Genomic DNA, 288,358 nt, shown 5'->3' on the forward strand with positions numbered 1-288,358 from the left:
TCAGTTTTTTTTTTTTTTTTTTTTTTGCCTGTCCCTACTAATAAGGTATGCAAAGTGGAACTGTTCCAGACTTTCCCTTTCTATCAGTGCAGAACCCTGGACCCTAAGATTTCTGTTTGTCTCTAAGGGATTTAGCAATTGCATGTGAGAATGTAAGGTTATAGGCAGGATTTTGTGACTGTTCCCAGGGAAGAACCTATCTGCACAATTGTAGAAACTGGAATGGGAAGCCAGAACTTTTCCTGGGAAATTTGCCTGTGATAATGCTATGGCATTCTTAGGAAACGAATATGGTATTTTTGTCTTCCATATACCTATCCTTTAGAGAACATATTTGAGCTTATTGAGGTTTCAGGAGGGGAGAGGAGTATTATTTGCTTTTTGCTTTTGAATAATTCATCATGAAGCAAATTTCTACACATTTGATCTACATAGTAGACATTAGCTTAATTTGCCTGTCCAATATTATCTGTTCTCCTTCTGATGGCAGGTGATCAGAAGGATCACCTATAATCTTCCTGATTATAGGTGAAACCTTAGAACTATCAGTCAACAGGCTCTATTTTCTTCTCCAATATCTAGCTAGCTAGCTAGCCATCCATCCATCTTGTTGTTTCACTCTAGCTCTAGCTCTTCCCCTCATCTTCCCTCTGCCTCTTGCTCTGCTCTCTTTGCTCATCTTCCTCTCTTCTCTGATTTCTGATTCTTGATAATGGAGCCACAGTGATGGAGTACAGTTAGAGCTGATCCATCCCTGCAGTGCTGCAAGGTATTTTTCTTCTCAAGGTATTTTTCTTCAGTCTTTTGCTCAATTTCACGAACTCCTTCTTAATCAGCCAATACATTCTCTTCTTCTGCTTAAACTGAGCAGGATCCATTTCTATGTAATACAGTTAAGGAAATGATAAATCACAATACTGAACTTTGAATTTTGTCCAAATATTTACCTTATTTAAACTTATCATTATTAGTAAATTCTGATGGAATTCCAGCTTCAATCTTTCCCTTCTACAACTGATTTAAATGATTAGCTCAAAGCTTGCCTATATGCACTACCTATGATTGATTTATTAATTTTTGTGTGTGCCAATATCGGGGCTTAATCTCCAGGCTTGGGTACTGTCTTTTAGCTTCTGCACTCAAGGCTAGCAATCTACCTCGTGGGCCCTAACTCCCCCTCATACTTTTTGCTGTTTAGTTGGAGATAAGAGTTTCCTGGGTTTTCCTCCTGGCTAGCTTTGAACCAGATAGAATTACAGGCATGAGCCATCAGCTCAAAGAATGGATCTATTATTCTTATAAATCTATGTGCTTTGGTCCAAGGAAAAGCAGCCAACAGAAAACTTAAAAGAAATTAATGCAAAGTTTCCTACTAAGCTTCTAAAACTCTTTTTATTCTCATTCCCATTAAAGGAAGTAAAAATAATTTATGAACTGGAATACGAAAGAAAAATTATCCCATACCATTTAGTGACAAATGTGATATGTGCCTGATACTAAAACAGAAAACTTTCACTCATAGCAAAATCACTTGCTTTTTAAAAATGATTATCTTGGTACATTTTTCTAAATAATACTGGTAACTATCAATCTTTTAAGTTATTCATCAAAGTTTTCTAGAAATGAAGCACACAAATTTTCAAAATCAACAAGAATCTATTATAGATTGCTCTGAGCTAATAATTTAATTAACCAGAGTGGTTTTTTTCTCTTGGCTATTAATATCATATTTCACAGAACTAAAAGCTATTTTTTGTATACCTGGAGAACAAACCCAGGGCCTGGCACATTAGACAAGTACTATGCTACCGAGCTATACCTTCAGCCCTATAAAAACTAGATTTAATGGTCTATAGGGTTTTAAGATTTCTCTGCTGTAAACTCATCAGTAGGATAGCTGATTTAACATTTAAAATACTGCTGAAGATACTTAAGTAAAAGATCAGCTTTAACTTCTTTGTCCTTCTTTAGGAATTGAAGATCCTAAATTTATTTAACAAGCAATGAAAGGCTGGATAATTTCTGTTCTTTTTTGTCAGTCCCTATATTTATTGTTAAAATGCCTTTCCTTCTACACTGGAAACTTCCCACTGAAAAGTCAACTGCCACACTGGCCTACTCACAAGTAGATCACATTTTATACTAAGCTGAAAGCAACTTAAAAATGCAAATATGTGATTTAGGTCTTCCCATTTTGAAATATTTAAAAGAAGGCATTTATTATATTTGCATGAATGAAAACAGAAGTATTTTCTACTAGAAGCCACTTATGAATGTTTCCTTTGTTTTGATTAAATGTGTGAGTTTAGCCAGCAGCCAGTGGCTCATGCCTGCAACCCTAGCTACTCAGGAGGCTGAGATCTAAGAATCACAGTTCAAAGCCAGCTGGGGCAGAAAAATCCGTGAGACTCTTACCTCCAATAAACTATGCAGAAAAAGGCTGAAGTAGCTCTGTGGCTCAAGGAGTAGAGTGCTAACCTTGAGCACAAAGAGGCTCAGGGATAGTGTGAGATTACTTGTGACATCCAATTACAACCATCTATGCACAGTTAAAATTAAATGAGAAGAAAATCTTCAGCCCATTAATGTATCAATTCAAACTGCTAAGACCACATTTTATCTTAGAAAATGAGTACATTTAAGAAGTTTATTTTGTTAACAGTCCCACTGGGGAGAATAGAATTTTCTTTTTTAATACATGAAGAACTAACAAATTAATCTTTGTGGAATACTTTGTTAACTGTTGCCAACCTGGTATGCCAATACAGGTCAGAGAGGCCCATGGTATTACCTGATACAAACATTAGATAATAGCTGACATAATGATTGCTCCTACTGAACATTTTTCAGAAATGTTGATCTTATGACCCAGTATCAATGCAAGAAGATGTATCAATTCATTCCTTTAATGAATATTCATGGGTAACAAGGCAAAATTCTAATATTTATCCAGTCCACTGTTGTATACAAAAAGAAAAGAGCAAATGGGTCATGATTTCATTTATCTTGAAAATCCAGATCACTAGGAACATATATTTATCATTGTACAGGAACAATTCTATGGTCAGTAACCATGACCCAGATAAAATGACATTTAGGAGGGATGGGGGACAAACAGTAATGCAAGTGTTATGTTGAGTCCTCACTGGTTATCTGGCTACTAAACAAACTTCCTTCTTCCAACAACAATCCCCTCCCTAAAAATATTTTCCAAACGTCTGGCTGCTGGGGATATGGACTCTACTTGATCAGAGCAAGATATGAAAAGTTATCTGTTGAAAAAGGACATCTGCTACCTCCAAAAGCACCTCTAACCCTGTAATTCAATCTTTTAACTCTCTGCCATCCTAGTTTGCTAATAGCTCTTATGATGTGCCAATAGACAGTAAAATCCCCAAGGTATGGAAGCACATCCATGAATTACTGCATGCTTTCTTTAATATTATAACAAATTTCAAAGGAAAAGCGTATTTTTCAAAAGCCTCTATTTTGAAGATGGATATTGAAGCTCCATGAAGATAAAATTGATCTAAAATCATAAAACAAATCAGGAGGGCCATATTACCTGCAAAATTCCTGATCAGCCTAAACCCCTTTTTTATAAAGAGCATTCTTGTAAAGGCTTGTATGCTGGTGTACCACTTAGTCTTTCCACGTAGATTAGGTGTTTTGTTGACTTGTTTTATTCTCTGATCTGAACTCTATTTTTCAAATCAAAGTTCTCAAAGTCAGCCAGGCAATGGTGACTCATGCTTATAATAGCTAGCTGAGTAGCTGAGTAGGAGCCTGAGAGCTGATGATCATGGTTCAAAGCCAGCCCAGGCAGGAAAGTCCATGAGACTCTTATCTCCAATTGACCACTAAAAAACCAGAATTGGCTCTGTGGCTCAAGTGGCAGGGTGTCTCCTTGCGCTGAAGAGCTGAGGGATAGCACGCAGGCCCAGAGTTCAAGCCCCATGACCAAAAAAATAAAGTCTCAAAGTCAGTCTTCACAATTGAGGATTATGCAATCCAGGCTTCTTAAGATTGTTGAGTCCCACGCCAAGGCCAAGCAACATGCATATACCTACACAATACAAGCTGCTGTAACTGTGCTTTCAATGATAAACATCACATCTCTACCTTCTTTAGAAGCACAGAAAAAAAAAAAAAAAACCACCTCTACATCACAAACTTAGCAGGGACTCTATCTGCCATCTTAAGTCCAGGACTCAGCATCCCAATATCATATGATGAATGACACCCTGTAATAAAGGCTGACAGCCTTGGCAGATGTTCCAGGCCATTTGCTTCTTGCAATGAATAAGCACCTATAAAGACAAGTAAAATCTTCCACAAGCAAGGCTGCATGCATTCATGCATTGCTATTGGCCAGTCTTAATTATAACCAAAAGTAGTATTTAAAATGAAAAACTCTCTTTGCCTTTGTCCAGCACACATGTCAAAATCTTGCTTGCTTTGTTGTTGTTCTCATTCTTGTCTTGTTTTTTTGTTGTTCAACAAGAGGTTACCCTTGCAGAGTTCCCATCCCTTATACTACCGTCCTACTGAGACAATTGACAGGATAGACAGAGCAGCAAGTTTGTTGTTTATGTCTGCAAAAAGAGCTGCCATTCTATCTCCTTGCTCCCAAGTATTTTCCTATATACTAGGAAAGTTAAAAGCATTGGTATTAACTAGCACCTAAAACAGAATAAAAAAGAAAAAAAAGGAAAGTTCGGTTCTACAATTATCACAATAGTCTCCTCAAACAGAGAAATGACATGCTCAGTGTTTACAATTGTGTGTCCAAACATCAGTCCAATACGGACTGACTTGAAATTCGGTTTCTATCTACCCACAAATACCAGCCATAACCACACCATGGCTTTACACGTGTAAAAAGGTACACATCCATTCAGTAAGTATCTGCAGAAAGAAACCACCTTGCCTTGCTCAGATGTCACACACAATCAATAACCATTTCCGAAAGAAAGGAAAAGATAGATAAGGGCTGATCTCTCTCACCTCAAATCACTCTACTGTTCACACACACACACACACACACACACACACACACACACACACAGCATGCAACTGTTTCTCCTTCATAATTTCTTCTGTGTTTTTTGTTTTGTTTGGCTTAGGGATTTTTTTTGTTATTTTTGCATTTCGACAACCGTTTGGAAGTCTTGTCAAGCATCAGGGCATATTTTCTACAAATGCTCAACAGTCAATGAAAATGAGTACCCATCATGTTTCTCTTTCCACAAACAGGCTTTGAGACATACATAAAATATCTTAACTGAGAAAAGAGTTCTGCAAACTGATTCAGTACACAAGGAATCTGAACACTGGAAATGCAAAAGTCCCCAGTGTCTAGACCAGAACCTACTATTGTTGAGCTTAGAAATGCTTACTGAATTTCTAAATACAATTATTATTGACTTAAATCATATTTCTTGAGCTTTCCTGTAATACAATGATAATTTTCCTCTATCAACAGCAGGGTTGCTCACAATGAAGTTCTATTTTCCTCAGCGCTTTCAACTATTCCCTTGGGAATGACAGGCAGTTTTTCTAACACTAACATTATCCAATTGAAGAAAATAATTCCATAAAGCCATGGGGGTGTGGAAGGGGGGGGGGGGAATTGCCTTCATAGGAAACAACGTATCTCCCTATTTATTATCTTTTTCCAAGAGGGACACAAACTTGTGCTCTGTCAGGAAGCAGAAAAGTGCAGTTGGTGTTCATACACACAGGAGGAAGGGAGGGGTGGCTGTGTGCCCCAGGGAAGGAGCAGGAGTGCAAATCTGTGCTCAGCAGAATCCCTCTGGAACATTAATGGGCAAAAGTGCAGGGTATGGTCATTAGAGTAAGAAAGGAAGTAAGCAGCCCTAATGATGATGCCTTCAAAATGAAAGGAACCAACATACAATAAACCAAAGTGAAATGTAGGTAAAAACCTGAGTATATCCCTTACATTGTCTAAGCCTTAGTGTGCCAATGACAAAGCTCTACCCTAGACAATGCCAAGTTCTTGCATTCAGGCAATATTAGAACAGTTCCTAGATCTTATTACATTCATGGATATTAGCCATTGTTTCTCCTTGCTAGGCAATGTATTGTGCTAGGGGCAAGAAAGGCTTGCTTCTAAGCTCATTTCATGCTGTTGATTTAATACGGAAACTAAATACAGGAAAATTATACAGGATCCTTCCTCACCTGTCTGGGTAGATATTTAAATATTAAGGTTTCCATTCTAGAGTATTTCCTGCCACTTCACTTAACGTTTTTCTCTGATTCTGCTCAAACTGTATCTAAATGAAGAACATGCCCATTAATGTTCAATTAATTTTTGGAATTAGCATGTCATCTTTTCAAATGCAGTGATGAACAGATTCAATGAAAAATACTTCAGCAGAGTAGTATTAACTTTACATAAAAAGTTTGCTCAGTTTATAAATATATATGCATATAATCTTCCCTTTAAAAATTCCCAACATACTGAGAGGAATTATCCTTAATTTCCTTAAAACAAGTGCTGACGAACACAGGGCCATTTTGCAAAGAAAGTCTCTGAAATTACAGTTTAATATCAACATGGACTTTTAATAGGAATGTTAAAAATATCCTTCCTCAAAGAGCTATTTCCAAGTCTAAACCTGTTGAAATCCATGGCTTCTTCGTATCAGTGATATTGATATTTGGGCTGGATATTTGTAGGGTCAGTCCAGGTTGAAAAGCATTAGAACCCCTAGCCATTATAGTGCCTCTTACCCTAGTCCATAAGATAACAGTAACATTCTTCTCCCAAAGCTATGACAACCAATAGAATCTCTAGATATCCCTACAGTTCCATGGGATTGGAGGGGAAATAACTCCAGCTGTTGACCACTGTTTTAACCATCTGTTCTAATCCTTGGAAGTAAGAGATTGGGAAGGGATTTCTCTCTTCCACTTTGGCTGGTATTTCTCTTAATCTGCCTTATAGAGCTGTACTCTGTGTGTGTGTGTGAGTGTGAGTGTGTGTGTGTGTGTTTCCTTAAAGCCTTTTCCTGAGGGCTGCAAAGATTCCTTTATCCTCTATCTTTAGAGCTGACCTAAGTTTAGGGAAGGGGAACAAGCCTCAGGGAAAATTATCAAGTTGGAGTTCTACTTAGGAAGCAGGAACTAGCCCAAGGGAACAATCCTTTGTATTTCAAATACAGTAGGTTAGGAGTGCAGGCTTTTCCTCATTTCACATTAAATGGAGCCTTGGCTCAGTGAAACCTTCACTTCCACACACTCAAGTTCACAACATCTGGCACTCCCTCATCTTTGCTTTTATCTACTCCCTAGTCAAAGTGCCCAGCTCTCGGTCCTACTTGATCTGGGACCAAAGCAATACAAGCAAACACACAAGGTTACATTTTATTTGAACAGCATTTTGGATAAAAGGGAATGCATGGTTAAAATGATCATTTATTTTACTTTCACAAGAAAAAAATAACAATGAAAATTCATAGTAACAGAAGCAAATAGTGGCAGCAAAAGTGGGGGGGAGGGGGAGGGTTCTTTTGGTGCCAGTCCTAAGCTTTGTTGCTAAAGATTAGTGCTCTCTCACTTAAGCCACAACCCCACATCCAGCTTTCTGGGTGCTTAATTGGAGATAAGAATCCCACAGGCTTTCCTGCCAGGGATGGCTTTGAATCATGAGCCTCAGATCTCAGCCTCTTGAGCAGCTGGGATTATGGTCATGAGCTACCAGCTTCCTGCCAGCAAAAGTCTTTATTCAATGTTTCACCTTACAGATGTGCAGAACGGATATTTTTTTCATAAGGTAGCTTTCCAGTGATCCAGACACAGGGCCAGCGCTGTCTCATGAACAGGAAGCCATGCCCTGGCCATTCAAAGCTTGCTGTCTTCTTTGTAATGTCCCTCCGTGGGTCAGTCACCAGTGCGCAAGGCAATTCCTGACCTCGGCGCTCTTGCCCAGAGTCCTCACTCCCCCTCATCTGAATCTGCCCTGGCTATTCGCTGCCCAAAACATTTCTGATGACTGCATACACACGACCTCGGAGACCAGCTCTCTCCAGCAGCTGAATCCACACAGGATACACGTTTCCGGCACCACCTACACTACACGTTCCTCCCCTGCACCGGGCAAATCCCCGTGTAAACTGTGCTCAGACGACAACGTATAGCAAGCTGGTTGGAGTCTGAGAAACTACAGGGGTGGAGGACAAGCCTCCTTCCATTTCAGCTTGCTGACAAGCTTTCGGGTTTGTGGAATGGGTGAAATCGTCGCTGGTTCAAGTGGCATTTCTTGCAGGAAGAAAAAAAATGTCTGGACTCTCTTACTCTACTACCCTGCTCTCTTCCCTCTGTAAGCTGCATGTTTATGTCTGGCAGGGTCGGCAGCGGCTGGCCCGCATACGTGCTGCTTCGCGCCAGGTGTCCCCACCCCTCTGTCGGTGCAGTGGGAGCTACCTGCTTGCCCAGCCCTCGGACGATGTCCCAAGTCACCTGCAGGGGCAGCAGAGTGAAGCACGGACCCCAGCAGGGGAAGCTTCTGGGAAAGACCGGTGGGTTTCCGGGAGCCCCTTTGCCCGGGGGGACTTCAAGGATTCCCTCTCAGACGCAGCGGAGGGCGCAGCCCAGCCCAGCCGCACTCTCGGGTGTGGGGTGGGGGCGTGCCGAATCAGAGACGACCCGGCGTGGGGTTTGGAATCAAAGGCGACCCGGGAAACCGTTGGGGCAAAGGGAGGCAGGATAGGCACACACCGGGAAGCACGTTTTCCTTACCTCCCCCCCCCCCTCCTCGACCGCCCCCTCCCCCGGTACCGCCCGAGAGGTCTGAGGTCTCCTTGTCATGGAGACAGACTGCCGCAACACACGCCGGGTGGGCAGCACGCGCAAACCCGCGCGCACACACAGGCACGCACACACGCGCACACACACACACGCGCGCGCGCACACACACACACACACACTCCCCGCCCCGAGTTGCACGCTGCGGACTTTTCTGCCTGACTTCCCCATTTCCAAAACCCCTCAACCTCCGGAGCTAGACCACGGATCCCCTGGCTTCGAACCCGCAGCGCTGCACCTCTCCACCACCACACATTCCGATCCCCACCGCACGAAAGTTGCTGGGATCCACTCCAGCCCCGGCAGCTCCCCTCGGTGCCCAAATCTACCAGCTCCCCTCCAACCTGCCAGCGGGGCGGCCGAAACAGGTAGGAGAGGAAGGAGGGGCCAGTGGACCCCGGGGAACGGCCACAACATCGCTATTCAAGCGACCCTTTCCAGTGCCTCTGGGCGCCGCCCCCCCAGCTTCCAGCTATCCTGATCCTCGGCTGGATCCCCGCACGCCGCTCTCCTCCACCCCGACACCCCAAATCCGCAGCCGAGGTCCCAACCCGCCTTTCCAGGCCACTTTCTGCATCCGGCCGCTTCTCAACCTGTGGCCTCGCGCGTTCCCGTCAGAGGATGGATTCGAGTCTGTTCTTTCTTTACCTGATCCGGATTGATGCCTCAATTTACCCGAGTTCACCCGCCCCTCCGGAGCCCGCACGCGGCCCCTTCCGCCTGCGGCCCCACTTGCCATCTACCTATCCTCTCCCGCCACCCCGGATCCAGAACACACTCAATCTGCCCGAAGCCAGCCGGCCCCCCGCCCCGCACCCCGGGGAGACGCCTCCACTTTCCCAAGGCAGCTGGACCCAAGCCGGGCTCTCCCGCCCGAGCCCAGCCGGCTCCTGGCCTCCCCGGCCCCCTCCGGCACCAGCGATCCTCCCTTCTTCCCAAGCTGGCCCCCCACTTTCCCATCTCCCCCCCCCCCTCCACACAGACACACACACACACGCGCGCGCACACACACCCTCCGCCGCCAGTCCTGTCCTCCCGCTCCGCACGTCGCCCTCGCAGGACCATCCCGGTAACCAAACAGCTTCCAAAAGTGGCCCAGGGGTGGGGAGAGGCGCTCGGCTCGGAGGACCGAAGCCGGCCGGCTCTCCCGGTCGGCGGGCGCGCTTCCCGCTCGCCAGCCCGGACTCCCGCCCGCGCCCCCCGGCCGCCCCTGTCCGTCTTCCTTCCCACCACTCACTCAGTCACCTCGCAAACTTACTTGCGGGTCGCCGGGAGGGGGCTGCGGTGAGGTGAGCGGCGGCGGCGGGCCCCGCGGCGGCGAGTGCGCCCCTCTCGGCGGGGCCGGGCGGCGCGGCGCTGGCACTGCGCTCCTGCGGCCGCGCGCGCGTGGAATGGGTTCAGCCTGACGCAGCCCCGGCTCTGCCCCCGCCGCCGCCGCCGCCGCCGCCGCCGCTGGGGGCCGCCGAGCGCTGGCAGACATGCTCAGTTTCCGGATCGGCCCGCGTGGAAGCTACCAAAGAGTCCACAGCGGCGGGGGAGGCGGAAAGGAGCCGCGGAGGGGCGGCCGCGAGCTGGAGGCTACCACGCCGACGGCCTGGGAAAAGCGAGGGGGCCGTGGAGGAGGGGGAGGGGGAGACGCACTGCTAAAAATAGCTCCTGCGGAAGGAAGCCATCCCGCGCCCCGCGCACCCCTCCGCGGGGCCCGAACCCGCCGCCCGGGCCTCGGGCTCCGGCGCTCACCGCCGCCCCGGGGGCTGCAGCCGGCGCCTCCCCAGCACCAGTCCAGTTCGCCAGAACCAAATCGCCCCCCCCTCCCCGCCCCGATGCTGTTAGCTTCTAGGATGTGGAGCCCCCGCCGCCCTAAATTCAGGTTCTCCAAAAAAAGGAGGAAAGTTGTCTAAAATGATCAAGCTTGCTAGGAGACAGACTTAGAGAAGGCAGGGGGAAAAGTTTCGTGGAAGCTTGGTTTTCTTGAAAGGAAAAAAATAAATAAAAATAAACGGGAGGCTTGTACAGTTCAGCATGCTCGGTGCGTCCGCGACTTCTCCTTCCGCAGGATTTTACATAATTCGTTGACATCCATCCTGACCTTGGAGATACTGCTTGTTCCTTTTCCCTGGACGGGAACTGACCTTGCCCGGATTCTGCACCCCCAAACCAACTATAAGGATTATGACTAGGCTGCAGCGCAGCTAGTCGATCCCGGGTCCTCCACGGGAACCTGCGCTTTTTGATAACCTTGAGGAAGGAGGGTCGGTTTTGACTCAGGCTTCCTGAGCATCTGGACCACAGCTCATGTACTTCTCAGAACCATCTAACCAGCAAATTAACGGTTTTTTACTCTTAATCTCAACTACCTTGATCTTTACTACTATAAATCCTGCTAATCACAGACATTTAATTCCTTCCTTTAAAGTGATAGATGCAAATGTCTTCTGGGCCAAATTCCAGTCATGGTGTTTTGTTTTGTTTTCATTCCCTCCCAAACACCGCATGAGAGAATCATTATATATTTGACAAAGGCAGGAGACGCTACTCTCTCAAACCTGTGGAACCTGGCGTAGCATACCTGCGGTAGCTGGGCTGGCAGAGATTATATTTTGCTTGTCTTGTTGTAAGTACTGGTTGCAGTGTTGTTTATTCAGAAATAAGGCCCTGAAAATCTTCTGAGCGCAAACATTGACTAGGAATGTGTTCCATAAATATCTCATAGTCCTGACTGGTTAAAGATACATTCCAATGCCTTCTTGAGTATAAGTGAAGTTTTGCTAATACGAAACTCATCGAGCCTTCACAGAGCTGCACCACTGTGTGTTGATGAGTAATGCATTTTTTCCCCTCCTAACTTGGTTCTTTGCATCCCCACTTATAATTTGGGACCCATGCCCAGCCCCAAAAGAGATAATCAGATACTGCTAGGTGCTCTACAGCTTGAGCCATGCTTCCAACTATCCCAGTAATTAATCTTAGGGTGGTACTAATATCCTATGAACATTTGGAGGCCAATGCATTTCTTGTACATCATGTATACTCATGCACACTTTTAAAGACCTTTTGATTTCTTGCAGAAATGTGTGATTCTCAGTGCAAATGACAGAAAACTCAACAGCAACCGACTTAATGTCTAGAAGACCATACTTCTGTTTCTCACTTGCTCTCAGCATTGCATTCTGTGTTAGCCTTAGATTATTATCATTGTGCAGTTTCCACCTTATACAGATGACAAAGCTTGCAATCTTGGTGTCTTTGTTAAAAAAAAAAAAAAAAAACGAAAATCAAACTTCGTACTTCGGTGAGCAGATCAGTCTTTAAGGAAGTACTCTGGTTGGCTGCCAGGCTCATACAAACAACATTATATGCTATTTCCCCTGGGAAAGAAATATTCTCCAAAGGAAAGAATCCCATCAGTGGAAGGGTTAGAAGATGCTTGCAAGCTAGAAATAATAAGATGTCCTGTTTCCCAACAGACAAAGAAGGACAGTGAACCTGCTGGAATATCTGTTAGTTTGAGTCATTCAGGCAATGAGCAAAAGAAAAAAAAATGCTTTGAAGAGACTTTTGTCCTATCTCCTTTTAGGCACAGATGCTTTGATTTGACTGCCTAAAGGTAACCATTAGTTCTTTTTTTTAAAGTTTTTTTTTGAGGCCTTTTCATCTTTATTTCAGGACCCAGGTTACTTCCAAGGTGGCACCATTCATTAAAGCCATCTAATGAGCTATCCAGACAGCTGAGGGCTCACTCTCGTCCACAAGCTGTCTCTACAGGAATAGGATATTTTCCATATTATTAAAGCCTATTCCTTCTGTTTTGGTTCAACATACTTGAAGCTATCTGATCATGAAAAGTAGACTTTTCTCCCCTCTCTGGCTTCCAAACCACAACAGATGGAGAAACCACTACTGTTCCTATAGCTACTGTGCTATTACTTCTAGATCTCTGCTAGAATAACTTAAATAGGCTTTTTCACTTATTCTTGAGTTCCATATAACTCTTATTAATACCTTTAACATTTGTTTCCAAATAAACTAATACAATGCATAGCTCATTTAAGCTACATTTTGTAGTTACATTAAAAGATCATAATGCATCCATACAAATTCACACTATCTATTAAGAGGTTAAGACGGGAGAACTGAGAATTATGGGTTGGCCTGGAATAAATACCTAGACTCTGTTTGAAAACCAATAAGCATTGAACCAAAACCATTAAGTCCTCCTTGTCACTCTGTACATTGTAGTCTAGAAATGCAACCTCCACCTCTTATTATTCCTTCTGTGTCTCCTGGTTCTTTTCCTTTATTTCCTCTGCAATTGTCTGTCTCTTTTCCACTCTTCCTTTGTTTTAACTATCCACATTATTCCTTTTGCTCTTCTGCTGAACTGCAAATTATTGGAGGATTGGGACAATGGCAAGACTTGATTTGTGCACATTTTGATCTTTGGTACTCAACTGATGCTTGCTCTATAGATCTAAGACATGAGAATGCCTTGGGAAAGCATTAAGTCACTTGCTTTCAGAGAAGAGGAAGGGGACGCGGGATAGGGACTGGCTCGTGTGTGATAGATGTAGCCTGTTTCACCCGTGTGTGAAATGGTAAACGTGGGCAGATCTTCTTCCCTCCTTTACTTTTTGCTATCAAAATTAGCTAATTCAGAATTCCTTAAGTAGAGCCTGTGCCACAGTATGTCTTATCCTTCCAGATAGTGAAAATATTCTGCTGAATATTTTCTGCTGAAAATATTTCCACTGAAAATATTCTACTTATTACATAAGTACAGGTAGCTGTAGGTACTTGCACACTGGGTTGTCTTAATATTGTACTTTTTAAACTATTTTTGCAGTCCATTTTTTAACATAATAATAAGACTCATTTCAGCTATGTTTTGGGTGATAGTCCCATCCTAAACACATTGTTTCAATGCTTGGAAACTTAGCAAAATGACATGACCATGCATGGAAAGTACAAAGACCCCTGAAAAGAGCCGCCATTTTTCTGTAATTATAATTTTTTCTTTTTTTAATATATATTTTTATCGTAAAAGTATTGTACAGTACAGAGGGGTTACAGTTACATGAGTAGGGTAATAAGTACATTTCCTATTGAGCATTGTTACCTCCTCTTTTGTTTTTCCCCTACCATCCCTTCCCTCCCCACCTCCCCAATTCCTCCCACGCCCACCACCCCGACATTGTAAAGTTTGTTTTAAACATAGTGTCCTGTACATCTCATCATCACAATGGGTCAATCTGCATCCCCATTTAAGCATTCCGCTATACTCTTTCCCCTCCTCAATTGCAAAAAATGTATATACAAGATGCAGAACACCAGAATCAGGGATTATATACTGTGGGGGAAGAACGTACAAAAGAAACAAAAGAAGTTTTTCTGTAACTGTAATATTTTTGTACTTTTTTATTGTAAAAATGGTGTACAGAGGGGTTACAGTTACAGGAGCAAGATAATGAGTACATTTCCTATCAAGCATTGTTACCTCCTCCTTTGTTTTTCCCCTACCATCCCTTCCCTCCCCCGCTCCACTACTACTACCCCCCCCAGCCTTAGTTGTAAAGTTCATTTTCAGCATAGTATCCTGTACATCTCATAGTTACAATGGGTCAACCTGTCCCTATTTAAGCATTTTGTTTTTTCCCTTCCCCTCCCCAAATTAGAGACGTATATATAGAAGATGCAGGGCACTGACATCAATACAGTGAAAACTGCGGTTATACCGTGGGGGAGGAACATACAAAGAAACAAAAAAAAAATCACAAAGTACATTATAAATATGTTAGAAACAATAGCAAGAAAGAAAAAAATATGTTTCCCTATCTTGGGGTTCATGTCACTTAGCATCATCTTATGTGGTCATATGTACATGTTTTTTTTTACCTTTTCTGCTTGTCTTAGACATGTACTGGTTATTGCAAATAAGGGAAACCATGGGACCTATGTTTCTTTGGGCCTGACTTACTTCACTTAATATAATTTTTTCCAAGTCTTTCCATTTCCTAACAAATGGGGCAACGTCATTCTTTTTGATGGAGGCATAGAATTCCATTTGGGGTGTGTGTGTGTGTGTGTGTGTGTGTGTGTGTGTGTGTGACATTTTCTTGATCCATTCATCTATTGAGGGGCATCTGGGTTGGTTCCATATCTTAGCTATGGTAAATAATACTGCGATAAACATAGTTGTGCTGGTAGCCTTAGTATGGCCTTGTTTGTGATCCTTTGTGTAAATGCCCCAAAGGGCTGGGTAATAGGGGAGCTCTATGAGGAGTCTTTTGAGGAACCTCCATACTGCTTTCCAAAGTAGTTGAACAAGTTTACACTCCCACCAACAATGCAGTAGGGAAGAACAGCTATTTTGAGTCTTTCACTACTTCCATGATTTTTTGTCTTCCTTTTCCTGTTTCTCCCTATTTTATCCTGTTTTACTAAAATACATCATTGCTCAACTTTTAAAAAAAAAAAAAGAGTCAGAATTAAGTTGAACCAGTGAAACTGTTCATAATGAATTCCTCGGGAGAAAAGGAAATATCAACACAGCTTTATTAAAGATGTACTAAAAATTTATCTTCTTGCTGCTTCTTCATTGGGAAAAATTAAAATATGAATAGGAGTGATTCGAAGTCACTTATGCCAAAATTCTTTTCATTTTTGACTACAGATAAATGTCATAATATATCAACTCATGATTATGACATGTACTAAGGTTATAAATGTTCATCCCTACCCCCCTACACTGTAAGGCTGAACTGCTCCAGGTAATAGTCATGAGAAATTAAGGATGCTCACAGTATTTGTGAATCAGAGATGCTTTTTGACTAGAAGACTGAGCTCTGATGGCACTTTCCTCAGGGAAGAAGAATATACATAGTTATGTACTTCAAATATCAGGCTGTTCTTTTCAAGCCTCTAAATCCAAGACAAACATGACTTAGGTACTGAGCAAATAGCAAGATATTTATAAAGATACAACTCTTTCCTTCTTCTTTGAATCTAGTGCTACAGTGATATTCTGAAGTATTGTCCAGAAAGAAATTCATCCCCATTAATTTATTTCTGCAATACTTTTAGATATAGTGGATTCAAATCAAGTCTACACAAATTAACATTAATGATAATAATAAATACACATTATTTATGACTTCCTTTATGTGTTTCACTATTTGGTTGATATTTCCTTTTGCTAGTTTTTATGAAATTCTCACAGTAATCCAATGAGCCACTGTTAGTCATAGTTTTGGTTTTATGTATAGACATCTAGCTGACATTGAATTAGAGGAAAAGAGTGCTTTGGTTATCTGACAAAATTAAATGCAACTTCCAGAAGGCTTTTTTCTTTTTTGTCTGTTTTGTTTGTTTTTGAGCACCAGGAAAGGGAAATACTGAGGTGATTCTATCCATTTCTCATCAGCACTTTGTTCATTTTCCTATTGTGCCTTGTAAACAGGCTTCCTTCACAGCCTGCATTGCCCTCTAATGATGCCTCCCTCAATGAAGAACTGAATTTACTCCATTTGTTTCAGTCCAAATGATCCCAAAGTAGTGGCTTACTCTCATGAAATAGAGTATGGAAAAAGCAAAATAGCGGCAATGTCGGCAGATTACCTGAACTGGCTGATGTTAGCCTGTATCTGTTCTAACTTCACATATTTTATGTAAATGCAAAACTATTTTATTTTTAAACTATCTTTTTAAAACTAAATGGAAATCCTAGAGGAAAAATATGACCCAATAAGATAGGTATAGCTGTCTTTCCAGGATTCATCGCCTCTGAGCAAGAGATTGAGCCATTTAGCAACAAAATTGGCCTCTGAAGTCCCCACTTAATATTCTAGCCATTCTCAGGCAACAAGGGACATGCAACAAGGGAAAGTGCAAGAAGATACCTGGGAAGCCAACAGGACTCTAGTTGGTGAAAAACCCAGACGGAAAAGCCAACGGCCAAGGAATGAGAACTGCAGTTGAACAATTTGGAGATTAAACTGTCTACATTTTAATCTTTGTGAAAGGCGATTATGCTTCTATTTTGTTTTGTAAGTTGTCAAGAATGTTTTGGATTTGGTGGAATATGGCAATTTGTTTATGAAGATTGTGAATAGCGAAACCCAGGATTCTAATCCAAACTATCAACAACTCAACCTGTTTTCCAGACTCCAAAGACAAAGCAAATGTTTTGACTGTCATTCTATTCAAACTTCCTTTAATACTGACTACACTAACTTACTAAATTCAGCACTAATCATGTCAGCCCATACTACGGAAATAAAATCAGAATTAAAATCAAAACAAATTTTCTTGGATGACAGTGGTTCACGCTTGTAAACCTAGCTACTCAGCAGGCTGGGATCTGAGGATAGCAGTTCAAAGGAAGCCCAGACAAGAAAGTTTGAGAGATAATTATCTCCAGTTAACCAGCAAGCAAAGAAAAGTAGTGGAGTAGTAGCTCAAATGGTAGAGGACAAAAGACTCAGAGACTCAAGCCCTGATTTCAAGTCCTAGGACTAGCACACGTGCGTGCATGCACGCGCGTGTACACACACACACACACACACACACACACACCTACATGTACACACACACAAAGACCAGAGACTTTACTGTCCTGATGAAGTTATCTATGCACATAGAAATGCTAAAGTAGGTAGTTTTCTGTACTTAGAATAATCAAGAACCAAGGTATAGACTATTTTAGATGTGAGTTCAATATTATATACAATATAAATTGTAGCAGTCAGTTTTAGAGATGTCACTCTGATATGACTTTAAATAGATAAAATGATGCAAGATATATTTTTAAAGAGCCTTTTTAAATCTTTTTAAATTATCTTTTTGTTATCTTCAAGTAGTTGTACAAAAGCATTGCAATTCAACACATCAGTTTATGAGTTCAATGCTTCTTGAGCAATATCACCCTTTCATTATTCTCCCCACTCCTCCCAAGCCAACCCCTCCCTCCAATTTTCTTAGTTTCATAGGATATGCATTACATATTATGCCTGTACAACCTTTCTTAGCCATTTACCTCACTGGTTTAAATAAGCATGGATATTTATGTTTCATTCCTCTAAAAGCCAATAAAAACATCAGGAAAAATAAAAGAATGAGGCAGAGACTGTCAGTTCCATTTTTTAATTCAGGCATTTTTATGGTGCCCCTGTTATTAGGCAAGAATCTTTGTGATATTGGATTTTTTTTAAAGATAGACTTTGTTCCTGCCTTTATAGATCTGGTGGTTCAGCATGTAAAACATTTTATAGTGTTATTGCAAATGAAGTAAGAATTTAAGAAGTGAAGTAGTTTGGAGAGCACTTAACCAGGATTTATTCTAGATGGACAAAAATAGTCTATGGGAACGGTGTATACACTGATAACAGAGAAACAAATCCAGTCTTTTATGCAGCACTTGCTTTATTCCAGGCACTACACTGGTATTTTATTCAAATAAACACTGTTCTAGATGAATAGTGTATACCCATCAGCTGAGCATGTATTCAGATTTCTTCCCAGATACTTTATGTGAGCCAGAAATTAACAGATTAAAAAGTCACCTGTCCTAAAGGCCCTTGTACCTAGAACCCTAGGTCTAATCATTCCGATAACGAGAAGCAACTATTTGAGTTATGAAATTGGAATTGAGTATGTGTTGAGAAAACACAATGAACTTGATTGATCCTTGTTAGTAGAGCAGTTGTGAATGTACTAGTTCTATGTCTTCCAAATCCTCAGATCACGCCTTAGACTGTGTTCTGACACTATCCTAACCCCAGCTAGAGTGATGATATGATTCTCTACTAGCAGTTGGCACAAAGCTTATGTGAAACCTAATAGCAGAAGTCATCATTCTTTTGGTAGGCCATTGGTTTAAAAATGTTTTGAAAATTATTCTTGGAGGCCTCTTTATTTGCTCTAATAGTGTTTTGTGAACATTAATTCTACAAATAATTTTTTCTCCATATTGAGTGCTTTTTCTCCCCATCTTCAGCTTAACTATTGTTTATTTGGTGACAGAGGCGTTATTGGGCCATTAAGAAAGAGAATCTCACTGGGCGCCAGTGGCTCACTCCTGTAATCCTAGCTACTCAAGAGGCTGAGATCTGAGGATCACAGTTCAAAGCCAGCCTGGGCAAGGAAAGTCCGTGAGACTCTTGTCTCCAATAAACCATTAGAAAACCGGAAGTGGTGCTGTGGCTCAAGCGGTAGAGCACTCGCCTTGAGCTGAAGAGCTGAGGGATAGTGCCCAAGCCCAGAGTTCAAGCCCCACGACTGACAAAAAAGAAAGAAAAAAGAAAGAGAATCTCAGATCTGTTAGCTGACCTGAATGGGCTAAAAGAGACTGAGATGTTAGAAGTCACAGTACCATTAGTGAGTTAGTTTGCAACCTGGTTAATTGAAATCATCTTACCTGTGGGTAAATGAAAGTAACAGACGAAGTAACAGATGAAAGTAGGGTATCAGTAATGAAAAATGGCTTTTACCATCATGACAATAGTGTGTTCTAGCAGTCGATGATGATGGCTTCTTAGGGTATCATCAGGGACAAGTTCATATGGTTATTGTAATGAGTGATAGAACTGAATTGTACCAAGAAGAGATGATCTACAGAGATACTTGAAAGAGAGTAAAGGACTATACTGTTGTTCATATTAAAAAAAATCTGTGTACCACAGAAAAGCTGTGCTTACTCTATACACAAAGATAGCTTCGGAGTGCCTTGGTATGCCCAGAGATGAGTCTTGAATTATAAAAGGATACTTAATTCTTTCTCTTGTCTCATCTCTGAAAGGACCTGTGGTTAGTTACCAGGATGTCGGTATCTTTTAGAGAAGACAGTACTTAGAAATCTCTGTGGATTGGTGCACTCTCATTCTGACCCAGAATGCCACTGGGATGACTGGCAGGTCAAACAGAAACTGTGAACTGAGTCATTGTCATAAGGGGTTCAGGTCAATGTTTACCAAAACTAAATCAAACACGTACTGGCGCTTAATTCTACACTCCTTCAATGAAATTAGACTAGATATACGCAGCAACCAGTGTAAGCTTCCTTGCATTATCATGAGTACTGTGTCAAGACAGAAAAATTCCAAAAGCAAATAGTAGGCCTAGACCAATCCTCAATCCCTCCAACTCTCTAGATCTTAACCTTCCTAACAATATAGCATACAAAAGCAACATCACATCTCTAAAGGAATCTCACATACAAAAAAGTGTCACCAAACACTCAAAATAGATTAGGCCATGACTTCACTCACATCCCTCATTCAGCTCACTTGTCTGATTTATGCACAAGTTTTATAGACCCTTCTCAAACACAGAGGATTTTTGAAAGCTTAATTAGGTGATGATTCCAATTATAACTGATTTTTTAAAAGATGATCTCATTACTGGAACATCTCAGTACAAGTCCTGGCAGTACAGGTCCAATATAGAGCTCTTTATTTACAAGATGTGTTTTTTCATTGGATCATAAACATGAAGTCCCAAAGGCCTTTGATTTCATCTCTAATTCATTTTCTTTTCTTGGATCAAGATCAAGTCTCATGCATGTACTATTGAACAATATCTAATCAATAGGCTGTTTGATTATGTCACAATCCTTAGGTTTTATTTATTTATTTATTTATTTTTATTTATTTTTTTGGGTCCGGTCATGGGGCCTGAACTCTGGGCCTGGGCGCTGTCCCTCAGCTCTTCAGCTCAAGGCTAGCACTCTACCACTTGAGCCACAGTGCCACTTCTGGCTTTTTTTCTTTTTGCTTATGTGGTTCTGGGGAATTGAACCCAGGGCCTCAGGCATGCAAGGCAAGCGCTCTACCACTGAGCCACCTTCCCAACCACAATCCCTAGGTTTTATTCTAGATGATTACACTGATTGTTACATCATGAGCAGGACTGGAGATGGGAAAATAGTATATAAGTTCATAACAAGACAGGTATGCCAGGGAAATAGATAAAAATGAAAATCTATTCCTTTCCCAGGTTTACTTGATATTATTCTTCTTAACTGTATTGTACACCCTATAATAGAAGAGATGTTTATTTGACTTGCTCTTTACCATATTTCCAACACAAATTTGGTGGCTCTAACTTTTCAGTGTATAGATGTGTTCTTCACTATATACCTTCGATTAAAGAATGATGGAAGTTTTCTGACTATCTTCTATAGGCAGATGTGAAGTTTTTATCAAGAAGTATTATAATTCAGAGGTTTGGAATTCTTCTAAAATAAGGCTTTATGTGAAATCCTTTGAAAGAAGAAATATGGGTTGGAATAGGTAATCAGCATTATACGTTTCTTCAGTTCTCACTGATTTGTGTTCAGAGAAACTTCTATTTATGAAAAAAGACAGAATAATTACTTGGTTTGAGATATGAAAGGAAGATACTGGTCACATAGGACAATTATGATGATCTCTAGTGTATTTGTTTTTTGCTTTTACTGTTTAGTATTGAGCAAACAGTTCATGCAGTATCACAATGATGCATACTTAATAAGACAGGAGGCCAACTAAACAAAAGCAAAGAATAAACAAAAATGAAATATGACTCAAACATCATTTCATGTCAGATTTTTCTAAAAGGAGTTATTAATGAGAAAATATTTATAATAATTATTAACTCATTCAAGTAGTAGTTGAAGAATATTTTTCGCTAAAAATGAAATGGTATTTTTCTACCAAGCTTCTCAGGAAAGACATCATAATGAAAAGATTGTATTTTTCAAATAACTACATTATTGCCACAGAGAGACTTCTACACAGGAAAACAGGGATGGTCATCTACAGGTCACATTTCAGGGAACAGGAATTTACATCACAAACCCATTTCCCATCATCTGTCTCAATTCATTTTAGACATCATTTCCCTGACATCCCATCCTCCTCACTGAGTTGGGCTGGCTAGTCTTCCGAAGTACTCTCACTTTGTCATGTTGTGGCATCCCTACTGAGTACCTTTTTCTTATCTGCTGTCCAAATTGAGATGAGGAGCTCCATCTTATTACAGTGTTTTTTTTTTCTTTTTTGCTATTGTTTCTAACATATTTATAAGATGATTTTTTTTTGTTGCTTTGTATGTCCCTCCCCCACAGTATAACCCCTGCTTTCACTGTATTTGATGTTGGTATAATTTGGGGAGCGGAAGGGAAATAAAACAAATTGTTTAAATAGGGATACAGGTTGACCCATTGCAACAATGAGATGTACAAGACACTATGTCAAAAAACGAATTTTACAATTTAGGCCGGTAGAGGGGCAGGGGAGCCGGGTGTGGAGGGGGGGGGAGGAGAGGTATGTAGTTATGGAGGTGGGAGGGAAGGGATGACAGGGAAAAACAAAGGAGGAGGCAACAATGCTTGATAAGAAATGTACTCATTACCTTGCTCACGTGATTGTAACTCCGCTGTACAGCATTTTCACAATAAAAAACTTACTAAAAAAAAAATCTAATAACAGATGCTGGAGGGGATGTGGCCAAAAAGGAACCCTACTATATTGTTAGTGGGAGTGTAAACTTGTTCAGCGACTCTGGAAGGTAGTATGGAGGTTCCTCAAAGACTCCACATAGAGTTCCCCTATGATCCGGCAATTCCACTTCTGGGCATTTACCCAAGTGATCACAAACAAACAAGGCTATACTAAAGCTACTAGCATAACTATGTTTGTTTATTCACCATAGCTAAGATATGGAACCAACCCAGATACCCCTCAGTAGATGAGTGGATCAAGAAAATGGGATATATATATATATATATATATATATATATATATTTGAAAATTTGAAAATATAAATTTGAAAATTCAAATATATATATATATATATATATATATATTTGAATTCTATGCTTTCATCAGGAAGAACAACACTGCCCCATTTGTTAGGAAATGGAAAGACTTGGAAAAAATCATATTAAGTGAAGTTACCCAGTCCCAAAGAAATATTTGCAATAATTAGTATACATATAGGATAATCTTATCTGATGAGCTGAAAAGTTCAAAAACCAAGTACAAATGACCATATAAAATCATGATAAGTGAAATGAACCCCAAGATATGGACACAAGAGGTCTGTCTTTATTGTTATTGTTTTAAATATACCATGTGATTTTATTTTTTGTTGTTGTTGTTGTTTCTGTTGTATGTTGTTTCCCTTATGGTATATCCCCTGTTGTCATTGTACTCGATTTTGATACCCTGCATCTTGTATATACATATGTCTAATCTGGGGAGGGGAAGGGGAATAACAAAACACTGAAACAAGGACACTAGATGACCCATTGCAACAGGACAGTATATTGGAAACGAACTTTACAAGTTTGGGTGGCAAGGTGGGGGAGGGGAGAGGGATAGGAATGTAGGAGGGAGGGAGGGAAGAGAGTGGTACAACAAGAAGGAAGGGAAGGAGTAACAATGATGGACAAGTAATGTACCCATCGCCTTACTCATGTAACTGTAACCTCTCTGTACAACATCTTAAAAATAAAAAATAAAGAAATTTGATAAATTTTAGACATAGAAAAAAAAAGATAAAAGAAAACCTCACAATCCTGCACCATACTTAAGCATATAGTGAACATCAGAAAATATAGATGGAAAGAACAAGAAATAAAAAAGGCAATGCTTGGCACCACCTTTCCTAACAGATCATTATTCTGGATTTGAGGAAGAAGTACTGTTTGTTCCTGATGATACTCTTTGGTTTTATTTTTTACAAAAGAGACTTTTTAGTCATTTAGATTGATAATGGGAGAAATGAAAATCTAATAAACCAGATGGTTCCTCCTTAGGGACAGTATATTTACTTTCTACCTTTTGTATTTTTAAAAATAAGACTCTATTATAAAAACAGAGACTGAAAATCCTTGAAATGTGAAACAACAATGAGAATTTTCATTCTGTGAATGTGTCTGGGCAAGAAATGTTCCTTGTGAGTTAACTTAATCCAAACAAAGCCTCATAGAGAATGTCATCTTAAGTCATCCTGAGATTTTTTTCCCTTACAAGAGTACCTCCAAGACCCTGAATGTTGTACAAACAACACAATGTGTGGAAGCTCTCCTTTCATTGACTATACATTGGCTACTGCTCTATGAGATGTACAGAAGCCTTGGGTTCATGAAGGCCAGCAGATCTCTCACTTTCTTGCCTCTAGCTATAGGAAGCTGAGCAGTTTTCCTAAGGTCCTGCCATTCACAGAATTTATGGATCTCTTGAGCTTCTTAGACTACATCTGGTCATCAGCTCTCTGCTATTACTTTCACTCCTTCAAAGCAATGACTTATTTTCCCTCTCTTTGGGGGATGTCTTCTCAATTAGCAAAACTAAAGAAGGAAAAACACAAAAAAACAACCTATTTTCAGGCTTCTTTCCCCCCAAATCTCCATTTTGTTCTTTGTGATGTGTGCAGCCAAGGTATTTTTGCAGTCAGTCCAGAGATTTCAGCTAAGGTACTAGGTTTTCACAAGGAAGTTACAACTCAGCTAGGAAGACTGGCCATCCATATGGATAAATAACAAGCCAGACAGCCAATGTGTAAATGTGAAGTATGAATTGGTGGTACCAGTTTTATTGTTATCTCTTGTCAATGCCATTAACTGGCATCTATATCTTTTTACTTCTTTGTTTTCTCTCTCTTTTTCTCTCTGTATCACTCTCTACCACTCTCTCTTCCTCTCTCTCTGCCTCTCTCTCCCTGTCACTCTCTCTTTGAAATGCCCTACATTAGTGCCTTAGCTTTTTCTCCCAAACGGAAGCAACCAGATTTCTTCCTACACACTTTACTCAGTTGATATGTCAGAAGAGTTTTTGTATTTCTCACAAAGCAAATTAGAAATTTGAAATGTCAGGTAGACAGATGTGTTAAAATTCTCACCAGGTACCTGAAGAAAGTTTTTGATTTCTGCTAAAATAAGAGATGATGAAACATCCATACGTACAGGAACACAGCAGAACTCACTTGTATTGTTCTGAAGCGTATAAACCTCACAAATCAAGAAAATGTTTGTCCTTTTAAGGGTTTCTTATGAAACAGTGAAGGATATCAAAACACAATTGTCTGGCTCTCTCTTCTGATCTCAGTTGCCAATTTGTGAAACTTGGAATAAAAATTTTTTTCTATAAATTTACATGCTTTGATGAAAACATAAATCTAAGATTTACCTTCAGGAGCTAATCTTGTCTACTTTTCCCAACATCTATTCAATCCATAAGAGGGAGAAAATATGTGGAAGAATTATTATATAACTAATAATAATTCTCCTGGGCTAAAAGATTGAAACACAGAAGCCATTTAAGTCTTCACTTACCACCAAGTGTTCTCTCCCGTTCACTTTTCTTGTACATCTTCATTATCACTTTGCTGCTGGCTTTGGTTCTTAAAACTTCCTAATTTCAGGATCTCAAAAAACATATAACTAGTATGTTGAAAATGCCTATTTTGTGATGCTTCTTTGTTCTGAGTTGAAAGTTTGAAATTAGATTATTTTTCTTGGATTGTTTGGGTTCCAATCCTTCTTCCCCTTTTTAAGCAAGTAACATTGTAGAAATGACAACTATCTTGAGTTTCTGTTCCCCCATCATTAAAATGATGGAAAGAGTTCATAAAACTGTTGGGAGAGACACTACAGATAGAGAAAGTTACAGAACCTGAAACAAAGAAAAACTAGTTTATGAGCTATGTGTAGGGGATTCCGATGGGTCTAGATTTAATCTCTCTTTGGTTATATATAGCATTTCCACTAGTCAGAATTTGAAATGTTTGGGGAGAATCCAAAACAGTAGTTCCATGAAATATTCTTGGTAGACATTTGATTTGTTAGGTATTTTTTTTTTTTTTTTTTTTGGGTCTGGTCGTGGGGCCTGAACTCTGGGCCTGGGCGCTGTCCCTCAGCTCTTCAGCTCAAGGCTAGCGCTCTACCACTTGAGCCACAGCGCCACTTCCAGCTTTTTTCTTTTTGCTTATGTGGTGCTGAGGAATCGAACCCAGGGCCTCAGGCATGCAAGGCAAGCACTCTACCACTGAGCCACCTTCCCAGGCCCCCTGTTAGGTATTTTTTTTAATCACATTTATGAGTTTTTAAAATTTTATCTTATTGTGGTAAGAACACATACAATGGTATCTATTCTCTTGATCTATTTTGAACTGGATAATATTGTTAAATATGTTTTTACAATTTCTTGAATTTGTCTTCTACTCATAATCTCACTTTAAAGTCTTTTGGTGTTTTCCAAATAAATTACAAACTACTACCTGCCCTTTGCTCCCTCTTATGTTTTCTTCTCTTAACTTAGCCATATGCCATTATTAGCTTTGGTGTTCATGCCTTTAGAAATAACCATGACATGATGTCTGGCAGAATTTAAGGATCAGGGGATGTAATGAAGATCTATGTTTTTAGTCAGAGCTATGAGAAACATTATTCACAAGACAATAATATTAAAAGTCAATAATTTAAGTGCTGGATATGGTAGGAGATGACACAGGTCCCAGCTACTCAGATTTATTTTTCTTTTCCCTTTGCAAGAAAATAAGTCTCTGAAACTTTATTAGTTTTATAATAAAATATAAACTTCATTTAAAATGTAAATAACAAAGGAGGCTTAGAGAATTATGTAAGAGAATTTTTAGTTAAGTACATTTATTTTACTAATTTCAGATAATCTTTCATAAAAGAAATACTTCTGGGCTTTTAAATCTTCCTACAGGAAAGAGAAATAATGTTTTAAAAAACACATTAAAAGGGCCATGTTAGTTGAATTAAAAGGAATTCAGATTTTGAAGGGAAGAGAAATTATTATTTCCAGCTTTAAAATTCCATAAAGGTCTCATGTAGAAGATAGTTGTCTGTTTCTCCTTTCATTGCTCATTGGCATTTCATGGTGGGGAAAAAAAATCAGTGGAAGCTGAGAAAAATTAATAAATGCCAAAGGATACGTGTAGGAAAATATATTTAAAGGAACAAAATACTCCCAATGTTTAATCATGGAAATGTGAGTTTATTAAGCTATGGTAAGAGCCAGAGAAACACAGCTGGACACTAAAGAAGGTCATATATTGGACTGTATAACTTATGTACCTAGAAGAATGTTAACTTTAGATACAGAATCTAAGTGTTCAGATAATACATCAGGTTTATTAGACCCTCTGAGTCTCAGCCTCATAGATACATTTCTTTATATATGCACAGAAGTTCCTTATCGTAATGACCATCTTGGCCTCTGCTTGTTCTGGGGTACCACTCTCCCAATTTCTCTTCTTTTTCTCTCTCCCTCCTCAATCTCTAACTAACTAGCTATACACACACACACACACACAGTATATATGTATATGTATATATATATGCATCAGTGGATAGATAGACATAGATATTTCTTTCTCTATCTATCTATCTATCTATCTATCTATCTATCTATCTATCTATCTATCTATCTATCTATCTATCTATCTATCTATCTATCTATCTATCTATCTATCTATCTATCTATCTATCTATCTATCTATTCTATCTGTCTATGATCTATACCCAAATAATCAACTGTGGTCAAAAGAGGGCCTGAAGCTGACCTGTTTTGCAAACCTTATCCATTTTTTGGTCAATCATTAGCTAAAGACTACAGCCAGGTAGTAAGATTCTTGGATTGACAACATTTGCACTGCATACAAATCCTTAGGCCTGAGAATGAAGGCATCCCCAAGGTAAACTGAGGATAGTTTGAGAAATACTCTGAGACTAGGGAGATTGTTTACCAGGAAATCACTGGTTTGCCAGGTATCACTGGCACAAAGTCTACTACAATCTGGGACAGCAAAATTCCCAGATATTACATTACCAGTGGATAATCACAGGTCCTAGGGAAGATACGGCTGACCCAGAACCTGCCTATCTGCCTGATGGCCCTCACCATCTTGCTGTCACCATACTTGCTTTAATGTTCTGGTTCAAAATGCTCTTTGAAAATGATAAAACAAGCCTCAATCAGCTCTCTTTAGCATGGCTGAGGAATGCCAGATCTTTCAAAAAACATCAAGGAACACAAGAAGAAAATAAATGCAAAGACAATAATGATATTATAAAGTAAAGATTTCTTCAAAAAAATAGTCTAAGGGAAACCATGTTGCCACCATCCTTCCTGATTACCTGGTGATTCCTATGCTTTCTTCAATGCCCTTGGCTCTCAAATTCTGTCCATGATCTTCAAAGGAAGCTGTAATTTCTTCAATTTCAAAGGAGCTGATTGATGTGAATGTCTTCATTGTCAAACATGGCTGCTCACTCAGCAAGAGAAGACGCAAAGCAAGCTTTTCTAGGACCTTCTGGAAAGAAGCTTCATTGTCCTTAAGAATAAAAAAATACTGTTTCCTTTTATAGTCTGTTGTCTAGACATTAAATCTTGAATTTGTTACTGTTACTTTGCTAGGTTAAATCTTGAATTTGTTACTGTTACTTTGCTAGGTATCACTGGTACCACAACAAAAGTAATCATTGAAGAGAAAGCTTCTTTCTCCTTAGACATTTTGCTCTTAATGGAACAACATAGGCAACAACAAACCTATGTATATCTTACTGGCTTTTTTTTTTGGGGGGGGGTCCGGTCGTGGGGTCTGAACTCTAGGCCTGGGCGCTGTCCCTCAGCTCTTCAGCTCAAGGCTAGTGCTCTACCATTTGAGCCATAGCACCACTTCTGGCTTTTTTTGTTGTTGTTTTTGTTGGTTGTGGGGCTTGAACTCTGGGCTTGGGCGCTGTCCCTGCGCTCTTCAGCTCAAGGCGAGCACTCTACAGCTTGAGCCACAGCACCACTTCCGATTACTTTTTTTTTTTTTCTGGCTTTTTTCTTATGTAGTGCTGAGGAATCGAACCCAGGGGCTCAGGCATGCAAGGCAAGGGCTCTACTGAGCCACCTTCCCAGCTTTTGGTACAAAGGAATAGGGTTTCTTTTCAAACCTATAAAGGATTGTCTAACTGGACTGATACCTTCAAAAGGAATCAATGCTGAAAAGTGTGTATATACTCTCACAGTGCTTAATTAGTCAATGGTTGGTACTTAGTGTCATCTATTCTGATGGTTTTGTGATCAATTAGTTGGGAGCTATTCATTCACAAAGATTTTCAAATGCCACTGAATATTAAACACTTACATAGACAATGTGGTTTCTACTTGTTTGTCTCCTTTCAAGTTGATTAATTGTTCAGCCACACAAATTTAAATAAAGTAATTGTTGACCTATTTATAGATAGTTTCATGTCAGACATTCTTTGGAGCCATCCTTTTAAAGGCGTAATGTTTCCCTTGGCTTGTTCTTCAATTAAGAGTCATTGTCAGCAGCAAAATGTCACTTCCTGCACTTGTTTGTATGTACAGGAGCCTTTCTGACATCACAGGAGCATAGAGGGAAATGGAATGTGAAAGATCGGGTCAAAATTCATTTTGTTTTAAGACGATGAAACACTAGGATAGATTGGCATTCTTGTTTGTTCATTCCACTCAGATGATGCTGACTGTGATATGTTTTTACACTAGTGTAAAGATTTGTCAAAAGCTTGATGAGAGCAAATAGGATTGTTGCAAGATTGACACCTGAAAAGAGAATGCTCCTTTACCTTATAGTTTACTCTGCATTCCTAAAAATACATGTATGAAACTCATTGTGTCTATGCCAAGATGTGAACAGAGTATGGTTCTAACATGCAATATTTCCCTAACTGGTTGACCACCAATTACTTTGGCAATGGACATTTTACAGAAATGTTGTTCCTTAGAATACACGTGGGAGAGGGTGTGGGAAAGGCCAATATATTTCAAGGAAGTGAGAAGAGTAAGAATTATGGACAGTGATGTGTTTTATTTCTTCTGGTTGAAACATTTGCTTTTACAGTAAATAGATAACTTCTGTGCTACCAATTTCGTTTATTCCATCCTCTCACTGATTGCTGCCAGCTCAGAGTTCCATATAATGAATTTCATTATCAAAATGTCACATTCTAATAGCTTAGGGGAATTTTAGAAAACCCACATATTTTTAAAAGTTCAAAGTTACCAAGAATTTTGAAGAAATTAAAGAAAAATGTGTAAGTTTAAAAAACCTATAACTACTAGAAAAACATACTTCATTTGCAAGACACATTAAATCATAAAGACAATATCTATGGTAGCAGCATGGTCTTGAAAAGTATGTTAGGAAGAATATTGCAATGATAACAGATTTAAATATCTGTTCCCAAAAACAATGAATATAGAGAGGGAAGTGACACTTAAAACATTTAATGATTTTGAAACAAGGAGGATAAAGATTCTACACTTTCACACAGAAAGCAAGAAAGACCATTTAACAAATTTTGGAGTTAAATTTCTCTTTTTAGCTAAAAGAATTTCCTTGCAAACGATCCTAGAGTCTTAATGTATGCCTACAATGAAGTTGTGCAAAATCTAAAACTAAACTAAATAGACAGTTTGACTTATTCCAAAATACTAGATGGAGATCAAGTTTGAATCATTTCTACCTCACAATGAATTGTTTGCCCTTGTGCAAGCCATTTGTCTTTTTTCCAGAATGCGTTGAATCCAGCCAGGCCAAAAGGTATTACATAGAATATTCTAGTTCTGTAGATAGCACAAGGGTCATCCTCTGCCCTGAATTTCCTGCCTTTCCCAGAATTTTCTTTTTTTGTCTTTCCCCTTCATTTTCTGAGAATTGCTTTAGACATCTTCTTTAAGGTATCTAATTCTTTTCTTCCACAACAGCTTGCTACCTTACGTATACCAAGCTAAACTGTTGACAAATCACAAATGTAATACACCTCTCCATTGTGGGTTTTTTTTTTTTTTTTTGTCTTTTTGGTTCCTTCCTTCCTTCCTTCCTTCCTTCCTTCCTTCCTTCCTTCCTTCCTTCCTTCCTTGCTTCTTCTTTCTTTCTTTCTTTCTTTCTTTCTTTCTTTCTTTCTTTCTTTCTTTCTTTCTTTCTTTCTTTCTTTCTTTCTTTCTTTCTTTCTTTCTTTCTTTCTTTCTTTCTTTCTTTCTTTCTTCCTTGCCATTAAACTTGTTAGATATCTGTAATACCCCAGAGCATATCTTTGTCTGACTGAGCTTTGTGCCTACCATGTTGCAACTCTGATCAGCCCAAATAAATTTCTGATTCGAAATCAACTTGTGAGTCAGTTCCTCTTAATTATCAACACTGCCAGATAAGTCATACTTGGTAGAAATTGTGTACATCTATGTGTATGAATGACAATTCTATTAGGACACTTTTTGGTGAATTCAAAAATAGTGATTGATGTGGGTCAATTAGTTTAATATAGTTAACTTCTTCTTAGGGGCTGAACACACTTTACAGAATAGACATTTCCAATCTTATAATCTCACTATTATACTAAGGGATGAAAAAAATGAAGGTATGGGAACATTTTTTAATATTCACCTAAAAACTAAGATTTAAAGATCTTTCAGTATAATAAGGAGAGGAATAAGACCACAAAAAACACCTTATCAAAAAATGTTCAGCATCAAGTGTCATTATGGAATGGGAAGTTAAAACAATCAGTTGATTCTTCTCTTTTTTTGTTTTTTGTACGTTTATTGTGAAAATGCTGTACAGAGGGGTTACATTTACGTGAGCAAGCTAATGAGTACATTTCCTACTGAGCATTGTTGCCTCCTCCTTTGTTTTCCCCCTACCATCCCTTCCCTCTCACCTCCACCACTACCCCGCCTCCCCTTCCCCCCAGCCAAAGTTGTAAAGTTCATTTTCAACCTAGTGTTTTCTACATCTCATTGTTACAATGGGTCAACCTGTATCCTTATTTAAACATTTTGTTTTTTCCTTTCCCTTCCCCAAATTAGAGAAGTGTATATTCAAGATGCAGGGCACTGACATCAAATACAGTGAAAACAGGGGTTATACTGTGGGGGAGGAACATACAAAGCAACAAAAAAAATCACATGGTACATTATAAATACATTAGAATCAATAACAAGAAATAAAAAAGATATTTGTGTCCCTAACTTGGGGTTCATTTCGCTTAACATCATCTTATATGGTCATATGTACATAGCTTTTGACCTTCTCTGCTTGTCTTATAGGAGATACTTCTAATAAACTTACTCACATGTCTAAAATCCAGATCACTGACATCAACAGCTATTCAGGAATTGAAGCAACAAGAACTCTCATTTACTGTTTATGTGAATAAAATCCATAAAGATGATCATGACCAAATGGAAGACAATCTGGCAGTTTCTTACAAAACGAATACATTTACCATGAAACCTACCAGTTATTCTTTATAATTGCTCAAAGCTCATGTCCACTCAAAAGCCTCCAACTGAAAGTGTGTACCAACAATATTTATTCTTACAAAACTTGTAAGCAACAAATCGCTCTTCAGTACGTGAGTAGATAAGCTGTTATATACTGCTAGTGTGAAAATGTTGTTCAGTGATAAAAGGAAATCTACTAAGCAACGAATAACATGTGGAAGCTTTAATGGGTATTGTTAAGTAAAAGAAGCCCATTTGTAATGTCTAAATACCATAAGATTCCAACCATAAGACATTCTGGAAAAGACAAAATTGACAGGCAGTAAAAGAATCAGTGTTTCCCAGGACTTAATAAAGGAGGGGTGGAGAAAGATGCATACCATAGGTGATTTTTAGTGTAGTGAAACTGTGATATATGGTGGATACATCTCATTTGCCAAAATGAGTAGAACTTGACTGCAAGTGTGAACACTAATGTGTACTATGTATTTTGGTTTTTTGAGGTTTTTTTTGGTAGGACTGCCGTTTGAACTCAGGGCTCCTAATTGTTAGGCAAGGCACTCTACACATGGGCCACACCCTCAACCTATATTTTGAATGGTGATATTGAATCAAGATGAAAGATATGAGTCAAATGAGCTGTGTATAAGTGGAAATAGGGACTTTATAAGAAATCTCTTACTTTTCAATCAACATTTTTTCTGTGAATTTATGACTTCTTGAAAATATTCCCTCTAGGTTCAGTTTCTTTAATTGCATAATAATAATGGCAATCCCATAAGGTTTTTAGGTTTGAGATAAGTTTTATATGAGATAAATATCTACTAAAACTCTGGCACATCATTTGGGTGTTCAATAAATAGTAGGCTCCTTTGGACAATTCTCTGGCTGACCCACTATGCAAATTTCATGTACTTTTCTCTAATTATTTCCCATTCCCTGTAAAAGTAGCAGGGTCAAACTATCTCCCCATATTTGCATTTTGACCTTTCTATTCAATAAAATAATTCAGAATTAATTTACTTAGAAGTATTTGCTATGAACTCCATTGACGATAGTGTGAAACTTTAAGAATGATAAAATATTAATGCTCCAGGAGAAGAATTCAATCTATTTGGAAGTAAATATTTATAGTCGTGTATTTACTCAATTTCAAAATTGAGGACTATAGTTAGTGCTGTGGAATTTTTTTTAAACTAGAGATATTAGTGTAGCAATATTTGGAGAAGGCCCTTTGGAATCACTTAACCAACTACACCTGGAGAACTGTGGTAAATGGCCTCATAGATTATTTGCTAACTTTCAACCTTTTGTTTTGAAGCATTCCATGTTTGTTATTATGAGTATCATCTTCAATTTCTTTTGGGATGAAAATCAAAGGATTCCTTCTTAGAAATATGATAGCTTGTAATTCTATAAGAGAAATAACAACTAACTATAAAAGGAGGAATGTTTTTGAAAAAAAATATTTATCGATCCTAAAAAAGACAAGAGCCTATTATAATTAGATTGACATTTTCTTTCCATTAGGATGGTTTTATTTTTCAATGGAATAATTTATGATTGTAGTTTACAAAATAACATCATTTTGAAAAACAACATAATTGGTACAATGCAAATTGTTTCTGGATATAAAAGTCATCTGAAGACAGTGGAGGATAAGAATGGATTCTGTAGGGGAGGGAGGGAGAAACACCAGATTTAGATCAGGATCAGGGAGGGAGCTGGGAAAGGCCTCAGAAGTAACTGATAAACTAGACAGCAGATTCTGGCAAATGGCGGGGAGGACATCAGAATCCTCAGTATGAGATTATAGTGTGCAGAAAACGCAATGTCAAAAAGATCCTGGAACACTGGTTGAAGACATTCTAAAAGGACCGAGATCTGGGTGCAGATAATCCTAGCTACTCAGGAAGCTGAGATCTGAGGATCACAGTTCAAAGTCAGCCCCGTAAAAATGTCTGAGATTCTTATCTTCAATAAACTACTCAAAAAAAGCCAGAAATGGCTCTGTGGCTTAAGTGTAGGACACTAGCCTTGTGCAGAAGAAGCTCAGGGACAGTGCCCAGGCATTGATTTGAAGCTCCAAGACCAGAAAACAAAGACACTTAGTTTAAATATCAATAAATAAAACTGACAAGAATTGTAGGGCTCATGAGACAGATTTCAAATATATGCCAGCTGAAAGAAAAAGCTAAAATTAAAATGCAAGAGAAATTAAAATATATTCATCTATAATGTTGTAATGGCATATAATAATACAAGCTCTGATTCTTAGTAGATGCTAATAAATGAGAACTCATGAGAATGGATCTAATATTAACCTTTCAATACTAAGGAACGAATTCAGTGCTGAACGAATAAATTCTTCAGTGATTCTGGTATCTTGAAGTTTCAGGGCCATAGAGATGTAAGGATTCCTTGGTGAGTCAAGAGATGCAATTCTTTAAATACATTATTTAAAATACTTTGGAGACTAATTTCTTAGAATTCAAAATATGAATGCTATTATCATTCTCAACATGTATTTACTAAACACATACTGTGATAGGCAGTGAAGCTTCAAATGGATATAACAATTGGCCTTGAAGGAGCTTAGATTCTGAGCAATTATGCTAATATAGCACATGAAAAGAGAAAGGCAGATGCCCACAGTGTGGGAACGCAAACAGAGAGTTACCAAGAAGAATGCAAATCATCTGAAAATCCTTTCTAGTGAGAAGTATACATAAGCATAGAACCAAAGAAATAGTGGCCCTTCAGAATCCATTCTGAATGCCCAAAACACATGTCAAATTCTTTGTAAGATATTTAATATTGGTACTAACTGCATTATTCAGTGAAGAGTCTCTCTACACTTCACTGAGAAAATCCAAATTACAGAAATTCACATTAACAACAGACATTCCATACTCTCGTTTGAAACAGGCTTTCCCCAAAAACCTACCTGAGTATCTATTTTTAACATGAATATGATTTTTAAGGGGAACAACCATGGGGATATCTATACTAAATCTTGGTGCTATGTTTATAGCCAGAAAATCATTTCACAGATTTTTTTTTTTTTTTTTGTCGGTCATGGGGCTTGAACTCTGGGCCTGGGCGCTGTCCTTCAGCTCTTCAGCTCAAGGTGAGCTACAGCACCACTTCCGATTTTCTGGTGGTTTATTGGAGATAGGAGTATCACAGTCTTTCCTGCCCGGGCTGGCTTTGAACCGTGATCCTCAGATCTCAGCCTCCTGAGTAGCTAGGATTACAGACGTGAGCCAAGAGCGCCCGGCTTCATTTCACAGATTTGATTTGGCTTCAATTCAACACAACTATTGTTAAATGTAGCTTAATCTCCTAAACAGGAAACACAAAAAAATCATCTCAAAATTTTAAGTTTTAACTTACATTTTTTAGTTTGATACAATACAACTTCACTTTCTTAAAACAGCTTTTCAAGTTTCATGGGAAACCTGGTCTGGGGACCAAAGAAACATCTTTCATTCATTCCATGCATGATTTGCTTTGGTAAGTCTAAGGAGAAAGTACAAGATAGAGTTCATAGAAAATTTGAGTGTTTTAAGAAACAGACAAAGAGCTTATGAGAGAACTTATTTTCACTTTGTTTTGAAGAACTGACTTTATTGTTTAAAACTAGTTTAGGTTTACCGAAAGGCTGAGCAAAAATACCAAAAAGATTCTACATAGCCTCTAGCTATATAACCTATCATCCTGTTTTTTCCGCCATTATTGATATCTGGGTGCAGTACTTTTGTTGTAAGTAATGATCCCTTGTAATGAATAATTACATTAACTACATTAATTACATTAATGTACATTAACTGAATTAATTACATGGACTAAAGATTTATTCTTTTTTGTTGCACATTTGTTGAGTTCTAATGACAAATTGAAACAGGTATCTACCATCACAGTGTAAGAACAATCTCACTGTTGTTAACATTTTCTGTATTCCATCTACCTCATGACCACTTCCCTATTTCCAAGGTCCTGTCGACCACTGACCCTGTTATTTTCTCAGAATAACACACAGCTAGAATACTACAACGTGCATCCTTTTCAGATTTGCTTCTTTCGCTTATCAATACCCACTTAAGGTTTCTTATCACAGAAGAGTACTCTACTGCATAGCTGTACCACATTTTGTATCTTAGTTGCCACCAAGTTTTGGAACTATTTTAAATATTCATGCACAGATATTTGACTGAATGTAAATATTCAATTCACTTGGTAAAAACAAAGGAGAAAAATTTCAGGATCATAAAGCAGTGTATGATTAGCTTTATCAGAAGCTGATAGTCTTCCCAAGTGGATCCACCATTTTGTTCCTCATCATCAATGACTGATCTGTGGTTCCTATTATGCCAGCTCCTGGCAGGCACTTGGTGGTGCTGATGTTTATGATTTTAACAATTTGAATGACGTGTAGTAATAATAGCTCATGGTTATTTAAATTTACAATTCCTTGATGATGGATAATGTTGATAATCTTTCATATTTGCCATCTTTGCTGAAGTGTATGTTTAGATTTGCTGATTTTGTTTCCATATTGTTGAGTCTTATTAGAACTTTTTAAAAAATATTTTGAAGTTACTAATGATGTTAATTGATATATACTCTTACCCTTTAATTATCTATCTCTGTATATAATTTTTATATAGTCAGCTGGTCTCTTGTTTTTCTAATAACAAACATAATGACACAGTGAATATCTACGGTGTACATTGTCTTAAGTAAAATCACTAGCTCGCATTATGAAAACATTTTTATGATTCTTCATACATCTTTTCCAAGTTAATTTAGCAAAATGTTGTTCCAGAGGACTACACAAGAGTAATTGGGTTGTCAGTCTACACTCACAGTGTTCTCAGCTGCCTTTCCAGTATAATGACTTAGCATTTCAAACTGTGCAAAATAAATTTGGTTTATGGTATTTACCATCAAAGTGAGGTCATATCTTCAATATCTTCACAGCAATCATAAGTCATCTGGCTCAGTGTCTAGTACACTAAAGTGTTCAATAAATAGTTGTTGACTGCATGTCTAAATGCATTTGTATGTTGGGCCATCTGTGCTGTTTTTGGTATTTTCTCAATATATTAATTGCTCGGAATATTTTTTTTTCAGTTGTTCATCACAAGGAGTTGGTAAGTTATCACTTAAGACACCGGTCAAGCAAGAGCCAAGGGAGATTGCTAGCAGTCACTCCTAAGGCTCTCCAGTGTCAGGAGAAAAAGAAAAAGACCTCTGAGAAACCGTTCTTCCCAAAAAGCGAAGCATTAAGGAAGGCCAGCCATAAATTCTAAATTGAAAGACAGGAGTGTGGTTGGATTGGTCACTTGTGGGATTGTCTTTTCACTCTACTCATGGTTCTCTTGTTATTTATATGGTTAGTACCGCAGGAAATACTGTGTAGTTTTTTACTTTCATTTGTTGATCCAGCTAGTTGGCTTTTTTGTTTTTTTAAAGGAGGGAACAATAGACATGTGAATCCTTTTCAAGGGAATTGAGGAGACAAAATTTATACATGCTGACAATTTCAGAATATGCTACAAGACAGAAAGACTAAAAAAATAAATCCTACAAGTTTGCTTCAGTTATTTCAAGTTATATAAATTATATCCCAGGGAAAAATCTGGGTTACATCCTGTTATTATACCCTTGCGTAATAACAATTTACCAATTCCATATGTCAGAAAAAGGGAAGCAAACTCCCATAACAAATGACCCACACCTCACTCGATCCTCTCAGAGAGTGGCCAAGAGACCATGGCATTTTTTTTCAACTCTATTTTCTTTCCTGTTGATTTTGAACAGATGGGAGCTATGCTATTTAAAGAATAGTAGATCCTGGTATTTGGCCATTATCCAAAGCAAAATGAAAGAAAGAGCAGGATTCATCTGGCTCAGTAACAGAAGATAACTAAATATAGTCACTGAGCCCAATTACAGCAGGGCTGAAAGTTGCTAGGCAAGAGGGCAGTTTTACATCTCCCATTCACAAGTTTTAAGTGGCTGTTAACTTGTCTAATATATTTATATTTGGGGATTTGTTTATCATCTACCTCAATAGTGTCCTTTCTTCCTTCCTTCCTTCCTTCCTTCCTTCCTTCCTTCCTTCCTTCCTTCCTTCCTTCCTTCCTTCCTTCCTTACTTCCTTCCTTCCTTCCTTCCTTCCCTCCCTCCCTCCCTCCCTCCCTCCCTCCCTCCCTCCCTCCATTCTTTTCTTTTCTTTCTTTCTTTCTTTCTTTCTTTCTTTCTTTCTTTCTTTCTTTCTTTCTTTCTTTTCTTTCATTCTCTCTTTCTTTCTTTCTTTCTTTTCTTTCGTTCTCTCTTTCTTTTCTCCTTCCCTTCCTTTCCCTTCCCTTCTTCCCTTCCCTTCCTTTCCTTTCCTTTCCTTTCTTTCCTTTTTTTCCATTCTTTTTGTTTTCCAGTGCTGAAAAGTGAGCATAGGACCTTCCACATGCTAGATGAGTTCTCTACCACTGAACTACTGACAGAGGACTTAGAGGACTAGTGGAATATGCGATAGCAATGTCTTAGGGCAAAGCCAGATACTTCAACATATCCTAGAGTGACCATGATATTAGACTTCTAACCACAGTAGTAAGATGACTTATTGAGGATTGGTGGGTGTACAAGTATACCATTGATATGTGGGTAAGGAAATTTATTTAGTGGAAACAAAAAAATAACCAGGACTCCTGATACTCACAAGTGTCTACTGCAGATCTCACTTCTTAATATATATTTGCGATGCTTTTGATTAAACTACCTCTTAAAATGCATTACAAATACCTCATGAGATAATATGGGAAAAACTCACACATTTGACATTGAACAACAAAATAAAACCTGTTATAAAAAAAGTATGGGGTATACTATATGATTTATAAAGTCTAAAATGAGATAACATTAATCAACACTTCTCGAAGTCAGCTTGAGATACTCGAAATTGGTAGAAGTCATAGGGAATTCTTTAGGGATGCTAAGCACATTTTATTTCTTGACCTAGGTAGTGGTTACATAAATGTGTACCACCATTCATAATAATTCCTCAAAATATGGAACATAGTTTGTGAACTTTTCTATAATCCAAAAGGAAAATTATTAATCTATAAAAAAAGGAACAATCTTGCTTAGCAATGTCTTATTTACTGGGTAGTTATCAGTTTTTCTTTATATAAAGAACTTATGAATTTTATATGACCGTTTACACTGAAACATTGCTTGGCAGTTGCATAAACCTATTAAATCAGGTGTTATTCTAACCAATTAACAACCTCTGTGTCTTGAATATGGGCAACATCTAACCTACAATTAAATAAGGACATGACTAAAAAATACATTTCAATCTACACTACAACATTGTTCATTGATTTCTATAACCTCCCTGTCTCTCAGTTTTGCTAATCTTATAGGTTCCAGCCATTGGCAACATTGAATTTGACCTAGTTCTTTATGATGTGGAATTTTTTAAGGGTTAGATACCTTCAGAGAAATCCCAGTGAATTTTAACTCGCATACAGTTTAGATCCACTAAGAATTTTTTAAAACAGTCCAGTTTCTGTCTATATATATTCAGGATCTAATTTGTTAATTTTAATTATATTAGACTCATTATTTATTTAATTTGAGCTTTTTTAAAAATAAAATTTATTTGGACATTACTACCATACTGGCTACTGATACTTACCAGATATTATCCTGTTAAATTCAATATTTTTAATTGAGCTAGACTTTATCTGCACATATTAATTGTGTGATATGGCAGTGCTTCACTATGATTTTTAACTTAGACATTTTCAGATGAGATTCAATGCACCTCACAAATATATGTTTATTTAAAGTATGTCTAAATTAATCGGGTTTTCTATCTACTAATTATCATTAATGTTTGTGTTTTTAAGAGAATTACTTTATCTAATAAATGTGATAGCATTGTCTTCCAGTTCCAATGAAGCTCAGCTTCAACCTACAGATAGTGTTCAGGTGTGTAATTAGATATGATTAATATAGTCAGGTTCTAATATACAAACTGAGTTTCTGGATTCCTTGCCTGATAATCCCCATAACTACACTTTAATAAATGATGCCTTAAAGAACCACAATCACAATTGTTACCTCTATAAGAAATAGGATTATGGGGCAGAGTGTGGGGGAGGAACAGTAGGGGGACAGGGAGGGGGCTGGGGAGATGGGAAGGGATGGGAACGGGAAACAAAGGAACAATGCTTGATAAGAAATGTATACTCATTACCTTGCTCATGTAGTTGTAACCCTCTGTACGGTATTTTCACAATAAAAAAATACAAAAAAAAAAAAAAGAGAGAGAGAAGAACCAAAAAAAGAAAAAGAAAGAAAAAAAGAAATAGGACTGGAAGCTTACTGAAAAATTAAATTATTTTCAAGCAAAACTTCTGATCTGAAATTCTATTTTTCTTAGGATCTCAAATATTTCATCTTTTTTTTTTATTGTGAGAATACCATACAGAGGGGTTACAATTACATGGGTAATGTAAGGTCCATTCCTGGACAGAGAACAGACCCTGCCTAGTACCTGTGTTACCTAGGCAACTGGGACACCTGGAAGAGGTCACATCGGCTGAGGTCACATCTTAATCTGATGTGGCCACACCTTTCTCCCACCTGATCCCACTTCCCTTTACCTGGACACACCCTTCCCCGCCCCCTACCCTATATAAAGCCTAACCCAGGGCCAGACGGCCTCTCTCTTTTGCCAGCCACGTGGAGTGCCAACCTTGCCTGGTCCCAGCAGGTCTACTGAATAAACCTACCCCTTACCTGAATACCACGTGCGTGGTGCAGTTCTTACTAGGCTACCTCTTTTAAAAACCTAACAGGTAAGATAACGAGTACATTTCTTATCAAGCATTGTTGCCTCCTCTTTGTTTCCTCTTCCCATCCCTTCCCATCCTCCCCCACCTTCCCCCCACCGGATCCTCCCTCCCCTCCACCAAAGTTGTAAAATTCTTTTGGTACGTCTCATTGTTGCAATGGGTCCACCTGTATCCCTAGTTAAACGATTTGTTTTTTTCCTTCCCCTCCACAAATTATACCAACATCAAATACAGTAAAAGCAGGGGTTATAGTAACTCATGACGTAGCTTCCATATGATCAACAGAAATTTGACTTTTTACTTAATAGTTTGAGCAAATCATAAACTCATGAGCCCTTGATCTGACTTACTCAACAGGACATTTTATATATTTAATTACAATTTTTCCAACATTTCTGCTAACTTTCCATGAGCAATATTTATTATATAAATAAATATATATTTAGATATAAACATATATATGCATATATATTCCTTTTAGTCTCTCAATTGGGCTTCAAAAAAAATCAAGACTTTTGTTATAGCATCTCTTTGGGGGTTATGATAAACCTACAGGTAAAGCATGATGGTGGCCAGACTTATACATCAAATGTATTTCTTCCACTTTATTTTTCTTCTTTCTTGGTATTACTTACTAGTATAAAATCACTAGGGAGATGGCAGGTCCCAAAAGACAAACTCAAACTTATTAAGGTTCAAGAGTGGAGAGATTTTGATAAAGAATTTAAATAACCCACTTTATAGACTCATTATATCTATTGTTTGGAGTTAAGAGCAAGACAATTTTTTAAAATATTGATATAAAGAAACTATAGCAACAACTTGTTGTAAAATAGATATTTTGTGAGCTTGTGCCATTGAGCAAGATTCTACAACACTAGAAATTGCTGATGTTGTCTTCCACATTGAGCATAGAAAGTAACCTATAAACTGAATTAGAAAAATAAACTCACTTTTAATGCGGATGGCATAATGTCTCAGCAATGGACATAGAGTTACTGTTCTCCATATGAGAATATATTTAACCTCCTTCATAATAAAAGAAATGCAAGTTACAGCCAATATGTATTCTATGTTTAAGGCTAATACATGAAATAAGAGAAATATTAATTATAACACAAGATGAACAATATCAAAACATAGTGGTGGGGAAAGTTAACATTGTTATAACTTCTTTAAAGGATAATTTGGCAATAGTTAAACAAATCAAAGATGAATTGTTACTATGACTTTACATTTCCTTTCTGGGAATTTATTTTACAGATTATTTGGATTATTTAAAGTGTATTCCTTGCAGAATGTTCACTGAAGCATGTAATAGTAACAGCAATCAATTCAAAGTAACAAGTTCCAGTCAATATGAGAAAACTTAGATATAGCAATACATATTCACACAATGAAACAATGGTCAATGATTGAAAAGTCATAGAAAAGCTTTGTGTGTATTGAATTGTAGTGATTGTCAACTATATATGTCAAGTATGTATGCTGAATAGTGAAGGTAGTGTAATACTATTTAAATGAAAAAGTGGTGAGAATGACGAGTATTTGCTTATTGAAGTACACCACATAGCTGGTGGGATGTGTAGAAGCTGATAATGCCAGCAGCCATGAGTGGCTGGGCTCAGGGATAGAAGGAGAATGTCCATTCTATATCCTTTTACTTGTTTTTCATTTTGCAACTGGTGAATTAAATATTAGAAATATAATTATCAAAAAGACATTAGAAAAATAAAGAAAATCCATTTTTCTAATCAGTGATCTAATTCAATTAAGATTTAAAATTAGAAACAATCTTAATATTGGATTCAGCTCCTGTCCTCGGAGTGATTTTACAGAACTTACTCATCTGCATATGAATCAAACCGCTAATTCACAAGGCAAGTCAGATGGATGGATTACCTACTTGCTCTCACTTTCAAATTCCTTTGGTAACTTCCATCATTCCTGGACCAGTTCATGTTTATAATTGTGATAGGCTAGGGGAGCACTGAAAACTTTGGCTTCGTGCTCTATTAGCGATTTGCTTAGTCTGTATTAATTACATTGTAAAGCCAGAGTGCCGTCTTTCCCCAGTGTCATTCTAACTTCCTATTACAGAGAAGTATAGCCAGTGCCATTCTCTATCTTTATTCCTTTGTATCCAGTTACATGGTGTGTGTGTGTGTGTGTGTGGTGTGTGTGTGTGTGTGTGTGGTGTGTGTGTGTGTGTGTGTGTGGTGTGTGTGTGTGTGTGTGTGTGTGTGTGTGTTATCATTCTATGAGTTGAGTCCTTGCTCCTCCAATTTCTTTGTTGATCTAAAATAAAATCCCTCTCAATACTGTAGAATTGGTGCTTCCTCTGAACTTCTATCATGCTTTTGACATGATTACATTTTTATATGTTCTGCAAGAGATCTAGACTCTAGATCTAGACGCTAGGACTAACATCTTTACCGAAAACCTCAGTACTGTACATGAGGAGAGAGAGAGAAAAAAAAATCAATGGTCCATTTATCCTTCCCTTTGAACTAATCAGGCCAAACAGAATCAATTGAAAATTGTTTCCAGCATGGACACTTAAAATAGAAAGTTAATACTAATAGAGTTGATTGTTAAACAGTTTTTTTCTCTTTGCTACTTATATGCACAGTCATGTCTAGACAAATATCCAATGCAATTTTAGTTCAGGCTCCAGATGTACATATCCAATGCAATTTTAGTTCAGGCTCAAGATGTACATTTCTAATATATACCAAGCTTCATTGGAGTGAGGGAAGGACATTGTGGACTCTGTTTCTCCAGTTATTCTCAATTCCCCAGAAGACCTACCTGCTTGAGGAGAGACAATGCATACCTCACAGGACTATCTGTGGATATTTGGAATCTCTGTACGTTTGTCTTGTATTTGATAGTACTACATTTGCCTTTTCCAGACTGTTGTTACTGCATCATCTATACCATCAAAGTTCTAACTTGGGCCTCTGAAATATTTCTTAGGAAGCTTAAACAGTACCTTGTTCTTCCTCTGCCTTGGAAAACACTGCTTAATGAAGATATTTGCTCTTTGCTTTTGAAAGTACTAGGACTGGAGAAGGAAGAAAAAATGTTCTTTGTTCTGCTAAGTTTGCTAGAGAAATTCCAAGCAAATTTTAGCCTGAGTATAAAAACATACTGATTTATTGAGAATACTGACGTAAGGAAAATCAGTACCAATAGTTGTGGTTGTCTTTTACTTTTCCCTACTTCTTCTATTTCTATTTTGTTCAAGAAAAACACTTATCATCTTTCACAGATTTTCCCCAACTCAGCTCTTTACTTAATATGAATAATTAAAACCATGCAACTAAAAACATCAGAAAGCATTCAGTTGAGCTAATTTATTTTAATTAAAATTTGATTCACGGGATTCAAGCTAGCCTCACTTGGCAAAAATATGCAGCCAACATCAGAAGCTGCTTTGAGAGCTAGAGAAAGTCAGTCAGTATTTCCAAGTTCCACCCAAGGTTTAAGATCAGTAAAGTGACCTTAGGGAAATAAATAGTAATTATGATATATAGCTACTAATATGTATTTCAGTGTTTGGTCTGGTGGGACTATAATCTCCTCTGGGCTTCTAGGTTTAGAGATGTTGGCTATTCTAGACAAACCATTCATAAATATCTAAAGATGCACGTGTAAACTGGCTGGTGGCTCATGCCTATAATGCTAGCTAACGTAAGAGACTGATATCAGGGCCTATAATGCTAGCCAACTTAAGAGAATGATATCAGGAGGATCACAGGTTGAGGCAAAAAGTTCACAAGGTTGCATCTCAATCAATAGTTAATCATGGTAGTATTGGAATACCATCTCAGTTACATAGGAAACGGAAAGTGAGAAGTTCAAGGTCCCAGGAAGCCCCAGACAAAGACAAAACCAAAACCAAAAACATTGTGAGACCCTTTCTCTATACATGGAAACTAGGCAGAGTGTTGGCATACTTGTCATCTCAGCTATATGGGAAATAAAAACAAGAGGATCAAAGTCAAGACTGGTCTTGGCAAAAGTAAGACCTTATCTCAAAATTAACCACAGCAAAAAGGTGGAAGCCTGGCTCAAGTGGTAGAGCACCAGCTAGCAAGTGTGAGGCCTTTAGTTTAAGCACCATTACTGCTAAATTAATTAATTAATTAATTTATCGATAATTAATTAAATTAATTAAAATTAAATGCATATTACAATGTTTAAGTCTTGAGTTCCAATTAAGGTGCTCAGAACCAACAATGGAATATCTGCTTCAAATAAAAATGAAAACTCATTTTATAATTATAATGAGATATTTAAAAAACCTCTGCAGTAATTATATATTGATGCATTTTAACTTTGTGGGCACTGGTTAGTATTTATTTGATGAATCTCTCTTTCTCTTTCTCTATGTGTGTATCTATCTATCTATCTATATTTAAATGTTACATTTTCCATTGGCACAACAAATATGTGGATATTGTATTGCATAATATCTGCTAATATTATATATTAAAAGATTTTTTTTTCAACTTAAACATTCAACGTTTCTGTGTGTGTGTGTGTGATTTATACCTAATTCAAAGTTGTTTGAGTTTTTTCAATACATTTTTTATTGTAAAAATACAGTACAGAGAGGTTACAGTTACATGAGCGAAGTAATGAGCACATTTCCTATCGAGCATTGTCACCTCCTTTGTTTTTCTCCTGCCATCCCATCCCTCCAGCCTCACAGCTACACTCTCCCCTGCCAAATTGTAAAGTTCATTTTTCAACATAGTGTCATGTACATCTCACTGTTACAATGGGTCAACCTGTATCCCTATTTAAGCATTTTGTTTTTTCCCTTTCCCTCCCCAAATTAGAGAAGTGTATATGCAAACTTCAGGGCACCAATATCAAATACAGTGAAAACAGGGCTAATTCAAACATTTTTATGAGTTCCTAAAGTAGTGGAAACTCTCTGCATAGTGCTGTGCTTACTCTTTCTTACTGATGGGCCTCAGTCTTAGAACTGAGTAGATCTTTTTTTTTTGGGGGGGGGTTGATTTTTTTGTTTTTGGTTGGCCATGGGGCCTGAACTCTGAGCCTGTGCACTATTCCTCAGCTCTTCAGCTCAAGGGCAGTGCTGTACCACTTGAGCCACAGCACCATTTCTGGCTTTTTCTGCTTATGTGGTGCTGAGGAATCGAACCCAGGGCCTCATGCATGCAAGGCAAGCACTCTACCACTGAGCCACCTTCCCAGCCCCCTGAGTGGAAGTTTCATTTTATTACTATTAGTACTACTACCACTTATTATTAACTGCTGTTGCTGCTGCTGCTGCTACTACCATTATTACTATTTTACAGTGCTAAGAATTGAACTCAGGTCTGATCCATGCCTCCAGTTTTAGTTTGTGTTTGAAGTAAGGGCATGTACTCAACTTGGCCCTGCCTGGCCTCAAACTCTCTCTGTCTCTGTCTCTTTATTTCTCTTGTCTCTGTCTCTCTCTCCGTTATCTCTGTCTTCCTTCCTGCCCCCCTAAATACACATGTACCACATCACAACACATCAATGAATCATATTTTTTAAATAACTCTCAGATCCCCATCACTTCTCTTTATCTCAAGATAAAAATGAAATAAACAATATCTAGTCACTTAAAAATCTTCATGAATGTATAGCAGAGGGAATCGGAAAGAGGAATTACCATACCCCTGCAGACTGTTAGCCAACTGATTTGTGGTTCTCTAACAGGAGCTAGTTAACAAAAGCACGTCTGCTTCACCTGGCCTAGGCCAGATGCTCAGGAAGCAGGTGAGGCAGGCCAGCTTCAGCAGTGCTGCTTGTGGTGAGCACAGCTGGGCCCTCCCTCTCAAAGACAATGCATTTTCCATTTTTCAGCATAGCTTGTTCTAATGAGGAGTTACAGTTTCATACAGACTTGACTTATATCCTTAGAAATCTTTCCTATAGTGGGAAGCCACTGGCTCACACCTGTAATCCTAGCTACTCAGGAGGCTAATATCTGAGGATCACAGTTCAAAGCCAGCCAGGGCAAGAAAGTCCAAGGCACTCTTATCTCCAATTAACCACCAGAAAACTGGAAATGGAACTGTGGCTCAAGTGGGTGAGTACTGGCCTTGAGTTGAAGAGCTGAGGGACAGCACGTAGGCCCAGAATTCAAACCCTATGACCGACAAAAACAAGAAAAAGAAAAGAAAAGAATTTTTTCTTATTATATGGTTATCACAGTAATAAGGATATCATGATAGAAACTCTTGTGGCCAATGGGGACAGAGGAAGGATAGAAATTCAGCAATCCTCTCGGCCACACACTCATTTCTGCTTCCATACTACCATACCAGTTGACATTTGTAATATCTGGTCACTGGCCCTTGAGTCCATTTTGTCAGTGATCTGCTTATCACTTAATGCTTATATTCTGAGTTCTTGAGTCCACTTGCTCTTCTGTTCAATTCCAACAGGCTTGACCCTGGCCATAACTAAGGGAAAGACATACACAGAATCATGAACCACTTCAACCATTCTTTGTAGTAGAGCTATGGTAAGAAATACAAACATAAATCCATTAAGCCTACCAAGTCATAAGTGTAGTGATGGCATTTTGCTGTTTTTCTTCAATTATTAGGTTAAAGTATTGAGTTGGGATTATATTGAAATATGTCTTCTTAGCCCCTAGCTCAGTGTTGGAAACTCAGTCAGGACTCAGTCAATATGTTGAATGGTAGATTTGTTTCCTTTCTTTTCTCGTTTTGGTCATTGTACCAGAATGATTTCCTGTCCAGAGACTGGGCTGTCTTAGTTCTGATGTTTTAGTACACTGACCTTTGACAATTACTCCCTGGCTGTAGTTTTGCAGTCGCCTCTTAGGTTCAGAATCTCACTGGAAAACTCACTGTTTAGCACCATTGGACTTGTAAAGAATGTGTTTTGTATTTGGGTTAAAGGTTCAACAATTTCATTCTTGGGTTAATTTAACACTTTAAGTGCATTCGGTTCGTTCATAATTTCCAGAATATCCTGGGCAGTCTCCAATATTTGCTCAAGTACATCCAAACTACACACTTCAGAAAGCAATTTGGGAGTGAGAAAATTTGTAATATTTCCTTTCTAAAAGTATTGGCAAATAGTAATTTATTTTAGTCTCTCTGCTGGCCATTCTGTTCCATTAATATGTTCTGTATATTAGAGAAAAAAATCAGATAGTGGTTGTTTTCTGCATTTAAAGATACACCAGAATACAGATTTTTATCTTCAGTTTATACTAGCTACATTTTAGTGTGCAAATGTATTTTGTAACTTTGACTATGTTTTTATTTTTGAAGAAAGGAAAAATAAATCTTCCCAAGGAATTCATTGTGACTTAGCTAGCTAAAAATATCTTGAGATTTTGAATCCCAAGATTCTAATTAGTTGTTTTGAAAAAACCCCCTAGATTTCTCATAAATTTAATGAATTTTTATGAAATTTAATTGAAAATTTCCAAATTTTCTCTCATGTATCAAAAATGCTTATTTATAGGGGAGATGTATTAATATAGTAATGAATTCAACAAGATATTATGTTTGATGATCTATATGTATATGTGTGCATATATATATATGTGCACATGTGTATATATACTTATATATACAATATGCAAGTAAAATTGCAGAGTTTAAATCAAACTTGCTTGGTAATTAATGTTCCTTATTGCTTTGAACCTAGAAGACATGAACTAAGTAAGAGATTGGGTCAACTTTAATGAAAGTGTGTACTGACACAAAAACTGAACAGTTCACACGAGGAACTAATGTAATCTTGGGCCTCATTATACAATAGCAGGGTGTGGTGACATATGCCTATATTCCTAGCTACATGGTAGGTGTGGATAGGAGGATCACAGTCAGAGGTAGTCTCTGTAGGAGGACAGGGCATTGGGCAAGACAAAAAGACCTAGCTAAAAAAATATAACAAAAACGAAATTGGCTGAGGGCACAACTTATGTGATAGAATTTATGCCTAGCAGAGACACTTTTTCTGAATTCAGTCACCATTACCGCCAAAACAAAACAATCATAGAATCAAACCACATTTTATCATCTCTATCATCTATCTATCTGTCTATCTATTATCTATCTATCTATCTCTATCTATCTATCTATCTATCTATCTATCTATCTATCTATCTATCTATCTATCTATCTATCTATCTATCTATCTATCTATCTATCTATCTATCTATCTATCTATCTATCTATCTATCTATCTATCTATCTACCTAGCTAGCTAACTTAAAAAGGAATAGTCAGGCCCTGGTGGCTCAGGCCTATAATCCTAGCTACTCAGAAGGCTGAAATCTGAAGATTAAGATTTGAAGCCAGCCTAGTCAGGAAAGACCCTGAAACTCTTATCTCCAATTAACCACCAAATACCCAGAAGTGGAACTGTGGCTCAAGTGGCATAGTGTTTGCCTCAAGCAAAAAAAGCTCATGGACAGTGCCTAAGCTCTGAGTTCAAGCCCCAGTACTGGCAAAAAATAAATTAAAAAAAAGGGAGATCTCTATATTGTTCCATAGTATGTTATAATATGCTCTACTAAATGACTAGTCTGAAAGCAAGACAAAATAGCCAGAGAAAGATCATTTAAATATTTATATGAAATTATATATATATCTACAAAAAATGGTTCAGTAAGTAGAATTTAGGAGGCTTCCATTTTCATTTCAGTATAAAAGATTGTTCCAAAATAGTGGTTAGTTAGTAAGCTCTGTGTTAAAAAAAAAAAAAAAAAAAGATATTAAATAAAATGTAGAATGTGAGAAATCCCATCAGGTTAGAAGTTAAAATAAATTCCCAATTTTCCCCTCTAATAAAATATGGCTCTATTACTGTTGTTTTTACATTCGTTATCCTTATTTTTCTTGTTTCCACAGTTAGAGAAATGAGTGTTGTAATCACTTTCAAAGTCATTGAAAGAATTCTCCTCCTCCCCACAACACATGATTCTATACCTTCAATATTGAGTTAGGAGTGAAATACTAGCTTAGTGAGTTAACAAAATATCATAAAATGTGTTTTTAAGTATACCATCTACTGAAGGAAGAATGATAGGCTTCATTCTGGACTAAGGTGAGTATCAAATAGTCCTAAAACAAAAATGTATTCCTTACTCAGGTCAGTAAAACCAGGGCTTACTTAATTTCCATCTTTAGAACCCCAGCAAATGTCTTAGATCTTTGTATTATTGTTATGTTATTACAAACGAGATAGCTTAGAAATTAAGAAAAAACTTTTCTCATAGTTCTTGAGGCTGAACAGTCTAAACAAGTTTAACTTCAAGGTGTTGGTAGAGCTAGTATTTGGTAATGAACCCCTTCTGACTGTGTTCTCTCAAGGCAGAAAACATAAGGGGAATCTTCTCAAGCCTTTTTTATAAGGACACTGTTAAAAATCTACTACTGTGAAAAATACCTGAAAAAATATGAACTTAAAAGGAAAAATGATATACTTTGGCTCACTCTTCCAGAGGTTTCAAGCTATGGTTACTTGGCCCCATCATGTTACATCATGGTTGAAGAACATCATGACTGAAATGAAGATAGAAGACTGTTCACATCATGATGACCAAGAAGCAGACAGGAAAAGGAAGAAGGGCCCAGGTCCCAATATTCCCTTTAAGGACACACCCACAGTGACCTCATCTACTCCCAGTAAGCTTTATCTTCTAAAGTTTGTACGCCTCCTAGTACCATATGCTGCTGAGGTAAGCCTTTAGCACATGGCCCTTGGTGAATAATTAATATACAAATGATAGCAGATTCCTGAGAAATCTGCTTTCAGAGCCTAATCATTTCCCAAAGTGTTCACCTACTAATTCCACCAATATGCAGGCTAGGAGTTTCAACATATGAATTTGGGAAGCACAGAGATGTTTAAACCATAGAATATGCCCATTCATTCACACAGTCATCAGCAAAATACTTACTGAGTACATACTAGGTTTAAATGTCCTTGTTAAAGATCTGAATGTCTTTGTTAAAGGATCTCAGTACCAATCAAGGGAATCTTTGACTGAAATCCTTTTTATTTTTTATACTACTGGGGCTTGAACTCAGGGATATCTAACACATTCCAGCCCTTTTTGCATTAGTTATTTTTGCAGTATTTTAATTAAAAAAATTAAATTGTTATTTTAAAGGTGATATACAGAGGGGTGGCAGTTACATAAATCAGATAAACAGTACATTACTTTTTAACAGTATCCTCTTTTCTTCACTCTGTCCCAGTTTTTCTCTCCCATGCCCACCCATGACTTGTATAGTTCTTTTTTAACCTAGTGTCTAGTAAGTACCATTGCTGCATTTGTTCACCCTTTGTTCCTCCCCTTGCTCTCCCAAACACATATCAGTGATCCAACAGAACAAAAAATATCAACAGCAAAAAAAGAAAAACAAATCTTGTTTTCATTAGTTACTCTAAAAGAGTCACATTTGATAATTGAAGACAGTACATCACTAGCATTGATCCTTACATAAATTTCACTTTTTCTTTGTAATTTGACACACTGAATGAAATGCTTGTTGCCAGGTACACATTTTAACACAAAGAAGTCTGCAGGAATGTGTTCCCAGTATGTAGATCTTTCCCTTCAAGAAATTCTTCCCCATAGCAACTTGTGGATTGCCTTTCACATAGTAGGCCCTCAATAGCATTGATGAGAGGCACATACAGCAAGTTAGCAGGGAAGAGTGGTTCAGCTTCAGAACCAGGGTAAGATACAGATGGCTTGGCAGATGGCATGTAAGGCCAGGCAATGTCTTCCTAGGGAGTCTAAAATTATTTGCAGAAAACCATTGCATCACCACTGTGACCAGCTTGAGCACTCCTGTGACTCTGAGCAGACACATTAGCTAGCAACAGAAAGATTAATAAGGGAGAGTTCAACATCCTGACCCCTGTGACAAACAGACGTCTACAGAAGAAGGAATGGCCTGGGGATACCATCACAGGTCAGTGAAAGACATAACTTAAGTTGAACCACACCAGGGCCAAGCACACAAAAAATGATGCAGCATTTATTTTCCTCTTTAGATCTTTTGGGATACAATATTGAAAACACTAAAGCAATCAACAAGTAAGAAAGAGTAATTATAAATGCTCTAAAGTCATAGGAACATACCAGCAAGCAAATTCAAGGTCTACTGAGAACTCCTTCATTGAGGTCACATTGTTTTATCATTCAAAGATATGCAGCAACTTTGACAAAGTAGGTATTTAGTATTTCCTGATTGACGTGTCTCCATGCAGAGGGAATGCATTTGCAATTTTAAACCCCCAAATCTTTATTTCATCTGCAAAGAAAACCTCACATGGCATATTTCTTTGTACTGAGCTTTTGCCCAAATGGTCTCTTCCTTTCTATCAACCCAAATCTTTAATGTGAGACCTCCCCAGTGCTAATCTCTGTTGAAATCTGCCTCTCAGGGAGTCCCATCTGTGAGCTGGCAGCAATAGTTAGTGGTTCGTGAGCCTACAGCAGCAATGGAACCTGAAGCTGGATCACACAGCTCCATGACAGACAATGTGGCCTCCTTCACAGGTGGTAGGCAGGCATAGACCCAAAATAGCAAAACAATAGGCATGAAATAATAGTATGGTTAAGATTTTCACCAGCGGAAAATAAGAACAGCACATAGCAAAAGTGTACAAAAATGAGCTGGGCACCACTGGCTCACGCCTGTAATCTTAGCTACTCAGGAGGTTGAAATTTGAGTATTGTAGTTCAAAGCCAGCCAGGCAGGAAAGTCTGTGAGACTCTTATCTACAATTAACCACCACAAAATGGGAAGTGGCACTGTGAAGAGCTCAGGGACAATGCTCAGGCCCAGAGTTAAAGACCCATGACCCCCCCCCCAAAAAAAAAGGTGTACGAAAATGTACTAGCTCATATAATATACTGTTGTTTGAGAAATACAAGCCACTAACAGGTTGATCTATAACATAGTCTCAACCAGGATCATGCTTGGCCTGATAAGAAAGATAAGGAAGACCATAATTCCAAACTGCAGCAAGGCTAGCTAACATATACCCTGAGAAGTTCAAGTTCGGAATATACTATTATTTTTCACAATAGTGGGGCTTGAACTCAGGGATATCTACCACTTGGAGTATATTCCAGCCCTTTTTGCATATTCTTATTTTTGTAGTGTTTTAATATTTAAATTTTTAATTGTTATTATGAAGGTGATGTACTGAAGAGAAATTGGGCAGTTGTATATGGTTCTGGATTTGTCGTATTAATCAGGTTGGGTAAGACATAGATTGGATGAAGAAGTGTTTATTTGCAATATTCACTTAGATACTGATTTTAACATCTTAACAAGAATTGAAGAGATCAATAAAACTAAACTAATGGATGGACGATTTTCATAAAAGGAAGAGATTGGCTGAGTAAAAAAAAAGGTAAGTATAAAATATCTTTGTACAACCAGAAGAAAGCAGAAATGTAGTTTCATAATCAGTCAAATAAGACCAGTAATCTTGCCACAAGACACCAGTGTTCTAGCTTGTATCTTCAGTGTCACTAACACTGAATAATTGTTTTGGAATTATCTCCAGTCCTGTGTTTGTACATCCTGTACTGCTATTGCTGCTGCTGTTGCTCTTACAACAAACAATTCTCCCAGTGCCCTGATTCTTTATAACATTAGCTTCAGACTCCAAATCCTTGGCAAATGCATTTGATTAACGGAGGCTAGATCATACCTCTCAAAAAAACAAGCTATTTGGCTTTTGGTCTTCTTTGCTTTTAGTAGAATACTCTCTTTCCTAAAAGAGACTAGGCCCAGAAAACTTTCCAGCTATAAAAAGATTGACAGATTATTCGAGGAATAAAGACTAATATCCACTAAATAGATTTCTCTGTTTTTATCATGTTTCTATGAAATTATAGTATATGCTCCTCTTCTTCAGGAATCCATTTGTTTTGTAGGATTTGGGATAATTTACTCCTTAATCTTCAACATGATATCCCAAGAGCTGAAATTTTAACATGTTCCAAAGAATAACAAAGCAGAGAATCAAATAAAGCCAAGTGCTGGTAGCTCACACCTGTAATCCTAGCTACTCAGGAGTTTGCGATCTGAGGAGGTTCAAAGCCACACTGGGCAGGAAAGTCTGTGAAACTCTTATCTCCAATAAACCACCAGAAAGCCTGAAGTGGCACTGTGACTCAAGTGGTAGAGCACTAGCCTTCCTTGAGCTGAAGAGCTGAGGGACAGTGCCCAGGCCTAGAGTTCAAGCCCTACGAGCGACAATAAAAACATAAAAGAAAAGCAAATGAATTTCAATTTTTTTAAATAGAGAAATTTGTACAAGGTAAACTCTAAGTGAAAATAAAACACGCTTGTTGGTGTCAGAGAACTATTTAAGTTTCATTGCCTATAGTCCCCAATAGTTCCACAGAGTTGGAAACTGATACTCTCTATTGTATAATGAAAATAAATTATGGAAAGACTTGTATCAGAGCCATCAGCAAATTAATAAAACTGAAAAAATACTTTGAAGATATTAGAATCTGAACTCAAGGTCTTTCATAAAAGAGTGAGTCATAGTGAACGAAAAAAAAAATTACATTTTCTGACAACTTCAAGCGAAGTATTTAAATACTGCTTGGGCTATGGCCTTCCTTTCACTCATAGATCATATTAAATGTGAAGTCACAAAAACGTGAATACCCAGACAGCAAGAGCAGGTTCTCTTATTGTACATGGATCATACCATTATTGGCTCAAAGAAAGTTGCCACAGATCTGTCTAAAGACTCCATCTGAGTTCACCATCCTATTTATGGCATAGCTGTTAGCAAAGGCTGGATGGAATAAGGGATAATTCCCATGTAGAAATATGAAGTGAATATCTGGGTATTGGACAAATTCAAAAAAACATTATGATGTCATTCAGAATAGTGTAGTATGCTCTATGTGATAGGCCTAAAATGCAGGTTCCAGCATCAATTAGAAATTATACAGGTTAATGCACATACCACCATTTCTGCTCATGGAAACTAGAGTCCTTAGGATCATTCTTCTAAGGCCTAGACTAGAAGCCTTCACACTGGGGTATCTTCAAGTTTCTCTCTCCTTCTGTTCCTCCTTTCTCCCTCATCTTCCCTCTTTCCCTCCATCCCTTCCTTCCTTTTGAGTATAGGGAAAATCAACCACTAACAGAAAAGTATAGGACTATAATGAACCTATAGAATTAGTTTCCTTAATTTAGTAATGACTAATTTGTGGTCAATTTCACCCTTCTCCTTTCACTTTGAAGTTAACATCTCACCACACAGTTAGCTCTGCAAGTATTCCAATAAATGCCTCTGGAATATAAAACTTTTAAAAGGTAATCACAATGCCAAGTAAAACAAGTAAAAGCAATGCTTTTAAGTTCACCCTTCATTTTGATCTTTATCCTCCTCCCCTCTTGTAACTTATTTGCCGAAGAAATCAGGTCATTTGTCCTGCTGAGTTTCCCAGTGCTGGGAGCTGTGAATTTTGTAGAACAACAAAATAATACTATATGAGGTGAGAGTGTTCACAGCCTTCTGGTCCTGGATCCTTAGAGAAATCAAACTGCCAAACCACTTTTTTAGAATTTTGTGCCACTGAATCTGGACAACAAGAAAGACACAGGATGAAGATTAACCTAACATTGACAAGATATACTTGCCTCTGTATGGTGAAGAGAGATGGAAGTTGAAAAACAGAAGAAAGAAAACTAAAGAAGGACTTCAAGACGCTTAGACTGTATCTGTGAGCAGCTGCAGACTGGGCGAGAGTTTTGGAGAGCAGCCAGCATTTCTGTGGATAACATTGAAATAGAAAGAGGCTTCTTTAATTTCTGGCTGTAACTTGAAAACATACTAATTTTGCCCTATTTGACATTTTGAGATACCAAAGAAATACTGGAAAAAATTAAGTATTATTTAATTTGTGATTAAAAATAATCAGACAACAGAATCTGGACCTCATGGAGTCCTAATGATTTTTCTTAAGTTAGTTTGTTTAGGGTCCTTCATGCTGAGGGATGCCCCAGAACTGTGTCCTTTTTAATTAGCTCTGCATCCAGAAAATTCTATGTACATGTCTGGATGTTGAAGCTTGATATTTAATCTCTCCTTCTAACTCCACCCAACCTAGAAGGGCCCCATATCACTTGGCATGCTTTTGGTTGCAAATCATATAATTTAACACACGGTTATAAAAATAAGGCAAATTCATAACCTTATATAACAAGAAATTCTGAGGTAAGACAAGTTGCTTACATAACTTCAGTCAGTTTTGTCTTCAACAGCTAAGTTCTGCTCTCTCCAGGAACCCATCATGGTCTTCAGATGGTGCAATTGTGTCAACTATGCCATTCACTAGACAATACCCCAGAGATCAGTACAGTATCAGGACAGTATCAGAACAGAGATCAGGAACAGTATCTTTCTTTTTTTCTTTTTATTTGCAGGTCGTGGAGCCTGAACTGGGGGCCTGGGCGCTGTCCCTCAGCTCTTCAGCAAGGCGAGTGCCCTACCACTTGAGCCACAGCAGTACTTCTGGCTTTTTCTGCTTATGTGGTGCTGAGGAATCGAACCCAGGGCCTCATGCATGCAAGGCAAGCGCTCTACCACTGAGCCACCTTCCGGTATATCTTTCTTGTTTCCCTTTAAAAGCAAATACCATTTTTCCAAAAAGTATGGTTCATTTACCACTCTCCTGCCTGTCTCATTCTTGAGAGTTAGATGCCAAGATTCCTTAGAATTTCCATGATCTCACTGGCTGGAACTAATCAAGACCCACTGGCAGAAGGCTGGGGACCCTGACATCTTCTGGAGAAGAGAGCCATGTGAAGAGAGGACATCTGCATCTGAGCATACATTTTCCATCGAAGAGGGAAACATGGAGTCTTAGCTTGCTTGGACATCCAATAGTCTCTGCTGGCATTAAAACAACAACAACAACAACAACAACAACAAAATGTATACAGAAAGGTAGGTGTAAAGAGGAGAAAACTTTTAGAAAATTATTCACTAATTTGAATCTTCGAGAATTTCAACTAGCCAATCAGATGATAACATAGATTTAACATTTTTTTCCTTTTTATCAGCTGCAAGTAATATCTTATAGTTTTTAAACTGAATAAAAAATTTTCCAAAGGTCACAAAAAAAAGAAAATTATTGGTATCATCCTTCTTCCCAAACTACTGCTTCTAGACACCTTTCAGATTCTCTCTACATATCTGGACAGTTGCATTTATGAAGTTAAGACACATTTTTCATGGAAATGAAGGGTTTGAAAGACTTAGGAAATGGCTAGCTGCCTTCCTCTTCCTCCTCCGCCTTCCTCCTCCTCCTTCTCCACCTCTTCCAACTTCCCCTTTCCTCTTTCTTCTTCATCCTCTCCATTCTCTCCTCTCCTCTTTGCTTCCCCCTCCAGTACTTTGAGATATAAGACCAGGGAAGCTATGATTTAGGCTGGAAGTTGTGAAGTTTCTGCTTGGTCAATTACTTTCATTCTGAGACTCAAAAGGGCCAGTGATGAACCCAGAGTAGAGAAAGCAAATTCAGATGGACAGTGGGTGAAAGAAGTCCTTTGTGTTACACAGTCATGTTCAGCATATGGGTATTTAAGAGTAGAGAGCCTGATAGGAAATGGAACCGGTTCGTTTGAATGGATATTTATTTTGTTTTATCTCTTGGAAACTTAGCATCATGACTCATGGCAGGAGAGTTTAGAAAACTAGTAAGGAAAGAGGATGAATTGACCTTCAGAGCTCAAGTGACATGAGGACTTGTTCAAAAAGGTAGGCAAAGGAAAAGAAAGTTAGCAAATGGGCTTTAACATAAATGCCACGGGATTCTAGAGACAAAATGTATTTTTGATTCATTCAACAAAGTTCTCATCTCACCAGTTCACTCCTTCTTCTGTAGCACTGCTTAGTTTGGTTTGCCTAGACAGAATATGAATAATTTCTCCTATAAACTAGGGAGACATATGAATACCCCTTATTTTTTTCTTCATATAATATTCATGATCTCTTTGATCTTGAATGAATCATATGAATTGAGGCCTAGTTTTATTTTCTATCTCTAATGAAGTATTTAGGCATATATCTTTTCTATTTTCTTTTTGGGGGGGGGAGGGAGGGTCCGGTCGTGGGGCCTGAACTCTGCACCTGGGTGCTGTCCCTCAACTCTTCAGCTCAAGGCTAGCGCTCTACCACTTGAGCCACAGTGCCACTTCTGGCTTTTTTCTTTTTGCTTATGTGGTGCTAAGGAATCAAATCCAAGGCCTCATGCATGCAAGGTAAGCGCTCTACCACTGAGCCACCTTCCCAGCCCATATCTTTTCTATTTTCTTATGCTTCAGGCTTTCTTACCATGTTCATCCACTCCCTTTCATTTAGATACAGTTTACATATTACATATCACATGTCTCCTACTGATGTTTTCAGTCAAGTTTTGCTTCTATCATCAAATCTTAAAACCATCTGCTAGGTGAACCTGTTTATCCACATATCTCACAAAATTCTCACGTTCACCTTTTATCTTTCCTTTGCCCTATGCTCAACCCTTCTCACATAATCAAAATATAATCCCCTTTTTGACTCATTTCTAGCTAGGTTCTTTGAATGTGCATCTGCAAAAATCAGGGATTATTCTCTTTGATTGTTTAGTAAATGTCTACAGTCTTGACTTACTTGAGTGGTTTATTTTTTTGCTTCTGTCTCTTTTTTATTTTAAGATTTATTTTATTTTTTATTTTAATTTTCTTGTCAATGTGTTATACAGAGGGGTTACAGTTAAGTAAGGTAGGGAGTTCAATTAGCATGGATTAAGAAAAAAAACTATACCTTACCAGCAATGGCTTTAATGATAAATGTGGTCATGCCAGATATATAAAGTAAATGTAACTGGTAAAATGACATGATGAAACAATGCTGTTTTTATCAAGACAACAGGCCTAGGTAGTAGGCTCTGTGAAATCCTTTGTGAAAGGTTTAAAATGACATAAATTAGAGACACAGATGGAGAGTGCAGTGGCTCATTTGTATTAACCTGGAAAATATCTAAACATGAGGAGAAAGAAACCTTGAATTGAATAATTAGCTTTCAGGGAATCCATCTACTTTCTCATCTGGACAAATATTTCATGATATGCTATAAAGGTCAGCATTCTGTTATTTCTGAGCATAAAAATTTCCTACACTGTAATATCTTTATAAAGGTGATTTATGGAAGAATGCCTAAATTAGGATTTCTGAAAAATGTTCCCACAATATGGATTAGTGCTAAATATATGATAAACCAAAATAAAATTAGTTACTTGGGCTAAAAGTTATGAATGTTTATTATGAGTTCCTCAAAGGCCCTCCTTTGATGATTATAAATGAACCACTAAGGGATGGATCAATCCATGAGCTCCATCTATAAAGGGGAAAATTTTTTTTATAAGTTCCACAAAATGACAATAGAGCTATGAGAATTCAAATAATTCTTTCAGCAGGAGCAAAGGTGTTTCCATGAAAAAGAAATCACTTGATCTGCGTGTCAATGCTGAGTTCCGCTGGCAGAATAAGACATCCAACAATACACAGAAGTGATCACTGAAACTGTGGGAATGAAAGCCAATGAGTCTGACTCTGCTCAGGGAAAGTAGCTGCAGGAGGGGCAAGGAAGCCAGCAAAGAATCAATCATTGACTAAGGTAGATCAAAAATGATTGTCTCAAGTAGTCTAAAAAACACACAAATGATGAAAATGATTTTTGCATAAACCACCTTTGCTATAAGAAAAAGGTGAATTTTAAAATGAGATCTTACAATTGGGAACACAGACAATCATGGCAATTAATAATGTACCTCCAACAAATGCAGTTGGAGTTACTGTTATCAAACCATTACTTGGTTCTTACTACCTTCAAAAATACAGAAAGAATAAACTTATTAAAACATTTGTTTTGAAAACTGTTTACTTAAATAATAAAAGATCTAGAATTAAAAAGGTCAAAAATATCCAAAGTTTGTTGGAGTTCTCAGCTTGCCTGGAATTCAGAAGAATCAATATATGGGGCTAGAAAACTCAAGGAGAAATTTGACAAGTTTGTACTAGAAACAGGAAGAGAAATAAGGCTGAAAAGATTTAGGCCTTTCATCAGGGTTAGTGCATTACTTAGTCATGTCTTGCAGCCTAACAGCTCAGAATATAATCACTTAAAGCAAGAATCATTTGATTATTTCTCATGATTCTGTGAGTTATCTGGGCTCAGGTGGGTGATTGCTAGAGATCAGTCAAATGTTTCTCAAGTGATTATGTGTTAAAGGATTGGACTTCAGCCTATGATGTTAATGGAAGTGGGTAGATCCTTTCTTTATGATCTGGGATCTGGCGGGAGGTCTTCTAGTCCTTACTGACACATCTTTCTTCATCTCTCTTCCTCTCTTTTTGCTTTATGACCATCCTGGGATGATCAGATTGCCCTACCATGTGGACTCTTTCATTGTCATAAAGGTGTAGAACTGTTACCTTAGCATTATCTCTATGTTCTTTTCATTATACTCTATTGGTAAGAAGTTCCAGAGACAGCTAAATTGACAGAGGAAATAGCACACTCAATAAGATGAATAATAATAAAAATAGTAGCCATCTTTAATCTACCATAGATAGGAATAGACACAAATTTTAGGAAACAAGAAATCTAGCAAGATCAAGTGGATCAATTTAGGTAAAGAGAGAAAGCCAAGGCAGAAAGCCATTTGTTGTGAATTTCTTATAGTTTAGAGATACTGAGCATTAGTAATACTGTGAAATATAGAGACATACATAGAAAATTCCCTTAGGTAAACATCATGTGATCATGATATAAAATTTGGTTAAGAAAGCTAAGTAGATCCTACCTAAAAGGATCATTCTATCAAGAGCAAAATGATTAAAAATGAATAAAATGAATAAAAATGAATAAAAAGCAGTCTCTCCATGACCAGAGGGAGAAAATCCCCCAAGCAAGTTTTAAACAAACCTTCCCAGGAAAGGCTTTTTACTAGTTTGCCCTACTGTTGTCAAAGTGACTTTTATTGAGAAGTGAGAAGTATTTGATGTGTCTCGTGTATATTTCATTTCTTATTGTGTTTTAATATTTTCTGCATAAAAGCAAAGTATTGCTATGGAAAATTAAAAAAAAGAACACTATTCAAGTGAAATTACACCATGAATAGCATGCTCCACGTGGGAGCTGAATTAATGGATCATTAATTATGTCACCTTTTACCTTTTATGCTTCATCATTAAAAGTATTTCTAGTACCAGAATTCAGAGAGGATGTGGAATATTTTTTAATGGAGAATTCTAAAATACTTCCTCATTAACATTTTTACTCTTTGAAAATAGCTTCCATGGGATAGATCCAAATTGAGACTTGGAACAAGAGAATCCAGAGACCTTCAAATGCTTTGGTATATATTCATATAATAAATTATCATGTTATCACATGTATTTCTCTCCAGATTTGATAAGTAGACATTCATGATTCACTCATTCATTCATTCATTCATTTAAACAAGTCTTTATATATATCTACCATATGCTGGCTACTTATCTAGCCCTAGGTGTAGATAATACTGACATTAAACTGAAGTTTCTGTGATTCAGGCCATTATATCATATTAATTATAATTAAGTATAATTAAAATTTCAACAAGATGGGCCCAGCCTTATTTAAAAAAAAAAAAAAAGATTGTATGCACTATGTCGGAAATGAATGTTACAACTTCCGGGAGAGGGAGGGCAGGAGTTGGGGGTGGGAAGGGATAGTGGGAGAACAAAAATGGGTGGTTAACAATGTTCAACAAGAAGTGTACTCGTTACCTCACTCCTAACTGTCGCCAGTCTGTACCGTATCTCTACAAAATTTAAAAAAAAATAAACAAAAAAAGGTTGTGTAAGAATGTCAAGGGAGAGGAAGGGGAACAACAAAATGGTGAGACAAAGAACAAAGGGTGAACCAATGCAACAGTGATACTCACAAGAAGATATGTTGGAAATGAACTTTACCACTTTGGGTGGGGGCATTGCAGGGCAGGAAAGGTGGAGAAAAATGAGGGAAGAGTAACAATATTCGACAAGAAATGTACTCCGTACCTTACACATGTACCTGTAACCCTTCTGTACATCACCTTGACAATAAAATTAAATTAAAAAGAGAAAAAGAAGATAATGTCAAGGAATTAATTCATGCTTTGGGTTCCTTTTGTATCCTATAACAAGTTTTGAGGATTCTCAGAGGTTAGGCTTGTGGATAAAGTATTCCATGTTGAATGCCTAGGAAACATTTCTTAAAAACTTGTCATCATTGGTGCTTTTGGAAGTCTATCTATACTGTTTCCTGGCCTAGCTATAGTAGTTAGCTCTCTCAGTTATGCAAGTGCATTGCTACTTCTCTGTATTCTAATGCCTGCATTCAGTGCCTCTGAGACCACCTCTATTTTGTTTCTTTTTCAAGTGATTGAGCCCTTTGTTGGTTAGTTGAGTTATGGTGGTAGCTTTGATTGCTTTGGGAAAATGAGTCCTGATTATCTAGCTCTGTTTCAGACCTCCTGACATATCATTTGTAAATCCTACTATTTCACATTCCCCTAGAGGACTTCACATACACCATTTTAGGCACTAAACTGACTGCTGTGTCAAACTTGTGCCTCCTCTCAAGATTCATATAACTATTCAGTTATTCACTGTCTATTGCGGTCTGTGGGGTATGCTAGCTTCTAATTAGATGACAATACAGTCAACGTGTGTCATCCTCCTCATCTGTCTCCTGATGCAAGCATCACTGATTTTCCAGTCTTAAAACAGATTAAGGGAGAACTAATATATCTTCCTTTGGTGGTAAAGAGGAATGGTTTTCCCAGAGGATCCATTTCTCTCAAGATTCCTTATGTGTGTGATATTTGCCATTTCTTTTTCTTTTTAAATTTTAGAACCTATTGTTAGGTAATTGTGTGAAGAGTTTAATTTATATATGAAATTATGATAGTGCATCTTAATCAATGCTATCTCTTCCATCATTCTGTCTCATCTTTCCCAGCCCCTCAGATTCCCTCATCTCCTTTCCTCAGCTTTGTAATTTTAGTTATTCTCAGTTTTTCTTTCAGCACCAAAAACTTTTCCAAGATTATATATTATAGATTGGTATCTATAATCTCTCTCTCTATTATATATATACATATACATATATATATATGTATATATATATATATATATATATGTATATATATATATATATATATATGCCTCTGTGACTTTTGTAATTACATTGATTTGAAGCACTGTGGCTTGAAGCCACTGTAGCTGTGGCTTCTTGTAGGCTACAAGATAAAAAAAAATATTTATCGTGTATAAAGTAAGATTATTTCTACTATATGCATAAAATGTATCCATTTTATTGGCTGACAAAATGTAGCTCAGTGATTAAATTATTTGCCTAGCATATCTCTAGGTGGAAGCCTTTGCCTTGGATTTGATCCTCAGCAACACGCAGATACACAGATATACCCACTTGTATACACATGCATATTTTCACACATGTTCAAATAATTTAAAAAAATGAATCTTTGAGGAGTCTAGTGTTGTAGGCCCAACACAGAATTTACAATGCAGTCACTTAATGTGACTAAAAGATGGAATATTCTTTGAAAACCTGCTTCTCATCGGGTAAAATATCACTTGAAATTACAATCAATTACTATTTGGTACCTAATTATATGTCTTAGATACAGGTAATACATTAAAAATTTAAGGAAGAATAAAGTTTATGGATATATTTATAAGTGCAATTGAAAGAGTACCTTTTTCTTATTCTGATTCAGGAGCATTTCCTTTCATATTCATGTTCTAGTAACTTCTGATGTAGCAAAATGAAAATAAAACTTGCTTTGAGCTAGTTGGCAAAATATACATGGAAAGGTCTACTATCCAGATGATTTTTCTTTGAACATTATGTTAAAGAAAATCTTTAGTGCCATCTAACTTAACCTTTTCATTTTTCTTAGGTTTACCACAAAAGAGACAAGAACTTAAACATCCAAGTTGTTCAGGATGACCCAGTTTCTTAAAGAGTATGCTGAAAATAGAGAGCACATCTCTTTAATTCAGTAATCTTTAGTTCCTGCCACATTGACTGGTGTAAAGTTAGGATGTAATACATCTATGTTGGATGGAAAGTAATGGATAGAAAGTTATTACAATTTTCCTTATACTTTTGCAAAGTTAAACAGTCCCTGAAATCTCCTCAACCTAAAGTATGTGATTTGTCTTTGTTATTTCATTTTTTATCTTTAAGTAGATGTACAAAGGAGCTGCCATTTAACAAAACAGTTTATGAATACAATATCTTGATCATTGTCATCCCTTTCAACATTCTCACCTACCCTTCTCCTACCCACTCTTCATTTATTCTTCTTAATTTTGTAGGATATGCATTGGACTCTTGATTGCATTCTCTACCCCCTGTCATCTTTATTTGTCTAACCTTTTCCCTGTGACCCCACCTGACCCCTTTCAAGTACCTGCTTCATATTGTTTTATTTTGCTCAAATATGATTTGGGCTTTCTAAGGAATTATATTATTTGAGTTCCCCCATGAATCTATTACAAGTGTAGACAAATGTCTGTACTATTTCTTATACTACTATTTCTAAAGAAAGTATAGCTGTAACAGATTCTATTCAGATTCTACTTGAATCTATCATAATATTCAAAGCAGATGATATAATAGTCACTTTCTGCAGGAAAAGGAGGGAATCATTCTATCTATATCTGAAAATCAACAGCAGGTAGCATATGGCTAATTGGCAAGAAGGGAGTCCTACAGAAAGCAAGTTTGAATTTGCCAAGAATGTTCAGATGTAGATGGTGTTAGGAAGTCTATAAACACAAGAGTTAGACTGCTATTTGTCTCTTTGGTCTGGGAGTCAGGGTCAAAACTCTGAATCTTAAAGAAACTGGAAGTCCCTGTAATTGTCAGAGAGGAAAGGAAACTGAACTTTTAGCTTATCAAGTCAGATAAGCATTAAATGACCCAAAAAGGGTTTGACTAGTATAAACAAATAATGATGTTATTGTTCCTGAACAAACTGAATGTAAGTAACTAAAATTATAAGTAGGTTAGAGTTTTCACATAAACTTTGGGCTCCCTTAGAACATTATTCTTTTTTGGTAGCACTTTCAACAGAACAAATTCACAGGAAGAAGCCAAAGTGTTACCCCTGGCATAATATAATATTCAGTAAGTAGAAGCAAATAAAAATGTGGCAGATTAATGACCAGCACTGCTCTTTGAAGACTTATTTTTTTTTCCAATTTATAGTCCAAGTTCATATTCAGACCTTAAAAATAAACCCCAAATTTGTTCATTTCTTTTGAGCATAGGATCTAATATACATTGTAAAGCTAGAATTTTATCACAAAATGCTATGAAAGTCAAAATTAGAATGTCTCAAAGGAATTTTTACAGATTAATGGTTATGTAATGATTATGAGGAGCTAAATTAATTTGAAACTGTTATTTTGTGCTACAGACAATAATAGGAATCAGATCGTAGAGCTTTACTAATCCTAGAAGGATAATAACCACAGGCACATAAATCAGGGCCTCAAGTGAAGAGCATAAACCCAAAGAGCTCAGCAACTTTTCCCTTTTATTAGTTGGAAATCTGGGCCTTTAGAGTAAATCGTTCAGACAGGCATCACAACTTTGCAATTGCTTGGTGTAGAGTAAAGGCAACAAGCTACAAATAAATTCGTTGATTATTGATGAATTAGAAGGTAATGGGGGGGGGGAGTTACTAATCTGATAAGTTGCCCGTGAACATAGTGGGGAATTGAGATCATTTAAAATCTTAGTGTTGTTGTTGTTTCATAATTGTCTGGGTATTTTGATCTGCTAATTTCAGTGACATCTCATCCAGCTGTTGGCTTGGATTCACAGATGTAGGAACAGTTTTCAGGGAGAACTGGAAAGGTAGGTAGATCGCTCTGCTTCTCACTCCTGAACTGCCTGACTTTTCAGACATCCCATTTCTCCATCTGTGGTCTTTGCTACAAAGGGAATTCTGAAACTATTTTGCTATATGTTGTGAATAAGGAAACCTTAGGTCAATATTCTGATGGATGAGAATCATATTGGCCTTGGATATGGGCCTATTCTAAGACCTTTTCAATTCTCAAGACTGTTCATTGGAGTCCTTGAGACTATGCCCTGACTTAAGCTGCAGTTGTAAGATTCTGAAACATGTCTATTTAGTAGAAAGAGAGTTGAGCTCAAAGGTACAAGAAGAGACCCAGTAATGTGAATGATGATCTAAGATATGAAGGAATAAAGTAGTTACCCAGTTGATAGAGTTGAATATAAGGTTTCACTGAGCAGATTCACCAACCTATGTGGGTCACTCATGAGTATTCTTGAGTCTTGACCAGGATTTTCTTTAAACTTTGTTGTGTGTGTGTGTGTGGAAGAATATAGAACTGAGATGTGAAATGGTCAGGCTGTCTCAGTGGTAAAGAGAGGAAAGTAGTTGGTGATCACCAAACATGCACTGGTACGCTTAATAAAAAAATTCAATTCCTTTTGAATTGAAAAGTGATTAGAAGATGATTAAAAAATGTTTTGCACCAGGGCTTCATAAGTCAGCCGAGCACCAGCCATGATTGAACACGAGGTCATCAATGTGCCATCTTTTTAAAGGGTTTCTCAAGTAAGTCATAGCTTTTGTCAATAATGTAAGGTTAATTTATTAGAGATGGCTTCAACTTTGATTTCTAGTCAGGACTGTTTAGGTTTGTGTGGTTCTCTTTGGTGGAACTTTAAAAAAATCTGATGAGAAGGATTTTAGTTTAGAAAGACTCTAAAAATTGGAATGTCTTCTGAAATTTTATTATGTTTGATCCTAGCTCACTAAATTTCTCCTTATCAAAATTTGAAAACAGAATACATCACTATTATTTTTTCACATATAAAGAGTTTGGGAAACTATTTTGTTTTGGAACCCAATTTTGGAACCTGCTGTGGAACCCAATAAAAAATGTTTAAACAGGACTTTTAAAAATCCTTTAAAGCTGGGCTTCTGTGGCTGTAATCCTAGCTACTCAGGAGGCTGACATCTGAGGATCACCGTTCAAAGCCAGCCCGGGCAGGAAACATTATGAGACTCTTATCTCCAATAAACTACTCAGAAAACCAGAAGTGGTGCTGTGGCTCAAGTGGTAGGGCACTCACCTTGAGCTGAAGAGCTGAAGGACAGAGCCCATGCCCAAAGTTCAAGCCCCATGACTGACAAAAAAAAATCCTTTAAAAATATATACAAGGGACTGGGAAGGTGGCTCAGTGGTAGAGTGCTTGCCTTGCATGCATGAGCCCCTGGGTTAGATTCCTCAGCACCACATAAGCAGAAAAAATAAGCCAGAAGTGGCACTGTGGCTCAAGTGGTAGAGTGCTAGACTTGAAGAGCTGATGGACAGTGCCCAGGCCAGAGTTCAGGCCCACGACAGGACCCCCCTCCCCAATATATATATGTATATACACAAGATGTAGGGCTCCAGAATCAAATACAGTGAAAACAGGGGTTATGCCATGGGGGAAGAACATACAAAAGAAACAAAAAAAAAATCACATAATATATTATAAATACATTAAAAACAACAGCAACAAAGATAAAACCTCTTGTGTCCCTATATTGGGGTTCATTTCACTTAGTATCATCTTATATGGTCATAAAAATAATCCCTGCTTTGCTATTCTAAAAAATAAAGAGGAGATATTTCTTGTAAAACAAGTTTAAAAGGTGGGTGAAAAGTTTTTTTGTTGGTATTAACTTTGTATCCCCTGTCCAGTGCCTGACCCTGATTCCTTTGTATTGGTGCATGAAATATAGAAATATTTTGACAAAATATGGGAAGCATGGTAACAAAAATAAGAACTAGACCTAGATCTAAGAGTAAAAAAATGAGACTGGGCTCCAGTTTCAATAGGTTTGTTGAAGATAAACATGACCCAAAAGTTAGTAGAATTGAGTACATGTAGCTAACATCACTAGGTGCTAACTCATTATTGGAGAGTATTTGTGAGTTTTTAATATTAGTTCTATTGAAAGAAAATGATATCAACTGACCTTGGTGGGGGGGTGACATGACGTTGGGATACATAGTTATTGATGAGAAGTATTTTGACTTTAGCACAAGACAAACTGGTATCAAGCAAACTAATATTCCTGCTAAAAGTTCTATAGTGTGAAGAGGAGGCAAATATCTGTGTTGAGAACTTGTCTTAAAATGTAGGGCAAACCAGATAGTGCTTGCTATGAAATGAGGCTAATGAACGGAGCAATTTAATCATTTTTCTTACAGAAAAAAAAAGAAGAAAGAAAGACAAGGTAGAGAAGGAGAAGAAGGAGAAGGAAGAGAAGGAGAAAGGGAAGGAAGAGAAAGAAGGAGGAGGAGGAAGAAGGATGAAAGAAGAAGGAAGGAAGGAAGGAAGGAAGGAAGGAAGGAAGGAAGGAAGGAAAGAAGGAAGGAAGGAAGGAAGGAAGGAAGGAAGGAAGGAAGGAAGGAAGGAAGGAAGGAAGGAAGGATAAATTCAGAGAATTCACAGACTCTAGGGAAGAGGTTCCTTTTCTATAAGGTAAAGAATTGGAGATTGAGCTATAGAAATGTAATTAAGAATAGAGCACAGTACCCCCAAAGAAGAAAACTCAAAGAACAAAGTCCTTCAGTAATGGAATCAGAACAAAACATATTAGCAGAGCAGAGCAGAGCAGAACAGAACCATCTCTAAAGAGCCCTACTGTCTACATTGGATGCCTGTGGTGAACTGCCAGTCTTCAACTGCCCCTGCTGTCAGAGTCTTCACTACAGTGCCATGGCTTTGGCTTGGGGCTATTACTATTATTATTTCTATTATTATTATTTTCACTATGGTGAAAATATATATAAAGAAGGAGCTGAAAATTGGCCCAGAAAGAAAAAGGGTAAGATTCCAAACTGGAACAGAGAATAAATAGGAAGTCCCTTAATTCAGTTAATTCAGATTCTAATCATTCAGCAAACCTTCATTGTCCCAACATTTAGTAATAAAACAAATCCAATTTTGTTTATGTTGTTGAGCTTCTGCTACCCCAAATCATGTTGGAATTGTTGACACATGGATGTAGAAGTGCTCAATTCTATCAGGACAAATAATTGGCTAGCAGGGGATGTTGATTGTGAGAATTTTTCTTCTGATAGAATGGCAAACAATAAGTGATTGAATATCAATGAGAAACTGACATAATTGTAGCATGCAATTTCACTACAGTGGAGAATATATACTCTTTCATACTGTATTACAATAGATGCTTTAATGTGTCAGTGCAGATAATTAGGAATGCCTCCTCTGATGTTAAATATTAAAATTTTATGTTAGGGCCTCCTTTTCCTTTTATGATATGATTGATAGTCAAACTCAAATGATGAGAAGTTGGAAAACAAAACTTCTCTTCCCTGAAATAAGTTTTATTTTAAGCAAGCATTTACAGTTTTACAGCATGACCAACAATTTATGTAATCTCCTGTGAGTCACCAAGAAAGCTGGCATAGTTGACCTAAATGTTTCTGATGGGTAACAAAGGAGAGTAGATAAAGTAAGGGAACCCACATTAACATTTGCTACATAAAAAAACACTCCCTTGGGTCTTGTTTGCAATAACTCATCTTCATTTGATCACATACATTACTATGAATAAGGACTAGAATCTAGTCCCATTTTTGTGCTCATTTTCTGTTTTGGGAGAATATTTATTATGAGAATAAAGCAACAATGTGACGACAATGCGAAAAACAGAAATAGAAAGCAAGGAAATAACCTGTTGGAGGAGCAATAATGTTTTATTTATTTCTTGGTTATTGTTGTGTCTGTGTATGTGGTTTGTGACTCAGGCAATGTCAGTGTTTTCAAGAATGACCTCTAGGTCTTTAACAGAGCCAATTTCAGAACCTTCGGGATTTTCAGTAAGAAAACCTTGGCTACAAAAGAGATATTATTTTTAATTCATGATGGATTGCCAAAAACATTGGAGAAAATGTGTTTCTTAAAAATAATTTAACAGAATTTTGAAATGCTGGCATTAAGAAGTAAATATTTCGTCCTTAATAAAATTTTCTACTTTCATGTCAAGAGTATAGTCTCCAATTGTTAAGGCTGCTTTTCAGTATAATTTCAATGATATAGAATAGCTTTTTTTTTTCAGTCATGGGGCTTGAACTCTGGGCTTGGGCACTTTTCCTCAGCTCTTCAGCTCAAGGCTAGTGCTCTACAACTTGAGCCATAGCATCACTACTGACAATTTTTTTCTGCTTCTGTGATGCTGAGGAGTCCAAACCAGGGCCTCATGCATGCAAGACAAACACTCCACCACTGAGCCACTTTCCCAGCCCCTGTTGGCTTTATTTTTATACAAGAATTAACAAATAATCACACTATGGACACATTCTTCCTTGAATAAAATAAGCATTGAGGCTATTCTTTGTTCGAAAGAAACATCTTGGTTTTTAAATAACTGTAAAATATTCTGATGATTAATTTTGTCCTTTTACTTGATGAACATTTATATGAACACTATTTTTTATTTTATAATTTTTACTGAAATAAAATTTTGATTCATATATCCATAAACAAAGCTACAAAATAAATATTTTGTTGGGTAGATTTCTAGATATGAAGTCTTCTTCCCCAGTGTTTAAATACTTTCAAAGATGGAGAATTTAGGATTGGCTTAGGAAGTGTGTTGTTATTTTATTGTAAAGGTGATATACAAAGGGGTCAGAGTTACATAAGTAATTGCATGTTCTCATCAAACATTGTTATCCCCTCCCTCATTTTCTCCCATTTTCCCCTCCCCTCACAAATTGTAAAGCTCATTTCCAACAAAGCATCTTGTGAGTATTACTGTTGCATTGGTTCATATTTTGTCTTTTGTCTCACCATTTTGTTATTCCCTGACCTTTCCCCAAATCAGATAAATGTATATACAAGACATGGGGTATCAAAATAAAAAACAGTGACAACAGGATAAACCAAAGGAAAAAAATGAAAGAAAAAAAAACCTTCACATAGCATATTAAAAAAGCTTCATGGTTTCATGTCTTGGAGTTTATTTCAATTAGCATAATTTTATATGGCCATATGTACATAGCTATTGAGCTGTTATGATCACCTGCTAGGACTATCCTAGACATATACTAACTACTACAAATGAGGGAAATCACGGAGCCTATGTTTCTTTGGGTCTGACTTACTTCACTTAATACAATTTTTTTCCAAGTCTTTCCATCTCTTTATGAATGGGATGATGTCATTCTTTCTGATCGAAACATAGAATTCCATTGTGTATATATACCACCTTTTCTTGATCCATTAATCTACTGGGGGGGGCATCTGGGTTGGTTCCATATCTTTGCTATGGTAAATAATGGTTCAATGAACATAATTGTGCAGGTAGCTTTAGTGTGGCCTTGTTTGTGATTGTTTGGGTAAGTGCCCAGAAGTGGGATTGCTGGCTCATGGGGGAGCTTTATCTTTATTTAGTGTTTTGAGGAGCCTCCATACTGCTTTCCAGAGTGGTTGAACCAGTTTACATTCCCACTCTGTTCCTTTGATTCCTTAGTTCTTTAAAGCAGAAGATCTAAACTCAAGGAGTGAGGAAGGCTTTATTTTTGGGATTGAATGAGGAAATGAGAATTTGTGATCTTGGTCTTTAAAAAATTTTCTCAAGTCAATGCATAATTTCTTATCATGGTCTGCCTAGGCTGTTTATCCACTAATGTTCAGAAACTCCAACTGACCACTGCACATGTGATAGTGTTTCTTCTCCCTTTTTGTTTACCTTACAGGGAAATATTAGTGTAATGTAGTGCTGGATGCAACTGTTACAGAATACTGTCTGTGTTTTACTTAACAAAAGAAATAATAAGATGGTTTGGAAAACAAGATCCTGAGAAATATGTTAGAGGAATTTGGCACCTGAGAGTTGCTGACAAGGGTTCTGATCAAGCTGTGGAAAAGCTGATTGCCTGAGAGAACAGGTGGCAGTTATTGGGATTACATAAGGAACTTGAAGAAGTAAGTTATTTTAGGTTTTCTCTTGAAACAGTAGGATGAATCCATTTCTACTGAAATATTATTTTAAGTGCATAATATCAATGATCAAGAACTCAAAATAGAGAGTCAAGCTTTTTTTCCTTCTCAATTTACTTTATTGTTGTTTTAGAGTTGATATACAGTGGGATTACCTTCACATACATCAGTAATAAGTATATTTCCTTTCACCTCACATCATCTGTTCCCTCCTTCTCTCCCATTCCCTCCCTCCCATCCCCACCCAGGGTTGCATAGTTCACTTTCATCCATGTCCAGTGTGCTCCACTCCTGCACGTTTCCACCTTTTTCCCTCTGATTTGTTACCCTCCTCTTCCCCTCCCATCGATGTGTACATCAATACACCACATATAAGGAAAAGGTTACAGAGTCATAAAACAAAGAAAACCCAAATTAAAAAAAAGGCCTAAGTAAGTTTTATTCAAGCCCAAGAATCTTAGAAATGTTCTCAAGAGAAGCTAGGAGCAATGGCCTTTACTACAGGACAGTCTGAGATTAGGAGATTAGGCCAGCTCTGGCAAAGAGTGAGATTCTTTCTCAAAAACAAGCAGAACAATAAGTAGTGGAGGTGTGGCTTAAGAAACAGTGTATACAATGGTTATGACCTATGATTACCAAGATCTGTGACATAAGAATCAATGAGAAAAATACTCAATTAGCATGCGATGCAAACTGTGATTACATTTTGAATGTAAAAAGATAAAAGAAAATATTCAAGTTCTGTCTTTATGGCTGTGTACTTTGGGGCATCTCACTCTGAACCTCATTTCCCTCAATCTTAAAATGGAAATGGCCATATTACTTGTTACATTAACTTCTGGTGGGGATTATGAGGGTCAAGTGACACTGTTATTGTCATGGTTTGAATGTAAATGTCTCTCCCACGGCCCCATGCTGTAGGCGTGGTAGCCAGCCTGTGGTGATACTGACAGGTGTCAGGATCTTTACCAGTGGGATTTAGTGAGAGAAAGTTAGGTGATTCTAGTTGCGCACACTTATTTTTCAGGGAATGATCTAGATATAATTTATGTCTCTGCTTTCTGTCAGCCATGTTGACAGGCTAATCACTGCAACACAATTGGGGCTTTCACGGTGTTGCAGCTCTACCTGGGAGGCAGTTTCTTAACGCATATGCTTGCTAATTAAACAAATCAGAGTAAATCTGCAAGGATTGCTTATTTCTTTTCCCTGAGGAAAATAAAATTAAACATAAACTAGCAACGATATAACTAGGAGATCACAAAACATTTAGAAATTAAATAACTCAAGTTTCTTAGAAGCTGCAACATAGGAAGATCATAGTTTGAAGTTAGCCTGGGTAAAATGTTTGCTGTAAGCCACACATAGTAGTATGTGTCTGTAATGATAGCTACATGAGTGGCCATGATAAGAAAATCATAGCTTAAGTCTCATCAGTAGCAAAAAGCATCAGATCCTACCTGAATAACAATGAAAAAACAAGAAAAAAATCTGAGGGCATGTCTAAATGGTAGAGTGCCTACCAAGTAAGATGACTACAGCTGTGCTTTAAAATCCAGTTAAAAGAAATCACAAACAATTTAAATATTCTTTGAAATGAGTGATAATGAAAATATAGAAGATCAACATTTGTGCATCCAAAGCTGTGCTTAGAGGAACACTCATGGATTTGGATGCTTAGGATAGGAACACAGAAAGATGAAGGAACAGTAACTTAAGTAAGAGTCTATATTAAAAAACTAGAAAGAAGAATACATCTCAATAACTATAAGAAAGTGAAGATAAAAACAGATAATTGGTGAAACAGATATCCAACAACTGATTTTCAGAAGAACAACGAAATGGGTTAATTCTTAATCAGCTAAACTGATGAAGAAGATGTATCTGGACACAGGAATGCAAACTTGGCTTAATTTTTAAGGAAATCTATCAATTTAATTCACCTTATTAGCAGAATAGAGAAACATGGTAAGATCACCTCAGTATAAAACACTTGACAAAAATCTAACATCCTTTCATGATAGAAATTCTGAGGCATTAAGAGCAGAAACTTTTTCAAATGGACAGAAGAACAGAACAGTGGCCCCTGCAACTTCTACAATTAACCTAACACCAGTAAAACAGGACAGTTTCTCTCTAACATTCAGAGTAAGGAAAGGGTACCCATTTGATCACTTTTGCTCAAAGATATATTGTAGTGAGATAATCAGTGATCTTATATGAAATCTAGCCACAGAGAGAACATATAATGTATCCAAATGTATCCAATTTATTCTTTTTTATAATACTTGTTGGCTTTTGTTGTATACATTTGCTAAAGTCATAAGATTATGTGGTTTTGCTGGTCATGTTTGAGTTGATTTAATGAAAACTTCAGAAAGGAGGAGCCATGGCACACAAACTATATCTTATCCATGAGACAACTAGATGAAGTGTGTGGAAAAATAAACTTAGATTATCCGGCCATAGCAGGAAAAGCAACTGTCTGTAAGTGATGAGTGGTTAAATATAATTGTTTTCATTTATAGATGGGAAAAGTTTTGAGAAGAATTAAATCAGTTTTGTTTGCATTTTGCTCAGCTGGCTATAACTATTTCAATAAAGAAGAAAAATGTTACAACTCTTCACGTACAAAAGGTGTAATATTTTTACATTGTTATCGCACATTTCTACCAAATGGTGTTTTTCTACATGCCCACCTGAAATCTGGCCCAAATTAACAATTATCACCTACCTGCAATCCTGCTTTAGGAGTTGTATGGCTTCATTAAACAGGAAAGGGGTTAACATATGTTGTCAGAAACTAGATGTTAGATCCAACTGTTTGGTTGTTTTGGGACACCAGATCTAAGGTTTAATTACAAAAATATGAGAATTTTTATAAGTAGAAAATGTTTTTAGAGGTCACAATTTTGTGTAGTAGGTACATGTACATTCAAAAAAGAGTATCTATGGGTAAAAATGTGTTGTGAGAGCAATGTTTCATTCTGTGTCTGTTTCCTCATTTGAGATGAAAGAAGACATATATTTCCTATTTATAGATTGATAAGTACAGTATTCCCTCAAGTCATTTTGCTATTGAAGTAGCCCAAATTGGAAGCAGGAATTGGAGAGCCATCTATGGAAATGTTAAAAGCTACTTTGGTATTTGATTGCAAACCTGGGGTTTTCATTTGTGTTCACTAAAAATGTCCTAAGCAAATGCCTCAAATTTTCTGTTAGATTTCTTTTTTCTCCAGAAAAAAAGTATATAAAACAAAGGAGTACTTTTCCAGAAAATATCTCCTTCCTGTCTGTTCTGATGTCTATCCAGCAAGTTATTCCTGTTGCTTCAGCCTCTACTTTTTGCTGTGTTTCACTCATGAAGGAGCTCTGATGATAAATGTGATGTGATTTTCCTCCTATTTCACTCCTGTCAGTTTCAGTGGGCTCAAGAGTGACAAAGAGGAAAAGGAGAAGGATAGGGGAAAATGTACTTTCTGAAATAGAGTTTACTTTTCACCTTCCTTGGAAAGCAATTTCAAAAAATAAGTCAATATTTTCAGTCTAGGGATATAATTTAGAGAATATTTACTTCTAAAGTTGGGCATTGATTGAATTAAAAAAGTCTTATTATATCATAAAAAGTTATTGGAATTGGAGATAAATGAGTGATCTTTGTTGTTTTCAACTAATTGATTGGTTGAGTTTAGAGTAGGAAGGCTATAAAGCAATGTCTCCTGGGTTGAAAAGAACATAATAAATGAGTCAGAACTGGAAAATGATGTGGGGGATGAGAAGAAAATAAAGTAACTTTGGCCAAAAGTGAATTAATTATTTTAGACTTGACTTTTTACCTAATAAGTTTTAAGTTATCAGATATCTAATTAGAAACACACTAAAGACAACAGGGATTGTTTGGATAGATCATGAAAAGCAGGTATTTATAGGATTTAGGAAACACAGAATCTCAGCATTTTATTACTTGAAAGGATCTTCAACATCTGGTACAATCTTTTCAAATTCCAGATTATGGAATTGTGCTTCATGTTATAAATAACAAAGTCACAAATTCACAAAGTCCAAAGTCACAAAGCAATTTAGTGTAAGAATTAGATTCTCACAGATATTTTGGCCATCAACTACTCTACTATTCTTACCCGGCAAATAAATTATTATCAGGAAAATGATGATTAACCTTCTGGTTATTGATAACTCTAGCATGAAAAATAACTATCTTTCTTATTTGAAGACAGAATATCAATACATTTGAGTCTTCCCAAATTGTCGTTCTTGTATTTTCAAACAATATAGGGCTTTTTGTTGTTGTTGTTGCTGGGCCATATCCTGCCTTAAAAAAATTAGTTTTGCAGGATTAGTTGTAGCAATAGGCAAAGGTAAGAAGGACTAGAATGGCCACAGAAAGAATCAGTCCTAGTATTTGCTTTTGTGGAATAAAGCGCTAAGTAATCAACATCAATAAAAGCAAAACAAATTTGAAACTAGAGAGAAAACTGATAATGCCAATGTGATAGTCTTAGAAAACATTTGTAAGTACTATAGCTAAGATATGGAACCAACCCAGATGCCCCTCAGTAGATGATGGATCAAGAAAATGTGGAATATATACACAATGGAATTCTATGCCTCCATCAGAAAGAATGACATTGCCCCATTTGTTAGGAAATGGAAAGACTTGGAAAAAATTCTATTAAGTGAAGTAAGCCAGGCCCAAAGAAACATAGGTCCCATGGTTTCCCTTATTTGCAATAACTAGTATATGTATGAGTCAAGCAGAAAAGGTCAGATAAGTTGATGTTAGGGAAATGAACCCTAAGATATGTATCCAAATGTTTTTTTTTTCTTTCATGCGATTGTTTCTAACACATTTATAAGATTATTTCTTTGCTGCTTTGTCCCTCCCCCATGGTACAACCCCTGCTTTCACTGTATTTGATGTCGGTATAATTTGTGGAAGGGAAGGGAAAAAACAAATTGTTTAAATAGGGATACAGGTGGACCCATTGCAACAATGAGATGTACAGTTGTTATGTTGAAAACGAACTTTACAACTTTGTTGTGGGGGGGAGAGGAGAAGAGGATTGGGTGGAGGTGCGGGGGGGGGGGGGAGGATGGGAAGGGATGGGAAGGGAAAACAAAGGAGGAGGCTACAATGCTTGATAAGAAATGTACTCATTATCTTGCCCATGTAACTGTAACTCCTCTGTACAGTATTTTCACGATAAAAAAAAAGAAAAAGAAAAAGAAAGAAAACATTTGTAAGAATTTAACAAGTTATAGGTTCTAAATCATTTTCTGTAAAATGGGAAAATTTAGTAGACAAGAGAGGAACATATTTTTGTAAAGGGTTACTCTAAGAAATAAATTGAATTGCTGGTAATAATTTCCAAGAACTTCTAAAGACTGGAATTACTTTTGAATTACTGTCAACTGTATGTTTTTACTTTCTGTTGTTACTCCTAATAGTCTTAGCTTTTTTGATATATTGAGTTCAAAATTGTTCGTTCCATCATGATGCTCAACCTAACTTCATAGGTACTGGAATGGTAAGCTTCAGCTTCTAAATCGTATCTAGCCAAGTGTATACTCATTAATCTTTGTTGAGCATATAAATAAATTGTGTTGAGATTTATGTTTCAGGCAGGGGTAGGGATTCTGTTTGAGTGCAACTGAGAGGTACTGACAGCTTTTTAGAACAAAATAACTAGACAAAACACAGGACTGGGTTTCTTTAAAATCAGTAACTATAGAAACAAGGTGGAGAATTATTTAGGTAGAAGTATAATAAGACTATTTATGAGGTTAGAACAATGGACAATGGGAGAGTTTACACAGGCTTAAGAGTCTATCAGAATGAAAACTGTGGATGCATACACATCATTCATGAAGGGTTGTGAGGCCGGCATCAAGTGGTAAGGCATCTTTTGGATGTTTGTTTTATCCTTTCATCTGCTATAGCACTGGAGAGAGTTTCTTGCATTTATCATGAGTTAGAGGAATGGAAATAACGCTTACAATATGAATCTTAGAAATTAAAATGATGACTAATCATGGATTTACGGACAGATATACAGATTGAAAGAGGAGAGAGACTTTTGATATGAGACAATGTGCAGGGTGCTGGTGGCTCAAGCCTGTAATCCTAGCTACTCCAGGGCCTGAGATCTCAGGATCACAGTCTGAAGCTAGTCTGGGCAAGATGAATTTGAAAGATTCTTATTTCCAATTGACCAGCAAAAAAGTCATAAGTATGTCTCAAGTGATAGAATGCTAGTCTTGAGTGAAAAAGCCAACCAAATGTTCAGGACTCTGAAAAAATGTATTCTATCTGAAATATTTTGAATTTTATTTTTTAATTTGTGATAACTTTATTTTTTAATTTATGATAAATTGGTATATGATATATCAAGGTGATCTTGTTTGAAGCTTAAAAAAAAATTAGGGCTTGAGGTTTAGTGTAGGTTTTTTTCCAGAATTATTTGCACAAAGCAGATCAAGAGAGTTATGAGAATAGTACTTTTGTTGACCTAGCTCATAGACTATAGTGAACAACTTAGAGTGTCCAGATATAATATTTAAGGAACACCCTTAAATTGAAGGCAGACAAGAACATGGTAGAGAATCAGAGAAGAAAAGTTCTAGGGCATTCTAAATGAGGAATACAAGAATATGGTCAATAGAGCTCTACAGAGGTCAATGTGAAATACAGATGAGATTGGCTTCAGAAAAAGCAAAGACATCAGGGAAATTGGAAATATTGTGGTCACATGGGATGAGTCCTACAAAAAGTCTGTTTAAAGTAGTGAGTTTCCATGAAGGACTTTCTTTAGAGGAAAGGAAGTATTCAGTCTGGGAGTCAAGTTAGACAATGAGTGAGAAAGTGGTGGAATTTGCTGATGCTCTTTTGCAAAGTTTTGTAATAATAGGAAGAATATAGCTAGCATGAGAGGAAACAGAAATGAAGTGGTATAGTGGAAACTCTGCATTTTGATAGGGTAGAGTTTGAATATTAAAAAAATGGAATAAGCCAGGGCTGAAAGTGTTCTTAGGAATGTGACCTTTTGTGACCTTGCATAAATCCTTGTCCAGAATAATAGTTGAAGTGTGTGAGTGTGTGTGTGTGTGTGTGTGTGTGTGTGTGTGTGTGTGTGTGTGCAGGAGGAAGTTAGGAAATTCATATAACATAGTTGTGCTTATTCCTGGAAAGTAAGAATTATGATAACCTGTCAAGAAATGGATTTGGGGACTGGGTTTATTATTTCATGGCAAATAGAAATAAATTGATATTACTTTCTTTTGTATGTTTCTACAACAATTTAGAGGCTGTTGACATATCTCTGAAATCATTTGAAGCTCTTTGGAGAGTACACATTATGGAAAGACAAAATATTATTCTTTATTTTACTCCCAAGATGAATTTATAGTAGTCCTTTGATTACCTTAAAAGCCCAGAAGCTCTTCCACCTCTCAATGTGTTATGAACTGGCCATTGCATTCAGATTGTTCTCTCCAAGTGCTAATTAGCCTTTCATCAGTTTATTTTCTGCCTGTGACATTTTGCAGAGCTTTCTGTGGCAGTTCTGGGGAAGTGAGTATTCAGGCAGAAGCAGGAGCAGCCCCAGGCCAGGCTGCCAGCAAACTGTTTCCTCCCAAAATGTCAATGTATCTAAGCAATCAAGCCTTATCATACATCACTTTAAAAGGCCAATTCTCTGTGGATCAGGTCAAAGTCAGATAATATTATTCCAGACAAACAGCCTAGATTAAGATTGTTTTTATATCCCTTGGAGTATTATGGTTCTTAGCAAACCATATTTATTTATTTTTATGATTAATACCTCCGGCTAAGGAAATCTTTTGAAAAGTAAAGCTGTGTTATTATCCTTTATATCTATTCCCTTTTATTTCATGTAAAAAGTGGAATCCAGAGACATCCTAGCATGTGTATTATAGCTGAGACTACTACCACTGTCAAAATCTGAATGAGATCTAATTCTATATACATATATTGAATCTTATGTGGTTCACTTAGCAACATTTTCTTTACTTACAAGTGACCAATAACAACAAACCGCAGCAATAAAACAATAGTCAAGATCGGGTACAAGTATCCCTCTGTCTCAGTCAGAAGTCTAGAGGTCATTACCTCTTGTTGAATATGACAGTTCTAATCTTGAAATCCCCAAGGACTTAGGATCTGCCCAACTCAGTGGGATCCTATCCCATAATCCAATACAGCAGAGCTTAGATTCTAGACTTAATGATATATGGAAGGGCAAAGAAGAAGAGCAGTCAAAAGACCTATTTGGGAGAGCTCTCCAAATCTGCTGCACAAAATTTCTGCCAGAATTTGATGCTGTAACTAGACGTTTGTTGCATGAGCTCATTCACTTAGCTGTAAAGTAGTGTGGATGAAACACTGTCCGTTTATTCTAAGTGCTCAGCTGATAATCTAAAAATTACTTAGGGGCTGGGAAGGTGGCTCAGTGGTAGAGTGCTTACCTTGCATGCCTGAGGCCCTGGGTTCGATTCATCAGCATCACATAAGCAAAAAGAAAAAACGTCGGAAGTGGCGCTGTGGCTCAAGTGGTAGAGTGCTAGCCTTGAGCTGAAGAGCTGAGGGACAGCGCCCAGGCCAGAGTTCAGGCCCCACGACCGGACCCCCGCCCCCCCCCCAAAATAAATAAAATTACTTAGTTCAAGGAGGAATCTCAGCCACTGTGGAATCCACTTGTCTTTACTTGACTGGTATTTCTAGGCCTGAGTAGTAGAACAGTCAGCCTACTGGATTATAGAAGAATGAGGATATTTCTTAGACTAGGGAACAAAATTAACACAGTGCTTCAAAGCAGAATTAATGGTTCTTCACCTTTACTCTCTCAATACAAGTAGCCCAACTGACTGGTGAGCCAAGTGCTGTGGAAAACTAACCAGGGACAGGCAATTTTGTGAGTGTAATTGGTAAGTATACACACACACACACACACACACACACACACACACACATATAGTGTTCTAGCATCCTTTATACTTGAAATTCAGTTTACAGTTTACAATATTTCATTCAGATTAAATAGAAATTAAGCCAATATTTAATACTTGGATCTGTTCAACTTAGGAAATGCATATATATATATATATAAAGATTCTGTACAGAGGGGTTACATGAGTAAAGTAATGAGTGCATTTCCGATTGAGCATTGTTAGCTCTCCTTTAGGAAACTCTTGATAGGGAAAAGGGTTATGGTATCTAATGTGTTTTGCCAGCATGTTACTTAATATCCTTTGGTAATTAGTCCTTTCCATCTTACTGAATATTGAGTCAGTCTCTGTCTACTAGATTTGTACAAGACATGACAATTAAAGGACACAGGAGAAGCCTTGAAATCCTATTATTTAGCACTTTATTTCCTCATTAGACTTCCCAGTCTTTCTCCAGGGTTTTGCTATTGACAAGTTGGAAAAAAAAAAGAGGTATTGAGTTTCATCTCTTTATAAGGGCCAGGCCAGGGAGGGAGAGTAGAAATCTATAGTACTTGTTTTAGCATTGATTATATTTTTGACTCTGCAGGGCAGCCTGCTTCACCATGCCAACATGAACCTCTCATCTTCTCTACTGCTGAATTATAAAACAATGATTGATAGCATAGCATATTCTTTCCTCTACTTTACTCTTTCTCTCCCCTCCTGAGCCCTTTCAACCTCTCCCTACCTCTTCTATCTGCTTCTTATCCTTCCCTTCCCAGTGCATTTCTTTCGTTCTTTTCCTTTCCTTCCTTTCTTTCCTTTTTCCTTATAGTCTCATCTTTAAAGAAGAAGAATATATTTATCTTGTGGTGAGTCAGATGTTTTAGCATGAAGATAAGTCTCAATTAAATTCTTTAAGTTCCAGATTTGTTAAAAGACTTGATTTGCTTAGGCAATGAACAAAAGCACAAAATCAGATACTAAAAGAAACAGAAAGGAAAGAGAGACAGTGATGCTAAAGGGAGGACAAAATAGCTCTTGCCAGAAGTAAGAATGGCCAATAGACACATGAAGAAATGCCCAACCTCTCTAGCCATAAAAGAAATGCAAATCAAAACAACACTGAGATTCCACTTCACCCCAGTTAGAATGGCTATGGACAGAAGGGAACCCTACTGCATTGTTGATGAGAGTGTAAACTTGTTCAACCACTTTGGGAAGTAGTATGGGGGTTCCTCAAAAGACTCCACATAGAGCTCCCCTATGACCCAGCAATCCCACTTTTGGGTATTTACCTGAATGATTACAAACAAGACCATATTAAAGCTACCAGCACAACTATGTTTATTGCAGGCTTATTTACCATAGCTAAGATAGGGAACCAACCCAGATGCCCCTCAGTAGATGAATGGATTAAGAAAATGTGGTGTATATACACAATGGAATTCTATGCCTCCATCAGAAAGAATGACATTGCCCCATTTGTTAGGAAATGGAAAGACTTGGAAAAAATTATATTAAGTGAAGTAAGCCAGGCCCAAAGAAACATAGGTCCCATGGTTTCCCTTATTTACAATAACTAGTATATGTTTGAGACAAGCAGAAATGATCAGATAAGTTGATGTTAAGCAAAATAAACCTCAAGACAGGGACACAAGTGGTTTTTTCTTCCTTGCTATTGTTTCTAACATACTTACAAGGTACCATGTGATTTTTTGTTGCTTTGTATGTCCCTCCCCCACAGTATAACCCCTGTTTTCACTGCATTTGATGTTGGTATAATTTAGGGAGGGGAAGGGAAAAAACAAATTGTTTAAATAGGGATACAGGTTGACCCATTGCAACAATGAGATGTACAAGATGCTATGTGGAAAAACGAACTTTACAATTTAGGAGGGGGGAAGGTAGTTGTGGAGGTGGGAGGGAAGGGACGGTAGGGGAAAAACAAAGGAGGAGGCAACAATGCTGGATAAGAAATGTACTCATTACCTTGCTCATGTAACTGTAAACCTTTTGTACAATATTTTCACAATAAAAAGCTTAAATAAAAAAAGAATAGCTCTTGCTATTCATAGAGAATTCTAGATCTATATGAAAGGTCAGGAAGCAGTTTTCTAACTCTTTTATAAAATACTTTTCAGTGAAAACATTTGAGCTTGCATCTTTACTATATGGATATTTGCATGTTTATCAATGATACATTCTATATCAAAATATTTAAGATTGCATACTTAAAATAAATATGCGTGTATTTCCCCTGAAACTATACCATTTCAGTGGCATCTACTCTCATTTGTCTGACTCTACTTCATGCACACTGTATGTAAATATACTTAGTGTGAGCATCGATTTTGAAGTATCTTGAACTTTCCAAGTGCCAATCCCTAAATAGTGATTCTCAGTCATACAGCTAAAGGATGACATTTTGTACTCTCATGGAATATAATGGTTGTTAACTTTTTCATAGATTTTGACAGGTCACCAGATACATTTAGTAGAGGTGATTGACTTGTTGGGAGGGATTTATTATAAGGAAACAAGTACTCAGCAATGTTTGTGTCCTATGATAGAAAAGGGTAAGCTAAGATTCATAAAGACTCAAGTTGCAAACAACTCATCTGAAAGATGTAAATTTTAGTAGACTTATGAGAAGTTTCTAAGTGAAATGTCATTGCACTGTTAGTCCATGCTATATAATGGAACTAACCAGCGTACCCAGCCTTTAAAGAAATATCAGTGGAATTTATTTTTTCAATTACATTCAAACATATTTATTGTCAACTTCATGTTTTACAAACATCATCATATACCACGAAGTAATATGTGAGTATGTTCTTCAGACATCTGTGAGATCACCATAGAAGAATTTGATATAAAAATAAAATATAAGACAATAGGATATACTTATAAATAAAGTTCAAGAGAAACAGATAAGAAGTGATAAACTCCATGAAAAAAAGATTTAAAACAAGATTTTAGAAAGGGAACATTGATATAAAGAAGGGGAAAATCATGGTTTTGAAACATTCAAGTAGTAAAAATAACATGGAGAGGGGAAGACAAAACGGTGATGTAACATGATTTCAGTTCTAATTTCAGGAACTCGTTTTATCGATCAGTTAGAATATTTCCATTTTGTTATGTTTAAAATGAGCCATTTTGGTTTTTTGTCATAAATAATTTAACAAGTACATGTGTATACCTACTCTATTAACAATGAATAGGTACTTTTAGTACTTCTCTTAAGGCTTTTCAATCTATCAAGAAAGAAACTATGAACAAATAGAGTTAAAGCAATTCTTGTGAAGCTTAAGCCAAATAATCAACAAAGTTAAAATATTGTCATGAAGGAAAAATGGATACAAAGTTAGGTCAGACTACTCAAAATCAGTGGTGATTAGGGTGATGAGAGTAATGATGAAGATGGTGATTACAAATGAAATAACAGGAAGCAATGTTTTTGAGTAGTTATATATTCCAATCCTACTGGCATTTACTCAAATGCTTTCAAATCTCACAGAAAGTATATGGCTTTCTCTTTATCCTCCTCCCCTCATCTCTCTTTTAGGGAAAAAGACACTAATTCTTGAGCAGGTTAACAACACACCCATCTCATAAGTTATTCAGTGCTAACATTGATCTATGAATCCAAATGAGTCCATATCATACAGAGATTATCATTGCCCTATGTAAATTGTTTGTAACCATTATTTGAGGGCTGATGAAATGAAGAAGATAGCATGACAAATGTGTGACCTGGACAGAGATTTGCAATTAGCAGAGATCAATCCATAAGAACTATGCTTGAGGAAGTGGACATTAGCTCCTCCATAAACTGAATAAGTATGGCAAGTGGTCACAAGCATGAGGTGAAGGTACAGGTGTGCAAAAGAAGCAAGAGGCCCACCTACTGGAAACAAAGTTTAATGCAAGAATTCACTCCTAGGAACAAGGCACAATACGCCCACATACTGGAACAAGATATAAGTTTAAAGAAATATCAACTCAGAGTTGTGGTAAATAAGTCTAGACACTTTTGTGTCTAGACTTTGGGCTAGATGGAACCCAGGGCTTGCAGTAGATTGTGTTCAGTGTGTGACAGACAATATGATATATTACTTGACAATACTTGCCTCAAAGTGAACTAAATTGTTTTTGAGTGGCTTACCAGATGTGAGCAATTATTTAATGTGTCTTTGCCTCCATCTATGGAATGGATGAAATTATACTTTTTTGAGACACTTCAGACTTTGTAGAACACATACAAAGCACCTGAAACATGGCACAAAGTTAGTGTCTTGGTAAAAATCCATTCAGCCTCATGTTGCAAACCAAAGTAACAATCTTGCTATGGTAGAAGTTCGTCTTCTCTTGTGTAAACATAACACACGTATGGTGGCTCCAAGATAATCAAGGATCCCAGTTTTAGCACACCTTCAACATTTGGTTCAATATACATAATCTAGCTATCATTGTATTCCCCCAAACTTAGTCACATGATTAAACAAGTCAAAAGTGAAGCTGATAGAAGCCATCCAATTATGGTGTTTTATTACTATAAAAGAAAGACAAAGCAGACACTGAAGGACAGGTAAAATCGTTGGAATGTTTTGTATTCAATAACTGGTATTGCAGAACAAATTCAGTAGCTATGGAACTTAATATGGGAGTTAGGGATGCATTTTACTGAGGGAAGTAGATGACTTTGTTGAAAAGTCTAGAGGGAACTGATACTTTGAATAGCCACTACTAGGGATGTACAAGTCTAGTAATTAAGACTTTTATTGACATTTACAAGACAGCTAGCTAATCATTAAGCCTGTTTCTTCCTATTGAGTTTGATTGGAGTGTACGTTCTGTTTTCCCTCACAGTGAGGGATGGACATCATGGAGAATTAAGCTTCTGCATACGAATACAGGGATCATATTCGTCATAGAGCTCATAGAGCTGGCACATGAAAAACTTCCCATATGTGCTTATAGTTATTTTCCCTTCTGAAGTAACTTGGAAGTCCCCCGGCCCCCGGTTTTTGTAAAAGAGGCCAAGGGCATGAGCCATCCCTCCATTGCTGTTTAGGAAATGGGAACATTCAGGGGAAAAAAAGGTACTATATTTTTTTAACTGATAAAAGATACAGATATAACATGTCTTCACTGACAGTCTTGGGATGGCACCTGATCCATGACATTTTTCAAAATGTCCCAAACCCGGCTTATAAATCTAGCATTATTCTCTGTGTTGAGTAGTGAAGAACTGGTACTCTTTTACTCAAGTAAGGCTGCACATTGGAACTGCAAGGGAATGCATTCCAATTCAGATATTTTGGCTTACTGAATGTGAGGTACTGTTGGAGCTTTAGAAGTTATAAAGAAAAACTTCCTGTAATGTGAGTAGTATTGGCATTATAGACAGACTATGATGTCTAAAAGAGGAGCATAGTGTAGTTGGAAGATGTTTGTCATAAAAGATTCTTTGACGTATGTGGAAAATGACTGGTAAAAATAGTCCAGAACATATTGCCATTGTCACCTTTGGATACATCTGTGATGAACAAGAATAGTTATCCTCTATCAAGGCAGTGGTGCCACCTGCTCACTGGATGTGCCCCCGTTCCTGACTGGAAAGGCAGTTAATATTCTCAAGCTCCTTCACTTAAAATAGCAGAAGAAAATTTCCCATCATCCTGTGAAAAGCATAGTCATATGTTGCTTATCTAATTCTAACAGCTTCCCCAGGGCTATTTAGTTTAATAGGGAAACTGCACTCAGATTGCTCCTAGATAAATGTAAGCATGTCCTTTTCTAAGGGGAAAGTATGCTGGGCAAACAAGGAAGCTCTAGCTCATCTTTGATAGGCCCGAGGGGAGTCAGTGAGTCATTAAGATGAGAAAGAGAAAATTCTGATGAGTCTTTGTGTTAGGCTTAGCAAGTATCTGATTTGGAAACATCTTTTGGAGCACAAATCAGGGCAAAGAGTAATATTTAGAGAATGAGCATAGTTCTGACTACTTAACTACAGAACATTCATTAAGGATTCTTCCTCTCACAAATATTCATTGATTCTGTGAACATTTAATGATATCCTTATTTCATTTGTTACAAGGCCTGGTATTTATGGTGCTGGCTATTTTTATATTTATCATTAATTTTTTTGTTAATTTAAAAGTGATGTACAGAAATGTTACAGTTACATAAGTCAGGTAATAAGTACATTTATTTTTGGACACTACCACCCCTTCCTTTGCACTCTCTGTCTTTCTAGAAATGGCTATTTAAATTACTTATTTCTTCCCCGTGTATATGGATATTTTTGTATCAACAAATTTACTGTCAAAATTATTGGCATACATTTTTTCATAATAGTCCCCTTTATCCTCTTTAAAATTGTGGTATAATGTGTATAATAAAATTGGCCATTTATTTCACTTTTAGGTGCACAATTCAGGGGTAATAAGTACATTTGAAACGTTGTGGAACCACCCAACTATTTTTTTTCCAGAACTTTTTCATCATCCCAAATAGAAATTCTGTCCCCATGGAGCAGTAAGTCCTCATCCACCCACAGCTTCTGGTAACCTCTATTCTAGTTTCTGTCTGTATGAACATGCCTACTCTGGACACTAAATATGAATAGAATGTGTGTGTGTGTGTGTGCATGCACGTGTGTGCACCTGTTCTGTGGCTTAAACTCAGGGCCTTGAGTACTTGCTTGGCTTTTTCACTGGTGCTCTACCACTTAAGCCACAGTTTCCACACCCAACTCTTTGCTGGTCAATTGGAGATAGCTTCAAACCTTGATCCTCAGATCTCGTACTCCTGAGTAGCTAAGATTACAGGAATGAACCTCCAGCACCCTGCTATGAGTGGAATTATACAATATTTGTCTGGTATTTAGCGTACTCCACATAACAGGTTTATCCTGAGTTGGTTTCTGACTCGATAAAGCAGACATGGTTTATGCTCTCTTGTACCACAGTGAATAGGGTAAAGGAAAAATCAAAATTTGAAAATAGTTGATAGAGGTATGCTGAGAATATGATGAGCAAAGCACAACTCTCTTCCTGTTCTCCTTTTCCTATCTATAATCCACATCCTGGCTGTTTCTAACTAGGAATACAAATGACTTCTACTGATGCAAGTAGATTTGTACAAATGAGGCTACAAGATTTGTTGATACCCAATTTGGGCATATCTTTCTTACAGGCTTGAAGCCTAGCTCAAGAAAAACATGATAGCTGCAGTAAAAGATAGGAGAAAAGGATAGCCGTTTGAGCAGAAGGTTGAAATTCTAGAATGACTTGTTAAGTCTGTCTGAGTCATGAGGTAAGCATGAACTGAAGGGATATCCTGAGTTTCCTCAAGACAGAAGGCAACAAGAACACTCATGGACAGAACATATTCCTATAGGGCCTCCAGCAACACATGGGCTCATGTGGCACCAGAACATAGTGCTGGCCACATGGCCTTTCACAACGTGCAGACACATTGCAACTTAGAGAACTTGAAGGTTGTCAGAATCCTAATAAGCAGGTAGAGAAAACCAGTGCCCACACATAGGGGTGACAATCTAGAAAAATGGGGATTAATTAGAAGACATGAAAGCTTCCCAATAAATAAAACAGAAAGTTCTATTTTATTTATTAGAATAAACAGAGCTCCTGGAGAGCACAAACATGTATTCAACAGAAAGATGGGGTTACATTTTAAATTTGAAGCATGACTTTCATAATGGCATAATTCATTGTATAGATCAAAAAGAGTAATTTCTATGAAAACCTGAATTATTAGTCTGAAGACCAAGTTGAAGAGATTTCCAAAGCACAAATGGAAGTATAAATTGATCATACAAAATAGAAAATGTAAGGAACCTAGCAGATAAAGCAAACAGAATTAAAAATGGAAAAATGAGCCCAAAAGTGGAGAACACAATAGGTGTAAGAAAGGTAATTTTCTAATTTTCTTCCTGAGCTGAACAAGATCTACATTACCAATTGAAAAGGCTTAATAAATTCCATACAGAACAGACCAGTTCGATCTGAGATTACTCAGGCAGATCTTGGCAAATCTCCAAAGCTTGTAAGCATCGTGTAGTCAACAGAGCAACAGAAAATAAAATTAACATTGGGCATCTGAAAGGCAACTGAATTAAAAGACAGAGAATCAGCATCTACAGATTACTAGGAGAACAGAGCTGCTTCATAAAAATCCAAACTCAGTGAATCTATTATCAATTTATTAGGGCAAAATATTTGATGGACCTGCAATTGAAAGGTAGGACTTAATTTTTAAAAAATTAGTTTAAGTTATAATGGTATTTGTTTATAATTTATGTGATCCCATTAAGTGTATAATTCCAAGTAAGTTAAATTACTTGTAAAGCGGAGTAAATTTGATAAAATAACTGCACGCATATATGTGTGTGCATATTTGTGTATATATAACAGACATATGAGTTAGAAGAATAATGTGCATCTCTTTCCTTATCATATGACTAAAAATAGTGTTTATTGCCATATCAAGGCAATATTGACATACGATAGATGAATTATGGGACAAAATATAGCATTCAAAAATAGACCTATTGTATATACACCTTTATCATTTTTCCAAAAGTAATTTCAATTCATTGGGAAAAAATGAATTATGTATTAAGCTGTTATCAAGTAACAAAGCCAGGAATTTTTACACAGAGCATCTAGGACAGTAATATAGGTGTGTGCATGTATGTGTGTATATTTATATATATACAGTATACATAAACATAGGCACACACACATATATATGACGATTAACAAATATATTTAAGTTGTATGTGTATAATTGTTACAATTTAAATATCTCCAAATAGGAATATATAATAAAATAGTAACTGAGCATAAATACTGGAAAATATTTACATAGTTGGCTAACTCTGCATCTTTGAAAATACTTTGATTAGTTTCACTTTTTTTGTAAGTTCCACAAGTAATTGGTTGACCTTCACTTTTAAGCAGTTTAAACACTTTCCTTGTTTATGCTTCTGCAATTTAGTAATTTAAAATAATCTTATCTAGGAAGACAAATTGAAGTTCAACCTCTTTGAACTACTTCATATCCCAAAATAACAGAGTCAGAAAATAATGAGATTTTGTTGAAATATGTAGTTGCTGGTTATACTACAATGACTCGGTAAAAAGATAGTTGATTCAATTAATTCATCATTTAGATATTCAGCAAATGCCAGCATGGAAAAGTTAGACAGGAAGGAGGTATTGTGAAGGCAAACTTTCCACCTGTCTTCTGTCAACTTATAATTTCACATTCTAAAACTAATTATTATAATATTTGAAATTAAATTTGCATTGTGTGACTTGCTGAAATATCTTGAGAAACATGAACATGATGTGATTTTTTTTTTTAAATGCCATTTTACTCAAATTTAAAATGACTCACATTCATTCTGGATAGCTGAACTCCTTACAACCTAAAATATCTTAGGGACATATATAGTTTAGCTTCTGCTGATGTGGTTGTTACTTACGGAAACTCAAACATGACAACAACATTAACAACTTATTTGTGGCAACACTTTTGACATCTCCAGAGATGATTAGCTTGGTTTGTGAATTATTATCAAGCCTCTGGTAATTTGATTGAAACTCATCTCAGAGATAAATATGTAGTTAGTACAGGGGTTCAGCTGGATTTGGGGAGTAGAGTAGAGGTGGGAGAGGCATTCCCTCGGTGAGAAATACTAAGACCATCTTTGTAGACTGCTTTCCAAGGTTTATGACACTATTTCATTTTGTGTTCTTTAATCATATAAATGCTTCTCAACACCCCCTTTTAATTGGTGGTGTGATACTTCCTTACTTGTAGATAAATTATAGTGACTGTGGATGTTATCCAAGGACTATGAAAGACTCTATGATTTATTATGTGTTTTCATCTTTCCATCGAGTTTTATATTTTACAGTCTTCAGAATTTCAACAGATGGTGACTCTTTCTGGAGGTTAGATGAGCAATTAAACGCTGTCTGGTTCTTTGTGTCAGTACATATGCTATTCACATTTCATGCTAAATGTGAACCAACCACACCACTTCTTTTGCCTTCCTTTCCTCTTTGGGAATTTAGGAATAGAAATATTCCTTCTTCTTGACTGCTGTGAGGAATGAGTCACAGGAAAGATGTGACATCCAGTTGAGTTAATATCTACCAAAAACTAAGCAAAACTCTAGCTCCTCAAGCATGTTTCCAAAGGTAGCTTTACCAGAAATTGTTCTCAATAGGGGTTCATGGCACATTGCCAAATAATGTTTTGAATGAATATTACAAATTAACTTTACTAAATTACCCAGAAGTCTTTTTTGTATGTGTCTCATATAGACATCATCTTCTATGATGTTAATAGCCCTTATGTATTTTCAAATTTGCTGAAGGTGAGATAGGATTTATGGATATCATCTCTTCTGGTCTCACTACTAGGGGTTCTGTTAAAAAAAATCAAATGCAGTAAAGTGAGGTATACAGTAGAGTGCTTGATTAATATGTGTGAGGCTCTGGATTCAAGCCCTAGTAGCATCACCAAAAAAAAAAATGTGGTATTAAACCTGTTCTGATTAAACTCAAGCTCTGTGTGTGTGTGTGTGTGTGTGTGTGTGTGAGAGAGAGAGAGAGAGAGAGAGAGAGAGAGAGAGAAAGAGACAGAGACAGAGACAGAGACAGAGAGAAACAAAGAGAGACAGAGAGAGAGAGGGAGATACTGGGATGTGAACTCAGGGCTTCATTCTTGCTTATTTGACATTCTGACACTTGAACAGTGCCTTCCGTCCTGCCTTTCTTTTGCTGGTTATTTTGGAGACAGAGTCAAACAAACTCCTCTGTCTGGGTTGGCCTCAAACTGTGACTCTTCAGATCTCTGCATCCTGACAGATGGAGCTACTGGTACCTGACTCAATAAATGTATTGCACATCATATGCACTATGAAAAAAAAGTTCTATACTTAGTTTAAAGATTAATTTGGGGTTCAAAAAATAAATGATGAAATCTTATCTTAGAAGAAATTTGTAATAAATTTAGGACACTCAGGAATGAATTGTCAATGCCTAGAGGGCATTCAGTGAATATTTATTAAACAATTGTTAAATGTTATGAGAGGAGGAAAAGATTGATATTGGAACATACATGATTGATTTTGAGTGGTAGCTTAAGAAATACCCAGCTCAATGTTATAGTTCAGTTAGAGTTAAAGTCAATAGTTTGGATTCAGCTTGCATAAAGTAGATGTGGCTCTTGAAATGAATAATTTTTGTTATTGGTACCGGCACCTTCTGGGTTACAAGAGTAAAGGAGCATCTGGCGTGTGTTGAGGGGTTATGAACAGCTTGGTGTGGTCACGGGTTGTGTTGTAGAAGCCACAGAAAATGGTGGCATGCGGAGATAGGAAAAAGTTTAAGAACAGAATATGTATGCTGAATGTGTTAATGAGCTTACCCAGGTAATGGAAAATGCTAATATTTGAAAAGATAGGTATTGTTGTGCTGATATAAATTTCTTTTTTAAAAAGTCTGATTTGTAACATTGATTCCAAGTTTTACACCATAAATCCTGCCCCTTGTAACTGATTTCAAGGACAACCTGTTATCTCTGAACAAGGACATGGGAGGTGATGGGTCACATATCTTCCCATTCTGCCAGAGAATATGAGACTCACTCCAGGATATCCCTGGCAGGGGTTGGCAAGCTTGGACATTTATTTTAGCATTTTTTTGGCATCTGGTTAATAGAGACTAGGAGTTGGAGACTAGATGAGAAATTAAACTCTAATTCATGTGAAAGATAAAGAAAGGGTGTAGAAAGTTGAGATAGATTATGGAGAAAATAGGTTTTGAGTCTGGAAACCAAATATATCTCCCAGGATATTTGTGAATTCACTGGAAATGGGAGTGCTTTTTTGTATAAGATTTTGCATCTGATTTTCCATAGGTCTGTGACTCCACCCTTAACATTTAAGAAGTTCCATATGTAGGTAGAATAGAGGACTGAATTTGACAAAGAGTTGTATATAATGTGCAAGGAGTTCCAATGGAAGAAGAAAGGAGTAGAGTTGTAACTGATTTGGGGATTTGTGACTTGCTCTATTATATACCATATCTTCTGGAGGTTGGGAGTGAAAAGTAGGAATATAATCAGAGGACTAAATACTTAGAAGAACAACTTGAGACCCAGAGGAGAACAATAGATGAGACAAAAGAAAGTTTGTTAATCTTATTTTTAGCTATATGAAAACAGATACAAACTCAAGATATAATTTGTCATTAAAGAAAACCATTTTGATTATCTCTTGGGGCTAATTTTTTTCTTCAAGCAGGAAGAAAACTCATTTTTTTAACAGGGAGCAGCCCTTTTTAAAGCCAAAAAGGAGCCGGTGGCATGGCAGGGGAGGAAGAGGAACCAATCACTGTCAAGGTCACACCCTATCATGCACCTAAGCTTCCACTGGCCGGTTATGCACTGAACGTAAAGTAAATTGGGCTCTGCCCACTCTATTCTCTCTCAGCGCCATCTTTGCTGCCCACGTGCTCTGCAGATTCTCCCTTTTTTTGTTTTAATGGCAGACCCACCTCCCAGTTAGTTATCCTTTTCCCTCCTCTGTAAAGGTTATTTTAACAGGATTACATTGGTAAGAATAGCATTGGCCACGCAGGACCCTTTTGATGTGGAAAAAGAGAAGTAGGATAAGAGAAGCAGAAAAAGAATGAAAATTAATGGAGGAAGAAAAGGACAAAGATGAACAGAGTTTAACCTTATTCTGTTTTCATTCTTTTTATTACCAAGTAATATGGGGTAGCAAGTATTAGCATTCAGTGTCAGTGCAATATAGTGGAAATAACAAAAACTACACAAATAGAAACTTTTCATTTCTATCTTATTAACTTTATGATCTTTGATAAGTAACACATTATCTCAAATTCTCATTTATCTTATTTCTAAAATGAAAATATTAAAATATACCTTTAGGCAACATGGTTGAATTGGAGATAAGGTCTAAAATAAAGAAACCCTAAATAGTGTATGAAAAAGGAGGGAACTAAAGCATGTTTGCTACTATAATCAGTGAGACTCCAAAATGTCTTCTCATGCGTTATTTGGATTTAAATGAGAACTGACTACAGGTTGATGGTTAATTCGCAGTTGAGGAGGAAGTACCCTGGGGTTTAGAACTGGAGTCATCATGTTCATTGATTTGCCTTCGGCCTCCCTTTGTCTTACTAAAAGATGCCTATTTAGATCAAATCTTTGTGAATTGACCAAATATTTTATTTTTTCTCCTAAATGATGAAATACAGCTAGGTTAGTCTCTAGGGATTTTTGAGAGGGACAAATTTTTAAAAGACTGAAATTAGGACATTCAAATGATTCAAGGTTTCCTAGATCTCTTTTAGTAGACCACAAAACTTGTTGGACTGAGACAATACAAATTTGTTGCCCCCACACTGGGTATTGTATATATGTTTATCTGAGTCAGGGAAGGGAGAGGAACAACAAAATGGTGAGTCAAAGAACAAAGGGCAAACCGATACAACAGGGATATTCACAAGACAGTATGTTGGAAATGAACTGTACAACTTGGAGGGGGGTTATGGGGGAGGAAGAGTGGAAGAAAAATGAGAGAGGGGGTAGGAAGTTTGACAAGAAATGCACTCACTGTCTTATATATGTAACTGTAACCCATCTGTACGTCACCTTAACAATAAAATTAAATTTAAAAAAACAACAAATTTGTCATTCTGGAGATCAGAATCTGAAATCAAGGTGTTTGCTTAGTAAAGAGAAACTGCTCCTGTGTTTTGCAAATTTCGATGGCTACTGTGTATGTGTTGCATTCATATTATTTCATTTTTTTGCCTCTGTTTTTGCTTCAATTGGGTGTGTGTGTGTGTGTGTGCGTGCGTGCGTGCGCACCGCGCACATATGTAAAACATTTTCCCTCTCTCCTATACAGGACTCAGGATAACACAGAAAAATATCTTCACCTTAAGATCCTTCACTATATCTTCTCTTTTTGATACATAAAGCAATTACAAGTTCTAGGAGTTAAGAAGCAAATATATATGTATACATGTATATGGTACACTGGATATATATATGTATGTATGTATTAGTATACATACATATGTGTGTATATATGATACACTGTTTTTCCCCCAGACTATCATAGTGTTCACCATAAATTTAATAGACAAGCTATGTGCAGAATAAATTATTTTTACTTTCCAAAATTTTATTTTGTATTTTGAAACAGGGTCTTGATATGGAGCCCACTCCCTTCTGCCTCCCCCTTTACGTTCTGAGATTATTGGTGCCACCATGTCAAATACTAACGCTTTTCGGAAAAACGCACAGTATGAAACAAATTGGGTAAAGGTAGAGAGAGTTGCAAGAAACAAGATTATTTCAGAGAAAGGAGATTCTTACTTTACTTTTATCAAGCCATAAATTTCTATGCATCATTTCTTTTGAAGTTCATAGCCAGGGATACTCTTTTATGTTCCTTAATTTCCACGTTGATTGAGTGAAAGAATCTAGTGGTACCATGAAAAGCTAGGAGAACAGACATTGGGAGCTGACACAGCTGGCCATCAGGCAGAGCTGAAACAGCACTATAATTTAGTTAGTTATATTGAAAGCCTCCATGTGCCTTTCACTCATTACCTCCCTCTTAAAGATATTTCAAGAAGTCTGGAAATTATTAGCACCAGTAGGTATCATATGCACAGAAGACCCTCAATAAGCAACTGATTCCTATGAGAGTTTTAGTCCTTTGTTTCAAAGTGAAACACAAATGGCTTATGTCTAACAGCTAGGTTTTGATTAAGAACTTTGTTGTCAAACTAGAAGTAATCATTTTAAGAAATACTTGAAAGACCTGTTTTAAGAAACTCAAAAGGGGTAAGAAGAAGTAAAGAAAGGATAAATGAAGTAAAAATCAGATGCCTTCAAAGGTGAGATGCAATAGATAAAACTAGGGCAATGCAGATTGAGGACACATTAATAGCAAAAAATTCAATGTTAAGATGGAAGGAACATTAAATGGAGATTTAGAAGTAATTTTAGAATTTTAAGAGGTTATTTTATAGCTTTGTGTAACTTTAAGGCATGTATGACAAAGCTATGAGGACTCCAAGGCAATTATTTTCTACAAAAATAAGTACTGCGAAATGCTTCCACAAAGATGCAGAGAATCTAAATAAATTAATAACTATTTTAAGAGCTTCCAAAGCAATTGGGAATTTACCACTTTAAAAAGGTATAAGCCTGGCTTCATGGCTTCACGGGTAAGCTTTACTTAATTTTGAGAGTGAATTTGCTCTTTATTTCACTTGGACAACCAAGTAAAATTTAACAAAACATAAACAATAAAAATATGTTTTATGTACTAACTCATATAAAATGAATAATATAAAAAGAAAGCCTAGATCTCATAAATATATAAAAACTAGTATCAACATACTAAATTAACATTAGTTTGAGACTAAGTTGGTATGATGGAATAGTCTCTTCTAAGAATGTAAGTTTGAGACCACATTAAGAAATATATCATTATTTTAATTTTCATTCAATTAAAAATCTTTCACAGTTTTCCTTTTGGCTTCTTCCTGTTATAGGGTGTTTATTCCAAATATTTGATGACTTCTTTTCATTTCATTCTGATCACAAAAAAAAAAAACCCAATACGAATGCATGTCTTTAATACTTTTAATTGTTTTTATAAATGCATTTACATACTTTTACTCACCCATTAGAAAAGATAATATTGTACTATTTGGAAAGAAATGAAAAGACATGAAAATTATGTTAAGTGAAATAAGTCAAGTGTACAGAACAAAGAATGCATGTTTCCTTTTTTATGTGGAAGCCAGAGTTAGCTTATAAGCTTATCATTTAAATGCTCTGTGGTATCCAGGGGTCTACAAACATATTAACTGAAATATATCAAATTCAAGGGAGATCTTAAGTAATGTAATTCCTTAGAAAGTCAAAATCAAAGTTCAGCAAAACAAAACACCAGGAAATAGGTTAGAAAGGGGTGGAAGGGGATCAAGAGAAGAAGGTTAGATGAATGAAGAGGAGAAGGAGGAAAATTAAGAAAAGTGAGAGAAGGAGTGGGTAAGAAAGGGATGGCAGAGAATGTTGAAAGGGGTGATATTGACCAACATGCAATGTATTCATAAACTGCTTTGTTAAATGGCAACTCTTTTGTACAACTACTTGTTGGGTAGAATATTATAAGGTCAGTTAGGTGAATGTGCTCCAGTCAGGGCTATTCCGTGCAACTCTATATGATTTGTTTCTCAGCTCATGAATTTCTGCCAGTGTTTACAAAATTCATAACATTGACATCTGCTCTTAGTCACTATGTGCAGTGACATATAGCTCCCTCTGGTGACTATAGTAAAACATTTATTTCTAAAATATCTTCTGAATGTTTAGAAGGATTCATTTAGTAAACATTAAGTATTCTAGGTATTACAAATTCTCTTTAATATTTTCCAGAATGATAACTTTAATATTGTTGCAAATAACAAAGTCTTTTGATATCTATGTATCCATTTTTATCTGTATATCTCCAATAAATTTGAATTTTTTAACACCATAGGGGTTTCATTATATTATTTTCTCCATCATTTTGTCCGCTTAGATGTGTGATCTAAATTTTCTGCATATAAACTAAAAGATGAGTCCTTTATATAATCAATGAGTCAACTGTAGCCTCTACTGTCTGTCCCCAAACCAACTAATTATTCTACCTGTACTAATTGAATACTTTTTATGCACTCTTATGTGTTGAATAGTGCCTCCAAAATTTTTTATGTTGAGATCCTACTCCAATTCTTCAGAGTGACCATCAGGTTGGGGTGCAATGCAATGTGAATGATTCTGTATTTGCAAATTTAGCTTGTGATTAAAGACTGACTCACATTCAGATAGAATACCTATATATTTATTTGCTTATGTAACACTATGTAACCAGTTACATAAGCCAAACTTTTCTTATAAGAGTATTTGGATGCACTTTCTTAGCTTAATTGATTTCTTCTCTTATTTGTTGTATACATGTATATGATCAGAAATTTGCCCCTTAAGTGTATTTTATATACCTTAATGCATGCTCAATTGTAAGAAGAGTTTTAATGGCTAATGCTGAGAAGTTTGAAAATGCTTATGACCTCATAGAAATACTTAAAGAAATGCAAGCATTTTATATTTCTAAAGTTTTTTTCTTCAGAGTTAGGTTTGCACTTGGAAAGGAAGCCTTGCATTGCTTGATGGAACTGGCTGGGTCTTTATTCTTTATTCTTTATAGCTAGTTCTCTCATCAGATTAGAAGACAGTCAAAATGGACCAAATGTATCTGAAAATAGAAGCTCTCATTTGAAGGAGCAAATCCCTAGGAAGACTGTTGGTGGAGCTTAGTTTTGCTTCTGTAACCATTCTGGCTATAACGATTTTTTCCTTTCTTTTTGCCTTAACTCTTTTTGTGGTTCCCATTCTTTCTACATACTTTGTCTTAATTCTACATGCAAATAAGTCTTCACTAAACACTGGCTTCTAACATTTCCAATTTTGTTTACTGCATTTTAAACAGATGGGATTTCTTTCCGTTATTTTTAGATAGAGAATAGATGAAACCAGGGGAATTAAAACAATCCTTATGTTGGACAGGCATTTTAGTTGTTTTGAGTCTCTTGGGTGCTTTGGAGAGTTATGAATTGCTTTTTCTAGCTGTCTTTCCTGCTTCCCACTCATAGATCAATATTCATTGCTAGTTCTCTTATGGTCCCCCTCACAGATCGATAAGCAATGCTCTCAGGCATACTAACCTCTTGGCATAATCAGCGTTCTCATTCAAACATGCCATCTGTGCTCCACCAGGGACATCTTTGTCTCACCAAACTGGCACAGTGATAGTTCACTTAAATTCCTGGTTCTCATAACCATCAAGCAGTCTGAAGACTGTGAACACAGCCTTTTCTACTTGGAAAATTTCTGCTGTTAAATAAAGCAAGTCAAAGTTCTTATTTATTTCCCATGCTGGGAAGAGGAGGCCTCAAGGCACTTCGCTTAGATGTTGGATGGTTTTCCAGTGTTTCCATGTCCCCCAAACAGCTTCTTTCTTTGCCATAACACTTTTTCACCTCAGTTTGCCAACATGGCACAGAAGGAAATGGAGTAGAAATCTCGATGGGAGCTGTCAGAGCCGTTCTTTAGACTAACCGACAGGTTGCTGTTCAACAGCCGTGAGACATTCATTCTCTTTCCAGAGATTAAGCATGATCTGCTCCCAGGCAGTGTGAAGGACAGCATTCAGCTTCCTGGGAAAACACGATAGCTCATCAGAATTTGATTTCCTCCTTTAATATCAAATAAAAAATGAGGAGGGAACAGCAGAGAAGAGGCCAGCACCTCACTTGCCCTAGGAGTTAGGATAGGAAGGATGCTTCTGATTAAAAAAGTCTCAATTGTTCCTGAGGTTGTAAAATATAGATCCTGGTGGAATTATTCTGGTGCATTGGCTTCCCTTGTTTTTATGTTTAACAAGGAAGAATGTACTGAAATGCTACAGGGTAAAAGCTTGGCCTGTCAAGAGTTTTCAAATCTCCTACCATGTCAAAGGCATTTTTAAAAAAGTTTTTATCAATTAAAAGAACATGAAGTTAACCTCTTTGGATAGGCCCAGATCCCTAGAGAAAGTAGGAATGGTTCACAAATTAGATGAAATTCTATTTTGGTTTTTCTCAGTGACACAAGCAATGTTTCTTTTGTTCTCTTTGTATAGAATATAGGCTACACATCTTCTTGTAGAGAAACTAGCATTTCCTTTGATAGTCAAATATTTATCAATACTGTAGAATGCTCAGTTTTGAAAATTCTATATGGGACTATGAAAGCTCATCTATTCCTCTAAATGTTTCCAACTTTCAAAAGTGTGGAAAATATGTGAGGAGTTTGGCATATTGCTGCACTTTTAGGCAGTTGTTTAGTTAGAAAACATTCCTCCATCCATTCTAAACATGGAATGAGTACCTATGAAATGTTAGATGATATGTTATGCATTGGTTCTGAAGAAAAAAGTGTGAATAGAAATCTGTAACATTCCATAAAATATTGTTCTATATGATTATATGCACATAGCTATATGGAGCCTGTACATCTTAGGGACAGGAGAGAAAACTTGGGAGAGAGCAAGGGAAGGGTAGACATGGATCAAAAAGAATTGTATTCATTACCTGATTTATGTAACTGGAACCTCCCTGTATATCACCTCAATGATATCAATAAAAATAAAATAAAAGGAAATAGGTAAAATTATTTTAGTGTCCATGTTTGCTATTTTATATATAAGATATTTTCCAGGCTGGGCACCAAAGGCTCATGCTTGTAATCCTAGATACTCAGGGAGGCTGAGATCTGAGGATCCTGGATCAAAGACAATGAATTACTCAAAAAATGCTGGAAGTGGCACTATGGCTCAAATGGTAGAGCACTAGCCTGGAGTAGAAAAAGCTCAGGGACAATTGTCAGGCCCTGAGTTCAAGCCCCAGGACCAGTACACACACACATACATACACACAGGTATTTTTCCAAAAAGCTGTGCATAAATCAAATTTAATAAATAGGATTGTTTAAAATACAAGAATAAAATTCACATATATAATAAATCCCATCTGCTTGCATGTTTACATTATATATGAATATTCTACAGATGTGTACCATATACTTTGAAGAAGTGAAAATATCTATTATATTCCCTTAATGCCCCTTTCCCTCTCTCCTACTTTTCCAAACAATACTCGATAGGCTCCTGATGGATTCTTTGTATATAGTAGTCGGATCCCCTTTGCCTCCCTGAATCCTCTCGTTGCATCCCCACCTCAAATCCCCCTCATTCTTATTTCTCTTTATTTTTGTTTTTATCATTTTAGACCCAAATACTGTATTTTTTTCACTCAACATAATGATCTCTGGTTCCATCCAATTACGTACAGAACACCTAATTTCATTCTTTATGGATGGAATCACTCCAGTGTGTATTTATACCACACTCATTGTTAGCCACCGAGGTGGATTCCATAGTCTGGCTATACACATTCTTTTAATAAGAAAACACTATTGCTTACAACTCATAGATTGAGACTTTATCACTGAACAAATTTTAGTATGAAATTATCATGTATCCTAGGTCATCTTGGTAGGGGATAGAATTAAATGCTGTGGTAAACTGTACCATGCCTTACTTCACTAGATTAATGTTTTTCAATCTATATCAATTGATCAAATTCTATTTCTCTTAAACCAGCTATGGTTTCTAAGAACTTTTAGTTTATCCTCAAAGAAGCAAAATTTATTTCCAAATAGAAGTTGTTTTAGGGGATTTGAAAGAAGAAACAAAGAAACCATACCATGGAGTTTTGTAAACAGTGTCAAAATGTAGTCACAAAGCATAAACATAAACTCTCTCCTGTGCTGATAGAGGCCAGCATGATGCTAATTCATTTCCTGTGACTCAGCCAGGCCTCCCACTCTCTGTTGCAAAACCAGGACCATTTTGAAATCGTCACAATATTCACTCTTTATGCTTCATGACATCAAAGGGAGATATATTTAGTCATTGAAATGTAAACATTTACTCATGGAACCAGCTGTGGTATTCTCTTACATCAAAATAAAATACAGCTAAATTTTACTGAACACTCATTGTGGCTAGGCCATTTTCTAACCAGCTTTTATCAGCTAACATGTTTAATCCCGTTAATAACCTAGGAAGTAAAAATCATTATTCCTAGTTTTCAAATGAGTAAAGTAAATTACAGAATACTGAACCGTTTGTTCAATCCCACAGAGAGATTGAGAGGCTAAGGTGGGTAACCTAGTATGTGATCTCTTTGCCCTACTCTGCCCCAGCAATAATCCCATGGTGTTTACCAGATTTTCAGTGCCTCAGCCATCTAGACTAGATGCACTGCTACAGACACATCCCATTCTTTCAGTTCTCAGACCTCCTCCTAGGAACAAATGTCCCTTCTGCTAGCTACACTTCTGTCCAATCTCTTTATGAGAAATATATGCCTATCAGCTCTTAGTCCAAGTATCATGTAGATCTCTGGAACAGTTCTTGTAACTGGAAGAATATTTTAGAGAACGTTCAGAAAAAAATGCTACTTTTCTTACCATAGTGTCCATCTGCTCAGTTTTCATTGGTGTTTGTGCGGAAGGATACTGGAAGGAAATGCATAGTAAATCTTGGCAGAATTAGACATCCTGCTGTGATTGGCTTCTTAGCACCTGGATGATGATGGGGTTCAGGGTACTCTGGGCTATAATATGTATCATGGTTTTAGAAAAATTCAGGTTCTCATTGAATATCATGTTATTTAAATATTAACAGTAGGCTCATCTCTATGTGCTCTGCCTAAAGATTCTTATTTAATTGCAAATATCTCATATTAGTGATCTGAATAATAATCTAAGATTCTCAAATTCTCTAGTTCCTCTTCTTTCCTTCCTTCATGACAAATGGAATATGCATTCTTTTTTAGTAACTCATTAGTATTCTTAAACTATTTTTAGCATCATTGTTTTATTCATTTATTTTCTTTTTAAGTCAAGTGCTCATTATGTTGTCGAGGTTGGTCTAGATCTTCTGGGTACAAGCCATTTTGCTGCCTCAACCACCAAAGTAGCTGGAACTTCAGGAGTATAGCACCACATCCAGTCTCATCACATTCTTCTCTTAGGAGTTGTAGGAGAAACTATAAATCTATTCTTTCTACTTTTCTAGAGTAGAATATGTTGGAAATCAATGATTTCATCTTGGAACCAATAAGTAAAAGTACCAAGCTCCCAATTTACTTCCAATTCTGTGTTCCCTGTGTCTTACCTTAATTTCTTTTGAAATAATAATTTCCTTTTACGGTCTGAGTTGAAGATATTCTGTATTATCCTTCTGTTGATGAATATCAATTATGATCAGTCAGCTTTGGTAGACTAAGAATAGAAATTAGGATTTCAGAGAATGGGTAAATCAGATGTCTTAGAATGGGGTCCCAGCTTGGGTTAGCTTGTTTGTAGGTTCCCTATACTTTAACCTACTGTTTACTTCACAAACTACCAGAAAACTAGTCTGGAGGTCATAACAGATTGGCTACTTACTTTTGCAGATAGCTTTATTCAGACATAGCCATGCTCATTTATGAAATGTCTATGGATGATTTTATACTCCCATGCCAGACTGAGAAGTTGTGAGAGAGACTACTTGTCCTACAAAACCTTGGGTATTTACTAGCTAAGCCTTTCTAGAAAACCTTTATTGTTTATTTGACCTTGTGTTATCTAGTTCTATTAAGATCAGAGATCACTTTTAGCCATCCTGCTGTTAACTGATTTATAACTCTTCCCACAAAAAGGTCTACTACTGTCATGAAGCATTTCCTTATAGCTTTGGTTGTTGTTTTCGCTATAAAGAATGCTTTTTCCTGGACTTTTGCTTGGTTGGTACTTTTTTACTATGTCATTTTCTAGTTGCCATCTCCTTGGAGAGAGTTATTTCTTAATATCTTGTCTAAGGTTGTACGCCTAATTATACTATCTCATTGCACATAGTTTTAATTTCTTCTGTAACACTGATTACAGTCAGTAACTAAATAACTATTTATGTGTTTTTGAACTTCTTTTCTTCCTTCCCCACCACAGCTCTTGGAATGATATCTATCAGGCTCACTTTTCTTTCCAAGCAAACAACACAGTGGTTAATCAAATTAGTGGTTAATTAAATCAGCAATATTAAAGATAACTGATAAATATTTGTAAGCAGGTGAATGTGATTATTCTCATTGGCTCCCCAGATGGGTCCCTACCACAAAATCTCTACCATAAAATTTCCTCACAACCACTGTCTTCTGAGTGCCTGCAACTAATAAGATTTCTACTATTTACTGAAAATGTCTTGGTTTTAGGACATCAAAGTAACATTTTTTTTTCTTCTAGACATTTCTGGGTGAGTAGCAGATACTATGCTCTTCCTAGTCAAACTAAGAACTCTGTTATTCTCTTCATTTATCATTATAATTTCCTACCTGGGTGTTAGTACTGTTGTCAATGCCACTGTGCTTATAACAGTTTTCATAAAACATGCTTTTCATTTTCTATTGATGATTCCTAGTTCCAATAAAGGTTAGTAAATGAACCGATGATTGTCAGGCAAAGGTAATAAATCCAGAAGATAGATAAGTACTGCATTCACAATCAACTTTCTTCCTGAGCTAGGGTGGTCTCTAAGCCCTTTTCCCTGAGAATGCATTCTTAACTAGGAGACTCCTTAAACAGCTCTGAGTTTAGTATTATTAAGTCTCTCTCTTGCATAAGTCATTCCTTTCCTTTAGCAAATATTTATTAAGTCCCTGCTTCATTAGACTATTATCTAAAGGCTCAAAATATGTTGAGAAACCTGGTAAATGTGGAATTTACAGTCAATTGGGTTGAAATATTAGCTTAGCATTTCTAAACATGTTTGAGCCTTGATATTCTTGCTTGTAACTTGGACTGTCATGAGATACATTGAAAGTTTATTATAAGCAGAAAATTAAATATGTAAAGCATATCTATAACATCTTACATAAAGCATATATTTTGTAAATTGAAGGCATCTATCAATTATTCACTGTATAGTTTGTAAATAAGAAGTAAATACTAATAATAAAAAGATTGCTCTTTTTGATTTTTCTCACTCAGCTTAAGTCTGAATATATGTAAATATACATACAAAGTTTCTAATAATTGTATGGTTTTGCTTTCAGATAAATCTTGTTTCAATCTTTAGGAAATTAGGAGAATTGTATTGTTATTACTTAATGACAAAGGAAATCAAATTTTTAATTAAATAGGTTCTCAAAAATTATACTATAGCTGTAACTTGGCTTAAAACATATTCTTTTTAGCATAGTTTGTTGATATGCAGACATTGCAAGTACCATTGATTAAGGAAAGCAACTATGACAGTAGCAACTAAGACCTTCAAGAGAGATTAAAAATACAATGAAGAAGGTGGTCCTTCTCTTGTACCCATCCACACTCCTAATCAGGGAATTTGTTGTGCAGTATCTTAGCACTAAAATAATCTTCAATACCTATCACAATAAACTCCTTTCGAAAGAATAAGAAATTATATCACTGTATATCTTTGAGAGTAGGAATTAAATCACCTTTGCTGAGCAAAGGTTGTGATTTCAATGCAAGTGTATCAATATGATGTTATGTATGGGGTTTTTGAGAGGTATTTAGTGCTGCTCCTTCTTAAAGAAACTTAAGCCCTTGCAATAAATGCTTACTTATGAAAGCCATCATCAGACACCAGACTCTGGTGCCTTGATCTTGAACTTCCTAGCCTCCAGAACTGGTAGAACAAAATTCTGTTATTTTTAAATCACTAAGCTTGTGGCATTTTGGTTTAACAGCACAGACTAAGATATAGACATAACCTTTTGAGAATTAAAACAATTGACCCAGCTATTATAAATACATGTGATTACTGTCATATTCATAGGCTTAAGCTATACCTGTAAAACCTTATATATACATATATATACCTTTGTATATACACAAAGGTATATACACCTTATGTACCTTTGTAAAGCAATCTCATTTTTGTGAATACCATCAAAGAATTCTTACAAAACTATTCTGTCTTTATAATCATCATCCTTCAAAAGTAAATATGAGACTTATTTATCATTTGAGTACTAGCTTTGTGAAATTAAAAAAACTCATTTAGCAAATAGAATTTTATAAAAAGGCCTTTCTCCACAACAAATTAAAAGTTATTTTATTATGAATGGGTATTTTAAATTTAATGTGATTACTTATTTATAGTGAAATGGAAATAACTGAAATTTCAATTTCATTGGCTAAAAAATTAGGAAACACACTATGAACACATACTTACATGGTACTCATTACTGAGATTCACTGCTGAATTTGTAAAGAGGCTTCATAATAATAGGTTTAAGTTAAATATTTTTAATTTTAGTTTAGTGTAAAGATGCTGCACAAAGGGGTTACAGTTACATGAGCAAGGTAATGAGTACAATTTTTTATATTTTTTTATTGTAAAGATACTGTGCAGAGGGGTTACAGTTACATGAGTAATGAGTACATTTCCTATTGAGCATTGTTACCTCTTCCTTCGTTTTCCCCCACCACCCTTCCCTCCCCACTACCCCAACTCCTCCCTCACCTCCCCCCCAGTTGTAAAGTTCGTTTTCAACATAATGTCTTGTACATCTCATTGTTACAATGGGTCAACCTGTATCCTTGCTTCAGCAAATGAGTACCTTTCTTGTTGAGCATTGTTACCCTCTCCTTTGTGGTTCTCCCACTATCCCTTCCCTCCCCCACCTCCCTCACTCCTTTCCTCCCCAAAATTGTAAAGTTCATTTCCAATATAGTGTATAATTGTTGCAATGGGTCATCCTGTGTCCTTGTTTCAGCATTTTGTTATTCCCCTTCCCCTCCCCAAATTAGACAAATGTATATACAAGATGCAGGGTAAAAGATGCAGGGTATCACAATCAAGTACAGTAACAACAGGTGATATACCACAGGGAGAAGAACATACAAAAGAAACAAAATATCACATAGTAAATTAAAAACAACAACAACAAAAGAAAGACCTCTTATGCCCATATCTTGGAGTTCTTTTTGCTTAGCATCATCTTATATGGTCATATGTGCATAGGATTGAAGTGTTTCTGCTCATCTGATAAAATTATCCTAGACACATACTAATTATTGCAAATGAGGGAAACCATGGCACCTATTTTTCTTTGGGTTTGGCTTAAGACTACACATAGAGCCCCCCTATGATCCAGCAATCCCACTTCCGGGCATTTACCCAAACCATCACAAACAAGGCCATACTAAAGCTACCAGTACAACTACATTTATCACAGCATTAGTCACCATAGCTAAGATATGGAACCAACCCAGATGTCCCTCAGTAGATGAATGGATCAAGAAAACTTAGTGTGTATATATATATATACATATATACATATATATATACACACACATACACACACACACACACACACACACACACATACACACACACACACACAATGGAATTCTATGCCTCCATCAGAAAGAATGACACTGCCCCATTTGTTAGGAAATGGAAAGACTTGGAAAAATCATATTCATTTAAAATATTTTAAATTGACTTATCATTTTGGTAAGTCCAGACATCCTTTCTCTTGATAAAAACATCTCTGATGCATCTTTGTGCAGTTATCCAGTACACTGATCAAACAAGCAAAGTGAGAAACAAATTCAACTGGATATATTTGAAACAAATGTTACATTCTTAACTTATATGCATGTTTTGGGGTAGTACTGGATTATGAACTCAGAGCCTTGTACTAACTAGCAAGATCAGCCTTAACATTCTACCATTTGAGCTATGCCATCAACCTTATTTGCTTTAGCTATTTTTTCACACTGGATCTCATTTTTGCCCAGGGCTGACCTTGAACTATGATTTTAGATGGGTACCATCTTATTTGTTGTCCCACTAACTTTCGCCCTGACTAGCCTCTAACTACCACTTCGTGATCTCCACCTCTCAAGCAGCTGAAATTATAGTCCTAAACCACTATGCTAAACTGATCTTGTTTCTATAAAAAGAACTTGACTATAAATATCCAAATTTATTTTTCAGTTCCAAGAGATGGTATATACTTTTGTAGTTCTGCAATCTCACCTAGAGAGCACTGTAAACTCCATATTTTCTTTTAATAATGCCTATAATGAACCAAATTTCTTTTTAAAGATTGAACTTCCATGAAGAAGGAGAATACGTTTTCACTGTATTTGATTCCAGTGCTCTGCATCTTGTATATACATTTTTCTAATTTGGGGAGGGGAAGGGAAATAAAATGCTGAAATAAGGATAGAGTTTGACTCATTGTAACAATGAGATGTACAACACACTATGTTGACAATGAACTTTACAACTTGGGGTGAGGAGGAGTTGGGGAAGTGGGGAGGGAAGGGATAGAAGGGGAAAAACAAAGGAGGAGGTAACAATGTTCAATAGGAAATGTACTCGTTACTCATGTAACCCCTCTGTACAGTGTTTTTACAATAAATATATATACAAAAAAGAATGGTTTCCTAATTGTACTTCATCACTAGCCAGCATGGACTTGAGTTGTAAGAAAATTGATGAACAGGAATCTGTTCACTTATGATTTGACTGCTTTTGAAATACAGAAGAGCAGAGCCTTTGCTGTCTAGGGCTTGCAGTGTTTGAGGTTCTGGATAGCTCTGTTCCCCGAGGCTATGGGTTGGCAAAACTTATACATTCTCAGCAGTTGTTCCTCCGTGGTTGGACTAACCACAGTGACAGCTGCTGTTTTGTCCTTTGCAGTTATATTCCAGCAGCGCCTCACTTCATTGCAGTGTTCACATTTCTGTCCCAAAGTGTTCTGCTAAAGGGCTGTGAGACACTAAATATCTACAAGTATTAAGGAAACAGTCTGTACTTATCTGTTGACTTTTATATACATCCATATTAGGGCACTTGAAGATAAATATTACCAATCTTATTTGTAGGTAGAAGGAATGAGACATAGAACATTAAATTATTTATTGTGGATCATGCACAGTCATCAAGTTATATGACTCAAACATTGAAACCTTGGTGTTTCTGACTTGTAGCTTTCCCCTTAGATTATAATACTTGCCTTTAATACAAAGGATATTCTTTTTTTCATATATATCCAAGTAAGGCCTGGTAGAGATTAATGCCACCATTAGAGACCTACATGATGCAGGAATAATTGCCTCTGTGGTGAGCTTGTCAGATTGATTCCTGAGAAAACAGTGGATCCTCAGGAATGACTATAGTACAGACCATTGCAAGCTCAAATAAGTGTTAGCCCTGTCCACACCCACTGTGCTGAATGTAATCTATCCTTGGAGCAGGCTTATAAAGCCTCTTATTCACAAGGTAGGGAGACCGTGATTTGTTGAATTCATTCTTTTTTATTTTAGTCAGATAAAAGGATCAGATGAGAGGACCTTCAGGGTCAGGTGGCAGTAGGTCAAGCCTGTATTTCTAGCTAATCAGAAGGCTAAGATCTGAGGATAAAACGGAGCTCAAAGGTAGGAAGGGCAGAAATATCAGTGAGACTCTTATGGCCAATTAACTACCGGAAAAAAAAATCTGGAAGTGTGTCTCGAGTGATAGAGTGCTAACCTTGATAACTAGAACTCAGGAACAGTGCTCAGGCCGTGAGTGCAAGCCCCAGAACCAGGAAAAGAAAAAGACCTTCAAGGACTGGCAAAACACTTTCATTGATAATGCTTTTTCTGCTAGTCGATGCTAGCTCTCTGTCTCAATAGTGTATTGCTCCATTATGTCAGTGACAGCATCCTGATTGGATAAGAGGTGACCAGCATTCTGGAAGTCTTAGTAAGACATAGGATCTCCTAGAGGAGGAAGATAACACTATGAAGACTCAGGGACCTGCCAGATCAGAAAGCAGAAGTAGTCCCAGATTCAGAGAAATATCCTATGATATCAGGAGAATTGACCAAAATTCCTTTTACTCAGACGAACTGTATTCAAACAGCAAACCGATTTTAACAAAACAAACCGTACTCAAACAACAAACTGATTATGTTGATTTAAAACCTCTTCGTACAACTACTTAAGGATAATAATAATATAGAAAGAAAATGGAATGTATAAATATATAATAAAACAGAGTAGTACAAAACTCAGAATTACATTTTTAAGTATTGGTCTGGTTAGTGGTATATGGGTTAAGGAGGAAGAATGTATTAACTTCTGCCAGTGAGGTCTTATGTTACTGGAGGAAAAGATTCAGGAGAAAAATGACTTCCCTCATTTGAGAACTTGTGAAATCTCTATGAAGTATGGGGTTATTTGCATATTCAATTGGATTGGTTAAAAAGTTTTTGTTTGGATTCTGGTTAGAATGCCAAGCTGATTCCTTGTTGCTGAATTGAAGCTGAGAATCTGCCCTTGCTTTTTAGTAGGGTCATAAGGTGAGGAACAGGAGCTACATGACTATTTGGACCATAAGATGTGAAAACTAAGAATGAGAAACTCTGATAATATAGCTTCCTATGAGGCATTAAAGAACCACTGAGCACTCAAGGCAAGAACACCCAGGAAAAGTTGCTAGTAGTAGTTCATTTATGTCTGAACCATGCTTCTATTAATTTGTTCCTCTTAAAACATTTCAACATCCTGGGAGTATCACCTTGAGTTTGGTATTAAATAATTCATGAGGGCTGGGAAGTTGGCTCAGTGGTAGAGCGCTTGCCTTGCATGCATGAGGCCATAGGTTCAATTCCTCAGCACCACATAAACAGGAAAAAGCCGGAAGTGGCGCTGTGGCTCAAGTGGTAGAGCACTAGCCCTGAGCTGAGGGACAGCGCCCAGGCCCAGAGTTCAGGCCCCACGACCAGATCCAAAAGAAAAAAAAAAAATTCATGAACTAGTTTATATAGAAAAGAAAATTCAAAGTAACTGTTCTAACTGGAAACATTATCTGGGAAATGAGCATATTTAAATAATTAATACAAGTATTAATTATTACAAGTCTAATACTATTCTTGATATATTGGTATTGTGAAAGAGGAGACTAACCCCATGACAAAGTTGTGTAAAACAAGCATCCTTGATTAAAACTCAATGTAATTTGATTTTTTGGCTTTCTTATTTTTTAATTTTATTGTAAAGATGCTGTGCAGAGGGGTTACAGTTACACGAGTCAGGCAATGAGTGCATTTCTTGTCGATCATTATCACCCCCTCCCTTGTTGTCCCATTATCCTTTTCCTCCCCCACCTCCCACACACCTCCCCACCCTCCCATCCCCTCACCCGACTGAAGTTGTAAGTTTGTTCCAATATACTGTCCTGTGGGTTTCATTGTTGCAATGGGTCACCTGCATCCTTGTTTCACCATTTTGTTATTCCCTTCCTCTCCCTTTAGCAAATGTATATACAAGATGTATATACAAGATACAGAGTACCAAAATCAAATACAATGACGACAGACCTCTTGTGTCTATATCTTGGGGTTCATTTCACTTAGCATCATCATCTTATATGGTCATATGTACGTAGCTTTTGAGCTTTTCAGCTCATCTAATAAGATTTATCCTGTATGTATACTAATTATTGCAAATAAGGGAAACTATGGACCTAAATTTCATTGGGACTGGCTTAATTAATTCACTTAATATGAGTTATGGAACCAACCCAGATGCCCCTCAGTAAATGAGTGGATCAAGAAAATGTGATATATATCTATCTATATATATATATGTGTGTGTGTGTGTATATAGATATATGAGTGGATCTAGAAAATGTGGTATGAAATTCTATGCCTCCATCAGAAAGAATGACATTGCTCCATTTGTTAGGAAATGGAAAGACTTGGCCTCCTTTTATAAGATACATGTATTGGAAATGATTCATGAATTAGAAGTCTCCCTTATGCCACCCAGAGTTGAACTGTTACTTGTGAAATATGCAAATATTTTGTTTTGTTTTTAATTTTATTTTATTCTAAAGATGTTGTACAGAGGGGTTATAGTTACATGAGTAAGGTAATGAGTACATTTCTTGTTGAGCATTGTTATCCTCTCCTTTATTTTTCTCCTATTTTTAAAGTATAAATTGTTAACTGCTTTGGAATCAACTAAAGTATTAGGGGGAAGAATGCTAACAAAGTACCTAAGTCCATTTAAAATGTTAGCAATCTTGCCAACCTTCCTTTCAGAACTGAATTTTTTTAAAAAAAATAAATCATTTCAAGTGACTACAATCTCACATCCTTCAAATTATTTCTTCCAGACATCTTGGGGAGGAACTATTGCCCTTGGAGTCCAGATAGACCTCACATGGAAAACTGATTGTCAAGAAAAGAGGAACCAGCCCTGGAGCTTCATCTTCTGTGTTCCCTATATCCTGGCCTTTATAAGCAGCCCCTCTTAGGACATAAATATAATCCCCTGGAAAATCAGAATTAAAACATTTACTTATCGTGCATTTACTGGTTTCATTAAAGGAAAATAAGTAGCAAAAATGGAATTCACACAATGGCATTTAGATACTCCTGAAAGTATTATCAGAAGGGAGTATAAAAGAGTAGATAGATATTAGAGCCCATAGCACTGTCCAGGAGGGTAGAAGCCTTTGGAGCTCACTGACTGGTAAAGTTGACAGAAAGAGATCATGAGACAAGGTCTCAAATTTTGGACATGGAAGAGACATCTGTCATTGTAGAAGAGACAGAATTCTTTCTGTCTTGAATGTTAGAGACCTTGTTTTTTATCACAGGCCATAAACACTTCATAACTAGCCAGGGATAAGTGGCTCATGTTTGTAATCTAGCTACTCGGGAAGCTGAGATCTGAGGATCATGGTTAAAAGCCATCCTGGGCAGAAAACTTTGTGAGTCTCTTATCCCCAATAAACTACTCAGAAAAAAAGCTGTTAGTGGCACTGTGGCTCAAGTGGTAGAGCACTAGTATTAAGCCTAAAGATGCTCAGAGACAGCACGCAGGCCCTGAGTTCAAGTTCCATGACCAGCAAAAAATAAAAAATAAAAGACTTCATAACTACTCAGGTGAAAAAGTAGTTCCAAGGTAGATCCAGCCTTGCTTGCTGCTGAGTTTCCACATCCCTGGAAACCTTCTGGGGAAAAAGAACACAATATTAGGTATAAATCTCTAGAAGGAGACAAAGGAAACCTGAGGCTGAAACTCTCTTAGCTTCATGATAAATCCTCCTCTGGAGATATTAGAATTTCAATTCTCGTATGACAGCTGAGACACACAGATAAGAATGTCTTCCAGCTACAACACTGGCATGGCTAATCCTTGAACTTGATCCCAAGATGCTGAAATCTTTGCTCTTTATCACATCCTGGAACCTCTCTATGTAACTTTAGGTTGGTCTTTCAGAGCTACCTTTTTTTTTTTTTTTTTTTTTTTAATTTTATTTTATCGTAAAGCTACTATACAGAGGGTTACAGTTACATGAGTGAGGTAATGAGTACACTTCCTCTTGAACATTGTTACCCCCTCCATTGTTTTCCCCCTACCATCCCCTCCCTGCCTCCCTTCCCCGAGGTTCTTTTTTTTTTGATTGTGATTAAATGATTACATAATTTCAAAGTCACAAGTTCATTTTAACTTCCCTGGAGCAAATTGTCTACCACAGTCTGTAATATATAACAGTGTTCACATGTTATATACCATGTTTGTGATCAGCAGCATGGGGATATTTAGTAGTGGTTCAACCAGATGAGAGGGAGTTCTTTCAGAGCTACCTTTTAAAATAAGAGGCAAAACAAAATTAGTGTAAACTTCTCCTCAGTTTAATAAAAGTGCATCCATTTATCCAAGCTAAACACAAACAAAAATAGACTTAGCCTGCATCTCTTAGTCTTATCCTTTATGACCTAATTACATGAATACCTGGTGACTACAGCTGTAGCCCTGCTAAGATGTCAGTTTTCCAGGCTCAATTCTTCACCCTTCAAAAACTAGTATTTGATGCTTAGGCAAGTTATGTGTCCTTTCTTCATTTGTAAAATGGTGCAAAAAATAGCACTAACACAAACATGATGGCGATTAAGTTACTGTGCATATTACAATAAGAATTAAGCATTATTGGCTTGGTAGGTTTGCACATGCCTGTAATCTCAATACTCAGGTGGCTGAATCAGCAGGATTGTAAGTTCAAGGCTAGCCTGCACAACACAATAAGAACATATCTCAGAAAATCAACAAACAAAAAGGATTTAGCCCTTATTATTTCCTAATCATTTACCATATAAAGAAGAACTCTTATTCATACCTCTGAACATCATCTCTACAGAATTTTTCCTAGAAATTCACTGGTGGCAAGTCTCACATATCTAAATTTCTAGAACTTTCCATATTTTTTGCCCTGCTCAACTTTTTTTTTTTTTTTAATTTTTTTTTTTAAATTTTATTTTATTTTATTTAGAACATACTGTACAGAGGGGTTACAATTACATGGGCAGGAAAATGCATACATTTCTTACCAAGCATTGCAGCCTCCTCCTTTGTTTACCCTTCATCTCCCTTCCCAGCCTCCCCCCTCCCCCCCACCCAATCATACCCCCCCTCTCCCCCCCCACCGACATTGTAAAGCTGGTTTTGACATGACATTTTGTACTTCTCATTGTTGCAACAGGTCCACCTGAATCCTTAAACGACTTGTTTGTCCCCGTCTCCTCCACATGTTATACTGACATCAAATATAGTGAAAGCGGGGGTTACACTGTGGGGGAGGGACATACAAAGCAACAAAGAAATAATATTATAAATGCGTTAGAAACACATGCATGAAAGAAACAAAAACATTAAAATACATATTTAAGGGTTCGTTTTCCTAACATCACATTCTCTGACTTTTTCCGCTTGACTCATACCTATACTAGATATTGCAAATAAGGGAAACCATGGGACCTATGTTTCTTTGGGCCTGGCTTACTTCACTTAATATAATTTTTTCCAAGCCTTTCCATTTCCTAACAAATGGGGCAATGTCATTCTTTCTGATGGAGGCATAGAATTCCATTGTGTATATATACCACATTTTCTTGATCCATTCATCTACTGAGGGGCATCTGGGTTGGTTCCATATCTTAGCTATGGTAAATAATGCTGCAATAAACATAGTTGTGCTGGTATCTTTAGTGTGGCCTTGTTTGTGATCATTTGGGTAAATGCCCAAAAGTGGGATTGCTGGGTCATTGGGGAGCTCTATGTGGAGTCTTTTGAGGAACCTCCATACTGCTTTCCAAAGTGGTTGAACAAGTTTACATTCCCACCAACAATGAAGTAAGGTTCCTTTCTGTCCACATCCCCTCCAGCATCTGTTGTTGTTAGAGTTCCTGATTTTTGCTGTTCTAACTGGAGTGAGGTGATATCTCAATGTTGTTTTGATTTGCATTTCTTTTATGGCTAGGGATGTTGAACATTTCTTCATGTGTCTATTGGCCATCCTTCTTTCTTCTTCAGAGAAGCTTCTCTTTAAGTCTTTCGCCCACTTACTTATTGGGCAGTTGTTTCTTTGAGGATTTGTTGTTGGGTGGTTTAATTTTTTGAGTTCCAAGTATATTTTAGATATGAGACCCTTGTCCGTTGTATGGCTAGTAAAGATCTTCTCCCAATCCGTGAGCTTTCTATTGATCTTGCTAGCTATGTCATTTGCCCTGCAGAAGCTCTGCAACCTTATGCAATCCCATTTGTCCAACCTTTCTTTGATTTGTTGTGTTTCCGGGTCTCTATTCAGAAAATTTCGGCCTGAGCCAAGGAGACCCATGCCCTGGTCAACTTTTTATATTCTACTACCTTTTTTTGCTCTGTTATATGCTACTTCATTTTACCAGGTTAAGTATGTAATTTCCAATCATCTTCCTCATCTTTCAATATACTTCTATGGCTGATTTACAGTCTGACATTGTAAAAATTATTCTTAGTTTCACTATTTCCTATTTCTCCAACTATAATGTTATTAATTAAATCGAACCCACCTCCAATCCATATGTTGATATCTTAACACCTAGTTCCTTGGAATGTAACTATATTTAAAAGAGAGCACTTAAAGCAGTAATCAAGTTTGAAATGAGGCAACTAAGAATTCCTGTCCAACAGAGTTTATTCTTGTAATGGAGGTGAATATATAAAGTCCATTACAAAACAAGGCAAGATGATTTGAAGACATAACTAAGGAAAGACATTGAGATTGATAATTTTCTTACAGCCATCCCAAGGAGTTATTTAGCTGCCATCCCAATTTCAGAATTCTAGTCTCTGGACTTGGTACATCTCTGTCAGGTAAGCCACTCTGTTTATGATTGACATCCTTGGTAAGCCAGTAGAGATGATTTCCTAGAGGAAAAAAATGAATGTCTTTTTTCCTCTGTTTCTACTATTTTCCACAGAGCATTCCTTTCTCTCTCTTCCTTTGTCATTTCTCTTTGCTAAAAACAGGATAATTTTATTCATCTTTTTTTTTTTTTTTTTTTTTGTCAGTTGTGGGGCCTGAACTCAGGGCCTGAGCGCTGTCCCTCAGCTCTTCAGTTTGAGCCACAATGCCACTTCCGGCTTTTTCTGCATATGTGGTGCTGAGGAATCAAACCAAGGGCCTCATGCATGTAATGCAAGCACTCTACCACTGAGCCACCTTCCCAGCCCTTATTCATCTTTTGTTCTAGAATATCACAATATCTCTAGAAGTTCTTCTTCCTTTCTTCTCTCAAGAGTGTTATCTTTCTTAAATAAGGGGATTTTGAAACAGTTTCCTTTTCTCCTAGGATTCTAGCCCCAACCTAAGCACATTGGTACAGCAAACTACTGACTTGACAGGTAAAATAGTGAGACAGATGTTATTTCTCAAAGCCTTTGTTTTTTCATTCATAAATTGGAATTACTGTTATTGTTACTGTGGTGAAGAAAAACTAAACAAAAATATGTAAATTAATGAACTAGCACTGTCTTCTCAAGACATATCAACTATTACTGTCATAATCATTGTGATCTCTAGGGGAGTTTGATAGCATCCTGCTTTTGTTTTTGCCAGCAAAAACCCAGAGTGGGTTTCTGAAAATAATGAAATGTTAACTAAATTTTAACAATGTTGGAAAGTTTGTCTTCCAATCAGATTGTAGAATCCAGTCTTACACTGATTCCAAATAATCATGTTCCATTCATTTTGGCATTTCAAAAATATGTATCTTAAATGGTTAAAGATTTTCAAGAAGTATTAATTTATGCTATAATAGAAACTGCATTTTTTTTCTTTCCTAAACAACTTTCAATAAGCAATTTCAAGTGATATGTTCAAAATAGGCACACCATCAGGGAACTGTTGACACAGATGGAATATTCGCAGAGCTCAAAGCAATTAGGAGCTCTTGGCAAAAAGAAAAAAAAAAGAAAGAAACTTTGAAGAAATAGAATCCAATTCTTTCCCCTGGATAATTTAATTTTGTACCTTTAAGAAACTCTCTTGTTAATATGCAATATTTTCTGCTGTACTAAAATTTTGGAGAAATGCCCCCAAAATGAAGTCCTGTGTTCTTCATACACGCATTTAAAACGCTGACTGAGTCAGTATCTCATTTGATAATGCTTATGTTAATGCAATAGAGATTATGTATATATATATATATATACATATATATATATATATTAACTATGTCTTTAAGAATGACACAAACTACGAGAACTGATAAATGTTTCACATGGAAAAAATAATAGACCAAATTATGAAGTAGCTTGTTAGTTCTGAAAAGACTTTTAGAATTTCTTTTTTTTAATTCTTTTTTTTATTTAGTTCTTTTTTTTAATTGTGAAAATACTGTACAGAGGGGTTACAATTACATGATAATGAGTACATTTTTTTTTTTTGTTGGTGGTGGTGGGCTTGAACTCTGGGCCTGAGCGCATGAGTACATTTCTTATCAAGCATTGTAGCCTCCTCCTTTGTTTCCCCTTCCTATCCCTTCCCATCCTCCCCCCCCCCCCCGCCTTCCCCCAATCCTCCCCGCTCCCCCCCCCCCCACCAAAGTTGTAAAGTTCTTTTTGGACATAATGACTTGTACATCTCATTGTTGCAATGGGTCCACCTGTATCCCTATTTAAACATTTGTTTTGACTAGTATTGACTAGAGAATTTCTTGACTAGAGAACTATTGACTAGTATTTTAGATGAGTGACTAACTAGTGGGAAGACTGTTGGCTAAATATTAATCTAGCTCTGTATCAGTGGAGAATAACATTTTAATCAAATGAGAAACTAAGAAACAAGAGGATGGCTTATTAATAAAAATCATGATATATGGGGATTCAAAATATCAAATCTCATTTATGATCAAAATTATCAGCTAAAATTTCTACTAAATGCTGTTTCTCAGAAAATGTAAACTTAGACGTGTGTCGGTGGCTCACACCTGTAATCCTTCCTACTCAGGAGGCTGAGATCTGAGGATCATGGTTCAAAACCAGCCCAGGCAGGAAAGTCCATGAAAGTCTTATCTCCAATAAACCACAAGAAAACTGAAAGTGGCACTGTGGCTCAAGTTGTAGAGTACTAGCCTTGAGCAAATTTCTGAGGAACAGCACCCAGGCCAAGAGTTCAAGGTCCACAACCAACAACAATAACAACAAAAAGTAAACTCAAATTCAGAAAAGATGAGAAACACCACCATTTAATCTTTCACTATCAGTCACTCATTCAGCACTGTCTTAAAGGAAACCATTATATGACAAGACCTAGTTTAGTTATGATGCATCCAAATTTTGAAAGATAGAAAACACTTTCAGGAAGTTGGAAACTTAATAAGGGAAACAAAAATAAATAAGTCAAAAATTATAAATGAACCTGTACCTCAAAAAAAAATAAAGAGAAAGAAGCATTAGAAAATAAAAGGGTGGCAAAATTTGAGTAGAATGATAGCTAGGCAAAGGAGCCTGTCATAGGAAGAGGGGTTGGAAGGTTCTAGTCAATCTAAGTACACATGCAGAGGAGAGCACAAATGTAAAGGGCCTCAGGTACTTAAGAATTTGAGAAAGAGGGGAAAGATTTAAAAATCTAAAGGAAACCATGGCTTAAAATGATTTTGGATGCATCAGACAAGAGTCAGATTTTAGTACTATATATACACATGCATGCCTGAAATATCATAGTGAATCTTCTTAAACAATGAACATGCACTCTAAGAAAAATAAATAACATGAAGGTAAAAACACATCCTCTAGGTATGAGTACTAGTGGGACAAGGAAAGGCAAATGGAAAGCATAAAGGAGAACAAATACATGTGCTTATGTGAAATAGAACAGTGAAGTTTACTGAGTTTGGGTTGGGAAAGGGAAGGGGAATTGATGAAGAGGATGGGTCTGATCAAGTACCTTGTGTGCATATATAGACTTATATAAGAATCTCTTGTATGACTCAGATGCTAATTTAAAAAATAATAGGGTAGCTAGGCACCAATAACTCATGCCCATAATCCTAGCTACTCAGGAGGCTGAGATCTGAGTATCATGGTTCAAAGCCAGCCCAGGCAGGAAAGTCCATGAGATACTTATTGCTAATAAACTACCAAAAAATCTAGAAGTGGAGCTGTGGCTCAAATGGTAGAGCACTCACCTGGAGCAAAAGAGCTCATGGACGTTTTTGTCTCATTCATCATAAATTGAGACTCTTCCCTTTCTTTATAAGCAAGGCTCATCAAGTATATACAATTTCCCTAAACTCAGCTGGATTTAAGGAGCAGAGATGAAAAGTGACTAACTTCCTGACTCTAACATATGTTCCTCTTCCTGGCTATTTGTAAATCTGTGCTTAGGAAAGGAAGGTATTTTTCCCCCTCAGGAAAATGTGACATATTTTGGTGCAAATCTTAGAACAATATATATTTAAAGGTAGATTCAGATGTAAAGAAATGGAAAACATATACAAAATATATTGTTATGTGGAAACAGGCACATTGAAGTTCAAAATATACCCATTTATAAAATAATAAACCTCAAACCAAACACCATCCCACTGTAGGAACAAGTAAAGTGGGAGCTTAAGGATTTACACAAAGCTGATAACTGAGTTTGCCTGTGGGAAGGCTGTGAAATTAAAAGGTGGAAAGGAAAAATTTGCCTTGTTCTCTCTATGGTTTACATTTCTGAGAAATGAAACCTTGTGTTGTTCATAGAATTAAACAAAGCATGACTATAAACACATAAAGTCATTGTATTTCAATTTAAAGTGTGCTAAGGAAAGCTGTAGAGTTCCACATAGACTTTTGTTTTACCCATGCAGAGGCAAACTTCCTCTAGAGGGTCACTGGATAAAGAGATTAACTATCAGATCACAGAGATGATGACATAAAGCATCTCACCGATGCTGTCTGAGATGTTCCTGCAGATTTACTCAGGCTAAAGAGTATTTGTCATAACAAAAGCCTGGTGTGGCAGAAACCAACTGTGAATTGAGTCACTGTGAAACTTGTTCTGAGGTTGGGATTCTTGCCTTTTGACCTTTTGCTAATATGTTCAGAGTGGCAATAGCAATCAAAGGGCCTTTGTTTCTTCCTTTTCCAACATTTGCCAAGCATTCCTTTTGACTGTTCAGCGGTCAGATGTTTTTATGCACCTCTTGAGATGTCTAATGTGCTGTTTCCATGGCGACTCTTTCTCAAGAGTTCTTTGGCAACTGTACTATTTGAATGACGCAGAGAATTTTCAGATCTTCAAGAGAACTGGCTATCTTTGCCATGAGGTTCTGACTGCCAGTGAACTGTATATATTTTATGTTCTAAGTTTTTTTATATTAATATTACTGCTTACTTCTAAAACATTTCCATTGAACCAGAAAATTTCTTCATGCTTTTAGCAATGGATTGCTGCTATATTAATCATGCTCTGGCATTACTGACTATGTCCAATTGATAGATGGCAGACTAGAACTCCTGGCTATTGACTCTTCCTTGAATGAGCTTCTCTCTATATTCTGGCACTCATGTTTAAGTGGGTCTCTCTTCAGGGTCTTTATTGACCTTGATACATCAATGATTTCACCATGAAAAAGAAAAAAAAAGTGCACCTTGAAATAAAAACCAAACCAAAACCCCCAAATCTTGAAAATAAGACCACAGACATGTAATTCAATTTCCCAACAGAGATGTCCCCAGCTTCCTCTGACTGAAAGTCTTCCTCAGTGTTAGTTTTTACATTTCCCTTTTAACTTTTCTGCCCCATAACATTTTCTTACAATTTCCTCTTTGTCTCTTGCAATTTTGTTCTGTCCCACAACTTCCATTCTCAACTCAGGCAAATTTACTGAACGGTTATACTTACATCAATGTTGCATATTCAAGAATGTGCCCTATGTCTGTCACCCTTGTGTGCTTACATCAGTTCAGTGTGCCTGGTAGCACACTCTCGGAGCTCCGAGAGAATTTCCACATATAAAGGAAATGGTTGAAAACCATCTGAGTGACCGGCCAATTCTTCAAACAGAAACTTGACTTCAGATTGCTCCCTATCATGTAATTCTCATGCAATGCTCTCAGTATGAATGCTTATCAACCTGAATTTCATTTCCTTGATTCTGTTAAAATAAGTAAAACTACATTTGCTTCAAGGAAACTTAAATTCTATAGTAATTGTGAGATAGGAGACACTTGAAGATATACAGAAAAGCTTTCTTATCAGTATTTTTGGTAGAATTGGTTTAAAGAACACAGAAAGGCTGAGTACTCCTAGGGTTAGCCTTCCACTGGGTGGGATTGCAAGAGTGATTGGATGGTAGCTCTAATTGGTGTCAGAAACCCATAAACTCGTGATTGAGTTTGGGAACCCACAAATTCACTGTTTTTCCATCTCAAAGCAGTAAGATTACTGCGCTTACAACTCCACAATAGACTGGACACTGAAATTGCTCAAAGGCATTGGACTTAATCTGCCCCTTGCTTAAAGGAATTGAGGTGATTTAGGTTGCTTGGGCTCCTAGAGCAGTGAATTGTCTCATCTCATTTTGGAGAATACTGTGAGCAGAAATGGTTTGGTTGAGAGACAGTATGAAGTAGAATTGACATTTTTGTGATGGAGATTTAGGAATCTCTGGAAATAGAGGATGACTATTATTAGAAAGCCAAAAGGGAGCATATAGAGAAGAAGCATCTCATTAAGAGGAGAGGGCATTGTTTTGTTGCAGCTACATCTTCTAGACCTTGTGGTCCAATGAATCTTATCACCAGAACTAAGCTAACTGGCAATATGTATGACATGAAAGATGTGAATTATATCATCTACTATTAATGGTGTTGTTGATACACATAATATCATTTTATTCTCATGTTTTCAATTTACTTTTGTCACCTCACTTTGCAAAGGAGCAACTTTCCCAAGATCATAGAGATACTAAGCAGGACTGGTATGTAGATCTGTCGGATTTCACAGCAAGGGATGCAGAGCAATATATAACACGACTTCCCCTGTGGCTGGATGTCTAACAGCTACCCTCCTTGTTCATGCAGAATGAATCTGTGCCATTGATTACTAGCAAGAAGCTGCTGGTGCAGCTGCTGGTGAGGGTGTAGATAGGCTGATAGACATCATCCCTGAATTTTGCAGAGATCACAGATTGAAGAATACACGGCTAAGACTTACCATCTTGGAATTCAAAACGCTCTTTGTAATCTTGGGCAGCAAAACTCAGGAAATCAAGAAATAGTCTGGGGTTTTCTACTTTTCCATCTACTAATAATATCTAAACACTATATGCATAATTGGGTTAAAACTGTCTAGTAAAGAAGAAAAAGATTGTAAATTGATTAACATACCAGCAAGAATAACCTCTAAACTAGTATTACCAGTAAGGAAAATTTTTTTTTAAAAAAAAAATCAGAAAATGCTTATTCAGACATATATTCTTATTTGTGATAGATTTATTATTCATATTTTATATACTTATATATGCAAGTCTATAAACAAATATCTTTTTGTAGTGGCAACTTGGCATGTCATAATTATTTATTTAAAAATATGTGGCAGAAAGGAGGATATTCTTTGGAGAGGAACACAAAGATGCAATGCCGATGTGCATCTGATCCTAATAAATACTATTTATCAAAATGAACCCCAGGAAATAGAAATGACAATATTTTTCTTCATTGCTGCTTTTGTTTTCTTTTCTTTTTATATTTTTTATTCAATTATCTGTCTTTAAGAAGCTAAGAGGGTGCACAGAGATATGGAGACAAAGGGTAAAGAAATGCAGCAGTGATATTCACTAGACACTAGGTTAAAAATGAACTATATAACTTGTGGGTGAAAATGGGAGGAGAACACTGGTAGAGAGCGAGGGAAGGAGTGACATTGTCCAAAAAGAAATGTACTCTTTACCTGGCTTATGTAACTGTAACTCCTCTGTATGTCTCCTTTGAAATAATGAGTTAAATATTTTTTTTAAATACATGGTAAAAACTCCAATAATGGCAAATAAAACACATGTATTTAATTTGTTTAACTCATACTTAACCCAGGCTTACTTGTGCACAGAGCTTATTTTCTCCTTTTGCATTCTGTAGATAGCCTGTAAAACATCACAAGTCCTAAAGGACTATAGGCTGAATACAGACTTCCACAGCTGTGCAGACCACTCTAGTTATATGACTTCTGAGTCAACTCAGTTTGTTTTGACAGCTTATCATTTTTTAAAGTAAGATTTTATAATTACCATGTCTTTGTAGTTGTCTCTCAACCATCTTTAGTTATTTGATCCATGCTTACATTCACACACACTTTTCTAACACAACTGGAATGACTAATAGCAACCGCCAAAAGAGAGAGCATAAATCTAAGATGTCAGAAAATCAGCATGCTGGGCTTGATACAAAGTGGATCTCGTTTTGTGAAAGCTATCTGTGCATTACAACATTGAGGAGGTGAGAACAATGTTCCTTCCTCCTTACATCCTCTGTGATTCTATAGTGCTATCTTTATCAATGCTCCAAGACAAAGAGTTGAAGTATCTAGTAGTCATATCATTTAGTAATGGTGTTCCCTGGAGGCGAGGGGGGGTGGTGTTAGAGATTGTAGCAGAAAAATTAAGGGATAGCAAAAGGACAACCATCACAGATGCCCTCACTAATAAATCCACGGAAACACTTGTAATATTCTGAAGAGATGAAGGGATTGCAAAGAGAAGGATTGCAAAGCCAGTGTTTTTAGCCATTTTCTAGCGAAATGCGATAAAAGTGAATTTAGTGGCAGATACTCCCTCTGCCATTAGAACAGTAACTGCTTTAAAAAGTAAATTTTAACATGTTGGTGGCTCAGACAATAAATTCTTTTTAATTTTTTTCATGTAACAGTTTGGTGCTGGTGGCTTTTATTCAGATGGTGTTCAAGAAACCAAGCTGTTTCCATCTTTGTATAATTATCTTGAAGTAGTTGTACAAAGGAGTTGTTGTTTAACAAAGAAGTTCATGAACACAATATAATCTTGATCAAATCACCTCTGTCAGCCTGACAGTCATCTCTTCTCTTCCTAGGATATACAGCTCCCCTCTACTCTTCTGAGCCATCTACCACTTTTCCGCTGACCTCCCTCTAGCCCTTTCAAGTACCTGCTTCCTGGTGTTTTATTTTGACTCTTCCTTTCAAAGGAATTACACTATTGAGTTCTCCACCTTTTAATCTGAAATTCTTTGCACCTAGTTTCAGAAAGAACAATAGTACCTTCTAGTCAACTGCCTTTATTCAGAAACAGAGAGACCTTTCTTTCTTCCTTTTTTTTTTTTTGGCAAACTGAGTTTTGTTTCAAGATTTTGCTGGATGCAAAAAGTGCTAGACAAGAGAATTCACGGTTAGACATCCATTTCCAGTATCTACACTATGAAAGAAGGAATCGATACTTTACTGAGGAGTGAGATATTTCTGCATGTATAATAACAGTATGTGTTCATTTCCTGTAGCTAGTCCAACTAATAACTAGAATCTAGAAGTTCCAAATGGAATCTCTGGGCTAACATCAAGATTTAGGTAAGACTCAGGGAGCTTAATTTTTTTTTTTCTGGGAACTTTAGAGGAGAAGCCATTTTCTTGCCCTTTCTGGGATCTGGCGGCTGCCAGCACTCCAGGGTGTGTGATAGGCCATAGCTCCTTTCACTAGCATTTCTTGACCTGTTCCTCTTCTGCTTTCTTCTAACACCTCACCTGACCCTGTGATTAGGTAGGGCTCACTGAGATAATCCAAGCTAATCCTTCTACCTACAGCTCAACACATTAGCAATCTCAGTATCCCTGTTTGGCAGCCCTGATGTCTGTTACTTTTCCTTATAATCAACTTATATTCAGTGTCTGATGATCAGGTCATGGCATTTTGGAGTCCAAACAGTTATTAGGATAATAATAATTATTTTTTGTCATTTAAACGCAGAGTCTTGCATTTGCTAAGTGGATGCTTTTTCAATTAAGCCACTCTGCTGGTACTGTTTTGATTTGATTATTTTCAAGATAAAGTTTTTATGCCCAAACCAGGCAGGGTTATACAACTTCTATTTGTGCTCACCACCATACCACACCAAGCCATTGTGCTGGCTGTACAAGTCACTGCATGAAGTGGGGATTTAAAACCATTTGTACCCCTAAGCTTAACTAGACTTAGCACAGGCTGAGCTTAGACACAGTGCTAAGTCTGTAGTTAAAATTAGACTTGAGCCACCAGTGTCTAGCAAGATAATGCATTTAATCTTCACAATAACCCATTAAAAGAGATGTGTTCTTTATCATTGTACTGATGAGAGAAGTGAAGAGAAAAATGTTCAACAACCTCATGTTTAAGCTCCAAATCTGTGAAGGGAAAATGGAATTCACATCCAAAACATTTGGACTGTAAAACGTCAGCTTTTCCAGATAAGGTATCTCTTTTCCATCAGAATGTTAATATCTTAATTTTCTGAAGGTTTCCTTGCCTTTTACCTTTGTGGCAAGAGTGAGCCTCCACAAATGTCTACCTTTCTAAACCTTTTACATGTGTACATGATTGCAAATAAATCAAGATGAATGCTATTTTAAGTTAAAACCAGATGGCATTCACACATCACTATAGAAATATAACATGTTGTTTGTTTTCATATTGTCTATGGCTTCCAAGTATATATTTCTCACCTATTCTTGCAATTACAAATGAAAAGATCCCATTGCCACCAGAAATAAGTAACTGAAGTTTCTGCTGCTAATCCTCTGGCTTCCCCCAAAGAGCCTCAGGATAGTTAGTAGACAAGAAAAAGTTGCATCTTAGTGTAGAGCACAGTTGCCTTCTGGCGCACAGAGACTTCTGGGCCCAGGGAAAACCAGTGACTAGAATTGGAGAAATTCAGATGCTTTACTTTTATTTCCTTTTTGGCAATATGTACAATAAGAATCAGAAAATTTAGAGCCAAAATAAAAGCTGAAACACAATAAGTCTGTCTTTCTATTTCAAATAAAGCTGGGGCCACAGAGACTTATAACAAATCCCAGGTTGCACAGTTATTACTAATGTTGCTCTAGATTCAGGTCCAAAGTCCTGGTATCCACCTTAGACTCTTTCCTTCATTCCTACCAGACAAATCTATGGGCCAACTATTTTCTAGTACAGTTGTGAATGAAACACTTTACTTTTAACTTTTTTTTTTTTTTGGTCAGTGATGGAGCTTGAGCTCTGGGCCTGGGCGCTGTCCCTCATCTCTTTAGCTCAAAGCAAGCACTTCACCACTTGAGCCACAGCACTCTGGTGGTTAATTGGAAAGAAGAGTCACAGACTTTTCTGCCAGGCTGGCTTTGAACTGCAATCTTCAGGTCTTAGCCTCCTGAGTAGCTAGGATTACAGGTGTGAGCTACTGGTGCCCAGCTTATTTTTACATTTTTAAATGGGTAAAATCATTGAATGCATTTGGTCTGGAGCACAACCAAGCAGTTAGAATATAGTTTTCTTCCTGAAAAAGATCATGGTCTTTTCTGAAAGCAGCATTCCTGAGTTTGCTATGCCAATATATATTCATATATATATTCATTATTCTTAACTAATTGTATAAAGAGATTTTAATTCAAGCTGTCAGTTTGTGAGTACAACACACCTTGAACAATGTCACCCCTTCCATTATTTTCCCTTATCTCTCCCAAACTCACGTATTCCCCCAAATACTGTGTAACTTGAAGGTAAAGATGAGAGAGGGGGAAATGGAGGAGAATTATAGAAGGGGAAACATGATCAAGATACATTGTACTCATAACCTGCCTTATCGAAGTGAAAGCTCTGTGTGCAACTACTTAATTTAAAAAATATCTAATAAAATAGTTACTAAATAGGCACAACTTTGATCCCAGATGCTATGTTGAAAGCACTATTATATAAAGATCTCTTAAAATACAAATGAGGATTTATATGTACATCACAGTGCAAAACATCCAAGAAAAAGAAAATCCTGCTTCCTTGCCCCACCGCCAAGTGGGAGAAGAGGGGCTGACACGCACATGCTAAAAGCTGAAGTGAGTGAGGATCCTTCAGAACTGAAAATTAAAACTGAAGTGCTTTACCACTTGACTCCCAATCGATTATTCCAAGTGTTTGTGCTGTAGAAAATGTAATTTCTCCTAGGGACTCTGAAGAGTAGTGCTTAATTATTCATCATGAAATTTAATTTCAGTGCTTGTAATCATGTAAATGTTTAAGACAGAATTTGTCACTGAAATACATTAAGATGAAATAGAAAATTATTTAACAGCTACTCATCTCACCTCAAGCTCAGTTTAAAATTGCTGATTCCTCCAAAGCAATCACTTAAGGACCATATAGGCAAACTTCCTACATGTTTTCTGTTAATTTAGTTAATGTAGGCCATTTTAAATCATGAATTAGAAAGGACATTACAGATTAAAGGAGATAGAAACAAACTTTCTTTTTAATCCCAAAGGTCAAGCTCAACAGAAACATAATTAACTTCCTTTGAGCTTCCTTTGGAAGCTTAGAAAAATATTAGCCTAACAATTAACTCTAAGGTACTAGGTAGAGAGAGACATTACCTATTTTTCTTAAGTGTAAGAATAGTTCAAATTAGTTTTAATCTTTGTTGATAAGAGACAGAAGATGCTTTAGAACTTGAAAATATCAAAGATGATTAAGAAATGCTTTCATCCGAAAACTCCATGTTGAGTTTAGATAATATGAAGTATAGAGAGGAGCATCCTGTACAGACATAATATAGGAAAAGATACTTATGGACAGAGGAAATAAACAGAAGTCTAGATACATAGTGTTTATGGGGAGGGAACATAGTGAAACAAACAAGAGGTATTTTCTATCATCACTAAAACCTAAGTAAGTGCAGGACTTTTTAGGAGTAATGAACAACAGATTTTCTTATTTTTAAAAGCTGACAACTGGGGTCAGAGAAATGGAGAGGTGAAGGGTGGGTACATACAGTTATTATATTTAATGTACATAAGTGCAAATGAAAGAAGGTAACTTGAGGGTATGGGGTTCTGGAGGAGAAAGATGGAGAATAATGGAAGGAATGACATTGATCAAGATGCATTGTACTCATAAAATCCATTGAACAACTACTAAAGATAATAATAATAATAATGCATATAATTGTCTATTGACAAATTGCACAAGTTTTAAAAACCACCAGCCTGAAGAAATATGATGATAATCCATTATTTGAAGTGTCCTGAATGAATGGCATGGTTTTCATTATTTTTAAAAGTGTAATTATGTTGTTCTACTCAATATTCTCTAATCCATTTTTTCTGCACAGTAGTAAAGCTAAGCTTAAAGAACAATTCAATTTACATTTCATTTTAAATCAAACTCAACTTTTTTTCCCCTGGGGCTTGAACTCAGGGCCTGGGCACTGACCCTGAGCTTTTCCAATCAAGGCTAGTACTCTACCACTTCGAGCCTCAGTTTCACTTCTGGTATTTCGATGGTTAATTGGAGATCAGAGACTCACAGCCTTTCCTGCCCAGGCTGGCTTTGCACCGCAATCTCAGATTTCAGTCTCCTGAGTAGCTAGGATTATCTGGGTAAGCCCCTGGAAACCAGTTAGATTCACCATTTCTTTTTAACCTGGGTGTTTGTACCCTGCATGACTTTGAACGCTGCCATCCTCCTTGCAGCTTGTTGCATGTTGTTCTGTTCTTACTTTCTTTTTTTCCCCTCAAGACTACCATATTTTTACCCCCTTCTTCAAACACACTTTGTTCCAAAAACTTGAAATGTTTCCTTACCCAGGTCATTCCAAATGGCAGACATGGAGTGGCTTAATATCTTTTTAATGGCTTCTCTATCTTCCCTCAATTTTCTTTATCACTGTATCTGTTGCTGTAACAATGAGTTCCACATTGTTTGATAATTTGTGTAGTGTTGGTTATCACAATTGGATTGTAAGCTCCATTTTTAGACTTTGGCATTCAATTTACTTATGTATATCCTGCACTTGATAAATGAGATATGCAATGAAGATTTAAGAATCAAATGCACTCGACCATTCTCCTCATCTTCATACTACTGAATCAGAGGCATTTGATAACAGTACAGAAACATAAATAAGCATCAAAGTCCTCTGGAAGCAATGAAACAATTCCTATGTTAAAACAATTGACAGTTGTCTTTTGATCAATTGCAATTTTTTTGGAAGTGAATGGCCTTTAAGATATTTATGAATAACTGGCTAACTTTAATATTTTTAGTAAATAATTCTAAAACTAATAACCATTTTTCAAGGTGGCATAATGGAATGCACTAAAATTAAATAACTTCTTCAAAGATTTTAGGCCTTCTATTTATAAAGTCTGTATTTTGTTATAAAAATTAAGTGAAATATGTATTTTAAGATACAACCTCTAAGCTAAGTGCTGGTGGCTCACACTTGTAGTCCTAGCTACTCAGGTGGCTGAGATCTGAGGATCGTGGTTCAAAGCCAGCCCGGGCAGGAAAGATCATGAGACTCTTATCTCCAATAAACCACCAGGAAACTAGAAGTGGTGCTGTGGCTCAAGTGGTAGAGTGCTTGCCTTGAGCCAAAGAGCTCAGGGACAGTGTCCAGGCCCAGAGTTCAAGCCCTCGACTGAAAAAAAACAGCACCACAACAAAAAATCAATACAACCTCTACAAGCAAAAGGTTTAGAATTTTTTTGTATCAGCACACACATATTTATATGTAGTTTAGAAAATCAGATAACTATTCAAGATAATTAAATCATGCTGTAAAATAGAACAGCAGTTACCTTTGTTAATACCAAGACTTTTCAAAGGAATGAGATTAGATATGTAGCTTGTCAGATATGTTGATAGTACATAGATAGTATGTATGTCCCTCCCTCTTGTTATAATCCCTGTTTTTACTGTATTTGTTGTCCGTATAATTTGTGGAGGGGAAGGGAAAAAACAAATTGTTTAAATAGGGATTTACATCTTCATACATCTCATAGCAACAACTAGATGTACAAGATGTTATGTAGAAAATGAACTTTACAACTTTGGTGGGGGATGGTAAGGGGAAACAAAGGAGGAGGCAAAATTGCTTAATAAGAAATGCACTCATTACCTTGTCCATGTAATTGTAACCCCTCTGTACGGTATTTTCACACACACAAAAAAAAAGATATGGATTTTTTTTAAAGGAAAGATCTTTGAGACAGGGTTAATTTTAGGCCCTATCAGAAATTCCAATAAAGAAAAACATATTCTGTGGCAACTCTTTTGCAAATCACCCCAGATTAGAAAATATCTTTCAGAGAATGACATTGCCCATTGTTAGGAAATGGAAAGACTTGGAAAAAATTATATTAAGTAAAGTAAACCAGGCCCAAAGAAACATAGGTCCCATGGTTTCCCTTATTTGCAATAACTTGTATATGTCTGAGTCAAGCAGAAAAGATCAGATAAGTTGATGTTAGGGAAATGAACCCTAAGATATGTATCCAAATGTTTTTTCTTTCATGCGATTGTTTCTAACACATTTATAAGATCATTTCTTTGTTGCTTTGTATGTCCCTCCCCCCTGCTTTCACTGTATTTGATGTTGGTATAATTTGTGGAGGGGAAGGGAAAAAACAAATTGTTTAAATAGGGATACAGGTGGACCCAACAATGAGATGTACAAGTCGTTATGTTGAAAACGAATTTCACAACTTTGGTGCCGGGGTGAGAGAGGGGGAGGTTTGGGTAAGGGGGTGCAGGGAGGATGGGGAGGCATGGGAAGGGGAAACAAAGGAGGAGGCTACAATGCTTGATAAGAAATGTACTCATTATCTTGCCCATGTAATTGTAACCCCTCTGTACAGTATTTTCACAATAAAAAATTTTTTACAAAAAGAAAATATCTTTCAGGAAGTAGTTTGGTAGTTTGAATGGGATTGGGTTGGTACTGAAGCTTCATAATAGACTATATTACATTAATGTAAGTTTGTGTTCTACACCTTGTTATTGTAGACTGCCAGAAAGAAAAATGATACAATAAAGATGGATTTCTACAAGCAGCACCTATCAGAATATATTGAAGGACAAAACTTGTTACCTGTAACAAGAAAAAATAGACAATTGAAGCAATGAATAAGCCATGACAACACTAATGAAGAAAAAGAACCAAAACATGTAGAAGGTTACCAGCACGTGCTTTTACTTGTTGAAGAGGTTTTATCATGTTGGAATAAATGATTTAGAAAATTTAAGAGACTTTTGTAAGTTGATGTTGTAGTTGTTCTTGACCATAAAAACAAACCTCAGTAAGAAAAAAATATTTTAATTCAGTTTTATTACCAATGTACATGGATAATTTTAACAGTCGTTCTTCATGTATTTTTCAAGGAGAATTTTATTGACTAGAATAAACATGTTATGAATTGACACTGAAAAATCAAAAGAAATGAGAATTTTGGCTGAAAACTTTCTTGACCCACAGTGCTTTGAACTGTTTCTTACAATAAGGGCTTTTTTTTTTGTCAGTTATGGGGCTTGAACTCTGGGCCTGGGTGTTGTTCCTGAGCTCTTCAGCTCACGGCTAGCACTCTACCACTTGAGCCACAGTGCCACTTCTGGCTTTTTCTGTTTATGTGGTTCTGAGGAATAGAATCCAGGGCTTCATATATGTGAGGCAAGCACTCTACCACTGAGCCAACCCCTGCATAAAGGGTTTGAACACATATTCAACTTGTGTATAACGAAAACTTTTTTGATTTGCATTGTTTTTAGAAGCATTTTCTATCTCTTTATACCTAACTCCAAAAATCTTTAGTATCAATTAAAGGCACAAAGGCCTTTTTTTTTTGTTGTTGTTAATGGAGAAAAGGTAGAACAGATCAGAGAGGTCTCTTGAAAAATTATAGCAGACTCTGAAATTTTCTACCTCCTAATCTTGACTGATTTTGCAAATTTTTATTATATTTCTTTTTTTGGAGGAGATGCATTTTTTAATATTATTATTAAATAATTGTGCAAAAAGATTACATTTCATAAGTTATGGTACAATGTATCTTGGTCAATGTCACCCTTCCCTTGTTCTCCCTCGTTTCCCCTCCCACCCACACCCTCAAGTTAGTTCAAATTTTACACAGTGTACTTTGAATATAAGAACTGATTTTGCTTACCCTTCCCCCTTCCCTTTGTGTGCCTGCACCCTCATAGCCCCCCCTGTAATATGTTTCCACTTTCTAGTGTTCATTTTGTTAAACAGTTCATTAGTTATTCTGAGGAGTTACACCATTGGGACTAATGTGCTAAATATACCATCCTTTAAACACTGTGTTTGTGTGTATAGGTATAAAACCCTCATAGGATTGCATTACTAGTTTTTAGCAATAATTGCACCTCATTGTCTACCATACTGCCACTGTGCGAAGCTTATTTCTAGTTTTAGTAGGTACAATTATTTGCAGGAAATCATCTTCAAGGAAATAAAATGCTCTTGAGGCTTAGAAAACAATGCTTCATCAAATCTCAAACATAAATGAGAAGAACTGGAAAGAAGAACAAGAAGGAAGAGGAGAAAGTGGAGGAGGAGAAGGTCTTTCCCAGAAGAGGCACTGGTTATGTTCAGCAAAGACTATTGCATATCTGTACATTATAGTGTCTGATCTGCTTCCTATAATTAATCACAGTACCAATAAAGAGCAGACTGTTATAATCGCTGCTAAAGTAATATATTGTCTGGTTTATTTTTTAAATATATATTTTTATTGTAAAGATACAGTACAAAGGGGTTACAGTTACATGAGTAAGGTAATGAGCACATTTCCCATCTGTCATTGTTACCCCCTCCTTTGTTTTTTTTTTCCCTACTATCCCTTCCTTCCCTTCCTCCCCAATTTCTCCCTCCCCTCCCCCCAAGCTGTAAAGTTTGTTTTCAACATAGTGTCTGTACATCTCATTGTTACAATGGGTCAGCCTGTGTCTTTATTTAAGCAGTTTGTTATTTCCCTTCCCCTCCCCAAATTAGAAAAATGTATATACAAGATGCAGGGCACCAGAATCAAATACAGTGACAACAGCGATTATTCCATGGGTGAAGAACATACAAGAGAAACAAACAAACAAAAATCACAGTACATTATAAGCACATTAAAAACAACAGCAACAAAGATAAAACCTCTTGTGTCCCTATCTTGGGGTTCATTTCACTTAGCATCATCTTTTTTTTTTTTTTTCTTATTGTGAAAATACCATACAGAGGGGTTACAATTACATGGGCAAGATAATGAGTACATTTCTTTTCTTTTCTTTTTTTGGGGTCTGGTCATGGGGCCTGAACTCTGGGCCTGGCACTGTCTCTCAGCTCTTCAGCTCAAGGCTAGCGCTCTACCACTTGAGCCACAGTGCCACTTCCGGCTTTTTTCTTTTTGCTTATGTGATGCTGAGGAATCGAACCCAGGGCCTCATGCATGAAAGGCAAGCGCTCTACCACTGAGCCACCTTCCCAGCGCGAGTACATTTCTTATCAAGCATTGTTGCCTCCTCCTTTGTTTCCCCTTTCCGTCCCTTCCCATAACCCCCCACCCGATCCTCCTCGCCCCTCTGACCAAAGTTGTAAAGTTCGTTTTTCGACATAAGGACTTGTGCATCTCATTGTTGCAATGGGTCCACCTGTATCCCTATTTAAACGATTTGTTTTTTCCCTTCCCCTCCACAAATTATACCAACATCAAATACAGTGAAAGCAGAGGTTATACCATGGGGGGAGGGACATACAAAGCAACAAAGAAATCATCTTATAAATATGTTAGAAACAACCGCATGAAAGAAAAAAAAATTTGAATCCTTATCTTGGGGTTCATTTCCCTAACATCAACTTATCTGACCCTTTTCTGCTTGTCTCAGGCATATACTAGTAATTGCAAATAAGAGAAACCATGGGACCTATGTTTCTTTGGCCCTGGCTTACTTCATTTAATATAATTTTTTCCAAGTCTTTCCATTTCCTAACAAATGGGGCATTGTCATTCTTTCTGATGGAGGCGTAGAATTCCATTGTGTATATATACCACATTTTCTTGATCCATTCTATTATCTGATTATAAAATCAAATTTTCTCCCTATTCTAAAGATGACTTTATGCACCTGAAAAATATTTGGAAAATATAGAAAAAAAAAAACATAAAAAACAAGAAACAGCCTGTGAAGCCACTTCATCTGACTGTAGAGGTGGTCTGTATACAAACTGATATCACATTGCACACGTGATTTTGCAACTTTGCAACTTGTTTTTCCACTTGGTATTATATAATAAACATTATATAATAAGCATTTATATAATAAACATTTGCCATATTTAATGCAGAATTTATTTTACTAATCACTCATTGTTAGAACTTTTGTGATATTCCTTTATGTTGTTAGAATCAATGTCTTTGTGCAAATATTATGTATTTATTTCTTTAAGATAAATTTGGAGAGTTGAGATTGCCCAATCTAAAGGCATTTACATTTTATTAATGCTTAATATTTTTGCAAACTTTAAAAAAATCTATGAAATATTTTTTTTTTCACTTCAAGTACATCATTGGTTTGTGACTATATCACATGGCACTGGATTTTTTCCATCTGATTTGTGAACTTGTCCTTGGAGATGATCTTCAGTGGAAGTATTCCTCTTTGGATGACCAGCACCTGTCCTGGGATGTGAATGCACCTATCACTGTTTCCTGGCTAGGAAGCCAGTGGAATTATGATGTAATTATGATATAAAGATAAAGCAAAATCATCCAGGAACGGGTGTCCTACTTGAAAGTTTGCCAGGCACTGAAGAATCTTTCTATGAATAAACCAATCCAGTCAATCTGATCATAGTGGTATAGACCTAAAATCCCAGTATCCAGTGGCTGAGCAGGAGGATCAGGAATTTGAGGAAAGATTACATGTCATAGAGCAAAGCAAAAAGCAACAATAAAATAGCAATAAAAACATGGTTTCAAGATTTCCATTGGTTTATATCCTCTGACTGTTATAGAGTAATAATTAAATTTACTAAAGGCTTATAGCACTGTGGTTCCTTCCGGCTCTCTTACTTAATACCCTCTCAGATATGCAAATGATTTGGTGAAATCTGTATGCCATATATGCTACCTGAACATAAATATATATTGAAAAAATTTCCTCTTTCTTCTTGGTTAATACAGCACTAGTGTTATTCAATAAACTGGAAAAACTATTTCCTGTGAAAATCTTTCCTTGTTAGTTATTCAGAGAATGGAAATCTACCTTATTCCACATGGATATGAATATCTGGATGGTAAACCAGGGCAGTATGGAGTTAGAAATGAACTGAATAGGGCAGAACCAATGAGGTCTTTTGTATCCTTTATCTTTTGGTGTAGTTTTTTTAGCATTTAGCATTTCATGTACTCAGAATGACAGAGAGTTAGCTACCAAAGATCCTCTGCTTAAAGTACAAGCTTCATTAGATGAATCATGGTAGATAGAAAATGGCATTTGCATTAGAATTTGTACTCATTAAGCTCTGCTTTTCTTCAAAATCAAGAATGTAGGCACAGAGAACTTAGTCCTAGCATTATAAAAGAGCTTCTGCACAAACTTGGTCAGTTAGTAAAAATTATTCTTACAAACTTCTGAGAAAACTCAGATACCAGATCTTAAAGGGCAGAAGGTGAAAAATGACAGACATACGCCCTCTTATCAGAGGTCATCTATTGATGCAAATACTAGGAATCTGTGTTTGCTCTCAGTGAACGTATCAAAAAAAACTAAATTGATTTTACTTTTAATGTTATTAGGGCTGTAAGTTATCAACTTTTTAAAGGCAAAGCTATCTTGATGTTTTCAATAAATATTCTTACAATATTCATACAAAAACAGAAATACAGCCTCAGTTATTTGAATGTACAGTCTACTGTAATGTATTGTAATATACAATAATTATTGGCCCAAACATTATGTGCTTTTATTCATTCAACTAATATATATTCATAGAAAACCTGTTATGTGCAAAGCATTATACTGGACTTATTTTGTAATGATCAAAAACATCAGGCATAAATATTCATGAGATGCTCCACTGGCTTTGTTACCTTGGGCCCTTTTTCTTTTCTTTTTTTGGGGGGGGGTTATCATAAGATTTATTCTTTTTTTTTAAGTGATTTTTTTTTAATTGTGAGAATACCGTACAGAGTGGTTACAATTACATGGACAAGATAACGAGTACATTTCTTATCAAGCATTGTTGCCTCCTCCTTGTTTCCCCTTCCCATCCCTTCCCATACTCCTCCCCTCCCCCGATCCGATCTTCCCCCACCCCCCACCAAAGTTGTTAAGTTCGTTTTTCGACATAACGACTTGTACATCTCATTGTTGCAATGGGTCCACCTGTATTCCTAGATAAACGATTTGTTTTTTTCCCTTCCCCTCCACAAATTATACCAACATCAAAAACAGTGAAAGTATGGGTTATACTGTGGGGGAGGGACATACAAAGCAACATAGAAATCATCTTATAAATATGATAGAAACACCTGCATGAAAGGGGTTCATTCCCCTAACATCAACTTATCTGACCTTTTCTGCTTGACTCAGACATATGCTAGTTATTGCAAATAAGGGAAACCATGGGACCTATGTTTCTTTGGGCTTGGGCCCTTTTTCTTGCAGCATAGATTGTCTTCTTCTTAAAAGTTTGCTTTGAGAAAAGATCCTAGGAAATTACAGGAATGACAGAGAAGAGCGAAACAGAGGGAGAGACAGGCAGTTTAAGGACATGTCGTCAAGCTGGTTACCACTGTGGGTTCTTTGAAAAACAGCGCAAGAATCATCTTAGAATGGTTTATCTTGGGGCTGGGAAGATGGCTCAGTAGTAGAGTGCTTGCCTTGCATGCCTGAGGCCCTGGGTTCGATTCCTCAGCACCACATAAGCAAAAAGAAAAAAAGCCGGAAGTGGCGCTGTGGCTCAAGTGGTAGAGCGCTAGCCTTGAGCTGAAGAGCTGAGGGACAGTGCCCAGGCCCAGAGTTCAGGCCCCACGACCCGACCCCCCCCCCAAAAAAAAAGAGAATGGTTTATCTTATGCACAGGTGTGGGGAAGCTTCCATCACCCACGGGTTTAAGACAGGTGAGGCCTCCTTACACCTCCAGGTATACAACATGCAACTTGATTGAGTGAATTCAGCTACTCACATTGAGAGGGGAAAATGATAGTACAGAAAGCAAAGTGATGTTCAGCCCCAGGTGATCTCAGAGGTCCCCTGGATATAGCTTTGGGCATAGTGATAGTGGGCAGGAGAGTATCCATAGCCCTCCTTACATTGGTTGGATACATTCATGAGAGACATTCAAAATATGTACCTGGCTGTAATTTCTACCAAAGAACTCCATTCATGGGTGCATCCATTTCTATCAACTTCTTTAATGAAGTATTGCAAACTTAAAGGTACTTCCAAGGAAATAATCCCTTCCAAGTCTCTAGGAAAACACCTGTATTTATCTCCTTCTGTAAGTCTCAGGTCAGATGGTCCTTGGCTCATGACAGCTTAGCTCCAGGCTCTGCATCTATCCATGCTTATATAGCTGCCTTCCATCTATGTCCATCTTCAAATGGCCTTCCCTTCTCCATGTGCCTTGCTGTCTACAGTATACTACAACTACAACTGCCCCAACATACTGAAACAGTACTCATCGTATTCTAGTATGACCTTATTTTTAACAAATAGCATTTAAAAACACCTATTTACAAGATGACATTCTAAAACCCTAGAGGTTAAGGACTTCAACAGATGTCAGAGAACTTATGGTCATAAGCGTTAGATGAAAAATAGTCTGGAAGTCCCACAGCTCTTAATGGTTCTAATGCTATAACAGGAGCTTATCATCTCTCCTCTGCACCACCGATTCTAGTTTTCCATCTTACTCACCAGGCCAGTGGATCTTAGTTGCTTTTCAGTGGGGTGAGCAGGGCTTAAATTACCAAGTGAGTTAGAGCTCTTAGAGACTCTACAGTTGTTAGTGTTATTGCCCATTTGCAGTTAGAACTGTGAGAACAATACAGATACCACAGTGACTCTTTTGAGGTCCAGATATACCTTTTCTCTATCTATCATCCGTATATAGCAGCAACCTTGGCTCTTTATGGGAGCCAGGGTCAATGTCACCCACCAGGATGGTAATATTGTTCCTCACTGCTTTACTAGAATACAAAAACCAAAGTATTAGCTATAAGTCTAATGAAACTTTTACTGTTTGACTCTGATGGAAACCTTAACTATCTCCTGCCTCCTTACCTCCTCCCCTAATCTGGCATTACAAGAAATAATATATATGTATTTCCCCACTGGAAGTTATGGAGATAGATCCTTTAGTTTTCAGATCAGTGAATGTTAATTACTGGAACTATCTATTCAGGTTAGCACTTTATATTAGCCTTCGGTTCAATGTATGTGCCACTGGAAGACAGAGCCAAACCCCGCAAAGTACCTCAGCTGGTAAGTGAGCCTTTACTAGGGTTTCTGAACATTTATACAGTACAAAAAAGAACTGCCTTCACAGTAGGAAGAAAATCTGGTTGGAGGTGAAAGTATATATGAAATCACTCACTTGATATGTTTTGGTAGCTGCTATGCAAGCCTTTTTCCTAGCAGAAGACAGTGAGTTCAAATCCTCATAGGGAATGCATATAATTTCCCTTAAGGAGCAAAACACTGTGCCCTTCAAGAATGGAGTAGAAGGGGCTCTGAGTATTTGACCTCTTTCCAGCAGGCAGGCTTATTTTCTAGGATAGGTATTAGGAAGCAAGTCCAACCGGGTGCTGGTACTTCATGCCTGTAATCCTAGCTGATCAGGGGCCTAAGATCTGAGGATTGTGGTTCAAAGCCAGCCTGGGCAGGAAAAGCCATGAAATTCTTATCTCCAATTAACCACCTGAAAACCAGTAGTGGTGCTGTGGCTCAAGTGGTAAAGCACTAGCCTGGAGCTGAAGAGCTGAGAGGTAGTGCTCAAGCCCAGAGTTCAAGCCCCATGACCAACAAAAAAAAAAAGAAAGAAAGGAAGAAAGAAAGAAAGGAAGAAAGGAAGAAAGAAAGGAAGGAAGGAAGGAAAGAAAGAAAGAAAGAAAGAAAGAAAGAAAGAAAGAAAGAAAGAAAGAAAGAAAGAAAGAAAGAAAGAAAGAAAGAAAGAAAAAAGAAAAGAAAGCAAGTCCGTGGTTTGGGGCGCTACACAGCCTGTCATTGTGCTTATATATCCTTTGTGCAAGAACTTAATGGTTGAGGAAGGAGATTGCTGATAACCACAGGACAAATCATTCTCTATCTGGCTGTTGGATATTTCCTATGCAGAGAATCCTCCGTGTATGTATTAAAAAGGGATAGTACAATATTTCAATGATTATCTTCAAGTCTTACCTTCTCATAAAAAATTTAGGCTTTTTTTTCCCCATACAGACAAGGTTACTGCTCACTCCATATATCTTTATCTAGTTATTTCTCTCCACTATGATATATATCAAAGTTGGCTTGCATCTCTGCTTACCTTGTGGAGGTTCCTTAATTAGTCTTTAGGAAAGCCCCAAGGAAGTAAAAAAATGTTGGGATTCCGCATTTTATATAATTATTATCTTTAAGTAGTTGTTCAGTTTAACATGTTAGTGTATGAGTGAAATTCATCTTGATCAATTCCACCTTTTCCACCATTCTCATTCAATCTCTTTCTAACCACATCGATCCCTCAAGTTACCTGGTTCTATTTTCCCTTCTATAATTGCAGTAGCATTAAAGCTCTGTCTCATCAAACGGACCAAATTTAGGATTTTCTCTGCTGTAGTCCAAGTAAGAAAGACCCCAAGGAGCCATAAGCTCTAGTAAACTCCATTATCATTCAGAATGTCTTATTCCTTTTCTTCAACCACTTCTTTGCAATGAGTAATTGGCAAAGATTAGAATAACTATAGTGTTAAGTACTGCAGTCCTGACTTATGAGTTGATGAGAAATCAAAGCTTCTGAAAAATACTGGGCAGATAGAAACAAAAATTGTGAATTCAGCTTCAAACACTCAGAGTTAGAAGTGTTGAAGATATTCAGCTCATACTAACAATCTGCGTGCTTAACATTGTTCCAGGTTGGCATTTTTTCAGCATTATACATGGGGCACAATATATATTCAATATTTCAATATATTCTATATTTCAATCCACTAGATTGAAATTCTTATTCATATTCATGCAAATGAAGAGAGAGAGCTAGTACTTTCTCAGCAGAGGGTATTAATGTCTGAGACTCTTTGAAGAAAGACAAATAACTCCCAACATCTTGTCTTTTCTTTGTTTCTCTTTCTTCTAATTTTTCCTTCCTCTTCCTACTAACATATTTTGCCTCAATTTAAGTTTTCATTGTAGACAGAAACTACACACTGCTCATGGATGACACTTCATAAATAATTCTCTGGGGGTAAAAATCCCCACAAGACCCTCCTCCCATTATTTGGGGAGTTTTGATTTTGAAGTCACTTCCTATGTAAAATTTTTGAATCTTGTTAATGTGTTTTTTTTCCACCTGCAAAAGTTTCGAATATGAAACTTAGTTCAGGCCAAACTCCTTTCTAAAAATCTGCATTTCATCTTATCTGTTGTCAGCAAAAAATAAAAGTAGTTGAAGCCAAATACAAGCTTTGTCATAGTCCCACATGGACAGTTTTTAATTAAGTATAATTAGAACCAGCTTCTGTCTCATTTTATTTTCCCATCCCATATGTTCTACGTCTCTTGTTCCAACCAGAAAAAGATGTAATTTTAATAAAAATGGACTTTTGTTGCTTTCTTACACTGCTATAATTTCATCGCTTTTAAATCCACCCTTATTAGGTTCAGGCACTGATGATTATTGAGTTCTCCATAGCAAAGCTTAAGGTGAGATAAAGAAAGGAATTGACAGTTCCTAACCTTGCCTGCCCTTGTGAAGGAGAGCATGGATGATTCTGGTAAGATCTGCGCTAGAATGACTCTGGACTGCAGCAAAGAAATCAATGCCTTCTGCTATGAATTCAGAGTTAAGGGTGAATTTTGCTGGTGTTTGTATGAAGTCCCCTGAGATTTCCCAAGTTCTCATTGGCTCATTCCATTCTACAAAAATCCTTTTCCATAGTAGCCCCAAACTCAGTCAGCTAGCCTCTAAAAGTGGGGGAAAGCAAACAAATTAATTTTCCTTTGTATGTAGTTGTTTCCTTTGGGTTTTTCTGGCCCCTACACTTTAGATCAATCTAAGGCAGAATGTCGCTTTGAATGAGTAACTGGTATACTTCCATGATGGCCTTTGGCCCTGGGGTAATTTGTCTCTAACTTTTGCTGCAGACGTTTCTGGGATTGTTACTTCTCTTACGTACAGCTTTCTCTCTTTACCCTCAATAAGCTGCCCAAATACTGCAATATTCTATGAACTCGATGACTTTAGTTATGTAAAAATGTCTAGCTTCAAGAAATCTTATCGAAGTCCTGGTATTTGTGTCTCCATGCCTGTAGCCCTACCTACTCAGGGGGTTGGAATGTGAGGATTGAGGTTCAAAGCATGCAAGGAAAGCCCCTGAGATTCTGATCTCCAATTAGTCACCAAAAAGCCACAAGTGGAGCTCTGACTCAAGCCATACAGTAAGCAAAAGAAAAAAATGCTTAGGGACAGTGTTTAGGTCCTGAGTTCAAGTCCCTGGATGGGCAAACACACACACACACACACACACACACACACACACACACACACACACACACACACACACACACACACACACCCTGAACAAAAAAAAAAAAAAAAAGGAAAGAAAAAAAATCACATCATAATGTGGAGAATGCTAGCTATATATAGACCATCTGTAATATAAACCTAATATATTCTTCTTTAAAACATAGCTTCTTTTTTTTATATGTGGCTCATAAGCTTTGTTGCACATTAAATTCACCTAGTAAGTGATATAAAACTTTTGATGCCCCGAATCAATACATTTTCTGAGGATGGAACCTGATTTGACAGTATTATTATTATTATTGTTTTAATGATACTTAGAAGTAAGGAACACATTTGGAGTTCTCTAAAACAGCCCTGGTTTCATCTATTATTTTATAGTAAATCCACTTATTTAATATTAAGCTAGATGTGTACAATATTTGCATCTAAACGTGATTCTATTTTTGTAGCTTAACACTGTTTCACAGAAAGGGATTCATAAAATAAGAGCAAAAGTAGCCCTGATTTAATTTGCCAAAGTAACATCTACTCAACCAGAATAGTACCTATGAAAATCTCATAGTCACTTAAGCCTGATTTTTTGTTTTTGCTACATGACAGTCAAACAGAGTGTAAATTTATTTGTCTTTGTTAATTACTATTTTATTTCTATGGTTTATAAATCTGGTGAATTTAACCTGCATTGCTGTGGTCACCTGAGTCATGATTTGGAACCCTTTTGAGTATTCCTTTGGAAGACTATAACCTGTATGGCAAGGAATGTGGGTGAGAACAGATTTGATTAAAAGATCCAATCATTGTTCCCCCTTAGTCTATAATCAACTGAATAAAATATGAGTAAAAACCAGGAAGTCTGGATCATGAGAAACAAATGGAAGAACTGAAGCCTTGAAACAATGAGTTTCCTTTATGCCTAACTACTTTGCTGGGTTATTTAGTATACATTACTTAACTAGTATAACCACAGTGGAAGAATCTGTGACTGTTGTTCTGGTTACTGAAGAAAGATATGTGTTGTTGTCCAATTGTTCTTTTTTTGTTTCTTTTTTTAAAATTTTTTATTAATAAGTTTTTTAAATTGTGAAAATACTGTGCAGAGTGGTTACAATTACATGAGCAAGGTAATGTGTACATTTCTTATCAAGCATTGTTGCCTCCTCCTTTGTTCCTTCCCTCCCATCTCCACAACTACACCCCTCCCCCCTAAATTGTAAAGTTCATTTTTCCACATAGTGACTTGTACATCTCATTGTTGCAATGGGTCTACCTGTATCCCTATTTAAATGATTTGTTTTTCCCTTCCTCTCCCCAAATTATACCAACATCAAATACAGTGAAAACAGCAGGGGTTATACTGTGGGGGAGGAGACTCCACATAAAGCTCCCCTATGAACCAGCAATCCCACTTTTGGGCATTAACCCAAAAGATCACGAACAAGACCATACTAAAGCTACCAGCACAACTATGTTTATTGCAGCATTATTTACCATAGCTAAGATATGGAACCAACCCAGATGCTCCTCAGTAGATAAAAAAAATGTGGTATTTATACACAATGCAATTCTATGCCTCCATTAGAAAGAATGACATTGCCCTATTTGTTAGGAAATGGAAAGACTTGGAAAAAATTCTATTAAGTGAAGTAAGCCAGGCCCAAAGAAACATAGGTCCCATGGTTTCCCTTATTTGCAATAACTAGTATGTGTCTGAGACAAGCAGAAAAAGTCAGATAAGTTGATGTTAGGTGAAATGAACCCCAAGATAACGATTCAAATGGGTTTTCTTTCTTGCGATTGTTTCTAACATATTTATAAGATGATTTCTTTGTTGCTTTGTATGTCCCTCCAATTGTTCTTGACCCAAGCTACAAATTAATTTGATTGGCTCATAAACCTCTTGATTTCATACAGTAATATTGTATCGGTATTGTTGGTGAATTTGTTTGGGGATAAAATCTCATCAGCATTCACTAGATTTTTATAGGATCATCTGACCCAAAGGGATTAGACGTATCTTTTTTGTTTATCCAAAATTTATCAAACGGATTAGATAGCAGATCACTTGGAAATCTAAGCACTCAAGGACTCCACAGTTATCTTTCATTTATTTTCATAATTAAGAATATTTTCATTCATGTAGGGACACACTACACTACAAGGCAAAAGTTAAACCAATGAAGGTTGACTCTTTCTCTGGCTTAATTTTGATCAGGAAATGCTGCAGGTGGGTAGCATTGTATCCACAGATAGCAGAGCGACTAATCAATTTCTAGAACCTCAAGGTCTTTATGATCTTCTCTTAGAGGAAGACACAGAGACAGGTGCACATAATAGAAAAAGGAAAAACAATCCACAAGCCCTGTAAAGAAGATCAAAAAGAAGACCATGGGCGAATAAAAGATGAAAACCCACAAACGCCCCTAAGCATCCATTTCCGATCATCTAACTTGCTGTTTTGAATCCTTTCTTTCTGTTGGTTACAGCTGTGTGACTTGGACAGCTGAGCAATTGTGTAGTGTTGTTAATTTTAATTTCACCTGTGAATCATGGTGATTGCAAGATTGATAACCCAAGCATGCTAATTAAGCTTTCTTTGTATGACTTTTAAGAGTGGAGAAAGAGCCTTGGCGATAGCCATGTTTTCTCATCCTTAGATTAGTCTGGCAATGATGAGATCTTGTTGAATTTATCTTCTAGTATAATTTTACATAATGTTCTTGTCCATAGAAAACCTTTCAGAAGCATCCACTGGAGGCAAAGCTTTATTGCTCTTTCTCAGAGACAAGAGGCTGTGTTCACAGTCAAGACTGACTACAACGTATATGCAAAGGCTCATTTGTTTAAAGAATGATCATTTCTTCATTGCTGTCAGGGTTTCTCGGGGAAGGACAACATCACTGTCAAAGTCTCCTAGGTCATGTGCAATCTTTCTGAGTGTGTAGAAGAAGAGTAAATATATTAATGACAATGAAAGGCTAGAAGACCGTTTCATTTCTTTTCATTTATGTGAAGTTAATTTTTTTATTAAGAGGTTTCTCTATAAAGGTAAACTATGTAGATCATAAATTATGCTGATATTTAGAAATTGTTTGTTTTTGTTTTTCTTTTGGTGCTGCTGAGGAACCACAGGTCTTCTGCATGTTAAACAAGTGCTTTATCACTAAGCCAAACCTTATGTACACTAAACATGTGCTATCATATATATTACATTTACTTGTACTATGTTTGCGTATTGTATTAATTCATCTCTTCTTACTTTTATGTTGTCTTCGTTGTTTCTTTATTTTGGGGGGGGATGCTTGGACTCAATGAATCCATCTGCTAGATAGGTGTTCTACAACATAGAACTCACCTCATCCCTTTTTGCTCTATTTCTCTTTTGAATAAGATTTCCTATTTATGAACATATGCTGTATACTCATGATAAGCTGCTATTATTTTTTCTTCAGAGTGCAGATATTCAAGTCAATGTTCATGGAGCCACAAGAGACTACAGTCTATTTTTCTTAATAATTTTTATTGGAAATCGTCATATCCATTTGTCTACATAATGTCAGTGGCTCTTTCTAGACTGTGATAGGAGACTGGGCTTGATTGCAGGAGAGACCATGTGGCCTACATTGTCCAAAATATAAACTATCTTCTTCACAAACAAGTTTGCTTGGAAGTGGAACAGTGACTCAAAGTAGTAGAGCACTAGCCTCAAGCAGAAAAGCTTATAGACAGTGCCAAGGCCCTGAGATTAAGCCCTATGACTAACAAAGAAAGTTTACTGATCTATTTAAATGGATAGTTAATTTTAGATTGCTTAGAAGGTAAGTTGGAGACTTACATGTTTATTTTTTATTTTAATTATATAAAGAAATCTTGTTTTTTTTGTTTGTATATAACCTTCTAAATTCCCATATGAAACACATTAGAGAATTCTTTTAAATGTGTGTGTTGCTGATCTGCTGATAATGTATTCTTTGTTGTTTGTTTATATATATACACATATATTTGTGCATATACATATGTACATACATGTATATACATTTATATTCAGTCCTGTAATCCTATCTACTTAGGAGGCTGATATATGAGGATCTCAGTTCAAAGCCAGCCTAAACAGGAAAATCTGTGAAACTCTTATCTCCAACTAACTGCCAAAAAGTAGGCAGTGAAATCTACCTGTAAATGCATGGACCTCAGATCTGTTGCCAGTTTGCTAACCAAGCAATTAATGAGGATGTTCCAGGCCAAGATTAGACTGAAAATGTAGTTTCTTTTTTAAAATTTTTAATTTTATTGTAAAGATGCTGTACAGAGGGGTTACAGTTACAAGAGTCAGGCAGTGAGTGCATTTCTTGTTGAGCATCCTTACCCCTTCCCTTGTTGTTCTCCCACATTCCCCTCCCTCCCCCCAGAAGTCGTACAGTTCATTTCCAATATACTGGTTTGTGGGTATCCGTGTTGCAATGGATCATACTGTGAACTTGTTTCAGCATTTTGTTATTCCCCTTCCCCTCCCCAGATTAGACAAATGTATAAACAAGATGCAGGGTACCAAAATCAAGTACAGTGACAACAAGGGATATGCCATAGGGGGAAAAATGTACAATGGAAACAAAAATATCATATAGTACATTTAAAATAACAGCAAAGAAAGACCTCTTGTGTCCTTGTCTTGGGGTTCATTTCACTTAGCACCATCTTATATGGTCATATGTACATAGCTTTTGAGCTTTCTGCTCATCTGATAAAATTATCTTATATGTATACAAAGTATTGCAAATAAGGGAAACCATGGGACCTATATTTCTTTGGGTCTGGCTTACTTCACTTAATATGATTTTTTCCAAGTCTTTCCATTTCCTAACAAATAGGGCAGTATCATTCTTTTTGATGGAAGCATAGAATTCCATTGTGTACATATACCACATTTTCTTGATCCATTCATCTACTGAGGGGCATCTGGGTTGGTTCCATTTCTTAGCTATGGTAAATAATGCTGCATTAAACATAGTTGTGCTGGTAGCTTTAGTGTGGTGTTGTTTGTGATCATTTGGGTAAATGCCCAGGAGTGCGATTGTTGGGTCCTAGGGGAGCTCTAGGTGTAGTGAAAATGTAGTTTCTGAAGCCCTGGCTTCAACTCTTGGGTCTCCCACCCCCTGAAAAAAAATAAGGGACCATTTTTCCATTCTTAGCTTAAAAAATGGAACTGATATCTTATAGCCTGTCTGCCTTACATGGTGGTTGAAACAATTAGAATATTTTAAATATAATTTTATATAAATGAAAGGTTATTATAAAATAAATAAAGGCCAGTACCAGTAGCTCATGTCTGTAATCCTTGTTACCCAGGAGGCTGAGATCTGAAGATTGAGGTTTGAAGGCAGCTTGGACAGGAAAGACATTAAATTTTTTTTTTTCTCCAGTTAACCACCAAAAGGCTGCAAGTGGAGCTGTGGCTCAAGTGGTAGAGCTCTTGCCTTGAGCAAAATGCTTAGGAACAGCATCCAGTCCCTGAGTTCAAGCATCAGCATATGCATCTGTGTGCACACAAACACACACACAAATTATTTTTACTGTTAGAGAATTGATTGACAGTTTTGTTTACTTTGCTTTCAGCACTTTAAAGATACCACACTATTACCTCCGGGTTACATAATACATGGCAGGTCTGTTGAATTCATATCTTTGTCCTTCATGTAATGTTATTTTTTTTTGCTAGCTGTGTTGAAGAATTCTATATTTGCTTTTCAACATTTTCTAAATTATCTGTCTGTCTATCTATCTATCTATCTATCTATCTATCTATCTATCTATCTATCTATCTATCTATCTATCTATCTATCTATCTATCCAGTTTGTGTATGTAGTGTGAGCACTGTCTTTATTATATATGAAGTTCCTTGAGGCTTTTGAATCTGCAATTTGAAGTCCTGGAAAATTCTGAAGTCTGGAAAATTCTCTATGTATCTGTAGATATTTCTTCTGCATGTCACTTTCTCTCTTTGCCTTGGAATTCCATTTATGTGCAATTAAATTATCTCTTAGTCCATTTATAGTAACCCCTCACCTACAGTCACTTTTTTGTTTCCTTTCAGCTGCATCAAATACACTCATCTACGATGGTCATGCTTTCTGTTTGTGAAATATTTATTAAGCTTTGTTACATTTTCTACTTATATGCTATAACTTCAATCTATTTATGAATGTTGTATACTTGTTCCATTAGAGCCTTTCATAGATCACTCACAGTTATTTCAGATCTTCTCTGACTGTTCCCAAACCTGTGTCTGGCTCTTTATTGCTTGGTCTTATAATGGTTGTGCATTATCCTCTACTTTTTGTTTATCTCACATATGCTTTATTAATGGTTGAATATTAGGTTGGTAAGTGGATGGGTTAGTCTGCTAAAAACAGAACTTTCTCTCTCTCTCTGTCTCTCTGTCTCTCTGTCTGTCTGTCTCTCTCTCTCTTTCCTCTTTCTCTTCCAAACCAATGGCTTGAGGAGGTTAAGTAGTTGATTCAGGACTTGAGGTGGGTTTCAGGTTGTGGTGGCTTAACTCTTTTAGTGCACATAGCTTGCAACTCTTCTAGTATTGTCTCAAGATGGTCTTCAGGTAGTGATATGTATCTTTCACCTTTAGCTTTTCGTCTTCCTTTTTGTCTGTACTTTGGAGGGCTTACCTTTGTATCTTCCATTTCTTCCAGTAAGGGCCTCCTGCTGCTGCTGCTGCTGTTTGTTTTCAGCAGTTTGCTTGCATGGCATAAGACAGGGAGCATTTCTTTTTATCAATCCCTTCCTTACTCTGAGGCAAGCTCAGCACCCATACACACGCACACACACACGCACACACACGCACACACACACGCTCGCGCGCGCGCGCGCACACACACACACACACGCACACAAAATCTTGGGGTGAAGTTTTCTCAATGATCTTGTCCTTCCCCAAAGAATAAAAGAATTCTGAGCCCATGCTAATATTTTTCCTCTCCTAAGACAAGATTATGTTTCTCTTTCATTCCTCAGGCTTACACTAGAAAAAGACTTTTTTTCTTTTTCTTATTTTAAATTAGATCTAATGTTCTTTCCACAAGTTTGTAATGAGTACCCAGGGGGCATTTTAGGGACTCAGTGTAAACTTTGGTAGTGTCTGGGGTTCCCAGAAGTCCTACTCCCTCATATTTTAGCAGCTTTATTTTTGCCATTTAGCTTTTAGCAAAATTTAAAATCTCTAGCTGAACTCTTTGGATTTACTTCCCCTGCTTCATGGAGCTTTTTCCTTCTGTGATTAGATGCAGATAGGCCTGAGTTCATGTCCCATGTCTTCTCAGAGGCTTGGATCTGTTTGGACTACAGACAACTTGGTTATTCTAACTCCAGCTCTCTAATGGGGTCAAGAAAATTAATGATGCCTGCAAATTCTTCAGGTTTTTCTCCTTGATTGCGAGGAAACAGTATTCTGTACAGTTTCTACATCCCAGGTAGAATCAGAAATCTGATTCTTGGAAAATATATCTTGTTGATTTGGAGATGCATATTTCTCTTCAGCTTTGATTTTTTTCTTTACTGTTGCTGGCTTTCCTCACTAAATTCTGTTAGATAGCACTTTGATATGTAATTTTTCTCATTATAAACATTATATCTCTTTGAATTTTTGTTCAATATGCTTGGATATTTCTTTTCTTTTGAATGTTAGTTTGGTGGTATGCTTAAAATATCTAAGAATATTTTCTTGTATCCTTTCCTTTTTCTTTAATATCCTGCTCTTACTTTATGATTCATAATCTTTCTAATCCCTATGAAAATGTGCATTTTGTTTGTCATGGTCCGATATTTTTCCTTGATCAAGAAAAGGAATAGTTTTCGGTTTTAGAAGCACTGATGCTTGAACTCAAGTCTCAGCCCCACCTTTAGCTGTTTTTGCTTTTTAAAAACACATTTTAGATGCAGCCTTGAGCTTTTGCTACGCAGTTTTAGACCACAATCCTACTATCTGTGCCTCCTGAGTAGCTGGACTTGTGTATGTGTACCACAACACTTGGCTTATTTGTTAAAAGAGTCTTACAAACTTTTTTACTCTTGTTGACCCTAAACTTCTATTTTACTAAGTAGTTGGGATTACAGTCATACACCACCATGCCTGATACCTCCCTCCCTCCCCCCACCCAAAAATAGATTCTGTTTCTTTTATATATCTCTGTCTTTTGTTATAGAGAGTTTCTTGAATTCTTTAATGAGGTTGGGCAATTTATTTATCTTTCAAAAAGGGTAAGAGGATGCTGATGGGCATGTTCAAATACTGACAATGTTTTTCCTACTAGCTTTATGTAAGGGTTGCTAGGCATGATACAGCTATTACATTATAGACTACATAAATACCCAAAGGCAGTAATTTCGATCCCCTTCCCTTTCAAAACAGCAACAGTAAGCAATTGATTGGAAAAGAATATTCTACCAATATTTCTCTGATCAGAAGTAAGAGAGAGTGTATGTCCATTGTGGCTTGCATTATTTGAGAAATTATTGAAAATATTAAAAAGAGCAAGAGATTATTATATTCTCTTTTAGTGTTCTTCTGGGCTTTCTGTTTTATTGGCTGTGCTATTTTATTGTTCCATGAGGGCAGAGGCTAATCTTTATATTTTCATTCTTCAAACACAATAATTATATCTGTCCAGTACAGTAGATGACACTGGCATGGTAGTTTATGTCCTGGATGAACATTACCACCTCTGTATCTCACAAAGCACATGTATCACTTCACATTTTTGTGACATTACAGCTCTATGACTATTGATTCTCTCATGTGTTAAGTAAAATTCCTTTGACCTGTATAAAGTTTCTTGTTTATATGAGAGTCGTGTTCTTACTGATTTGAATATTATATTTTACCAGCTGGTAAAGGCTTCTCTAGCATACACCCTCTGGAACAAGTACATGGCTTGATAAAATAAGATACGCTGATTTACAGTGAAAGTGTGCTCTCCAGAAGAATTCTTCATGGAATGAAGAAAGAGGATAGTGCCTTTTGTAAAGTTTAAAGGGTTTATGTCTGTTTGTTCTTTTTAAGATTCACAAGGAAACTAAAAGAAGTCGTAATCAGATTTGAGGAGTTTGCGCTTTGGAAGCAAGATGAGAAATGAGATTAACCAGGTTCTCAGTACTGCATAGAGAAGAACACTTCAGTCTCCCCAAGAATAAGTGGAGTTTGCAATAATAAGTTTGCAAGAATAAGTGGAGCTTGATTAAAAAAAATAGCAAGGCTGGGCTGGGAAGGTGGCTCAGTGGTAGAATGCTTACCTTGCATGCATGAGGCCCTGGGTTCGATTCCTCAGCACCACATAAGCAGAAAAAAGCCAGAAGTGTGACTCAAGTGGTAGGGGACTAGCTTTGAGCTGAAGAGCTGAAGGATGGCGTCCAGGTCCAGAGTTCAGTCCCCACAACTGACACCTCTCACCACCCCCCCCCCCCCAAAAAATAGCAAGGTGTACTTTTTTCTTCAATTCAAGCTGATGGTTATTCTTTTAGTCCTGGATAAAACTTTGTTTTTTCTCAGCATAGGAAGTTGGTTTCTTTTTAAGAGGTTAGCATTTAATTTCTCTTTTAATCCTATTTGTCTTCCAGATCATCTGTCCAACAGTTCATTTCTAAATCTAGACCAGGGCTCAGTACCTTAGGTTTGACTGATAGGTTCAGTCACAACCACAGTGTGGACTTTTGGCACTATAGCAAAAATGCAAGCAAGCAGTTTTATATAAGTAACCATGCATCAGTGTATTCTAATAAAATTTTGTTTACCAAACATACAGTGCACCAAATTTGACCCATGTGCTGACATTTGTCAACTATGAGTTAAATTATCCCTGCATTTCTATCCAGGTAATCAGCTCAATTTTCTACCATAGTCCCCGTAACAACTTTTCTTACTGAACAACTTCTTTTACTGATTCATTTTTCAACATTCCTTTTTGGCTTTTGGTTTCCAGATATTTGTTGAAATCTGTCATTTACAAATTTCTTCTCACTGAGTTGTCTTTTTAGTGGGGCCTTTGCAGGTGTAGGAGGTAAGTGCTAGCCTTCAATTTGTCATTTTGAACTGAAGACAATGTAAATATGTTTTAATAAAGGTGACTCAAAACAAAGTTTGCCTAGAAAGACTATTTCATCATGTATGAACATACTTTAAGAATCAGAATTTGCATATTGCCAGACTATGAAATAATTGAAGCAGTTTCTCATGTAAAAGAGCCACCACACACACACACACACACACACACACACACACACACACACACACACACTGCCATTCTGCTGGGAGCAATCTTGAGACAGAGCAATAGAATAAATAAATCAAGCCATGATATTAAGAGACCTGATTTTGATAAATGAACTAGCTCACTATAGGTATGGGAAAGAACTAACTATTTGCTTGATTCCCAGTGATCACCCCTCCTCCTGTATAGGTTCTGCTATGAAGATCCAGACACAAGATGCCAAACGGAGATCCCTGTAATCAATGCACACTGGATTTCTGAAGTACAGAGCTTTCTAAAACATCTAGATTGAGGAGTAGAGCTGGTATCTGAGGACAAAAAGGGAATCTACTATTCCTTTCATCTACGGGACACACCAAGTTTTCAAAGCAGACTCCAGATATAATTTTTTCAGCCAGATACACTGGCTGAGCATACAGGCATGAGATACACAGAGACCCATGACCAACAGGGTAAGGTGAAAGGAGAGTGTATCAGGTGACCACATAGAATCAGAAATGGAGAGGCAGCCTGAGTTCATGCTAATAGTTGAGGAAACAGTGTACCAGAGAGGGAGAAAGTCTGAACACAGCAACGTTACCTACTGTTAAAATGACCTCATAGATAGGAAGTCATCACTAGTCAACTAGCATGTTTACTTTACTCTGAGAGTAAATAGGAAATGGAAATCAAAACAAAGATTTTCTTCAGTGGTATCTGTATTCTGGAATACTGGGTGGGAATATTAAGGAAAAGGCTCCCATACTCTCCAAAAAATCATTAAAAATTCAATTTATGCTATCATGCAAATAAAACTAACCTTCTATTAAATATGCTGCTTAATCTGTATAACAAATATAAGTATAGCAAAATCTGTTTGTTTACATTGAAGGATTAGAAGACTTCAGAAAAGAAGGGAAACTTGAGGATGAAGAAGTAAGTAAATAATACCTGAGGGGAATGTATAGATCATGACCCAGTCCACAGGGTGAATATCACAATGGTAGGGTATCTTCAAAGCCCATTCATTTAGAGCTAGCAAATGGCAGCCTAAAACTTCACAGGAAGAAGTTTGAAGATAGATCCTTCACTAACACATCCCAGATAGTAATTAAGTTTGGTTTCCAGCAGCAAAGCAGAGGCTGTATCCTGTGCTACACAATGCTTACGCATCCCAGTGTGACTCACAAAAGGTAAAAGTCATATGAATCATCTTGGATCTTTGTCCTTATTTTGAAAAGTAGGAAAAGGCAGCAAACTCTCTTGGGAAGTACAATTGAAAATGAAGCATTCAATATTCTATAATAAAAGCAGCATTTAAAAAGATTTCATATTGCTAAAGTAGCTGAGATCTAATCAAGACTTTATCACAAGTCAATCGACCATTGGAGTACACTTTTTTCCCCTCAGTGATTCAATTCTCATCATGCAGTAGCTGCATTATGTGTATATATTACATACATTCACCAAGAGTCCTATTTTAGAGTTTTAAAAAAATAGAGGGTAAAATAACCAAGGGTAAAATAAAGGATAAAATAATGTTGCTCTTTAACCAAACTATAATTAATGATGTAGATTAAGAACCAAGTGTGCTGTTCTTTTTGGCAAACCACTCATTGTATTCATCCTCTCAAAAGTGTGACATTTCCTCTTTGTCCATGGCAGGTTAACATTAAGCATTACTCAACTGCATAGTGGTTTCCTCATCTTGGTGCTCAACTTGGATGATCTCAAGAGACAATAATAGCTCATTCATTTCATGTTAGGGGACAGTACTGGAATTTGAAGTTAGGGCCTCACCATTGCTATGCTGGTACTCTGCTATTTGAGTCACATCTTCAACCATTATTCACTGGTTATTTTTACAGAATTTTTGTTGTTGTTGTTGGTTGTGGATCTTAAACTCTGGGCCTTGGTGCTGTCCCTGAGCTCTTCAGCTCAAGGTTAGCACTCTACCACTTGAGCCACAGTGCCAGTTCTTCACTGGTTATTTTTGAGATAGAGACTTTTGTCCTGCTTGGGCCTGCTTCTCAGGTATGATTTGCTCATGTTAGACTTTGCATTATTCCTGGAATCACAGGTATGTTGCTGAATGCAGCTGCCCTCCACAGAGATGGAGTCTTGTGGACTTTTCACCCCAGGTAGGCCTCAATCAGGCATCCTTCCAATCTTAGCCTTCCATGCTTCTTGAGATGATAGGTATGAGCACCTAGCTATGGGCTGAGAAGGGGTCTCATGAACTGATCTTCCCGATCTGGCTTTGAACTGGCTTTGAGCCACTGGCACCCAGCTCAGTGCATTCAATTCTTAAAGGAGAGTATGTGCTGACATAACTTTTAAATTAGCAGCAAAATCATGACCCACACATATCCAATATTCTATATAACTCATGATTTAATGGGGGATTCAATAAAAGTGCTGAAAACTAGGTTGAAAGGAGATTTAGAAAATTATGCTGGTTAAATTCATGCTATTTCATGCACTCTTTCTTTTTTACTGTATCCTGACAGAACAAAACTAAATTCAGATTTCAGCTTAATAAAAATACTAAGCAAAATATGTAAATGTGAAATAGATTATACACATTTGATGCTGTTTTAAACAAAGTTGGCCAGCTCAAGTGTATGTAAATACTAGTAACTTTTATTGAAGCAGAAGTGGTTTGCTTTTCAATACCTTTTCTTTATTACTGCATACATTTACACATAAGATCTGCTCCCAGTGATTCTTCCATGGTAAATACTTTTATACATACCTTTTAAAATGTCTATTGCTGCCACCTTAGCTCCTCTCCAGCTAATATAAATCACCAAACATCTGAGTTAGTGTACCAATGGGCCTGTCATCTTTGAATTTTTCAATCTGATGTATATAGTAGTGCTAAATTAACAATATCATTTTCATTTTACTATCCTATCCAAAATCATTTACTGCTTCTCAGATGTTTTAGCTTTACCTTTAAGAGCAATCTATTGGAAAAGCAAAGTTAAGATGGATGAGATGCCTTAAATCTTTTGCACAACCAGCCAGTGGGTATTTAAATAAAAAGAGCAACTAAACTTGATTTATGTTGAGCAAAATGCAGCGATGCTAACATGTGTGTAAAATATGAGTTCTTTTCCCTCAAATAACACATCACAGACTATGTATTTCTTCTTCTCCTCCTTTTTTTTTTTTTTTAAAGGATAGCAGTAACTTTGAAAACATGTTTAAAGATCATAGTTGCTGGTGAATGAAGGGCTATGAACCACTGGTTATGAACAAGAGGGAAAGGATCATTTCTGAGTAGCTAGTGTTATGAAATGAAGGTGTCAGTGAAAATGCATTGGCCTCACAGAAGGGGGAACTTAACTGTCTCTTAGATTAAAGGGAAAGAAGAAAGAATGCAGGGCCCGAAATGCTTATCAGTGAGGATGGATAAAGGAGCTCTTTGTGCTTTGCCCCAGATAATCTGTTTGAGGATCCTCACAGGACAAACTCAGAACATGTTTTACTCCATTTCAGAAACATTGAAACGGTTGCTTTTGTTCATTCATTAATTCAGCCCACAACTATGGGTTGAACATATCCACGTGTCATTAAGACATGTCTGAATCCTTAGCTTCAGGGAACAGTGTTGTGAGGGTGGGCTAGAGTATTGGAAGGTTTGCAGGTTTGTGGCAAAGATGTACAGACTGTTTGAATTATTTATATGGATAAACATGGGCTGCTCTGAGAGTATTTTTCATACTGGAAAAGAGAAAAGACAGGTGATGATGAACTCTTAGCTATCCAAAACAAGTATTTTCATATTAAATAGAATGGAAAAACAAGACTGATAAATATTTTTATGAGATCATATATATCTGGTATATAATGTGTCCTAATGTTGAGTGTATTTTTTTCTGTTGACCAAATTAAATATGTCAATAACAGTTTAGGACAGTATCCACTCAGATCTGGCTTGCCACTTTTTTGTGTGTGTAAATAAAGAATTTTTTTTTTGGAATACTATGCCTTGAATAAAGGACTTTGCTTGCTAGGTAAACACTCTACCAACTGAACCACATCTTCAAACCTGCTAAATATAATTGTATTAGATTATACTCATTTACATATTTCCAGGAGCTGACTTGTTATTACAATGGCAAAATTCAGCAGTAACACATTATCAAAGATAATATAACACCAACTACTGAAATATTTACTGTGAGTTTTTTAAAAATTTTGCTCACCTCTAGTTTAGATTATTTTATATTTCTAAGGAAAATATTGTGTTGGTAAATGCAAAAGAAATAGAATAATCAAAACTAGTCTGTAAAAGATGACAGGATATGTACTTGTTGCAGCTAATATCAGCTTAAATTACCTAATCTCATTCCATAATTTACCATTGTGAAGACATTTTCTGTCTGTAAACAAGGCACAAGAACAAAGGATGAAGGAAGAGTTTCATTTTAGGCTTGTGAATTACTGTAGTGTTTCTGTCTTTGCTCTCCTGAAGAAATAGTATATTTTCTAGGTTGTGAGCTTAGCTCAAGTGGTAGAGTGGCTGTTCAGCAAACTCAAGGCCATCAAGTCAAATATTTAAATATATATTCAATGTACGCTGTAATATGTATACATATATGCATATACTCAAATATTAATGCTTCAACAAGATTTTTTGGGTACAATAATTTCAGATTAGGGAAATTTAGCTAAGTCTGAATGTATTCTGACTTAAAAAAATTCTATTTTATCATAACTAATTTAAAAAGTGGAAAAAGCCAGGCACTCCTGGCTCATGCTGGTCATCCTAGCTACTTAGGAGGCTGAGATCTGAGGATGGTGGTTCAAAGCCAGTCCGGCAGGAAAGGCTGTGAGACTCTTATCTCCACTTAACCACCAGAAAACCAGAAGTAGTGCTGTGATGCAAGTGGTAAAGCACTCATCTTGAGCTGAAGAGCTGAGGGACAGCACCCAGGCCCAGAGTTCAAGCCCCACAACTGACTTTCACTGGCTTTTCTGCCTGGGCTGGCTTCAAACTATGATCCTCAGATCTCAGCCTCTTAAATAGCTAGGACTGAAGGTGTGAACCATCAGTGTCTGGCTTTTTCCACTTTTTTTTTTTTTTTTGGTCGGTCATGGGGCTTGGGCCTGGGCGCTGTCCCTCAGCTCTTCAGCTCAATGCAAGCGCTCTACCACTTGAGCCACAGCTCTACTTCTGATTTTCTGGTAGTTAATTGGAGATAAGTGTTTCACAGACTTTCTTCCCCGGGTTTGGCTTTGAACTACGATCCTCAGATCTCAGCCTCCTGAGTAGCTAGGATTAAAGGTGTGAGCCATGGGCGCCTGGCTGCTAGCGAAACTCTTAACTCCAGTTAACCACCCAAAATCCAGGGCTGGAGTGGTAGCTCAAGGAGTAGAGCGGTAGCCTCAGCAGAGAAGCTCAGGGACAGCGCTCAGGGCCCTGAGTCCAAGCTCCAGGACTGGCACCCCACCCCGCCCCCCCCCAAAAAAAGTTTAGACAATGGTTTTGAATTGCAGACTCTTACCTATTCTCAAATTTGCTAAAATGAAGCTCTCCCAAATTATGCACTTTAGGATGTTTGGACTGTCAAATTTGAAGTGATAAGTAAGTAAAAAGAAGTCCAATATATGCACTTTATTGATCTTCCTTACTCTTAGTTCCTGTTCAATCAACATATTTATGCAGTGATGTCAATCTAGTCATTTAACATGTGTATTTCCCTGAGAGTATATTCATGTATTCCCAAGGATTACAGAAGACATTTTCTCAAGGTAAACTTCATGTTCTGCATACATTAGAATAAGGCTATAACCAGAGATAGACACAGTCAAATAATAAGTATAGAGTTTTATTTATTTTGCTATAGCATTGATGTTTCTTTGAAAAAATGAATTGGATTTTTAGACCTTTATCTATTTTTAGATAATATATATTGTTGCTAATGAGTACCTTTTATGGGATGGAATTCATCTTATGTCCTAAACCTCTCTGTATCCTCTGTTTTTGGTTTGAACCCAACTCAGAACCCTTCTTCCCTAGAAGTGACTAAATCGAGTTTGCTTACTCTGTACTAGAAGTTTAATTATTAAAGTTCCAGTATACTTTCTTGTCATTGAAATATATGGATTTTTAGGGCACCAAACGCTTAAATGTCCATCATTTTATGTCATGAGAAAATTTACTACAAAATGCAGATTTTCCTTATCCAATTCTTTTTTTTGTTTTTGGAGTAATATTTGCATTTTAACTCAGAAGGTTGGGTCTCACAGGTTTTTTTTTTTGTAGTAATATTTGCATTTGAACTCAGGAGGTTGGGTCTCACAGGTTTTTATTGGAGTAATATTTGCATTTGAACTCAGGAGGTTGGGTCTCACAGATTTTTTTTGTTTGTTTTTTGTCAGCCCTCGGGCCTGAATTCTGGGCCTGAATGCTGTCCCTGAACTCTTCAACTCAAGGCTAGTGCTCTACCACTTGAGCCACAGAACCACTTCTGGTTTTCTGAGTGGTTTATTGGAGATAAGAGTCTCATGGACTTTCCTGCTCAGACTGGCTTTGAACGGCAGATCCTCAGATCTCAGCCTCCTGAACAGCTAGGATTACAGGCGTGAGCCACCAGTGCCCAGCTCTTCAGCTCTTCTTAATGCTGTTGCCCACCATACATTGGGGTTTGTTCAGGCAATTGCCATTTTATACAATTCGCTTATTTAAGATTTACTAACAAAGTTGAGTTACATGATTGGGGTTCAGTATGAAACATTATAGTGATTTTTAAAACTGGCCATTAACATTGATCAAGATGCCTTGTATTCATAAACTGCTTTGTTGAAAGGCAATTTCTTTGTATAACTACTTAGAGATAATAAAAGAAATTGGTCATTAGATGTAACCTCATGTTTTTATGTGATAATTTCTCTTATTCCTCATTATATCTTTTTCAATTCTTCAAGTTTTACTTTCAAGAATTATTCTTCATTGAGTTAATTTTTATTCTTCTCATCCCATGTGGATTTTATGTTCTGCTTTGCAATAATGACATAAAGATATTGAATATTTAAAGAGTTTCTAATAAAATAATCTTATTAGATCCTACTGTGATTAAAATATATTTTAATACTTTAGAATGTATGTCCTCTCATGGAACCAAAGTGGCACATTTTAGGGGATACCATGATCTTCCTACACAATAAGATTTGCTTTAGGGAATCTTTAAAAACCCATTTGAATAATGATGGTGAGGTAATTAAAATACTACTTGATTCCAAGTCTTCTCTTTTTTTTTCCCTCTGAGATCTTGATGAATATATCAATAGAGTCTGTTCAGTAGACTGAAATACTGTCCCATTTACAAAATAGATAATGATGATGGCCCTTTTGGCTGGATCTCTCCATTTTTAGTTATGTTATGTTATTTTATTTTTTTCTAGCATTGCATTCTTCTATGTTTCATTTATTTGGCATGCCATCAAAATTTCCAACATTTTTGGTTGGAAGTAGCTCTTTTGGCATGCTTTTTCATTTTTCCTTATACAAAAAGGTTCATCTTTCCAAAACATTTTATGTTGCTTTTTTTGTGGGCGTGTTTGCTGGTGTTAGGGCTTGAACTCAGGGCTGGGCACTGACCTTTGGTGCTCAAAGCTCGTGCTCAACCATTTGAAACACAGTTCCACTTCTGGCTTTTTTTAATTTTTAAAATTTTATTGTAAAGCTGCTGTACAGAGGGGTTACAGTTATATAAGATAATGAGTACATTTCTTGTTGAACATTGTTCCTTCCTCCTTTGTTTTTCTTCTACTCTCCCTGGCTTTTTGGAGACTATTTGGAGATAAGAGTTTCATGGATGTTCCTATCCAGTCTAGCTTCAAACTATTATCCTCAGATCTCAGCCTCCTGAGAAGCTAGGATTATAGTGGTAAGCCACCAGTACTAGTATGCAATGTTTTCTTTCTTTAATTTAAATTTTATTGTAAAGTTGATGTACAGAAGGGTTACAGTTACGTAAGTTAATGAATGTGTTTCTTTTTGAACAATGTTACCTCCTCTCTTGTTTTTCCCCCTCCCGCCATCTTCTCCAGACCCAAAGAAATACTGGCTGTATGGCTTCCCTTGTTTGCAATAACTAGAATATGTCTATAAATCTACAAATTAATCCAATAGTCAGTGAAAGAAAAATAATTACACTTGGACATGATTAATTAAACAGCACTCTAAGTGTTCATTTACAATTTTTATTTTATTTTTTTGCCGGTTGTGGGGCCTGAACTCTGGGCCTAGGCGCTGACCCTCAGCTCTTCAGCTCAAGGCTAGCACTCTACCACTTGAGCCACAGCGCCATTTCTGGCTTTTTTCTGTTTATGTGGTGCTGAGGAATTCAACCCAGGGCCTCATGCATGCGAGGCAAGCATTCTATCACTGAGCCACCTTCCCAGCCCCCATTTACAATATTTTGAATGAATACATTTTCTAGCAAAATCACTTTATCCAAGTCACTCTCTGAGCTAATTGTTTTTCTTTACTGTTGATACATTTTAAAGGAAGTAATCATTTAAAAGTAAATTTCCCCCATTTAAAATATTTTCCATGCAATGAAAGATGTTGAAGTGCATTGTGAGTACTATACTATACTATACTAGAGTAAGCCATTTAAAAAGCCCAGCAAAGTTTTGAAAGGTAATAAAGTTTCCTTAATTCTCTTACCATCTGGAATGTAAATGATGCCCTAAAATTGGAAGGATAATAGCATCTAAATATAGAGTTCAAAGTTATTCTGCAACACCTGCATATGTTTAAGTTAGATGTAAGGTTAATTCACAATAATATCCATATGTTTGTTAGACCAACTAGCCTAGCACATTACAAGTGCTAAATTCATTACAATAATTGATGATTAGCCTTTTGATTTGCACACAAATTGTTGGGCAAATGGACATTCTTAGCTGAAGTTTTAGGCTACCTGAATTATTCTCAAAATGCTTCCGTTATGGAGCATTTTGAGCCACTTCTAGTTTTGGAATAACATTATAACATTGTAAAATACAACAAATCAATACAGGAAAAACTTAACTAAAGAATTACTGAAATTGATATGATTAAATTCTTTACTTCGCTCAGATGCTGCAAGGTACTTTTTTCTTGCGTTACTAACTTGGTAATATGTCCATTAGAAAACTTACTTGTACATTAAGAAAGCCGGGAGAAGCCTTTTCACCCTAGGATGAATTCATTAATGTATCTTATAGGTGTAGGCAAAGCTAATTTTCCCTTCAAATAGCATTGATTATATAGATTTTCTTCAGTACTTTGGTTTAGCCACAAAACAATCTCTTTCATATAAAAATGTTTCCTTTTTATTAGTTAGGAGTATAAAGATTAGATAGCATATTAGTATTCAAATTTTGTAGCAGGCAAGCACATGTGCTGCACATGATCACAGGGTTAATATTTCAAGCCAACAGAGAAGGACATTACAATTATCCTGGCTTTAGTTTTTGCGAGTGAGACAAATTTTGTAGTGTTTAAAATTGCAGTTACTGCCAAGGTTTTGATAGTTCGATCATAAGGTTGAGTGAGCAATTAACCAGTAGACGTTACCTGATTTATTACAGATAAGGAATCAACATTTGTAGCAATCAGTGCTGCCTTAGCCAGGTATCCAACTTCATGAAGAGACTGATGAATTTATTTGGAACCCAATTCAGAACATTCTATGATACATACTTTTTCTAGGGAAGCTAGAAAGTTCAAAAATTACTTCTCTTTGCATCTTGTATTGTCGTGTGTGTGTGTGTGTGTGTGTGTGTGTGTGTGTGTGTGTGTGTGTGCATACACCAGTCCTGGGGTTTTAACAAGGACTCCGAGCTGTTCCTGAGCTTTTTTCTCAAGGACAGCATTCTACTATTTGAGCATCATTTCTGGCTTATTTGGTGTTTAACTGGAAATAACAATCTCACGTACTTTCCTGCTTACAGTTGGTTTCAAACCATTATCCTCAAATCTCAGCCTCCTGCATAGCCACCAGTGCCTGGTGAGTATTATTATTTCTTTAATGGCTATTTAGTTGTAGCCATCAACTAAAGCATGTGATTTATCTTTTCTTCTCTAGGTGGCCTTTAATTTCTGTTTGTTCATATTAGACATTTTTATGAATTGAATATTTGGAATTTTTAACACTTGAGAGGCAGAGGCAGGAAGAACGTGAGTTCAAGGCCAGCCTGGACAACACAGTAAGTCTGTCTGAAAAGAAACAAAAAGAACAAAGAAATTAAATCCATTGTAATTATACGAAAGCAAAATAAGTGGAAAACCAAACACATACAGAAATATTCAAAACTGACTTTTGAGTTAGTGAAAATCGAACTAACTTGGATATTTTTATGAATTTGAAATAATAGCAAAATGTCGAATAATTGATTTATTTCAAATGAATTAATTGTTTATTTTTACATCATGCACAAAAAAGGTGAAGAGATGTGTATCCTCCAAGCCAATTAGCAATTTAAATAACATTGTTGGCTAGAGAAATGAGCAAATATAAGGAAAGAATACAACATAGTTCTTTATGATTGACATATTTTTCAATTGCAATTGAAATTTAATTTTGAAATACAATTGATACAAAAAATAAATTCTCCATATTATAGTAATAAATGTAGATGAGAATAATTTTTGTTGCAGTGGTACAGAGATATTACATATTCATTTCCCATGAAAAATAGGACTTATGCAGTAAGAGTTTAGGGAAATCGACATTATTACTGTTGACATAAATTAGTTAGGGTTGGGAAGAGACAAGAACTGAAAGTTTTGGGAACATAATATCCTAGAATGTTTTTTGCCCTACTTGATTGTGTTTCAGTCAGTGTCAAGATGGTTGAGTCTATGTCCTAGTGCAACAAACCATTGTTAAACACCAAAACACAGTTCTAAGTACTACATGAGTTTCCCATCTTTGCACTTGGATTTTCTCTTTTGGCCCCCTCTCCTTAACGGTATAACTTCAACTTATTTAATAATAATGTGTAACGACAGAATTCTATATACACATAAACATAAAGTGTAATGAGCAAGCATTGGGAGAGAGTAGGCAATTTTTTTTCCAAAATATATCATAAGAGCAAAAAAGGGAGATGACAGAAATAGAAGTAGGGAACAAATAATTATTCCACTTTAACCAGATAACATATTTCATTGAATATACAAACTATTAGTCTTAAGATGGACAATAGTTTACAGTTCCAAGACAGGAAAAACATTCTTCCAATATGCTATGACATATTATTTATTAGAAAATGCATCCTGATGTGACAAAAGTTTATTTTAGAATAGGATAGTGTCTCTGTCTTTCTTCTACTTTCAGAGTTATATCTCCTTTCTTAAACCCCCATTTTCAAGACTAACAGTTTAGATTAACATTAAGATTTTCCCTCCAAATAGCTCAAATTCTAAGAATGTTAATGCCCTTTTTCCATTAGTCTTCCCACCCCCTCTGGAGCCCTCCACCCATGAGAAAAACAACTTGTTCTACAAATAAACAAGCCATGGATTTCACATAAATGTTTTTCTTATTCAGTATCTGGAACCTCATGAACTCCTGGTCAACTGCAGAAACTGCAGAATTGGAAACACCTTTCCCTGTTTTTGATTGTCTAACCTTTGTGATGCAAATCTGCATTATTAGACTGACTCTCCCTCCTGTTTGGGACGTATTTGTTATTCAGTCTGCAAACCAAATTCATCTACTTGTTCAAATTAATAGAACTCTTAGGCAGTAGAATATTTTTTTTTTAATTCTTGGGATTTTTGTCATCTTTCAAATGACTTACAGGTTTTCAAGGTTAACAGACAGATGTCTGCCCAAGGGTAACCATTTCTTGTTTATGGTTTAGTGCCATCTGGTGGCAGGTTTATCTATTGGCTTAAATGTTTGTGGAAAGGCCTTTGGATCTTGTGGCTGACTGAAATTCTCAAATTCCAGAGAGCTAACAGGTTGTTTTACGTTTATTGTTGTTTTTCCATTGTTAATGTAAAGGTGATGTACAGAGGGGTTCCAGTTACATATGTTAGGTAGTGCGTACCTTTCATTTGGAACTGTGTTGCCCTGTCCCTCACTTTTTGATACTCTATTCCTACTTAGGATATGGAGGACAGATGACAGTTGTGATGAAAGAACTGAACTTGCACCTCATTTCCTGCTGCTCTTTTCCTGCCCATTCTTCTCATCTCCACTGCAGAAGAGAAGAGGAGAACACAAGATGAGGGAACAGAATTCAGGAGTAACACCATGGTCAACTATTTGGTTATATCCAGATCATAAGAATCACTGCTTTCCTTTGCATACTTTAAACTATTGAGTAAAATCAAGAAGGAAATAATCACAATCCCCCAAACATCTAAAAATGTCTGTAATCCATTTCATCTAAGAACACTTGCACAAAATGTCTGGTTTTGCACATTAACTTTTATATCTTCTGTAAGTGATATGTAAGAACTGAATTTTCACTTTTTTAAAGTCACTTAAAAAGTTTTAATAATCATGGAAAGAAACAATACATTTATATATGCTATTAATTTAAAAATTATGGTCATAACCAAACTTGGTGAATAAATTTAAGACTATTATGTACCAAGAATCAGAGTTAATCCAGGAAGAAAATTTCATGAGACTCCATCTCCAATTAACCAGCAAAAAACCCAAAAACACAGAATTGAGGGTATAGGAACAAGTGGTAGAACACCAGCTCAGAAAGTGCAAGCCTTGAGATTCAATCTCAGTACTGCCAAAAAAAAAAAAAAAAGTGTGTGTGTGTGGAGTGCAGTTTCTGTTTTTCTCCAAACAAGTTGGTAGCATTTTTGAAGTGCTATTTAGAATATGAATCTTCTCATAATTTTTAAAAGAATTATGATTTCTCTGATGTTTTCTTGAGAAATAGTAAGAAAGGGACTAATCTTGTGAATATTTTCTTCTGTGCTTTATTAACCACAGGGAAAAGAATATGAAAATAGTATGATAACATTTCCTGTACCACTATTGTTTTAAACTAGAAAGATTTGAGAGAAATTGGGTAGTCTATACTCTGACAGATCCATAGCTATTCTTTTTTTTTTTTTTTTTGGTCGGTGGTGGGGCTTGATCTCTGGGCCTGGGCGCTGTCTCTCAGCTCTTCAGCTCAAGACTAGCACTCTACCACTTGAGCCACAGTACCACTTCCTGTTTTCTGAGTGGTTTATTGGAGATAAGAGTCTCACGGTCTTTCCTGCCTGGGCTGGCTTTGAACCTCGATCCTCAGATCTCAGCCTCCTGAGTAGCTAGGATAGCAGGCGTGAGCCACCAGCACTTGGCTATAAATAATAATTTAAAAATTCAAAACTTAATTTCCCATAAATCCCCTAAATAACAATTGTTTTCTTTTATAAACTGTAGCGTTAAATCACTTACCTAGCCTGCACAAGCACCTGGGTTAAATCCTCAATATTGCAAGAAAGCGAAACAAAACTTTAATGCCCCAAACAATAATAGCAATAAAATCCAAAAAACTAAGATCTGGGTCCATTCTTCTATTTTCTTCTTTATTCAATCAATAAGCCATTTCTCTAACACAAGATGGACATCAAACCCCCTACATGTGGACACATTAGGAAGAGAAGAGACACAGTTGAAACATCCTAATGGTACCCACTCACATTCCCTCTGGATCCCTTCCAACCTTACCATCTGAACAGTAGAAAAGCAAGCAGTCATATCATGGCTCCAGTTAAATTCCAACAAGATAATCCACATGGACACCTGAGAGGTAAAGCCACTAACCTGGGTTCATGTTTAGGAATTGAAAAGAAAAGATTCAAGTAAAGGGAAAATAAGGACTCTCCGTGGTAGATATGGAGCATAAAGGAAACAGGCACCACAGAGAATGCTGTGTGTGTTCTTGAAAGTGAAACTCAGTGGTGAAAATGTTCTTAAAATGTTCCAAGACCTTGGAAACAGAAAATAAAAAGATATATTAATCACAATAATAACATTATTAAGCCATAGTACTAAACAAGACATCTTAAATTGACTACTGTAGCAAGAAAAATGCTTGATAAATTTAGTTGTTTACATACTGAGAACTATATATATACATATATATATATATGTATACTTATACTTTCCAACTGTTTTAAGAGTACATTTAAAAAATATCTATAAAAGGAAGGTAATTTTGAAGCCCACACATGAAAGTAAACACAATTAAGCACATGTAAATAGAAAGAAAGTAAAGTGCACAAAACTAAGAGATGTTCTTGATGACAACTTTGTAGTGTTGAGGTTAAATTCACAATAGAGATAAAGACCTCATGAATCGATATGATTCTAAAAATAATAGAATTCTAAAATGTATGGGACAACAATCCCAGAAATACAAAGTGAATTAAGAAATAGGGCAATGTGAGACTAATTCTGTTATTTTCTGTCTTTTGACAGACCAAGTAGACTAAATAGAAGCAAAGATGTTAGAAACACATTGCATACTTTTTATGTACATATAACTAGTATATTTCTTTTCAGTCATCTTTTATGAACTGATGTCACAAGTCAACATGTTAATCTCAATAAATGACCCATCCTAAAAGCATATTAACTATTATGCTACATAAATCATATAGGAGAAATAGATTAAAACAAGAGAAAAAATAAAAATAAGTATTCATTTTTTAAAAATTCAGAGTCCTCCTTCTGGTATAGTGGCATAAGCTTTCCCAGACCAACCTAGCCACTGAAATAACAAGTATCAATTCTGGAAAAATATCAAAAGAAAAAACAATAAAAACAAGAAGCTACTGTCTATTAATTATGAAGTGTAAATGAATGTAATCAAAGGAGTCTAGACTTGGAGAATGACAGGCATAGAAGTGGTTCTTCTCACATATTCATGATTTTACCTTGAAATTGGACCTTGGTACAGAAGACTAACACTTGGACAGAAAGACCAGAAGTCTGATGGAAGAATTAATGAAAAAAATAACATGGCCAACCTCCAGGTCAATGGGAAATTCTGGAAAGGAGAAAGCAAGAAGGGCTTCATTAATTTTCTATGTGTGTGTGTTTCAGGAGAGAGGGATGAATTAAAATACTGTGCTTTTCTCCATTAAATTGTAAAGGTTTAGAAATGAGAGTAGCCAGAAGTAGGCTTGCAGCTAATTTGACTTGGTAAATAAGTAAATATGAGAAGAATGCAACACAACAGAGTGTAAGACAATCCCTAGGTTTGAACAAATGAATAGGCATACAGGTGTTTGAGTTGATCTTGTGAGGTGTTAGGTTTGTCACACCTATGGTTTATCACACCTAGAAGAATACAGATTGTAAGCCAGTAAATAGAAGGGTTACTCAAATAGATGGAAAAGCAAATCAGCATCATTTCTAAAAATTGAAACATGGTTAGAGAATCTTTATTGATACATCCCAAGGATTCACTCGTTTGTTCACTCAAGTGTGCGAACTCTTGTGTTCTACATTCTGTATTAGCCACTAAATATACCATGGTAAACTCTCAGTCAAATGTGTTTTATGCCTCCCAAACAGTCTTTGGGAATGTTTAGTTAATACACAAGTTTCTATAATGCAGAATAGGTCTGTTCTAGTATTCCTTAATTATTGCTACATAATCAATTAATACATCTTTGGTGGCTTCAAACAATGATGCACCTTTATTTCTTTTCTTTTCTTTTTTTTTTTGTCGGTCATGGAGCTTGAACTATGGGCCTGGGTGCTGTTCCTCAGTTCTTCAGCTGAAGGTGAACACGCTCTACCACTTGAGCCACAGCACCACTTCTGGTTTTCTGGTGATTAATTAGAGATAGCCTCACGGACTTTCCTGCCCAGAGTGGCTAGAACTGGAATCTTCTGATCTCAGCCTCCTGAGTAGCTAGGATTACAAGTATGAACCACAAGCTCCTGACTCACACCTTTATTTCATCACAGTTTCTATGGGTCAGGAATGTTGACATGTCATACCTACCTACTGTCCTTTACTTAAGGTCATACAAGGTTAGAATCAAGGGGTTAAGTAGATTGGAATCTCATGCTGACGGTTGACTGGGAAACAACCTACTTCCAAGTCAACTCTGGCTGTTGGAAAATCTTAGTTCCCTGCAGTTGTAGGGCTCAGGGCTTGGCTTCTTAGTTGCTCTCAGCTAAAGTCCTCTCCAGCTTTTAGAGGCTGCCTGCAATTCCATGCCAGTTGGCTTCTCCATCATGCCGACAAAATTCACCCATCTGAGAGTGTGTAGAGTCTACTAGCAAGGTAGAGTCTTTTATAATGTGCCATAACCATGAAGCAGCAAGCTTGCAGCATTGCCATATTCTATTTTCTAGAAGCAAGTCTGGGTCCTATTCATACTTGATAAAATAAAATCCAAGACTGTCAATACCAGAACAAAGGTCATGGAAGGTGCCTGGTAATTGTGGATCCACAATTTCTCTAGATGACATTACTTATACACTAACATGCTAGCAAATGCTAGCCCAGGAAAAAGTAAGCCATAATATATTCTGCTCATTTTCAATTGCCTCTCTCCACCTCTGCCATTCTGCTGTCTATACAGAAATCCTATTTGGATGACTTTATTAAAGGTCAAATCATACTAAGTCAAATATCACTGTAAAATTTTGTTTTTCTTACTGCTCAGAGGAACCATTTCTTCTTGCCAAAATAATTGAGTTTATTCTGTCTTTCTAATGTTATTATAACCTTCAGAATAAAGAAATCCAGTTTCACTGTGCATGTGTGAGTCTCATAATAGAAGAGGCCTCATTTTTCTTTGATATTTTTCCCACAGCTTCTCTCTAGAGGTCAGGCAGACATTGGGGGCATTTGCAGAACAGGACTCATGATGATCTCTATTTTTCCAGAAGAAATGGTCCTTGTCAAACTAGGCTGTTAGGTCCTAGGCACAAAGCCCATGAGTGTTATGTTAGGTCTGGCCACTGGCCCTCATTATGCTAAATAAACAGACTTAGAAAGAGAAAGAAAATGTAGTACATGGTAGATATGGGAAGATAACAGGTTAGTACATCTTCAGATGACTTCCAAGAGTGAACACATTGGCTTCAGAGTAAATAGAGAAGATTAAGGGCAAGTTGTGCATAATTGAACAGCCCCATATCACAGGTATGCCTGGCTGACCAATCCTTCAGTCTTTGGAGGAGGCCCAGGGGTCGTTATCACTTTACTAACATCTACAAGGCTGTTTGTTTTAAGCTAAGAAGAAAGGGATGAGGGTTAGTAGAAAACCAGGCAGCCAGAGAATGGGGCCTATACAACTTGGAGATGGCAGGATAAACCGATAAACTAAAACCTGCCAGATAGTGAAATGGGAACAGAGAGCTAAAAAAGAGACTAAAGAAGTAATCAGGACAAAATAATGAGGAAATAAAGATTAAATCTTTGATGGAATCTTAGAAGAAGCAGAAAGGAGACTCACCAATCAGAAATCCAGCTCCAAAGAGACTCAAATTCTCCCTATTTAACCCAATGCCAATCTCTGTTATCCGAAAGACGGATCAAGATGGCTGAAATGTCTGGAGCATCATCTTCTGATGCCAAGTCTATGTCATATGCTATCTTTCTCTGCTGTATTTCTTTTTTAGAAAAACAGAACAACACAACTTGCCTATCACTTCTCCTATGTTCACATCTTGTCTGAATTCCTCGCTTCCTAGATGAAAAGACTGAAGTCAACTCAACAGTTCTTAATTTCTTGTAACAAAAGCACTGTTTGTTTGAGAGACAGTTTGCCTTCTACACAAGATACATCACCAGTGAGTCTTCTCTTTCATGGAGCCCAAGGTGATTATAAAGTGACTGGACAGTGAATAACTCAGATAAAAGAGTACAGATAATAAGTTAGGGGACTTTTAGTTAATTCTCAGGGCTCAGCGAAAGCATCTTTTAACTTGCACTAGCTCTTCTTCCTGCTTTCCTACAAACCAATCATATTAAGGGACATCATTAAGTCTCAACAATGCCCATCTAAGAAGATTAAGCACTATAATAAGACTTACTAATATCCCTGCTAAGCTGGCCTACTGCTTTTGATAACTTCAATATTTTAAATGGCAATATGTTTTCAGAGGAAACTTCTGTATTATGCCACAGTAGAGATGATCTAAAGAGCAGGAAAATGAAATGTAGCATCTGTAAGAAATAGCTCCTGACCCAGAATGGAAGGTATATTTGGGATAACAGATTCTATAGTAGAACTAGTATTAAAATAGAGTTCAAAGTTGGGGATGTCACAGGAGGACTCTGATCTAAAGAAGTTAAAATTTGGTACTTTCCCATTTATGTTCCCTGCAGTCTTAACATTTAGAAAATTTCCTTCAAGTTGCTTCAAGGGACAGTTTGGACACTTGATCTGGACTACTTCATCCTCATAGCCCAGGAGCTCAGCAAGTGTGAGATTTAGAATGTGTTAAGATGGCCGGTAAGCAAAAATTGCAATGGACCAAAACAGGCAAGGAAGGCTTCATTCTGGCTATTGCCATAGGAGAGAAACTGAACTCACAGACAAAAGGAAGCTAGCCCTGAGCTCATGGAAAAGTACTGGAGGCCATTCACTCTCTTCCCACACCTATTAGCAAGGAGATTTATCAATAGGATGTGTTGAGCACATTGAGTTATTCCTGACTTTGCAAATGCTTTTCACTGTGATTAGGCCATCTGTGTTTGCTAATTGGCATCTATGGAAATGAGGCTCCTACCCTCCCATAGAGACAGGGAAACAGGACCCATATGTTCTTTCATGTTTACATTTCAAAGAGAAGCTTCCTGGGTCTTTGAGAAAGACATTCCTGAGTTATAGAACTGGTAAGAGTTTTTTTCTCAAAAGATTTATACTTCAATAGGACAGAGAAAGAATTGATGATTACCAAATTTTCTAAAGTAAAGTCTTTAAGAACAAGCAGGTCAGGACTCTGAGTCAGGAAGAAAGTTGTCTGAAGTTGAGCCAAGCTAATGCTACACCTGTCTATGTCCGTGATGTATTGGCTAGGGGCCTGCAGGAAATAAGGATTTTGATCTATATCAGAGAATCAACTCCTCACCTGCTTCCACAGGAACAGTCATAAAGTGAAGCCAAACAGCCTAATTTTCAGGAGATTTTATCTTTTAAAATGCCATGCAGAACACAGATAAATGGGGCTGTTGATGAGGCTTTGCTCCTTTTCTTGAATCCAAATTCAAGCGTCCCACCTTCCACCTTTGTTACTTTTATTACTTCAGAAAAAAACTGATGAGAATTGAATGGCAAAAAGCTGGCTGAATGATCTCCAGTTGCAGCAGAAGATTCATAGGACAGAAGAGAGGCAGAGAGGTGAGAACAAGCCAAATGCCTGTGTTCATGAAGGATGACAAACACACGTTATTCTGGCCAGTTACACTGCTGACTCTCCTTCCTCTTTCCATAGGGAAGATATAAAAGGAGTATAATGAAAAAAATCTTGAGTACTTGCTATACATGGCATGTGATTTATATCATAATTTTCTACAGCTAAAAACAAAAATTGGAAAACTTGAAGCCAAAACATTTCTAAGAAACTTACAAGTCTAAATAGAGCATGATTTATAATGGGTCTATAGAACTAATCGTTTTCTGAAGATTATGTTCAATTGTTAACTATAGTCGATGTGTTATACTACTAGATCTCTTGAACGTATTTCTCCAATTTAACTGAAACTGTGTCATTGACTATCTTGTCTTTTCCCCAGCAAACAACATTATGTTCTCTGATTCTATTAGGTCAACTTCTTTAGATTCCACATACAAATGATCATTAGACTCTTGTGTTTTCATGCTTAACTTATTTCCCTTAATGTAATATCCTCTGGATCTATCCATTTCTTTGTAAATAATAAGGGTTCCTTCATTTTATTAGTGTAACAATGTTCCACTATGTATAACTAATATATGTTCTTTATCTGTTCATCCTTTGATGGATATAAATGATAAGGGTTCCTTTTTATTAGTGTAATAATGTTCCGCTATGTATATCTATTATATGTTCTTTATCTGTTCATCCTTTGATGGACACTTAGATTGACTCCATATGTTGGGTATTGTGAATAGCACTGCAAGAAATATGGCAATATACATATCTCTTTAATAAATTGCTTTCCTTTCCTTCTTAAATTTCTAGTGGTGACTTTGTTGAATTGCTTGCATGGTACTTCTACCAATGCTCAAGTATTGGGGAAATTTCAGGGAGAGAAAGAAAGGTTAGATAGGCTGATGTTTTATGTTCTTATCTAATTCAGAGGCAAAACCATGTAAAGAATTAAGAAGTTTTATTTATTTTCATTTTTTTTTTTTGGGCTAAGGCGAGCGCTCTACAGCTTGAGCCACAGCACCACTTCCAGTTTTCTGGTGGTTTATTGGAGATAAGAGTCTCACAGACTTTCCTGCCTGGGCTGGCTTTGAACCGTGATCCTCAGATCTCAGCCTCCTGAGTAGCTAGGATTACAGGTGTGAGCCACCGGTGCCTGGCTATTAAGAAGTTTTAATATGAAGTGAAAATACATACTAGAAGGGTGGGTGCAAGCAATCTTAGAATGGGTCTTGCCAATTAGGGATTGAGCAACGTACCTCAAGGTAAAACTTCATGAAGAGGGATATTATTTGGGAGCTAGTATAGAAAAAAGGGAGACACCAACTGATTTTAAGTTTCTTATTTTTCAGTGATCATTACAAAATCCTACTGCAGGGCATATGACTATTTCCTGTTTTTCTCTTTTTCTCCTCTCTCTTTTCTCCTTCTCCTCTCCCTCCTTCTCCTTCTTCCCCCACTCCTTTTTCTTCTTCCTTTATTGTTCTTCTTTTAGATGCCTCTGGAGATTGAACTCAAGCTCAAAATCTCATGTTTGCATGTACTCTATTGCTTGAGCCATGCCTCCATCCCCTTTTTGCCTTTGTAACTTTTGAGATAAGAGTTCTGCTATATTCTCAAGCAGGCAGACCTGAACTGTGATCCTCTTATTTGTGCTTTCCTGCATGGATAGAAGACACACTCCAAATAACCTAGCCAGTAATTGAGGTAGAGTCATTTGAACTTCTCTTTACCCAGGAGCTGGCCTTGAACTGTGATTCCCTAATCACCACCTTCCAAGTAGCTGGAATCAGAGGCTTGGGCTGCCAAACCATATTAAGAGGCTGCTTCTCTTCTTTCTTTCTTCCTTCCTCCTCCCGTCCCCTCTCCTCTACCTTTCCTTCCTTCCTTCCTTCCTTCCTTCCTTCCTTCCTTCCTTCCTTCCTTCCTTCCTTCCTTCCTTCCTTCCTCTTTTTTCTTTTTTTACAATACGGGTTTTGAACTCACAACATCACACTTGCTAGTCAGATGCTCTACTGAACCATCCGAGTCATGGCCTTAGCCCAAATTTCACATGATTTTTTTTTTCACTTGCTAGAAAGGTGTTTTCTCACTTGATCCATCCTCCAGCCCTCATCTTTTCTCTAAGTGGTAATTCTGCTATCAGGAAAAAAAGGCAGAGAAAGGATGACTTTCTCTAGTTTTGGCCAAAACTAAGTAAATTCATTTTTCCATTTTATAGATTTTATTATTTTTTTTAAATTTTATTTTATTTTATTTTGAACATACTGTACAGAGGAGTTACAATTACATGGGCAGGATAATGCATACATTTCTTACCAAGCATTGCAACCTCCTCCTTTGGTTTACCCTTCACATCCCTTCCCAGCCTCTCCCCTCCCCCCCATCCCAATCCTTCTCCTTCCCCCCCCATTTTATAGATTTTACATTGTTTTCTCTTACTGTCAGAGAGCAACTATACCCATAAACCAGACCTTATAACCTAGGGTTCAGTTAATAAGGGTCTGAGGCAAATCTGATGTTTATCTTCACCTCTTCCCCAAGTATTTCTCTCCTGGTCATCTTGCCTAGGGTTAAGGGATATAGATGTGTGGAATCTTGTTTGTAAATTTGACATTTAAGTAATGGTAAATTACATTTCTGGGTGTTTTTCACAAGGTTGTTTCCCAAGGCAATGGGTCTGTGGGTCAGTGAACTGAAAGACAAGACTCAACTTGAATGTAGGGGGCAACCTGCCACAGGCTGGAGAAAGTGTACTCATACATACAAGCAAAATTACTGGAGTGGGTATATGTTTCTTTATGGCTGCTGCCTTCACCTTGGAGATATTATATTATGCCATAACTCTCTGGGGGCGGGGGGGCTCATCTCATTCCGATGTTCACAGTTTCTTGGACTGTGGGGCTACTTGTTTTCAAGTTCTTCATTCTGCAGACAGCCATTGCGGGACTCTGTAGCCCATAGTATAAGCCAACGTACTAAATATCCTCTTATAAATACATGTATTCTATTGATTTTTTTCTAGTAGCCCTAATATATAATATAAAACTATGCTCCCTATCCACTCCAGTGAATCTTCTTTGATTTCTAAGGACCACCCAAGTGCTGTCATCCTTCACAGGTTTCTTAATAGCTTTATTCAATCTCTTGAATTGGTACTTCAAGTCTGGATAGTTGATCAGCTTGGTGTGTCTGCTGGAGATGAGCATGGAAACTCTTATTCTACCTTGTTGATGTTGACTGGATGTGTGTGTTGTTCAAACTTGGTTGATGAGTAGGTTTGGAAAAATCTTATTCAACAAATGAAAAGTTATAGAGAAGGAAAGACTCCCTGAGCTTTCTATTGTATTGTGGCTATTTAATTTCTATGTTATTCATAGAATGATTGTTAATAAAAAATTGTGGTCTGTGAGGTAAAATTGAAGTACATGATTGTGTAGAAGAATAAGTAAACACTTAGGGTGCCTCCTAAAATCAACAATTCAACAAGAGAACTAGATAATACCTGGGTTGCTACTACCTATATTGTGCCGCCTTCTTGCATTTCATGGGAATAGTTTTCAAACCTAAAGGCAAAAGTACTCACCTAATGATAGAACTGCATGATCCTGTCCTTTGGTCAGAACCAAGTGCTCAGGGTAGACATCTGAAGACAATGAGACTATAATATTCACTTGTGGAACCTGGCAACTCAGGTTGAATAGGCTTACACATCAGAACCACTTTCCATAGAGTCATGTCACTGTGAGAGACTTAAAGAGAAGCATTTATACCTGTCCTGCAACCTACTCTCGAAGAAATATAGTCATCATGATTACCACGACCTACTTTTTACTGTTTTTGAACACTAATGTTGAGCGCCTGTGTTAAGTGATTCCTGAGCACTAGGTCATTTAATCCCTTTGACATTCTCAGGTAGAGGAATGCCTTTTGTTATTGTCCACATAAGGAAATGAACACCATTTTACAGATGTTAATTAAGTGGTCCCATATTCTACTGCTAATGATGGTTTATGTGTTCTTCTGTAGGAAACGCTTACTAAGTGACAAATGTGTTGGAAATACTTTTGGAAACAGTGAATTTTCTGTCTATATTACTCAGTTCTAAGAGTTATCAAGGAGATATTTTAAAAAAACATCAGTTTAACTCATTTTAACTTGTAATTTCTTAATACTTTGTCTGGAATGAAAAAGTTAACATGAAAGAAGAGGGCACATGAATGGACACAGAGAGGGTGAGGAATTTCAATCATTATAATCTATGTAAAATATGTAATAATTGAGCTATGTAACTTGCTCTTAGGGATGGGAAAGGCAAAATGAAGGATAGAAGAGAAGACATTGATTAAGATATACTTATAACCTGACTTATAAAGTCGAAACCTCTTTGTACAACTGCTTAGTAATAAAAATAGCAGCTACTACCACAATAAAAATTAATAAAAATTTTTATTTTGTATGCACCTATTTATTTAACATAGACGCTATTAGTATAAAAGTGAATGGTAGAAAAATCTACACTCACACACACACACACACACACACACACACACAAGCCTTTCAGTGAGGAACAATGTACTTTGAAAATAACTAAATTACTGTAGCCCATCTCAAGCAGACAAATAGCAAAATAACAGAGTATTATGGTGTAAGATGTGATAGTCCATATGGCTAACTATAGCTTGTGCCACTTACAGAAGTTATTTAAAAATACTTGCAATTAGCTTCCAAGTTAATGTATCTTTTAAAATCATGTAAGTTAAAATTAAAGCTGAGAGCTGTCTTCTTAGCATAGTAAATCATGCAAAGATTAAAGGATTTCAACAAGCTGTAGATTTGGACCATTGATATTTGTTAGCTGTTGGAACCAAATTGCTTGTGATGGAAGCTAGTGAGTAAAAATGATCTCTAGTTACCAGGGTAATTTTCACAGCTACTTATGTTATCATGCCAGCTTCAACATTAGTCCCTAATGCTTGGGACATTTAGACAAGGAAATTACAAACTTTCTAATATGACTATTAGAAAGAAACAGCAGAAGAAAATGAAGAGTCTCTAAGCATTTGTTCATTTAGGACTAGCCAACAATTAAACTAAAAGAAGGCATGGGGGGGTGGGGCGGTAGAGTTCATATGCACGTCTTTTCCTGAAAGGTTTATACTAAGTTATGACTGGCATATCATATATCTGGTATAAAAAAAAATTCAATCTATAATGAGAAGCTAAGTATAATTCAGATAACCTCATTTTTATGGTGTTTTGTTTTTCTTTCTTGGTACTGGGGCTTGAACTAGGACCTAGGCACTGTCCCTGAGCTTTCATGCTCAAAGCTAGCACTCTACTCACTAAGCCACAGATCCACTTCTGGATTTTTGCTAGTTAATTGGAGATAACTGTCTCACAGACCTTCCCTGCGTAGGATGGCTTTGAACCATGATTCTAAGATCTCAGCTTCTAAGTAGTTAGGATTACAGGTGTGAGATATTAGTGCCTAGCTCATTTTTATAATTTAAATTCCTTTTTATAAGCCTTGTAAGATTATATACTTTACATATATTTTACATTTCAAACTTATTTTATAAGCCTAATAAAATGTGTCCTTTCACTGGTCCAAGCACAATATTGGAAGTAAGTCCCTCCTAGAGGCCAAATCACTGCACAGAGCTTGTTATCTCTACTTGGTACATACAAAGAGATTAATGACATGCTAATGGAAGCAACACAAAAGGCTTTACCTCAAGGATACAACTATGTATCCTTGTATGTATCCTTGTAGCCTATGTATTCATACTTGCCCATAGACAGTGCGAATCACACCAGGAATTGCTGTTTTCCTGGTAGGCTGGGGCAAAAAGATTGCAAGTTCAAGCCCAGTCTGGACTATACAGCACAGTGAGACACGGTCTTGAAAGCCAAAATGTGATACAAATATTACATAATTCACAATGATCATTTTTCTTTGCTCAATGTTATCGATATGTGTCATACAAAAGTATTTTTATAAAGAAATAAAAATTAACAAGCAGAAAAAAATGCCAAGGTAATAGAGGAAGGAAAAGTTGTAGGAAGGAAAAATATAAAGCTAAAATACAATGAAGAATATTGTTTTAAAGTCCTATGTTAATAAAGTGAAGTGAGAAAAAAATTGTTGCTTAAAGAACAAATGATTGATAAATAATATGCCCTCAATAAACTCTGTTGGTTTGTTGCTCCTAGAGTTAAATCTTAAGTGTCAATCAGCACAATATTTTATATTCTCTGACACAAGCTTAATTATCTTATGCTAAAATTAAGCAAAGTAATGGAGACAAAAGAGTCTAGGGGGGAGGCTGGGAAGGGAGGTGAAGGGTAAACAAAGGAGGAGGCTGCAATGCTTGGTAAGAAATGTATGCATTATCCTGCCCATGTAATTGTAACCCCTCTGTACAGTATGTTCTCAAATAAAATAAAATAAAATTAAAAAAAAAAAAAAAAAAAGAGTCTTAAATCAGATAAACAGTCTCGTATTACATTAACCAAGGAAGTTCAAAACAGTGACAAGTGCTTCATTTGGAAGACAAAGCAAGTAAGTAAAACAGAGTAAGTGAAATGGAAAATAGAACTTCAGAGGTTGAGGATAAAACAGAGGAGCTAGAACAAAAGGTATGGAAAAAACACTCAGAACCTACCAAAGAGAAGTCCAGAAATGGAAAACTTAGCGAAGAAATCCAATCTATGCATAATTGGTATCGATGAGGGGGAAGAATTTAATAGTAAAGGCATTGAAAACCTATTCAGTAAAATAATAGCTGAGAACTTCCTCACTCTTAAGAAAAAAAATCTCACCCACTTAACAGAAGCATATAGAATCCTCAGTAGACCAGATCCAAGAAGAAACACTTCTAGGCACATCATAGTAAAAATATTAGATGTGAGCATCAAGGAACTGATTTCAAGTGCTGCAAAATTAAAGAAGGATCTATATTACATTGGAAAGAAAATCAAAATTACTGCAGACCTCTCCACACAAACTCTCAATGCAAGGAGATCCTAGAATGATATAATCCAAACACTGAAGATCAACAACTGCCAACCCAGACTAATCTACTCAACAAAACTATCACTTACACTAGATGATGAAACTAAAACTTTCTATGACAAGCAAAAGTTAAAGGAACTCATGATCACTAAACCAGCATTACAAAGAATACTAAAGGGACAACCACAATATGAAGAAAACAATCAAATCAAAGAAACACATCAGACAAAAATCACTACAAGATCAATTTAGTAAACACAGGAAGAGGAAAAAAACCAAATACAGGAAAGCAAAAAAATGTAAGGAGACACAACACATCTTTCTATAACCACCCTAAATGGACCCAGTTCTCCAATCAAAAGAATAAGAGTGAGATGGGAAGCTGACTCAGTGGTAGAGTGCTTGTCTCATATGCATGAGGCCCTAGGTTCAATTCCTCAGCACCACATAAGCAGAAAAAAATCTGGAAGTGGTGCTGTGGCTCAAGTGGTAGGGTGCTAGCTTTGAGCTGAAGAGCTAAGGGACAGCGCCCAGGCCCAGAGGTCAGCCCCCAAGACTGATTAAAAAAGAAGAAGAAGAAAAAGAGTAACATTGCATCAAAAAACAAAATCCATCCAATGTTTGCATTCTGTTTTGGGCTATTTTTGAATTTCCAGCTCTATAGTCAGAAGGAGGGGATCAGCGTGAAATAGTAGCCGTCCACTGTCAACTGGAATGTTGGGGAAATTATGAGGGAATTCTGGTAATTACAATGACTAGAGCTTGTAACCTGAATTTAGGTCTAAAGTGCAGGAATCTAATTCATGCATGTGAAATATTTCTGTGCAATGAAGACTAACTCATTCTAAATTTCTATGGTATCTTCATGAATAGACACTCAAGAGAAAACAATTACTACTGACTGAGGCAAAGTCTGTGTGATGGTTTTAATCTATGATGGTAATAGTGCTCTGACAGTGAGTTCCATGTCATTTTCTTCACCTCTGCCAACCCAGGACCAAAACTTCTCCAAAATATGAACATAGGGAAGGCTCAGTAGAACTTCTATAATAGATTCGTATAAAAACTACTAGCATTAGTAAGTAAAATAGAAATTTTTAAGTTGATACAGAGAGAAGCAGGCTTCGTGTTCAAGCTAACTGAATTATTATTATGACTCCAAGTATTACCATTTTTAAGTCAAGTCACTAAGGAACAAAAATATTGTGCTCATGTTTTCAAAGGTAGAAACCTGAGTGTATCAATTCCTTGTAGATGGATAGAAAGTTGAGGTTCAAATCACACGAATCAATCTCATGGACTTGAATATACCAGTAATTCTCCTAACTTTGAGGGAGCTCCCAGTCAATACATAAAAAGCAGGGCTGCTGTGTATTGATGTACAGGTGTGCAGAGCATAGTAAACAAGGATTCCTTTTGCAAGGACTATCACATAAATACTATACTTAGACCCCCATCAGCCCACCCACAAGTAGCAACTCTAAAACATTGCTTGGAGGGAAAATAAAGCTAATGCTTTTAAGAAAAAATTACCACCAAGTCATGGGATTTAAATTATCACTCATCACCATCAGTTAATGAGTAGCAATCATCATTTCTTTGACTAGATTGTGGAATTTGAGAATCCTCAGTAAGAACAGCAAATATATGTGGAGTACTTACTAGGAAATAGTATAAGAACATCATGTTTTAGGGTTCATGCTCTCTTTAAAACAACCTGAGGGAATAAAAATATTGGTATGGCATTTTGTTATTTAACCTTGATATTTTGGTCTTTATAAAATTGGAAAACTTGAAGATCTGAACTTAATTAATGATACCATATTATCTCCAGACATAGGTGATTGGCTTAGGACTAAGTTCCTGATGCATGCTTGAACTTTCTACAGAATGAAGGATTGCATGAACCTAATGCTTTTCAATAGGCCGAATCTATGATATATAAGATTCTTAAAACCAGAGAGAAAATAGACAGGGGTTGAGTGGAGCCTAAATACTTGGGAAGGAAATCTGTCCCAGTAGTGAGATTAGAACAAGTAAAGCCAATGAGCAACTGCAGAGATGAGAGTTCATTCAGTTATGTAGTAAGTGATACCTAGTGATGACAATGGCCAGAACTCCTAGTGGGCATCTGAGTCCACTTACCTAACATTTACCTCTTATGAAGGTCATTATAATAACGGACTTATTTGAATGACTATCTACTTAAAGATCTATGGAAGATATGGGGTATAGTTTTACTTATCTCAGCTTTGTCAATCATAAATATTAACTAAGATCTTTTCAACCACACCTCAGAACACAGTTTGAAAAATATAATGTTGTCCATCTTTCAATTAAAGTAGCATTAAAGAAACAGAATTAACACAAATATCTCACTCTGACTAGCACAAGAACTCTTTGCAACATTATATGTAGCTCAAAACATATGCTAAAATTTATGGGATTAAAAATGTATCAATAGTTCTTGAATAAGGGGAATGTACTTACTTTTTACATTTCTGATGAAGAAATTTCCAATTAATATGTTTTACAAAAGCACAGCAAATATAAAAATCCATTTCATTCACATTTTATGAAAATGATCATGAATGTTCATTGGGTCTGGTTGATTACATTTGATTGAATGATCTGGAAAGAAATTTTCTTCCTATGGCCATTAACTTCATCATGATCAGTGTAAGACTCACTTAAAATTTTGAGCTCTTCTAAGAAGTCTTTGAAACATGATTATAAAACAACTTTGTCTAGCTCTAAGTGGAAAGAATAACTTCTACTTTGAAGTAATGAGGATCATTTCTGGCTTTCCTTTAAAAAGCATTTCATTTCAATTTGCTTTCTTCTCCTACTCTTCTTTCCCCTTCCCATCTATTTCCTCCCTTTCTCTCCCTTCAACTCTACTTCCCTCCCCTTATCTCCTCTCGACTTCTTTCCCCTCCAGTCCTTTCCCATTCCTTTCCCTTTCACTCTTACATTTGACCTTCCCTTCCTTTCTCCCCCTTCTTCCTTCCTCCCCTCCCCTTTTCCTTCCTTCCTTCCTTCTTTCCTTTCTTCCTTCCTTCCTTCCTTCCTTCCTTCCTCCTTTTCTTCCTTTTTCCCTTCCATCCTTTTTTCGTTCCTTATTTCCTTCTCTTAATAAAGTTTCTACCCCTTTATTAAGTCCCAAATAAAGATAGGCATTCTGTATAGGAAATAGTACTTACTTAACAATCCTACATGTGTTCATTAGTTAATGTATATTTAAAACTTGTTATGTATACGATTTGAACTGGATGTTCTGGATCTCTATTGTCCAATATTTTAATGACTAAAATGAAGCTATTTAAAATAAATATAATTAAAATATAACCTTCAGCTGTTCTAACATTTCAAATGCACAATATGGTTTAGAGGTCACAGTATCCAGTTGCACAGATGTGCACCACTTCCAGGGTAATAAACAGTCCTATTGGGTAGCACTGCTCAAGAGGATAATAGATGGGAAATTTTCTTTCATTCCCATAAAGATCGGCTAGGAAAATCAAGGTATCTTACATGAATCAGTGAAGATATGTAAACAGTTACATGATGAAGTAGGTTGGAGTGGACTCTGAAGTGCTATAGAGAATATATCACAATACATTACAGAAAGAAACACTACAGCCAGTTTAAAATGGAAAATGAACAGGTAAATGGCTCTAAGACTGACTCTTACATGGATAGGGAGGAAGGTGGTCTTGGTTAAGAATCTTATCACATGCCTATAAGTTGAAAACTCAATGGCATGTGGATTATCATGAGGAAAATTCCTCTTTGGCCCACAAGGCCTTAGGTGGAAAAGTTGGAAAGAATTATTGAAGAGAGCTGAATGTAATACTGCTTTATATCCTAAAACACAAATTCCATTGTGAAAAATGCCACTTTACAGATTAAGAGAGAGCTGGAAAATTGTTTCCTTATGTCTGTGGACAGTGAAACCTGTTTTAGAAATGATTAATGTTTGAGATCAACATGTGCCGTTGGAAGTATGTATATGATGTATGGGCTATAATTACTTCAACAAATATCTGTTGGTGGAAAAATCTGATGTAGTATTTTTAGTTCAACATTGGCTAAAGTTTGAGGAAGATATTAAAATAGAGCCCATAGCTCCCCTTCAATTTTCTATAAGACTTGAAAAAACAATCATTCTGCTGGTGACTTCAAGGCACTATTTTAGGTGAAATTATTTGTATACGGAGAAGCATAACACTGAGACAGATGAGGGTGAATAACATCCAAGTATATTAAACCCAAGCACAAAGTGGGCTTGGGATTTGTATTTCCTTAATGTTTCGGGGGTATCAACTAGAACAAATGGGGATTACACAATATTCTCTTACCTAATTAGAGTTACTTTACTAAATGAATAGCAGTCAACCAAAATGACAACCCATTTTACTCATAAATTTAAGACAAATACACAAGAGTGCCTCATGTCCTGAAGTTAATTGGTTTAGAATTATTTCTTGAGACAATTTTAGCACCTGGAGATTTTGATTTTTTTGACCTTGGGATAGTGTTAGCTGAGTTATTGCTAGACTGACAAATTGGTTTTAGCAGGATTGCTAATGGAGTGTATAACTTGGAGAATTAAAAAATATAATAAAAAATTAAATGCCTAGTGCTGGTGACTCATGCCTATAATCTTAACTACTCAAGAGGCTGAGATCTGAAGACCATGGTGTGAAGCCAGCTCAGGCAGTAAAGTCCCTGAGACTCTTTTCTCCAATAAACTATTAAGAAAAGTGGAACTATGGCGCAAGTGGTAGAACTCTAGCCTGAAGTGAAAAGAAACTCAGGGACAGCACCCCAGGTCCTGCATTGAAGTCCCAGGACCAGCATAATATATAAGTAAATAAACAAATAAGTAATGAATAAATAAGTACTAGTATTCCAGAGAAATTGTCTCAACATCACATTTATATCAATTGATGCTTATGAGTGGATATATACATTCAATACTGCAGGTGTTTTCTGAGTTTTGGCTGGAAGCTTTTATTTTGTTTCCCTCTCCATTCAAGAGAAAAACTGCTTTTTCTGGGTATCTAGTTTCACTGTGAACCATATTATTTTATGACATCATGAGCTCATAGTCAATGTTCATTGACATTTTCTTTAGAACCACTTTTCTTTAACTATGTTGCAGCTGTAAATTTCACTTTAAAATAATTTGATTAAAGAAGATAGACAATTCAGAGGGTAACTAATTTGTACAGAGAACGCAAGTATCTCTGAACCACTTAGAAGTTGATATTTAGTATGGTCTCTATTATATTTGCATTGTTGTTTATTATTTAAAAATTATTTGACTTGCCTTATAGTTCTTGATCTTCACAAGGGTACACTTGGGAAGACAAAATATTGGAGAGTATGAACCTTGGAATGGTATGAAGTTCAGTTTGATTCTTAACATTGAAAATTAATATGTGTTACTTTCTGCTACTTATTTATAACTAGCACTCTGGAACACAGCCAATGTTAAACAATTTGGGGAGTTAAAAAGAACAAATGCGATAATAGAGGTTAGAAGACATCCTACATAGGAGAAACTACATACATAAAATCTGTTTTACGGTTAACTCAAGAGTACAGTACTATTTATTGTACTTTTCTCAAAAATTCTTGTTCTCATGTTGATTGTGTAATGAACCCCAAGTACTTTCTGTATCAATTATTGTGTTTGGGAAGTTTGATCAAAATTCTAATAGTCCTTAGAAAAAATAAGTTACCCAAATATAATTAAATAAGTTGGAAAGAGCTAAACCAAAATTCATCAACTCTTTCCCCAACCATGATCTGTGATGGTCAATCTTAATTGCCAAGTTGATTGGATGTAAAAGTACCTAGGAGAGTAACAAAGCACACTTACATGTCTGCTGCAAAGGCATTTCCAGACAGGATTAACTAAGCTGCTAAAACCTGCCCTGAAAGCAGGTGACAGGATTCAGATGGAAAAGGGAGACAGGAAGTAAGCCCATGAGTTCAGGCATGAACTCTCTGTCTTCATCTCTGTCTCTCTCTTCCCTTCTCCCTTCCTGGTTATCATAATATGACCTGTTCTGTTGTATCAAATCCTCTTCATCCTGATAGGCCAAAACTTTGGAAAACATGGTAAGAAATAGAATAATTCTTTATTTTAAGGTTTTTTGTTGTTTTTTGTATTTTGTCATAGCGAAAAAATACTGACATCTACTCTTTCTCAACTGCTCTGTTTCACATGTGCATTCTAAGATCATGGCTACTTCTAGTGTTGACTAAAGAAGTATGCTTTCCAACTTACGAAATTCTGCCTACATTTTAGCCATACTCAAAACTTTAGAAGAGACAAACACACCTTTTCAGATGTATGGAATGAAAACGTTGCTTCAATGTAGTAAGAAATAGGCCTTTCTTCCTCACTGTCTTTTTTTTGTTTTTTGTTTGTTGGAAATATAGTCACCAGATAGTGCAAAGTGCTGTGGCCATTTCCACCTTTCATTCAGTCATTCATGGAGTCAGGAGGTTAGTTCTTCCCTGAAGTGATCTAAGATTTTATATTTCCATGTGCATGTTTGGAGCTCATGTCCTTGTTACTGAAAAATAGCCTCTTCTCCACTTTGCTTTCTCTCTCTGGAATATCACCTCACTGATCCATTGCAGAATTTCCCATCAGTACAAATCAAGTCATTTCCCCAAACTGACACACCACTTCAGACAAATGTTCATTGGTGCTTAAAAGTCTTCACTTTGACTCTAGAGTTTCTCAGCATTCCTTCTCTGCTTTCTCTCCATGGTTCTCTTCCTTTATGATCTGGCTAATCTCAATAGTTTCTTCTCCAGTGCATCTCTTGCCAATCTTCATCTTTAAGGGATGATGATTTTTCTTTCTCTCATTCCTGCACATGAAAATATTTTGTCTTTTTAAACTAGATTTAAAAAATAAAACCATAACCTCTTTCCATGAAGTCTTTCATGATAGCCCAGACTGTGAAAGTTGTCTTCTCTATGTCAACTCTAGATCTTCCCCCAACCCATATGCTACAACGTTTGCTTAATAGAATTTTAATATAGCTGGAGAAATTATAAATCATCTGTTCTAGTTATTTGTTCTATCTAAATCCCTAACAATTTATATGTCCACTGAAATTTAACTTAGTCTCTTACACCTAAGGGGAACTCCACAAATAGTATATTTGTTTGTTTGTTTTGTAGTGGAAATAGAAAATATTTTTCTAGTTCAAAGCAAATTCAAAGTGGACTTGTTACCTAATCTTCAGGTTACAATTGCTTATGTTTGCCATTCCTTATGTTAGCCTGGCATGCTCATCCGTAGAAAGCTAACCTTTGCTGGAATGTTATCACCATACAACAGGGATCTATAATAAATATCAAGATGGTTTTGCATAATTGTCTATTAACTAATGTTGCAGCATAACTACTGCTGAATGGGAAGCATAAGTCCAAATAAATTGTTTCTTACACAGGAAGATCGTAAGATTAATGTGCATTGTGAGAATCACAATTAGTCAAAGTATGTGAGTTTTAATTAAATTACTGATTGTATGGAGTATATGAATTTTAATTAATGTACTGATTGATTACTGTCTGTAAAATGGGATTAATTTCAGTGTTCTGTAAAACAGAAAGATAAGGCAGAATTACTGTTGTTTTCCAGTATGACTAATGGACTTCTATAGAATCTTCTCAAGAGAAAAAGATACATTTAATTGGTAGAATCAGCGATTTCAGCCACAGGCATTAAAAAGAGAGAAATACATTGTTTTATATTCATTCTCAGAGAAAAGTTTCTTGTAAATATCTTTTCATTTGGAAATTTCATTTGTGAGATTAATTTTAAATCACATATTAATACAAGTTTTAGTGTGACTCTAATTCTCAAGCAGTTAAAATAAAATTGGCTTTTGTGTAACTAAAACTGGCCTAAAAAGTGGTTTGTTTTTGGAATACAGTTATTGCCAGTTTTAGCAGTTTAGCTTCACATAAAATTATAGAGTGTATGTTAGCAGTTTCTTAAAGGAATCCATTAAGATCTGTTGGGTTGTAATATGCAGTTTGTGTACTAGTAAAACAAAAAAGTCTACTTAAATACTTTTGGGCAGTTAATGTATAAACAAGTAAGCTAAATATATTTCCTAATTTAATTATCAACATCAAAAAATAAGAAACTAGAAGTCACAGGTAAAAATGGTAACAATGTATTTAACCTTAATCTTATAAAGTTACTCATAACTTGATCTGTACTATAAAAGCTGAAATTTCATGGTGATAATATTCTTGCACATTTGATCCTAACATTTGTTGACATTTACTTTTCTATGTAATATATTCCCATTTGTCCAGGTAGCAGATTTTGTCCAACACAAGGATATGAACATGGTTCTAAATAGAGATGTGAAAATAATAGCCTGTGGTTAACAGTAAATGAGGTATTGCATGCATTCTTCCTCCAGTGGAGAGCAGATGAGTCTGTGGACTTACATGGGAGATTAGATGACAGCATGAATGAGCTGAATTTTGTGCTGCATTCCAAATGCAACAAATCACTGTTTCTAACAGCTAGAAACAAAGATACACATAAGTGTGGCTTGTGTCATGATGTATATACGATGTATCACAAATCTTTGTATCCTCATATGCAATAGTTAAACCATATTTAACATAAAGAATATTTAAATTTGTGATCTGAATATATGAATATGTAACTTTACACACACTAAAAGAAATATAGGAAGTTTCCTAATCTTTTCATTTTATCCATATCTCATCTTCCTTCCACAAACGGTGGATAAGTACCAACAATCCTACAGATACCTTTTCACACAATATGCTCCTCGGTAATGTTCTTTAGTATTTATTTCTGTATCAAAAACCAAGTCTCCGCTACTTTCCTGAATGTATTTCTTTTATTACAGGCCTGCTAATATGTTTTGAAAGGTAAGGCTACCATTGTTTTTGAGGAACCCATAATCTCTGTGGCATCAGAATTATTCATTGACAGGAGAGAAAAGACAGTCTTTATAATGTAGTTCTGGTAGCAAATCTAATCCCTCCCTCAGAGTCAGGGCTATCTTTCATTTTGATCATATAGGAATGAATAAGATGCCTGCTCAAGTCTCCCTCAAAATCTCTGCAGATGTTTTAAGTGCATTTCTGATGCACTTAAGTACACAAACAATGGAGTGCACGATCAATTTAGAAATATTTGTAATCATATGATTGAATATAAAACAGCCTGCCTTGTAACACATTTTTGTCTGTGATATAAGCCTATTAAGTTGACGTTTAAAAATAATCAGTTATGAGATTAATTTTTTTTTTTTTGTCTCTTGTGGGGCCTGAACTCTGGGTCTGGGCGCTGTCCCTTAGCTCTTCAGCTCAAGGCTAGTGCTCTATCACTTGAGCCACAGCGCCACTTCTGGCTTTTTCTGCTTATGTGGTGCTGAGGAATCAAACCCAGGGCCTCACGCATGCAAGGCAAGTGCTCTACCACTGAGCCACCTTCCCTGCCCTATGAGATTAATTTTTATAGGAGAACCAGTGCATTTTAAAGCTTGAATTAGACTTTTCTCATACAGAAATCTTTCTTATCCAGATATACCTCCCATTCTATACTTATGACTCCATTTCTTTGAACTTAAATATTCTCCATAATTACAATGTCTACTTATTGTTTATTCAAGACAAGGATAAGTGTGGGCAGAGAAGCCATCACTGAGAAGATATAATTTGGGATAAGATTTCAATTATGACTATGAGAGTTATGTGGAGATTTTTGAAAAGATGAACATCGGAAAGTAGAGCTTAAAGTCCTGAGGCCAATGAAATGTTAATATGTGAACTGAAATACTAATCAGAATACTGGAGCAGAGTGAATAAGGAGAAACACAGAACCTGGTGAAGTTGTGTAGGTAAGTAAGGAACAAATAAACTAGAGTCCACATGGGCCATTGTCCTCACTCTAATGGCATATAATGATCAGGCTCTCAGAAGTTCAGTTTCCTAAAATAATATACTCTATCTTGTGCTCAGAAACCCAATTTACAATTGGCACTAATACTGGAGCACAATTCCTCATTTCATTACAGTTAGATCAGGTACTCAATTTTGTTTTTCTCTCTTCAATCCATTTCTCATGTCTGTCTAAGAACAGAAATGAACTGATATGTCAAAAATCTTCTTGTTTGCAAAAATGTCTCCTCTAAATTACACATTGCTTATGTTTATCATTTTGGGTCACTTTTTGATTGCAAGAAACTCATGAGGAATAATACGAATCAGCAAATATTTTTGCCTAGTACTTTTTAAAAAAATAGTTGGTTGAGTTATTGGGTTGTGCCATCTACACCAGATATACTTTTGCAAAAGTTGCTACAAAGTAAGGGTCTACTTTAATATTTTTATTTAGAGAAGAGAACAGATTCCTTTAACCACAATATATGGCAGGATGTCATCTTGATTAGTTTCCCCTTAGCTACATTCAGGCTGTTTAATTTTAGTAAAAAATGGCCAGAATATTTCTTCAGTAGAGAATTTGACAGGGCTTGAAATGCTGCCATGGAAAAGTAGTAATATTTTAAGGGGATTCTATCAGCCCCTGACAGCAGATTCATATTTCAGTATACTTCTCAGGCAGGTTTCTGGGGCACTGGGTGGACATGAAGTGAGGTTTAAGGCAATGGATGCAAAAACAAAAATAAAACATTGGGCTAGAAATGTTTAATTGAAGAAATTCTCTCCACAGTGAAAAGGGGAATCAGATATTCTACCAGCCTCAGTTTTCTGACTTCAAAAATGTACTTAATAACAGAAGTTCAAATTTTAGTGAGCCATAAGATACATGATTTATTTATACAAAGTAAATTTGGAAATCACCACTATATAATATTATAGAAAACTGAATTTACACAGAAATGACCCTGAACAAATTAGAAATATTAACCAAACTTGTTCCTATAGAAAATCAATTTGACAAAAGTATTTCACCAAAAACCAAAGGCTAGGGGATGGTTCAAGGAAATTTTTTTGAACTTTCAATAATTAATGAAGTGTAATGCTACTGAGATTACTTTAAATAAGAGAAAACCTTATAAAATAATCTTGCAAAGTCAATATAACCATGAGTTTCAATAGGTGTTCATTAATGTCAGACCACAATGTAAATCTTAGAACAGTATCACTTATGCCTATCAATGAAATAACTTTAATTTATAGTAGGAGGAAACAAAGTAGAAAAGAGCATTAGAAATATAACACATCTTGAAATAGAAATTTATTCTAAACATTCAAGGATGGTTTAATGTTAGTAGCTATTAAATTCATCACATAAGAATGCTTAAATAAAACAAACATGGAATCCGAAATCCTGATGTGCAGAGATTCTCACCCCTACCTGTGCAAAGAGGAATCGAATATTCTATCAGCCTCAAATTGAAGATGATAGTGATATAATTTTCCAATCCATTCATCTTCATACATGTTCTGAAATCACAGGTCAGGACAGAGCATTTAACTAAGTGCAGTTAACTAAGAGGAACTTATTCTTGCTTTTACCAAAACTTGGTAGGTAGTGACTCTAAACATCTCTCTTCCCTGGACAGGCAACAGCTTTAGGGTTATTCAGGGTAAAGGCACAAGGAAGAATTGAATATTCTCAAGGTATTTGTATTCCCAGCTACTTCAGACAGGCTCCCCACCCAGTTCCCTGGCTCTCCTTGGCGTCCTGCTGATAGCCTCCTGTTACTCTGGGGAATTATTGCTTGGGGGTTAGTTTCTGTGCTCAGCACAAGATGACTTCTGGCAGAAAGCAGTTATATTTCTGAGAAATAAGAAAAAAATACCAGTCGAGAGGCAAAACAGAGGTCAGTCTGGACAATGTCACAGCCTTTACAAATAAATTTTCCAATTTTAAAGCAGCCACAGTCACAAACTTCCCGAGCTGAGCCTCTGGTGAGAGCACAGCCCCAGCCAGCAAGCACCTGGATTGTGGCTTCCCAGAGGCTCTAGCTACATCCTCCTCGAGCTCCTGGAGTCTCACAATACATGTTTGTATGTTTAACAGTATTATTTTAGGCAGCTTTCAAAAATAAAGGCAGAGACACTAGGTCTGCACTTTGGCCCCTAGGAGGGCCAGATCACAGAAGATGAAGATGCAGACAACAGTGGGTACTCCTGGATGATCACAAAAGGGAGAAATCGCTAAGTGTATGTAGACGGAAAGGATAAATCCCAGGACAACTGGATGAGGTATGTGAACTGTGCCTGGTATGCTGAGGAGCAGAAACTGGTCTGAACCTGCCGTGTCATCAAGACACCCTATGAGCTGCTGGTCTGGAATGGGGATGAGTATGGACAGGAACTGGGCAGCAAGTGGGGCAGCAAGTGGAAGAAAGAGCTCACAGCAGAAACAGAACACAAACCAAAGATCCATCCTTGCACCTTGTGCTCTTTGGCCTTCTCCAGCCAGAAATTCCTCAGTCAACACATGGAGCACAGTCACCACTCACAGACCTTCCCAAGAACATCTTTCAGAAAAAAACCTTCCAACCATGGGATCCCTGTTCAGGGGTCCAGCTTCAGGAACAACAACATTAATACTACCAGAATGACAAAGTTGCAGATCAAGAGACCAAAGGACTCACCAAACCCACACATAAAAAGATAAGACATGGAGTTATTTCAAGGGTCTTTCCCAGCCCACTCAAAGGACAGATGGGGAGATCTGGAGAGACTGAGAAAATGATGGAGGACAAGCTTGGAACAGTCCAGAAAGTGAATCCAAATGCTACAAGCAAATTATTAGTGAAAGCTGGAACCTCAAGAATTACACAAGTAAAGAATAACAAATATGGGCAAGATTTCAGTGACAAGTCAAGCCTCACCCAACACCAGAGGACTCATACAGGGGAGAAACCCTGTGTCTGCAGTGAGTGTGGAGGGGCTTTACATGGAACTCACTCCTCACCCAGCACCAGAGGACACACACAGAACAAGCCCTATCTCAACAACCATGGAAATGACAAATGTAGCCACCGCACATCTCCACACCCTAGTTCTGATGAGGCTCCAGAGGACATCTATTGGCCCTTTATAGTCAGTCCCCAAAAGTGTAATGTGATCAGAAATAATGGATTAAATAAATCCTCCACTTGAATGTTAAGGCATGAAATTAAATAAAAAAAAAACAAAACAGAAATTTCATAAGTGTTCAAGGGATACTCACTCACTGTTACCAAACTTCTCCTCCCTATGTTCTTCTTCATATCCTAATAAATGTTCTGTTCTTACAAAAAAAATTAATGCAAAGAGCTCCATGAACCAGCCAAACAAACAAACAAAACACACAAACAAACAAACTATGAGCACTCTCCACCCATTTTTCTCAGTGGCACACATGTAAATACCTTTTGAGGGCCTGTAACATTTATCCTTAAAGGGACTTGAATGAGTCTGAAACAAGTCAAGTGTGGACCAGGCAAGAATATCCAAAGCAATAGTGAGATAAAGCAAGACCATTTTTCCACACATCCCCCACCCCATTTTATCATAATCATCATCATGATCAGCAACAGCAGCAGCAGCAGCACAATTACAGGGCTGCAAATCAAACCCAGATCTACAGGCATGCTAGGCAAGCATTGTACCACTGAGCTACACACCAACCTTTGTTTCCCACTCACGTAGATAGGTTCACAACTTTCACAGGCTTCTTCCTATCCCTACACTGCATGCATTCCCCTATACACATACTCCCTTATACACACACTTCGCTTCCTGTAGCCAAGTGTCACTCCAGGAGATTTTTTTCCCTTGTTCCCTTTCCTCTCTATTCTAGTTCTTTTAGAATTGATAGAGGTGAAGGAACCAGAAGTACCAACTGGCCATTTGAGGCTAAAGAAGATCCTCTCACAACACTGACCTTTGCCTTTGACCGATAAATACTTCCATTTTATCTTTATCCTTGAGGGATTATTGTAATGAAAAAGCTGTGTTGAAGGTTACTTTTTTCTCAGTGTGTTGAAGCTACTAAAGTACTGTCTCCAGATTTCTGTAGAGAAATTAGCCATTAGAAGTTCTCATTCTTTTGTAGGAAAAGTGCTCTCTTATGACTTACATTTCTGCCACTCTCTGGGGTTTCTAAGAACTTTTCTTTGTTTTTCATGTCCTACAGTTGTAGGGTAATGACCATGGTCCTTTTAGCTTCTCTTAAATCTGAGCAACACTTGATCCTAGAAAAATTCCTAGCCACTCTGTCTTCAAATATTGTTTCTTCAAAATAATTATTTTTAGTTCCTTTTGGAACTATAATTAAATACTCATTTGTTCTAATTTTATCTTCTCATTTTATCTTTGCATATTTTCCATCTGTGTGCCAAACTGTCCTGCATGCTAAGTACTTTCCTTGAGGGTTATATTTTAGCCCAGCAACTCTGGTCACATTTCTGATTAAATCTTTGAGGCAATTCATCCATTGAGTCTTTGATAGCCCTCATTACTTTTTCCACTTTACAGATCTTGCTATCACTAAAGCTTCCAGTCTCTTATTTATGTAGCATATTCTCAATACCTTTGATTTTTTTTAACACTAAATCACTACTTTTATTGTCTGTTTAGTTTAAATAACCACAGTTTTAGTGAAATAGATTTTTTAAATTGTGGGCTCAAGTTCCTTAAGATACTATTATTTTATTTTTACTCTGTGTTTATGCTTAGTTTTACAATGCCTTCATCCAGAAAGTACATGCATTTGCTTTTAGAGGTAATTTGGGCTCTACTTTAAACTACTACCATTTGAGGACTTTCATTATATATTTCTTTTCTATATACAGGCTAAAGCTAACAAACAAATAGCTTCACTATCTTGTTTTGTGGATTTCTGCTGGGTTCCAATGGAAACTTCTTGGCTTTAAACAGACATTACTCTCAGCTTCCAAGATGTAAGATTTGTTTTGTTATTTCCCTTTTGTAAGGTCAAATTAAGTCCTAGCAAGTGCTGACATGTGAGCTTTAGTTTCAGCCACCCATTTTCTCTCAGGATTTATGCTCTTCCCAGTTTCTCAACTTCTGGAATTGCTCTCAATTTCCTGCTTAATCTATGTCATAGTTCAAAACAATGATTTTTTTTTTTTTTTGCAGGAACTTTAAACTTCCTCCTCCTCCTCCTCCTTCTCCTCCTCCTCCTCCTCCTCCTCCTCCTTTTCCTCCCCCCCCCCCCCTCGTCATGGGGCTTGAACTCTGGGCATGGGTGCTGTCCCTGAGCTCTTCAGCTCAAGGCAAGCGCTCTATCACTTGAGCCACAGCACCGCTTCTGGTTTTCTGGTGGTTAATTGGAGATAAGAGTCTCAGGGACATTCCTGCCCAGGCTGGCTTTGAACAACAATCCTCAAATCTCAGCCTTCTGAGTAGCTAGGATTACAAGCACCTGGCTAACTTTAAACTTCTTATACTAGAAATGTTGTACAGATGTTTTATACTCAACTATGATTATAGCTCAGTATATAATTAAATCTATGCCTGGTTAATGCTCTCTTATTTTCATAAATTATTATTATTTTGGTCGGTCATAAGGCTTGAACTCTGGGCCTGGGCGCTGTCCCTGTGCTCTTCAGCTCAAGGTGAGTGCTCTACCACTTGAGCCTCAGCACCACTTCTAGGTTTTTTTTTTTTCTAGTGGTTAATTGGAGATAAGAGTCTCATGGAATAAACATAGTTGTGCTGGTAGCTTTAGTGTGGTCTTGTTTGTAAACATTTGGGTAAATGCCCAAAAGTAGGATTGCTGGGTCATAGGGGAGCTCTATGTGAAGTCTTTTGAAGAAACTCCATACTGATTTCCAAAGTGGTTGAACAAGTTTACACTCCCACCAACAATGAAGTAAGGTTCCATTCTGTCCACATCCCCTCCAGCATCTGTTGTTGTTAGAGTTCTTGATTTTTTTTTTTAAATTTAATTTAATTTTATTTGTGAACATACTGTACAGAGGAGTTACAGTTACATGGGCAGGATAATGCGTACATTTCTTACCAAGCATTGCAGCCTCCTCCTTTGTTTACCCTTCACATCCCTTCCCAGCCTTCCCCCTCCCCCCCTAATCCCAATCCTTCTCCCCCCTCGCCCCCCCCCACCAACGTTGTAAAGCTCGTTTTGGACATGACAACTTGTACTTCTCATTGTTGCAACAGGTCCACCTGTATCCTTAAACAACTGGTTTTTCCCCATCTCCTCCACAAGTTATACTGACATCAAATATAGTGAAAGCAGGGGTTATACTGTGGGGGAGGGACATACAAAGCAACAAAGAGATAATCTTATAAATGTGTTAGAAACACATACATGAAAGAAAAAAACATTAAAATACACATCTAAGGGTTCATTTTCCTGACATCACATTATCTGACCTTTTCCGCTTGACTCATACATATACTAGATATTACAAATAAGGGAAACCATGGGACCTACGTTTCTTTGGGCCTGGCTTACTTCACTTAATATAATTTTTTCCAAGTTTTTCATTTCCTGACAAATGGGGCAATGTCATTCTTTCTGATGGAGGCATAGAATTCCATTGTGTATATATACCACATTTTCTTGATCCATTCATCTACTGAGGGGCATCTGGGTTGGTTCCATATCTTAGCTATGGTAAATAATGCTGCAATAAACATAGTTGTGCTGGTAGCTTTAGTGTGTTCTTGTTTGTAAACATTTGGGTAAATGCCCAAAAGTGGGATTGCTGGGTCATAGGGGAGTCTTTTGAGGAATCTCCATATTACTTTCCAAAGTGGTTGAACAAGTTTACACTCCCACCAACAATGCAGTAAGGTTCCCTTCTGTCCACATCCCCTCCAGCATCTGTTGTTGTTAGAGTTCTTGATTTTAGCCATTTTAACTGGGGTGAGGTGGTATCTCAATGTTGTTTTGATTTGCATTTCTTTTATGGCTAGGGATGTTGAACATTTCTTCATGTGTCTATTGGCCATCCTTCTTTCTTCTTCAGAGAAGTTTCTCTTTAAGTCTTTCGCCCACTTATTTATTGGGCAGTTGTTTCTTTGAGGATTTGTTGTTGGGTGGTTTAATTTTTTGAGTTCCAAGTATATTTTAGATATGAGACCCTTGTCCGTTGTATGGCTAGTAAAGATCTTCTCCCAATCCGTGGGCTTTCTATTGATCTTGCTAGCTATGTCATTTGCCCTGCAGAAGCTCTGCAACCTTATGCAATCCCATTTGTCCAACCTTTCTTTGATTTGTTGTGTTTCCGGGTCTCTATTCAGAAAATTTCGGCCTGAGCCAAGGAGACCCAGGATTTCTCCTATTCCATCCTGTAATGTTTTCAGAGTGTCTGCTTTGAGTTCAAGGTCTTTGATCCATTTGGAGTTGATTCTGGTGCAGGGTGATATATAAGGATCTAGCTTTAGTTTTCTACATGTAGTTAACCAGTTTTGCCAGCACCATTTACTGAAGAGGCTGTCTGTCTTCCATTCTATTGTTTTAGCTCCCTTATCGAAGATTAGATGGCTATAGGTCTGTAGGTTCATTTCTGGGTTTTCAATTCTATTCCATTGGTCCTGAGGTCTGTTCTTATGCCAATACCAAGCTATTTTGATTACTATGGCTTTATAGTAGAGTTTGAAGTTTGGTATTGATATTCCTCCAGCAGTGTTCTTTCCATTCAGGAGCGTTTTTGCTATTCGGGGTCTTTTATTGTTCCATATGAATTTTTGGATTGCCTCTTCTATTTCCTTGAAGAATGAGGTTGGAATTTGGATAGGTATTGCGTTGAATTTGTAGATAGCCTTGGGAAGTATTGCCATTTTCACGATGTTAATCTTTCCAATCCAGGAGCATGGGAGGTTTTTGCCATTTTTTAAGTTCTGTGTTGATTTCCTTTTTCAAGATTTTAAAGTTTTCATCATAGAGGTCCTTCACTTCTTTAGTTAATTCCTAGGTATTTTATTTTTTGTGGGGCTATTACAAATGGAGTTGCTTTTCTAATTTCAGCCACACTTTTCTCATTGTTGGCATACAGAAAAGCCATTGATTTTTGGGGGTTAATTTTATAACCTGCTACTTTGCCAAAGTTTTGAATCAGCTTGAGTAATTTGGGAGTGGAGTCTATGGGATTCTTTAAATACAAGATCATGTCATCTGCAAAGAGGGAGAGTTTTATTTCTTCTTTCCCTATTTGGATCCCTTTTATGTCTGCATCTTGTCTTATTGCTGTAGATAGGCATTCTAATACTAGATTGAAGAGAAGTGGAGAGAGTGGACATCCTTGTCTTGTTCCTGAGTTAAGAGGAAATGGCTTTAGTTTTTCACCATTGAGTATAATGCTGGCTGTAGGTTTGTCGTATACAGCCTTTATTGTATTGAGGAATGTTAGAGTTCTTGATTTTTGCTGTTCTAACTGGGGTGAGGTGGTATCTCAATGTTGCTTTGATTTGCATTTCTTTTATGGCTAGGGAGGTTGAGCATTGCTTCATGTGTCTATTGGCCCTCCTTCTTTCTTCTTCAGAGAAGTTTCTCTTTAAGTCTTTCGCCCACTTATTTATTGGGCAGTTGTTTCTTTGAGGATTTGTTGTTGGGGGGTTTAATTTTTTGAGTTCCAAGTATATTTTAGATATGAGACCCTTGTCCATTGTATGGCTAGTGGGCAGAAAATGTCAGATAATGTGATGTTAGGAAAATGAACCCTTAGATATGTGTTTAAATGTTTTTTTCTTTCATGCATTTGTTTCTAACGCATTTTTAAGATTATCTCTCTGTTGCTCTGTATGTCCCTCCCCCACAGTATAACCCCTGCTTTCACTATATTTGATGTCGGTATAATTTGTGGAGGAGATGGGGAAAAACAAGTCGTTTAAGGATACAGGTGGACCCGTTGCAACAATAAGTACAAATTGTCATGTCGAAAACGAACTTTACAACTTTGGTGGGGGGAAGGGGGGAGGCTGGGAACGGATGTGAAGGATAAACAAATGAGGAGGCTGCAATGCTTGATAAGAAATGTACTCATTATCTTGACCATGTGATTGTACCCCCTCTGTATAGTATGTTCACAAAAAAATAAAATAAATTAATTAATTAAAATTCAAAAAAAAAAGAGTCTCATGGACTTTCCTACCCAGGCTGGCTTTAAACCATGATCCTCAGATCTCAGTCTCTTGAGTAGCTAGGATTACAGGCATGAGCCACTGGGATCTGGTTTCTTCATAAATTATTTATTGAGAAACTATTATGTTAAAATACCTTAATAGACCCAGGATATATAAAAAGCTGATTAAAAACTCTCATGAAACAGATTCTGTAGTGTGTGAGATAAGTGGATAAAAATGACCATACAGATTAGAAATGAGGTGTGAAAAATACAGGAAGTGGTTGGAGGGCTGAAGGAGGCCTTGATTAGAGCTGGAGAATTAGCTAGTCAAGGCTTCCCAGAGAAAGTAGCATCTGACATTATTTCCAACAATACATAATTCTTGTAAAACTTTCCCCTCATCTTTCAGATTTTCTTTGCAACTTTGAAAAAAAATGCTACTTTTCACTTCTGTAGACATGATATTTCCTGTGTGTGAATTTTATTTTTTAAGAATGGTAAGAAAATAAGAAACAGATGAGGTGTTACTCTCTTGTTTTGACCACATTGATTTCATCAGTCTTATTTTTCAATCCTCCTTACCCCAGGTCCACTGACATGGTCATACTGCCCTCTGGCTGAATAATGTAGCAATGATTTCCCAGTATGTCTGTAAAATAGACAGATTGTCCACCATGTAACTGAAGTATGTGAGGAAAGAAGAAAGTATAATTATATTTAGCTCTTTGAAACAGGACACACATCAGAGAACATTTGCTTTCATTTTAATTAAATTTTATTTTTTTAATTTTATAGAGTTTAAATAAACAAACAGACAAAATAGGATGCTAGATTAAAAAGGGAGATTTGTTTTTTGGTGGGGGGTGGGGAGGGTCCGGTCGTGGGGCCTGAACTCTGGGTCTGGGTGCTGTCCCTCAGCTTTTCAGCTCAAGGCTAGCGCTCTACCACTTGAGCCACAGTGCCACTTCTGGCTTTTTTTCTTTTTCTTTTTTTTTTTTATTGTGAAAATACTGTACAGAGGAGTTATAATTACATGGGCAAGCTAATGAGTACATTTCTTATCAAGCATTGTAGCCTCCTCCTTTGGAACACAGTTCAAACAACAAAGGCATTTAAAAACGAAAGAAAATGAACAAGGAAGATGGTTGAGTAATGTCTAGTTTATTTCTCAACCCTGAAAATAGGTTCTGGAACTCCGTTCTTTTATAAGATTGAATTAAGTGTAGAAAAAAAATGAGGAAAACGACTGTCAAGCCGTGTTTGGATTCATGTTTTCCTGTGTCTCCTAGGTAAATCTTTTCTTGGAATCCATTTAATCTTGGATATCATAATTACGCATTTTCCTCTACAGCATTATAGATACTTGAAATAGAATATTTTGCTCTAGCTAATGGATTAGCATTCTCACATCTTGTATTAAAAAGCTATTATCATTTACTTCTGATAATAACCTCTTAGGAAAAAAATGCATATTTATGTAATTTTTCACTGGGTAAATATTTATGCCTCCATTTCTTTGTGTATTCTTTATAAGCCATAGATTTACAATATGCTACATTTCCATTTTCTCATTTGCTGCATTAATTATGAAAAAGAAGGTAAGGGAAGATGGGATTTGTTAAGTAATTTGTGCTCTTTCAGCTTGCTCTGAGTTGTTGTTGTGAAGCATGCAAAATACTGTAGAGGCCTGTATCAATTGTAGCTGCTCTGATATCTTCCTTTCCCACATGGAGAAGGTTTAGGAAAAAAAGAAAGATCAAATCTCTCAATGCTTTCTGACCAGCAATCCACACACAGGAAAAAAAAAAAACCAGTAAATATTGGTATAAATTTGATTAATACATAAATATGTTTGAATATAAATATGTAGATAGTCCAGAAGGTAGGAAACTTGAGGGAGTGCACATCACTGAAGTATGAGAATATTTACTTCAAGAATAATAGCTAGAAGTTTTATGTGCGTGGGTTAAAGGCTGCTTATGAGAGAACAATGGAAAGTGTACTCTTCACAACAATAACATTCCCAAGGATTCTATTCACCAAACAAGGCTCTCTAAGACAGTAAAGTGATTGTAGGAGTTGGCAAAGCTTATTCCACACTTCAGCTACTTTTTGTTTTGCCTTTGGAGGGTCTCTATTCAGGCAGCTCTGTCCTGCTCTTCTCTTTATTTTTGTTATACAGTAACTCGTTTGGTGGGTAAATGCATTCATCCTCTGCAAGAACAAGATAAATGGCATTTCTTAAACCATTTTAAAATTACAAAAACATTAAATGAAAGGTAGAAAACTCAAGTATAATCACATATTTAATATAATATGCAACAAAATATTTAGGGACACAACTTATACTTCATTGGATTTATTTGTAGCATAAGGTGTTATTTTAAAAATCTGGTAACATAATTGTTCATAATTTTTTAGGAACACTAAAGAAATATCTAAGCTGACTGCTGGTTGATTAGGCTTGTAATCCTAGCTACTCAGGAAGCTGAAACTTGAAGTTCATGATATGAAGCCAGTCCAGACAGAAAAATCCATGAGACTATCTTCTAATTAGGAACAAAAGCTGCTGAACTGGGTGGATGGCTCAAGCAAGAGGTGCCAGCTGTAACTGGAAAAAAGTCATGCAAGAGACTGATGCTCTAAGTTCGGTCTGAACCCTGGCTCTAGCAATCAAAAATGTTCAGCAAGTTCTCTTGGTTTTCCCACACTTTGGACACTGAAGATGAAAGAAGCAATAAGCAGCGGAAGCAGCAGACACAGCAGAAAGTGGAGTCGTAGAACATTTACTTCATTTGATGTCTTCGCTAGTGGCAGTACAGACTGTGAGCTGCAACACTGGTGGACTAAATTCAGTATTTGCTCTCCATGAGTGATATTCTGGGCTTTTCTACTACCTGTCCATGAGCAGCAGCTCTTTTGCAGACATCAAGTCATGGAAGGACAATACCTGAAGTGAGGGTCCTAGAAAAACAGCTGGACTTCTGACTTTATCATTCTCTTTAGTTTACCTATCATCTCTAACACTGGTGATGTGAGAATTTCTGTAAAAGGGACACTTGTGTATTATTAGAAGCCCAGATTAAATAGGTAATAATCACAAACACATTTAATCCTTTACCACTTAAAGACATCAGAAATATTTGTGAAGATTTTAATACCTAGGAATTAACTTAACCAAAGAAGTGAAGGACCTCCATAATGAAAACTTTAAAAACTTGAAAAAGGAAATCAAAACAGAACTTAGAAAGTGGCAAAAACTCCCATGCTCCTGGATTGGAAAGATCAACATCATGAAAATGGCAATACTTCCCAAGGCAATCTACAAATTCAATGCGATGCCCATCAAAATTCCAACCTCATTCTTCAAGGAAATAGAAGAGGCAATCCAAAAATTCATATGGAACAATAAAAGACCCCAAATAGCAAAAATGATCCTCAACAGAAAGAACAGTGCTGGAGGAATATCAATACCAAATTTCAAACTCTACTATAAAGCCGTAGTAATCAAAACAGCTTGGTACTGGCACAAGAACAGAGCTCAGTACCAATGGAATAGAATTGAAAACCCAGAAATGAACCTACAGACCTATAGCCATCTAATCTTCGATAAGGGAGCTAAAAAAATAGAATGGAAGAAAGACAGCCTCTTCAGTAAATATTGCTGGCAAAATTGGTTAACTACTTGTAGAAAACTAAAGCTAGATCCTTATATATCAGCTTGTTCCAGAATCAACTCCAAATGGATCAAAGACCTCAGAGTCAAAGCAGACACTCTGAAAACATTACAGGCTGGAATAAGAGAAACCCTGGGTCTCCTTGGCTCAGGCCGAAATTTTCTGAATAGAGACCCGGAAACACAACAAATCAAAGAAAGGTTGGACAAATGGGATTGCATGAAATTGCAGAGCTTCTGCATGGCAAAGGACATAGCTAGCAAGATCAATAGAAAGCCTATGGATTGGGAGAAGATCTTCACTAGCCATACAACAGACAAGGGTCTCATATCTAAAATATACTTGGAACTCAAAAAATTAAATCCCCAACAACAAATCCTCAAAGAAACAACTGCCCAATAAATAAGTGGACTAAAGACTTACAGAGAAACTTCTCTGAAGAAGAAAGAAGGATAGCCAATAGACACATGAAGCAATGTTCAACCTCCCTAGCCATAAAAGAAATGCAAATCAAAACAACATTGAGATACCACCTCACCCCAGTTAAAATGGCTAAAATCAAGAACTCTAACAACAACAGATGCTGGAGGGGATGTGGACAGAAGGGAACCTTACTGCATTGTTGGTGGGAGTGTAAACTTGTTCAACCACTTTGGAAAGTAATATGGAGATTCCTCAAAAGACTCCCCTATGACCCAGCAATCCCACTTTTGGGCATTTACCCAAATGTTTACAAACAAGAACACACTAAAGCTATCAGCACAGCTATGTTTATTGCAGCACTATTTACTATAGCTAAGATATGGAACCAACCCAAGATGCCCCTCAGTAGATGAATGGATCAAGAAAATGTAGTATATATACACAATGGAATTCTATGCCTCCATCAGAAAGAATGACATTGCCCATTTGTTAGGAAATGGAAAGACTTGGAAAAAATTCTATTAAGTGAAGTAAGCCAGCCCCAAAGAAACATAGGTCCCATGGTTTCCCTTATTTGCAATATCTAGTATATGTCTGAGTCAAGCAGAAAAGGTCAGATAAGTGATGTTAGAGAAATGAACCCTAAGATATGTATTCAAAAGTTTTTTTTTGTTTCATGCGATTGTTTCTAACACATTTATAAGATTATTTCTTTGTTGCTTTTTATGTCCCTCCCCCACAGTATAAATCCTGCTTTCACTGTATTTGATGTCAGTATAATTTGTGGAGGGGAAGGGGAAAAACAAATCGTTTAACTAGGGATACAGGTGGACCCATTGCAACAATGAGATATACAGGTAGTTATGTCGAAAACGAACTTTACAACTTTGGTGGGGGGGGGAGCGGGGAAGATTAGGGGGTGGACAGGGGGAAGATGGGAAGGTGAAACAAAGAAGGAGGCTACAATGCTTGATAAGAAATGTACTCATTATCTTGCCCATGTGATTGTAATCCCTCTGTACAGTATTTTCACAATAAAAAAAGAGTACAAAAAAAGAACAAGGAGAAATGGCCAATAGATGCATGAAGAAATGTTCAGCATCTCCAGTCATAAAGGAAATGTAAATCAAACCAACACTGAGATTCCTCCTCACCTAGTTAGAATAGCCATTAGCAAGGAAACTAACAATATCAAATGCTAGCAAGAAACTCTAATACACTGTTAATGGGAACATAAGCTTGTTCAACAACTGTGGAAAATAGCATAAAGATTCCAGGGGAAACAATGAGGAGGCAACAATGCTTGATAAGAAATGTACTCGTACAGAAAAAGAAAAAAAAAGAAATGTACTCATTATCTTGCCCATGTAATTGTAACTCATCTGTACGGTAGTCTCACAATAAAAAAAAGAAAAAGAAAAAGATGCATCCACATGAAATAAAAGTTAAATTTTTATATTAAAAAAAAAGAAGTACATTTTTAGAGGGTGTAGAAAAAAAAATCTAATCAAAAAACTAAGGCCCAGCAATTCCACTCCTGGGCACTTATATAATAGAACACAAACAAGGTGACAGTAAAGTCATCAGCACAACCATGTTCACTGCAGCACTATTCACCATGATGTTCATAGCAGCACTATTCACCATAACCAAGATAAGGAATCAGCCCAGATGTCCTCAATGAACAATGATCAAGAAAATCTGGTGTTATATACACAATGGAATTTTATTCATCTATTAGAAAAAATTATATACTATTCATAAGGAAATAGACATTTTTTAATTACATGAAGTGAAAAAGCCAGACCCAAAGAGACAAAGGTTAGTTTCCCTTATTTATAGTAGCTAGATTGTACCTATAAATCTATAAGTTAAAAGGTTGGGTGGTATGCAAGTGATTACAAATGAATTAACTGAAGTATATAATAGACTCTATAGAATGTTCAAATAGTATAATTTTTTAGAAAGACTAAGTCAAAGCCCAACAATATAAGCACCAAGAAATGGGTATTTATAAGGGGAGAGGATGGAGACAAGGGGAAAATTTAGATAAATAAAGGAGGAAAATGCAGTCAAGAAGTCATTGTATATACCACAAAATTAAGAAAAGCAAGGTATGGGGTGAGTGGGTGGGAGGGTGAAAATATTGAAAGGGGTGACATTGTTCAAGATACATTGTATTCATACACTGCTTTGTTATATAGCCCTGCCTTTGTACAACCACTTAAAGATAATGAAAGACTTTTTAAAATTGTGCCCTTTGCCTAATGAGAAAGTAGGGGTGCTTTAGACTTGGGCAACAAGCTACATTTGAAGTAGACCTGGACTTCTAGAAGAGACAATAATAAAAATTAATGAAACAGTGATTTTTAAAAAAGAAAAAAAAGAAATATTTGTGAAGATTTAAACTACAACTCACACCCATTTAGTTGTGGCCCGTGGGCTGGCTTTGAATCCTTTCACCTGTGACTTGGAGCTTCAACTCTTGAATTTTGTGATCTTTACTCCATGATCACAGGTATGGATGGGTAATATTTACCTATGTGTCAAGTTATCAGACATTATAGTAAATAAATAGGAAATTGAAGTTCATTTATTAGTATTTTTTCTAGTAACTAGGAAACTAGAAGGAGATATTTACAATTTTCTTTCTTGTAAAATGACAATTTACATTTATAGAAGGTTTTAAATGGACTTTACATACTTCATTTTACTTGGTCTTATACTAAGAGGTAGTTTTCACACCATTTTTGCATATTGAAAACAAGCCACAGTGGGTTATCTAAAATAAAAATAAGTACCTTTCTTGGGCTGAGACTGTCTTAAAACAGTCTTGGACTTATTTATTTATTAAAATATCAGCATCTGTGGTTAAGTGGATGAAGAATCTTTTCTGGACAGTACATTGTTTCTGGATTTTCTCTAGTATAATTTTTCAAAGGTTTCTCTCATCGAAATTAAACTCCATTTATAATTTCAGAAAATGGCAAAATGTAAATATGATTTGGCCATGTGTAAGTCTTGAATCTTCAGGTTTTTGATTATTTCCTTGTTTAATTATACAGCACCATCTAGTGGCTAAATTATTGAAATATTATTGCAAACCAGAAAATTCATCAGAATAATATCCAAGTATTTTTTGACAATAAACAAGTTTTATTCATTATAAGTTTGAATGATTACTGAATTCTTCATGCTAATTATGTCTAATTCTAAAACTAAGCAACCCAGAGAGTATAACAAATTTTAACTTTTTGTCATATATACTTGTTTTCATTAATATATTTTAATATATCTACAGGTTTATTTCCATAATTTCAATACTGCCGTTTTTAAAGGCGAATAAAAACTTTTGGGGACATGTACCTTGTGATGTATTTTAATTCACTCACTGAAATTATCCTCTTAAACTTTTCTTTTAAAATAGTCTTTTTTAAAAGACCTGTTGTCTAGGAATTTATTTTAAAATATTATTCATAGCATAACTACAAAATTAGTAAGGGGTGTATGGAGAATGGCATGTAACTGTTACACTATTACGATTTTTAGGCCCAATAGTAAGCAAGAGACATTGATTTACTATGTAATGCTACTGCCCTCTTGTGGTTCTAGTACACATTTCCCCTGGTGAAGAGCGCCCCGAGAAATAATACTTAGATCATTTGAAGAGGAAACAAATATAAGCTATTTTCACATACAGAAATATAATAATCAGTTTGCTTACTCTCATGTTGGAGGACTAGAATGTCTAATTAAGTTAATAATATCATCAATACAAAGCTGTGACGAACCTGCTTTTAAATATAAATCTGATTTAAATATAATCACGAATCTCTTTCACACAACTATTAGGATCCCTCACCAGTCTTATGCAGTTAGTTTTGGAAATGCTGTACTAATTAACATCTTTCAACTAAAACGATGTAGTCAGTCTAAGCCAAACTCTTCTAATGTTTGATGAAGAATAAACAGCTTCCAAAATACAATTAAAAAAGGAAAAAAAAAAACCTTCCTTAATTTTGCTTCTAGTTTTGCTTGGGATGCATTCAGGAGCCGGTTCCAAGGTCCGGAACACGCATGTACCTTGCGGAAACGCGTTGGCCCCAGCAATTGTGGTGCTGAATGGGGAACAAGCGTTAGGTACACATTCCAAACAGAGGCGCCAAGGGCCGCCTCTGCAAGTTGGCTCTACTGAGCTGTGGTCCTTTCCAGACTTCTCCACAGGAACAGAACTGATTTTCCAAGAGCTGCGCTAGCTCTGTGTTTACATTCCTCACCTTGGATTCAGAGTGTTATCATGGATTAAGGGAAACATGGAGGAAACAAAGGGACAGTTCTGCCTGGTAAGGCCAGACTTTGTTGTCTAACTCGGTCAAATGTCCTTTGGCCATTCTTTCCAGCAATGGACCACAGGGCACCCACCATTAGCAAAACGCAATTCTGTTCCTGTTAAGGAAAAAGGAAACGGTTGGCCAACCCCTGGTGGTTCATACCAGTAATCCTAGCTAGTCCGGAGGCTGAGAGTTGAGGATTGCATTTCGAAGCCAGCACTGGTTGGAAAGTCTGCAAGGCTCCTATCTCCAATAAACTACTCAGAAAAAGCCGGAAATGGCGCTGTGGCTCACGTCTTAGAGCGCTAGCCTTGAGCACAAAGAAAGTCTGGGACAGAGCCCAGGCCCAGAGTTCAAGCCTTAGGACCAGTTTAAAAAACAAATCGTTTATGTTCAGCTTTCATTTATTTAGCCCCACAGCAATCAAAATTAACATAAAATGATGCTTTAGGGATTTGCTTTTGGTTCCTCACCTGGAGTTACTCAGGTTTATATGATCTTCAAGTGTGGATGTTTCTTTGTAGACAGCAATTTTGAAGAAAAGACTTCACCCCAAGTGGTTTGCTTTGATGAGTGGACATTTCCTGTCTCTCTTATTCTTTCCTGGAGAAATGTCAGTCGTTTATCTACAGTCCCATGAACATTTTTGGTTGAAAGAAAAAGCCAAATTGGCAACAGAAATGACAATGATCAACTCAACATTTTCAGGCTATTCCTCAAGAGCCCATTTCCCGTTCCTTTAGATTATATATATATATATATATATATATATATATATATATATATTTCGCAAGGGGAGAGGCAAGGGCTTGAATGGGCTGGCTTAGAATCTTACCTACACTTGGCATACCTTGATCGACCATGAACTGAAGAAGTTTGTCTCTGGTCCATGGTCCTGCTTTCTGATCAGCTAAAGACACTTATTTTCTTACATGGATGTCTTCTGTTTGTTCCTGTTTGGAACAGGGAATCGGTGCATGGTGAATGGAAAGCAGAGAAGATTTAGGAGTTCATGTCCTGGCTACATAGCTCCATAGCTCCACCCTGGTCTAGATACAGACCTGCCATATATTCAGTCTATGCGGAGCTCCAGATTTTCAGATTTAACTCAGTTCTCTCCTGAGACAAGGGGCCCTCATGTGAGGTACCACAAGACTCTGACACTGTCAGCCTGTCTTCTCCAGGGAACCCTCATCATCATGCCAATAGAGATACTTTCAGTGCTAGACAATACCCATTGTATCTAGTGGTATCTACTGGAGATGCTAGCCACCTGAGTTGATGCTATTTGACTGCTATCTGCCACCCCATGATATTAAGGCCAAATCACAACCACACAAGAAAAGCTTTTCAGCATCTAACCTCTTGTTGGTTGGCCCTCCCTGGAAGGTAAATAAGAGATTTATTTTTAACTTCATGAGAGATTGAAGTTTGAAATAGATTATATTTTTAGTCCTACTTTATATTTTATATTTTATGCTTTGTATTTTAATCTTAGAGAAAAGTTACCAAAATAGTTTAATTTCTCCATATAACTTTTATCAAGCTTGAGCTTTTACAAATGCAATAGAATTTTGTAAACTGAGGTATGGAAACTGGTAAAAATATTATCTCGACTAAAATACAATAGCAAGAAAAAAGTCTGAGGTCACCAGTTATTTCACTAATGTGTTTTTTTCCCCAACCCACATTTCATTTAGTTTCGCGTTGTCTCTTGTCTCCTCTATTCAGTTCAGCAAGTGTTCTTTTGAGATTATTGGTCAGTTGCTGTGTAGACTGTTCTCTCTTGGTTTGACTTTGCCAGTGTTTTCTCATGATTAGATTGGGGACATGTATTTTGGCAAGAACATCACAAAGCTGAAGTCCCTTTCCCACTGTTATATCAAGAGGAGCATAATGTTGATGTCTTATTATTGGTGATGTTAATAAGAACTTGGTTCAGATGGTACTTTGGGGGCTTTCTCCCTATAAATGTACTCTTTTCCCGTTGTTATTAATAAATAGTTTTAGGAGAGATTCTGATAGTACACCAATACCACTTTCTCTTCAAATGTTTGCCCACTAACGTTGGCTTTTTGCCTACCACGATTATTACTATGGTATTATAATGGTGATATTCTTATTTCCCATATTCCCAAGTACTAAATGTACTTGGCATTCTTCTGAAAGGAAGAACACAAATGTATTATTATGTTCCTGTATGGAGAAGGAAAGTTAATTCCAGTTGTTCTACATTTTACCAGGTCTCAATAATTTTTTTTTGGTGTTTACTTCTTTTTTTTAATTGTGAAAATACTGTACAGAGGGGTTACAATTACATAGGCAAGGTAATGAGTACATTTTTTATCAAGCATTGTTGCCTCCTCCTTTGTTTCCCCTTCCCATCCCTTCCCATCCTCACCCCCAACTCCCCACCCAACCCTCCCCCCCCCACAAAAGTTGTAAAGTTCATTTTCGACACAACGACTTGTATATTTGTTGCAATGGGTCCACCTGCATCCCTATTTAAACGATTTGCTTTTCCCCTTTCCCTCCACAAATTATACCGACATCAAATATAGTATAAACAGGGTTTATACTGTTGGGGAGGGACATACAAAGCAACAAAGAAATAATCTTATAAATGTGTTAGTAACAATCACATGAAAGAAAAAACTTTTGAATACATATCTTAGGGTTCATTTCACCTCATCTGACTTTTTCTGCTTGACTCAGACATATACTAGTTATTGCAAATAAGGGAAACCATGGGACCTATGTTTCTTTGGAACTGGCTTCTTTCACTTAATATAATTTTTTCCAAGGCTTTCCATTTCCTAACAAATGGGGCAATACCATTCTTTCTGATGGAAGCATAGAATTCCATTGTGTATTTATACCACATTTTCTTGATCCATTCATCTACTGAGGGGCATCTTGGGTTGGTTCCATATCTTAGCTATAGTAAATAGTGCTGCAATAAACATAGTTGTGCTGGTAGCTTTAGTGTGCTCTTGTTTGTAAACATTTGGGTAAATGCCCCAAAGTGTGATTGCTGGGTCATAGGGGAGCTCTATGTGAAGTCTTTTGAGGAACCTCCATAATACTTTCCAAAGTGGTGGAACAAGTTTACACTCCCACCAACAATGAAGTAAGGTTCCCTTCTGTCCACATCCCCTCCAGCATCTGTTGTTGTTAGAGTTCTTGATTTTTGCCATTCTAACTGGGGTGAGGTGGTATCTCAATGTTGTTTTGATTTGCATTTCTTTTATGGCTAGGGAGGTTGAGCATTGCTTCATGTGTCTATTGGCCATCCTTCTTTCCTCTTCAGAGAAGTTTCTCTTTAAGTCTTTAGCCCACTTATTTATTGGACAGTTGTTTCTTTGAGGATTTGTTGTTGGGGGATTTAATTTTTTGAGTTCCAGGTATATTTTAGATATGAGACCCTTGTCCATTGTATGGCTAGTGAAGATCTTCTCCCAATCCATAGGCTTTCTATTGATCTTGCTAGCTATGTCCTTTTTGCCATGCAAAAGCTCTGCAATTTCATGCAATCCCATTTGTCCAACCTTTCTTTGATTTGTTGTGTTTCTGGATCTCTATTAAGAAAATTTCAGCCTGTGCCAAGGAGACCTAGGGTTTCTCCTATTCCATCCTTTAATGTTTTCAGAGTGTCTGCTTTGACTCTGAGGTCTTTGATCCATTTAGAGTTGATTCTGGTACAGGCTGATATGTAAGGATCTAGCTTTAGTTTTCTACAAGTAGTTAACCAATTTTGCCAGCAATATTTACTGAAGAGGCTGTCTTTCTTCCATTCTATTTTTTTAGCTCCCTTATCATAGATTAGATGTGTTTTCAATTCTATTCCATTGGTCCTGAGGTCTGTTCTTGTGCCAGTACCAAGCTGTTTTGATTACTATGGCTTTATAGTAGAGTTTGAAATTTGGTATTGATATTCCTCCAGCACTGTTCTTTCTGTTGAGGATCGTTTTTGCTATTCGGGGTCTTTTATTGTTCCATATGAATTTTTGGATTGCCTCTTCTATTTCCTTGAAGAATGAAGTTGGAATTTTGATAGGTATCGCATTGAATTTGTAGATAGCCTTGGAAAGTATTGCCATTTTCACGATATTGATCTTTCCAATCCAGGAGCATGGGAGTTTTGCCATTCTCTAAGTTCTGTTTTGATTTCCTTTTTTGAGTTTTTAAAGTTTTCATCATAGAGGTTCTTCAATTCTTTGGTTAAGTTAATTCCTAAGTATTTTATTTTTTGTGGGGCTATTACGAATGGAGTTGTTTTCCTAATTTCAGCCACATTTTTCTCATTGTTGGGGTCTCAATAATTTCTTTTGGTGAAGTAATTGCAACAAGATGTTGGGCTCTCGTAGTGTTTTTAATTCCTATTTTTCTAATGATGATTTCTATTCTTCCAATAGTATTGAGTGTATTTTAATACACATGTTTATTTTCTGACTGTCTTTTTACATGACGTATGTCTCTTCTTATCCTCTACCCATTTTTATATTGGATCATTTCATTTTGTCACTATACAGTTACAAAAGAATTACATACACATTGAATAGATGTTCTTATCAGAAATGTGATTTGAAAATACTGTCTCCTCATCTTATCTTTTCATTTTCTTCAAGTGAATCTTCAGACTAATTAAAATTTATTTTATTAGGTCAAATTAATCACTTTTCTCTTATAGGTAATATTCTTGGGGTCACATTTAAGACTCATTGACTAGTCAGTTATGAACATTTTCTTTATAGAAAACATTTGGTTCAGAGTTATATCCTTGGGTTTTATATTTATGTATAGGACACATTTGGAATATATTGTGTATATGATATAAGACATGTATTGAAGACTTGTTTTTTGCATATTTGGTTACATAATTGGTTGTCACTGACTACATACATCATTGGGGAGAATTGTCTGTGTCAATATACATGGCAGAAGACTCTCTAAATTAAAACTTACAGAGAGCTTTTTAAGATTTCATATTGTTTATCATTTGCTTAGGTGGCACTCTCATTTTAGAAATTAAATGCCATCAATTTATATCCTTTTGGGGGTGATTTTTAAAAATAAATTCACCTGGGAAAATTTTTACCTCAAAAGGGAATTACATGTGTGAGCTGAATTTATTTTAAAAAACTCAATTCAGACTCTTTTCAGTCTTTGAAACAAAAACGTCTTCTGCTGTCATCGCTTTGTAGAAACAACTAGCCATGTAGCTGCTGTGCATGAATTAATGATCTTGCAATTTAGCCTGGAGCCCTAGTGAGGGTGAACCTACCCCCAGTAGTCAACTAGATAATCAGGCTGCACTTCTTGTGGCTCCATTGTAGCTTTGGGTAAAAAATCAGTTTTCTCCAGTGAGGAAGAAGGCTTGGCAATACTTGGGAATTGAGTGGAGATGAGATTCCAAAGCCCAGCGTGAGAATGAAGCTGAGCATAAGAAGGTAACTGGGGAATTTGATCTGAGTGTCACTCTCTCAGCCAATTAAATTCAGAAGGTTTTACAAGATTGTTATCACCTTGGGAATTCTACTGGGATTCCTTTACATCTAATACTGTGGATTACTAGGAAATGTCACACTGACACACGTAAATTTACCAATTAGAAAAGAAAAACATTTTTATGTTGGAATAAGGTATTGTTTATCTCTTTAAAATCTGTTTGAGGATTGATGCAGTCTTTTAAGTATTCCCACATGTATCTTTCATAGTTTCTATTTTCCCAGTTAATTGTTAAAATGTCCATTTGGATATTAACTCCTATAATCTTCAGTCATCAAATCTATAACATGTGGACAGTAAGGTCATTTATGAATGAGAAGAGAGTTTCAAGAAGACTCTGAAAATGGCAGCCATTGTGCAGGTTGTATCTAATGAGGGTTTAGAACATGTACACTTTGACATAAAAGTGGTAACTTATTTCTCACAGAAAAAATATTTTAAATAAATATCTTTAGAGTCTACTAGAATAATGAAATAGTAGTTGCCATATTTTCTTTAACTGACAATATTTGTTAACTTGGGAGGAAAACTGAAAACACTGAGACCAAGATGCTTCCAGAGTCTATTTTCCCCTTTGCAACATTAGTTTTTGGGGAAATAATCTTTAGAAATTTTTGATATACTTTGTGCAACACTGCATTTCCTGGGAGTGTTGGGTACAAAGAAGTAGAGCCTAAGGTATCTACGTTTTCTCTGATAAATAGTACCAAGACACATGGAACACAGTAACTGCACTAGAGGTGGTTGGCTAGCTCTGTCTTAGTTCTTTTTTGTCAGTATTGACCCAGGTAACAATCTTTCAGTCACTTTATGCATTCTAGCATTTTCAATGAGTATCCTGCACCTGAACATTGGAAGTCAGCGATCTTCCCTGCCACTGAATTGTAAGAGGCTTGTGCATGTGGAATTTTCCATGAGTATTTTTGTTTTCTTTGACTAGATTGTGTATCATTTTTTATTGGTACTGGATGCCTGTGTGAAGGAATAGAATCCAAGGGTTTGTTTCCTGATTTAACCATGTGGAGTAAAGCAAAGGCATACTTTTTTACGTTATTTTTTTCCCAAATGAACAGTGCTCTCTCACTTTGGCTTGGCTTTACATTTCCCTAGTGAATAAGGAATGTTTATTTTATGTTATTTTATTTTGTGCCATCCTGGCGTTTCAATTCAGGGTCTGGATGCTGTCCTCAAGCTTTATACTTTGTTCATGGCTGGTGATCTACCATTTGAGCTACAGCTCCACTTCTGGTTTTTGAGTCTTATAAACTTTCTTGCCCCTACTAGCTAAGCCATTATCCTCAAGTCTCAGGCTCCTGAATAGCTAGAATCACAGGAGTGAGCCAACTGTGCCAGACCCATCATTTTTATTTTTGTAAGCCTAACCAGTCTGTGATTAAAAAGGATTGATGATACAAGACAGCACACTACATTCTTGCTCTTTCCTCTAGATGTTTATAAAATACTTGCACTCATGAAAAATTTCTTGTGCACGAGAACTAATAGTCTCCACTAGAGTCCCTGTGTGTCTTTTCTTATTGCCTCACTTGTGGAGACTAGCATTATTGCTGGGGCTTGTACCTCAGTCTGCCTCTTCCAACATTGCCAGCCATCCTGAGCTCCTCTGTCATTCTGGCTGGGTATTGATGTATTGTCTTGGAAGCATTATCTTGTCTCTTTTCTGTACAGTGTTATAGAAGGTAGATACCACGTATTTGTTTTACTTTCTTATTTTGCTAGCTTTAAGGAGTTATACAAAGGGGTTTCATATGAACATGTTGGTTTGTGAGTACAAGGCATCTTCATCAGTGGTACCCCTTCCATTGTTCTCCCCCATCTCTCCCGACCTCATTCATCCCCTCAAGTCACCTGCTACTATTTTCACATATGTACATTGGAGATATATATATATATATATATATATATATATATATATATATATATATATATATATATATATATTTTGGTTGTGGGGTTTGAACTCTGGGCCTAGGCACTGTCCTTCAGCTCTTCAGCTCTAGGCGAGCGCTCTACCACTTGAGCCACAGCGCCACTTCCGGTTTTATGGTGGTTTATTGGAGCTAAGTGTCTCACAGAGTTTCTTGCCCGGGCTGGCTTTGAACTGGGATCCTCAGATCTCAGTCTCCTGAGTAGCTAGGATTACAGGCATGAGCTATTGGCACCCAGTTACATTGGATATTATGACTGCATTCTCCACCCTTCTTCTCTCCATTCTAGATACCACTTTGTAATGAGAACCACTGAAGTCTCACTGCGCACATGGTTGGAGTAGAGTCCTCTACTTTGTTTAGAAATAAGGGGAGGAAGCTACATACTCTGATGGCAAAGCCAAAGGCAGAATACAGAGTGCACAATCTTCAAATGTTAAATTTGAGTTGGCCCTTTTGACAATTAGAGTTTACCTTTCTTAGGGTACTGGCTCTTCCACCAGGCTCCCAGTCTCTTACCAATAGGCTTTTGGTTGCTTTAAGCCATGGATTTTTTTTTTTTTTTTTTTTAGATATCCTCTGATGTATCCTAATCCTAAATTAGTTCAAGATTCATTCTCCATGCTCCAAATATATACTTTTTGATGGGTGGAGATTGCTTGAGACATACTTCTCTATATGCAAATAAGCCCTCTTTTATAAAAAGATTTGTTTTTTTTTTTAAGGTAGAGAGGAGATATGAAGGTAAGGGGCTAGTAGAAGGGTGTAGAGTGAGAAGAGAGATCATTTAAAAGGCAGCAGCTGCTTGTTCCGATGCTCCTCTAATGACAAATGTGTCTCATGATGTCTTCTTTGCTTTTGTGGGACAGAACTGAGAGCAGCCCATGAGAGCTGGCTGCCCGGCTTGCACGCTACGTTAGGTGCACGCTTCATAACTCAGTGATGATTTCTCATGCAGTAGCTCAAGGGCTTAGAGATCAAAGTGTAAACCTCCTTCACTTGATACCAGCTCTACACCGGTTCAACCCAGCTAAGTTGCTTTTAAATTCTTCCCTTCTCCCATTGTCACAGGACTTCAAATCCTCCCCAGGGGCCAGGTGCAGGGCAAGCTGACCTAAGCCATACCTTGAGCTACTGTGTAAAGCCTATGCGCAGAGGTCCCCCTTAACCCCGGCTTCCCACACAATCATCCCGAGCTCTCCCAGAGAACTAAAGGACCAGCTATAGTTAGATTTTTCATTTAAAATTTGGCACTGCCTGAAGTCATTCCCATTCCTTCCAAGGACTGTTGCCATTATATTAAAAAAGAGTAAATTTGCTGCTGCATTACTTACTGCCCAGAAAATCCAGCTGAAACCTGCCACTGCCAAATATGCAGTTTCAATGCAAGGCCAGAGCCTTTAAATAGCTCCTGCTAGGGCGGATTTTTCTGCTCTCTAGAATTTTATTTTTTTTTTTGAAAAAGCCTCAGTTTGAAGCACTGGACATAGACAATTAGAAAATGGTTGTTCTTGTCTCTGAATTTTCAACTGCTCCATTTGTGTCATTCTTAAAGGTAAAGTCTTCTTAGATTCTAGTGGTGTTTATTATCTTTGATGAGAGAGGTTTTTTTTTTTCCTGAACACTTTACTGTGGTCTCTCAAGTTCTATCGTAGAAGCTCTTTCTCCACATCTAAACTGTTTATGTTTACAGCTTCCCAAATATACAATACTAGTTTTTAAAAACCAGTGGAAAGAGAGAAGGTAAGGAATATTTTTCCCCCCTTGGGTCTCTGTTTCTGAGAGCTCTTTCATTTCTGTTGTTTTTCTCATACCATTACAGACAAGAAAGGAAGGAGATGTGTAAAGACCTTTTTTTTCTTGCTTGAATTTTGCTTATTTGGTTTTGTTTACCTCTCTCTGGACTCACAGAGTTTAGACTTAAACCTCGCCTGATGCAAAGTCTTATGAGGAAAAGGAGAAACCAGTAGGAGAAATTCTCATTTTTATAGAAGTAAAATTTTGTGAGAAATTTAAAATCGCATAGTGAGTATATTATTAACATTAGAACATATATTCAGCCGGGCGCCAGTGGCTCACGCCTGTAATCCTAGCTACTCAGGAGGCTGAGATCTGAGGATCATGGTTCAAAGCCAGCCCAGGCAGAAAAGTCCATGAGACTCTGATCCCCAATAAACCACTAAAAAACCAGAAGTGGCGCTGTGGCTCAAGAGGTAGAGTGCTCGCCTTGAGCTGAAGCGCACAGGGACAGAGCCCAGCCCAGAGTTCAAGTCCCACGACTGACAAAAATAATAAATAAATAAAATAAAATATATTCAGAGGATCAAGTCTGACTCCTTGATTTAGTAGTTGGCTCCCAGTAAGTGCTCTTTGGAATCCCATCTCAGTTCTTCATTATGTTGGCCTAGCAATGCTAGACATCAAAGAACTAGATTTCAGATGGTCCCTTGAGAGCAAAGCATACTAATAGAAACCATGCTTTGACCGGATGCCTGTGGGTCATGCCTGGAATCCTAGCTACTCAAGAGGCTGAGATCTGAGAATCGCCTTTCAAAGCCAGCAAAGGCAGGAAAATCCATGAGACACTTATCACCAATTAACTACCAGAAAACCAGAAGTAGTTCTGTGGCTCCAAGTGGTAAAGCACTAGCCTTGAGCTGAAGAGCGCAGGGTCAGTGCCCAGGCCCAGAGTTCAAGCCCTACTACTATCACCACCACCACCACCAACCAACAACAACAACAAAAGAAACCATGCTTTGTATTTTGACCTTTGAACTTTGGACTCTTCTGGACTAAGGATATTGATACTCTATCTTGGTCCCTTCCCCACAGTATAACTCCTGCTTTCACTGTATTTGATGTTGGTATAATTTGTGGAGGGGAAGGGGAAAAACAAGTTGTTTAAATAGGGATACAGGTGGACCCGTTGCAACAATGAGATGTACAAGTCATTATGTCAAAAACAAACTTTACAACTTTGGTGGGGGGGGGGGAGGAGGAGCGGGAAGGATTGGGTGGGGAGCAGGGTGAGGATGGAAAGGGTTGGGAAGGGGAAACAAAGGAGGAGGCAACAATGCTTGATAAGAAATGTACTCATTATCTTGCCCATGTAGTTGTAACCCCTCTGTACAGTATTTTCGCAATAAAAAAAAAAAAAACCTAGATCCATATCCTGTATCTCAGTTAGTTATGTAGCATGGTTTACAAATCCTTTTATACTGTCATTCTGCGGATCCTCTCCTGATCTTACAGTGTGCTTTGCTTGAGATTTTTTTTTTTTTTTTTTTTTGGTCAGTCATGGGCCTGAACTCTGGGCCTGGGTGCTGTCCCTCAGCTCTTCAGCTCAAGGCTAGCGCTCTACCATTTGAGCCACAGCACCACTTCTGGCTTTTTTTGCTTATGTAGTGCTGAGGAATCGAACCCAGGGCCTCATGCATGCAAGGCAAGCACTCTACCACTGAGCCACCTTCCAGCCCCTGCTGGAAAGTTTGGAAGCCTAGCGATTGTGCCTCTGTTCTAGACAACTTTGGTGTGTTTCTTATCCTAAAGAGCTTCTCCCAGAATGTATTATATTAGAATGTGAACAACTCTCCCCTTCGCTCTTACCCTTCCTTGTCCTCCATTTTGACAACTGAACTCATCAGTTCTTCTCAAAGCATATCCTGGTTGTCATGTTGAGTTCTCCTTTCAGAGGCTGCTTCTTGGTAACTTGACTTAAGATAGTGTCTCCCCACCCCCCATGATAGTAATCAAAACAAATGTGTACTCTAACCAGACTACAGTTAAATGTAGCTAACTTCTAGTTTATTCTAGGCTTTGTATCTTGATATGGGTGGCCTAAGTTTTAATTCTACCTTTAGATAAACATATCACATCACTGATGGCTATTACTGTCAATTGATCTTGCAATATGTTTTTCTCTCACAGGCCATTTTAGTGGATCTGAGCACTTTATTAAAAGTGCTCCAATAACTTTTAAATAATAATGGAGTTTGTTAATATATAAAGCTGCAGTTGAAAAGGTTATAGACTTCTGATACTGAATATACTGCAGAGACAATACATCAAAAACTTGTGACAACTGCTCTATAATACATGGACATAACAAATAAAATTTACTGAACATTTTCTTGCTTTTTAGCATTTTGGTTTTTAGAGGAAATATATTTGTATGACTTAACAAGAAAATAGCCTGAATTATTTATAGTAAATCCCACCCAAACTGCCTCTTTCACTCCAGTCCTGATATACAACTACGTTGCTTCCAAAGAGATCATAAAAACTAACAATTCATTTTCATGTATGTTTTTGGAGCTAAACCATGAATATAGAAGAAAATATTTATACATTGCACTTATATATATGGAATACATAACACATAAGTTATAATATATGTTACTCTTTCACCAAATTCATATTAAATAACAATGGGTTATATGTCTCAAAGAAGTTAGAAGATATTTAATGCATAAAATAGATAAAAATTTAAGGCTTTATCTAACTATCTCCTGAAGACTGGTATTTCATTTATTTCAAAAGTTTCTGTTAAAAATTTTGATGTAATAAATAACAAATAAATAGCTGTCAATTCCTGTAGGTAAAATGTAGAGGTCATAGGGTATGTACCTTTGCAAACTGGGTATGTTTTGCAAAATTTCCTTTGTAGAACTATAAAATTGTTACTCCACAAGCATTTATGATAGTTCCTCTTTCCTTACACCTTGATAACTCACTGTAAAAATATTTTTTTTCTTTTGTTGGTGGTAGGGCTTGAACTCTGAGCCTGGGTGCTATCCCTCAGCTCTTCAGCTCAAGTCAAGTGCTCTACCTCTTAAGCCACAGCACCACTTCCAGTTTCCTGGTGGTTAATTGGAAATAAGAATCTCATGTTCCTTCCTGTCTGGGCTGGCTTTGAATGGCAATCCTCAGATCTCAGCCTTCTGAGTATCTAGGATTACAGGCTTGAGCCACTGGCACCCAGCTCCTTATAAAAAGTGTTTTTAAATGTATACTAGCTCAGCTCACAGGATAATAAATGGAATTACCTGGAGCTAGAAATAAGAAGGTAACTTAAAATCAGAGCAAGTAACTGTGAGGCAAAACTGTGACCATCAGAGAATAGAAGTCCAGAGAATAATTTGGGGCCATATACTTTTACTCTCAGCAGAAAATTAAAAAAGAGCCCTCTCTTGATGGAAGGGTTTTGTAGGCAGTAGTAATCAGATGGCACAGACACAACCAGTGGCTTGTCCAGGAGGCTAGTAGGAGGCAAATTAAACGTGTCCATGTTGAAATTATCCAGTTACTACCAAATACAAAACATTTTCTTAGAGACATAATGATGTCGCTTGTAATGGATCAGTCTTTTGCCAAAAACAACTTTAAAACTGAAAAAAATTGCTTAGTATCTATTTTCAGATGTTGGAAAACAAACAGTGAATTTCTATGATGCTATGAGAATAAATTCAAGTCACTTGGTCACTAGGATGTTGCAGTAGAGTACTCTTCAGAGGGGTTGGAGCAGTGCCTGCAGACAGCTGTACAGGTGGAGAGCCAACAGCAGTCAGGAGAAGCAGAAGAACCTAGGAAGGAGGCCATTAGAATAGTAGGAGGTTTGAAAGAGATGTTTGCAGAAAATAAGTAGCAATTGATCCATGTAATATGTCCTTGAATTAGTTCATTCTAAAATATGGACTGTGCATGCTTAGGGAAAGACTCCAATAAGCCAGAACACTAGAAAGAAAATAAGCACGGACAATAGTTTGCTTGTTTGTTTTTTAAAAAAAATTAAACAACCCTTGGAACTCCCACTGGGCTGGAGACACTGAAGACATTGGACAAGGCTCTCAAGGAGCACATCAGGAATTTGACAGAGCAGAAAATTCCCATTCCAATCGCAGCTAGAAATGAGGATAAAAAGTGAGCTGAGTGCTCATGGCTGATGCCTGTAATCTTAGCTTACTCAGGAGGCTGAGATCTGAGGATCAGGGTTAAAAAAAATAGCCAAAGCAAGAAAGTCCAATAAGCTACCTAAAAACTGAATATGGAATTGTGACTCACGTGGTAAAGGCTCTTCCTGAGCAAAAAAGCTCAGGGACTGTAACTCATGCCCTGGGTTCAAGCCCCAGGACCCCCCACCCCCAAAAAAGTAGACAACTAAATGAATCTCCTGCTCTCTAAAAATGGAAACTATCCATAAAATTTTCATGTATGCATGACCAGTCATTCCGTGTCATACATATTCAATAAGAATTATTCCCATCAGCCTAACAATAAGAAATATTGAAGTTCTTCTTAGTAACTTTCAGCATCTATTTTCCTAAATGGTACAATAAGCTATGACTCCTGGATATGAGAGTACCAGGGTCTTTTTACCTGGCTTCATATGTATAATGTTAACACGAATGTAACTCTCTCAGGGAACCAAATCGTCCTTTATCATAAACACAGAGTTGAGCTGGGAATGTGGCTAAGTGGTAGAGTGCTTGCGTAGCATGCACAAAGCCCTGGATTAGATTCCTTAGTACCACATAAACAGAAAAAGCTGTAAGTAGCACTGTGACTCAAATGGTAGAGTGCTAGCATTGAGCAAAAGAAGCTCAGGGGCAGCACCCAAGCCCTGAGTTCAAGCCCCATAAATGGCAAAAGAAAAAAGAAAAGAAAAGAAACACAGATTTTGTTTCATAGTCCTTTAAGGAGAGGAAAGCATAGTCAAGGGAAAAGAAAAAATGACTTGTTATAGTGTTTGCAGCCTCCTGATAATCAGCAGCAGCCTCATGGTTTAATCTTTACATTTGAATATCTATTTGAGTTTGATCTATATGTACTATAATGTAAATACTATATACATATGTATATATAGTATATATATGTATTTATGATGCATACTTTATATACTACATAGTATAGTTTATGGAATATATATTATAATATACATACTATAGTGTCTATAGTATGTATAGTGTAATGTATACTATGTAGCTCATATATACTACATATACTATAGTATATACTTTATATGTGATAGTATTTATTATATGTACTGTAGAATATAGTATATATGCTATCAACTATATCATATAGATACATAGATAATATGCCCATATCACCTATATAATATCATATCATATATTGCTATAATTTTAATGAGGTATAATTAATCTTCACATTTTCTCTGCTGGCAATTATGAGTCCTTTACTTCCTAAAGCTTTGAATAAATCAAACATTTTAAAATGATCAGTTCTTATATTGCACAAAGTGCTAAATAAATTATAAAGGTAATTTAGGTATGAAGTACATGAGAGATTTTTTTGGGGGGGGTTCCAGTCATGGAGCCTGAACTCTGGGCCTGGGCACTGTGCCTCAGCTCTTCAGCTCAAGGCTAGCGCTCTACCACTTGAGCCACAGTGCCACTTTCGGCTTTTCTTTTTCTTTTTTGCTTATGTGGTGCTGAGGAATCGAACCCAGGGCCTCATGCATGCAAGGCAAGCACTCTACCACTGAACCACCTTCCCAGCCCCATGAGAGATTTTTTTTTTATTGTGAAAATACTGTACAGAGAGGTTACAATTACATGGGCAAGATAATGAGTACATTTCTTATCAAGCATTGTAGCCTCCTCCTTTGTTGAGAGATTCTTTAAAATTGCTGTTTGTATCAATTTGCATTTTCTATAGGGTAGAAAACCAAGAGCCATTTTAGATACATCCATATATATATCAGTGCGTGTAGGTTTTAATCTAACAAACCAATCATTACATGGGCAAGAAAGCTAAAGAGAAATTTCTAAGAAGAAGAGATAAAAATGGCAAAGAAACACATGAGGAAACATTAATCATCCCTGGCCATAAAGGAAATGCAAATAAAAACAATCCTGAAATACCACCTTACCCCAGTCAGAATGGCCCTAAATTCAGACAACAAATGGTGGTGGGGATGTGGAGAAAGGAACACTACTGTACTGCTGGTGGGAATGTAACTATTACAACCACTCTGGAAAGCAGTCTGGAGGTTCCTCAGAAAGCGAACCAGGTCTCCTTTACGACCCAGCCATAGTAGTATGCATCTACCCTGAATAACAGGAATCAGGATACAGGGACAAATGCACCTCCATGTTCATTGTTGCACTGTTCACAATAGCTAAGATATGAAAACAACTCTAATGCCCCACTACAGATGAATGGATCCAAAAATTATGCTACCTATACACAATGGAATATTACATAGCCGTTAGAAAGGACAAAATAATGGCATTCGCATGGAAGTGGATGGAACTGGAACAACTCATGTTGAACAATACAAGCTAAGATCAGAGAGACAAACAGGACTCAAGAAACAAACAAACAAAAAAGAATTAGTTAGCTCACACAATTGATCAGAACATGCACCAGAAATCTGTAAGAGGGGTCATCAGGCTAGAGATAAAATGAACTTGATACTACAGCCTGGAGGCAGAGTTTCTTCTCTATCTGTAGACATGGGAAACTAAAAAATGAGTTACCTACTCCCAAAGCACAGCAGTGGGATAGAGAAGCGAGGACCTCATCATTCTATTTGGCAGCATTTCACATATCTTTCCGAGATAATCGGATCATTTCTAGTATGTGCCTTTAAATCCTTCCAGTTCCTACTAATTCTTTTTCTGCACTTAGATTTGAGTATTTGTAACCCAGCACTTCAGTCCTCAATACCAAGACTGCTTTAGTGCTCTACACCTCTCATATCATAACCAAGTACCAAACTGTTAGGTGACAAGGGAGGCATGGGAGTGATGCATCTGTAAGTCAAGGAACATCAAAGACAGTAACCACAAGGAAGCAGCAATGGAAAGACAAGGGAGTGTCTCCCTTAGGACTCTGAAGGAGATGGTTCTGGCATGGCACCTCGATATTGGACTTGTAGCCTACAAATCTATGAGAGAATACATTTGTGTCATTTAGGCATCATTACTCTGCTAAAGCAGTTGCCAGGAAGCTGTCTAGAAGCTAACCCTTCTTAAAGTTTACTTTTCTACTTTATTCTCTTGTACATTCAATATTGTTGGTTCTTCAGGAATATTTTTTTCTCATTATTTTGGAAAGGTAGTAAATTGACTGCATTTTTTTTTCTTTTTCCAACTGCCAATTATTAATATGTTGTACTACACTCTCATCTTGACATTTGTGTCAATTCTTTTCCTAACTCTCATGTATTGTATATTTTTCAAATAGAAAACTCGCCATGGCTAAAGCACAGGCATGCTTAAATATCACATTTTCCCTACTTGCTGTCTTCTGGAAATACTATTGTTCTGAGGATATTGATGACCTAACAGAAGTCACAATATTCTATCTCCACAAACTAACAGATTTAAGAGTGGTAGAGTTTTGAGATGATTTTACGTAAAGGAAGTATTCTACCAAGTATTAATACATAGTAAGTCTTTTATTATTATTCTTTTTTATTTAAATATAAATGGGGTTTCAACTCAAAGATTTAAGCTTGCCAGCCAAGCACTCTACCATTGGAACCACACCCTTAGTCACATTTTGCTTTAGATGCATTCTCATGCTTTTGTGGGGTTGGCCTCAGACTATAATCTTTCCATGTTGATCTAACAAGGATCTGGGGTTACAGGCATGTATCACTCTACCCAGCCTAAGACATAAGGCTAAGTGCTACCATAGGTCATGAAGTTATAAGGATACAAACTGTTCAAGTTAAACTAATAACAGATACAAAGACTAGTGAAGACAATAGTGATAGCAGACTCTTATCTAGGTTGGCAGAGTACTACTCAAGTAGTATATAAAGAAAACATCAGCTAGAAATAGTAAGGTGACAACAAACCATCCACGGAGAACCTTAATGTTTTCATTGTTCCTAAACCATAATCTGTGTCCCATTGTCTGATCTTAAAATATGTTGTGCATCAGTAGAAGGCAAGGATACCAAAGTCACTGTAAGGAGTTTTTGAATAATTAACAATGCTGACAGTTTAGAGCTCAGTAAATAGTGTCTAGTACTTTTATGTTAAATGTTAATTATACCATTCCAGTCCTCACTAGCTAATTGAATAGTTAATTGGTAGCCAGGGGACTTAACATTTACTTTATCTTGACCACATACTGTGTTGGAGGAATAAGAAATCTCCACTCTTGAGATGATAGTACTAAACCAGCATGATGTAAACTTAGTAATAAATCATAGATATCATCATGCAAACATAACAGTATTCTGGTAGACCTGAGAGCCCTATAATTAACCACAGCCTCTTCATGCCAGTTATTGCACTAGAATTTTACGGTTTCATTGAAATTTTGTCCAAACTATCTTTAGATCAGATGACAGCAAATGAACACTTGGGGGAGAGGATGCACTAGGAAAAGGGAGCACAGGTAGCCATTCTCATATCCTTAAAATCGTAGATTAGTAGAAATAGAAGATAGTAGATAGAATAGATAGTAGATTTCTAGGTTATGAAAGACTATAATAGACTATGAAAGAATTTTGATATTGAAACAACGGCTCCTTTTTCAAATACCTTACTCAAATTCCTTTTTCAAATACCTTACTCGAATACCTGTCCATATATATGTATATGTGATCATATTTATGTGATCATAATATTTAGCATTGTTATATCTTTGCTGAGATTTAATTTTTTGTTTTTTTGTGGTCCGGTCATGGGGCCTGAACTCTGGGCCTGGGTGCTGTCCCTCAGCTCTTCAGCTCAAGGCTAGTGCTCTACAACTTGAGCCACAGCGCCACTTCCGGCTTTTTTCTTTTTTGCTTATGTGGTGCTGAGGAAACGAACCCAGGACCTCAGGCATGCAAGGCAAGCGCTCTACCACTGAGCCACCTTCCCAGCCCGAGATTTAATATTTTTACATGTACTCTTAATAATAACTGGATGAGATAGAAACTGTTATTCTTCTTATTTTTAAGATGAAGAAGCTACCAGAAATAAATAAGTAGACCCAGGCTAACTATAAATCCAGGCTAATACCTATGTGCCTGTGCTTAATATGCAGACAAAATGAGGGCAAAGATTATTTGAGAAAAGGACCAACATGCAACATTTTTAATGTGTTTATGAAAGAGGACAGTGTGTTCCAGGAGATAAACTAGATGTGTGTGGCTCTGATGTGATATGAGCAAAGGCACAATGTGTATAAGCTGGTAAAACTGGAAAAGAAGCTAGCGTCGAACAACCAGGCTTTAGAGATTATTTGAAGAAATTTGGGGGGGTTGTTCTTAGACCGATAAGAAGTCATCAACTCAGAATTTTTGATACTACTGTTTTAGTGATGGGGTAATGAGCTATTACTTTTGTAAATAAATGTTTGTGGAAACCTAGATTCATTTGTTTACATATTGTCTATGGATGACTTTATTCCATAGTAGCTCTGGTGGGTACTTGCAACACAGTTTAGCCCAGACACCCCAATCTCAACTAACAAACAAGACACAAAAAAGCACAAAACCAAGCTGGATTCAGTGGTTGTAATTTTAACTACCTCATGAGGCCAAGGCATGGAGAAACCCCGTCCAGGCTAGTCAGGGCTAAAGCAAAATCCTGTTGAAAACACACACACACACACACACACACACACACACACACACACACACACACACACACACACAAAACCACAAAAAATCAATACAAGAAAAAAGGTCTGAGGACGTGTTTACTATTTAATTAAGCATGAGACTCTGAGTTCAAATTCTGAGTACCACCAAAAAGGTCAAAATATAAAATGAAAGCATCATTTCAATAAACACAATTCCTTGTTTGACTCTGAGTCCTGTGATGATAAAAATGAGTTGGAAAAATCCTTTCTGGAAATTTCCAAAGACAGATCACAGAAGTCAGTTTGGTTACTGTTTACCCCATTTGCAAGTCAGTGATATTTCTGTACGATACAGTCATGTTATCGCTACGCCTTGATAAGACCACTACAATTCACAATTTCAAGATGTACTGTTGAGTACAGCCCCAAATCAGCAATATTGTTCTATGCTATTATTTACTTGCCTATTTACTTGTTTGATGTTCTACTCAGTTATACTACATGGGAAGTTACAACTTATTTACCTTCCTCTCAAAATCTAAAATTGGCAGTCCTAGAATGCAAATATACTTAATTACTTTCTTAGCTTGATGCCAAAGGAGGATTTTAATTCTGGCTTGTTTTCCTTTGGCTCTCTACATCCAAAGCAAACTTGGAATTCATTGAAAAGTAGTACTGGTTTTTCGTTGTTGTTGTTGTTTCCTTTTTGTAAAATAAAATAATAACTACTACTACTTGTTCTTCAAGTTTCAGATTTTTTTCCTGCCTCCTTCCAGAGTAGACAAAGAGTCTTTACAATGTGTTTCCTTACTCTTATATAATGGACATTGATTCTCTGATTATTTAGTTTCCATGAGATCAAAACAGTAGAGAGGAATGGTACAGGGGTGCATCTATGTCCCCTCCACCTCTGCATTTCTAGAAGTGATGTAAAGTGGGTACCTAATAACTATCTACTGAATGTTTATCCATGAAGCCTGAAGCTTTTTACCATTACAACATTGGTTGCTTGTTTGGAAGCCTTTATAGATGAATCTCTTGGAATAGCTCTTACCAAGTTTTCTTGCGTTGGTTTCAACAGTTTGGCAACACTTCAGAACCACATTCTGCATTCTAACTTTGCATTTATTTTAGGGGAAAATGTGCAGTAGTCTATATGATAAATCAGTGTTCTGCATTGTGAGTAATGGAAGGCTTTTTCTCACTTCATGCCAATCAAGTGGTATCCAATTCTCTGTGGTTGTGTGTGAGGCTTGCTTACTCAACTATTCAATCTCTCTTAAGGGAAAAAAAGAGCAGTGTGGCTTATGTTCAGGAAATTTCAACAGAATGCACACAAGCCTGAAAGTTAAAACAGGCACTGTACTAGCAAAACCAACTTTAAAAATTACTTTTGTTACTTATGCATTGAATATGAGTTTGGGGAGGACTTTGAGGACACATTTTTGCATGCAGAAAAGTCAACCGACTTTCCATTTTACTTAAAAAATATTCTTATTTCATTACACCTTACAAATCCAAGAACCTATCTTTTCTTTTAAGAAGCTTTTGTTTGAGTTACATTTCATATAATTCTATTTAAAATTCTAGCAAATTTCACCAAACATCTAATTGCCTTTGGAAAATATTTGATTTCATTTACAATTTCATTAAATTTATACTTTGTAAGTATTTGGGTTGTCTGAATTAATAAATAAAACTATTCCCAAGTACTTCAATAACTTTTGTGTATCTGATAATTTGAACATACACTATGAAAATTGAATTCTCTCAAGTGTTTCAAGACTATATATAAATCACAAATATAAATCAGTCTGAAATATATGGCTAGCTCATTATTCTATGTGCTAAAACTTCTCCAATATTACTGGCATATAAAATCACAAATATATATAGATTGCTTACTAAAAATGTATGAATGCTTTGGATTTGATGTTCTCAAACACCTATGCATTTCTAAGTATTAAAAGTTTTAAAAGGTATATATCCACAAGGAATCCATTATATCATTTCTCCCAAGTTAGGAGGTTAATACTTTGTGTAGTTTTTACATTGCTTTATCAGAATGTTGGGAGATATCTTTTTTTTTTTTTTTTTTTTTGTCAGCCCAGCTTGAACTGGGCCTGGGCGCTGTCCCTCAGTTCTTCAGCTCAAGGCTAGTGCTCTACCACTTGAGCCACAGCCCCACTTTCGGTTTTCTGAGTGGTAGGTTTTCTGAGTGGTTTATTTGAGAAAAGTGTCTCAAGGACTTTCCTGCCTGGGCTGGCTTTGAATCTCTATCCTCAGATTTCAGCTTCCTGGGTAACTAGGATTACAGGCGTTAGCCACCAGCGCTGGGCTCAATTTTCAGTTGTCTCTAAGAAATACCAAGACTTAACGTAACTTAGGTAATGTATACTCTAAGTTCCAAGGATATTACCTCTTAGCTTAGTCTCAGTAATAGTAGTAGTAGAAGCAGTAGGTAAGATTTTATGAAATTTAACCATTTTTAGACTATGTGCTTTAAACAAAGTATCTTATAAAACTCAGTTGCAATGATATCATATATGTCATTGGTATTAAAAAGTTACAAAAAAAATACTAACTTTACAGCTGTGTGTTTATGTTTGTGTACAGAAGTAAATTTAGTGCTAGAAGTTGAGTAGGAAATCTAAAAATGCTCAGAAACAATACATAAAATGGACAATCAATATTAACAACAATCTAAGAAGGCCTAAGAAAGAAATGTCATCTAGAAAGGCAACAAAGTTCATACATTTTATTATTAGGGGAATTATTGCAAATACTAAGACTATATCTACTTTGATTTCCTAGGATACAGAAATTATTACTTTTAATCCTCTTAATGAGAGTATAAAAGATGTTTTTCAGTTAGATATAATTTTCTTCCTTCCTTTCTTTTCCTTCCCTCCTTTCCTTCCTCCTCCCTCCCTCCCTTCCTCCCTCTCCCCTTGCTTAGACATAATGGCATGATTTCACAGAAAACAGAAACTTTTTATGAGATACTGTATTTCAGTACATCAGTGGTACTCTATCTTATCAGATATGCTTAAGGCTTTATTTTCAGACCACCTGCTGTATATTAAGACTATATCTACTTTGATTTCCTAGGATACAGAAATTATTACTTTTAATCCTCTTAATGAGAGTATAAAAGATAATTTTCAGTTAGATATAATTTTCTTCCTTCCTTTCCTTCCCTTCCCTCTCTTCCTTCCTCCTCCTTCCCTCCCTCCCAACCCTCCCTCCCTCCCTTCCTTCCTTCCTTCCTTCCTTCCTTCCTTCCTTCCTTCCTTCCTTCCTTCCTTCCTTCCTTCCTTCCTTCCTTCTTTCTCTGTACCACAGCTTAAACTCAGGGACACCCTTGCCTGGCCTTTTTGTTCATACCTGTCATTCTACCACTTGATTAACACTTCTGGTCCAGTTTTTATTGTTGGTTAATTACAGATAGAATCTCATGGATTATTCTGTTCTGGGTCACTTTGAGCCATATATATTGAGCATATATATTGGCATCATATCAAATACATTCTCAAAAAAACCTTTCTTTGGAGATAAAAAAGATACAGAAATTCTAAGAATTAAATTCAGGAAATTAAAAGTTGAATAAATTAGTTAAAACTGTGGAAAATCTCTAATAGACTGGAACAAATTGAAAACAAGATATATCAAGGCTTGAGGATAAAGCAGAGTATTAGAGCACACAAATGAAGAAACAGAAAAAAATAAAGTTGTATGAATGGAACATGCACTTCTGGGCACCATTATGAGACCAAACATAAAAATCATGGATATAGCAGAAAGAGAGAGAAGAGATGTAAGCAGAAGGGATACAAAACATACTCAATACAGGAAAAAAATTCCCAAGTCATGAGAATAAAGCAGCTATATAGAAGCAGGAGACATAACAGATGAGACTGGAAAAGAACCTCCCTAAGATACAATTATGCAGAACTAGAAAAAAAATAGAAATCTGTAAGAGAGAAGCACAGTCATCTGTTATAAGAAATCAGAATAACAATTAGTCTCTAACTAATTAGAGGCTAAAAACTTTAATGAATTAATGAAACAGAAGTTAGTTTCTTCAAAGATAAATACTAACAAATATTTGGTCACTTTTAAAAGAGGAGGGAAAAGACCCCAAATTAATAATATTAGAGGTAAAAATGGGACTATAACAACAAAGATCATAGAATGTAGATGAGGAGGGAATATTTTGAAAATTGCAGTCAAATAAAGTAGAAAGCTTGAAAGAAATGGGCATGTTTTAGTTGAACTATCAAAATTTAATTAAATCATATAAACCACTTAAATAGAATCTATACCAAACAATGAGATTTATGCTGCAATAAACAGAGAAAAGTAATGAGTTCACTACCCAATTCTACCAGAACTTTAAAGGAAAGCTAACAATACAACTGAACTTTTCCATGAAATGCATAGGGGGCAAAAGGCTACTAAATTGGTGGTAAACTCATTCCAAAACCAGTATGGTCACAAGAAACAAGAATTGTATACCAATCTCTTTGATGTACATAGAGGCAAAAAATCTCATTAAAACAGAATTTGAGAACGTATTCAAAAGATCATACACCATAATCAAGTTGGTTTTGTTCCAGAATACACAGATATTTTACCATGGAAAATCTGTAAGTACGGTACAGCATATAAACAGGAGAGTAGCAAGAGATGGGACTATGTTGGGGTGAGTTTATTCAGTGGACTCTATGAGCATGTATGGAAATATTGCAATGAAACCTCTTCATAGTATACAAGTATGTTGGCTCAAAAATAAAATCGTTATACAATGTACTTATTAATGTGAACGTGTACCACAAATTTGTTATGTTACAATGAGTTAATAATAAACTATGGATGTTGTAGGAGTCCACAGACCACACTTTTCTCTGGTTTAGATTCTAGGTGATAATACTTTTTTAAAAAATCAGGCTTAGTAGTGTACCACTTTTTACATAGGCCAGAGGAATTTCCCAATGTTGTTCAGTTCTAATTTGTTCACAAGTAGTCTCTGTTTGCAAATTTGGATTTCATCTTTATTCACCTAAGCTAATAACACCTTTAAATCTTTATTGCTATTGCTGTATGTTTTGAGAGAGGGGAAATATCTTTGGGGAAGACCATCAAGTCAATATGAAAAAGGAAATAAATTGCAGAAAACTCATAGAGCAGTAGTTTACAATGAATCTGTGCTATATATTTAAGATCTGACATATATTCGCTTTTTTTAAAAAAAAATAGGTAATCTAATGAACACATAAATCAATACTATAAGGCTTTGTGTTTCTAGAAAAAGAAAACTAAATGGAAAATGAGTAATTCATTGGTTTTCTAGCCAATGTATATATATATTGCTTAGATATGGATTATGTTTTAGTAACTGTGATAAGAGCTGTATGTAATATGACTAGTAGAATCAACTTCATGAATAGCAATACTTGATGCAAAATAAAAACTTGGGCTTTTTGCTCAAAATTTGTTTAAAATTTAAGTACCAAAGAATATATTTAATTGTAGAGATTCATGTTACTTCACAGTCTGCATGTTCAAAAATCAACCTTGATGTAAAGCAAAAAAGAGAATGCTCTTTTCATGGAGATTATTAAACAAGTTAAAATCTGACACATGGAATGACATAGCATAGCACAAGCACTTACACTGGTTTTAGTGGATCAGAGGAGATTTTACAGAAGTGACATTTAAGCTGAGATCTAAAGAATGTTATTCATGCAATTGGAATATCAATGAATTTGACTAAGCAAAAGTGTTTCATATTGTTAGAGGACATAATGCAGAAAAGAAGAAGATGAGAGAATATTTTGGAAGATTTTATTTTTATCTTAAAAACTAAAGTGAAGCCATTTAATAGGTTTACATATAAATGTCTCAGGCAGATTTCCATCTATAAAAGTAATTTAGATTATGGAGTAAGTAGAGGATAATGGCTTGGTGGGCACAAGGGTGACATTGAATAACTTGCTGAAAAAGTTGGAATGTTACTACAAATAAGTCAAGAAAACTTGTATCAGAATGACGACCAGCGAGAGGGAAGAAATACTTTGTGAAATATATAAGAAATAAGAATAATAGAACAATAGGAGTAACAGATAAAGGAAGTATCAGATCTGCCTTATGGAATTTACTGTACTATAGGAGATTTTTTAGATTTTACAGTGCTTTGCCCTTCCCTTACCCTATTGCCATTTGCATTTCCAACTTCCAATAGACAAAAATCTCAAGATGATTGTTTATCCTGTATATCATGTTAACACATAGTATATAAGCTCTGAATAAATGGTTTCAGTGAAATACTTAATAAAACAAATTTATTCTCTTTTTTCACCCCCATTTTCAAATAACTTGGAAATAAATACATTAATTCAGGAAAATTTTCATTGCCACACAGAATTTTAATATTTGCAACTGCCTACTAAAATAACTAGGGCTGATAATCATTTGCTTTACCCAAGAAGTAGCATTATGGGGCTGGGAAAGTGGCTCAGTGGTAGAGTGCTTGCCTTGCATGCCTGAGGCTCAGGGTTCGATTCCTCAGCACCACATAAGCAAAAAAGAAGAAAGCTGGAAGTGGCGCTGTGGCTCAAGTGGTAGAATGCTAGCCTTGAGCTGAAGGGCTGAGGGACAGCACCCAGGCCCAGAGTTCAGTCCCCACGACCGGACCCCCCCCCCCCCAATAAGAAGTAGCATTATGGCTCTAATAATACAAAGATGAGTGACAATATTTATCATAAATCATCATGTTTTTCTACACTGCTTTGCAGTTTGGCAAACAGTTTAACATCCTTGTGTTCATTTGGATGCATGACTCATGTAGTCAAGGTTATTGAAGTTTAAGTAGTTAAGTCTTCACACAGGTGAGTATGTTTTAAGGCATATTGGTCAAATGCTACAAAAGGTAAGGCTTAATGTCACTTTCACAGTGGCTTTCTCTGATGTTAAGACCTAGTTAATCAAGTTTCTTGGGTTTAGAAAATATTACTGTGGACAAAGATGGTAGTAGATTGAAAAAATAAGACCACAATATTTTTCACTCATTGTCTTTGGTCTAGTGCAATGGGAATTCCAACTTGAGAAGTTTTGCTGATGTGTCGGTGCTTTTAACTTGTTTACCCATCTAAAAAGTTATTTAGGAAATTGATCGAATCATATCAGCACCAAAAAGAGATGTGGAGATTCTGGCAACACATTCTGGTAATTTCCCAAGGGAGTCACTTTGACTCAGAGAAGTAAGTAAAGACTTTTTTAGGCCATGCTTCTACTGTAGTGATAAGAAATATTAACTTCTACCCTAGTTGACCCAAAGAAGAGACTACTCTTCTCATTCATAGAGCTATATTACAAGAAATATAATGTCCCAGTTTAGATAATAAATTTGATGGTAAACCTAGCTGAATTAAGTTTTAGACTCTTTTTAGACCCAAACTCTGTTTTTTCTGATATTAATCAGACAAGTTGGACATCTAGAAAAAAAGAACAATGCTAGAGGAAACATAATAACATGTTTTAAAATGTAACATAGAGTCATAGTAACAAGAAGAGCAGAGCACTGGCAGAGAATGGAAACATACACCAATGCAACAGAGTCAAGGGTCTGGAAAACAGTGTGCATATCTTCAACCAGCTTATTCTTAACGAAGGTACATGAACATATATTTTAAAAAAGATTTCCTCTTCCATAACAGTGCTTGAAAAGCTTAATATCCACACATAGAATCTCTCTTCTCCCCACCCCCCCCCCCAAATCAGTTAGAGAAAAAACGTAGGGGAAACACTTTTAAGGTATTGGTACAGACAATAATTTCCTAGATAGAACTCCAATAGTTTGGGAAATTAAAACAAGAATTAGCAAACAGGAGTAAGTTAAATTGAATTGTAAACAAAGGAGGAAATCATCAGAGTAGAGGGGCAGACTATGAAATAGGAGAGATTCATTGCCAGCTTTTCATCTCTCAGTAGGTAAATACTCAGGATAGAAAAAAGGCACCCTCCCTCCCCCCACCACGAGAAAGACAATATACAACCCAAACTCAAGTAATCCAACTAATGGGCAAATGAGCTGAATAGACTGTTTACAAAAGAAGAAGGATAACAAATATGTAACAAAAATGCTCAATAGCTTTTGGAAGAGAAATACAAATAAAAAATACATTGAGATCCATTTCACTCCCATTAGAATGGCTATCATCAAGAAAACCAACAATAACAAGTGGATGGAGAATGTTAAGGGAAAAACTCTCATACGTGGTAGCCAAGGTAGTATGAAAATGACCTTGCAGAAACTTCTGCAGACTAAAAACAGGACTACCATCTGATCCAGAGAATCTATACCTGAGCATATAACTGACAGGATACATGAAAGATACCTGTATGCTTATGATTATAGCTCTACTGTTAAAATTAGCCAAGCTATAGAATCAGCCTAGGTGCCCATCAACAGAAGAGCATAAAAAGAAAATATAATACACACAATGAAAAAAGAAACTAAAATAAACACAACGAAGTATTATTCAAAAGAATCAAACCCTGCCATTTACAGGAAAATGGATGGAAATGGAGGATGTCACATGATGGGATGAAAACTCACATAAAGACAAGAATTACACATTTATATTTTCTCTGATATGTGGGAAAAATTAATGCTTTGAATGTAGAAAGGGGACACTTAGAGATTGAAAGGTATGCAGGGTATTGGGTATGATTAATGCCATTTACATATATACATATATATATATGGAAATGACATAGTAGACTTTTATGGCACAGTAAATACACTTTCTTTAAAAAGTGTGAATTACTCAAAAACTTTATAACCCTCAGCAGCTGTATATTCTACCAGGAATCTCTACATTCATATGATTGAAAATGTATTAAAAACAGGAGCATGTCTGTTCATCCAAATAATGGGACCACTCCTCTAGAGTCTTGGTCAGTTTCCTTATGGATTTACTTCTATCTTATGCCTGAAACTGGTAATTTAAAATACAAGTTGTGCTTAATAAATCCAATCAAAGGAGGTCTTATTTCAGCATGCAAAAATCCATTAGATGAGTGGAATAAGACTATGATAAGTCCGTTAGAAACAGTAATTTGACAGGATTGTTCCCATTACTCTGTGGAATATAAATTGTAGGTTAAAATTCTCAACTTGCTATTTTTAGATGTTAACAGACAACTTTTCAGAGTTTCCACTTCCATCTAGGAAACTGTCTTACAAACTTATGCTGAATTTGGATGTGGGTGTTTCCAAGAATAGGACGATCATTTATTAAAGAAAGAAATAACATAAAAACAAGTATGTGACAGCCATGACCAGACAGGAAAGGGGTGACTGTGAAAGGTCAAGATGTCAATTTCTTTCTCTCGTTCTTGGAAGTTACTGTGGATGAGAATGATTCCATGATTCATTTCAATGGGTGTTTACTCAGACTAGTTACATCTCTTGCAAGCCTGACCTGAATTTTTATGGTTGATTTAAAAACTAGGTAATCTTCTACAAGGCAGTATTTATGTTAGATTGTTCTTAATACTTGTGGGTAATAGATATTCTCCAACCACCCCCATGCCAATTTTAATGGAATGTGAATTTTTTTTTCCGGTTGCTTGCAGGATAGTCTATCTTACAACACAATGTTTTCTGTAGGAATGAGCCAAATCCATTATTGTTATCAGAGATGAATCACATCCCTCATGGAGCTCAGTTTTGGGAGCATCTTCCAAATGAGCTTGAACTCTACCATTCTCGGTCACATCTAAGATCAGCAGTTTGTCTTTTGAAGGGCACTTGATGTCCCTGGACAAACTTTTTGTTTTCCTAACTTTACAAAATCCTGAAAAGAAGAAAATATTTCCTTGCATCTTTCTGTTTTGTTAAAAAAACTTTTTTCTGAAATAAACCATAATCATTATGAGAAACTAATTTGTCAGGGCTAGTCCTATTGTCTTCTTTTAGCTCAACTTGATTTGGTAGAATTGCAGTATATCTAACTCAACTTTGTGCTTCATTTTGAGCCAAAAGCTGAGCTTTATTGTTGCTAAGCATACTTGCTTTTTGAAACTGATTTGTGTGTTGCAAAAAATGCTTAAAATTAACTGACAAATAGTTATTATTATGAACTTGTTTTGTCAGACTTTCAATTCAAGTATTTTACCCCTGTTTTAGCATTTTATCTTCTACTGTAGTACATACACATATACTCTTTAAAGTTAAAGAACTTATAATAGGTAGTTTGGGCTAACCTTTCCTGATTCTCTTAGGTAAGTAACCATGAAAAATCAAAGATTATTTAATGTTTTAAATTATATATAACTTTATGTAGACACATATAGATACATGTTTAATGTTTACCATAAATAGAGGTTTTGTGCTATCATCTTATTGTCTGCATCCAATTTATTATTTTCTTTTGGTTTGGTTGAACAATATTTAGAAAATATAGATGCACAATGGAATTCTATGCTTCCATCAGAAAGAATGGCATCGCCCCATTTGTAAGGAAATGGAAAGACATGGAAAAAAAAATCATATTAAGTGAAGTAAGCCAGACTCAAAGAAACATAGGCTTCGTGGTTTCCCTCATTTATAATAATTAATATATGTCTAGGATAGTCCTAGCAGAAGATCATAATAGCCCAATAGCTATGTACATATGGCCATATATGATGATGCTAGTCGAAACAAATTGCAAGATATGGAAACAAAAAAAGATTAAAGAAAATATTTATTCATTTGGCAAAAAAAGAAGTTCTGTGCTCCCCGGGTATAAGGTCAGACAGTGAGGAAAGAGTTGGTATGATCTTTCTCTTTCCTACTTGCTTTGTGAGGAATTTTAGCAGTATTTTTTTAAACTCAAATGAATCTGGTAACTTAGGTTTTATCATCAGCATAGGTTTTAATGTGTTGATATTGTAGTTTTGATGTTTGGTCACAGTGCAATGAGTATCCAAGTGATGGTATTGTGGAGTTGTGGCATCAAAACCATCCTTGTATTGGAATCAAACACTTGTATTAGTCAGCTTTTTATCACTGTAACAAAATGCCTGCTATTTTTGGCCCACATTTTGGGAGTATCTGGTTCATGACCACTTGTTGTCATTCCTTTGGGCCGGTGGCAAGGCAGTACCGTCATGGAAACTGAGCATGCTGATGAAGAAAGATCTCCTGTTTGGAGGCCCCACCTCTAACACACCTGGGTTCCAATCTTTTATCACATGACCTTTTGAGTTGTATTCAAGGCCCAAGCCATAGTTCCTGATGCAGTGAGTTGTTTTCTTCTCTTAGCAGAGAGTAATAAGTGAGAGCTATTACATATGCTTATATCTAATATGGTATTTTTTTCACAACCACATAGCCCAAAAGTTCTGTAGGGAAAAATCTGTCTTTTGCTCTATTCTGGGGAAAATGATTAAGAGATCCTCACTTTCAAAGTCCCTCTCATTAAGGAATCTCAGGGTGTTTAGTACCTGAACTCTCACCTTTCAGAGTGCTGATCACCCATCACTGAACATTTTGAGAAAAGTAATGCCATTGTATTGATTACTCACTATAAGACCTCTAAAGCATTTATTTACTTATTTATATCAAGAACTACCTTGGGCTGATGAAAATGATTTGTGTTTATGTTGCTCTATCAAAAACAAGAGTGTACAGAAAGAATTTTTCTGGCAGTTAGACTGAACTAGCATCTTTACATGTTTAATTAAGTAAACCAATATAGGATATTAGCCTCTCTTAACCATAGGGACATGTGTCAGAATGGTTCTTCCTTCCACACATCATACTCCATCTAAGAATTTCAAGTGCTTTAAACAGCTGTGGTGTCTGGAAATAGCTAGAAAAGAGGCCACATATCATTATCATGAGAGTAATTCTAGATATGTGGGAAGAGGAGATGGGAGAGCTGACAAAAGCAAAAAGAGAGACCATACCAGGAAAAAAAAGAAAAAAATGGCTGGGACAAATCCCACTGTTGGGCATTTACCCAAATGTTTACAAACAAGACTACACTAAAGCTACCAGCACAACTATGTTTATTGCAGCATTATTTACTATAGCTAAGATATAGAACCAACCCAGATGCCCCCAGTAGATGAATGGATCAAGAAAATGTGGTATATATACACAATGGATTTCTATGCCTCCATCAGAAAGAATGACATTGCCCCATTTGTTAGGAAATGGAAAGACTTGGAAAAAATTATATTAAGTGAAGTAAGCCAGGCCCAAAGAAACATAGGTCCCATGGTCTCCCTTATTTGCAATATCTAGTATATGTATGAGTCAAGCAGAAAAGGTCAGATAAGGTGATGTTAGGGAAATGAACCCTAAGATATGTATTCAAATGTTTTTTTTTCTTTCATGCGATTGTTTCTAACACATTTATAAGATTATTTCTTTGTTGCTTTGTATGCCCCTTTCCACAGTATAACTCCTGCTTTCACTGTATTTGATGTTGGTATAATTTGTGGAGGGGAAGGGGAAAAACAAATCGTTTAAATAGGGATACAGGTGGACCCATTGCAACAATGAGATGTACAAGTTGTTATGTCGAAAAGGAACCTTACAACTTTGGTGGGGGGGAGGGGATGGGGGTAGCGGGGAGGATTGGGTGGGAGGGCGGGAGAAGGATGGGAAGGGATGGGAAGGGGAAACAAAGGAGGAAGCTACAATGCTTGATAAGAAATGTACTCATTATCTTGCCCATGTAATTGTAACCCCTCTGTATGGTATTTTCACAATAAAAAAAAAAAAGAAAGAAAAAATGGTTGGGATATAATACTTGTGGTTCAATGCTTGTGCTAGGCACTGAGTTCAAGCCCCAGTACTGCCAAAACTTTAGTAAGGAAACAAAACTGGAGGAGTTCCGGGAAGATGGCGGAGGAGAAGCTGGAGTCTAAACAAGCTCTCGCATAGAAAGCAGTTTTAGAGTTCCAGTGAACAGTCCTAAGCCAGAGAATCACACCAAGTGTGCCATCACAGGACAGAGAGTTAAGCCAGAGAGGGAAAATCTAGGCAAGGAGACACATCTGAGCTCTTGCCAGCAGCGGCGGCGGCAGTGGTGGTGATCGGCGGCAGCGATCGCAGGAGCCATACCTGAGCCACAGAGAGTCCGGCACAAAGGAACCAGACGCGGCAGGCGAGCAGATTCTACTCAACACCAGCAAGAACAGACAAGGAGCAGACATCTTCATCCTTCGGTTCGCAGACCAGAGACGACCCAGGAACCAAGACTCGGCGTGAGTAGAAACCTGACGATCTCACTCCTTCTCAGGGAGCAGAGGAGGGAAGGCCACCCCTCCTCCCCCCAGTACCAGAGATCTCCATCTTGGGTTTTTTGTTTTTTTTTGGGGGTCCGGTCGTGGGACTTGCCTGGGCACTGTCCCTCAGCTCTTCGGCTCAAGGCTAGCACTCTACCACTTGAGCCACAGCACCACTTCTGGTTTTTTTTCTTTTTGCTTATGTGTTGCTAAGGAATCGAACCCAGGGCCTCATGCATGCAAGGCAAGCGCTCTACCACTGAGCCACCTTCCTAGCCCGAGATCTCCATCTTGGATACCGACAAAGCTCGGCAGAGCTGCTAGCTCCAACTCAAGCCTTGGAATAAAACGAGTCATTCAGCAGGTCACAAGAACTTAACGGTGGCATGACCTGCCAGACTCAGCTCCACCCAGGGAAAAGTCACCCAGCTTGGGTGCTAGCCCTAGGAGTGGCTTTCTTCACTGGGTAATCAGAGCCAGAGGCTGCGCCCCTCCCTCTAGCAGCCTTGACAATCAATTGAAATTCAGCAAACAGAAACCCTGAGAATGGCTCCAGGCTGGGCTCTGTGAGTTTTTCACAAAGTAGCCCCCGGGAAAAGCTACTGTTTGTTGAAAGGCCTCAACTCTACCCAGAACCTAGCCTCATCACTGCATCCCCCTCTTTGGTGATACTCAAAGCAGATCTGCCTCCCTTTGAACTAGCCTGGGAGAAGGATCACAAAATCCTGGGTAAAGCAGAGCATTTTTCTGCCTGTTCGAACAAACTGACTTAAGAAACCAACCAAGCCACAGGACCACAAGCAGACCAGAGATTCCAACAAGAGGCTGGTTACGGACACAAGGGAGATACAGGATTTTTCCCACCCCTCCCAAAAAAATCAAAGAACTTTTTTTCTTCTTCTTCTTCTTTTTTTTTTGGTACCTTATATAATTTTTTTTTTCTTTTCTAAAACTTTTTTTAATCTTTAATTTTTGCCTTTTTGAAAAAAAAATTGTTTTCCAGTAACTTTCTTTTTCCTCTTATAATTTTGATTTTAGGGATACGTGAGTGTGCATTTTTCTTTCTTTTTTTGTTTTCTTTCTCTTTTTTTTCTTTTTTAATTATCTTTTTGTTTTTTGGTTTAGCTCTACTGAACTTCTGTTCTTTTTTTCTTCCTTTCTTATCCTTTTCACCTTTTCCTCTCTTTCGTTCTTTTTTATGTGACTTAATTCTTGTCCTGCACATCCTCAGATAAACCTGCAGTTGACTATTAGACCCTACCCCCCATTGTGTACACACTTAATCCACAAATTTATTACTCAATTCAAAACCTCTGAGACTTAAATTCCTTAATAGCAGTACTACCTCTTTATACCTATATAATATTTTAAGCATTTTTATTTTTAAGTTTTTACATCTCCTTTATATCCCTCCCCTTCTCTCAATATATGCACGTTCTTCTCTAAATAGATTGTTTTCACTTCTGCATAATATTATTAATTTTTACTTTTCTATTTTTTCTGGTCTCTTTTTTTTTTTTTTTAAATTTTATTTTATTTTATTTGAGAACATACTGTACAGAGGGGTTACAATTACATGGGCAGGAAAATGCATACATTTCTTACCAAGCATTGCAGCCTCCTCCTTTGTTTACCCTTCATCTCCCTTCCCAGCCTCCCCCCTCCCCCCAACCCAATCATACCCCCCTCCCCCCCCCCACCGACATTGTAAAGCTGGTTTTGACATGACATTTTGTACTTCTCATTGTTGCAACAGGTCCACCTGAATCCTTAAATGACTTGTTTGTCCCCGTCTCCTCCACATGTTATACTGACATCAAATATAGTGAAAGCGGGGGTTACACTGTGGGGGAGGGACATACAAAGCAACAAAGAAATAATCTTATAAATGTGTTAGAAACACATGCATGAAAGAAACAAAAACATTAAAATACATATTTGAGGGTTCGTTTTCCTAACATCACATTCTCTGACTTTTTCCGCTTGACTCATACCTATACTAGATATTGCAAATAAGGGAAACCATGGGACCTATGTTTCTTTGAGCCTGGCTTACTTCACTTAATATAATTTTTTCCAAGCCTTTCCATTTCCTAACAAATGGGGCAATGTCATTCTTTCTGATGGAGGCATAGAATTCCATTGTGTACATATACCACATCTTCTTGATCCATTCATCTACTGAGGGGCATCTGGGTTGGTTCCATATCTTAGCTATGGTAAATAATGCTGCAGTAAACATAGTTGTGCTGGTAGCTTTAGTGTGGCCTTGTTTGTGATCATTTGGGTAAATGCCCAAAAGTGGGATTGCTGGGTCATTGGGGAGCTCTATGTGGAGTCTTTTGAGGAACCTCCATACTGCTTTCCAAAGTGGTTGAACAAGTTTACATTCCCACCAACAATGAAGTAAGGTTCCTTTCTGTCCACATCCCCTCCAGCATCTGTTGTTGTTAGAGTTCTTGATTTTTGCTGTTCTAACTGGAGTGAGGTGATATCTCAATGTTGTTTTGATTTGCATTTCTTTTATGGCTAGGGATGTTGAACATTTCTTCATGTGTCTATTGGCCATCCTTCTTTCTTCTTCAGAGAAGCTTCTCTTTAAGTCTTTCGCCCACTTACTTATTGGGCAGTTGTTTCTTTGAGGATTTGTTGTTGGGTGTTTTAATTTTTTGAGTTCCAAGTATATTTTAGATATGAGACCCTTGTCCGTTGTATGGCTAGTAAAGATCTTCTCCCAATCCGTGGGCTTTCTATTGATCTTGCTAGCTATGTCATTTGCCCTGCAGAAGCTCTGCAACCTTATACAATCACATTTGTCCAACCTTTCTTTGATTTGTTGTGTTTCTGGGTCTCTATTCAGAAAATTTCAGCCTGAGCCGAGGAGACCCAGGGTTTCTCCTATTCCATCCTGTAATGTTTTCAGAGTGTCTGCTTTGAGTTCAAGGTCTTTGATCCATTTGGAGTTGATTCTGGTGCAGGGTGATATATAAGGATCTAGCTTTAGTTTTCTACATGTAGTTAACCAGTTTTGCCAGCACCATTTACTGAAGAGGCTGTCTGTCTTCCATTCTATTGTTTTAGCTCCCTTATCGAAGATTAGATGGCTATAGGTCTGTAGGTTCATTTCTGGGTTTTCAATTCTATTCCATTGGTCCTGAGGTCTGTTCTTATGCCAATACCAAGCTGTTTTGATTACTATGGCTTTATAGTAGAGTTTGAAATTTGGTACTGATATTCCTCCAGCACTGTTCTTTCCGTTGAGGAGCGTTTTTGCTATTCGGGGTCTTTTATTGTTCCATATGAATTTTTGGATTGCCTCTTCTATTTCCTTGAAGAATGAGGGTGGAATTTTGATAGGTATTGCATTGAATTTGTAGATAGCCTTGGGAAGTATTGCCATTTTCACAATGCTAATCTTTCCAATCCAGGAGCATGGGAGGTTTTGCCATTTTTTAAGTTCTGTGTTGATTTCCTTTTTCAAGATTTTAAAGTTTTCATCATAGAGGTCCTTCACTTCTTTAGTTAAGTTAATTCCTAGGTATTTTATTTTTTGTGGGGCTATTACAAATGGAGTTGCTTTCCTAATTTCAGCCACACTTTTCTCATTGTTGGCATACAGAAAAGCCATTGATTTTGGGGGGTTAATTTTATACCCTGCTACTTTGCCAAAGTTTTGAATCAGCTTGAGTAATTTGGGAGTGGAGTCTATGGGATTCTTTAAATACAAGATCATGTCATCTGCAAAGAGGGAGAGTTTTATTTCTTCTTTCCCTATTTGGATCCCCTTTATGTCTGCATCTTGTCTAATTGCTGTAGCTAGGCATTCTAATACTAGATTGAAGAGAAGTGGAGAGAGTGGGCATTCTTGTCTTGTTCCTGAGTTAAGAGGAAATGGCTTTAGTTTTTCACCATTGAGTATAATGCTGGCTGTAGGTTTGTCATATACAGCCTTTATTGTATTGAGGAATGTTCCATGGATTCCTAATTTTTCCAAAACCTTCATCATAAAGGGGTGTTGGATCTTGTCGAATGCTTTTTCTGCATCTATTGAGATAACCATGTGGTTCTTATTCTTGCTCTTGATGATGTGATGAATAATATTAATTGATTTGCATATATTGAACCAGCTTTGCATCCCTGAAATGAATCCTGTTTGATCGTGGTGTATGATTTTTTGGATGAATTGTTGAAGTCGGTTGGCCAAAATTTTGTTGAGAAGTTTTGCATCAATGTTCATCAAAGAAATGGGTCTGTAGTTCTCTTTCTTTGATGAGTCCCTGCCTGGTTTTGGGATGAGGGTTATGATGGCTTCATAGAATGTGTGCGGTAGTGAGCTTTCTCTTTCAATTTCATTGAAGAGTTGGAGGAGAATTGGTGTGAGCTCTGCTTTGAAGGCCTTGTAAAATTCCGCTATAAAACCATCTGGTCCTGGACTTTTCTTAGCTGGGAGGTCTCTTATTGATGTTTCTATTTCAATGCTTGATATGGGCCTGTTAAGATAGTTTAACTCATCTTGGTTTAGTTTTGGCATGCCAATATTTGCTAGGAAGAGGTCCATTTCTGTCAAGTTCTCAAACTTATTAGCATAAAGTTTTGAGAAGTATTCCCTTATAATGTTCTGAATCTTGGTTGTTTCCGTGGTGATGTTTCCATTCTCATCTCTGAGTTTATTAATTTGGGTGTGTTCTCTTCTTTTTCTGATAAGATTTGCTAAGGGTCTGTCAATTTTGTTAAGTTTTTCGAAGAACCAACTCTTTGTTTTGTTGATTCTTTCTATAGTTTTTTTGGATTCTAATTCATTTAATTCTGATTTAATTTTGATTATTTCTTTCCATCTACTGGATTGGGGTTTATCTTGCTGCTCTTTCTCAAGGAGGTTTAGATGTGTCATTAAATTGCTAGTTTCAGATCTCTCCAATTTGTTGATGTAGGAGCTCAGAGCTATAAACTTGCTTCTGAGTACTGCCTTTGCTGTGTCCCAGAGGAAATGGTATTTTGTTTGTTCATTTTTGTTGAATAGCATGAACATTTGAATTTCCTTTCTAATCTCTTCCATGACCCACTCATGATTCAGCAGTGTGTTGTTCAGCCTCCATGTGATACCGGACTTTCTTTGGTGGCTTTTGGTGTTGAGTTCTAATTTTATTCCCTTGTGGTCAGAGAGGATGCAAGGTATAACTTCAATGTTTCTGAATTTAGACAAGTTTGCTTTGTGGCCTAAAATGTGGGCTATTTTAGAAAACGTTCCATGTGCTGCTGAGAAAAACGTGTATTCTGATGCTGCTGGGTGAAATGTTCGGTAAATGTCTGTTAAGTCTCGTTGATCTATGCAGCTGTTTAGATCTGCGGTTTCTCTGTTGAGTTTTTGCCGAGTTGATCTATCTAGTGGGGAGAGTGGTGTGTTAAAATCCCCAACAATTAATGTCTTTGGATCTATATGGGATTTGAGGGAAAGTAGTGTTTCTTGGATAAATTTGGGTGCTCCATTGTTTGGCGAATAGATATTTAGAATTGTAATATCCTCCTGAAGGAGAGATCCTTTAATTAGTATGTAGCGACCTTCTTTATCTCGTCTCACAAATTTTAATTTGAAGTCTATTTTATCTGATATTAGGATTGCAACTCCCGCCTGTTTATGCGGTCCGTTTGCTTTGTAGATTTTGTTCCAGCCTTTAACATTGAAAATGTGTTTGTTTTTACGGGCAAGATGTGACTCCTGCAGGCAGCAGATAGAAGGGTCTTGTTTTTTAATCCAACTAGACAGTCTATGTCGCTTAATTGGAGAGTTCAGTAGGTTAACATTTAGAGATAGGACTGAGAGGTATTTGGGAGTTCCTGCCCTGTTATCTACCTTCTTGGGGGCTGCGAAAACTGGGTACTTCCTATGGTTCTTGGATTCTCAGTTTGGGTGCAGTTTCTTGGCCTTTATTGCGGTCTTGTTGGTTTTCTATGTGTAGGACATCTTTAAGAATCTTTTGTAGGGCTGGTTTGGTGGAGATGTATTGTTTCAATTCTTCTTTGCTATGGAAGGTTTTTATTTGACCTTCGGTTATGAAGGAGAGTTTAGCTGGGTACAGTATTCTTGGTTGATAGTTGTTTGTTTTTAGGGCATGGCATACATCATTCCAGGCTCTTCTTGCTTTGATTGTCTCTGCTGAGAAATCTGAGGTGATTCTAATTGGTTTCCCTTTATAAGTGATTACCCTTTTCTCTCTGACAGCTTTAAGGATCTTTTCCTTGTTCTGAGTTGATCCTGTGTGGATTATAATGTGGCGGTGGGATGTCCTATTCTGGTCTGGTCTATTTGGGGTTCTAAAGGCTTCTTGTATCTGGACAGGCCTATCTTTTTGCATGTTTGGGAAGTTCTCTGCTAGGATCCTGTTAAACAAATTTCCTAGACCATTAACTTCTGTTTCTAGGTGCTCCTCTACACCCATTATCCTTAGATTAGGCCTTCCGATGGTGTCTTCCAGGTGTTGGATAGATCTATCATATTTCTTGGACTTGTCTTGGATGGTTGTATGTTCTTTCTCTATAATATCTAGGCTGTCTTCAATCCCTGAGATTCGATCTTCTGCATGGTCTAACCTGCTGTCAAGACTCTCTACTTTGTTTTTTATCTCTTTTCCTTCTAGTTGGTCAGCTTTGATGGCTTCAAGTTCTTTGTTGAAGCTCTGTTTTAGGTCTTGTATGAATTTCTTTACTTCCTTAATTTGGTGTTCAGTGTTTGTCCTCAAATCACTTAGTTGATTGGTTATGGTTTCTTTGGGCTCCCATTCCTTCTGTTGGGTTCCATTCAGCATTCCCTTTGTGGTCTCCCTGACTTCCTTCAGCTCTTTGTTAATGGATTCCATGAATGCCTTTAGTGATCTTTGTGTGTTCTCTACCTGGTCTCTCAATTCCTGTATTACTCTTTGATTAGCTTCCTCCCGTTCGTGGGATTCCTGCAGATCTCTTTGAGTGTTCTCAGCCTGCTCACGCCATTCCTCCCTTTCTCTTTGAGTATTCTCAAGTTGTTCACGCAAATCCTGTATCAGTTTTTGAGTAGCTTCCTCACGCTTATGATATTCCTGTATAAACTTCTGAGATGCCTCCTCTCTCTCTCCCTGTCACGCTCATACAGAGTCCTTTGTACATTGTCAAACTTTTCATTTATCATGTTTGCCAGCAGTGTTTGTAGAGCTGTTTGGGAACTCTCCTCTGGATTATTCATTATCTGTTCTAACCCCTGATTATCAAGATTGGGAATTGAGATACCCGAATTTGCCATTTTTCTTGTGTTTTTCCGGCTTACTCTGCCCATTTGAGATGAAGATAGCACCAGTTTTGTGCTAGAACACTATCTTAAGACAAGCATCAACCAATGTCTGAATTTGCACAGTCAATAGTCTACAGATACAATCTAGTTCAACAGATACATCTATTCAACATCAAACAACTATATGTTAAAGGGGTTCGAACCGCAGAGAAGAATTTGGAAAACCAGAAATTATTAGGGTTAGGGAGAGATGTGGGTAAAAAATAGGAATAGATTGGTGTGGGGAGGCACAGGGAGAGTTAACTATGTCCTAATCACAATGCAGGAAATAGGTTGGGTAGGATGCAAGTAGAGAGAGAGAGAAAAAGAAGAAAGGGAAAGGGGAATGAAAAGAGACCAGAAAAAAAAATAGAAACGTAAAAATTAATGTTATTTTAGAGATTAAAAGGCCATCTATTTATAGAGGAATATGAATATGTTGAGAGAAAGGGAGGGACATAGAGGAGATGTGAAAAACTTTAAAAAAATGCTTAAAATATTATATAGGTATAAAGAGGTAGTACTGCTATTAATGAATTTAAGTCTCAGAGGTTTTGAATTGAGAAATAAGTTTGTGGATTAAGTGTGTACACAATGGGGGATAGGGTCTACTGGTTAACTACGGGTTTATCTGAGGATGTGCAGGACAAGAGTTAAGTCACATAAAGAAGAACAAAGAGGAAAAGATGGAAAGGATAGGAAAGTGAGAAGAAAAGATCAGAAGTTCAGTAGAGCTAGACAAAAAAACAAAAAGATAATTAAGAATGAAAGAAAAAGAGAAAGAAGAAAAGAAAAGAAAGGAAAACACACATTCACGTATTCCTAAAATAAAAATTATAAGAGGAGAAAAGAAAAAAAAAAAGTTAATGGAAAACAATTATTTTTTCAGAAGAGGCAAAAATTAAAGATTAATAAAAGTTTTAGAAAAGCAAAAAAATTTTTTTATATATAAGGTAACAAAAAATGAAAAAAAAAAACAAAACAAAAAAAAAGAAAAAAGAAAAGAAGAAGAAGAAGAAAAAAAAGTTCTTTGATTTTTTTTGGGGGGGGGAGGGGTGGGAAGAGTCCTGTATCTCCCTTTTGTCTGTAACCAGAGTCTGGTTGGAGTCTCTGGTCAGCTTGAGGTCCTGTGGCTTGATTGGTTTCTTAAGTCAGTTTGTTGGAACAGGCAGAAAAATGCTCTGCTTTACCCAAGATTTTGAGATCTCCCTCTCAGGTTAGTTTACTGGGAGGGTGATCTGCTTTGAGAATCACAAAAGAGGGGGATGCAGTGATGAGGCTAGGTTCTGGGTAGAGTTGAGGCCTTTCAACAAACAGTAGCTTTTCCCTGGGGCTATTTTGTGAAAAAAACTCACAGCACCCAGCCTGGAGCCATTCTCAGGGTTTCTGTTTTTCAATTGATTGTGGTGGCTGCTAGAGGGAGGGGCAGCCTCTGGCTCTGGTTACCCGGTGAGGAGAACCACTCCAATGGCTGGCACCTGAGCTGGGTGACTTTTCCCTGGATGGAACTGAGTCTGTGAGGTCACTTCGCCGTTAAGTTCTTGTGTCCTGCTAAATGACTCGTTTTATTCCAAGGCCTGAGCTGGAGCTAGCCGCTCCTCCGAGCTTTGTCGGTATCCAAGATGGAGATCACCGGTGCTGGGGGGGGGGGAGGGGTGGCTTTCCCTCCTCTGCTCCCTGAGAAGGAGTGAGGAAGTCAGGCTTCTACTCACGCCGAGTCTTGGATCCCGGGTCGTCTCTGGTCTGCAAAGTGCAGGATGAAGTTGTCCGTTCCTTGTCGGTTCTTGCTGGTGTTGAGTAGAATCCGCTCGTCCGCTGCGTCTGGCTCCTTCATCCTGGACTGTGTCTCAGGTGTGCCCCTGCGGCGGTGGTCGCTGCCGCGACCCTGCCGCCGCTGCAGCAGCGGCTGGCAGGCACTCAGATGTGTCTGTTTGGCTTCCCCTCTCTTGACTAACTCTCTGTCCTGTGATGGCACACTTGGTGTGATTCTCTGGCTTGGGACTGTTCACTGGAACTCTGAAACTGTTTTCTATGCAAGAGCTTGTTCAGATTCCAGCTTCTCCTCCGCCATCTTCCCGGAACTCCCTGGTCTCTTTTCTTTTCCCTTTCCCTTCTTCTTTTTTCTCTCTCTCTACTTTCATCCTACCCAACCTATTTCCTGCTTTGAGATTAGGACTTAGTTAACTCTCCCTGTGCCTCCCCACATCAATCTATTCCTATTTTTTACCCACATCTCTCCCTAACCCTAATAATGTCTGGTTTTCCAAATTCTTCTTTGCGGTTCGTAGCCCATTAACATATAGCTGTTTGATGTTGAATAGATGTATCTGTTGAACTAGATTGTATCTGTAGACTATTGACTGTGCAAATTCAGACATTGGTTGATGCTTGCCTTAAGATAGTGTTCTAGCACAAAAGTGGTGCTATTTTCATCTCAAATGGGCAGAGTAAGCCGGAAAAACACAAGAAAATGGCAAATCCGGGTATCTCAATTCCCAATCTTGATAATCAGGGGACAGAACAGATAATGAATAATCCAGAGGAGAGTTCCCAAATAGCTCTACAAACACTGCTGGCAAACATGATAAATGAAAAGATTGAAAACATACAAAGGACTCTGTATGAGCATGATAGGGAGAGAGAGGAGGTAATCCAAAAGTTTATACAGGAATATCATAAGCGTGAGGAAGCTACTCAAAAACTGATACAGGATTTGCTTGAGCAGCTTGAGATTACTCAAAGAGAAAGGCAGGAATGGTGTGAACAGGCTGAGAACACTCAAAGAGAACTATAGGAAACCCATAAACGGGAGGAAGCTAATCAAAGAGTAATACAGGAATTGAGAGAGCAGGAAGAGAATACACAAAGATCACTAAAGGCATTCATGGAATCCATTAACAAAGAGCTGAAGGAAGTCAGGGAGACCACAAAGTGAATGCTGAATGGAACCCAACAGAAGGAATGGGAGTCCAAGGAAACCATAACCAAGCAACTAAGTGATTTGAGAATAAACACTGAACACCAAATTAAGGAAGTAAAGTAGTTCATACAAAATCTAAAACAAACCTTCAACAAAGAATTTGAAGCCATCAAAGCTGACCAATTAGAAGGAAAAGAGATAAAAAACAAAGTAGAAAGTCTTGACAGCAGATTAGACCATGCAGAAGATCGAATCTCAGGGATTGAAGACAGCCTAGATTTTATAGAGAAAGAACATACAACCATCCAAGACAAGTCCAAGAAATATGATAGATCTATCCAAAACTTCGAAGACACCATCAGAAGGCCTAATCTAAGGATAATGGGTGTAGAGGAGCACCTAGAAACAGAAGTTAATGGTCTAGGAAATTTGTTTAACAGGATCCTAGCAGAGAACTTCCCAAACATGCAAAAAGTTAGGCTTATTCAGATACAAGAAGCTTTTAGAACCCCAAATAGACCAGACCAGAATAGGACATCCCACCATCACATTATAATCCACACAGGATCAACTCAGACCAAGGAAAAGATCCTTAAAGCTGTCAAGGAGAAAAGATTAATCACCTATAAAGGGAAACCAATTAGAATCACCTCAGATTTCTCAGCAGAGACAATCAAAGCAAGAAGAGCCTGGAATGATGTATGCCATGCCCTAAAAACAAACAACTATCAACCAAGAATACTGTACCCAGCTAAACTCTCCTTCATAACCGAAGGCCAAATAAAAACATTCCATAGCAAAGAAGAATTGAAACAATACATCTCCACCAAACCAGCCCTACAAAAGATTCTTAAAGATGTCCTACACATAGAACACCAACAAGACCACAATAAAGGCCAAGAAACTGCACCCAAACTGAGAATCCAAGAACCATAGGAAGAACCCAGTTTTCACAGCCCCCAAGAAGGTGGATAACATGGCAGGAACTCCCAAATATCTCTCAGTCCTATCTCTGAACGTTAATGGACTTAACTCTCCAATTAAGCGACATAGACTGTCTAGTTGGATTAAAAAACAAGATCCTTCTATCTGCTGCCTTCAGGAATCACATCTTACCTGTAAAAACAAACACATTTTCAAGGTTAAAGGCTGGAACAAAATCTACAAAGCAAACAGCCCCCATAAACAGGCGGGAGTTGCAATCCTAATATCAGATAAAATAGACTTCAAATTAAAATTTGAGAGACGAGATAAAGAAGGTCGCTACATACTAATTAAAGGATCTCTCCTTCAGGAGGATATTACAATTCTAAATATCTATTCGCCAAACAATGGAGCACCCAAATTTATCCAAGAAACACTACTTTCCCTCAAATCCCATATAGATCCAAAGACATTAATTGTTGGGGATTTTAACACACCACTCTCCCCATTAGATAGATCAACTCGGCAAAAACTCAACAGAGAAACTGCAGATCTAAACAGCTGCATAGATCAACTAGATTTTACAGACATCTACCGAACATTTCACCCAGCAGCATCAGAATACAGGTTTTTCTCAGCAGCACATGGAACATTTTCTAAAATAGACCACATTTTAGGCCACAAAGCAAACTTGTCTAAATTCAGAAACATTGAAGTTATACCTTGCATTCTCTCTGACCACAAGGGAATAAAATTAGAACTCAACACCAAAAGCCACCAAAGAAAGTCCGGTATCACATGGAGGCTGAAAACACACTGCTGAATCACGAGTGGGTCATGGAAGAGATTAGAAAGGAAATTCAGATGTTCATGCTATTCAACAAAAATGAACACACAAATCACCAGCTCCTCTGGGACAGAGCAAAGGCAGTATTCAGAGGCAAGTTTATAGCTCTGAGCTCCTACATCAACAAATTGGAGAGATCTGAAACCAACAATTTAACGACACATCTAAACCTCCTTGAAAAAGAGCAGCAAGATAAACCCCAATCCAGTAGACGGAAAGAAATAATTAAAATTAAATCAGAATTAAATGAATTAGAATCCAAAAAAACTATAGAAAGAATCAACAAAACAAAGAGTTGGTTCTTCGAAAAACTTAACAAAATTGACAGACCCTTAGCAAATCTTATCAGCTAAAGAAGAGAACACACCCAAATAAATAAACTCAGAGATGAGAATGGAAACATCACCACGGAAACAACCAAGATTCAGAACATTATAAGGGAATACTTCTCAAAACTTTATGCTAATAAGTTTGAGAACTTGACAGAAGTGGACCTTTCCCTAGCAAATATTGACATGCCAAAACTAAACCAAGATGAGTTAAACCATCTTAACAGGCCCATATCAAGCATTGAAATAGAAACAGCAATAAGAGACCTCCCAGCTAAGAAAAGTCTAGGACCAGATGGTTTTACAGCAGAATTTTACAAGGCCTTCAAAGCAGAGCTCACACCAATACTCCTCCAACTCTTCAATGAAATTGAAAGAGAAAGTTCACTACCGAACACATTCTATGAAGCCAGCATAACCCTCATCCCAAAACCAGGCAGGGACTCATCAAAGAAAGAAAACTATAGACCCATTTCTTTGATGAACATTGATGCAAAACTTCTCAACAAAATTTTGGCCAATCGACTTCAACAATTCATCCAAAAAATCATACACCACGATCAAACAGGATTCATTTCAGGGATGCAAAGCTGGTTCAATATACGCAAATCAATTAATATTATTCATCACATCAACAGGAGCAAGAATAAGAACCATATGGTTATCTCAATAGATGCAGAAAAAGCATTCAACAAGATCCAACACCCCTTCATGATGAAGGTTTTGGAAAAATTAGGAATCCATGCAACATTCCTCAATACAATAAAGGCTGTATATGACAAACCTACAGCCAGCATTATACTTACTGGTGAAAAACTAAAGCCATTTCCTCTTAACTCAGGAACAAGACAAGGATGTCCACTCTCTCCACTTCTCTTCAATCTAGTATTAGAACGCCTAGCTTCAGCAATAAGACAAGATGCAGACATAAAGGAGATCCAAATAGGGAAAGAAGAAATAAAACTCTCCCTCTTTGCAGATGACATGATCTTGTATTTAAAGAATCCCATAGACTCCACTCCCAAATTACTCAAGCTGATTCAAAACTTTGGCAAAGTAGCAGGGTATAAAATTAACCCCCCAAAATCAATGGCTTTTCTGTATGCCAACAATGAGAAAAGTGTGGCTGAAATTAGGAAAGCAACTCCATTTGTAATAGCCCCACAAAAAATAAAATACCTAGGAATTAACTTAACCAAAGAAGTGTAGGACCTCTATGATAAAAACTTTAAAATCTTGAAAAAGGAAATCTAAACAGAACTTAGAAAATGGCAAAACCTCCCATGCTCCTGGATTGGAAAGATTAACATCGTGAAAATGGCAATACTTCCCAAGGCTATCTACAAATTCAATTCGATACCTATCAAAATTCCAACCTCATTCTTCAAGGAAATAGAAGAGGCAATCCAAAAATTCATATGGAAAATGAATAAAAGACCCCGAATAGCAAAAATGCTCCTCAATGGAAAGAACAGTGCTGGAGGAATATGAATACCAAAGTTCAAACTCTTCTATAAAGCTGTAGTAATCAAAACAGCTTGGTACCGGCACAAGAACAGACCTCAGGACCAATGGAATAGAATTGAAAACCCAGAAATGAACCTACAGACCTATAGCCATCTAATCTTCGATAAGGTAGCTAAAAAAATAGAATGGAAGAAAGACAGCCTCTTCCGTAAATGGTGCTGGCAAAATTGGTTAACTACTTGTAGAAAACTAAAGCTAGATCCTTATATATCACCCTGCACCAGAATCAACTCCAAATGGATCAAAGACCTGGAAGTCAAAGCAGACACTCTGAAAACATTACAGGATAGAATAGGAGAAACCCTAGGTCTCCTTGGCTCAGGCCGAAATTTTCTGAATAGAGACCCAGAAACACAACAAATCAAAGAAAGGTTGGACAAATGGGACTGCATGAAGTTGCAGAGCTTCTGCATGGCAAAGGACATAGCTAGTAAGATCAATAGAAAGTCCACGGATTGGGAGAAGATCTTCACTAGCCATACAACGGACAAGGGTCTCATATCTAAAATATACTTGGAACTCAGAAAATCAAATTCTCCAACAACAAATTCTCATAGAAACAACTGCCCAATAAATAAGTGGGCTAAAGACTTAAAGAGAAACTTCTCTGAAGAAGAAAGAAGGATGGCCAATAGACACATGAAGAAATGCTCAACATCCCTAGCCATAAAAGAAATACAAATCAAAACAACATTGAGATACCACCTCACTCCAGTTAGAATGGCAAAAATCAAGAACTCTAACAACAACAGATGCTGGAGGGGATGTGGACAGAAAGGAACCTTACTTCATTGTTGGTGGAAATGTAAACTTGTTCAACCACTTTGGAAAGCAGTATGGAGGTTCCTCAAAAGACTTCACGTAGAGCTCCCCTATGACCCTCTAGCCCACCTTTGGGCATTTACCTAAATGTTTACAAACAAGACCACACTAAAGCTACCAGCACAACTATGTTTATTGCAGCCTTATTTACCATAGCTAAGATAGGGAACCAACCCAGATGCCCCTCAGTAGATGAATGGATCAAGAAGATGTGGTATATATACACAATGGAATTCTATGCCTCCATCAGAAAGAATGACATTGCCCCATTTGTTAGGAAATGGAAAAACTTGGAAAAAATTATATTAAGTGAAGTAAGCCAGGGCCAAAGAAACATAGGTCCCATGGCTTCCCTTATTTGCAATATCTAGTAACATGAGTCAAGCGGAAAAGGTCAGATAATGTGATGTTAGGAAAATGAACCCTTAGATATGTATTTTAATGTTTTTTCTTTCATGCATTTGTTTCTAACGCTTTTATACGATTATCTCTTTGTTGCTTTGTATGTCCCTCCCCCACATTATAACCCCTGTTTTCACTATATGTGATGTCAGGGACTGGGGGTTTAGCCCAGCGGAAGGACGCCCGCCTGGCGCGTGCAAGGCCCTGGGTTCGGTTCTCAGCCCTGGAAAAAAAAAAAAAAGACACATAAAGCTACAAAATACCAAAAAAAAAAAACCCAGGCAAAGGCGCACTATATTTGATGTCAGTATAACTTGTGGAGGAGATGGGGAAAAACAAGTCGTTTAAGGATACAGGTGGACCTGTTGCAACAATGAGAAGTACAAGTTGTCATGTGGAAAAGGAGCTTTACAACACTGGGGGGGAGGGGGGGAGTACTGGGTGGGGGGGGGTGGGGGGGGAGGCTGGGAAGGGATGTGAAGGGTGAACAAAGGAGGAGGCTGCAATGCTTGATAAGAAATGTACGCGTTATCCTGCCCATGAAATTGTAACCCCTCTGTACAGTATGTTCACAAAAATAAAATAAAATAAAAAAAAGAAACAAGACTGTCTCAGTTTTGTATAAGATTTTAATAATCTTCCATCTAGAGCTATGATCTAGCTATGTACAGTGGATTTTCATGTTCTCTTTACCTTTAACTGACTGTAGGAGACTATGACTGTTAATCTGAGGTCACCTACATGTCCACTTTTTCAAAATAAATTTTAGTCATTTTATCAAATGATTCTGTCACAAGAGGAGTGATGAACCACTGACATAATTGCAAATATATCTCAAGACAGTTCTACAGAGTATGAAAATAAAATCAGGGACTATCTAGATAAAAGTGTTAAAGAGCTAGCATGGGGAATCTTTTAATGAAGTATGCTATTAGATGATAAACTTCCATCTAATTAAGATTAAGTGATAAATGTTTATCTTTTTGGATCTTTATGCCTTGAACTTACCAGTTTATTAAGAGATTCTCTCATTCACGGTCCCTCTCACTCAGAAATCCCAGCGTGTTCAGTACCTGAACTCTCACTTTTCAGAGTGCTGATCACCCATCACTGAACATCTTTAATTACTGTAAAGTTTCTTCTCATCATGTGACATTATGCTGCCTTATCTGAGTCTGATGCAACCCCGAGAAGAATGGAGAACAGAAGATATTCCGCATATGGAATTGCCCCCAATTTCTCCAAGTTCAGAATTCTTAGCTGTGACATTTGTTATTGCAATGAAAGCTTGGACTGCACATCCAGCAGCCATCTGTGATTAGCTAATTGAATTGTTCCAGTGCACTTAATGCCACCTTCAGAAAGATTTTCAGCTCGAATGTCTGTTCCCTTCCAGCTCATCTTGATCTGGGGTTGCAACTGTTAATTTTAAAGGAAAAAGGTTCCTGAGTAAGTTTTCCACCCCATTTAACAGTTGTCGCTCTAATCTAAACCTACTCATTGAAAGGATACTCAGTTACAGAATTATTCTTGAATTGTTAATGTCCATAGCATTTGGAAACCTAAAGTATAAATGAATAAATTATAAATAAGGTAAACTAAATTTTAAAAAACTGACCCTTCCAAGAAGGGAGATAATATTGAAGGGCCCAAATAAGGGTAATTCTTTCTAAATATATTACTTTAAAAATTAACTTATTATTACTATATTCTTATTATTATCATTATAGAGATGATGTAGAACAGATGACATTCCCTCATTCTCTCCCAGTCCCTTCCTCCCATCTTCTTCATAGTTCTATTGTCTTTTCTGTGAGTGGACAATGATATCTCTTAGCACTTAAACTGTAACAATTTTGGTTATCCTGTGAAACAACAAACCTAATCATTAAAAAGTTATTAAGGTTGTGTTTTATTGTGTTTAATGAATTGTTTTTTTCTTCTAAATTCCCAGGACATTCTGTCTAATTTAATCTAGACATCATTTTAAATTTTACCTCCATCTCACTAGGACATTCTTAACCTTATTCCCTCCAGTCATCACAATGGCAATTTTCTGAATGTCAACTGCTTCTTTGTGACTCTCAGCTTTGTCAAGCCTTGAAGTAGACTACAACTGGTCTATTGAAACTGGCCATTGCCTCATTTGTTTTTCCTTTGTATTTTTCACCTTTAGTCAGTTAAAGTAGTGTTTTCTGAACTGCAGGATGTGATCCATAATTGGGTCATGAAATCAATTTAGCAGGTCATGAGTAGCATTTTATAAGTGTACAACAACTGCCTAGAAAAGAGTAGAGAAAATACAAAATTTAAGAGTGCGTGTAGCAGTGAGTGTAGCAACTGTATTGTGAAATTTCTTTTTCCAGGTTGTGAGAGGAAGAGTCTTAGTATAGAATCCTAAGGTTTTTAGGTAAGGGTCATAGTTATTAATATCTGGAAAACACTGAGTTGAAAATCTTGGGACAAAGCTATCGTCTTCCTTCCATTCTACAGGTAACGTATAAAAGTTCTTAAGTTTTCTACCATATCATATCAGAAGCTCTTGTACTCTTGCATATAGATGTCTTTTCAAATCTCATGTAATTTTATGTCCATTTCTTCAGAAAAAATGCATAGAAGCACAAATTTGGAATATTTCTCATACAAATTCCAAGTATTTCTCATACAAAGCTAGTAATAATACTCTTATAATTGTTTCCTAATTATTTGAAACATTTCAACCTTTCCCATCTCTCCCATGTTAATTCACACATTACCACATCTAATCATTGAACAGGATTTCTCTACCTCTGTCTCCTCCTATCTTTAAAACCACCTCCTTTCTACTACAAGCATAAGAAAAAATTCACATACAACACCTCTAGCCAGATATACATGAATTTTTTTCCTTCATTACTCATTAAGTCCTGTCTTTCAGGGATTGCTGACATATTTAAAGCAAAGGGCTGGCAACATTCTTCCTATTCATTTACCTTTAGTGACTTTTATCTGAATTTAAGTATATGTGTCTATTCAGAAACTTTATATGCATGCACCAGACATGTCATATAAGTATAATTCTTAAAAAGGGTTATTACTTATTTTAGGAATTAGCCATTTGATGCTGTAGACATGTATTATTGCTGAACTGATGTGCAGATATTCCTGGGAGTTAGGCAAAATGAAAATGAGTGTCATTTGCTTCTCAAATCCTAGCAATGGTTAAAAAAAGTCTTCATTTTTCATACAAACATAAATTACAAATGGAATGATGATAACTGATCACCTCCCAAAATGCCACAGATCATTTGTAATTCTACCCCAGAGCACTGGAGAGCTAGCTCATTGTATATGCTCACAGCATTTGTCCTGATATTTACCCACCACTACTTTCCATGGTGAAATGTGCAGGGCTATTTTAGAAATCAGTATGTCTCTATTTCCCTAAATCTACTATTAGGGTGTAGAACCATCAGTTCAGAGCACTGCTGGTTCACAATAGGAATAATCCTGAGTGTATATCTTCATTTTATTCATCTTCCATTTCTGTTTGACAGAATTTCATGCTGCTCAAAGATGTTACATTGACAGTGGCGAGATAATTTTCGTTTTTAATCCAGAGAACAAGAGCCACTTGGGAAGTGACTATAAATGTCCTCTTGGTGTCCCAGAGATATGCTTCCTCCCTGTGCTAGCAGGAACACACCTCTGGGAAGGAAACAACTTTGATTAGTAATTCTCTTTGGGAAACATCAAGAAAAATAGATCTCAGTGATTCTCCCGTGAGTCTTGGGGTCTGAGATAAGGAAGCCCTTCCTTTCAAGTAGTGGCAACTCTGTCATTTCTCGCCATCCTCTGTGAGGTATGGAGAAGAGAGTAGTGTTCCCAAATAAGCCTTTCCTCACAATTTAGTCATGCAAATTTTGTGCCAATAAGACCTTTCAAAGGGGTTGTAAGTCCTGTTATTTCCAGCATTTTCTACGCTCACTGTGACTGGTAGATGTTCAAGTATGGAAGACTGCCGAGCTAGCAGACACTTGGTCCTAGAACAACAGTGTCCTCCTGGGGTAAATCCTCACGACCTTCTTGATTAGTCTTAAGACAGAAGCTTTATATAATTGCCTGGTCAGCACTACTGAGGCTCTGGGATATGTTGTCTGAAAATATAGACCATTTCCTTTCTTTCCTTGACTATTGGGGGAGGGGAACAACTTCTTCTCCATGATTTAAATATTGCTGTAGATTACTATCTCATTACTTAGTATAATACTGTGTTCTATGTGTGCATGTTTGGGCATGTATCAGATATATGGGCATTTCAATATAGTACCTATAATAATGTCATACATAATGATATATGTATACCTACAGATATGAAAATAAACTAAATGTATTTAAGAGCTGAGTTTCATTAGTGTTTATCCTTCTTGAATATATATTTGCACACATTTACATATATATTTGTCATAACTATGAATTATACATTACATGTAAATGCTGTATATAAATGTAAGAATATAAATGTTAAATGTATACAGAATATATATCACATACTACACATGCATATACTTTTTTATATTTGTGTGTGTATGTGTGTATATGTCCAGAGGTCTTCAAAGATCAGAAGTCCTTCTTATTCACTCTGTGTCCCAATATCTACTACTTTAAATAAAACCCAGTAAATCCATACATACAGTTGGTATGTATTTGATAAACAGAACAGAATTGAACTCTGGACAGTTACCACTGCCTCTCATTCCAGTAACAGTTGCTTATTTACTCCTAATTGTCTGAAAATGCTTTTTGTTCTAGGACTTGGAATTGAACTCAAGGCTTTGAACTTCTGTTTGGCTTATTTGCTTAAGGCAAATAAGATATACCTCCAGTCTGTCATTTTGTTGGTCAATTGGAGATGAAAATCTGTTGGATTTTTCTGCTCAAGTTGGCTTTAAAACTATGATTTTAGATCTCAGGTTCCTGAGTAGCTTGGACTAGAGGTGTGAGATATCAATGGTCAAGCAGCAAATGCTTTTTGTCAGTTTGGTGGCTTTGAGTATCTTAGCATGTCTCTGGTGTTGTTTTGTTAACTCACTTTGATCCCTTTGATGACTTCAGCAATAGATATGAATCACATTGTTGTTTGTAAATGTAGATGCCCAGAACAGAGATATAACAAAATAAGTAAAAAGCAAAAAACAAAAATAAAAAAAAATGGAACAAATAACAGACTGGTGGTTGTAAACACCTGGATCATAGAAGAGAAGACAGGCTCCTGATTCCAGAAAGCAGAAGCTTAAATACAGGGAGTTGGTCAGTGTTAGAATATAGCCAACCATGAAGCTATCTTCCTGGCAAAGTCAACAGTTGGGAATCCTTCCACCATTTCCTCTCACTATTGTTTTTTTAAGTCCCCACCCTACAGCAACCATAGGGGAGGAGATAATAAATGGGTGGAGGAGTCAGTAAGAGTAGAAAAATGAAACAAAATCCAGATCTTTCCATGTCTTTCTGGGTCCAACCAGGGTATCTCAGAGGCCATTACAGGCATACACTCTTCAAGCCTCATGGTCGAACACAAGCTCACCAAAGGCCTATAGTCCTTAGAAGATGGGTGCTGAAATCCGATTTACTTGGGTAAAATGCCTTCCCACTACTGGCTGTGGGTTGAAATATGTTATTTAAGTTAATGCCTACTTCACAAATTGCTAAAAGAATTAAGTGAGTCAATCCATAGACACACATAGAAGTTTCTTTTTAAATATTCACACAGGTGTTTTTGTAATGGACAATATTTTTGCAGTTATTTGGGGCTTAACATTTCATTTTTTGAATCATATTCTATATATGAATCTTGTAAATGTAGTTCTTACTTCATTTTTTTGTTCCAGTCTTGGAGTTTGACTTTAGAACCTAGACATTGTCCCTGACCTTTGTTGTTCAATGATAACATTCTAATACTTGAAGCATAGGTCTGACTTTTTGGTGGTTTATTGGAAATAAGTGTTTCATGAATTTTCTTGCCCAAGCTGGTTTCAAACCTCAATCCTCAGAACTCAGTCTCCAGAATAGCTAGGAATACAGGTATGTACCACAGAAACCTTGCTTCTACTCATCACTATTAAAAGATATCTAAATATTAGTTTCATTTAAAACTTAAAACTTCAGAAACTTCTATATTTAATCAACAAACATATGCATATGCTTAAAAAGTTTTTCAGTTTCACATTGACAAATGCATATTTCTAAAACTATACAAAAGTTTGGTAAACCTAGCAAAATAAACTTATAAAATGTGGTGAGCTTTTGGTGCTTTAAGGGTTTGACTTTGTTTACAAATATAAAACAAATTCAATGTTAACATCAGAAACTTACTGAGTTGCATATAGATTTTTAAACCAGAGTTTTGCAGTTGGTATATTAATACCAATCCACAGTAGATTTGGAGTCATTATTTCAGGTATTGTCCTGATCCAGTTTCTCAGTTTGTTGAATTCTTTTATAGGCCTGAATATACTCTTGATAAACAAGTTCAGTTTTTTTTCATGGTAATGCTGTGTTAAGGCTTTCAGAGATGTGGTCACAGTCTATCTACTGGTTTTAGTTCACATATTACTTAATTTTCACTTTGTTACTTGAAATTCTAACTCTGGTGGCTAACTTTCTAGATTGGATTGTCAATCTATTTACTGCTTTCTTCTCTTGGAGCTCATTATATTCTGTTAGTACTATGTTCACATTTTAAACCCTATAATAACTGGATTTGGGAGAGTCAAAAGTCTGTTTTAGGTTTGTGCTTCTCAAAAGGTCAATACTTTGACATTCAGAACAAACAATACTTAAGAATCAGTAGCTGTGATTAGAGTGTCACCATTAATGCTTTTTTTGTTTTTCTTGGAATTGGTTTCAGACTTATCTAGGTTGTTTTTCTTAATCTTTAGATCAATGGCTCTCAGACTATAGAATGGATCAGGATCACTTGATGAGATTATTTAAATATATATTCCTGGGCTCCAAACCCCCATAGATTCCAACTCAGAATGTCTGGGGCACAGCCTGAGAATCTGCATTTCTAACATGCAGATCAGGTCATACTAATGTTGCTGGTCCAGTGACCACCCTTTGAGAACTACTGTCTAGGTCATTTCAGGGATCATGATTTCTTTGTACATTTTTCTCATTTCATGAACTATAATCTAGGTATATTTATGAACATCTATCACTTCATTCAATGAATATATACTACCCATTAATGTATAAAATGTTATCATAAGTTCCAGGAATATAAATACCATCAAGTCACTAATCCTCATATTTTATAAGTGTATATTATGTATAGAGACGATGAAGGTATAAAATTCATGGAGGAAATTTACATACATTTGAGAAGATCGTGGCAAGCATAGCATGGAAGAAAAATGTTAACTACTTGCCCAAAAGGTAATTTAGGTTTAGCAAGTTACATATAAACAGGGACAAGGCCAGTATGACCAAGAGTTTACATGGAAAAGAATGCTTCCACAGGACAGTAAAAAGTAAAAGAAAACAAACACACTAACAACTGTGTTAAAAATTCTTTAACTGGTTGTTAGGTTCATGCCTGTAATCCTACCTACTCCAGAGGCTAACATCTGAGGATCATAGTTTCCAATCAAGAAAGTGTGAGACTCTTTTCTCCAATTAACTAGCAAAAAGCTAGAAATGGAATTGTGCTCAAATGGTAGAGCCTCAGCCTTGAGTGCAAAAGCTCAGGGACAGCAGCCAGGACCTGATTTCAAGGCCAAGGACTGGTGCAAAAAAGTTAATAATCTCTTATAAAATTTATAAAAATTCAATACAAGCTTGCTAGAGTTAGTGGAATGTGCCACCTGCATTAAACAATGGTGCTGTCAGGCCATGTGGTTGGTGGTACAGACTTCAATCAATGACAGAAATGCACTCACTACAATCATGAGAGAGTCAGATTGGTTTCCAGTCCTTTCTGGTATTTATGAGTGTTAGAGTCTGGTCAGTAGTTGCTCAACCCTACTTCCTGGTGTTTCTGGGCATGGAGCTTTTATACAATTTATTTTCTCCTTGTCACTTAGATATTGTCAGTGTATGTAGTCAGCTGGGATGTAAACGCTTGGGTATGTTTGGTTCATTAAAATCTATCTTTAACTTTTTTCTCTCCCTAGGTGTCTGTTGCTGTTAGTATTCAGAGAGCTGGAAACTTTGGGTTAATCATGGAAGGAACTCTACCAATATGAGCACCTGAATGACTCCTTGGTCTGTCCTGCTATTGACTCTTATGAGATATAGAGATAAAGGTTCATAGCCTACAGTTAATGGATTATCATGCTTGATGTTTACAACATCTGACAATGTCTTTGTAAAAAATGATTATCTCCTTTAAAAATAAAAGCCAAGTAAAACATTTCTAGAATAAGTCAAGACCAAGATAATTCTAAGCAGTATCCTTTAGGAGGTGTGAGATGAGTGTGCTGAAATCTACAAATCGTGAGAGATTAGTGACCTTCATTTAAGATATTTTGAGAAGGAAGATGATTGTCTAAACTAGGAGGTATTACAATGAGTGAGTACACAAAGCTCAGGATTGCTCTCGCTTCCTGGTCAGAGGAAACCAAATGGTACTGATATCACCAAAGTGGGAGACCAGGAAAAGGAAAACAAAGTAGGGAAAGATGAAGTTTAAAATAATGCATTATGCTCTCTTCAATTTGAGGGTTTAATTTTTTTCATTTAGAGTTTCTGGAACTAACACCTCTTCTACTTCCCTCATTTCCCCTTCCTACTCTTTGCCCTTTGCCTTTTTTTTTCATCTGAATAACTTGTTCATCCATGATACCTAAAATTCTGCCTGTTTTACTTAGGAAACTTACCAGGATCATACTAAGATGCTGGCTCAGGTGATTTCCAATATTTTTTTTTCAGTGGTGTAGCATTTATCAGGATGTCTTCTACGCACTTGTGTACTTTTTGTTCCATACTTCTCTACTCAAAGTCTAACTAAGACTGAAGGCATTCATGATCTTCAGGCATTTGTTCTCCAGGAACCACCACCATGTCAGGTAAGAATGGAAAACCAGAATGTGATCATGAGTGTAAAGATGAATGAATGAGCACAAAATTGAAACCTGCTAGATGATTTGCTTTTACAGTCTCTGAGATGGTGGCATGGAGTGAGAACAGACAGCTCATGAGAGAGCAACGTTTCTTACCTATCATCCGTTCTTCCTCCACTTTCACTGTCTCCCCACTTCCACCCTGTCTCCTGCCAAGGATAGTCAGAATGAGTCCACTATTCGCTTAAGCATCTGCCTCTGATAATAGTGTGAGTCTACCAATTTTGTCCTGGATTCAATAAGTGTTTTCCATGGCTTAAAAAAAAATCAACACAATAAATCTCATCAACACTACCACTACATTGAAAATGGAAAATTGCACAGTGGGCAGGCATGAATGTAAGTGAGGCATGAATGTACCAGGGAAAGTAACGTTTTTAAAGTTCTAATCTAGTCTCCAAAGTGAGGATACTCTCCCATTCCTGCATCAAATACAGTGACTCTAATATATAAATTGATCCAGATTCGTCTTGCATGTGACAGGTACAAAGGCTCTTAACTGAAATCAGTGTAGAAATGAAGAGCAACAGATTTGGATGTGATTTAGGAGACTACAAGGTTCAGTAGAATGGACTGTGGAATGAGGTTTTCAGGGTCCTGAATAAAGGCAGGTGGACATTCATAGATGGGGACACAGTACAGCTGTGTGGTGAATGCAATGACGGTTGTGTAGTGTACAACTGTACCACTCTGTGGTCTGCATACCTGAAGCACGGCGTTACTTGGGAGCTTCATGAGACACCGACCCTTTACTTCTCTCCCTTCTGAACCAGTCTAACATTGTACAAGATTGTCAGATGAACTGCGTGGACATCAAAGCCTGAGAGCTTTTGGTCTAAATTATAGCATGCAAGAGCCTATGCAGCTGAGATCAACTTACTGCAGGGTCACTTTATGGTGGATGGTGTAGTTAATAATTTCTGAGGCTGGAAATGAATGCTGAAGTAAGCATAACTTCCCATTTGCCAGGTATTTATTATGAAATAAAACAAATCTTAAAACAAATGTGGTGGTTTCATTTATCAGCCAAAATATTGTCAGGTGCTCTTGTCCTAGGTCGTCTAGCATTTGAAAATGATATAGATGTTGCCTTTGTGCCAGGAAAGAAAATGAATAATTAAAGAAGTTAAGTTGTCAAGTCTTGAAGAGAATTGAGATTCTTAAGTGGAAGGACTGTTTAAGGTCAGGGGGCTGTTGACACTTGGTAGCAGAAAGAATTTTGTGTCCATCTTTAGCATGTCTCCATGTTCGGATGTGAACATCATCTTGTTAGTTCCTACCTTTAATGTTCTGTCTATTTCTGGTAAGAACTTTTCCTATGAAAAGTTTATGTTTATCTCCTTCATTCTTTGTTCTGTGAATCGCCTTCTGTCATCAGTCTCCTAACTGTAAGATAATCGTGATATTCAGTGTAGTTGTCTTATTGTACTTCCCATAAAGTTATAGGCCCTTGTTTTTAATGAAAATAGATTACTTTGTATTTTATAGATTATTTTACATGAATATAATAAATGTGATAAATATAAATTTTATATAAATGTATTTTATGTAAGAATAATATTGCATTTTACTTAATTGCTGTGGTGAGGGAGTTCTAGACTCAATGAATCTCACAGATTTACAACATCTTAAAAAACAGGTAACATACTATGTAGAAATTGTCAAAGAAATGTTGCCAAATAAAATGCTGACATCCTTTTTACTATGAAGATAAAAAAACTGTTTGAGATTAATATGCCATTTGTATGCAAAATGGGGCAGCTAAGGTTGTTGAAAACAGTTTATTTTCTTTCAATCCTGTTTACTCTATTAATACACTGAGCAAACTCTTCTTTCTAGATAGTGCCAAAGTAAACTTTTGTTGAGCTGAAGTCTGATTTTCATGGTTCTCTGAATTAATAAGGTTTGTTAAGTTCTAAATAGACACATTGCCTAGTGCAGAGTTGTCATCGGGTTCAATTATGTCCCTCCTCTGAGTCCTGAGAGATCAGTTGAAATGTATTGGTTTAGAGGCTTAATTCTTTGTGGGATGTCATTGATGTTTATTAATAATATTAATGTCTCAATCAAGTCCCAAGAGATTTACCATTTTGAGGATACTTGGTTTCTCCTGTGATGCTGCCATATGTCTTTAGAATCTGGCTAAAAGCCACAGCTTTTGTTTTTTGTTTGTTTAACTCTCTTCTTTTCTGCCTCTCTATTGGTCAGGGCATTTCAATATTTTCCTATGGGAGGCTGAAAAATGGTCTCAGAAATACCCAGTTCTAAGCTCTAGAACCTGTATATGTTATCTTATGTTTTTTTAAAAAACAGAAATTCTCTGTAGATGCAATTAATGATCTTCCTATGTTGTGCTCATCCTCAATGAATCAAAAGTGTCCTTTTTTATAAAATGATAGGGAAGATTATAAGCAGAAGGTGAGCTAGTCAGGAGTGATATAGCCATAGTCCTAGGCTGTAGAATCTAGAAAACCCAGGTAAGTATGATCCCACAGCCACTCTGGAGGGAGCTCTGACTTGCAGACATATTAATAAGCTCTCCAGACTTGTGAAAAGATTTATTTCTGCTTTAAGACATCATGTTAGTTTGTGGTTTATTATTGTAGTAGTCTGAAGAAATAGCACAGTCTTCTCTTCCTATCTTTGTATCACAGAGGATATATAAATAAACATATACATCTCAGAAAAAGTAGACAGGATTTTAGCTGTTGTGAGGTGCTCTGTTGCATCTTGCAATGGAAGATACAAATGGAAGAAAAGATACAACAAGAAAACCAGGATTCTCCAACCTAAATTCTTCAGACTGGTCAAGGTTTGTTATCTATTCCAGTTTCTCTGGCATAGTGGGATGTTAAAAGGAGGGAAGAAACTTGTTTTGTGGTTTTGGATTGCACTTTAAAATAGAGCAAAAGATATTAGAAGTTACCTAATCCTGTGCAACTAACACATTCCCAGAGGTAGAAGGCTCACCCAGTCCTAGCAGACACTAAGACATTTTAGTTACATTGATGCTTTCTCTTGCTTTGGAGGAGAGAAGAGCGTAATTGGAGAGCAAGACCCTTCTTGCTGAGTCTAATTCTGCATTCTGACATTGAGCACTTAAAAATCTCTTAGTTCTGACACAACATGAAAGAATTTGACTTGATTAATATACTCTAATACTACAAACAGAACTTGCCATGGTTTGATTTTTCAGTTTTCATTTCAATATTAAAAGATGTATGCTGATTTATTTTAAATTAAGGTGAGATCGTAGGATGGGCCCTAGAATTCTGGTTTATCTCTCACTTCTACTCTGTTTCTTTCTCCATCTCTGTCTCTCTGTCTCTGTGGCAAAAAAAATCATCATCTCTTAACTACAATTTAGGACACTAAACCAAACAGAATGAATAGGAACCCCTATGCCTAAAGCAATTCATCTGGAAGCAAAATGTAATATACAATCGATGTTAACATGTTGCCTTTTAGGATGTGACACATTTGAGTGTTCAATAAATTTCCTTTGGTGATTAAGAAAAGGAAAAGGTTGCCAAACTTCTCCAACAATCTGGAATTTTATTCCATCCATGTACATGCATAGTAACAACATTTGTTGAGAAATTATTTCTATCAGAAGTAGAACATTATCTTTGTGATCACCAGGTGCAGTATTGCTACTCTTATATTTTAAATAGATCTTATATATGAATTAAATTCATACTTGCAGCATCAAGTTTAAGGTTTCGATTTAGACTGTGCCTTTCAAAAGATAAAACTGATTAATACGACCTCATTACTTACAATACTGCTTCTAGTAATGTTGTTCATTCTTTATAAAGTATTGCGTTCGACAGCAAAGGTTTAAAAATTGAGACAGCTGCATCAGCGAAAGAAAATACAAGTACTATACAAGAAGAAAATTGCCATCTTCATTTAACATATTAACATACATGTTTTAAGATTAAGAAAATGGACAGAAACGTACGGCTACATACAAATGCAAAGCCTAGTGACTAAGAGACTGTATCTGCTAAAATATAAAGTGCAAATGGAGCCTGATTATCCAAGGATTGAAATCTTAAGGCGAACTTATAGCATGTGTATTTAGAACATCTTTGCAAGTTATATTTTAGCATTTACATAGATCTGCAACAGCATAGAAGAAAAAAATCAAGATACACAAGTGCTTTTGAAGCTATTTCTAAAATGCTCTTCTGTATTGTTTGTGACTATTTTCTTTAAAAGCTACTATACAGTGCAAACCGTATCTGCTACACAATAACTATACAATAACATTACAAATGACTTTAATATAAAGTTTTAAATAAAAAATAACATAACCACAGCTATGAATACTGCTGGTAAAATAAATTAATTTTTTTTGAAAATGGCACCAATAATACACTTTACTAATGGACTGTAATGATATTACATCTTAAGTCTTCAACTCAGCCATAATGAATTATCTCCTGATTGCCCAGTTGTAATTCAAATAGCCTTTTAATTTTTATTTTTATTTCTTGTTCTGGACTGGTTAGAACAACATACTAAACACTGGTACCAAAGGTGACTGATGTTGGCTTATTCAATCAGTTCATTTGACGTGTTCAGCTGCATGTGATGAACAATAAAACTTCTTGTGAGTTATAAAGTTTGAAAGGTTATTGAACTGGATATCACACAGGCGGCAATACTTGCCACTGGTTGGAGCCTGGGTAGAGCCATTCACTCCTTTTGCTATACTAGACAACTGTTCCTCTGCTGAGGGAATTCCTGGGGACACATTCTCATTTGGAGCTAACGGGTTCTCAGAGATCCATGAGGGAGATTTGTGACCATCTTCATGCTGAGGATTCTGGGAAATGTTCTCTTGCTGCGGGTTGACGGTGGGTCTCTCGTCTTGTTTCAGTCCACCATTGACTATTACCATGCCTCTATTTTTGGGAAGCAATGGGAGTGAATCCTTCTTGGGCACGGCACACCCATTGGAGGAGGCCTGGCCTTTCGGAGACTCGTTTTCCGCATTTGTGCTTTGCTCTAGATCAGAGTTATGGATGACAAGAGAACCAGAAATGTAATCACTTGGCTTTATGCCGTAATAGGGAGAAAGCTGGTCAGCTCCCTTCGCCTTCTTTATTGCTCCAGGGTAAAGACATTGTGGCAGAAACAAGTGCTTGTTTTCTTCTTTTGTAGCAATGAGCTGAGCAGCTTCACTGAAGACTTTCAGGCCCTGCAGAGTGGCTAAATGGGATGAAAACAAGTTTCCATTGGGAGAAGGCTGCTTGGGGTTCCCATTCTTCTCGGATTTGATGATGCTTCTCTCAAAGCTGACTTCAGGGCTGTTTCGTTCACTTTCCGGATTTGGAAACACTTTGCCGTCGAGTTGAGTCAGGTCGTTACGCTGATGTGCAGTCACTGGACAGAAATTCTGCTTGTGGGCCAAGTAATTCTCCACCTTATTGAAGCTGATCTTGCACACAGTGCACTCGTGGTAGTCCAGCAGCCTTTTGGGCGAGGCGGTGGTCCTCTCGGACTGGGATAGACACTTTTTGCTGAGATCCATGGGTACGTCCATCTCAAGGCAGGAAACACTGGAGTGAGTAGCGTCACATTTCGAAACTGGAACGCATTTGTTCATCGTCAGAGACGTCTCCAAGTGCTTGGAGACGATTCCTGGGAAGATGTCACATCGTGGGTGGTAGCAGTCTCCCAGCCCTTCGGGAGGTTCTTGAGTGGAGGTGCAGGGGTTGCTGAGATTGGCCACATCAAGAAACCGCTGCTGGGCCAGGGGAGGCCTCTGCTCCTGTTCGGGTAGGCACATCTCGTACATCTTCCTTCGCTTGCGCGTGCGCATGGTTCGCTGCATGGCAGGCACTTTGCTGGAAGCTGATCTCTTCAGGGGAGGGTCGTGGCGGGTGGCGCAATAATACTGTTTGTGGACCATGTATGTCTCGTGCCGGCTGAAGGTAATGTTACAAGCTTCACAGGTGGTCTTATTTGGGTCACTTTCTCCATCCACTAAGGGGACACTGGGATTTTTCACATCGACAGGTTTGCCATTGATTTTGTCATCATTGCTGTTGGAAGTGGAAAGCTTCTTAGCTTGGCTGGAAAAGTCTTTGTCATGGCCCTTCCCATTTGGCCCAATTAAATCTAATACCGCTGAGGAGTTGAGGCAGGGCGTTTGGAGAAGCGGGTTGTCGGGATCGGCAGAATGGGCAGCTGGATTGAGAAGGTTGATGGACGTCTGGCCAGTGTTGGGGCTCACGGCTTCAGATATCTTTTCCGAAACACTGGGGAACTCTGGAGACTTGGCCATCTGCTGCCATCGGCTGCTGCAATAATGTTTTTTGTGCACGAGATAATTATCCAAATTATTGAACGTTATGTTGCACTCGAAACAAGTAGCCCCTTTGGGCATCAAAGGGTTGTAAATGACAGGAGGGTAGTTACTACTGCCATGCCGCAGTCGTCGGTGCACCAGTTCAGACATCTTGGCTAAGATCTCGGAAGCCTGGGGTACCATCGTGATGTCTTGGGGAAAAGCAAATTGAGACAGGAAAGGACCCACAGGGAAAGAAGGCCCCATGCTAGGCTGGACTGGAGACGACGCAAGCCTGGGGCTGGAGGGCTCAGACTTTATTTTTGTGTAAGAAAAGCTCTGTTTGTTGGTGGTCGGCTGGATCTCTGGCCTCTGGTTAGTGAGGAAGAGCTGAGTCTTCTTCTCACACTTGTCCAGCTCGGTGTCAGAGCTCGCATCTTTAGTCTGCATGGCCTTTTGGCTCTGGGAGAGTTCGCTTCTGGCCAACAAGTCTGTGGCTGGCTGTAAGCTGTCTTCCGTTCCACTCGGAGAGTGCTCCATGTCACTTTCTCTGGGAAGTTTGCCGCCAGGGACATGGAGCTCCTGATGTTGCACTAACTCCCTCTGAGTTTGGAAACCAAAATGGCAGTGATTGCACCGGAAGGCAGCTTGAGTGAGATGGGAAAACAGGTGTTGGTGGAAGTTGATCACAGAATCAGCTGTGTAGCTACAGACGGTGCATTTCAGACTCGCACCGGGAGGGAGAAACTCTTCCATCTTCACTCCTGGAAAGATACAAAGTTAAATATACGTGTGGGTTTCCAAAGGAGAGGAAACTCTAATAGTCATCGAATGCTTTCACTCAACAAGAAGTGAAATCTTACAGAATCTTACATAGATTGGTAACTTTTTACTTGTGTCATCATGGTAATGGCCCTGAATACCTTCCCAAGCACCTTCCTCTGAATGATGACACACAGTTGGGGTCAGTGTCATTGACTCCATTTTATGGGTCAGGCAACAAACTCAAGGAAGCTCTGGGAACTGACTACAATAATAAAGCTACGAAGTAATAGAGCTATGCATAGACCTCGGGTTCTTTTTTCTTTTTCTTTCTTTCCTTTTTTTTGGTGCAAGTACTAGGGCTTGAACTCAGGGCTTCTGTTCTGTTCTTTAGGTTTTCAGTTCAAGGTTGGCATTCTTTTACTTGAGCCACAGACCCACTTCTACATTTTTAGGTTCTCATTAGAGATAAAGCATTTCGGAATCTAGGATTGTAGCCAAGAGCCTAGCAGGGCCTCAAATTTTCAAATCTCTAAATTTTTTTTTTACTGATAAACTTTACAGGAGGAAGAAGTAAGGATTCATTAAATGCGCTACAAAACAAAACTAAAAAAACTAAAAACAAAACTATGTGCAAATAAGAGATCATCAGCAGTACACTAGATCCGGCTTTTATTCGGAAGAACCAACTAGAAACTCATTTGCAAAGTTTGCAAATCAGAAGTATAGTCATTCATTTTGCTCAACATGTTTTATCTTTATCCAGTGCACCATTCACCTGGTAGAAACCATGATAGTCATTTGACTTCTTTTAGATCCCCCTGAAGACAGCTTATTGTGAAGAAAAGGAAGAGGATGATGGAAAGGAAAAACATTTTATAAGCTCAAAGAGTTTATATTTCATAGCATAGGAGGTCAGGAGCTAATATTTCAAAACTTAGCCTTTATTTCAGTTTTTCAATGATTAAGATGTCACCTAAGGTGTTCTACAAATTTTGTAGTATTGATAATAAAGAATTGATTCCCAAACCCTGGTTTTACCCCATCCAAAAATGTGCCTAGGAAGATTTAGAGTTGATTCATTTCAGTAATCCCATTTACTTGAATCTTAAAAATTAGTAATCAGGATGCTATGATATTACACTGACAATAATTGACATACAACTCCAAAATAAATGTCAATAGTTTCTTCCTTACTGTTAAAAGATGACTTAGTAAAACTTTAGTTTTAGCCTTATTTTTCTTAAAGAATTTAACAGCAGAGCACTAAAGATCTTTTAATAAAATAAGCCATAACAATGCACACTTTGAGGTCACTTTCTGGATGCATATTTTAAAAGTGAATTTCCTGAATGTGATTTGTCTAATTGGATTTAAAATTTTTTTAATCCAGTTCAGCAACTCCCTTTTAAATGTACCTACTGTTTATTTCCTAGAATAAAGTTAGTTTCCAATGATCATTTGACACTTATAGTAAATATTAAAATGAAAATGCAAGATAATATGGAAACTTTACTTTTAAATGATTCTACATTGCCTCAGATGAAAACGGAATGATTTGGCCAGCAATCTGAAAGATAATAGATGACAGATATAGACAAATGATAGATAGATAGATAGATAGATAGATAGATAGATAGATAGATAGATAGATAGATAGATAGATGCACACATGTTTAGTATAGAAAGAAAGGAGTCTACCGGAGCTACAGAAGATACAAAATTGACCCTTACCACTGTGTGAATTGAGGTGCATTTCTAGAGCTCGAGCATTTGAAAAGCTCTTGGTGCACTGTGGGAAGGGGCACAAGCTAGAAATCTGATGAGTGCTGTCTTCAGTTTCTTCTGACACTGGAGCAGCCTCTCTTTGCCTCCCGCTGCAGTAGTACATCAAATGGGCTTGCAGGTTCCGCTCACTTCGGTACCAGATGCCGCAGGACTTGCAAGGGAATATATCCTCTGCAGGCACAAACACAGACACATTAGCCACTGTCTTTTGGAGCCAAGCAAAGGTAAAGAATCATGCATTTTTACTTGTTTTCTGAGACTCCTCTCAGGTTCTGGATTATGCAATCAGACCATGACAAATATTGTTGTGCAGTTCAGGACTAGACTTTTAGAGAAATGATGTAATGTCTCACAAATTCTACAGAAATTCCTACTATAGGTATCCTCAATGTTGAAAGTACAAAATATCAATTTTATATATGTGGCTTAAAATGTGCATTTATAAATAGTGATGGAAAGTGGTTTACCTGATTGGTTTCAGTGTCAACATATGATGTCTACATTTATGATAGCCTTGATGAAAAATCTTGGCATCATACATTCATTTAATAAATTCATGAAAGAATACCTACTGTGTGCCAGCCTCTATGCTGGATTGAATGTAAAACAAACAGAAATAGGAAACAACTAATAAATAAAGAGCAAACGGGGCTGTTGGACCATTACATTATAGTAGATGGCTATTCAGATATAGGAAGCTAAGGATGATCTAGAGCCTAGAAAGATATGCTTACTAAGATTTTGGAGGGAAGGAAAGGGAGAGGAGGACTTAGAGAGAAGATAAAAATATGTCTGACCTCTAGTCGTATAGTTCACTTTCATCAGTGTCCAATGAGCTCCACTGGTGCACTTTTTCATTCTTTTGCCCTTGAGTTCTGTGCCCTCCCCCCACTCCCGAAGATGTATGTGTGAATACATCATACATAAAGTAAAGAAGGCCGAATCATCCAAAACTAAAAACTTCAAAAAGAAGCCTTTTGTTTCCATATCTTGGAGTTTGCTTCAGTATGTATACCACTTTATGTAACTCTGAAGAGGCATTTAGACATTGTGCTTTTGTGTTTCTCTCCTGAGATATCCTCTTCTGGTCTACTGTGTGTGAACATCTAGAATCCTGTATAATTTGTCATATCCTAGTGCAGTTTAGATCTAACTTTTGCATATCAGAGAGAACATATGCCATTTGTCTCTGTGTGACTCTGGAGTTTTAGAATAGTATCTTTAGCATCCATAGTGAAAGAAGGAAAATGCTGTTAAGATGATACTGAGCCAAGAAAACCAGGGCATATGGTCACATTAAAGGGGTAGTATTTTGTATTTCTAAAAAAGACACATAGGAGCATGGGATAAATGGCATGGGATAAAGTGCAGAAACAGCTAGACAATTGTGAACTATTCAGAGTTGGTGGTAGAATCAATGATAGTGAAAGAGATGAATCTGAAATTTATGTATATAAGTATAATATTCTATTGGAGAGGTAAGGGAATCCAGCAAAACATGCAGTTTCAAATAAAAATTATTTATTGACTACTGCGTGCTACTTAACCCCTTATTGTCAAGTTACTTAAAATTACATGATTCTGGAAACTATACAATTTCATAAAGTACCGCCTTCAACCCAATGCCTTTAGCTTAGTGATTATAGGGTAAAGCCAAACCTTTATGCGCCTATGCTAAATCATTTAAAAATAATAATTTCTTTGTTGTCACAAGCTGAATAAATGATCAAATATAATCAGATTTAATATTTTTCCATTACAGCTCTGTAGAAGTGTGAGGTTACATGAAGTTCCTTGCAATATAATCCTTTGACTCAAATTCAGGTTGAGCTTATATTGTTTCAGTTCCATATGAACAAAATCAGAGTAAGGGTCCAGCCATGGAAATAATATTTCCACTAAGGAAACCCAACAATATTAGCTCTTCAGTTCCAAAGTTCTGCATCTATTAGTTGGATGAACTGCAGTTAGAAAATGAATATTGTTGAGTATTTTATTTATTTTAATACAAAGACGTCACATCTGTCTTGATTTCCATTCTGCCTAGTCTCTGGGATGTTCAACAATATTAGTTAAGTTGTTTGAAACCAAATACTGATACATTAAACTAAAAATTTAAACCTATATACTAACTTTAGTGTCCCTTCTCCTCTACAGGAATGTCAACCTTTGTTTGCATAGAGCTCAGTGAAAGAGATCAGTCTAGAATACAGAACTCAGGACCCCTAGAACACTGATATTTTTGTCTGTTGTATAATGTCAGTTGATATGTTTAAGGAATATACATTCAATATTCTTTTGTTGTTGTTGCTGGTGGTGGTCTTGGGGCTTGAACTCAGGGCCTGGTCATTGTCCCTGACTCTTTTAGCTCAAGGCTAACCCTCTACCACTTTGGGTCAGAGCACCACTTCTGGTTTGTTGTTGGTTAATTGGAGATGAATTTCATGGACTTTCCTGCCTGGGTTGGCTTTGAACCATGATACTTAAATCTCAGCCTACTGAGTAGCTAGGATTACAGGCATGTAATAGCACCCATATCAATATTCATTTTAATAGAATAATATTTTAAAGGTAAATTGGCCAGAGAATAATTTCTTGCCTTTGTTTTTAGACTAGCTACTGTCTTGATTTATCCTGGATTTCCAGGGTTTCTTTCATCCTGGTCATCAGAATGCAAACAAAATCTCTGCTTTTGTGCTGAGACCAAGTATTCTCCCAAGTCTCATTAGAATTAACATTTGCACAGCTTCACAATAATATAAGATTACATATTCATTTTCATTTACTTAATTTAGTAAAAAATTGCTTTATATGCTTTTTTATTTTTTCAAGTTTTAAAGAATAAAAATTGTTCTACTAGTGAAATATCAGTAATAATGTCTGATTCCTCTGAGCTAAGTAGTGTTATATGTTATTCAACTAGATTCAAATATTACTTTTTTATATGTGTGACATCCAGGAATCAAATCTTATTGAATGTATGCATTTTTTCTGTATTCCAATTATGTTTTTATCAAAAGCATTCTCTCTCTCTTTCTCTTTCTTTTTCTCTCTCTCTTTCTTTCTCTCTCTGTCTCTGTCTCTCTCTTTGGTGTGTATATGCATGTGTGCTGGTCCTAGAGCTTGAACTCAGGGTCTGAGCACTGTCCCCTGAGCTTTTTTGCTCAAGAATAGCACTCTACATTGGAACCACAGCTTTTGTGGTAGTTAACTACCAACTTTTGTTGGTAGTTAATTAGTTAATTAGAAATAAATCTCACAACTTTCTTTCCCAGGACAGATACACACACACACTTAAAATAAAACTTAGATGATAAAATAACAACATTGGTGATAAAAAAAAAGTCTGTCCCCAGTTGCTTGTCTGTCAGTAGAGATTTTTTTTCTCCCACAAATACCCATCATTTCTACAAAGCTGGGCTCACAGCACTCAGTACTTACTATTGACAATAGCTGTAGGCAAAATAGAAGCCATGGCAGCTTGCTGAGGAAGCAGTTGAATCGAATCCAGCAGGCGTGCAGGGTACATCCCTTCTGTGAGAGTCATCTGACTGGCAGCTTGTAGCCTTGAGTCAAAATCCACCACAAAGGCAATTAGCTCTTCACCCTCAGAGATGGCCTTCGTAGTGGTGCACCAAAGCTGACCCCCTATTAAGAAGAAAAAAAGAGAAAGCAAAGCAAAATTGACATGGAATGCTCTGGGAGCCTGTCTGAGGCTAGACTGATGTCAACACCGCCTCCCCACATTGCTCACATGGCTTCCTACTGAGAGGAATATTTGATCAAGACCACAGTTGTTGTCCCTGACCGCCTCTGTGGAGAACTGTATTCCTGGCATTAGTGAACTGTTTAGGGACGAGAAGGAGGAGAAGACTAAGAAAAGTACAGACGTAGTCCATACAAAGTTCCTCTCAACTGTCAGTATTCCAGGATTGCCTCAATCCTTAACTCATTAACCATGCTACCAATCACACTGGAGTAACGCTTGAAACCCTCATGGTAGGGTTCCAACTACAGACGTTTACTTTAGAAAAGCCTTTGAAGTTACTTATTCTGTATTTTATGGAAGCTTCTCCCCCCTCTCTTAATCCTTTTCTTATATCAGTAGTGCATCAATACCTGATGAGCCAAACTTCAACAAAGAAAATAGAAACTCCTAAAATCTATAAAGTTAAACTGAAATTCCACAGAGTTTGATTCTCCCTGTGTCTGTCTGCTGCCATTTTTGTACTTTTTTTTCCCTTTGGCTAAGTGATCTTTACTTATATAATGTTCTTTATAATGTAGCCTTTTTATCTTCCCTTACCCTGATTGAACTTTCTGAGAACAAGATATACCAAAGATCCTTTTCAAAAAGGCTTATTTAAATAAAGATTTGTTTAAATGAAAAGAACCCTGTCTTCAAACACTTAAGATATGCTCTGGTTCTGCACTTCAAATGATCATGTGTGGAGCATTAAAAAGAAAAATTAGCTATGCAAGAACATCTTCTAATGTATTGGAATGTGATAGTGAATGCTCATTTATTTAACATGTTTAGACAGGCAAAGCACTTATATTTTGTTATCTACACTCTCAGGCTTAGATATGTATCCTATACAGTTATGTCTGAAATAATACGGCATCCTTGATCTGTTATAAAAGCTTTTTTTCCTCCATTGTGTATATATTGGAAGGTTGTATATGGACTCATTAGGTAAGAAAAAATTGTACTCATTTTGATAAGTCATATTGCTCTCTTTATCTTTCAGCATAACTGTCTTTTCAGCTGCACTTCATTTTTTCTCCCCTCAGAGATCATGGTTTTTAAACAACTTGTGGTGAAAATCTGGTGAAGGAGGTAACCACAGCTCATGATACAGCTGAGTTGAAGAGAGGAATCAGGAAGTGGTTTTAGAGAAAACTTGGGGGCTATTAATTAATTCAGGTGATTAAGTTTTAAAAGAAAGCAAACAAAACACCTCCCATAATAGTATATATGTTTAAATAATATATATTTTAAAAATGTGAGAAAGTTGCCACACATAGATACTTAAATACTGAACACCTCTGACATTTTGATACAATTTGCCTGAAGGCATACAGGTTCATGACCATGGAATAAAACAGATTTACATTGGCCTTGGTTTGCTCACTTGAAAATTATAGAAGTTGAACTATATCATTAGTGAATTGGATGAGAAACAGAGGTGTTTTCAGATGGGGGATTGCTAATGGTGCCATTCTTTGCCCGGGCTTCAACTGCTCTCCCTCTTCTGATGCACACAGAGATCCATGCTACCCATAGCTGCAGACAAGGCAATCATCCCTACCTCATCCTTCCTCTGGGATAGAGTTTATTATGGAAGTTTGTGTAATAAGGAGGGGAGGAAACACACACCAGGAACACAATTCAGATTTATTTTGTAACAAGGTCTTTCAGAATGCTTCTATTTCAATGATGAAATTCACTGTCTAGGAAAATCCACCTCTGGGCACCTCTCACAAAAGTAAGGACAGGTTTGGATTTCCTATCAAGGCAAAGAAAAGACTAGAAACAACACCTAACGACAGGTAACTATTGTCACTACTATGATACATGCAACAGAATGACAAGACACTTAGGCTCAAACTGTGAAGCAAAACAATCTAGTAAATGAATAAAACAAAATAGAATAATATTAGGTGCAAAGACAAGTAAACAAAATATTTTCCTTCATTATTAACTAACCTGGCCATTAGAATACATGTCTTTGTTTTCAGAGGTACACATATTTTATGTACTATATTTTATCATCATTATCACTTTCATCTCATTTTGTGGTTTTGTCAGAACATATCACTTTTAAAAGGCTAAGTTATGGTGAAAATGAACTGTGTAGACATGATGAGGAAGTGTCTGTCAAGTCATAGCCAAAATAAAGGTTGTTGCATTTGTTATGGGAATTGGCAAATTGTCCGTAGTATGATATTCTTTCATTAAAAAATTGCAGAATGTGAAAGCTTGAAGTATTTGTATCTGACTCATGTTAGGAAGATATTCTACATTGATTTAAATGAATGAACACATTATTGGCATGGATTGTTTTTCCCTACCAGGCTAGAAAGGAAACTGTAGGGGAAGGATGTATTAAACAACAGCCCTTCATTGTGAGAAGTATTAGTTGTGAGGGAGCAAACAGTCAGGTAGAAGAAATATGGTGGAGAGAGGGCTGGGTTATATTTCAAGAAGAGTAGGAAGACTGTAGAAAGGACATCTAGGCCCGACCTAGGTGGTGATGCCAGTAACCAGGTCGTAAGCTGGTATCTTTTTTTGTAATTAAGTTTTTTATTGGGAAAATACTGTACACAGGGGTTACAGTTACATGAGCAAGATAATGAGTACATTTCTTATCCAGTAAGCTGGTATCTTAACAATAAACATTATACAAACACCAACAGTGGACAATTGGTATTAGTTAGGAGTGCTTCCTTAGGCCCTGATTGATAAATTTCATCTCCTTTAATCCTGTCAGTTCATGTATGAGGCAGGTGGTATCTTCCTTACTTTGGTGTTGAGAAAAAATGAAGTGTGAAAAGGTTAACTAACTTTCTCAAGGCTGCACACATACTAGTAACATTATGAGTTAGACTTTGGCTTGTCCGACTACAACAGTTGTGACTAAGACAGAATACATTTGTATATTGACCCATTAGAAATGAAAATAGTTTCTAGCAATCAATATGTGTCTAAGAAAGCAGAAGAATTAGTTTATTTCTCTACTGATTTTAGCACTAGAGTACATACTGCCAACTAAAATTTATAGTTGCATGAAATGTGGTAGTGTTCATGTTGAAATAATTTGAATGCATGAACATACTAAGTCATGTTAACTGTTATTTTAGTACCTTATACCAACTGTCCTCATAATGGAAAGAAACAAAAATACTATATTTGACATTAAGATTAGAACAGTATTATTAAAAAACACAAGTATTCATGCATAATTTAGAGAAATAGCATAACTTGTGCACCATTGAGAGAATGTAAACTTGTACAATAGAGTGATTCTTCTAAATGTTAAAACTATAATTATGGGTTATTTAGCAATCCTACTTTAAGTAAATATATACCCCCAAAGACCTAAAAGCATTGAAGTGCTATTTTTATCCACAGGTTCATAACATAGCAGTACTGCTCACAATAGTTAAAACATAAAATCAGTTTATGTCAATTTACAGATGATTAAGGAAAATATGGCCTACATGTACAGTAGAATGTTATTTCACCTTACAAAAAAGGACATGCTGGCACATGCTACAGCATGGATACACTTCGGGATATTACGCTAAGTGAAATCAGTCACAAAAAGTACAAATATTATGGTGAAATGATTTGGCTATTGTGGAATACTTAATATATCCTATATGCTGGAGACAGAAGATACACTGGTGATTGTTAGGTTCGAGTGGCAGGGGTGAAGAGTTATGGTTTAGTAGGAAGGCAGTTTAAGTTTGTCAAGATAAAAATGTTCTGGATAGGTCATGGGCTATAGTTACACACCTATGTAATGCCATTTAAAATACTAGCAAATATTATGTAGTATCTATTTTAACAACATTTAAAACAGTATAAATACTAAAAAAATTTTTCACTAAAACACATCTGAAACTCTCGAGCAAATTTTACATGCTTTTAGCCACAGCTAAAAAGGATATGAATTGAATTCCAATAAGGTGCTTTCCATATGAAGTATTTTTCAAAAGCACCCAAGAAATCAAGGCTGTTTGCCTGTCTGATTTTACAAATATACTTATCTGTTTTTAGATTCAAAAATTAAATACATGAGGCATTAACTTATGAAGAAAATGAGGTTTATTTAGCACACAAGTCTGAAGGCTGAAAATCCAAATGGCAATAGCATAGGTTCCCTGGAGAGATCCCAATGACAAATAACAGAACATGTATAGAGGAGAGCTTACATCTCCAAACAGAAAGTCAGAGAGGGGTTGGGATCCACACTCTCAGAAGAATCCATTTCCCAACTGACCCAGAGACTTCCCATTAGCCTATCTCTTAAAATTACCATTACCTTAAATAAAAAATACCCCTAGGGACTGGTGGTCCTGCAGATAAACTTTGGGGTGAGGTGAGCAATTGCCATATTGTAGCATCAAGCTACTAGGTGAACAAACCACCCCTGAAAGTCACATACCCACTAAAATGAAAGTGGTCATTTGTCCATATTGTTTTCATTTAGAATACATTTTGAATACTTTTTTTGAGTGCTTTAGCTCCAGTGAGTTTGTTGATTCAAATTTCTACCTGATTCTAGTGCCAGTAGATTGTTCTTTATCAAATGAGATTTAAGCAATGAGATGACTGTAATTTATTCCTATTTTCCTGTGATACCAAGAGGCTGGAAGTTTAAGTCAGTAGTTAAAAAATCACCGTGAGGAGAACTGAGAAGGAGATATGGGAGCTGGGATTGTAATTTGCCAAGTTATGCTTTCCATAAAGCTAGTACATCAGGTATGCCATGATACCCATATATTGTTCAAGAAAAAGTTTTATGAACTGTTTCTCAAATCATGCTAGTCTCTAGCCATGATCCTCCCCGTTTCACCCTCTAAGGTAGTTATGGACATGAGCCACTGCCACCTGGCTGGACTGGCAGTCTTATCTGCACAGTAGACCCACATGGAGAGTTTTTAATCAATATCCATTTTGAGACCTTATTTCTGATAGATAAAATCAAACTCTCAGAGAGTAAAGTTTGGGCTTCCTTTGAAGCTTTTAGCAATCTTGTAGAAACTTCCCAGAATGCTCAATACACCACTAGATTTGAGAATAACTGGCAAGGGACAAACTACCTGCAGCTTGTGATGCAGCTTGCATCACTAAGTATCTCCTGAAAGTGTTCAGACGATTAAGCAGAGAAGCAGTCCATGTTTGGAACTCAGTAAATGACATTTACAAGTTCAAATAGTTGTGAATCTTTCATATTTTTCCTAATGGAATTTTAGGATTGTGGGAATGAAGGAAAGGGTAAACAAAGAATTGTGGATAAATTTATACTTCTTTCAGTTGAGTAAGCTCATTAGGAACTCAGTGAATTTGTGAATCGTGCTTGGTTTTTACAATGCTAATTTCTATATTGCTTTGAAGGTACATAATTTATTACAAATGACCGATTATCCCTCCAAATTGTGATTATAATTTATTTTCTTTTATTGTTTTTATGAAGGTGATGTACAGAGGAGTCACTGTTACATGAGTCAGGTAATGAGTATATTTCCTTATAAAGAGTCACCTCTTCCGTCATTTTCTCCCAGTTTTCTCCTCTGGATCCCCATCCCCAACAAGTTACATAGTTCAACATAGTGTCTAGTGACTATCACTGTTGCGTTTGTTCATACTTTGTCCCACAATTTCTGTGTTCCCTCCCACTCTACCCAAAACAGATAAACTTACGTACAAGATAAAAATTACATAAATCCAAAACAAGGACAAAGGAGGGGAAAAAAGAAGCAAGAAACATGGGTTGCACTGTTTCCTTCCTTTGCTATAACTAGAAAATGCCTATACCTGTAAAAATAAACATACTGGATTTTACAAAAAACACACTTGGACATAATAAATTATACAGAACTCTAGACATTCACACAGTGAGACCAAAGGAGAGGTTCACAAAAGGTTCAAATAGCTAGGGGCATATGATCATATGAAATGATGTTTATAGAAGTGAACTCCCCAAATTATTGACAGGTCATATTGTGCAAACAAGAGCAAAAATAAAACATGTCACACTTTCCCTGGATGGACATGAAATCTTTGTCAAATGATATCAGGCACTTGCACAGCTATCTGGGATCTTTTTGGCTTCCACCAATTGGGCAGGTTATTTTAGGCATCTCTTTTTCTCTGTCTCTCATGCTGTAAACATTGTCCCTGTCCTAGGTCTGCTTGCTCACATCCAAGTCTCCTCACAACAAAGGACACAAATATTGGAGGCTTAATAAAGAGTAGTAACAACTAAAACCTTGGCATTCTTTCAAAAGTATGTACTTGGTATTCTAAGGAATGTTTATGATCAAGGTTCTTGTAACACAGACACAGTTCTTAACAGACAGCTTATACATTTTCCCCATAATTGCTGTCAAAACTGCAAGGAAATGCGCTACAAGTCTTGATAATAAAGAATAAAGTCACAGTTCAAACTTGATTATATTTTGGAAATTCATGCTCCTCTTACTAGAAGCAGTGGCCTTAAATATCTCCCTATCCTGCCAAATTTTTCACTTGCACTTTTTATTATTTATGAAATCAGTGTCTGCACAATGTCATGCAGACCTCTGCTGATAAACTCTAATTAAGATTAAGACAGGCCTTTTGGAAAGGATCCCATCATTAGCAAACATGATAAACACAAAACTACTCCTTACTTGTCAACCAGGAGCAATTCAGTAACCTAACAGTATTATCTGTTGCTAGGATACAGAGCTGACAAAGCTTCAATTATATTGTTCGACCATACCTATAGAGTTCTGTATAAGCAAAATGTATCCAGAATAAAAGCATTTAACTTCATCCGTGCTATCTGCAATTCATAGCTTCATACAATGGTAAAAATCAGGTTAATAATTACATCGCATGCTGAAAAATCTTTTCCATGTGTTATGTCGATATATGTTTCTTTCTAATTTATCTCTCTGTGATTGATAAACGCTTACTTTGTAAAAAAAAAAAAAAAATATATATATATAAAATGCAAACAATGTGAAGCTGTATACCTGTAGCACAACTAGTGGGCTCATCAAGATACTGACCTATGCTTAGCATATAAATATAGAACAAATTGAGCCAATTAAATCACATTTAGATTTTGCATTATTCTGTCTCAACATACAGAAGTATAAGGAGCCGTAAGACAGGAGATAGGGATACCAGTGTGAATCTTTATGCTCAGTCAAAAAATACATCCTTACCTAACAGCATAAAGAAAATAGACGGCTTAAAATGACATTTCTAAGGATATTTTTACAGTTCAAGTTAGTAAGTTTTATTCTGTAATATTAGGTCATTATATCTCATTTCTTCCTTTGTGGGGAACTTTAGGGGGAAAAGCCCACCCTCCCAATGGCTTCTAAAATAAACATTTGACCAGGGAGAAAACAAAGGAAAATACCATGTGTGTGGAATGAGAAAGGTTTGGAATCAGACTTGAGAATATGTTACTGTTAGTGACTTTTGGAGATTTTCATAGAAAATTAGAAAAAAAGTAATTATGGATAAGCAAATGAATTTTAAAAGGTAATACAGGATTATACAAACACACACACACACACACACACACACACACACACACACACACACGTGAACAAATCGACTAAAGGATGGTATACTCCAGGGAGGGTGCCCATGTTGTCACTATATTGAAAACTAAACAGTTTAACAAAATGAAAAAAAGATTCTGGCATAGAAAACATGTTTTTATGAGTATATACTAACTTGCTATAATATTTCTCAATAGGTAGAATGATATTTGTGCATAAACCTAAAAACTCTACGTTAAACACAGTGTAAAAAGATGATGAACTGATGACCAGAGCATGTGACCAGCCAAGGCTTACTTAATCAAGATTAGGGTTTAGTTCATAAAGACTACATGTTGTTCCTGGAGTAAAGCATTCATAACACCTAGGAGGAGCATTTATCTAAAATTAATGTCATACTTTGGAAAACTCACTGAGCATTTAACACACACAGACACAGACACGCAGACACACAGAAACAGGCAACAGGAGATGACAGAGAGACAGAGACAGAGAGATTGCAGACTTGTAGGTTCCTTCACTTCTTTTATTTTTACTAGCAATTAGAAATTCACACACCATGTATCCTTCTGAACTTTGAGGTTGTTTGTTTGTTTTTTTTTTTATCAAAAGTGGAGAGCCATTGGTCAGAATTCTCTAGAAGCTGAAGAATGCCTCATTTCAACATGGGACCTGCTTGTGCCTAGATCTCATGGTCCTGACACAAACACACGACATATATCTATATGTAGCCACATTGCTCAATACAAACGTTATAATAAATTCAAATCCAATACTGTTGAAAATTCTTGACAGTAAGGTGGTGCAAGGGATAGAACTTATAAATTATGGGTGCCCCTGCTTTGAAAACCGCTTTGGAGGTTCCTTTGTGCCTTGGCAAATACAGTAGGAATATGAGGTATTGTGTGGGTCCTCCTGCACAGCACCTGATAAAAGAATAAAGAGCTGTGACATATTCTTAAAACAATAGAGGAATTAAAGGGAAACAATGGGCCAGCTGCTTCATTAATACAATCAAAAGGGAGCCCAGCACAGAGGAGTCCAGATAATTAAGCACTACTCTTTTAGCCTTCTTTTCTGTACGAAAATTGCTTAAAATGTATTAACTACTTCATAGTTGTTAGATAGATCTGTGCACTTGTTTATTTAGAGTTGATTAATGCCTTTTTTTTCTGTATGCAGCAACATGCCAACTCATAGTTTACAATACTTTTTGAATAAAATGCTATAAGAATAATAGATAAAGATCTGCACAATGCACAGCAATAAATCAAAAGCATTTTGCAAAAGGTCTTTCCTGTTTTTAAACAATCTTTAACATTTTTCATTTGTACTGTATGGCCAATGCAGGTCATTTCGGGGTATTCAACTTTCCCAGGCTGGTCCTCCTGAGATCTTTTCATAGAACATTCTAGTAGCTCTACGGTGAGGGAAGGAGTGCAGGGTCAACTCTGAACAGCAACTCTGAACGCTCCTTTGGTATTTTCATCAAAGGACATTTAGAAAAAAATTGCTTCCTATTTAATCAAGGAGGATAGTCAAATGATGAAATTACCTGACATACACTAAGTCTTTACTTGATTACAGGAAATGGGGAAAACCACAAGCTCTTTATGTTGAAACATAGCTTAGAATTTAGTGATATCAAGACTTTCATTCTTCAACTCTTCTGTAGATAGCTCTTCCCCTGAAGTCAACAAAATATTTAATTGCTGAAGAACTGCAAAACTGGGAACTGGCCATTGTGTGCCAAAGGTGGAAGATGGATAGAAACTTCCTTCTGCTTTTCTTTTAGCTGTTCTTCAGGGAGCCTATGTCAACACAAATTACCAACTTGGTTATCTCACCTGGGCAGGTTAAAAGCAGCCTATCATCATTATTTTAGAACAAGAAACAGGGAGATAAGTGAACAGAGATATGTAACCATATTTCTGAAATGAATAGAAAATTCTCTTTTTACACATACATTACATATAATTTAAAATGCATCAGCCGGAGTCCTATTTCCAAAGATCATTCTGTATTATGTCAATATTTTAGAGGATAAAGAATACTCATTCTGGTCATGACATCTAGACTTTCCTAGTAGCTCCATAAGTGTTACTTGAATAGAAACAGTAGATATAAACAAGAATGTCTGTTTTAGGATCTATTGCATACGGTTATTTATTTGAATATTTATATCTTGATTAAACCCACAAAACTTAGTTTGCTAAGGTACAAATTAAATGGAAATTAATGTACATTGTTTAAAGGCTTATGGATGATCCTTGGCTAATAAATGATTCCTTGTGATAGTGTAAAATACTGGTAAACGTTAGTAGTACTGTGTTATGAAATATTAAATTGCAGTTTCTCATTAAGCAAGTATTCACGAAATGGACTTAACGAAGTATCTGCAATTTATTTGTCACTTCTCAGAGCAGAGATTATAAATAGAGATTTTATTACCTACCATAGAGTCAACAGACAATATTGGTCTAAGCAGTGCCCAGAAATATAAGCATCCATAGTATTCTAAAGTAATGAGGTAGGTGATAAATCTGAAGTGCTATCTTCCCATTTTATAGACGGAAAACAAAGTCAGTCTGGGAAATCAATGCATTTCCTTACTGATCTCTGTTCTCAGGAAGCACTGCTTGGTCCAAGCTTGTATCAGACACTCATTTGATCTTTTAACTCTTGGCTTGAATTCTTTCTTGCAAGAAAAGGTCTCCTATGGAGATAATTTTCTTCCCCTTTTTAGACACACACACACAGAGACCCTTTCAAAAAAGTTACCAGAGTCACTGAGGTCAGATTTGAAGTACACACATTTCTGCTGAAGTACATGAGAAGAAGTTCTGTCTTAAGAATGAAAAGAGCATTCAGAATTGTGTGGAAAACCTTTTGAGCTGATACGTTGAAAGGCATTAGACTCAGGTGTCTGACCTTGGGTTTAATCAAATAGACAAGATGCTTTGTATGGAATTTCAGTAGGAAAAGTTGTGCTCATGGAGTCTTTTAGCATTTCTGCAATTGGTATGATGATTCTCTTAGGGTAGCTGTGCCCTGGCTTTGCGAATTACAGGGATATACCATGGTAGTGAAGTAATGGTATGGCCATCATGATTTGAAGTGACCAGCCAAGAGGTGACATTGCACCCCAAAGGCAAGCTGTCACAATTTCACCTGCTGCTGATAAACTGATTACAAAGCTGCTTAAGACTCTGCTTGTAAACAAAAGCATTTATCAACTAATAATTTGCAATAAACTGATGTAACTCCCAGCTGAGCCCCTAACTGTAATTGTCTTTACCATCTGCCTATTAAAATACCATTCTTCATCAGCAATCAGGAGCAGAAGGGAGGAAATCTCCACCAAAATACACAACTTGCAAGCTTATGAATAATCTGAGTGCATTCCCCACTTTCATTATGACTCCTGGGTTAGGTATGCTTCATTTTCATTCTTGCTTAGTATGGGAATGCTTGGAAATTAGGTAGAGGGGAAATAAAGAGGGGAGAGGAAAATAAAACATTGTGCCTGCTGCTCTGCAGAAGAATAAATTATACAATTCATTGTAAGAGGCTGTTTTTAATTTCTTCTTTCCTTCTTCCACTTCTCCGTGAAATATCCATTGCAGGATCCTAATGAAAACCCCTCCAAGCACCAGGCAGAAAATGAGCCTTGCTATGTGTTTGTCAGCACATCCATTTCCTTATTTTTGTTTTCTTGGTTTTTTTTTTTTAATTCCAAGGGACTTACTATACTTCTCAAGGGAGCCAGGGAAAGCTGTGATACTGAAGGGCTGGCCTGGCCTTGAGTTTGAGGTCGTTGGTCTGCAACTTTAAGGATGTCCTTTCCATTTCCACTTTCCATCAAATGATTACAGGTGTTCTGGACCACACCTTCTTCCTGAAGGTGGGTTTCAACATCACTCATTGACAGTGGTTAGAAACTCTTCTTCTAAGAAGAACTCTTGTCCCTTAAGTAAATATCAGATGCAACCATGTACAAAAGACAGCAGGGAAGGGGGTTCAATACTTTGCTGTTGTGTTTTGTTTGCAAAAGCTTATTCTATACCTTCACAGGGTTGATTAACTTTTATGTATATTTCCCAAGATTTTCTTCACAAAACATTCTATTAAGCCCTTGTCATATATATATATATATATATATATATATATATATATTTATACACACAACACACATACATACCCTTTGTCATTCATATATATATATGTATATGTATAGCTGACTGGGGGGGGAAGAGAAGCCCAGAAACAGTGGACAAAGGGTGAACCAATGCAGCAGAGATACTCACTAGACACTGTTGGAAAGGAACTATACAACTTGGGGAAAAAGGTTCAGGAGGGAAAATACTGAAAGAAAATGAGGGAGAGGCTGGTACTGTTCAGAAAGAAATGTACTCAAACCTGACTTATGTGACTGTAAACCCTCTGCATATCACTTTTACAATAAAATCTAAATAAATAAATAAAAACAAAGTCCAACAAAATCCAGGAACAACATGTCATTAAGGGAACTTTGGATTTAAAAACTACACATTCTATAATTTTTTTTTTTTGTCAGTAGTAGGGCTTGAACTTGGGCCTGGGCCCTGTCCCTCAGCTCTTGAGCTCAAGATGAGCACTCTACCTCTTGAGCCACAGCGCCATTTCTGGTTTTCTAGTGGTTTATTGGAGATCAGAGTCTCATGGACTTTTCTGCCCAGGGTGGCTTTGAACCGTGATCCTCAGATCTCAGCCTCCTGAGTAGGTAGGATTACAGGCATGAGCCACTAGTGCCTGGCTAATTTTTTTTTCTTCTCTGAACATGTCCAAGTATTGCAATGAGCAATGGCCAAGTTTTGTAAGTAGTATTCAAATTCTAGGAATGTCAATATGTGTCTCTTTCTTCTCATAGCATGCACTTTTAAATTGATGTTTGTGTTAATATTTTATTTTATTACCCATTTTATTCTTCTATTTATTTTATTCTCCTTCTTTATCATCCACTTTTAACTATAATAGAACTAATGATTTCCTTGCACAGGAGAATGAAAATGGATGCATGCATCTGTTTCTCACTGTGCCTATTATGAAGAAGAAAATTACTAGGAGGAAATGAAGCTAATTTTCTTCATGAAGGACCTATAATGCAGGCAGAATTGGATGTGACTTTGTTCCTTGAGTTGCATCAAATATCAACAATGTTGATATAGACTTTTTATTTTATGCTGGTACTAAGTCTTGAGCTCAGCGTCTGGGCACTATCCATTAGCTTTTTCACTCCTGGCTAGCATTATGCCCCTGGAGTCATAGCTTCACTTCTGTCTTTTTGCTGGTTAAATGGAGGTAAAAGTCTTACTAATTTTCCTGTCCAGGCTGTGTTGGAACACCAATTCTCAGACCTCTGCCTCCTGAGTAGCTAGGATTACACATGAAAGCCACTGGCAGTCAGTGAGAACTTATAAATAACAAAGAAAATTTCAAAGATACTAATTACAGTTATTACTATTGCGAATTACTAAGTACAGTTCTAGAGGATCTTTATTTGAACCTTATTCTTCCTTTTTGGGATTTGAGATTCTTTGGTCATGGAGAGAAATAAGTAAGATAAAAAATGCCACTCAGTAGGAGGACTTAAAATGTCTTTTACAAAAGTTA

At 36.9% G+C, this 288,358-nt stretch overlaps 1 protein-coding gene and 1 pseudogene across 1 annotated transcript in view; one reads left to right on the forward strand and one right to left on the reverse strand.

Annotated features, from left to right (window-relative positions):
* Positions 1-50,522: 50,522 nt before the first annotated feature.
* On the forward strand, positions 50,523-191,591 carry LOC122102286 (annotated as a pseudogene).
* A 74,501-nt stretch (positions 191,592-266,092) lies between these two features.
* Zfpm2 (zinc finger protein, FOG family member 2) overlaps positions 266,093-288,358 on the reverse strand; it is a 419,413-nt gene continuing 397,147 nt past the window's right edge. Inside the window, exons 6-8 of the mRNA XM_042673220.1 lie at positions 274,853-275,059; positions 271,358-271,582; positions 266,093-269,625 (exon numbers count right to left, since the gene is read on the reverse strand). Coding sequence (XP_042529154.1) covers positions 267,134-269,625; positions 271,358-271,582; positions 274,853-275,059 — 2,924 coding nt within the window. The 3' untranslated portion in view covers positions 266,093-267,133. The remainder of the gene's footprint in view (positions 269,626-271,357; positions 271,583-274,852; positions 275,060-288,358) is intronic.

The sequence above is a fragment of the Dipodomys spectabilis genome, unplaced genomic scaffold, assembly GCF_019054845.1.
Source record: "Dipodomys spectabilis isolate Male_0828 unplaced genomic scaffold, ASM1905484v1 ptg000783l, whole genome shotgun sequence".
Taxonomy (NCBI): domain Eukaryota; kingdom Metazoa; phylum Chordata; class Mammalia; order Rodentia; family Heteromyidae; genus Dipodomys; species Dipodomys spectabilis.